This window comes from Barbatula barbatula (assembly GCF_947034865.1).
Source record: "Barbatula barbatula genome assembly, chromosome: 7".
Taxonomy (NCBI): Eukaryota; Metazoa; Chordata; class Actinopteri; order Cypriniformes; family Nemacheilidae; genus Barbatula; species Barbatula barbatula.
Window position 1 is genome coordinate 15,226,329 of NC_136770.1, and position 288,358 is coordinate 15,514,686.

Here is a 288,358-nt window from a genome sequence, read left to right on the forward strand (position 1 = left end):
ATACATGCAGCATTCATCCATCCCCTATAACTATACATTACACACACCAGAAACTGTTTAACCCACTGAAGTGCAAATTTAGAATAAATAAATAAAGTCTTCTCTATGAGGTGTGGTCTATCCAGTAAGTGATCCCATTAAATATCCACTAGAACCAGCCATCAAAGGATCTCAGCCATGTGAGCTGTCCTAATCACGAATTCCCCAAAGATAGTTATGAAAAGAATTGACCGCTCATGTTCGCCGCTACAGTGGGTTGTGCTTATGCAACCATACCAAACGAATGAACACGTCTTATATTACGTCACTATATCTACTGGACCTGACCTACATTATAGGATCTCCATGAAGCATGTGGGAGCAGTTCAGATAACATCGATATTATTCATTTATCAAGAGTTATATTAAATGCTGTTTACAGTGGAGGTGGGAAGCTGTTGACCTCAACTGGGGATGTCGTCGGACGGTGGAAGGAGTACTTCGAGGATCTCCTCAATCCCACCGTCACGTCCTCCATTGAGGAAGCAGAAGCTGAGGGCTCAGAGGTGGACTCGTCCATCACCCAAGCCGAAGTCACTGAGGTAGTCAAGAAACTCCTCAGTGGCAAGGCACCGGGGGTGGATGAGATTCGCCCTGAGTACCTCAAGTCTCTGGATGTTGTGGGGCTGTCTTGGCTGACACGCCTCTGCAGCATCGCGTGGCGGTCGGGGACAGTGCCTCTGGGATGGCAGACCGGGGTGGTGGTCCCTCTTTTTAAGAAGGGGGACCGGAGGGTGTGTTCCAACTACAGGGGGATCACACTTCTCAGCCTTCCCGGGAAAGTCTATGCCAGGGTACTGGAGAGGAGAATACGGCCGATAGTAGAACCTCGGATTCAGGAGGAACAGTGTGGTTTTCGTCCAGGCCGTGGAACGCTGGACCAGCTCTACACCCTCTACTGGGTGCTGTAGGGTTCATGGGAGTTTGCTCAACCAATCCACATGTGTTTTGTGGATTTGGAGAAGGCATTCGACTGTGTCCCTCGTGGCATCCTGTGGAGGGTGCTTCGGGAGTATGGGGTCTGTGGTCCTTTGCTAAGGGCTGTCAGGTCCCTGTACGCCGAAGCAGGAGCTTGGTTCGCATTGCCGGCAGTAAGTCGGACTTGTTCCCAGTGCATGTGGGACTCGGGCAGGGCTGCCCTTTGTCACCGGTTCTGTTCGTAATTTTTATGGACAGAATTTCTAGGCGCAGCCAGGGGCCGGAGGGTGTCAGGTTTGGGGACGACACGATCTCGTCTCTGCTATTTGCGGATGATGTTGTCGTGTTGGCCCCTTCAAACCAGGACCTTCAGCATGCACTGGGACGTTTTACAGCAGAGTGTGAAGCGGCTGGAATGAAAATCAGTACCTCCAAATCCGAGGCCATGGTCCTCAGTCGGAAAAGGGTGGCTTGCCCACTTCAGGTTGGTGGAGAGTTCCTTCCTCAAGTGGAGGAGTTTAAGTATCTCGGGGTCTTGTTCACGAGTGAGGGAAGGATGGAACGGGAGATTGACAGACGGATCGGTGCAGCTTCTGCAGTAATGCGGTCGATGTACCGGGTCCGTCGTGGTGAAGAAAGAGCTGAGCCGCAAGGCGAAGCTCTCAATTTACCGGTCAATCTACGTTCCTACTCTCACCTATGGTCATGAGCTTTGGGTCATGACCGAAAGGACAAGATCCCGGATACAGGTGGCTGAAATGAGCTTCCTCCGCAGGGTGGCTGGGCGATCCCTTAGAGATAGGGTGAGAAGCTCGGTCACCCGGGAGGAGCTCGGAGTAGAGCCGTCCGACCGGGAGGAGACCCCGGGGGAGACCTAGGACATGCTGGTGGGACTATGTCTCCCGGCTGGCCTGGGAACGCCTCGGTGTAAGAGCTGGAGGAAGTGTCTAGGGTGAGGGATGTCTGGGCATCTCTGCTTAGACTGCTGCCCCCGCGACCCGGCCCCGGATAAGCGGTAGAAAATGGATGGATGGATGGATATCAAATATACTGTGGGGTGATTTCACGCAAATATCAACCTTAAGATGAATAAAAAGGGTTTTATCAAAGGTTTTCAACCATACACATATGTCAGATCAGAACCATTGAGAGAGAGAGAGAGAGAGAGAGAGAGAGAGAGAGAGAGAGAGTTTCCCATGCAACGTGATTCATGGAGCCTTCAGGTAGTTCCAGGAAGATGTTTTTTCTTTAAAAAATGTATTTCTTTCATTTTTCTTTATCAAACGACTTATGTCTTGAAATGGGTTAAAAGTTCACCTCAATTGGTCTGTTTTACTGTAGCTCCATGCGTTGCCAGTAACTTCCGTGAACTATTGAGAGGCTCCATGAACCAAAAAAACTTTTCCATCAGTGTCCACGGAGTTGTCAATGTCAATGATTGGGTGGTTTAAGTATTCTCAAAGTGTTCTAAAACAAACATTTCCAGAGTCACATCCATAACCCTCCATATACATAACATATATAAATGGATGCATACAATTTTTAATAAAATAACTTTTTTATGGTTTATAAAGAGTCACACCATTATTTATTGGGTATTATTGCTTTTGTACATTGTAATTCACATGTTATAATTTAAAACTGGCATTATTTTCTTTCACATCCATAAAGCATGAATTCTCAAAAACTTGTGCATAGATTGATAATTTTGAACTTAACATGATTCATTATATTGCTAATAATTATTTCTCTGAGAATTTACATTTCAAGTTTTGACTGAAAATGTCCCATCCACAAACACTGGAATTGCCAAGTGGAGTTCCAATAAGACACAGTCTGAAATTGTTACTAAAAGTTGGTTACATTATCGATATCATTAGCATAATATTAAAGTGAAAATGCACTGTCCGCAGGGCCATGGTAAAAAACTAAACCAAACTAAAAAATTCGAACCAATCAAAATAAGAAATGCAAAAAAGTGTACACAAAACAGAAAACACTGCACAGGCTCATTAAGAACTGACTTTTCCCCCCAAAAGTGCCTAGTTTCACCGGACGCTTGACCGATTTGTGAGATAAAAAGCAGTAATAAAGCTAAACCTTGTAGGATATTAGTTCCACACTAATGGAAATACAGTACTACAACCCTCACTGCTCATTTCTCCAGCCTGGAGCCAAGCAGACATGAGCAGAGCACCTGACCCATTCCAGCATAATGTGCTCTGTGATTTCTGCTTATGAAAGAAAAAAAATGTTAAGACGGTTAAGAATGCTCCTGATGTCTGAGCCAAATTAAGCTATCATAAAAAGCCTCCCCTCCCCTCGCTTTCTTTCCTCTCTCCCATGCAGCCCTGAGGTCTTTTCGTCATCGTGGTATATCACGCTCTGACGCAAGCAGAGTAGAGAAGCCGGGTAACCTTTGACCCCTGCGCCTAATACTATGACCCGTTAACAACAAATGCTGTGAACCAAGAGTAATGTTTAGGGAACTACAGCGACCAGCTGGTCCTCGAGTAAAGATCACTTGACTCTTCTCTGGCTGCACGTGAGAGGGGGGTCAGTTTTCACCACATAAGCTAGTACACATCATAGGGGATTAGATTAAACTCTTTACATTCATGTTTGAAAGGAATGCGTCTTATAGGGTTCAGGAAATCCCACATGAGACTAATGTGAAAGTCAAAGTTGGATGAACTTTCAAAACTTTTTACAATATTACTTTAAAGCATGTTTGTTTAAGCATTGTATGGGGAATTCCAGTGTTGTGGATGTGACATTTTCGGACAAAGTTAAAAAGAGAACGTATTTATTACCAATATATTTAACCATCGGGTCATAATTACTAAACCCCTGAAGCCCAGACAAATTTGCCATGTTAAAAAAAGAGAGAAAATGTTGTATGGATGTGACAAAAAAGATCAACGTTTTTGAGAGACACATACTTGGTAAGATTTCTGTGAACTAAATGTGCTAGAAACAATAATACCCAAATCTATTTACAGAACATAAAATTGTTCTATTTTATGATTAATTTATGAATAATTTTTCATGAGTCCATTTATGAGGAATATGGACAGTTATGTATGCAACAATAAACTTACCAAACTTTGAAAACTATATAAATATTTTATATATGCATATTCATGAAGCTTCTGTAGTACCTGTATCCCAATTGGTAAACCTTGGAACTGACACCATGACCATTGGTGAGATTTTAAGGTAATGTGGATAAAATGTCCCCAAAATGCATCGCAAGTCACTTTGGATAAAATCGTCTGAATCTCCAAATGGAGAAATGTAGTTCATAATAAATAATAAAAACTGTAGCTCCTTCGCAAAATGTACAAAAACAATTTGGTCAAATTTATTAACAGAAAAGAACATTTATTTATAACCTGGGAATGAGACGTCTCAAACACATGGCACAATCAAATTATATACATTCTCTGAAGAGAACAGTGCAGACACGTATGAGAAGAACCGAAGATACAGTGACAGACAACCTAAAAACTGCCCTTGATCAGGCTCCAACTGACCAACACAAATGAGCAAATGACCCTCTCAGAGCTAAAAAAAAGGGTTTCATAAAGAAACACTGCTGTTTTCAAATGAAGAGGCGGAGATTATATTCATAATACTACTCAGTGGACACATCATAAATGTTCACGTGGAGATCTTCGCCTGTCAGGAGTCATCTACCACAGTGCTAGGCTAAGCGGTATATCCTCTGTAATAAAACGTGAACACGACGCTTAACACAAAGAAATGTGCAGTTTCATCTGTTTTCTTGTTCTCTTCCCAACAAAGATAAAAAACTCTTAACTTGCTCTTCAATTTAATAGTGCTTCAAAGCTAATTGCACATAATGATATACACTTAGTTCTCTTCACTTAGTAGTATTTGTATCTATTCACATATTAATAAGTGAGGTTAAAACGGACACCTTCACATCAGTGTTCTTTTAAATTCCTTGGTTTTTTTTTCTTGGCAGTTTATTTTGAAGATTTTTGTCAACTCAATGTAAGTGTATGTGTGTGTATACGTGTGTGTTCGGGAGACACGGGGAGTGTAACCAGAGTTCAGTGTCCTGTCAGGTAATCCTGCGTCGAGTCGGAGGCGAACGAGTCGGCATCTTCATTGTCAGAGTCTTCGCTGCTGTCATCTGCGGCCGGCTCGCCGGTCAGAGCGATGCGCGCGTAGTCGTCGGTGTCGATGGACTTGCAGAAGTGGATGGCATACTTTAGCTTCTCCTCCAAAACATGTTTACAGGAATAGCGAGGCAGCTTTAACAGGAAGAAGCACGTGTAGGACTCGGGAAGGAAGTGGTCGGGTGGGTTGTATTTATCTAGCACCTGGTGAAATGGAAAAGTGATGAAATATCATATAAGATAAATTACACTTGGTACTTCTGAGAATATGTTCCTTAAGCATGTTTGCTATGTTTAGGACAGCAACAAACATTAATATTTCTCTCAACCAAATATTTAAGAACGTTGGTAAGCAAAGAACATTGAAGCCCATTGACTTCCATTGTATGGACACAAAAGCACATTTAAGACATTTCTTAAATTAAATTTACAGACGAAAGAATCATATACAGGTTTTAAACCACATGACATGAATAATTGATTTCAGAATTTACATTTAGGGGGGTAAAAGGTCCTTCAAATGACATTTTCAAGTTACCTGCACCACAAAGTCTCGTCCACGGAAGTCTGCAATTGTCCTGGGCAGACGCGTACGTCCCCAGACGAACCTGAGGAAAAGCGAGCGCTCCGTGTTGGAGAAAGACTCCATTACCTCCCAGAACCACTGGATCAGAGGAGCCGTGGGCTCCACACCCTTATACGTGGCCACTGACTTGAGCAGATGCAGAGGGATGTCTGGGCTTCCACACACCTTTACAAACAAACATTCATCATCAAGTCACACGCATGAAGAAAAAGTAAATGGTTACCTCGTGTGGTTGTACTCACCATGGTCTCCAGCTCATAGCCAGTGAAGAGAGAGAGAAGAGGCACGGGTACCACGCGTGCCATCCCCTCCCTTACCGCAGATACCTGCTCATCAAACTCATGCAGCCTGGAGGAGAAATAATAACAGAACTGGGTCAAGTCAACTCTGTGTGTGTGTGACTAAATAAAACAATGAGATATGTTACAGTTCTCGAGGCACACCTATAGTTTATTGCTAGCCGCACATATTCGCTGCGGTTCTCTAGGCTGATGTGGGAATGTTTGGAGCTGAGCTGGACTTCCTGTCCGTAGGCACTGGGCACAGTGAAGGGCAGAGGCATGGCCTCGAACTCCTCCGCAGACATCTCATTATCTCTGATATACATCAGACCGGGGATGAAGTCTTTGTCCACCTAAAACACAAGAAAGTCAAGAGGGTAAGAGTCAAGTCTAGTTAGAAGTCCATTTCTTCTCAATCGAAACCACCATGTAACTTTAATCATTTTTATATTGCTTTATGCACTTTCTGAAGAATCATGGGAAAGAGTGAATGAATACAGGGAATGGAGTAGCTTCAAAAAGGCAGACAACCAATGTAATGATACTGAGATATGGAGCGGTTTCAGCCACAGCTGTTGTGTTCATTTGTTTGTTTAGTTCATGTTCATTTTGCATATAAAAAGGATGTTTTCTTTTAAACCTGCTCATGATACAGCATCATCTACTGCACATGGAAACCTGCTCAAATGACCACAGAAAAAGGACAAAGAATGTGCGTGCGCGTCTCACTGCTGTCTTGTGCTCAGCATTCGTTCATTTTAACCTTTCTGATACCTCCAGGCGAAAGGGGGCAAACAACAGCTGCTCTGTGAGCGAGAGGCGCTCTGCTTCGTGAAGCGGCATTAGTGCAGACATCTCACCAGCACATGATGCCAGCATGAACGCAGGAGGGAGCTCACATTCACTACACTTCACACGTGCCCACACACACACACAGCTCTGGAACACCATCACACTCTATACACAACAGCCACAGAGTTCATTAAACTATCTTCATATTTCTGGGCTTTACTTGCTAAATGATGGTGAAATGCACACGACTGTAATGTACATGTCGTGTAACGCATAGCTTTGGAGAAAGCAGCTTATTTCGGGTTTGTGACCTGTCGCTCATGTCAGCTGACCACGATCAGAATGAATTCAAAGAATGAGCGTGTGTACATTGTACTTTCTAGTCATTTATATAACAGACTTAGCAGGTTTCAGGTTCAAAATACAGTCACTTACCACTTCAGGTATAAATTGACACTATATTATAAACATAAATAAATGCACCGTAAACAAGAACAATTTCATTTACAGTGTGCGCGCACACGCACACGCACACAAATACTGACCTCACTGAGATCAGCAATAGTCAGATTCATGCCTGCCAACTGCTTCCACACAGGTTCAGCCAAGTACAGACTCAGAGGACTTCCTGTACGAATAGCAATGCCCAGAAGCACCCCTATACACACACAAAATAAGATATAATAAAACTAACAAATTCTGACAATCTCATCGATTTTGGAAACACAGGCATGTTTATATTCAGATACCTAGGAAGCGGAACATGGAGATGTGCAGAGGTGACTTGGCAGCTGGGTTGAGCAGGAAGCAGTCTCGGTTGGCTCCAGACTCATCCCGGCCATTTGGAGTGACGATGAGGAGTGGGGTGAGTCCGTTCTGTAGCTCTTCGCACATCTCTGCGATAGATTCACTGTATCCGCCTCCGCAGTCATCCACCGACTCACCTACAGTACACACCCAACAAGATCACATGATCCATTCACATTCTTTCCAAAAGTATATATTTTTTTAAAGTAGGAACTTACCCACAAACTTGACCTTCCACACCCGGTGCGGCAACAGGAGACTATCCGGGCTGAAAGAGCTCATCTTTGAACACATCTGCCCGAACACAGACTTAGTGCCATCAGGCCCTGCCAGACCACCTTTACTGCGAGAACGCTTGACCTGAGGGTTAAAGTTTTTATGCTTCTTTATATACGCTTCTGCCCTGAGCTATAAACTGTACTCGTACGTTTCCTGTAAAACATAATAGATCACTAAAGAGAACACAACCAGAGCTCGGGGGCTCCATTAGAGGACCGCTGACCCATGAAGAGACATTGTTTAGAGGTAAATCTCATGAAGAATCTCGTGCTGAGCAGAGAACAGATCCAAAAACCATAAAGAACACATTCTTTAAAAGGACATTACAACATTACGGAATAAGAGTTGACAGCTCTATAATAAACTGCAACAAGAAACACATCAGGGTTACGCTTCATTACAACTGGATTGCAATTCTAACTGTAAAAAAGACCCAGCACATTCGTAAGATAGTGAATCACAGGACCATGCTTCATCTAAAAAAAGAACCACGTTAAAGGTTTGATAAAATTTGGAGACCTATTTCTTCCATAAATGAAGACTAGAAAATAATACATTGACTAGGCACAGCCTAGCAACTAGACCTTAATTCCAATTTAATTTATGAGATTAACCTGTATCCTGTTCAGCTCCACCACCGGCCCATGCTGACGGTCTCTAACCATGGTCGCCTGCACCACTTTCCGGAATGCTGCCTCCTACAAAAAACAATTAGTTTTTTTAATATTTAATCAATAATTAAAAAAATCTTAAAGTCTGCGTAGATACAAAGGCATCACTGAGCACAGTATATAGGATTAACATGTAGAACCAAATGCATCCTCACTTTTCCTTGTGATATGAGGATTCCCCGAAGAGTGTCAAAACCAACAGAGACGCCGTGTCCGGTCTCACCCAGCCGCCCCTCCAAGTCAAACATTGGGATGCAGGGGCAGAAGAGCTCAGAAATGTGGTGCAAAAGCAAGAGACGGTTCCTCAAGGCTATGATGGGGATCTCCTGCAGGTGGTTATACTCCATAGGGACCTACACACAAAATACATGTTAAACATGTAAAAGTGGCAAATATTTTGATCTTGGAGATCTTTTTTTCTCTAACTGGTTGAGCTATAATTAGTTGTGCGGTACCTGAGCGGGCAGTTTTCCAGCATTGGTGGGTTTGCTGGTAGACCAGGCCAGGGTGTGTGCTGAACCACATGCCACCCGGTTGATCTTCTTGCCTTGCAAAGCTGCCACCAGCCTTGGCCTTTGTATAGCATTGGTAGTCCCATCTCCGAGCTGACCCTCGTCATTGTCACCCCACGTGTACACTTCACCTGGACATTTATAATTTAGATATATGTCACTGAAATACAACTAGTTCCAGACAAGCTGTAAAGTTGAAAAGTTTTTTACACTAAACAAGATAATGGCGAGTGTCCTCCTATTTAAAAAACATTTAAAAAGTCCAATAAAAGGCTCACCATCTTCTGTGCAGCACACACAATGAAGAGAGCCCGTTGCTATGGCGATGACCTTCTTGCCCTGCAAACCCTGGACCTGCCGGGGTCTGCGGACATGATCATCCGAGCCATGTCCTAGTCTGTGGTAGTCGCCTTTACCCCTTAAACACAAACAGACAAATCAATATCTCTAGTCTTTATTTAGTGAGGATACAGGTGGTTTATGCATCACTGCATTGTGGGATTGATTATTAGAAGTCAAAAACCATTTTTTTCAATAAAGTGTTCCAAGATTGACTGTGGGATAGCCTATATAATGCTTATATGTCACAATTTCATTATAGAAAAGGTGTATTTTAACTTTTTTGTTATTACTTGTATTATTCACTGATATTAGATTTTGATCAATTTTAGAACAAGGAAGAACTAATGTTTGTGTTAAATAAACACTGTGTCTTTTTAAAAGATCTGACTGACACATTAATCCATCACTATTGAGTACCATGTGTAGACTGCTCCAGATTTGGTGAGAGCCACTGAGAACTGAGAGCCGCATTCCACTTTCACAACCCCCAATCCTGTTAATGAGTCAATCTAAAAGAGACAGAAAGAAATTTAAGGTACGAGACATTTCATACAGGAAAATCCTTTGTTTTAGAGTATGTAAAGCAGTGGTCTTACCTTCATGGGTACTTTACATCCATCGCTTCCTCCTCGGCCCAGTTTGCCATAGTCTCCATCCCCCCATGACCACACCATATCATCATCAGACAGACAGAGAGTCTGAGCATCTCCACTGCCACACGCCACATCTATCACCCGATGACCCTGCAGAGCCTCCACCTGAACAAACACAAACACATTTTAACACTTCTGTGCTGGAGAAAAACAAGCTATTTTCATAAACATGACAAAAGAAATTACTCTTCTGGAAGGTCCTCTCTCGCTCGGATAATATCGCAAAGCCAAATTTATCACTGGCTCATTTGATTGGTTTTACAGACCTTTACTTGACCTGAAGACTATTTGATAGATAAATAGTATATCACAATAATATATTGTTTAATTATAATTAGTATTATATTTGATAAGAAAAGCAAACTAAATGCCTCACAAAAAGGTCAAAGACATTCCATTATTGTTACAAACATTCGATAGGGAGGTTTTTTTTTATGTGGTGTAAATGTCAAATCTGTCCAAGCGTATTGCTTTCATCGTACTACAGTGGACAGCTATAAAAAAGATCATTCAGGCATTTGCATAGGTTTTAAAAGGATAGGACACCCGCAATGAAATATTCTGTTATATTCTAAATAATATTGGTAACCAAATAAAGGTGGTACCCGATAACTTCTCGTGTATTGACACAAAACCAATGCAAGTCAATGGGTCCTGACATTGTTCGTTTACCCACATTCTTAGAATTTCTTCTTTTGTGTTCTGTGTAAGAAAGAAAGTCACATTTCACGCACCAGTTTTGGTTTCAGCTGGTCTTCACTGTCCCCGTGACCCAGGCGGCCGTAGCGGCCCTTGCCCCATGTGTAGAGCTCTCCGTTAGCTGTGATGCAGGCACTGTGGGCCCCGCCGGCAGCGATGTCCACCACCTCCACCCCTCTCAGAGACTCAATCACGCGTGGACGGTCACATGGGCTAGAGAAAAGAGCAGTACCAGTCACACACTGTACTGTACAATAAGTACAAGAAGAGAGTCTCGTGCACATATTTGAGAGGCTTAAAACCTCTAAAACATTCTGGCATGTTGAGTACTGTCCTACAAAGCTACAGCACTGGTGAAAAAACCTAGAAACAAATTGTGACACCCATCACTGTATTGTATATACATTTTATTGTATTGTGCATATTGTGTACACGTCTGCAACTTAATGAAATGCATGGCACAGAAATCTTTGTATTACTGTAGTGACTGTAATATCATCATGCTTTTGTGTTGACACTGTCTTCAGTGTGGAGAAGAACAACATTACAAGTTAAACTTGGCTTCTGCAAAGGTACTAAACATTAGAAGCCGTCACAGTGCGCAGCCTGACCTTCTATTGCCATGGCCAAGTTTTCCATCTTCAGCTTCACCCCATGAATACAGTTCTCCTTCAGAGGAAAGCGCCAAGCAGTGCTTCCCTCCAGAGTTCACCGCCACCTTCCGGATGAAAACATGCTGGATCGACTCTAGCAAAGTGGGGGTGGAGACAGACTCTGTGCCTCCGATTCCCAGACGCCCACCTGCGCCATATCCAGTAGCATACAGCTGAAAACAGCCAAAGTCAAGTCAAAGAGGTTAAACAGACAAAGCCACTGGTACTAGAAATGTGAATTAAATTTGTATACTACAGATTATTATAAAATAATCATTTAATATTTTAAGAAATCATAATACTAATTTCTGGGACTAATGGTGTTTTTGTAGTAGGAAAAACAAAATAGATTTGTTATTTCCGTTCAAAAATGACTCACTTTCCCATCGGCCGTGACAGCAAACAGGGTCTGCTCTCCACCAATGAGCTGCACGGGACGCAATGTGGCTAGGGCTTCTGTTGGGGTTGGAACTTTGACTTTTGCTCCTTCAATACCACCTAATTGACCCCGATGGTTGTGACCCCAACCATAGATGGTCCCACTGCCGCCTGCTGAGAGCGTCCAATCATCTGGCCTCCTATAGAACGACAAAGATTTACATTAAGGGTTATCCAAAGCGACATATTATATACAAAGCTATGTTTTTATCAGTGCATGCGTACCCTGGATATGAACCCACAACCTTTACGCTTACCTGTTCATCCACTGTACTAGCTGCTCATCCTGCTCTCTCTTAAACAGGTCGTGACTCTCGTGAAGCGTGTTCATGTTCTCGTGATCTGCCATAAGCTCCCTGATTTTCTTGGCGACCTGACGACGGTGTTGTTAGCTCGCATTCTTAAATCATACGAAACGTGTTCGGTTATTTAGAAATCTCACCTCGTCCAGGAAAGAGCGGGGCAAGGGGGTCCTCTTGTCGATGGCCACTGACACCCTGGATGCAGTGCAGTAGCGGCGAAACCACGCCCATTTATGCGTTTCAGCAGAACAAGGAAGAGTATCCAACTCGAGATCGCATGCAAGCGCCACCAGCACCTAAAATGGCCAAAAAACAATTATTTCTGAAAAACGGACAGCTTGAGCTGTGTGTCTTTTTGGCCTTGAGGCACACCTTGAAGAAAGGGCTGTGGAGCAGCTGTTTCCCTCCTCTAACAATGGGTTCCTCATACTCATACTGTCTCTGTAATGCTTCAGGAAGTCCTTTCACCAGAGCAGCAAGTGCACTTCCAGTAAAACTCTACAAAACATTTTGCACATGTTATATGTTAAGGCTATTCAATAATACATTTAAGAAAAGCAAAAATCGGTCAACATATGTGGATGTATATGTGAATGAACTGACCATTGAGCGAGGCTCTCCTTCACCTTCTCCTAAAAGCCTGTTGATATTGATGGACTGGCCATATTCAGTGGTCAGGAGTTTGCGCAACCTCTGCAGGGCCCACATGCGATGACCAGCCGCTAATAATGCAAACAAATACAAAAACATTACAAACATCAAGAATTTTGAAAACACAGGCTACTTCCTGTTCAATACTCCTACCCAAAGCGCTGAGCTGGGCACAAGCAGCAAGCGATGCTGCCAACCTCGGCACGATGCTTCGATTCGAAGCGAAGCTGAGACGGAAGTCTAGCAGACATGTAACTAGATCCATAGAGGGGCAGGAGAGAATGCAGCGGTCTGACAGGAGGTCTTTAGGACCTACGGAAGATAGAAGATCAAATATTTTGTAATCCTCTGACAACAAAACATTATTCAGTGAAGTATTGTAAATGCTGTACCAGCAGCAGGCATGATAGGGTAGACGGTGAATCGCCACCCCCAGCCATTGACAGAACCATCGCTGGTGAACTTCCACTTTAGCTCGTCTCCGGGAATCCTCAACTCACTGGACCAATCAGACCACTCACGACCTGAAAGGAAGTAGATGCTGTAACCTATACAGCATGCTCAAACAGAAATGTGTTTCTTTAAATTAAATACTGTTGTTCGGAGTGCTGTTCCAGCCAACCTATTAGGGATGTCAAACGATTCTTCGTGATTAATCGCATCCAAAATAAAAGTTCATGTATGCATAATATACGTGTTATGTAGTAGACACGGCTTTAAGTCCGATAAAAGTTCAAGCCTAGAAATTAAAAACTAGACCAAAGCCCAAAAAAACATTTTGAATTTAAGAAAAGGGTTCATAAAGTGTCACCTGATCGAACAGACACAATCCTATTGGCTCCATCCATGATGGTGAGGGGGTCATGCCTTCTTTCTGTAGAACACTGGCGATCAAACTCCACTCTCAATCCTTCAGCACCTGAAATAAACGCATGATCATAACTTTGCAAACAGTGTTTACAAACATGAAATGTTATGAATTCTTTTTCAAAGGGCACAAAATAAAGCATTTACCATGTTGATTTAAGAAAAAGATCTGCTAAATCTAATACAATTTTTTTTACACTCATTTATTCCCCCTCATGTCAAACAACTTGTATGAGTATTTCTTTGGAACACAAAAGAAGATATTTTGAGAAATGTCTCAGAAACCTCTGTTTTTATGTCAATACAATGGAAGCCGATGTTGTTTGTATCTTTCGTATTCAGCATTCATACAGGTTTACAAAGACATGAGGCCAAGTAAACACTATCCCATTTAACATATATGACAGGTAACCTGGTATTTTCACAGTTCCGCTCGTGGACGTGTCATCAGTATAAGGGTGGCTGCTCTCCACCACAACCGGCTGAGACGACAGACGTCCACTTTGAGAGTCCGTGGCGACATCTTCTAATTCAGTCACGCATAACTCCAGAAGCATATCTGCCACCTGCGTGCCAACAAACAGAGGGATTAAAAGAATATCTTCAAAGAAACCTTACCCTTTCTTACCAAATGCGATAAGGTTCATACCTGCGGGTAGGCTGTACCCATGCCTGAGAGCACAGCAGATAGAACCTCTTTGCCTTTATCACCCGAACGCAGTGACACGGCCAGTTTCAACTGGTCCACCATCACACGAGTGTCCTCTGGGATAAGCAGAGTGGTGAACTCATCCAGATATTGTGGCTCAGGACCCACCGCTTTACTTTGGCTTTCAGAATCCTGAAACAAAAAGAAATCGCTTTAGTTTTTGATATGATGCAAAGGTGATACTTTTTGAGCGGGCGTAAAATGTCCATTTACCTTTTATGATCAAGATCAAACATTTCATTTTCATGGCAGGCATTTAAACCTCATTCAGGCCATTTTACTGTTTTTATTTTACTGTTCCCCTAAGTAATAAATATGCAGAGCTGCACAATTACATGGTGATGCAATCGTAAATCTGGCTTGTGGCATTGAATCCCCTAAACTTGCAGAAATGTTTAAATCAAATTACCACAAAAACAACATTTACTTTTTGTTCATATAACCTAAATCTGTTCTAGTGTCAAAAATGTAATTGGCTGACCTCCTTGGTTTTGGTCATGGTTTCAGCGATGATGCTAGCAGCACCAGGGTCATCTGTCACCGGTATAAAGGGACGAGATGAGGCGGAGGCAGCAGAGGGAGTCACAGCCGATGAAGGTGTAGTGGCATCCTCAGATGTAGTCACCTAGGACCCCACAACAACATTTGAGCATTAATGAATTAAATGTTGAAATTAAAAACTGAAACGAGGGTTGTTCCTCACATCGCCTCTCTTGCTGTCCATCCAGGGGTGTGGACTGACCCGCTCCTCAGTATCTGAGGGTAGTGCTGGACCTTCAGCTTCACAGGGGCTGGAGGCTGAGGAATAGTCTGAAGGGGGCACAGGAGAGCTGGACGGACACTCCAGAGGAATCATGCACGCAGGCATCAGCGCTCCCACCACTGCATCCCTAAATACAAATTATAGCTTTTTTGTCGCAGCTCTTCAATTCTGTTAATGCTAAACACTGAAGGTTTAACAAGAATTAAAAGAACTAGTCTTACGTTGAGTACAAAGTTGAGTTGTCATACCTGGCATACATGATCTGCAGGGCAGAGAGCACATGGGACAAGGCCTGTTGTTTGGCCAAATTTCCATCTAGAGAGAGCAGGATCTTTGCCAGAGAAGGCCTGTTGGGCTTCACGCTATTGACTCCATTGATCTTATTACTCAGTAAAGATGGATCACTATCTGATGGCACACCTGCAGAATAAACACCACCTCAAACCTCACTTAACAACAGAATCAGGCAAACACGGCAACAGAAAGCAATGAAAATAAAGCAGCATTTACCAAGATAAGACGCTCCAAGGGAGTCACGGGCGGTCTGGAAAAGAACAGGCTCGTGGACAGAGGGCGTAGTGACATCCACGGTGGTCCAGGCCACGCTGTGAGATGAACCGCACGCCACGCGGGTGATCTTCTGCCCCTCAAGACCCTGCACCAGTGTGGGCTTCCTGTTGACCGTAGTGGTGCCGTTCCCCTGCTGCCCGTGGTCATTGTCACCCCAGGCGTAAACCTACACAAACATCACTTCCTCTTATTTGAGCACAGAGGCATTTTATTAATGTTCACTAGACATAATTTGCTTAGTGTGTCAAAAAAACGAAAATTTTAAAGTAGGAGGTGTATGTATTACTAAAAAGTTTAAAAAGTAGTGCTTTTACATTTAGCTGCTTGTTAGTGTGAACTAGTGTGAGTGTGAACGCAGCTTACCTGTCCGGTTTCTGTGACAGCCAGGCAGTGCAACGCCCCTACAGCCACGTGAACGATCTTCTTCCCACGCAACCCTTCAACCATTTGGGGTTTACGCACATGCACGTCAGTGCCGTGACCCAGCCGGAAGTAATCTCCCTTTCCCCTGCATAAAAAGCATTTGTTAGGATTCTACTCAAATTTCAAGAGCAATGACCTTTGCGTTGCTAAGAATATGCTCTACTAAATAACAGGAATACTTGGATGAGGTAATTCAATGGCAAAGAAAATGAACTGAAATCGTATTACCAAGTCCAGACGACTCCAGATTTGGTGAGGGCGAGAGAGAACTGTGCTCCGCATTCAATCTGACTCACTCCCTGCCCATTCAGACGTTCGATGTTCTGAGGAATGTTACAACCCTCGCTGCCCCCACGTCCTAGCTTCCCAAAATCTCCATCACCCCATGAGAAAACCAGTCCTTAAAACCCAAACATATATCCGCATCAACACACGTTGCATGTGATGTTACCACACAGAACATAATCCTGGACTAACATTCCCATCAACCAATTTTTATTCCAACACATTGAACTATGTTTTTACCTTCATCTGTAAGAGCCAACGTCTGTGCATCTCGACTTCCACAAGCCACCTGAACCACACGGTGACCCAAAAGCACCTTCACCTGCAAACCAGATGCACAGAAGTTTATTTATTTATCTAAAGTCGCAGAAAGCATAAAGATTATTTTCTCAAAATCACTGACACACTGCAGTTCAGAATAGAAAAGTATTACCTATCTATCGACCGTTAAAACAGTACATTCTATATAGTATGTGTGTGGGTAGTATGAATACATTTTGGACGTACAGCATCCACCGTGTTTTATTGTCATGTCCGTATGCTCTTTGACCTATGACGTATTAACATCAACATGTACCAACCTAGGCATTGGTACAAACAATTTATTCACAAGAAATTCATTAATCTGTACTTACATTTAAAAAAGTGGACATCTGCTTTGAAGTTTTTCTGCTTTATTTATTTCACTAACTTTTGAAATTTGACCGTTGATCAGCTCCCGTGGCATCATGGGATAGAGAAGTGTCTATCTGATACACACTCACAAATCTCGGCGGAAGCAGTAGACCATCCGGTTATTTCTAGCCTACTGTTTTGTACATTCTGAGGTTTCCGACATACTACTAGTTACTCATACCAAAGATATTAAATTAACAAGATGCGCCACTGCTGTTACAATGAATGGCGGGGAATGCAACGCTCAATATGACCGCTTTAGCAAAGGAAGTCCCGCCTTCCAGTAAAACGAGCCAATCATCAATCAGTAAAGACTGCTGATTCTCTGGGTCAGGGCTCTCGTGAGGCGCTTGCCAGCAAGTTTCTGATTTTGGATGCACTGTTAGTTTATGGACTGTAAGTCAAACAAATACCAGTTTTGGTCTCAGTTGGGTGGTGTTGTCTCCATGACCCAGACGTCCATATTCCCCCAGACCCCAGCTGTACAGTTCTCCACTGGATGTGATGGCAGCGCTGTGAGAGCTGCCGCAGGCGATATCTCGAATGCGTTTAGTCTTCAGTGCCTCTATTAGCCGTGGCTTATCGCAGTTCCTGGTGAAAAACAACGTAAACCATCAATAAATTGAAAGTGTTCTGTATGTGCTGTATCACCGTTGAGACAGAGATATAAAAACCTACATCCGGCTAAAGTGTCCAAGCTTTCCGTCATCTCCTTCACCCCAAGAAAACACTTTTCCATCTACAGTCAAAGCCATTGCATGCCTTCCACCTGCAGAAAAATAGCGAATGGTGTTAAACCACAGGTTCTAAGGGACATTACAGGATGTTTCCTTTAAAATGGAAAACAGAAGGGACAGACCTGAGTGTACGGCGACTTTCTTCACCACATAGTTGCTGAGGGCAGATATCTGACGTGGTATGGGGATTGTTCCACTGGACAGTCCTAAACCAAGCCTTCCGTTCGTGGCCTCTCCACAAGCATACACTTTACCTTCAGCAGTCACTGTATGGAACAAAAAAGGGAAATAGTGGTTGAAAATGATATTACCATTATGATTTTCTTTCTTCCAAAGTACACAAAAGAAGATATTTTGATGTTGGTAACTGAACAGCGTTGGCCCCATTTACTTCTATTGTACGAGCACAAAACCAATGCAAGTAAATGGGGGCCAGTGCTGTTCAGTTCCCAACGTTCTTCAAAATATCTTCTTTTGTGTACTGTGTAAGAAAGAAAGTCATAAAGCTTTTAAATGACAAGAGGTTGAGGAAATGGTGATATCATTTTCATTTTGGGGTGAACTATCACTTTAAAGCAGTAAAATAGCCAATACATGAGTACAAATAGGTGCACATCAATTGACAATTTGCTTGTAGAGCATGTACTTGGCAGATGCTTTAACTTGAAGCATCTGTAATTCACTGTACGCTATTGATTTTAACATTTTGTGTCATACCTAACAAAACTACACTGTTAAGGCAGTTTAAAGGGTCTCATGGTTATAAAACCTGTATTTTATAAAAACCTGATGTATTAGAAGTTCACAATCCTCTACACAAAGGCTCACAGGTGTCTTTAGAGACAATAACTCACCAGCAAAAAGACTTTTAGAGCCTCCAGCCACTTGCACTACATTCAGAGCAGACAGGGTCTCTGAGAACGACGGGACTTTTATCTGTGAGACAGTACAAGAGACAAGGTGAAATTACTTTCTCAAAACCTTGATGGCCCCCCAGTATTTTTTCTTCTATGAATATACGAATATACAATTTATTAAATGTTTGTTAAAAAAACCACTTAACTCAACATTCATTTCTTCCTCTTAAATCTGGCTAGGTCTCTTCAAAGAAATTTACAAAATGCTGAGAAAGCTTTTAGTTAAAGTTTTAGCCCAGATCAGCTTCAGAACAACAAGCAATAAATAAGAGTATTCGCTGCTTTGAATCAGTGGATTTTGTACTCTTTTAGAAGATGGGTTACAGCTATAGCACTGAAACTAAATCCTGATACCGTTACTAGGGATGCACCAATTCGAACAAACAACTGTTTCTTGAAGTGCCCTTGAAGTCCGTGAAGTCACCCGTAGGTTTCTGAGGAGCTGTTTTGAAGGTTAAAGTGGGCGGAGTCAGCCGCCGCCATCTTAGCAGCACATCACTCCCGGATAATCGTAAATGAGTAAAGAGGCGGGACGTGGTTGGAGCTGAGGCGCCTAATTGCTGAAACCACTTATAATTGGCACCTAATTTGCAGAATTAGAAGAAGAAATTCACCCTCCACAGTTGTCAAGAATTAGCTATAAAATTAGCTATAAAGACAAAAATATTTTTTGGGACCAGGGTGTAAACATGTTTAATTCTGCTTTAAAGTTGCCCATTTTTACACGGGGCTCAATGAGATTCTGCTGTATTTTGGAGCTAGTCTCTATCGACCAGTCAATGAATTGCAGTTTAAGTCACTTCCGTGTTGGCTTTAAGAGAGAGATCGGAAGGTTGCCGCTTGGCAAAGAATCATGGAGGCCCGAAGTGTCCATTAGTTGTATCCTTCGAAATCCTTTATTCTGAAAGAGCCCTTTGAAGTGGCCAGTTACGAGCACTTCGGTTTGGAACTACCCTTCAATATGGGGCCATGATTGTTTTGCTTCGTTGTGCGTTAAATCCCATTTGGAACGCACTGTCAAAGTTCTGTGTTCGGGTCGGTACACACAGCCCCGTCCATCCCTGCCAGCGGAAGAGTGTGATATGGTTTCTAGACGTTTCGCCGTTCGCTGGTTTCACCAACTCAATAAATAAATTCACGCTGCTCACGGAGAAGCTTATACAGGGACATTATTCACAACACAGCTAGCAGACAATTGCGCTTATCAACCACATGGGGAAGCCGTCAGCAAAGGTTCTAAAGTGTTGCTTAAACAAAATGTTTATATTTATTAACTTTCTGAACATTATGAAGTCATAAAATGCCTATTAATATTAAACATCAAATAGGTGATGTTTCTAAACATTTTATATAAACAGAGCACAAATTTATTGCATTTTCCCATCCTATTTTGATTCAGAGGTTTTATCGTCCCTGATCATTGATAGCGACAGCTTGAAATCTCTTTTACCGACCGATACCAATAATTGGTCATTATATCGGTGCATCTCTAGTTACAGCACTAGACAATGTCAATGTGCAGAAAAAGTAAGAGATTACAAATTTTGCTAATAAAACATTGCCTTGTAAAAAAAATTTGGAGTAAACTAATGACTTTCACATTACTGACCTTGGACCCCTTGAGTCCTCCAAGTTGGTCTTTATCATTGAGACCCCAGACAAAGACTTTGGTTCTAATGGTGGCAGCAGACTCCAGTCCAGAAAACCTTTTTCTAGAAAGACTGTTTTGAGAAATGCAGTTAAAAGATTTATTGCGATGCATCAGTATGTTTCCATCTTTACCAAACCTTTACTACGCACCTTCCGGTTGCAGTCTTCTCCTCCTCCTCCTCCTCATTGTCAGATGCCAGGAAAGGCACAGTGGCAAGATCTTCGTCCTCGGCACGTACTCGACCTATTATACTCAAGCCATGGATCTTACAGTCGATTCCCGAACTCCGGCACTGCTTAATGGCAATCTCTACATATCTGTGAAACTGAAAAATCTAACGAATATAATAAACAGAAACAGCCCAAAGAAACATCTCAAAGACATATCAAACATGTCATTTATATCAAACCAACCTCTGTACAGTCATTGAGCAAAGAGACAGCAGTGTCTGTTGGATTGATATTGATGGTCTTCAACTCAATCAGGTTATTGAACGAGCTTCCACCTGAAACAAAAGCAAAAACGATCAATTTACTCACATGAGTCTTATCGAAGGATGACAGAAAAATGCTTTAACACATTTCAGAAAGACATGTCAATCGTTTTTTTACCTGACACCACCACCAGTGAAGGCATGTAGCTACTGTCAGCAGGATCCACTACCATTTTAAGCCTGTGGACCAGCATATCTGGGAAGAGCTCCAACCTGATCCAGTGCTGTTGAGAAGATTCGACAGTTAGGAACTACCTAATATTTGGTTAACCCAAATAAGAAAATTCTCTCATGCCATTACATATGTACAGTGACTTCCTTACTTAAGTTAAACACAAACTATTTTATATTAAAATACGATGATGTTATCTTCTGAGCTTCGTCTTTTTAGCCCCGTATACCAAAAGTCCATACCCAAGAGATCCCTGCGTGTCAAGCATATGACTGCCTAACTAGTAATGATGGTTACATAAAATTTCACTAAATAAACTCAGTATTAAGTATTGATCTGGAAAAACATCTGGATTCAGACTGACCTTGCCCTGAGAGCCCGAAGACTGCCAGCACTGCTCTCCACAGTCTACGAGCCGAGACGCTTGGTTGATGGAGGACGACACGCTGAGATTCTTCACCACTCTGGACCACTCGTCAATCAGCATCCCACGCTGACTGCTGTGATGCCTCTTCAGCTGCTTACCCGAACGCCCACTGAACGTGGGTGACTGACCTACAGGTCAGACATCAAGAATTAGGTCATGAACGAATGGACACATACTATGAGAAATATAACGAATACTTTGATTTTAAATTGATGTTTAAAAAAGCTTGAGAAGGACCTGGTTCGTTTATTCGACCGAATGAATGTCTAGGGTTGTGTTTACGGGTCTTAAAGCAGCTCTCGCAAAAGTCAAAGTCATCACAGCTCCGACACTTAAACCTGGGTCCGTTTATAGGGAACATCTGACATCCGTCACACCTGAAGTCACAAGAATAATTGTTAGAATGTTGTTCCAATGTGGACCTCTCCTCATCTGCCTATTTCATTGCATGCCATCACACCTGACACCAGGATGCACGCTGGGCACAAGCTCCATCTCTGAAAGCAGTCCGGTCCAGTGTGATTGCTGAGGAAAGTCTACGATCACATCCTTCCCATTGGCACTGAAAGCTAGATACACATATTTGCATTTAACCTCGGCAGAGACAATCCTGTCATATAGTCTTGAGCTACATCGCAAAAATGAGTCATGTCATATAATCTCACCTTTAACCACACCTACACTCCTGTGAGTGACAGATCCCCACTTGTACTTTGGCGTTGTAACCGAAGGCTTCACTCGTACCTTATCGCCAATCTTTATGTGAGATGGAGAACTCTGAGGAGGAAATCCTGGAAGCCACAAAAGGGTGGAATTTGAAAAGCCAAAAAACATTTTATCACTGTTTTCGATACAATTGTATCGTATGCGCTTTCATAGTGGTGTAGAAAAAATGTTACCCAGGAGTTCAGTGTGGATGTACCGAACCCAGTAAGTTCCTCCCTTCTGCTGCCAATCACACTGCACGTTAAGATCATGCAGACCGTCTCTGTCCAGCTTGATCACTTTACCCGCATCTCCTTCATACACCTCCTCATATGTCCTGCAGCATCGCACCATCATGCCCACCTACAACACACACAGGTCTCAGATCAGCTCATCGATAACACATCCGGGAGTCTCAGACACCAATTCAAGTGACCACACAAACTGTCCCATAGAGTCTGAATGCTTAATCTCAAAGCACACAACAAAATGTCTTTGCCAGGTTTCACAAAAGGCTTAAATGAAAGTTTGAGCGGTCTTAACTAAAAATAAATTGCCCTGACATATTTTAAAAGATGTAATTGCCATTGTTTTGTCTCAAGATGCACATTAGTAATATTTTTATCAATGGCTTTTTAATAAAAGCAATTTAAATATGCTTATTTAACTTAGTCCTGGCTTAAGGAAAGCCTTATTTTGAAATTCTCAACTTTAAACAACACGGATTTACTTGAGCAGCAAAACTGCATAAGATATTAACACGTTTTGAGACTTTTTTTATCCAATTAATAGATGCTGTCTTCTCATGCTCAACATGGTCAACTTGAGTTGGACATATGACGTAGTATTTCACCAGTGAATGTGATCGGTTCTTCACCTGAATGTTCTCTCTCACGTATACAGCATAATCATCATTGCTCTGGAAATCGGACCTCTTTTTAAACGTCTGACTCTCAGTAACCACGACTCCAGGAGGCTGATGTGTAGGAGAAAGACCATCAGTTAGCATTTAATGAGTCCAAGACATTCTTCACCTCATATAAGCCGTGTACACGTATGCATTTATACGCACAACAGGGAAGGCGGGCTCAGGTTCCTCCAACTCCTCCAGCACTTCTTCATCGGAGTACTCATCTGACACAGTGTCAGCATCTGACAGATCTGTAATGTGAACATCTGGATGGTCCAACAACCAGCCCACCAATGCCTCCACACCTAAAACCCATGCAAACATTCATGCACATGTAAACTGGAATTACGTACACACATATTTGTCTCAAATATCCAGTGGTGTGATACCTGGCACTCCAGAGGGGCCCGTGGTTCCAGAAAGGGATTTGAGGGCAAACTCAATGTTTTTCCTTTGAAAGCCCATCTCCATCAGCTGCAGGACGATGGGAGCTGGAGGCACAGGTGAGGTCTTGTGTTTCTTCTGTTTGGGTGGGCGCATGTGCTGCACAGTGACCGGAGTGGTGGCTTCGCTTGAGCTGCTGTCCTCAAACAGAGGAGACGAGGGGTGTGTGGATTCAACCGCGAGGTACTGACACACAGCCAGGGCCGCTGCCTAAAACCCACACATACACCGTAATGAAGATATTTGAAATAAATCATAGAACTGGGTGTTAGCTGAATCTCAAATTCATAAGCAATCCCCAATGTGTATGTTTTATTTCATTTCAAAGAACAACAAGCATTATATGTATCTGATAGAAATTTAAAGCAGAGGAAGTAAAGGTACACATCTGACCTCCAGTTCCTGTCGGTGGAAGATGGCTTTGATTGGAGAGGGTTGAGTGGATGCAGATAACAGCTGCTGGAGGAGGATGAGGGGAGGCTGAGGACCCTCAGGTGACAAATCACCCACATCAGGTGATGAAGCGCACTGATCCTCTGAACACAAACACAAATAATATCAATATCATGTGAAACGAACTGTTGATTTGTATGAGCTGTTGGATAACACATTAAGTATAACAGTAAAGGTTATGTCGTTTTAACCTTGTGTACGAGTCTATCTTCTGTGTAACACAAAAATAAGATCATTTCAGAAAAGGCTTTTGTTTTGTTTTGTGTCCATGTTCTGCAGAAGAAAGTCATACATATTTAGAATGATTAAAGAATTTTTAGGTGAATTACCCCTTTAAAATCCAACATTTACAGGATCAAATAAAGCAGGGCTCCAAAAGCACCCCCGGTAAATTTCAACACATGAACAACAGGAGGCAGAAAAGTGACAAAACTGGAGGTTGTAGCAGACAGCGAGATGACACGTAGGTCTTCACAAGTCCACGTAGACCCAACATCAGACCCGATCGAGTTCGGGACTAGAACTTTGATGAGTGCCTCCGACACGGGTCGGGTCTGATATTAATGTCCTCGGATCTCGGGTAGTTTACAATAGATGTGTTTTTGCCTAATTGATCCGAACTGTCCTGTACATTGAGCGTGCACCACGCATACATGCATGAATTATACACGCATAAATAGCAGTGCGGTCAACACTAGCGCTTCCACAATTTATAAGGCTATCATCATTCTTTTCTTCAAATCCTTTGGTCACAACTTTGGGTCACTTCCGTCAAAACACATCTTCAGTACTTTTGTAATGTCAGTGAAGTTAACTGATGGACTGATTTTCATTTCATAACATCACATCATGAAGAACTGTTCAAAACCTTTTTTTGTTTTCTGCATTTAGATCTGTGTTTGATAATAGTCATGTGAACCACCTCAACAAAACAAAACCAAATAAACAAACCAACACACACAAAATAAACAGACAGATAGAACAGCCAGGAAAAAAACTAACAAAAACAGACAAACCAAATATCGCTCAGGCAGCAAAACGGAATCTGTCGGTAGAAAGTCAACATATACAATAGAGTCAATAGATTCTGGTCTTACCCGGAGGGTTAGGGTTGACGTCTGTAACGGCTGCCTGAGAGAGAATCTGCCGGAGTTTGTCCTGGTGGGACAGGAGAGCCCTCGCTGCTTTCAGGATGAACAGCCTGAGCTGTTGACAGCGTAATAAATACACATCCACCTGATCTGCTGCAATGACAAACACACACAATTTATCATTAAACATACGTAAATGTTTTTTTGCTTTGATTTCAAATGCAAAATTGTGTTTACTGAAGCAGAAAGGATGTTGACATGATCAACTGGGCAGAATACCAGGAAGCAGAAACATTCCACCAGATCACATCAGGAGACAGAGGTGGGTTATATGGATTTGTCAGTACCTGTAAGTCCTCTGCTGAGGGATTTCTTCATGCGTTGCTTCTCCAGCTTGCTTCCTGCTAAGTTGACCAGCTGTGCCCACACAGTCAGCATGGGCTCGGTGAAGGGCAGATTCTGAATGCTGAATGAAATCATGTGAACCTGAAAAGAAATCCAGACAGGAAACAAGAAGCTAAATATAAGCAACAAATATACATGCATATTTAATGTAAATTAGCAGTGTGTATACCGTATAATCAGTTCCATTTGACATATTTTACATCTATTATATTCGTAATATGTCCAACAACACCCATTACACATTATTCATGTAATAAGTCTTTCACAAAGTGTATTGCAGTTAAACATGTCAAGGTCATGGCATACTGCCACACATCTACCAAATAAACACTCTAAACATTCTACAAATTACAGTCTGTTGTCCATCTGCACCCTACGTGGTGGAGCATATGTACCGGTTTGAGCTGGCTGAGCAGGCACACTTTGCAGGTCCTCATCTCGTGAAACTGCACAGTGATTCGTCCTTTAGGCGTGATGCGAGTCACGGTGCCCTCCCCGTATTCCTCGTGAACAACAGGTCCACCCAGACGCAGCCGCCCATCGATCCCACCAATGACTGCCAAGACAGCCATCAAACTGCCAACTGCTGGAGCTTCGGCGTTGGGAAGGTAGTCTTCAAGCACAGCCTGAAATACAGGGTTAAAGTGCACTTGTAATACTTGTAACAAATAAAACTACTTGGAAAAACAAAAATATATATACATGACATTCAAATTCTAACTTACTGCTTCCGGGTGTCTGCCTGCCATGATGTCACCGATACCACTGAGCTGGGAGTTAATGTATTCGTTAATGAGGCCATTCCATTGGCTGAGGGAGTGAAGCGTACGCAGTACACCGACTATTTCCTCTGCTAATGTACTGCTGTGGGTGGCTGTCAGAGAGGCTTGAGGGCGGGACTTTCTTCTACGCATAGAACCGTCTGTAAAAAAATATATTCATAATAATAAATGTAAAAAAACTAACTACTAAAACAGAATGTAGTGAGGGAGGAGTTCTAGCAAGTAAGAGTAAATATACAGTACCCCTTAGGAGAGGCAGGTCTGAGGAACAAGTGCTGAGGAGACTGCCCAGGAAACCAAAGAGTTTTTCCACTAAGAACTTCATATCCTGAGTGCGATCTGTTTTGTCCCAGGATGGCAACACTGCTTGCAGCAGCCGGAGGGCAAGAATCTGCCAGGGAGCGAGATGACATGTTTTAAAATGTGACCTAAAGATTGTGCTGATTTAAACCCTCTGGTACTGTTTGGATTGAATTTACACATTAAGGTACCAAATCGTGCCATATTTAGAATCAAATACTATAATCTATTATGTAAATACTATAGTATATGTAGTATGCATTCAAGAAAAGATGTTGTCTATGTTGCTCCGTACAAGGTTATTTGTGTCATTGAAAATAAAGGGTTACTCGTGAATACATAAAAAAAATAATAGTATGCTACAATATGTTGAACACAGTTATGGTGCGTTAGACTAGTACCTGTCTCTGTAGTGTAACAGCAGTGAAGGAGTTATGTCCCTCCACGATTCGTATGAGTAGATTGATCCAGGCTATTGAACTGAGAGTGCTGCACATCTGAGGCATTAGTGCTATACTGCGAATAAATCCCAGAGTGCACCAGGTCCTGTGCTGTTCACGGGATACCAGCTTATAAGAGGAACAACCTCAAAGAAGAGAAGAAAGGATATATAGATCAGAATGTAGCAGCATTTCACTGTTTGTGTAGAAATTTTGAAAAAGAGGCATTTGTAGTCCTATGTCCATATACGAACACAACCCAATTCCCAAATAAAACAAATTCTGCTTGTTGCACTACAAATAATATAGACATAAACAATGGAAAAATTATAATAAAAAAGTAATAATGGTTTATAAGTGTGTATGTAACAATGTTGTATGGCAGACATGCAGCTTTTACTGTAAAGGGACAATCCACCTAAAAATGAAATTCTGTCATCATTTACTCAGATATCCTCAGGTTGTTCCAAACCTGTATACATTAGTTCTGAAGAACACATAGGAAAATATTTGGAAGAATGTTAGTAGCCAGACAGATCTCGTCCCCCATTGACTGTCATGGTAGGTCAAATAAATATTATGGGAGTCAATGGATGAGATCGGTTTACTGACATTCTTTCCAATATCTTCCTTTGTGTTTAGCAGAACAAATAAATGGTAACAGGTTTGGAGCAACCTGAGAATGAATAAGTGATGACAGAATTTCAATTTTAAGGTGAACTATCCCTTATGTATAGACCAATACAAATTCATTCAATTTCAAGAGATAGTTGAGCCAAAAATGAAAAATCTCTCATCACTTTTTCAACCTCACGTCCATCCAATTCCTGTATGACTTATTTTCTTCTGAATTTCTTCTAATGCAAAAGAAGGTATTCTGAAGAATGCTGCTAACCAAACAACACTAGACTCTATTGACTTTGGACCATTATACCAAAACCACTGAGGCATTTCACAAAATAACCCTAAGTTTCATAAAAAAAACCATTAACAAAATTGAATGACATGAGGGTGAATAAATAATGTCAGACTTTTTATTTTTGGATTAGCTATTCCTTTACCCCAGGCATTGAGGCAAAAATACTTACCAGTCTTGTCATTGGCTCCACTCTCCACCAGTATCCTGAGCAGACCACACAGAGTGCTAACAGCCTCTGTCTGCATCACTTCAGCATGAATCCCAGAGGACAGAGACAGCGTCTTTAACAGGTTTACTGTACTGGTCAACATGATGGCAGTAGGGTGAGCACTCTTCTCCATCACTTCCCCTTCTGAGAGACACCACAGACAGAACACATATAGAACAACATTCCGGAAGTTAAATAAATGTGACTTGAATTTTGCTTTCCTCTGTTGCTTTCCTGTAGCTCAGTGGCTAGAGCATGGCGCTACAAACAGCAAGATCATGGATTCGATCCCAGGGATTTTTTAACAATAAATTTAACACAAACTGACCCATATTTCAACATGGCAACATAGAGGGCAATAAAACACCTTAAGATGGGTAGTAAAGACTCTGTTTTATGTTATCATGGATTAAACTGTACCATATCAGTAGAACTCACCTGTGTCATCTTCAGTGTCCGAGTCTTCTGTGGCGGGTTGTGCGGCAAGTGGTGGCTCAGCCAGTTTAAGGTCATACTTGCCCTCTTTACCCATCCTATAAGAGTTAGTGCTGCTGGTATCCCACTGAACTCTAATCCAGCCATCTTCCCCCAATTCCCCAATCACACGCCCCAGGCCTGGTGGTGGGCCATCCTACAAACAGCATACAAACACCTTAATGCACCAACTTGCTATTGTCAGGAGTAAAGAATGCTGAACTGATGGAGCCGTGATTCATCACACATGAAGTATTCAGCTCACCTGGTCTCCCCACTTCCAGTCAGGTCCTCTCGTGACCCTGGTGCCGATCTTCATCATAGCAGCCAGCTCAGGACCAGATGCAGGGAGAGGGGTGGGGGCTGTCTCTTTCCTGGACTCTTCAAGAACTGTAGCAGATCCTCCATGAGCGGCAGAGCTCAGCTCATCCTCAGAGCTGTCAGAGCTGGGACCTGTAAGAAACCACCATTAAGTACATTTTTTATAATTATATTAAATGAATGTGTCATTGCTACAATTCAATACATTCAAAAATCATACAGGAACTCCGTAAAAAAAGCTTAAAATCAATCACATTTTGTATGTAACAAATTGCCCTTACAAATTAAATCGGGCGACATTTAATATTACTAATACAATACTGGGGACTTGAAAGATACCGAACTGTAGAATTGACCCTAATCACATAGTTAAGAATGCATTCTACATGACAACAGAGGACTATCTCCAAAAGAAAACAAATCTTGTGGTGGTGAATGTGGAGCTGACCAATGAGTCTGAGAACACTTTGGGTCAGTGCGAGGATGCCGGAGTTTAGAAGCAGGCTGAGGCTGTTGGATCCATGTTTGAGAGTGAGCATGTGAAGCATGGACAGCAGAAAGCGTCCCTGAGGAATGGTACCCAGACTGGGGCCCGCTGGGTTCTCATTAGTGATGGTTTGCAGCGGAACTGGCTGCACACCTGAAGATAGATCCAAAATAATAATCAGCAATACTGCACTTAAAGGTAAACATTATCCAAAAATACAAATTCTGTCATTATTTACACAACCTCTTGTCATTTCACACCTGTATGGCTTTCTGTCTACAGCAAAACACAAAAGAAGATATTTTGAAGAATGCTGGTCATTAAACAACGACAGTGGTCATTGAATTGGGTTTGTGTCCATACAATGGAAGTCAATGTGTACCGGCGTCATGTGGTTACCAACATTCTTTAAAATATCTTATTTTGTGTTCCGAGGAAGAAAGAAAGTCCTACAGGTTTGCAATGAAAAACACATAACGCATGAATACACATCTTATTCAAAGGTGTTTTGTTGTTGGATGCAGGACTGAACATAAGTCTTATTTTACTCCCGACATCCGAGTCTTTGAAGACGCTGTGGAATTGTTTTATTACTCAATGGAATGTGCATCTGGTGAAGTCCCTTTACACCGGGATGCTTCACAAAAGAATGATTAGTAAAATGCTGGATTCACGGGTCATGTTTTCAGTTTTTAAACATATGACATGTTTGCCTGTGTATTGTCACTTATAAAAACAATTTGCCGTTGTAAAGACATAACGCGTTTGTGCATTCACTCATAGAGAGCATGTTTTCAGTTTTATAGAGATGATGCGTTTATCAATGTGGCGGATTTAAAGCCCCACTGCAATGCCTTGGAACGCACAGCATTATTTGATATGTTAACGTAAGCTTAACTGAAAAATGCAGACAGTGCGAGACATATCTAGTGATCCCGCCCCCTTTTATAATAACCAATAGCGTTTAATTTACGGCACACAGTCAGCCTGGCAGAGCTGCATGTAACAGCGTAATAGCCACAGTGTTGTTAAGTTTTTTGAGAATCAGTGATTGCTTGTTATTTACATTGGTGAGTGGCGTTTGTTGTCTTCTTTACTTATCAAGGCTGCTATGTCCGATCTCTTCCATATAGCCTTAACTTTCAATATTCTGTGTACACTTGAAAAGGGTCAGATACGTTGCGTTTCTCTGCGGTTTACATGAATGATCACTTAAATGATCAGCTCTGTGCTATCATGTCTTTGAACCGGAAGACGCTCACGTGCAACCCCTCACATGACACTCATGCGAAATTGAGACTTAATGGTAAAGAGACTTAGTGGTAACTCTCTGGATAATCCCCCATCTCCAATCTAGAGCATTATGAGTCATTCATCATGAATGTGCGAACAAGTGACTGATTTTGTGGCGCCGCATCCGCAGCTCTCCTAGTGAAGGGGCGGGACTCTTCGGATGGTAAAGCGGATTTGATTGGACGAGAACTTTGATGAGAGGCTGAAGTCTAGCGTGATGTCATGGAATTTCTAGATTTATTCGAGCGCACGTGCCAGACTGTCAGTTTTGAACGGTTATATCTCCTAAATATTTTGTCAGCGCTTAATAGCATATGAGATTATTGATGTCCTTAAGGCTCACTCATTTTTAATAAAAGGGAAAAAACTGTCATTTTGATTTTATTGGATCTTTAAGGACATAACGTGTTTGTCCATTTACTCAGAAAACCCCAAGCTCGGTTTTTCAACAAATAACTAGTTTGTCTTGTGTAGCTACTCTCACTTATACAAAACAATGTGTTTGGTTTTATAAGAAAAATGGACATGTAGGGCACAGTTTAATAAAAGCTCTGTGGTGTATTTCAAGCTGAAACTTCACAGACACATTCTGTGGACTGGCTACATTTGGGGCCCTTTAAAGTTTCAAATCAATAATACAGTACTTATTTAATGTCATTGCTTTTTTAGACAAATAATATAAGCATGGTTAGGAATGATTGGCTTCAGACATACCCAGCTCTTTGAACTTCACACTGGCCTCCAGCAGAATGTTGCGGACGTTCTGGATGGACCACGCATAAAGCTTACCAAAAGTCACCTCCAGCAACATGCGGTTAAATGGAGGAATCAGATCTACGTCCCTCAGACAGTCAGACAAAGGCTCCCTATTCAGAAAACGCATCTTTAGAACACGTATATTTATTGTAAATCTGCATACGTATATTTTGTACCTACCCAATATTGGTCCCTTCAGGAATGACTCTCTGCCAGCCGCAGAGCATGGCGTACTGTACAGAAGGCAGGAGGAAGCATTTGGACACCAGCTTCAGCATCGTGTCTATCCCCTCCAGTCTGACCTCAGCTCGCTCCAGCTGGACACAAGAGTGAGATTGTCATCACAACGATGTGGTAGAAAGAGCTATAACAGTTGTGCAGCTAAATATAGTCCCTAAGTGATTTAAGTGTCATGTTTCTGGAGGAGGTTGAATAACTAGTTAAACTACCTGTTTGAGGAGGCACTTCCTCATCTTCTCCACATCCAGCGGCTCCTCTTTCAAAGCAAACTCCACAATGGTGCTCATGAGGCTGGACTGAGAGGAACCCTGAACGCTGTGCCGAAGCCAGCGGTACTTTTGAACACTGCCAATGGTGTTTAGCAAAGGCTGCCATTTATCCTGTCACACAAGTACACATTTAACCATACACCTCCTTAAAGAATATCAAAACAAAATCGTCTCAATGTAAACTACAATGCAACTTAAAATGAAATATTTTCTGAAGTTGATGCTTTATTGCATACATTTTGTGAAAAGAAAGTTCTGTTCAATACAAAAGGTATTTGACAACAAACAGAAAACAGCCAACCTTTTGGGACTTGACAGCGGTTTGCTTTTTGTCCACAGGGGCGGGGTTTATCGCAGCAGGTGGCTCCTCATTGGTCCCTTCCCTCTCAAGCTTGCACTCCTCCACATCAGCTGACTCAGACTTTTTGGGCACTGTGAGAAACAATCAACAAACCTTGTTATGACGTTTACATTGAGTCAAATTATATCAGCATTCATTTAAACGTCATTTAACTACATTTCTTTTTGCGTCGATCTCTGATGAGTTTCTGTGCGATCCTCTTCCAGCGAGGTTGTGAGCTGAGCAGCTTCAGTTTGGACATGATAGAGAGGTCGTTGCTGACCGCAGGTCTAAGTTCATTAAACAGAAAACGCAGCCTCTCGATCACAGGAGCGCACACCTCCTTATAAGAGCGCCCCTGCTCTTGGTGAGTCTAGAGGAAACATCAAACAGGAGAGGTCAAAAATCAGGCAATGAGGTCATCGTGAGGCATTTGATCGGTAATATTAATCTTCCTCACTTTAATCAAAGAACACTTCGCTTGGTACACCATTCGACACACGTCAATCACAGATTTGGGGAGGGACCTCTGTTTACCCTGGTCCACACCCAAGGCACATTGATCGACGAGCGAGAGGGCAACATGACCTGTGCAAGAAACATCACCAATTGATCACTCACGGATCACAGTATAAAAGGTACAAACAAAAGAAAAAATAGAAAAGTAGTTTCACAGTTTGTAGCAGAACCAGTTTGTTCAGACTACAAGATTTGAGAAACATGAAAAAGCTAAACTGTCTGTTGCAGTCAATGGTGGTTGCTATGGTTACCAAGGTCTTGATGCTTGAGAAGACAGCAGAGCAACAGGCGGCCCACTTCCTCCACCGGGTGTTCTAGAGGGAATGTGATGGGCGTAATGAGATGGTACTGTTTACAGCAGCGCTCGATTTGGCATAAGAAGTCCTGCAGAGAAACAAAAAAGCATCAAACATTAACCGTTGGAAAACATTTGTAAAACAGATTCTGAAATCCAATACTGTAAAATAGCATTACATACATACAACACAAACAATCGGATATTAATGCTATTTAAAAAAAATGTAAACCACATTTTATCATTCAGACAATCAACTTTAGATTTTTTTTATTTACTAAAATTCCAAATTATGTATTTAATGATTCTCAATTAAAATGAATGCATATTGTATTGCATGTTTGACCTTCACAGTGTGGTCCTGGGTGGTATTGTCAGCGATGGCCTGCAGAAAGGGCTGGGCGTGATCGCTAAGGGTGATTCTTCGGCAGTAGAGCTTGGATTTGTCTGGTGTGGTGGACCCTGGTGAGCTGCAGTGGTCCTCATCCTTCTCCTCATTATAATTATAATGGATTTGACTCGTCTGCAGACCACCGAAGAATATCGATGACTGGAGCCATTCTGAAAGGCAAAAGTATAAAGGAGATTAAAAAAGTCAGGATCATTTATTTAAAGAAATAGTTCACTCCTATTGTACGGAGACACAACCTATTTAAGTCAATGGGGACCAACGGTTTTCAGTTATTAACATTCTTTAAAATATATATTTTATGTTCTGCAGAAAAAAGAAGGCCATGCAGGTTTGAAATGAGAGAATTTTCATTTTGGGTGAACTATCCCTTTAAATCTGCCAAGGTCTAAAATGACACTTGCGATACTATAATATGAATAAACAGACTCACTGGCACATTCAATCTCTATGCGAGAGAGAGGGGTACTCATAGCCAGATAGGAGGCATGTAAACCTAGCAGCAGACCAAGGTTCCTCTCAGCATCTATCAGAGGGGAGGATAAGCTGCTAAGGTCAGGCGCCGTCACCGTCTCCTGATTGGGCTGGAGAATGACAAGAATGAAACAGCCAATCAGAACCAGACCGTGAGGGTTAAATGCTTTTCAGATAAAGTGGGCACAAAATAAAAGTTTCGTATAAATGCGGATATACCTCTATGTACTGGCCCACACAGAAAGCTTGCATAGACTCCCTGGTGTCTTCAAACTGAAGTGCTGCTTCCAATGCCACCACAGGATCTTCTCCTGCAAACTGGGCTGTGGAACACAAATCTACTATAGAACGTTATGTATTCTCCTAAAGATTTAAAAAAAACTTTTAAATAGCGATGCATATTACACATCTGCATACCAAGGATGCTGTTCCCAGTCAAAGTCTGAGCCTGGAAGTCTTTGATATCATAGACCTTCCCATCAATGACGGTCCAGAAGCCACCGTCCTTATTGTGGTTCTCCAAGTCAGCTTTTCGGATAAGTGACACCTCTTCGTTGTTCTTGGAACTCGATCCGTTGAAAAAGAAACCTGTATGGAAACTGGGCATTACACAAGGAATCAGACCTTTTAGGAAGGAAGTGCTGGGACAGAATGATCTCGTACCCATTAGTCCAGGCCAGGCGAGATCCTCATTGTCATCTCTTTCTGCACCAGGAGCAAGATGGTTGAATCGATCCAGGTGCTCTTGCAAAGCCGCAAGGAGAGGGATGGATCCGGTCTCCTGCATCAGGCCAGCATCACGAGTCAGCAGCAGAACAATGGATACGATCAACTCTGGAAGCAATACACCTGAAGAGAGAACAGAAGAGAAGTTACCGAAGAAAGAGTCGTTGCTTGTTTACTTTAAGGTTGATCTAATGTTTTAAAAAAATTTGTGAGGAAAAAAAATGACACAAAAACACTATTACCCAAATAAAACAGAATAAAGGTTTGAAAATACACTGTAGTGTCCCTTTAAATCAGAAACACCTATTATCACAGTGGAAAAGTGCAATAAAACAAAATCACATTCTCACCTGTTAGGTCTCCTTCAAGGACACGTGCCACTTCTGCGAAGTGCCGGTGGCTGTTATGGGCGATGCTGGTGGAGACAGGAAGAATGTCCCCGATGTGTGTGCACAGCAAAGCCATGTACTTTTTCAACAAAGACCCCACTCCTAGAATCTCAGAGTGACTCAGAGCTGTGACAATAAGAGTTACTGTTAACTAGATCAAGTCCTTATAAGCAAGCAACACTAAATCTTGAGGTCAAGAAATTGTGGTTACTTACTGTATCCTCCTACACCTACTGTGCCATTGACACCCACATACAGCTTGCAGACAAGCAGCCTCTGAAAGCGCAGCAAAAGGTCCAGAGAAGCCGAACGTTCCTTGCTGACTTGCTCCGTGTCTTGGCAGTTCAAAATGCGACGTGCCACTTCTTTGAGACGCGCTATGGTCTGTGAAGCAATGTTCCTATGAACAAAACACACCATAGAGTCTTGACTTTCTTTCTTTGGAGGGATGTACAGTGACGCCGTTTTTATATAGAGTTCTTTATTTGTGTTCTACTAAAGAGAGGAAGTCGTATGCATGGAGGATGGCATGAGGGTGAGTAAATAATTGGAGAATTTCATGTTGATGAAAATCAATGGGATGATAAATGCGCTGATGCAGTGGATGCGAGCCGCTCCAGTACCTGAGCAGCTGTTGCACCAGCTGAACCAATGGGAGGCTCTGTTTATTGGCAGACTCATAGATGCCAGTGTTGATCAAGTCTTTGTCCAGGGTGGTGCGGCAGCGATGAAGAGAAGAAGCGCTTGCCTCCTGCTCATCAATCTCCTTCTCTTTTTGGGCCTCCTTCTTTGCTTCGATGTCCTGGTGTAGGGAAGCATAAAAACAGTTGAAATGTTACATTCAAGAACATCCAAGGAATGAATGACACGGAGTGTGGAGGGTGATATTTTGCTTATGGAAGGAGTATTCTTGTATTATGTGGCAGTGGCGAATGGCTTTTCCCCTCGTGCCTTGTGAAATTTCTCCACTGGGCAGTTCTCTGTGGGGTTTTGTAGGTATGAGGGTGAATAAATGATGAAACGACTGATGAATAAAACATGCTTACCTGGATCTCGGCCGTGATGGCAGCGTTCAGAGCGGACTCCAGCCCTCCATCTGCCATCAGACTGCTAACAAGGAGATCGATCATGAAGCGACGACCAGGACTTACACTCATTTCATTGGCTGACGCTGAAAAACACAGAAATGCTTTTGACCATCAACTCCCCATGTGCTGGAAAGAACCATCACACTGACTTTAATGCAAAAAGGGAATGTCTTGCATTACTGCACATCTCAACCGATTCTATGGTGCCATGCCGAAAGAGATTTTTATAAACCAACCAAATGCAAATTCTAGCTCTAATGTATTTATACAGGAATATTTTGGGAATAAAATCTGTGCTTTTGTTTTTCCCCTTACACAACTTCACTGATGATTTTCATCTTACTTTGAAGTCTTTTGAGATGCTGTAATCCCTTTCAGACATGTTTTTCTCAAAGTTTACACACATTTAAAACATTTATTTTTAAAATTAGTATGCTATAGTATTTAATATAGTACACTATAGATAGTAAACACTAGATAAAGTAGTGTGTTTATACATTTCTACAACAAACTGAAGTATTCTACAATAACTTAAGTTGATCAATGTTTATAGGTATATAGTAGTTATACTATACTAAAGAATTAAGAATTACATATATTGCAAGTACAATGTAAATGTTTTTTTAAATAAATGTACTATCCAAAATACTATTGTATGCTACAGTATGTAGGTGTGTCATAATTAGTTCAGTTGCTCAATTTGTGGAATTTGTTCAGCTGCTCAATTTGATGACTTTTATTTAGATAGGTTGTTTAAAAAAACAGAAAAAGTTTCAGTGTGCATTTGACGATAACAAGAAGTGACCTCGAAGAGCAGCTCCAAGTATTTAACATCCTCATGATGACATACAGACACTAGAACTGTTATGAGCGTCACATTTAGTGCAGAAAACCCTTTTACTCACTCCGAGAAACACAAAACAAGCAGATCACATATTTAAACAGCAACCGAATAATTATTTGCACTAGTCCACTGATTCTAACTCTATGTTGCATATTTATCAGAATGCATGCTTTCCGAAAGTCAAACTCATGACCTTGCCATTGTTAGCACCACGATCTACCAGTTATAGGTGCTAGTAATGAACAGAAAACTCTTAGCAGCACTTATCCATTGATAACACAAATAAGTGTTATATACTAACCTGTGTTGGGCAGTAGTGAGGACAGGGCTCTTGCTCTTTCCTCTGCAGTAGGCAGTAGCGCTGACCAGCCACTCTGTAGCACGGCCTGAGCGGCCACCTGCACAGTGTTTAACACCCCAGCATTGCTAGCCAGCGTCACCACCGTCTGCTTGAGGTTATTAAGCAGCCCGCTGCCCAAGCCCAGACCCAGCTCCTCAGGGTCCACCTGGTTACTGATGGCTGCATGAAGCTGAAGAGGTAACAAATAAAGCTGGAGTTTCTTGAAAGTTCGGAATCAATATCTGGAGTGTCTATTAAAGAAAAACTAGCTTAAACGAAAGAACAGATAAATAAAGTTTAGACATCAACCTGTAGTCTGAGCAGATTGAGAGCAGCCACAACCATGCATTCTTTCTCTTGGGGCGGTGGCCAATCAGAGCTGCCATCCATTCCCTCGCTGACCTGTCGTAGAAGAAGGTCCAGCTGCTCGAAGGTCATAGTGCACACATCCACTACAAATGGTACACGTAGCCCGACGGACCACTCAGAGCATGACGACCATGAAAAGCTCTGAGAGAAAAGTATCAAAAATACTTAACATGTACAAGGCAGAAACGGACACATCACTTCCTGTCAACGCAGACACGTGATACACCGTACCTGACCAGGCCCACAGGCGATGCCCACTATGTGTTTGGAGTTGAGGCCTGGCAGAGCTTTTGGCTGCTTCTTATTGGAGAAGAGTGTGTCAAAGTGCTGTAGTTTGTCATTGCTGCCCCAGCTGTGTACCTCTCCGTCCTCTGTGAGGGCCAGACAGTGCGTGGAGCCCACCGCTACATCCACCACCCTCTTACCTATATCAAAAGAAAGAATATATTAAGAGTCATATATAGGTTTTGAACCACATGGGGTGAATCAATTTCTAAAATAAATTGGTTTTGGGTGAACTACCCTTTAAGACCCACTCATTTTCTCTATGAAAAAATTATGATTATTTGCAAATCATTAAAACTCTTTTTTTGAAATACATAATGAGAACAATGACTCCAGAAAAGTCATCTATTTAGTCCTCTCGAAACCTCTAAACCCAAAAACACAAAGCACCGAACCTTGCAGACTGTCTAGTAGTTTGGGATAACGGACGTGCTCATCTGTGCCGTGGCCGAGTCTTTGATTGTCTCCTTTGCCCCAGGTGTACACCTGCCCATCTTTAGTGAGCGATACAGAAAACTGGCTCCCGCAGCAAACCTTCACAATATCCAAATCTTGAAGCTTCTCCACCAGCTTTGGTGTTTTACAGCCATCGCTGCCACCACGACCGAGCTTCCCGTAGTCCCCATCGCCCCATGACCATACTTGACCTAAACATAAGCAGAGAAGGTCCTTATAGCATCTAAAGAATGTAGGACCACAGATTAAGCTTCTTAATCAGATTTCATACCGTTCTCAGTGACAGCGAGGGTCTGTGCATCTCCACTGCCACAGGCCACATACATCACTTTAAGACCCTTCAGAGCGGTCACCAGCATAGGGGTGGTCTGATCTTCACTGGAGCCTGTTGGGAAAATAGAAACATCTCTGTAGGTAAGACTGCTAAGTAATACACATCATTTTTTTATTCAAACTATGGAGATTACCGTGGCCCAGCCTGCCGTAGTTTCCACGGCCCCATGTGTACAGTTCTCCATCTGCTGTGATCGCCGCGCTGTATGTGCTGCCACATGCAATATGCACAACTTGCTTTCCTGCAGGCCTTCCAGAGAACATTGCGATCATGGTGGGCTCCTCCAAATACCTGCCAAACAAACAGAAGTCAACAAAACCTTAGGACATGTGTTATTATTTTGTACCTAAAAGAGGCAAGGACTATGTTCAATTGTATGTTTGTATATTATTTGCTTTTAATTTTCCCTCGGGTTCGATAAAAGCAACAACATTTTATTGGATGTATAAAAAAAGCCATTGCATTTTGAAATGGAAATGGGAAATGGAACTCTTACGCACAGCCCTTTCCACCTAAGAAATGTTGCCAAGTTACGAAATATTGTATGTGTTGCTGACGCGGAGAAGCTTATTCATGCATTTATGACCTCAAGACTTGACTACTGTAATACACTACTTAGTGTTTGTCCTGCATCATCAATTAACAAACTACAGTTAGTTCAGAACGCAGCTGCCAGAGTTCTAACCAGGTCCAGAAAATACGATCACATAACCCCAATTTTATCAACCCTTCACTGGCTACACATTAAGTATCGTATTGACTTTAAAATTCTTTTAATCACTTATAAAGCCTTAAAGGGTTTAGCCCCTACCTACCTAACAGAGCTTCTATCACACTACAACCCATCACGCTCTCTAAGATCTCAATACTCAGGACTTTTGATAACACCTAGAATAACTAAATCCACTAAAGGGGTCGAGCTTTCTCATACGTAGCAGCTAAACTCTGGAATAGCCTTCCTGATATTATTCGAGGATCAGACACACTCGCCCAATTTAAATCTAGATAAAAAACGCATCTTTTCAGCCAAGCATTCACTTAATGCAAAATATGCTAAATAAACCACCAGGAGATGCTGACATTAGATATTATTTACTAGAATAATTGGATTTATTATATAAAACACCATGTAGTGTGTTTTACCCTTTCTTGGGTTTTTCTTTTTTCCCCTGTAAAGCTGCTTTGGAACAATGCAAATTGTGAAAAGCGCTATATAAATAAAAATTGAATTGAATTGAACTGGGAGCAGACTGACAGTTGAAGGGGAGGAGTTAACAGATGCTCCGCCCAAGCAAACTAATTTGCACCATTCAAGATGGAGTGTCACTACAGGACGGAAGTGCATTTTCAGATTTTAATTTAAGGTTATGAAGGCTCATGAATTTTAAAAAGAGAAAGACCCACATTGGTAAGCTATTTACAAAAAACCGATGCAATATTTCAAGGAAAAATAGGAATTGTTATTTTTATTTCACTGGGACGTTAAGGTATGTACTGGAGAAATTTATTTTGGCATTAAAGCAAAGTACATGGTATCAGGAAGCACACGTTTAATTCAAATATACAAAAAGGCATAGCAAAGCAAAAGATTTGCAAAGAATTGCAAACATTGACTACAATTGGATATCTAAATAATATTGATCAATCTTCTTTAGAAATTATCTTTTGTAGCCATTCTCCTGAACTAAAGAATACATTTTACTCATGTGTGGTGTGTACATTTTTGTCAAGCCTTCTATTATTTTTCTCAAAGCTGAGAAGACCAACTATGCAAAACATGACTGCAACATTTTTAATACATCTAAATAAAATATCTGAATAAAGAGCAATGATCTCGGTTGACTGAATTTGGGAAAGAAAAAAAATAGAGAATGTATTTGATCACCTAACTAATTTACCGATGACCACATAACACAGTTGTTGAATGGATCAAACAAAAATTGTATGTCTGACACACTGACAAGCTAAAATATGTTTTGTCCCTCACCTTGTAAATCAGTGATATATAATGTTGTGTATATACAATCCAAAATACTATATAAAAAAATCTGCAGACTATTCTTTGCGGATGTGTACCAGAAGTTAAGTTTGGGCCACAAAAGCGTGAAAAAAAAAGTTTATTGTTGCTTTGAAACCGTCCATATCTAGCATAGGGAAACAATAACAATACTTGGACAGACATTCATTTCTATGTGAAATTCTTTATGTTTTCATCCAAATTAAAACAGTGGCAGAGATGTGGCTACACTAATACTTAATCCTTCAAAGAGGGTTTCTAAAAAAGATCATGTCTTTTTAATGCTATATGAGTCATACAGATTGAGCTGCATGTTTAATGGAATTGTTTTCTGAAGCTCTTACGTAGTATCTCCATGTCCCAGTCTGCCTCCATCTCCACAGCCCCAGGAGAACACCTCCCCATTGACTGAAAGAGCCAGATAGTGCTGCCCATCAGGATGTGCCGCCAGCTTCACAATCTTTCTGGCTGATAATGCATGGACTAGCATAGGGGCCTGATGGGAAAACATAATTTGGGTTTGGCACCACAGTAAATGATGTATACTGTACCAATCAATGCTCAAAAACAATGCAATGTGAGAAAATGTGGGAGTTTACAAAAAGCAGGACTCACTAGAGTGGTACTTTTGTAATTTTGAGTATAGACAGCCCCAGTGATGGTCAGAATGAGAGATTCTTTCTCGGAGCACACAATCTGAGTCACACCCAGGTTGGACAGTGCCTTGCACTGGATTGGTCCATTCACATTTGCGTAAGGCTTCCAGCCGAGCAGACCCCAACCGATCACCTCTTGCAATGTACCCTAGAAAAGAAAGAAAAAAAACTGAAAATGAGGGTTCCCTGGGGCTTCCTAGAGCAAAAGAGCAGCTTCATTCACCACAACAACAAAAGAAGTGGGTCACAAAGATAGCAGGCAGTAAGAATAAGATGAATAGTACAAAGTATATGCTAAAAAACAGTAGTAAATCTGTTACCATATCATGGGTTCAATGCCCAAATAAGCACATATACGGTACTAGTACACCCATACACTAACAAGGGTAAGCCGGTACCAAGCTACTTATTTCATGTCAAACTAATGTCAGGAACGTGCAGCACGCATTACCTTGTTAGAAGTGGGTGAGCTGCACTGTGGGGGGCTGCAGGGGGCTGCCAAGCGATCTAAGTGTGCCATTATGACTACTGCAGTCTGCCGTAGGTCAATGGCCAGGTCATTATCTTGAGGCAGTGTAAGGTATCGCAGAAAACTCTCATTTGGGCTCAGAGGTGCTGAAAGGATCTGCGAATAAAAATAAAATAATAAGAAACTAAGACAGACAAATAGCAAAAGACAGATAACAACACTGCAGTGCAATTTTGTTTACATTTATAGTCCAATGAAATGTAAATTCTGTTTTTAAGTAGGAATGTTAGCCTGCAGGATGTCTATCCTACTAATATGTTTTAAAATATTGACAAAAATTACATTTGGAAGATAAAAGCATTCATAAAGTACAGTCTTCCGCTTTAAACTAAATGAATTTTACCATGGTGTGTTTCAATACCCGATTCTGATTGGATGGAAGGTGTGCTTTATAACTGTTTAATGCTCATGTAGTTCCAGTCAGTTTGATCAATGTTTATAATTAAATGACATTTTCACCTGTGTGATCAAAAATGACACTATAAACATCAAAAACAGCTTTAACTTGGCAAATGACCACGATTTATGCAGGATAATCAACAGCTAGCCTTTGCATTAAAATCTTTGAATGGATTGGATTGCGTCGGGTGGTTCTTTGGCCTCCTTGTCGTGCATTGAAGGTGCCGTTCCCCATGATGGCAAATATCAAACTTTAGTTAGTGTGTAATGTTGCTGTTATAGAATAAATAATATCTGCAAAATGATAAAGCCTAAAAAACGATAAAGCAAAATGATAAAGCTCAAAGTTCAATGCCAAGCGAGCTATTGTCTTTAACAGAATTGTCTTTTGAAGGACTACAGAGAACGTTGGAATCGGACTAAAGTCCTTTACTCCACGGGAAAATGATGTCACTATTCCGAGTTTTTGAATAACCTAAACCCAAAGGAATACGCCAAAAAAGGGTCGAGGCCTTCCTTAGAGAAGGGGAAGAGCGGCTGGAGTAGTGTTTGGTTATCAGAGATTGTAAACATTTAACTGAGCTACGATCTAAACTACTTTCACTTTCATCACAGTCCTACAGCTGGTAACAAGAATTCAGCTACATACATTTGAATAACCGTATGTTTTTAACTGATGAAGTGAAGTTGACGCCATTGTTACTGTTTATTGCTAAAAGCCAAAGCTTATGAAAACATGTGTACTGTGAGGGGGACCGACCAATCACAACAGCCTGAGAAGCAGAAGCTCGCTGATATGGTATGGGAGGAGGAACTTTATAGAAACCAGAAAAAATCCAATCGTTTTGAAAGAAGAGGGACAGCAGTGAACAATAGATTTGAAATATGTGAAATATAAAGCGTTTATTGAAACTAGAAACATGAACATCCATTGTTTAACACCGAAAAAACATGATCAAAGCTTCGAAAACAGCCAAAGAGTGGCACCTTTTAAATAATTTAACTACCATCGTACTTTTTAGTAAGATAAATTATTTTCTTCAGAGCTTTGATCTCACCTCGATCTCCTCCTCAGGAGCGGGCTCCTCCTTAGTGCTGTGGATGTTGTGAAAACGCTGCAGGAGGGGCAGTAAGGGGGCGCTGGTGCCCTGGGTGGAACGTTCATTATCCATCTCTCTGGTTCCGCTGTCCCAGAGTCTCAGCAGCAGAAGAACAGCAGACAGCAGCTGACTACATGACAACAACATGGAGAACAGACTGTAGTGTTTTTATTTTGTGTCATTTTATAATTTATTTCGTGTTTTTTTAACAGATCCTAACAAATGTTGTTTGTGACAACACTGACTGCAGCATTCGTTGTTCATAATGACAGAATGAAATGCTGCAAAACCTAAATGTTTTACATTTCATTGATATGTTTATTAGTCATTAAAAGAGAGAGACATTGATTTGGGTCACTGGTCAAATGCAAGATGGGGGAGGGGTACCTGAGAGTCCCTCGCTGTACTGCCAGCTCCAGCAGAATGGCCAGAGCCAAGTGCTGATCCTGCAGGGGAATGTTACTGGGAGCTTTTCCACTGCCACTTCCATGGATATCACTGACAAACAAGAACACCGTCAAATGAGCTTAAACAGCACCGGACACTCACATTATACAGATCCTTTGTGGTTAGCAGAACAAATACATTTATACAGGTTTGGAACAATCTGAGGGTGTGTAAATGATGACAGAATTTTCCTTTTTGAGAGAACTATCAATCTTAAACTGGTTATGAAACACCTATGGTGAAATTCATTGAGGATATTAGGAGAAAAGTAAACAAAAAGTGGGGAGAAAAACGAAACATAAAAGGTCTTCTGTGTCTGAAAGTAAAAGCTTCTGAACACTTAAATTAAATAATCACTGTAGTTAAAGAAGTCCAGTAAACCTGAGGAATTTCGTAGCCCTCTCGACCACTTCCAGCCAGACGGGCGACACTGTGCCCTCATCAAACAGGGTGGCTTCTGGGAGAGCGCGTAGGGCATCCAGAGACTCCTGTAGTAACTCACTGCATAAGTCTGCATCATCACCTGAAACAGAACCAATACAACAGCTCAAAGCTTCCTTTAACTTGACTTACAGTGAGCATTGCAGTTGCTGCAATGGCTTTGATCCCCAGAGTAACACGCAAACTAATAAAATGAGTCACTTTGTATGACAGGTTGGATTAAAGTGTCAGAATGCCAAATTGTTTGAAAGTCATTGTTCCTGTAGGACGGATAGTTCACAAAATATGGACGGTCATGTAAATCATGTAGAACAATAGACGTTGAAGGTTGTGCCATCTTGGGAGGATGCCTGCTAGTGCTGCTAATGCAGTGTTTTGTTTTTCTTGTTTGATAAGGAATTATAACTACGGTTGGTTGGATCTACTGTGTAAAAAACTGCAATAGCATTACGAGAAGTCGTTCAGGAAAAGCCCATTGTTGTTTCATTTTCGATTTCTCCATGTATCAAACAAAACTTGATAACATGATGTCAGGTATCTCACTATGGGAACGCCTCTGGCGTGACTGATTGCGGAAGCACATTTGACACCACGTCTGGCAGAGATACATCACTTCACGTTATTAAACAGTCCGGGTTACATTAGTAATCTAAAGTTCTCTTTCAAACACTCGTTCGGTATTTCACTATGGAATATAGGCAACCCCCATTTTGCCGATAAGCTGACGAACCAGGTGTATAAAAAAACAGAGTGAATGAAGATCTCTGAATGCTGATGTAGTTAAGTAAGTGCCAGCCGACCTCTGGGGGTGTCTGCCCTTCATAAAGAACGCCCCAGTAATCCTCGCACATCCCAATCACTTACCCCAAGGACCAAGTGAGCGAGAGAGGGTTCGGTCACATTTAATTTATAGAAACGAACAAATACAGTTAGGTCCATATATATTTGGACACAGGCACAATTCTTTGTTAGGTTTTTACCTAAACCTATTCAAGCTATAGTGATATAATGGATATGGGCTGAAAGTGCACACTCTCAGGTTTAATTTGAGCGTATTTACATCCAAATTGGAAGAAGGGTTTAGGAATTACAGCTATTGAGAGTAGATACCCCCCTTTTTCAAGGGACCAAAAGTAATTGGACAATTGAATCAAAAGCTGTTTTATGGACAGCTGTGGGCTATTCCTTCATTATTTCTTCATCAATTAAGCAGGTAAAAGGTATAAAGTTGATTCTAAGTGTGGTATTAGGATTTTGAATCTATTGCTGTGATTCTTCATCATGTGTTCAAAGGAGCTCAACATGCAGGTCAAACAGGCCATCATTAGGCTTAAAAAACTAAACAAATCCATCAGAGAGATAGCCGGAACATTAGGAGTGGCCAAATTAACTGTTTGGTACATTCTGAGAAAAAAAAAGAATGCACTGGTGAGCTCAGCAACATAAAAAGGCTGGGACGTCCACGGAAGACAACAGTGGTTGATGATCGCAGGATTCTCTACTTGGTAAAGAAAAACCCATTCACAACTTCCAGCCAAGTGAAGGAGACCCTCCAGGAGGTAGGTGTGCCATTGTCAAAGTCTACAATCAAGAGAAGACTCCACGAGAGCAAATACAGAGGGTTTACCACAGGGTGCAAACCATTAATAAGCATCAAGAAAAGAAAGGCCAGATTAGACTTTGCCAAAAAACACCTAAAAAAGCCTGACCAGTTCTGGAAAAGCATTCTTTGGACGGATGAAACTAAGATCAACCTGTACCAAAATGATGGGAAGAAAAAAGTATGGAGAAGGCTTGGGACAGCTCATGATCCAAAGCATACTACTTCATCTGTAAAACATGGTGGAGGCAGTGTGATGGCATGGGCATGCATGGCTTCCAGTGGCACTGGATCACTGGTGTTTATTGATGATGTGACAGAAGACAGAAGCAGCCGGATGGATTCTGAAGTGTATAGGAATATACTGTCTGCCCAGATTAAGCCGAATGCAGCAAAGTTGATTGGACGGCGCTTCACGGCACAGATGGACAATGATCCAAAACACACTGCAAAAGCAACCCAGGAGTTTTTTAAAGACAAGAAGTGGAATATATCTTCAATGGCCGAGTCAATCACCTGATCTCAACCCGATCAAGCATGCATTTCACTTGCTAAAGACAAAACTAAAGGCAGAAAGACCCAGAAACAAACAACAATTGAAGACAGCTGCAGTTAAGGCCTGGCAAAGCATCACAAAGCAGGAAACCCAGTCTTTGGTGATGTCCAAGGGCTCTAGAATTCAGGCAGTCATTGCCTGCAAAGGATTCTCAACAAAATATTGAAAATGTACATTGTATTTACAATTATATTAATTTGTTCAATTACATTTGAGCCCCTGAAAATGGGGGGACGGTGTATAAAAATGGCTGCAGTTCCTAAAATGTTTATTTTATATTTTTGTTCAACCCCTTGAATTAAAGCTGAAAGTCTGCACTTCAAATTCATCTTGATTTTATCATTTTAATTTGATTCTGGTGGCATACAGAGCTAGAAGTATGAAACTTGTGCCTGTGTCCAAATATATATGGACCTAACTGTATATGCAGAGATGACCAGCTGGCTGCCGCACAAATTTCTTGTATCGAAATTCCTTCATCAAGTTCCCAAGACGTAGCCATGGCTCTGGTGGAATGGGCTCTTAGTCCGACCAGGGATCAATATTCACGTTATTGTAACATAACACGATAGTCTCCACCATCCAGTGGAAAAGACGCTGTTGGGAGATAGGTCTTCCTTTATAAGCCTTAGCCCGCGAGAAAAAAAACTGGTTGTTCTTGCGCCGTATTCAAGTTCGGAGTATGCAAAGCAGTAACTGAGCATAAACAATGCAACCGCTCCACTTCTAAGGATGAAAATGGTGGTGAATGAAACGCTTGCAGTTCCCCTGAATGATCCCATACCTTAGGTACAAAGACCAGGTTTGTTCTAAAAATCACTTTATATCCCCCAGATGCAAACATCATGTATGATGGGTGAACTGATAAAGCCTGTAGTTCTCCCATCCTTTTTGCCGTAGTGAAGGCCAATAAAAGCAGTGTCTTAAACGAAAGCAGCTTTAAAACCGATGCTATCAGTGAGGTCAAATGGGGCTTTTGAAACCCTGTTTAGGACCATGGAGAAGTCCCATGACAGGACCAGAGGCTTTGATACTGGGTGAGAGAATGCTGACCAACAGTCCAAACCAATATGTCATGCCAAAATAGCAGCTCGATAGACTTTGACCGTAGAAACCTAGTACCTAGTAGGTCTTGCAAGAAACATACCACATTCCCCACCGAGCACAAGTACGGGGTTATGTTTTATCCATGTTTTATTTTTCTATTCTCATACTCTGAGATCTACGGCAGTTCTGCTCAAATCCAGCCGTTCAATGGAATGTGCATATGGCTCAGGTTTCAGGGAGGTTCTGTTTCCTGGACAAGACAGACTGTTATCCACCCATTCCCTGTGGATACTGTTCTGTACCACTCTCAACATCCAAACAAAATATAACCAGATGAGTTTCACTGAAGTTAACCTTTGGCTTCATCTTTTCCTATCTTAGGAGATATAAAGAAACTGCCTGTCAGGAAAACAGTGGTTCTAATGCAAAAATAATGTTTTGTTTTCATTTCGTTTTGTTCCAATTGGCTGGAAATAGGAAATTTAGTTTCTTGCCTTAAGTATCCCTTTGATGCAAAAGCATTCTCTAAAAAAGCACTCCTTGAAGCTAGCCAATCAGATAAGAGGATACTGGATCAAGCTTTTATTCAGTTTTTTGTGCAAAACATTTAAATGGGGTCATGTCATTGGAGGTTGGGACTAGGAGCGCTTTACAACCATAGCGCCAAACCGTTCCATGCACGGTATGGTACCGTTACACTTACGTTTCAAGCCTGGTTCGATACGGCTAGACTGCAAACTGCTCTCGGCCCGGAATTTTCAGCACGGCCAAACTAATATAATGCATTCAGAGACGTTATAGCTCAGTCGCTTGTGTTATCAAGGCAGTGCGTGACGCATTTGTGTTTACATTCTAAAGATTTTCGCTATCAGCCCTGCGGTGGAAAATGAAACCATTTACGGTAGTACCGGCTGTCCCGGAGTGGAACGATCAGGCAACGAGAATGATTCTGCCGAATGGTGGTAAAGCGCTCTAAGATGAACATAGACCCATCTTGAATGAGCTCACCTGATCTCCAAGCTCGGCGAAGGAAAGCAAAAGCAAAGGAAAGTGCTGCTCTCGATCCCACCCGAGCCAAACCTTCCACTCCTTTACTGACCGGCCGAGCGCTGAAAACAAAAAGTCATTTTAATACCCAGCTTAAAAGTTAGCTTCTTGTTTAGCCAAATATTTTCAATCTAGTACCTTTTGTTATCGACAACAGACAAGGGAGGGCTGGGCGGGCTTTTCCAACGGACTTTGTATTTCTCCTCCATCATGCTGTGGGTGAGGGAGATGAGGTAACGCTCCAGAATCACCAGCCGCTGGCTCAGGCGCAGCGAGGAGAGCGTGCTCTTAGCTGTCTGTGAAGATAACTTCTGTTGATCGTCTATCAGTGCCATCAGACAGTCCTTTAGCTCTACAGCTTCTGTAAGGTTTGAAAATATATTTACACAGTTAAATAAATGAACACTAGGTCAGTTTAATAGTAATTTACAAAAAACAATTTTTTTAATGTTCGGATCCAGAATCATAAAATGTTTGTATTTAGAAAGCACATTAAATATAAAATATATACTGTAATATAGACCCATTAAATACAGTCATATACTGTATATTCGGAGCATTCCTTTCACTTATAACAGTTCTGCTTAAAACCACAAAACTCCTTTCAACTTTATGAGGGCTTTAGTCACAAAACTAAAGACAAGCAGTTTTCTTCAGTAACATGGCTCCCTTGTAATATTGTTTGTTGATATATAAACCCTTGGTATGCATTCAAACCAAAGCCTTTATTGTACCTGCTCCAGCTGACTGTTGTTGTTGATGTGCATGCCTTTGTAGGCACTGCCTCTGGTTAAAAGCCTCAATACGCAGAGGGTGAATTAAAATAGCCAATCTAAAATCCACTTAAGCTTTATGTAAGCCAAGCTGCCTAACCCTCACAGGGCCTGAAGCAGGCCAAACAACACAACAGTTTTGAGAGAGTTGGAATCCTAGACAAATATTAGTTGAGAAATAAGGTTTTAACGGGATAGTTTGCCCATAAATTAAATCATTTTCATCATTTACTCACTATCACGTCATTTAAGACCTGTCAGAACACAAAAACTATTTTGAAGAAGGCTCAAAACCAACACTGGCCCTATTGACATCCATTGTATAAACACAAACATAAAACATGGCTGTGTTCACACTTGACAAGAAATGTTTACAATGGCGTTTTTTTATTCAAATAAAAAAAATTCAAATGCTCCAACGGATGTTTCAGCTAGAGCTTTCTTGACATCACGTTCCTCGCATTTTGTTTTGGAATGACAGGTCTCTGTCATTGGCAAGCTTGTGACACTGTCACACAAGAGACATGTTTTACCGCTATATTTATTATAGTTATTTTATGCATTATAGAGTTTTAATTGGTTTACATGTTTTTTTTAAATCCATTTTATTCCGCTGAACCTTTTTAATGTGCATGTCTTTAAGAAGTGCTAGGTTGACCTGTGTGTCAAGCTTTGAAAAAGGTGCTTTACATAGGGTGTTTTTTTTTCTCAGAAAAGTTTAACTTTTTTCAACCTCAATAGACGCTCTGGGCTGCAGAAAAAGACACTGGCATTTAAAAAGGTGCTCAGGGCTAATAACATGGTTTACTCGTTAGGATTATAATGTAATACAGACGCTAGCTGTTTCAAAATAAGAAGTCAGGTGTGAACACGGCCTAAGGCATTTCTCAAAAAAACTTTTGTTTTTATTTATTGTTGTTGTTGTACAGATAACCAAAAAGACTTTTATTGTATTGGTCTAGCTGACCAATATACGGAGCAAACATACAGCACCTTGAATCCATCGGATCAATTACATCAACAGACCCATTTACGGACAGGACAGATTTACGACAATGTCAAGGTAAAGGGAGAGTTCACTCCAAAACTGAAAATTGTTTCATTATTTACTCATCTTCATGTTATTTTAAGTATATATGTATGACTTGCATTCTTCTACAGAACCCAAAATAAAATATTTAGACTTCCATTGTAAACATTTCTCAAAATATCTTCTTTTGTGTTCACAGAAGAAAGAGTCATACACCGGGTTTGAACAACATAAGTGCGCTAATGACAGAAATTTTGTATAAACTATCCCTTTGAAGATTGAACACTTTGTTTTAAACAGAGGGAAAATGCGCTACCCCATTGCCAAAGTTCATTTAATAGAGAGGTCTAAAAAATGTACATTCATATGCATACTACTTTAACTAAATAACAGGGTGGGATGCCATTTATAATATGGTCAGGAGTGACAGAACCCCACTTAATTAGCATGTGATGTTTATGGGGGGCCTACGAGCCTTTCCATCAGCATGTGCTTATCACCACCCTCCAGAAAGCTGCTCCACCTAGACATGCGTATAAACACACAGGACTAACAACCGCATACACAACTAATGAGGTAAAAATAACCTCAACAGACAGTCTGTTCGGTCACCCGAGCCCCAAACAGCTCACGCGCCTAGGGGGGCCGACCAAACACAAACTCACAAGCTTTGAGAGGGAGTACTGTAGGTCACTCGTGTGGTGACAGGGCTGAATAACTGGGCCACATTTAGATGTGGCAAATCCATCTGCTATCCTACATTACAGTGCTGTGCTGATGAGGAACACAGCCAATGGAAACTGCTTTGCACTTAGATGTGCTGAAGGAACAAGAACGACAGAGAGGTGTATGTGTGTGTCAAGCCACCACTCCTGTCATGTAAAGCCACCTTCTTGCATCTTATCATACACCTCTCAAAAGCTGAAAATCATTTCAATTATCCTTTCTGCATCGCTGGCAGCACCAAACCACTGTGTTCTTCTAACAAATCACACCATGTCTACACCGGATGCGACCGGTGCGCTGAGTGCACCTTCCATCCAGTGTGGAAAGAATTGAAAAGTATAATGAGTTCTTCAATTGTCTTTTGTCGCATTGTGTCGGTCGCGTCCAGTGTAGACACGGTGTCGGGTTCTATTATGTCAGTTTTGGTTGTGTGGTCTGAGTTTTGGTTTGATAAACACATTGCATAGACCATTAGGGAGTAGACATCACAGTTACATCATGCATTTACACACACAGTATGGTGGTAGAAAAACAATGGTATGTTGTGGAAAATAGCAGAGATCCCAACTCCTGCTGCAACAAAATGAAACTTTGGGAAATGGCCTGTCAACAGACATTACGTTTCACACCTAAGGTCTATTTCTTCTAGCACCAGGAGGGAATTCCCCTGCAGATTGTGATGCTGCAGTATGAGTGGGATGACAAGAATCAGCACTCTCTGTCTGAAACCTCATTCACAACTTCAAAGAAGAAATCTGTCGCCTTAAGTATCGCCACCCACCTGGCTGCCTCCCCCAATCCCACGTCTCGATGATGGAGTGATGGACAGCCGAAGGCGAGGCCGCCGCCTCCTCCTCCTCCTTCTTTTCCTTATCATTTGGATCCTCTTTCTTTTGGGCGCAATCGGTGCTGTCCTCTGCAAATAAGGAAGAGAAAGATATTCTGGCATTCATTACAGAGTTCTTTTGGGATGAAAACTGTTACATAAATATGACCTAACTAAGAGAGTACAGGATATATAGTTACTTTTTTTTAAAACATTAAAAGCCTGTTATAAATAGTAACATTGAATAAATGTAGCAACTTAAATGGTAGATTAAAAAATATACAGTATCTGCTCCACTTGTGAAAGTTCTATGTGTAAGCTTATCACATTAAAGCATTTACATTATATTAACGTTTACATAATGTTTACAGAGCTTTATAATAATTACTATTATTATGCACATATTACTACTTATTAATAAACAAAACTATGTTTTATTATTATTATTTTGCAAAAACTCTAGTTGCATAAATTCCTGGAAAGTCTATTGTGAGTGATAGAGATCTTAGTTTTACCTGGATTGGCAGACTCTTCTCTGTCAAAGACAATTTCCTCATCCTTCACCATCTCATTCCACATCTCACTCAGTCCTTCAGGAGAGAAGGCTCGCTGTAACAGACATCACAAGACTCGGATTGGATTTCACCAACAAATTAGTCCTCCATTCCTTTATTGGATTTTGATTTTGTCTGTCTAGCAAAAGTTTCCGAGGCCCTGTTTTTATTTCTACAGCAAAAGTCTCCCTGGCAGAAGTAATCGATTCAAGCAGAGAAAAACTCCTCCAGCCTTAGAGGTCTTTTGGTGACCATTAGCATCTGTAACATTTCTATTTCCACCCACAACAAAGATGTTATCACCTCACAAAGCTGCCCAGGGCTCCGTTAGGACTTATAATTATCAATAATAAGTGAAATTCGGAGCCAAGTTTCAAAAGGCCACGTGACAGATTAAAAAAGACACCAGACCTCACTCTGTGAAGAGCTGGGAGGCTTTCACAACCATTAAGCTGATCCTAATAACAGCTACAGGACTCCTTGAGCAATACGCAAAAAAAAAAACATAGACCCAAATGGAAAGACACAAACACAAACAGCATTTTGGGAAATCATTTCATCACTTCTGGGAATCAGGACTAATGCATCCAGTGTTTTGAAATTGAATCCGCTCAACAATTCTTCATTGCGTGTTTCTTGCTTCCAAATAAGTAGGCACCTTCGCAAACAAGATGTGTTTAGACCTTTAGTTTATTCTCATATCTAAATCTGCATTTTAATTTATATGACTAGTCACACAGAAAAAAAGTTAAACGTATTACGTTAACATATTTTATTACTTGGCTACCTTGGAGACCCGTGTACAATAAATACCAAAGTATATGAAAACAATTGTTCAGCACTACTTCAAAAAGAAATATACTAATATATAAATATAATTATAAAAAAGTAAAAAAAAAAAAAAAAGTGGTCTGTGTGTGTGTGTATATATATATACACACACACACAGACCACTTTTTTATTTTTGGGGAAGAGACACATACCATTCAGCATTACAGGTTTATGAAAAGCTTAAGTTTACAAACAATTGGCATTAAAAATCCTAACTTAGTTAACATTGCATTTAATAAAAATATTTTTCTGTTTCTCATAAGGAACAGAAACAAATGTCCATGATGCCGTGGTAATGAAGTGTTTGCCTAGTAACGTAAACAAGATTGTTTGGCGATGTAATCCCATACACAAAATTTAGAAAGGACAATTACACATCCAAAGACGGTGTTAAGGTTCAAAGCAAAAACACCTCAAGAACTTGATCCCTCATTCTTTTAAAGCATTACTTATTGTCGTATTTTCCACAAATGCAGTCTGTATGACAAGTGTCCTTGTAAACACAGGCAAGAGGATGTAAATAAGAATAAAGAGACTTCAGTTTGCTTTGAGAGCTCAAATAAAACGCTTTGGGAACAGTCTTTCAAAAAAAAAAACAATACAAGCTTTTGAACAGCTACATCCCCCAAGCAATGCTTTCAAGATGCTACAGACCAGAAAATATTCACAACAACAGCTCAGTGTAAGTATTTACAAATAAGTTCTTCATCTGCTGAGCCGTAGTAAATGTATTGCTGGTGTTGCTGAACAAATACAGATACATATGCTGATCAACAGTGCAGAAAACACCACCACTCTCTATTTCAGCATCAAACTAGAGAATATTTGCACAAAATTCATTAGAACCTTACCTGCAGGTCTATCTTCAGCCATTTGTCGTGGAAGCGCAGCTGGGCATCGAGGGAAAAAGATGGAGATGGCATCCTTCCCTCTGCTCTCCTGGCTGCAGTCCCTAAAGAGAGACACATTCACGGATCAAAGTTTACACGGCAAAGCTCTGGTCACGCTATCTATTTCTCATTAAAACAGTCATCCCCCAGTTGATTTACATTATTTACCTATGGATTTCTCCATAGGCACAGTGGTTTATGTAAACATGAGATAAGGCTGTTTCAGAGAACTGGGAAACAGACACAGCTATAGTCAGATGAATATGCATCATACTTTCAGTACAGACTCTTCCATTACAAGCCTCTAACGCATTGGTAAGACAATTAAATAGGCCTGGCAACCACATACTCATTATAACTTCAAGCCTAGTCAACCTTGAACTGTTTGTTTTCCACCTCCTTGCGCACTCATTGATAAACAGTCATTTGCAAAAAGCGTTAATACGAACGTTGTCAGTCCATTATGTGAAACATGCACATATGATCGAGTATGAAGACGACGCTCATCAACCTGCGCTTATGAAACGATGCAAACTGGGTGTTGGCGTCATCTTCTCGGCGTTTAATGACCTGTCATGAGACATGCATGTGTATGGAGAAAGATTTTGGTAAATCAACAGATGTGGGCTGTAAAGCTGCAGGTTGCTGCCTGTGATCGGTGTTGTTGATGGGACTCAGGCTGTCATCCGCTAGCTGCTAAAGGAGAGGACGTTTTCAAATACTGACAGCGATCTATCCTGACTTTCTTCAACACATCCCAACATTTGAATACCGTAACCCAGCTATCTTGTCCTGTTGTATATGACGTAACGCAACCAAAGTATATTTTACCTGATCGGTTGTCTTATTGAATTGCTCCTTCGGTCCTGCCACTAGAATTAATGCACTTTAATGTCGGCCATATCGAGGGCTGACTGACGGAATCCGTAGCCAAACAAATATGAAGATTGAGGTGACGTCCACTGGACGAAGGGCGGGACATCACACGGACCAATCACAAGCAGGCGTAGAGACACGTGCCTCAAGACGCTGACTACCTTTAGGAATATACCCAAAAATGTGCATTTTGTTGGTTTAAACTTTAAACGCTTCTCTAACAGATTTTGTACAATTAGTTTAATTTGTAAAATAGCTATTATTCGGTAGTGAAATAGCGATAGATGCAAAGCTGTAGGTGCTGTTTTTAATTTATTAGAAATACTTATGGAAACGTATAAATAAATGTAACATTGATGTATTCGTTATTTATAATTATGTGTAGACGTTGGTTTTACAAAAGACGCCGAACGGTATACTGAGACTTTTTATATTGATACGCCACCTGCTGTTAACACCTTTGAAGCTGTTCTTGTGCAGGTTCTGTCCAGGTGAAAGCACATATTTATGCAAATTGTATATAATTTTCATTTTGCGTTAAAAAGCCCATCAACTATTTTTAATTACAAATATGCTTGATAATTTGTCTTAAACAATATATGTCGGTTACGTTAGTTTGTAACACAAGAGAATGAACTTCCGGGATCTCCCGTACATCGCTTCTCACTTCAGGCTGTATGTTGGTCTGTGCTCCTAGACGAATGACAAAGTCCACAATATAACAAGCCATTCAAAATCAAAAGTGTGATCGTATTATTTTCATAAAGCCATCTTGATTTAATTTATGGACGAAGCTGCATTTCCAGTCTTTGGTGTTGTGATTGCAGTTCTATCCAGTTTTGTCAATGGATCTACATTTGTTCTCCAGAAAAAGGGGATACTACGAGCCCGCAAATCAGGTACTTTTTAATTGGGGATCCCAATATCCTTACCATATCCCAAATAAAATAATTATACAGAACGAGACGCATAATCTGTAATGTCCTTATATCATTGCAGGTCGGAATTACCTAACCGATTGTGTGTGGTGGTGTGGTACACTTGCAAGTGAGTTACAGTATTACTGTAATACTGCTAATTTAGTAATGTGTCCTTTGCTACTATTGTTAATCTGTCGATTTAAGTTTGACTTCTATTTGACAGTGATTGTGGGACAAATAGGAAATTTCTTGGCATACAATGCTGCTCCGGCTGTTGTGGTGACACCACTCGGGGCCCTGGGTGTCCTCTTTGGGTGAGCAAAGACTTTATTCTTTAATTATCCAGTAATCCAATAAATCTTAATCGTGATTCGTTTACACATTGTAATTTATTTATTTTACATTTATTTATATCACTCTCATCTAGTGTCACATGAAATGTCATGATTTATATGATTGGTTAACCAGGGCCGTTCTGGCTGCATGGGTGCTACAAGAACATCTGAATCTCATTGGGAAACTTGGTTGTGCTTTGTGCTGCTGTGGTTCGGTTGTACTCATCATCCATTCACCCAAGTCCGAGAACGTCACATCAAGAGCAGAACTAGAAGAGAGACTCATGGATCCAGGTATTAATGTGAGCCCTGTGGTTGAGGAGTAGACATGCTTACACCGTGTCTACACAGGACGCGACATGACAAAAGACATTAGAAACGCATGCGAACTAGAAAGAAAGATAAATTGTATAGAGTCATGTAATCATCTATTCAATTTTACTTTTGATCCAAAACTGTGTTTTTTCTTCTGATAAAATAGAATTTGCTACTGAAATTCTGTTTTTATATATTGCTGGGTAACGGTCTGTTTTGTCTTTGAAATTTGCTATCCATGTTTCTTTATTACACTAATTGCTAAATAATCTTATATTCTCAAATGTACCATGTTTCAGTGTTCCTGGTTTATACCTCATTGGTGGTCCTTCTACTGATAATTCTGATCGGCTGGCTGTCTCCAACTCACGGAAAATCTAACATTATGGTGTCCGTGGGCATCTGTTCTCTCCTTGGGAGTTTTACTGTGCCCAGTAGCAAAGGTCTGGGACTGGCTGCCCAGGAGGCCTTTACTGGGACACCTACAAGTGACAGCAGAGCATTTTACCTCTTCCTTGGTTTGCTGGGAATTCTTATAGTCAGTATACTGATCCAGTTTACCTTTATCAACAAAGCCTTGGAGAATTTTAATTCTAGCATGTTTGAGGCCATCTACTATGTGACCTTCACCTCCTGTGTCATCCTGGCCTCTGCTATTCTTTTTAAGGAATGGACAGCGCTTGGTATTGTGGATTGTTTGGGGATTATTTGTGGTTTTATCACAGTATCTGTAGGTGTTGCTTTATTACGTATCTCTCAAGAAGCTACGCTTGCTTGGAGCCAAACTAAAGCTAAACATGAGTAGCTTGTATTGAATATTATTTTTATTAACTGTCAAGATATTGAATATGAATATTAATGTGGCGATATGAGTACTTGAGAGCACGCTCTCCAGTGGTAAAACTAAAATGTCACGACTACGCCACCCCAGCATGGAATCAGCTGGGGAAATACCCCTACTAGGGCACACAAGTTCGTTCCTCCCTCCAAATCACAAGACCATGAGACGTGAATAGGTATAAAAAAATAGAATTCTTTATTTAATTATCATAAATACTTTAAAAACTACTTGAGTCAGCAAAACAATGATACTAGCTGGCCAAGCCACTGGCTGGTATGTGAGCAACAAAGCTCAATCAGTACACAAACATGCAGGATCTCGTAACGGAGCTGGGGTGCACCATTAGCTGGACAGGCTAAGCGGTGGGCCTCAAATTAGCCCACAATGAGGACACCGTGCCGCAACTTCGTAAGCACACACACACACACACACACTAGTGAGATACACTACAAGAAAACCTCTACCGCACACTGAAAGGAGAATTTCCGTCACCCGGCATATGATGGCTAGCCTGCCCGCCTTTGGGTCACCCCGCTCCTGAGAACAAGAAGAAAAGCTGTTAAAACAGGTAATGGTGGCCTCTCAGGAGACAGTATTTAACGGCAAGAAGCTATCGACGGCAAGTAGTACACCGTTGCTTACAAATAGTAGCAAGGCAAAACACATCAATTATATCAACATCTACACAAACAAAATATCAAAATAAGAACAAAACAAAAGAACCAACCGTACGGTAGCCGTAGGCAACCGCTGTACATAAACCCTTGCCGGCCACAGTTATAGGCCAGCCGGTTATCAAAAACGGCTGTAAACTATTGAGGACGAAAAAGAACAAAGTAAATTATAACCCAGACGGATAAACATAAACAAGTAAATAAACAAAAGTAAAACAAATAAATCAAAGCAAAACAAATAAATCAAAACAAATAAATCCAAGCAAAACAGCAGCGTCGAGGCAAACCAGCGTAGTAATCAACGCCCACTTTAACCCCCGATCAGCAGGACTTCCATTCAAACATCCGGCAAACCATTCATTCCTCCCATTCACGAGCAGAAGAGCAGCAGTCACTCCCAACACGCAATTTTACACGCGTGATCAGATCTCCCTTACAATACCGGAACTTCAGCAGCGATTTAGTGGGAAACCCTCAACGGGTACGCTCTGTAGCTCCCGACAGACACCAGCGGACACTCCCGCACCAGCAGTAGAGCGTCGGTCCCTTGCAGCACCACGTAATGTGTGCGATCGGTTTGCTCTTCTACCCTGGAACTAGGCAGCAAGGTAAAGGGAACAGCCTCAAGCAGTACGATTCGTACCTCCAGACAGATACCAGCTCGCACCCGAGTAAACGAGCACCGGCAACCAACACCCCGATGACGCAATGATGACGCAATATCCTACCACTCTGGGGATGCCCCTTATATAGTCCAAATATGGCCCGCCACCTAATCATGGGGCGGGGACAAGCTTAAAGGGGCACTTCACCACAATCTACCCCTGCTTTTTGAATCGCCGACCCGACGATAGGCAACCGCCCACCTCAATTCCAAGGCCTAAAAATGGCAGCTACAGAATTAGATACGGAGTTGGAGGGTACAATCCTCCCAGTACGAGGTAGGTGATGAAGATTTGAATGGTGACCAGCAGTTACTCTTCCTGTTCTTCGTATCAGAGGCTCTCTCTCGTCTGGCTGTCTACCCACTAAAGAATCCGAAACCAGTGGGGGGTTGGCTGATCCACTCCCTGACTCACCAAGGGAACTAACTGGCCCCGACAGAAGCACCTCTAATACGCCTTCTGGGGTCCGAGGTCCAGTTTGCCTGGGCCGGTCAGATCTCTCCGACTCCCCACCCCATGCAACGGGGCCTCTGGGCATCACGCCGACCAGGTCTACTTCTTCCTCTTCGTCATCCTGTCCTAACATTAAGGGCTCCCCCGGTTCCCCCAAAGATGCTTCCGCCAAAACGCCTCTCTGGAGTCGGCCTTTAAGCAGTGAACGATGTACGTTCCTTACCTTACTCAAGTCATCCCTTGGTGCGATGGAATAGACCCCACCACCTTCCTTTGGAGCCCGCACCACCTGATACTCGACTGGGCTCCACAGATCCTGAATTTTATGACGACCCCTGTGGCCCTGCTCTCGCAAGTAAACCAACTGCCCTTCCTCCAAGGGAACATGCCGGACCCGCTGATCATGTCTTGCCTTACGTCTCCCTGCTGCTATTTGTAAACGCTCTTGTGCACTCTCAAAAGCCACTTGTAACCTGGTTTGATGTTCCCGAATCCATTCGTGCACAGTGCCGGCAACTGGTTCCTGCACCCTACCCAACAGGAAATCCACGGGCAATCGTGGTTCCTGGCCAAACATTAAAAAATGGGGTGACTCACCAGTAGATTGATGCGGAGTAGTGTTATAATAAAAGAGAACTTGGGGCAGACATGCCACCCAATCTCTCTTTCTAGATATCGGCAGAGTGCGCAACAAATTATGCAGGGTCCGGTTAAAACGCTCACACTGGCCGTTTCCAGCTGGATGGTAAGGAGTGGTGCGAGATTTCTCCACTCCATACAATCCACAAAGCTGGTGGATCAGTAGAGACTCAAAATTGCGTCCTTGATCCGAATGCAAGCGACCGGGAATGCCAAACTTATAAAACCATTCATTAACCAAGACCTGCGCCACGGTTTCGGCTCGTTGGTCCCGCGTAGGAACCGCAAGAGTGTATTTACTGAAGACGTCAGTCATAATAAGCACGTTTTCTACTCCGGACCTAGATGGCTCTAGTAAGGTAAAGTCAATGGCCACGATTTCATTTGGCCTCGAGGCCAAAAGATGACCCATGAAACTCTGAGCTACTGGCTGCGTGTCTTTAGCCGCTTGGCACCTTTCACATTCCTGGCACCACCGGACAACATCTGCGGCCAAACCAAGCCAGTAACATCGCTGTCGAACCAACTCAGCAGTTCGGTCAATGCCTTGATGTCCATGACACTGATGTAACTGTGTCAGCACTTCTGACTTCAGCACAGCAGGCAATAGCAGCTGCAAGACCTCCTCCCCACCACTGGGACAATAGACTCTACGATAAAGTACCTGGTCTCGCTCCACGAAGCGGTCCCACTGATGGAGCAACTTCCGGGCCTCAATTGACATTTGCTGACGTTCCTCTATCCCCGGACGGGCCTTTCGCTTCCAAAAGGGCAAGATCTCAGAGATCAACGGATCTGCTAACTGCAGTCGACAAAGATCCTCCCCCAAATAACTAGGCAAGATCGTAATCGCTGATTGGTGTACCTCAAGCACCTGCTCGGCTCCCCGCACTTGCTGTAACACAGCCGGCACTTCAGTTCCCGGCGCCAGTCCACCCAGCACTCCACTCCCCGGGGGATTCTGTCGGGAAAGGGCATCAGCATTCTTATTACTTTTCCCTGACCTATAACGGATCTGGAAATTAAATGCAGACAGCTGGGCAGCCCAACGCTGCTCTGTGGCCCCCAGTTTTGCGGTGGACAGGTGACTCAGCGGATTGTTGTCTGTAAAGACCACACACTGACTGCCCAGCAAGTATTCCCTAAATTTCTCAGTCATGGCCCACTTGAGCGCCAAGAACTCCAGCTTCATGGAGCTGTAGTTAGACATATTGCGCTCCGTGGGCCTAAGACTGCGACTAGCGTATGCGATTGGACGAACCTTCCCGTCCTGTTCTTGCGAGATGACTGCCCCCAAACCACCATGACTCGCATCCACCTCCAGGATAAAAGGCAGAGAAAAATCAGCATACGCGAGCACAGGAGCAGTAGTGAGTTTTAACTTCAACTCCTCAAAACCCTTCTGACATTGTTCATTCCAAGCGGTCATAAACCCTGCTCCTGTTTGCTTCCTGAGCTTGGGCTTACCACCCGAAAATTCCGCTGCCAACTTGTGCAAAGGGCCTGCAATCTTAGCAAACCCCTCCACAAAGCGGCGGTAATAGCTAGCGAAGCCAAGGAATGAACGCAACTCTGTAGCATTAGATGGGCGCCTCCATTGTGCCACTGCCTGGGTTTTACTAGGGTCTGTAGACACCCCTTCGGAGGAAATTACGTGGCCCAAATACCTCACCTCTGACTGAAGGAACGCACACTTCTCCAACTTAACCTTAAGGCCTTCTCGCTTTAGTCGTCCCAAAACAACTTCTAGCCGTTCTAAGTGCTGCTCCACAGAGGAAGAAAATACAATAATATCATCCAAATACAAAAGTAATGAATGACACTGCTGGTCACCAAACAAACGCTCCATGAGTCGCTGAAATGTACTGGGGGCATTACAGAGCCCAAATGGCATCCTATTCCATTCGAATAAACCAAATGGGGTGCAAAAGGCAGTCTTATGCTTGTCCCGATCAGTGACGGGCACCTGGTTGTACCCGCTGGTTAAATCCAAAGTGGAGAACCAACGGGCACCCGTTAACGAATCCAGGGACTCCTCAATACGAGGCAAGGGAAAGGCATCCTTCCTCGTCTTTGAATTCAGGTGTCGATAATCTACACACATGCGTATACTGCCATCTTTCTTCCGGACAAGCACAAGTGGCGAAGCATATGGGCTACAGCTTTCTCGGATCACTTGCGTCTCTAATAGTTGGTTAATATGTACCCTAACTGCATCATAATCGGATGGGGGTATACGCCGATATCTCTGCCGAGTGGGGGCATCATCCAGGAGGGGAATATCATGAGAGATCAAATCTGTACACCCGACATCTCCCTCAAAAGTGGAAAACACAGACTGATACTTACAGAGAAGGGCCTTAACCTCCCTCTGTTCTCCTACCGGCAAATGAGATAGGTCTACTGCATCCAACTGTCCCTGCTCAGTCGAAACACCCATTTGACAAGAGACTGAACAAACAGCGCCCGGCCTCAACTCCGAAATTCCAGGGGGCAAACTCACCACAGACACGTTGGTTAAGGAACCTATCACCCGACGAGGGTACAATAAAGCATCGGTAGTTCCTACATTAACAATGGGAACATACACGGTCCCCTTAACCACTCGCACTAGAGAAGGGGAGATCAAAAGCCCAACCGGCAAGCCAAACTCTGGGGGCTCAAAAAGTGCAATGCCACTAGAATACAGTTCTGAACAAGTGGCCGCTACGAATTTAATCGTGCCACCTGGAATCCGATCTACTCGAGGCCCACGTACCTTCAACCTACCTATGCTCTCCAACGAGGGTTGAATGCTCGCCTGATGGCAGCGTTGCAATGCTTGGACGATTATCTTGGGCACACTCGACGCAGGTGGAGAGTTAAAAAGGGAGGTCCCATGCTGTCCAAAGAGCTCCTGGTAGCACCGGCCCAATACATTCATCCCCAACACACCAGGAGCTTGAGCACTGGTACCACCAGGAGGATCCCGGACTACCAACACTCCACATCCTGAAAACAACTTTCCACAGAGCGCAACGTCCAACTCCATATAGCCTATGTAGGGGATGGACAGCCCATTCGCCGCCCTAAGCTGCAGCCACTGACAAGTCTTAAGACGATCATGGCCCCATGGCTCAAAGTGCTCTCGAAAACAACTCTCAGTAAGGGTAGAAACCATTGAACCAGTGTCAATCAGACAAGACACGGATACACCTCCCATAACCACGACCAAATGTGGGCATGACGACATTAAAGATGACCCTGATCCGTTACTATCACCACCATTCAAGCCTACGTTTTCCCCACCCGAGCTGTGGCTCAACAACTCGGCGGGAACTAGTTTCCCGATGCCGCACCTGAATAAGGCTGCCTATCTCCCAATGTCCTGGTGTCTGTTCGGTCAGGCAAGGGCGAGCGAGGAGGAACACGGTCTCCATTGCAATCTCTTGCGAAATGGCCAGGTTTTTGACACCGCCTACATATAACAAAACCGGCACGAGCCGGCCGAACGTTACGAGGTGGGTTCTGCAATTTGGCGACGCTCTGGGCGAGCTGAGTCAGCTGCCCTTGTTGCAGTTTTAACATTTCCTTAAAGCTCACTCATCTCGGCGGGCGGGGAGCGGCGATCTACTTGCGGCTGCACGCCTCCTTGCACCCCATATTGAAACCCATGAGCTAATGGAACAGAGTGGCTCCGATTTCTTGCCCCTCCAGGCATACCCTCCCGTTCCCACCTAATAGCGTCACTACGAATATCGAGCAGTGTAGCAGCAGGCTGACGACGTACCAATTGCTTTAATTCCCGACGAAGAGCACTGTCAAGAACGTGCTCAACGAATTGGTCACGTAAAAGCATTTCGGCATTTGGTAACACGACTGGTGACTGCTGCTTTACCTTCTCTAGGAGACCCATGATAGCGAGGGAAAATTCTAACAAGGTCTCACCCTCTTGTTGCCTTCGGGAGAAAAACGACTCCTGTAAGGCAACATATGACTGTGTACACCCATAGAGTTCTCTTAGGGCGGAGATAATTTTACTGGGGTCTTCCCGTTCACTAACGGGCCGGTACTTAATTTCCTCCCGTGCCTCCCCCTCTAAATGATCAAATAAGAAAAAGGACTGGTCTGCCATGGATAAATGTCGAGCCCTCATGCAAGCCTGCACTTCTTCAACCCACTCAGTAATCCCTATACCCGACCTACCATTAAACTTTGAACACTTTCTGTCCCTAGGTATAAACACGAAACGCTCCGGCAATGTGCCTGTGTCTACGGGTTGCGATGTACCTACAGATGGGCCCGGTAGCCTCGGGGGTTCAGTACTAAGACCAGGCGAACTGGCCAGAGCTTGATCTTGGCGCAACTTTAGATTATCAGCTCTCAATTGAGCTACTAATTCTCTTAACTCCTGTAGTTCGTCTTCCATTGTTAATTTACAACGTAGAAGGAAAACTTACAAAAATGTTGAATAAAGAATATTACGCGTTAGATGGAACTCAGCTTACTACCAAAAGGCACACTCCCAGGCCAAATAAACACTGCTGTTTTGCTTCTACTGGAGAGAAAAAAACCTTATAATTAACACACAACAATCACCCACAACAAAAAAACCAATCATCCACGTCTCAGATCAGTATATGGAGAAGAGGACCCTGCCGACTACGCCAGATGTGGCGATATGAGTACTTGAGAGCACGCTCTCCAGTGGTAAAACTAAAATGTCACGACTACGCCACCCCAGCATGGAATCAGCTGGGGAAATACCCCTACTAGGGCACACAAGTTCGTTCCTCCCTCCAAATCACAAGACCATGAGACGTGAATAGGTATAAAAAAATAGAATTCTTTATTTAATTATCATAAATACTTTAAAAACTACTTGAGTCAGCAAAACAATGATACTAGCTGGCCAAGCCACTGGCTGGTATGTGAGCAACAAAGCTCAATCAGTACACAAACATGCAGGATCTCGTAACGGAGCTGGGGTGCACCATTAGCTGGACAGGCTAAGCGGTGGGCCTCAAATTAGCCCACAATGAGGACACCGTGCCGCAACTTCGTAAGCACACACACACACACACACACTAGTGAGATACACTACAAGAAAACCTCTACCGCACACTGAAAGGAGAATTTCCGTCACCCGGCATATGATGGCTAGCCTGCCCGCCTTTGGGTCACCCCGCTCCTGAGAACAAGAAGAAAAGCTGTTAAAACAGGTAATGGTGGCCTCTCAGGAGACAGTATTTAACGGCAAGAAGCTATCGACGGCAAGTAGTACACCGTTGCTTACAAATAGTAGCAAGGCAAAACACATCAATTATATCAACATCTACACAAACAAAATATCAAAATAAGAACAAAACAAAAGAACCAACCGTACGGTAGCCGTAGGCAACCGCTGTACATAAACCCTTGCCGGCCACAGTTATAGGCCAGCCGGTTATCAAAAACGGCTGTAAACTATTGAGGACGAAAAAGAACAAAGTAAATTATAACCCAGACGGATAAACATAAACAAGTAAATAAACAAAAGTAAAACAAATAAATCAAAGCAAAACAAATAAATCAAAACAAATAAATCCAAGCAAAACAGCAGCGTCGAGGCAAACCAGCGTAGTAATCAACGCCCACTTTAACCCCCGATCAGCAGGACTTCCATTCAAACATCCGGCAAACCATTCATTCCTCCCATTCACGAGCAGAAGAGCAGCAGTCACTCCCAACACGCAATTTTACACGCGTGATCAGATCTCCCTTACAATACCGGAACTTCAGCAGCGATTTAGTGGGAAACCCTCAACGGGTACGCTCTGTAGCTCCCGACAGACACCAGCGGACACTCCCGCACCAGCAGTAGAGCGTCGGTCCCTTGCAGCACCACGTAATGTGTGCGATCGGTTTGCTCTTCTACCCTGGAACTAGGCAGCAAGGTAAAGGGAACAGCCTCAAGCAGTACGATTCGTACCTCCAGACAGATACCAGCTCGCACCCGAGTAAACGAGCACCGGCAACCAACACCCCGATGACGCAATGATGACGCAATATCCTACCACTCTGGGGATGCCCCTTATATAGTCCAAATATGGCCCGCCACCTAATCATGGGGCGGGGACAAGCTTAAAGGGGCACTTCACCACATTAAGATTAAACCAAACCAAGTGTTCATGGGAATTAACACGTACAGGTCCCAATACGTTATTTTTATCAGCATAACAAGGACCAAGTAGGCCTACCTTAGCCTTAGAAAAGGTGCACAACATTTTATATACAAGATTACATTAATTATTTTTAAATTAAAAAAACCTTTATTGCTATATGTAAGTTTCAATTTAAGCTATTAATAAATAATCGTTTTATGACTATAAAAAAATGTAGTTGATGTGGATTCATTTATTGTTTTACACACAAATAATAATGTGGGTTCCATTTTTTATGGATTACAGTGGTCGATTGTTTAATGCAAATAAAACTATTAATTTATTCTAATTTCTCTAGGTTATTTTTCTCTTGGTGAAAATATCTTGGCCTTTAGTAATCACTATCTTAAATAAGATCGCTGATAAACTAACTAGCATAAACTACTATAAGTAACATAAATGATGTATTTTGCCTGGAATAACTCCAGTTGACAGTTTAGATCAGTCATCAATCATTTAATGTCATTCTACGCGTGCTGTGACGACGACCGGTTGGGGGTGTTGTTTGTCACCTTTGTACACATGAAGTTTGCTTCCTAGTTTCTGTGCTTCGCGCATCCTGATCTCGTCCCGGCACAGAACGGAAATCATTTAAAAAAAAGTACGAGTTTTGTTATTTAAAGTGTGAGTGTTTGTGTATTTTATTATATGTCAGTTACGCTGTTTGTTAATTGTTTGTATAGTCACTTTAGTGGTATATCGCACGGTTTCTCCGAATGCATATCGTGATCATTCCCTCGTTGATCGTAAAACGAATTGTTAACTAACATCTTTTTTTAATCTTCCGTTGTTTTAAATACGAGGCTACCAGACTACATGTCTGGTAAGTTAGCTTCGTCAATCCATCGGCGTTTCGGTTAAACTTTTGTTGGGAAACGTTTTTGTATATCTAGGTTTGTTTTAATTAACGGTGTTTATCAACTCCGTTTTATTTGTGTCAGCCAGGGAAAATACGCATGTCCGATACATATATAACAAAAACACGTTTTCATACTCGTTCATTTCGTGACAACCTTTAAACGCCTGATATGGACGCAGGACGTCAGATGACCAATCAAAGAACGTCTGCGACTCCGCGCATGCGCTCTCGCGCCCACTTCTCCCGTGTAGATGGATCTTCCCGTCAACATCGCGTCTGAATTTCATGGTCGCGAGACGATGCGAAAGTCAAATTTGTGACGTATCTGTTGACCCGACACGATGTCGAGTTGATCGCTTAAACGCAACTAGGTATGACTTCGCAACCTTCGCTGGCCGCGCGTGATCTTAAGATATGTGTTTTGCTTTCATTGATGGAGCTAACGTTATTGGGCTAGGCTATCCGGCTGGGTCTGGCTGTTTGAATAGGGAAGTTGTCATTATGTTGCATGTCAGGTGAATCCCACCCGACGTCTCGATTGACATTAATGCTGTACACACGGGTAACTTGTGGGTAACACGGGTGTCGTTCGGTGGTTGCGCCTGCTCTCACTTCTAACGCTTCCGGAAAGTTTGCTGGATCGGCTTGATGCGCATGTCTCCTACCCTTCATTGCGACTTCGGGCGAATAATCGATTGATGCGATTGAGCTTATAGCATTACATTCGTTACAGCACGAGCCTGCTGTCGCGTAGTAGGACGTCAAGACGGCGTGGTTTCCAAACTCATTTCCTGTTTTATGCTGCGTATGTCGTCATATTAGTCACGCTGCATTACACTGTAGAGATCATGCAGCTGTCATTCCTCATTCAGTGTTTGAGCTGTGTGTGTGTGTGTTGTCATGAATACAAGCTCAGATCGTATGAGCTGTCATGTCTGTAATGTCTCTTATAAGAACGGTATGGTAAAGTCTTTCTGAAACTAGTTGCGTACTTTGAATGAAATACTCATTTCGGTTGTTTTTCTTGTGCGACAGGTATCGCAGTTGGCCAGGACTGCTCCTCTGGAGTGAATCTTTTATGCGTTGATGTCAATGTGACAGGTGGAAACTCTACCGACGACACTATGGGACCAGACAGAGGACAGTACGATTTCTATATAGGCCTCGGCTTGGCCATAAGCTCCAGTATATTTATCGGGGGTAGTTTTATTCTAAAGAAGAAAGGACTTCTTCGACTGGCCAGAAAGGGCTCTATGCGAGCAGGTAGGCAACTTTTAATGCTCGTAACCTTTTATAAACCAGTGGTTTCGTTCAAGACACACACTGTACCCCCATTGCCAGGGACGTCTTACTGGTATGGACAGGGAAGCGTTTAGGGTGGTTTGTTTGGGCACACCTGGTTAGGTTTGTCATTGTTTAAACGTAAAGGTGCAGCACAGTAGAAATAACTGAGCGGCCACTCACATCTATTAATCATTCGCTTTCCATACACGCACTGACACACACTTCACATACTGATATATTCGAATCTATTAAACATGACAATTGTAGATAATACGATGACTTTATGATGAAAAGCATGATTATACGTTTCTTTTTTGACTTGACAAAATATGTTTGTCTATCTGAAAATATACACTATGTCCAAATGTTGAATGAGTCACTACTCATTTAATGATATATCGTTCATGTTTTGGAATAATAACACGCTGATGCGATAACTTAAATGTGACTATGGGCATTAGTCTCTCATGTTGTGACAAAATAATCACAACTAAAATTCTAAAAAACATTGCAAGTGTTTTTGCTATGTAATGACAGAGGCTAATACGTTTGCTCCGCTATATAGCTGCTGTCCTTCTAAAATCTTGTATCTCTATATTTCGTGATTTCTATTTTCTGTGTGTGTCATAAATCATCATTATGTGGTCAGTCACGCTTTTAGTTTGTCACTTGCAAATATCTAACCAATAAAAAGTATTCAAACGCATTCGTCCACTTTGACAACACATTATTTAATCATTTAAAAAGGACACCGTTTTTCCAGTTCCACGTTTTCGGAAGGACAGCGACGATATTTATATTCCAAAATGAATTTTATACATGCACCTTCAGATTTATAGGTGTGTAAGAGTTTCACTCAAGTAAGGCAACATTTTTGAACGTTTGTTTTAAAGGGGTCGCATGACACGGCAAAAAATATAATTTTCGTTTGTTTTCGATGTTATGCAATGTGATTACACGATTTAAGGTTAAAAACGCTGCATTTTCCACATACCGTTTGTATCTCCTCTTTGCTCCACCTCTCTGAAACGTGCAGATTTTTTTTAAAGCTCATCGCTCTTAAAAGGGAAGTGTGCTATGATTGGTCAGTTAACCAGTGCGTAGTGATTGGTCGAATACTGTAATCGTGTGACGGAAATGTAACGCTTCTTAACATATTTGGACAATCAGGTTCCAGAGCAATGTACTGACAGGTATGCGTGGGCGGTCTTAAGCCGCGGTCAGACTTTCCAGACTTGAGCATGCGAAGATCGTTCAGACGGAGCTATGAAAACAGGCGCGATTCCTCCATTTTTCACAGTTCTGTACCGAGAGGTCACGCTGTGATCTTCTATGGGTCTCACGCACTCACGTGACACGAATTCGCAGATCTGAGTTCACCAAACTTGAACTTTGCCACGCAGCGAAATATCGTCGGACGAGCTTGTGTTTCCGTTTTGTCGCATGCGTATGAATGGAAGTCAAAGCATGGAAAAGTCAAGTGTGACCGCGGCATGACTCAAATCCATACCACCAACTGACGTAGATTTGTGGGGGTGTGGTTACGCGAGGCGTTTCAGGCAGGTCTGGGTGAGCATTCGCTTTTGGATAGAAGGCATCATTCGTTCCGACACTTTAATTTTTGCAAATTGTCATGTCTAATGGGAAGCATGGGAAACTTATAACACACCAAAGACCCTGAAAAACTCGTATTCGCGCCATATGAGTCCTTTTAAAAGGTCATTTTTGTTAATCACTGATAAGAAACAGGTTTTTCAAATGTGATCTTAAGAATTATCTAACCATCTGTGCTCACATACACATAAAAATAAAGGTATTCGCATGTTTTTACAGCGATGCCATTTGTGCTTCCCCTAAAAAGTCATAGACGCTTGAAACTATCATTTCGGTTTCACCGTTTCTTAGTCTGAAGCCGAACCCTTTTTCCACTAGATGTTTGTCAAATGTTTTATTGAATTAAAATGTTTTTCTACAGAAATATTTTATGGATGTTAGATGTTGTGTATAGAACTGTGTACTGTATCACAAACAAGATATCTGACCTTTTGATTTCTTTGAAATACTTCATAATGTTGTCTGAAGAATGGAAACCCTCTTTTATTCATTTATTTGTTAGCAATACAAAGTTCAGAGTTTGGCAAACTTTGGTGTCATTTCCCGTTAACTTAGTTTTAGCCCCAACCTCAACCCTAACCTATGTGAATCATCTTATTAGCCAATGCCATTCATTACAAAACAAACAACACTTCACGTGTCTAACTGTGACATTTCTTGCTTTTCAGGCCAAGGTGGTCACGCATACTTAAAAGAATGGCTGTGGTGGGCAGGCCTGTTATCAAGTATGTGACCTACATGACACAACTGTTCACAAGCTGTTTTTGTGTGGATGAGCTCGTCTAGTGACAGCGTTGAAGTAACTATTTGAAATTTGTATGGTTTGACAGTGGGGGCCGGTGAAGGTGCCAATTTTGCTGCTTACGCCTTTGCTCCCGCCACCCTTGTGACTCCTCTCGGCGCTCTCAGTGTACTCGTGAGGTTTGTGAACCGTTTGTGCACTGCTTTTTGTCACTCGGAAAGGATGGTGAAAGATTTTAATGCTGCTTTGCTTCAGAAAGATAATACTGTCTTGCACTGGGAACTATTGCAGGCTCAGCTGTTTTACACCGTGTCCCATCCTGAATGAAAACAATTAGTCCTGTATGCATCAGTTAATGCTTCCACATAGTGTTATGTATGAATAAAATGGCACATTTGGGAATCATACTTGCCTAATGAGTATTGTTACTTGTTTCTAAATGGTGGCAGGATAAGAAGTTGTTTTGTGTTTTCTGCTCTTGCAGTGCGGTCTTGTCTTCATACTTTCTGTCGGAGAGGTTGAACCTGCATGGAAAGCTTGGTTGTCTTCTCAGTATCCTGGGTTCCACTACCATGGTGATACATGCACCCAAAGAGGAAGAGATCGACAGCTTAAAAGACATGGCCAAAAAACTGGTCGATCCAGGTAAGCTATGACATCACGTGGAGGTAACAAAGGGCCATTTTGAAATGTGACACTTGTTGTCAAACAGCAATCACTGCAAGTCTGCTTACATGCACTTTGAAAGTTGGATTTCAGTCGGATTAAAACAGTCATTTGACTTGAAAATGTCATGCAGGTGCTTTAGTCGGACTTAAATCTTATTTGGGTTTTTATTTGCCTTAAAGGCTAGCTCTTATTCCACGGATAAAGTGAATAATCTCACGTTAAGCATTTTCCGTAAGAGTCCGTTAGCCTATACTGTAAGGATGAGTTTAAGGCTTTATGTACCAAATCATCACCGATATCAAATATCAGCGTGATATCAGAAAAATGTAATGTTCTCAGTTTGCGCTGCCTTGAGCTGAGCTGTTTCCTTCTAATGGACTTCTATGGAGGAGAAAACGCTTAACCTGATTCATCTAATAACGGCTCGTTCTTTTGACAACAGCTAGTGTTCATTACAAGTCAAATTTGACAGAGATATGGCTTTCCCCAGTCGTTGTTTACATTTTATATTTATACATTAGGCAGACGCTTTTATCCAAAGCGACTTACATTGCATTGTATTATACATTTGTTTATGACTATGTGCAATCCCCTGGGATCGAACCCATGATGGAGAGCCATGCTCTAATCGCTGATCCACAGGACAGATTAGGAATGTTTTAAGTCGTTTTAGAAATAAACAACATCAGAAGTTCATCACTACGCTTGTACACATAACCCATTTCTTAGTTCTCATCCAACATATTTGGAAGATTGGTGACCTAGAAATGTTTGGTTACAAGCACTGACTACTGTAGTAGGAACAATTAAAATGGCAGTCAAAAGTGCCCAGAACCGTTTGCTTTCCTTCATTCTTCAAAGTATCTTATTTTGTGTTGAACAGAACAAAGAACTTTATGAAGCAACATTTCCTACAACTTTTGTGTTCCTTTGAATACAAAAGAAGATATTTTGGTGGTCTTCTCAGTATCTTCATAGTAGTCATTTTATTCCTGCTATCGTAGATAACAGTGCACCAGAACTATTTGGTTTTCAAAGATAAAAAAATATACATAGTGTCTTTCTTTTAGTTTGGCAGAAATGTATTCAGGTTTGGAACAACATGAGGGTTAAATGATGACAGAATTTTCATTTTTGGGTAAACAAAATATATTCAGACACTTTCAACATGTTTCACATCATCACAGTTTATTCGCTATAGTTTGGAAAATGGTAAAAGAATTTGACAAGAACTTAAGTTAAACTGTGCCAGAACAAATTCATTTGGATAGAAAGTCCAAATTGTCCCAAATGTTTTACAAATTTTACTGTTAAGTCCACTATATGAAGAAATATTGGGAATGTGACCATTTCCTCCCCCCACTAGTAAAAAATATCCAAAATTATATCTGGTGTCTGAATAATTTTTCGGTTGGCTGTAGATGTTCAATTAACCATACATTCAATGTTGTATGTTTTTGGAAACGGCCCAGTATTTTATTTGTACATATTACATATAATAAGTCTAAAAGGCTGTTCTAGAAATTATTAAAGTGAAACAGACCTTTAACTTGCAGATATATTTTTCTATTGATAAATTTGTGTTTTTTCATGCATCCATTTGTCAGTTTGATTCAAAAAGTAACACTTCTCCATCCATCTTCAGGCTTTGTGGTCTTCGCAACAGCGGTCATCATCGTAGCTCTCATTTTCATCTTCGTGGTGGGACCGCGCCATGGGCAGACCAACATCTTGGTTTACATCACTATCTGCTCTGTGATCGGAGCACTGTCCGTTTCGTGCGTCAAGGGACTGGGCATCACCATTAAGGAGGCCATTGCCGGGATGCCAGTGGCGCGAAACCCTTTGGCCTGGTTGCTGCTGCTGAGCCTGATAGCTTGTGTTAGTACACAGATCAACTACCTGAACAAAGCACTGGACATCTTTAACACATCTCTAGTGACGCCTGTCTACTACGTGTTCTTCACCACCTCTGTGCTCATGTGCTCTGCCATATTGTTCAAAGAATGGGAACACATGGCCACCGATGACATCATCGGCACGTTGAGCGGTTTCATCACAATTATCGTAGGCATCTTCCTACTGCACGCCTTTAAGGACGTTAGCATTAGCTTGGCCACCCTGCCTGTGTCCATTAGGAAAGAGGAGCGAACCTTAGCCATTTCAAATGGCATGGCAGCTCATAATCACTCCAGTTACGAACTGCTACAGAATGAAGACACTGAGGACATTGGAGATAGAGAGGTGTTATTTGACAGCGTCTCCAGAAGAAACGGTACTCTAACGTCCTCTTAGGGTTAAAAAGGAACCAGTGTGAAGCAGTTTTTTTTGAAGATTTAACAAACCTAAGACAATCAACTTTTGAGGCAAAAAAGATGGACCAATTGATTGTACTAAGAGTTATTGTTTTATTTGCCTTACCATGTAGTCTAATCTGAACCAAGAAAGTAAGGCTTCATCTCATCTCATTCCTCCTCATGTACCGTAGCACTGTAAATATAAACCTGTATGTTTTTAAAATACTTTTGTTATATATTATGTACAGATATCTGTATTTACATGCACCAAGTTTCTTTCTACAAAAAGTTAGTTGTGTTGACTTCGTAATAAAGATAGATAAGGTGTCAACAGTGCAGCCATTCTTATTTAAAGGAACAATTCACCTTTAGTGGGGGTGATCTGTTGTTTTGCTTTTGAGAAAAAATGAATCTTAAACCAAGATTTGATACCTTTATTTAATTAAAACTTGATTACATGACTCAATTACAAAAAGGCACTTGTTTATCAAGAGTAAGAACTTGGTTACGCTGAAAGTTTTTCAGGGTAATAAAAAAAAGAACCTAGCATGCAACTCCACCACAGATCAATTGATAATCCCACTTGGCCATCTCCCAACCCACATCCTTCCCCGAATATAAAACATGAAAATGAGTTAAACTCTGCTAACATTAACACAGAAATAATATTCATATGTCTATAATAAGGCACATATGTGAATGAGCTCAAATGCACAGTGAAACTGTGCCACATTTGTTGATATCGGGCTTACAATATATATTGCCTGAGATGTGCTAAACCAATTATGTTACAAATTTCCTCTGTGAACACTACAGGCTTGTGTAATAAAGGTGACCCTGCAAGAGAATGTGACAGTGAATCTGGTCCTAGAGATTAAATTTCCCTAAACATGTTTCCCACTATCATGACACCCTTCTGCTTTAAGCTGATGTACAGTCGTCTCAGTTGCTGGCCAGTGACTGATGGATTGGAGGCTGGAAGCAACGGACATGTTCTACTGGCATGTTCTCTCCGTCCCCAGACTTCAGGTATTTGTTCAAAATGGCAAAGATCTCATCATTCAGAATTTGAAACTTGCGAATCCGTTCACCCATTTTCTTAAGGGGCTATAAAAAGAAGATCGCAATAAAAATGTGATATTTTACAAACAATGGCTAACAAACTGGTTTAGATGACAGATTTTCAACTCACCACGCTCTTGATGATTTCATCTTTGCCGTCGTGTTTCTGCACCTTGAGGAGATGGTAACTGAAGTCCAGGATATCATAGCGTCTTTGTTGTCCGAGGAGCATGATAATCATGCAGCCGGCCCAATTCAGTCCGTCTCCAAAACATTGCCTGGAAGAGATAATCCAATGTTCTCAAACCTGCATGATTTGTTTATAGCCAAGCCAAAAAACAACAATACGATGACTCACTCGATAGTGAACTCGTGTGCTCCCACGGGGATGCAGTAGACAAACTGCATGGCGCTCCACAACCTATGAAACTCCACACATTCGTCTACATGCATTACGCCGTTGCTTGGCAACGGGCCGCGCCAGATAGGGTCATCCAGATAACCGCGGACTCGAGTCAGGATGACTTCAAACATGGAGAGTCCACAACACAGCCTCTCTTTGGTAAGCAGGTCTCCCTCGCGAGCGATGGCAATTTGCTGATGAAAAATTATTCGGTATAATGAATACAATTATTATACCTATATATAATATATATTACTTTATAATATATATGTAATATCACACATTATTCTAATAATATTCTACATCATAATACTATTCTTTTAGCATACACATAATAGGTTCACATTGTTTAAAATGTTTTTGTGCTTGTTAAATTATATTTTTATGACTATGCCTGATTCAATGCTCCTCATCTCAAAATGTGATTATGTGACTATAGTCTGGATTTCACACACCCACAAATAATATTTTTGACCCTTTCACCTTTTTATTTTATACTTCAAATGGCTACAAAAGTGTATCAGATTTATCAATGTGTAACTTTTTGTCCGTTAAGTTGCTGTAGCTTTAAGAGTACAATTGAAGTGGAAAAAATACTTTGTGCGCATTTAATTCGCTAATTGACAATTGCATTTAAAAAATCAATTTTTTCAATTACACCTGACAAAACTCGATAAACAACTAAAAGGCTCGGAAATTAGATCAAGGCAGATGCTAAGTGTGTAATTTGTGATGTTATGGCAATAAGCAAATGTGTGTCCTGGGGACGGTAATGCAATGAAAATCATCCAAAGCGGCTGTCAATGTGGTGATGCTTTACCCACCTGCGGTGTTCCCAGACGCTCAATCAGAGGCACCATATGGAGCGCTGTGTATTTGGCCTCCAGCCGCTTCATCTTTGCATCCAGACGCTCGCCTTCTGCATACGGTGTGGAGTGTAAAAGGATTATTGGTCAAATGTGAGGAACTATATATATATATAAAATAGGCTAAACCTGTACAGTTTAGTATACTCTGTAAATATATGCAAACATCAAATACCTTTAACATGAACTCTTGGCAAGATGTTTTGGAAGGGTGCTGCATGCAACAAGTCGCACACCTCCTCTTGAGACTGCATGAGAGAGGGAAAGCATTTCATTACAGAAACTGAAGCATGTGAGAATCTCAGATTTTAGTCTTGTGGACAAAGTGACCCAGACATATCATTCCACTGTGTCATAATCCGTATAGTCCTGACATGGAAATTCTCAGATTTTATTTGATTGGTAAGTGCATTTCCAGTAGATGGAGCCATGCAGTCACAGAAGGATTGCGGAAGCTCTTACAGATAAAGTTGAGGCTATTGACATTTAAATAAGAATGCAAAGATTTAAACCGACGGCGTCGACAGCACTGACCTTGCCATCAGGCAAAGCAGGTGCGTTGAAACCTCACACAACCCTTGAGTGTTTTATTCTCACAATTCATTATTCCATAAATGTGAGTAATGCTTAAAGGTTTGAAATGTTTCAGCTCATCCCATCCATAAAAAAAGTATTTAATGCTTAGTTATTCCTAATCGTGCTGAAGTGATGTGCTATTTATAATGCCAAGAAAACCCTTCACTTGAGATATCAGTGGATTTCTGAACTGAGCATTATTTTCATATTTACTTCATTATTGGTCGAAGATGAGCATTAATTGTTTTGACTCAAACCATCAGAATCAAATCAAACGCATGAGATGCTGTGAAAGACAGAAAGTTTGGCTTATCATTATAGGGCTAAGATTTGAGTCTGTTTCTGATCAAAAGCTATGACATCACTTCAAAAGACTGAATTGCATCACCAAAGTTGTACAGATTACTTATGCTACATAAATTTACTTTTTTAAACCTTTCGAATGTTTCGATCTCTACTGATGCGCAAAGCATAATAAAACTGTTAAAAATCTATTTTTTGTACACGCATCGTGCTGTGTACTTGTCTTATGTATAAACCGTCTTCCTGTCATGAGCCCTTTAAGTAATTCATACCAAGTCAAAACTGGTAGAGATTGCCACAGCACTTCAGGTGTGAGAGAGGCTTTGTGTCACTAATCACAGCACGAAGAGAATATAAGAGATCAAATCACAAATAAGATCATTTATATTGACTGCCGATAAATGCATTTCTTAATCTTTCAAAGGAGCTCTGCGTGTTCATTCTGAGTTGAAGTCCCCGTGAAATTTATATCTTTTAATTTTCTCATGAAATATTGCATCGTCTATAGTAAATAGTTTATCAATGTGTGTCATTATCTTTTTTAAATCTGCGTGCCCTCATAATATTTAGTTAAAATCTGAAAATGCACTTCCTTCCTGTAATGACTATCCATCTTAAATGACTCATGTTAGACGGCTTGGACGGAGCGTCCATTAACTGCTCCCATTCAACTGTCAGTCTGGTGCCAGTTCCATTTCAAAATGCAACGGCTGTTTTAAACATCCAATCAAATCGCAGCGAAAGACGAAAGCCATGCCCACTATTTTTCTCATTAGAAAGCACTCAGAGATCCCCGGGGATTTTAAGGATTAGGGTATGGACAGTTAGTTTTGGTGTTTTCGTGTAATGTTTCCATACCAAGCTCTGTTCACTCAGTAAACAGAAGAGCATAGCGTTTCCGACCTCCCTCAGGTTCTGGAAGCAGACGGTTTTCAGCTCAGCGTACTCCACAATGTCCTTCAGCTGATGGTGGAAGAACTCCAGAATACCTGAATTCAGGAGAAAGTGCGATGGTTTCAGTATCGTGATCGCTTGATTTTGGTTGTTTTGAGTTTTTTTATGTTTCAATATTCTAAACCTAGTTTGTCTCCATGTACAGTGATATAAACTTCATGGACATAGCTTCCCAAACTTGTTCATCCTTGTTCCCACCTAGACACGTACTGTATAATCTTTCTCAAGAGTCACCAAAATTAAAGGGGAAAAATATTTGTTCTCTTTCAGTAAAAAGTAGGTGTTGTGCTTCTTATCATTGTACAACTAAAATGTCAATACCAATACACTTTATAGTGAGGCATCCAAACCAATACTACTTATTCATTGGACTACCTCTGCATTATTTGAATACAGCTTTCATTTCATTTTCTCCAGGCTGTCTGAAGCCCACATGTTCAGACACAGTCATGACTTCACTGACCCGAGTGTGGTCACCCAGCCAAAAATAACAAAAGGAGAAAGATAGGCAATTACTAAGCTCTTCTCAACGGGGGTCTGGTTAGTTCTTATGAAACACCCACCCAGTACGTATGCTGTGTAAGCTCTGCGGGACTTAAATAAGATTAATAATCCAGTGGTTATCTTCTACTTCGTGATAGAGGAAGCTGATATTTACACAGGATCAAGGGTGCGCTGGGGTCAGACGGCTTATTAAGAGTTACCCAAGAAGTGTGATTTTCACCTGGTGAGCCGTACTCGTGGCGAGGCAGACGGCAGATCTTGGGCATGACTTCCATCAGGGTCCTCACGTACTGAAGGATGGTGCCTTGAAGCTGCGCCGGAGAGAACAGAGAGTAAATCATTCATCGAAATGTCTGCTAATGTGTGAAAATATATTTAGATTTTCTTACATTAGGCATGGCAATATTTTTAAAGATGAAAAAATATTAAGTTTATGTAAAAAAGTTCAATTGTTATTTTGACACAGTTCATAGTTTTATAGTTGTTATAGTTCAAATGATGTAGTTGAATACAATAGAGATGCCCTTATGTACAATTTCTCCACAAATACCAATAGCCAAATATTCTGAGTGAAATCTGCAGATACTGATGGTAGGGTGCTTATTAAATACAGTAACTATATATATATTTATAAAGGTTCAATTTATTAACTTTCTAAATGGTATTAATTCATATAATGACTATTATTATTGAACATCATTCGTAACATTTTCTAAATAAAGATCATAAGTTAATTGCATTTTCCTGTCCTCTTCTAATTGACAGGATATATCCGCCCTGATCATCTGCTGTATTTATCGGCCGATAACCGATAGTGTGAAAGAAATGAATTGGCCGATATATGTCAGTGCATCTTTGAAAAATAGCTTTTATTGACCGATAAAGTGGTGCATCTCTCAAAAATTGCTTTTATTGGTCGATGACGTTTATTGGCCGATATATCGGTGCATTATGAAAAATGGGCTTTTATTTCTTTTTCTTACTTCAATCATATTAATCCACAAGAAACAAGAGGACAATTTCATTTCTTAAGATTAAAAACAAAACTGAGGATCACTGAAATTGTGACTAAACACAATAATTGTTACAAGATGTATTTCTGCCCACAGTATGAGTTCTTGATAGGTACACGACGGTTTATATTTATTATGTAGGGACTTGCAAAAAGCCACAGATCTTTATAAACATGTTCATTTCAATGCTTGTGCACGTACCAGACTCTTGACGACCTTTAAGAGCTCTTCCATCACCACTGCAATGCCCTGATATCCCAGCAGTCTGCAGATGGCCTTGATATGTGGAGGTCCAAGAAAGTTTCGGTAGAGGCTGTATATGCTACTGTATGCCAGATTCAGGGCCTGCATTCAATATTGAAAGAAAAAGTGAGTTAGGTCATGATCATATTTAGTCGCTTGACCACACACAGCAATGAGTGCCTTGTACACACACAGCAATGAGTGCCTGTACATCTTCAACCTTTATTTTTTTACCCATTTTGGTGTTTTGACCAAATTTTGGTCAAATCTACTAAACAGAACCAAAAGCACCAGACCTGAATTTAAAGTTTTATCAAATTAGCCCAGCTAAGGCAGACGTGTAATCTTTGAAAATGACGGGAACATTTTGTTCTGTAACTACGGAGAGTATTCACTTTTTCCACATTTTTTTTTATTTTTCATTTATTAACAATAAAAACGTGGAGCAATTCACAGTTCCATTATATTTTATTAGGGTAATACTAAAAGTAAAATAAATTTTTCTTTAATTAGTTTGCAGCCGATCATTTATAGATTCATCATAAATTCATAAGCACACAGGCTGTAGGTGGTGTTGCAGTGACTCAGGGGAGACAGGTCACCAGTCCGAGTAAATCAGAACAAACCGTGGGATAAAAACTGCCGCATGCTCACTCAATCACGGACAGAAAGGATGAGTAAGAGGTGGGCGAGTGAGACAGTTCGTGTTCTCTCTTAGCTGTAATGCTGCTTAAAATTCCCTCTACGCAAAGTGCTGTTGTGACGTCTGCCCCCGACAAATCTCTCTCTCTCTCTCTCTCTCTCTCGAGATCGACAAGCTTTTTCAGTGCAGTGTTGTGGATATGAGCTCTAGTAGAAGTCCTGAAACATGCCAGTAAGAAGAAGCCACAGGTCAAAGTCCCAAAAGGCTTCAAGTAGGTTTCTGTCTGCAAAGCAACAGCGCGACGAAGATATGAAGTGACTCTTCTGATCTCTCAAGGTAAGATCTTTCATTCTCACTGACAAGCACACCTGTTTCTCCCATGATTTTCTTACCAATACATGCAAGGATAACCTGTATGGAATCAGGAAGTTCAAATATTGCAAAGAAAAATTATTTTCAACAGTGTGGATTGGAAAACATTGAAAGAGGGACGTGTGTGTGTGTGGGCGGAAGAGATGATCTATAGAGATGCTGTTTTCCTATTGCATGAGAGACTAGTGCTACTGATAAGATGAACAAGATCTGAGCTTAAACTCACATTTACTCAGTATGATTACTAAACCGAATAATATAAGGTCGAAAAAATCATAAAAAATAAAACTGTACCAGTAGTGTATAGAATAAAAATGTTCACCCATGTTCGTCCTCTAAAAATGTTCGTCTCTGAAAACCTGTTTTAGTGAGCACTTCTGAATCCTGTTAATGTGCTTTACTTCTTTGATAACTATATTTGTTCAATTATTTCTTTCAGTTTTTTCTATTCTTGCTTGTTCTCGTCTTATCAAATCTGGATAAAATGTAGTTCTGTCTGGTCATTTTCTTCAACTTAAGTTTTTAAATGTAATATGCAATTCAAAATAAAATCACCTAAAATAATGACTGTTCTCAAAACAACTGATATATAAAAATGTCACGTGGACATGAAAAACAGCATTTGCTGAAGAAGTCTTAATCACGTGGCATTAATCATGCTTAAGCCATCAGATTCTTAAAGCACTATCCATGAAATAAACAGTTAGGAGAACATTTATAATGTCATTTCAAACCTCCATGACTATCTTTCTTCTGCAGGACACAAAAAAAGATTTTTTGAATAGTTTTGTATTCAAACAATGCAAGCCAATGGGTACCGCCATTGTTTGGCGACCAACATTTTCTAAAATATCTTCTTTTGTGTTCTGGCAAAAATTGCTGCCTCTGCACAAGCTCGACAGTGCTTGCACAACAAGGCAAAATAAAAAAGTTAGATTTAAAATTATCATTAATAATCTAATAGCGACTGAAGTTTTGTAGAGTCGCCACGTCCTTCGCCCAGCATTTGTCAGGTCTGGGAATTGATTGCGCCCTGCCCGCTCCGGTAACCTTGGACTGCATCCTGCCCGCTCTATTAACCTTGGAACAATGAGACAAGACTGGCTGAGAGTAGAGTACTGTTCTGCACTCTTTGATGCAACAAATGCATCAGTTGTTATTGGAAGTGTCCCTGGTTCCGGTTGATCTAACTAGTGCAGCCTAGATCTTTGAAATATATATATTATGATAGTGTAGTGTATGCAAGATTAAAAAGATGCGTCTTTAGTCTAGATTTAAACTGACAGAGTGTGTCTGCCTCCCGGACAGTGCAGGGAAGACTGTTCCAAAGTTTAGGCACTAGATAGGAAAAGGATCTGCCGCCTGCACTTGATTTTAAAACTCTAGGTATTACCAACTGACCTGACACCTGAGAGCGTAGTGCACGTGATGGACTATAATACGTTAGAAGTTCTCTCTCTAGTAGTGAGGAGCTAAACCATGCAGGGCTTTATAGGTAATAAGCAAGATTTTAAAGTTTATGCGATGCTTTATAGGTAACCAGTGCAAGGTTGACAGAACCGGGCTAATATGCTCATACTTTTTTGTACGCATAAGAACTCGAGTTGCCGCATTTTGGACCAGTTGGAGTTTTTGTAATAGGCCTGCAGGGCAACCACCTAATAGTGCATTACAGTAATCTAGTCTTGATGTCATAAAGGCATGTATAAGCTTCTCTGCATCTGATGGTGACAGCATATGACGTAGTTTAGATATATTTTTAAGATGGAAAAACGCAACTTTACAGGTGTTGGCGACCTGGTTCTCAAATGACAGAGTACTATCGAATATAAAGCCAATATTCTTAGCTGAAGATGAGGGTTTTATGGAAGATCCATCAATAGTTAAGCAGTAATTTTGGTTGTTACGTAGGGCGGTTTTCGGTCCGATAACTAACACTTCAGTTTTGTCCGAGTTCAGTAATAAAGAATTGCTACTCATCCACTTTTTTATATCGACTATGCATTCCACTATTCGATGGAATTGCTGTGTTTCATGAGGCTTCGAGGAAATATAGAATTGCGTATCCTCAGCATAACAGTGAAAGCTTACTCCGTGTCGCTTTATTATATCTCCTAGAGGTAGCATGCATAATGCGAAGAGCATAGGCCCCAAGACTGAGCCCTGTGGTACACCGTACTGGACTTGCGTGATACCTCATTGTTTATTGCTACATATTGAAAACGGTCGCATAAATAAGATTTCAAAGCTATTTCCTTAATACCGACATCATTTTCGAGTCTATGTAGGAGCATGCTGTGGTCAATGGTGTCGAATGCAGCACTAAGATCTAGCAGCACCAATAAGGAGATACAACCTCGGTCGGACGCAATAAGCAGATCATTTGTAACTCTGATCAGAGCAGTCTCTGTACTGTGATGTGCTCTAAATCCAGTCTGGAAATCTTCATTAATCTCATTCCTTTGGAGGAAAGAGCATATTTGTGTTGAGACTACTTTTTCCAGAACTTTAGATAAGAAAGGTAGATTCGAAATAGGTCTGTAGTTAACTAGTTCTCCAGGGTCCAGATGGGTTTTTTTGACAAGGGGCCTTATAACAGCCACCTTATATGCTTTAGGCACATGTCCTAATGTCAGAGATGAGTTAATAATGCTAAGTAGAGGATCTATAATTTCTGGGAGCATCTCTTTCAGTAGATTTGTAGGTATAGGGTCTAACATGCATGAAGTTGATTTAGACAATCTAATGATTTTAGAGAGTTCATCGTGATGTATAGTAGAAAATAAACGTAATTTCTCCTTAGAGGCGCTGTAGTTAGTCGTTTGTTCAGCGGGATTCACTTCTGGTTGCATAATTATAATTTTTTCTCTAATATCTTGGATTTTATTTGTGAAATAGTTCATAAAATCGTCACTGCTATGCTGGAATACAGAATCAGAAGGCTATGACGATTTATTTTTGGTTAATTTAGCCACTGTATCAAATTAAAACCTAGGGTTATGTTGGTTTTCTTCTATTAGTGATGAAAGGTAGGCAGATCTAGACGTTTTTAGGGCTTTCCTGTATTTTTTAATACTATCCTTCCAGGCAGTACGAAATACCTCTAATTTAGTTTTCTTAAAGTTGCGCTCCATTTTTCGTGCCGCTTTCTTTAGAGCCTGAGTGTGTTCATTATTCCACGGTGTCGGTCTGTCATTTTTAATCTTCTTTAAGCGCAGTATGGATGTAACGTCAATAGAAAATCTCTCCAACTCATTCAAATAAGCCTGCTTTAGATACCTTAATATCTAGCCTTTGAAAACTAAACAAAAGCAATCAGAGCAGGTAAAAGAAATCTGTTCCATACACTCCTTTGTCCTCAATAACCTACTTATTTTTTCTTCTCGATAAAGCTGATTTGTCAAACACCATGACGGAGGGAGCCAGTCGTACTTTATAATGTAAAAGAAAACCGAAAATTATAGAAATATATTACAACAAAATCTCAACAAACTTTTGCAAGACAAATTAGATTGAAAAGCAAGTCACTGCAGACTAATGCAAAAGGCAAGACATGTTCAATTTTTCTAAGAATGATTCAATTTTGTTATATTTCAGCCTCGAGCCAACAACAAAACCCCAATATAATTCAGTTCAAAACCAATTTTACCTCTAAAGACAATTTGAAGACTATTCTTCTTTAATGCCCAAAGCAAGCCCATTATTCATGTATGGTTGTTTGCTACATTCAAGGTTGGCACTAAACTTATTCATTTTCTCTATTCTTCCAGATCTTTCTGTACTGCTGCATGTCATCTGCCATCGGCCTTTATCCTCAAACAGTGTGTGCATGAGGGGCCGAGTCCTCTAAACAACCCTAACATGACTATCACCATTCAGAACATCACGGCCACCTCTGCCGTTGTCAACTGGCCCTCTTCTCCAGGCTGTGTAGACACGTTCTACAGCGTCATGTATCATCCCAACTGGAACAGCCTTCTGATGGGTTACACGCGCAAGAGCTTCCTACGCGAGGACAGGATTCCCGTCAGCCAGACGTCTACCAGCCTGGGCAACCTGAGTCCGCAGACCACTTACATCCTCTGTGTCACCTGCCAGTCGGCCAATCCCACAAAAGAGCAATGCCAGGTCTTTAGTACCCTGGACGAGGGCACCGAGCTCGGGCAAGGCGGCAGGGAGTTGGCGATGGGAGTTTGGCTGGCCAGCAGCATCCTCCTCCTGATCATTGCCGTGGCTCTGCTTTGGGGATGTCTCCACACCATATGTCCCACAAAGAGAGACTCTGAAAGAATCAACCAGCCGGGTTCAAACCCTTCTCAGCTTGCGCTGACCCCTTTGGGTGGAATCGGGGGAAGCGATGGACGCAAAAGTCTGTACGCGGCAAGCTGTAGCGAGGAGGACTCTCAAAACGCGATGGTGATTGAGAATCCTTATCGAGTAGAGCAGGGTAACGGACCGCGCTGTGAACTCGGAACACATTATACTACACGGAGCTTTGGTCCGGAGTCAAAATAAATAGGGCCTCAAACGGTCATTAATGTACTGACCCCGAGAGTTCAAACTATTATAATCCAAGTAATAAGGGCAATCACGGAGGCGGAACCCGTTTTGGGAAAATTAGATTTTGACAGTCTAAATTAAATAATTGTGGCGTGGATGATGAGGGCTCCTTTTTGCACCTAAAGAATTTAATTGCATCTTTAAAATGATTGCCCACCATGATCATGATGTCCATCATGTTGAGATCAAATGAATGGCCACATCTTGGATTTCAATTTAAAGACGACTGCGGCTGTCATGACAATAAAATTAGGCTGATGATAAATTGTCTAATAAATAAATGCGATTATGGTGATGAATTAATTAATTTGTTGTTACTTTTAACTCAACTTGTAGTGTCCCTTTTATTTATTTAACACAAAATCGACGAAAAAAAATGACACAAAAAGTGTTAAATAGCCTAAGACAAACAATGTGTTCATAACACAATAAATGTTTATGCGCTTCATTCATTACATAATTGCAAACTGTGATTGTTTAAATTCATTGTAAATTGTTACTTGCAGTATTTTAAACAAGTAACTGTAACATAAAAGGCTGTTTCAAGCATAAGTCCTGAGCACCGTTCAAAATATGAACAAACAAACGTGAACAAAGGTTTTTTCAAAATAATGTTAAAAGTATAATTTGCGTAGAGATGTCTGGAGTTACTTTACTCAAACTGATCAACGCAAAAATACTGTTATTAAGACATATTTATATTTAATTTGTCAAATAAACCTGTCAAAATTATTCGCTGTGTATTACCGTGTATTATTAGTTTTGAGAGGTTGATATCTTGGAATAACGAACCTGCAAATGTCGAGACCGGCCAATCGGAATGCATTCCAATGAGCCGTGTAATAATATTGCGATAAGATGATTATGTGTCAGTCCTAAAGACGACAAAACATCCAGCAAATCCAAAGCATGAAATTAAGTGGTGCATCTAAAACTTTATATTTCATGTACATACTGTGCGTTACAACAAATTGTTTCTTGAAAGGAATAGTTCCCCTGAAAATTGTCATCATTTACAATCTTTCTCTTGTCATTTCAAACCTGTATGACTTTCTTTCTTCTGCAGAACGTTAAAAGATACTAAAATCGCATTCACCTTGCCTAGCTCTTGCAAATAAAAGTCACCTGTGCTCAGAAAGTTTGATCTTTTAAAGGCATGTTGTGAATGCATGTTAACCAAGGACTGGACTGTGAATTCTCTCGTACGCACCTTTGAACCGTACAGATACTGTGGCTGGGCGTTGGGCGGCTTGTCCCTCTGGAACTCCTGTGAAAACTGCAGTATAGTGCGAACAAACCTAAAATGATGGAGAAAGGTGTTTAAAAAAAAAGTCATCGGCTTTGGTGTCTACCGTCATTTCCATTCTATCAAACAGGGTAACAATTCACAGAGAAAACTGCTTCTACGGTAAACCTGGCAAAAGTTACAAATATCGACTCTGACATGACCAGCTGTTGACAGTTCGTTGTTACGTGCTGGCTTAAGTGCCTTGGGCAGGTATTGATGGGCATCAGTAGCTCTCTAGAGAATCACCATTGAAACAACACCATTGAGTCACTCATGCACACCTCTTCACAGCAATAAGCAATGACCTGTTTTGCATGCTGTGACAATGCCAATAATGTGGGTGTGAGCTTCTAGAAACAAGAGAAAATGATTGTGGCCTCCAGGGGTCCTCCTACCTGAGCTGTAATATTCTATTGTACTGCATCTGTCTGTCATCAACAGGTCTAACTGTCCTGAATAGCATGAGACTCTTCTGTCATTCTGCTTTACCTGCATTCTCAATGAAATGTCAGAAAACTCTTTCTACAGAATCGTTTGTGCATGCAAAAAAAAACATTGTTTTGTGAAGTCATTTAAAAGCGTGTCTTTAAAGAATCACAATTGTAGGAAATAATGTTTTACTGTATGTTGAAAAATATTCAGAAATGTTTTACTCTGCTAGTGACATCATACCTGTTTAAACTTCAAACATAAATATTGAACACAGCCGTAAATGTTTTCAGCCCAAGTTCAATCTTGTTTTTTCATTCCTAGTCAGTTCAATCCTTGAAATATTTCCCGCCTCACTATGGTACTTCACTGCACTCGCTTTCTATATCTCAAGTTCTCAAGTGTGATGTTTCCAAAATGTACAGAATCTTGCACTCATGAATATAATTGTGTTCCTGTTTTTTCCTTGTAAATGAACTCAAAAGAACAAAACAAGTGGTAGATCCAGTGGCTGAGGGGAATAAACACTCTTTAATGAAACGCAGAATATGTTTTCACTTCAAAGAAATGATTGAATCGCCTCCACGTGTGCTTCAAATAGTCTTTGTTTCATCCGTTTTAATTAAATAAGTTTGAAAAAGTGTAAAAGCTGTCTGTAAAATCAGACATTTTCTGGCTGAAATAAACTGTATATTAAACACAATGTAATTATTCAAATAAAATATAGACATAGATTTGTAACTAATGAATAAATTCAGTAATTCACAGATTTCAATAAAAAGATTTCTATCTTGATGTTTGGCTTTTTGATAGGTGATTGGATTCAGGTATGGACGTGTCATCACTTTACCACTTCGTAATGTAGTCGTATAAATAATAAGCTTTATTTGTTTCACCTATTCTTCCCAGGGGAGGCTGCCCCAACATGTTATTGTGTGAAAGTGATGTCAATACATACCTTCTATATATAAATATATATCTTCATCTACCAAAATCTTCATACTTGTGTGTGTGTGTGTGTGTGTGTGTATATATATATATAGAAATGTGTAAATGTGTGCACTGCAGTACCTGTTTGTGGAGCCATTATAACAGTAGTTAGGCAAGAAGTCATAGTTAAGTTCCCAGAACACATGCAGAGTGATCCTGCCATAGGGTGCAGAAACGTTGTGGTTTGCCTCCCGGAACATGGTATCGATGCTGTCCAGTGTCAAAAACTTACTGAGAAGTTTATGAGTCAATCGGTTTATATCCAGCAAACCCTCCAACTCCTGACAGGCAAAAGAGAAATGATTAAAAAGAACATTTTCCCCAAAAAAGAAAAAACACATTCTCACAATAGATTGCATGAAAACTGATATCGAGCTGTAAAGCAATTTCACAGAATTTTGAAATGTAGGTGTCACAGTGAGACGTCTACTCAATGAAGATGTCAACATAAATACAAAAGCACACAGGCACAGCCAGACAGGACTGAATTATTTCTGCTGTTCTATATTTCTATTCTTATATGAGAAATGGCTCGTCCTTTATTTCCCAAAATGTAAGTCGTATGTAACAGCAACTTCCATAAAACAAGATTTTGACTATTACCGCACCATTATGGAAGTGAGATCCTCGCTCTCAAAGCGGTTGATGGCCAGCTCTAGGGATCTGTTAAGCATGCAGGACACCCGCTGCGTGATCAGGCGGTTCAAGTCGATCGAACGGCCCAGGAGCTGCAAGGCAGAAGAAAATATGAGAGGACTGGAGTCCAGAATGTTTATGAACAGAATGAAGACTAAATTACCTGAACGTGTCTCTGTTTGAGCAACGTCTCGTAGCGGTTGGAAGTAGGCCAAGAGATGTTGGCTCCCTGATTCTTACATTCAGCTCGAAGTCTCTTATCTAGAAGAAGACTACAGAGAAATGGCGTTACGAATTATTCACCACAAACAGATACAGCTGTGGAAAACAATTAAAAGACCATATCAAATTTTCATTTAATCAGCATTTCTAGATATATGGTTGTCATTCCAGTTTAGTGTTTGTTGAATTTCAACAACATCAAAAGGGACAAAGTCATCCAATAGCAATGTGAAGGACTGACAGCATGACAAGACACATGAAAACTGTAATACAAATCGAGGTTATCACATAAAAAATTATTTGAACTTTTCCTAAATACATGACGAATATTACTGTTGTATTCCTTAAAAGTGAATATGAACTTGTTTTCTTTGCAGTATTTGAGATCTGAAAAACTGTTATTTTGACCTGATTTTCCGGCTCAAACTTCTTCAAATTAATGCAAATAAAAACTATCTTTCTGTTCGAGATTTGGATAAAACAAAAATAACTATTTACCTACCCACATATCTCTAAATAGTAAATTCACGTTTGTCAAAGCTGTGAATAGTCCCATAGAAATACATAATTCAAAATCTCTTCACAGACTTCCAATGACACCAACCAAGGACAAAAGAGAAAAAGTGTCTCCTACCTTCCGGCAAGAATCTTGTAATAGGCGAAAATCTGATCTGCAAGTTTGTAGACGAACTGGTCAAAGCAGAGATTCACCTGGAACAGACATAAAGGTCAGAGAGCCATCAAGTAAAAGACAAACAAACAAAGAGGAAGAGAGTAACAGGTATTTTCCTCAAAGGATTAGGATCTTACCTCAGCCTCAATCTCATCATACAGGAACTGTTTTTTAAACTTTGTGAGCGCGTAGTGTGCACTGTCATTGTACAGGTCCAATGAATACAACACGTATCTGTGCAGACAAGACAGATTTGTTTAAGTCTCAACGACTCCTGACAAAAAAGTATCATCATATTTACAGTTGCTGCTATAGGGTTAAAAAATGTGGTCCCAGGCTGTTCTTTCAAGATACTTAAAATAACTACTGTAGCAAAGCAAATATAATGCTATTAGTGATTCTGTGGCCACATGCAGTATGGTCTGTCCTTACTCCATCATAGAAGCCTCTTTAGTCTCCAAGATGTGGTCAGTGAGGATCCAGGGCATTGACATCTCAATAGGGAACTGGATGCGGCGGCCCATTGTGAGCTCAAGAAAGAACTCACGGAACCAAAGCTGAGAAAGATCACAGCACTGCTGCAGCGTCTCTGAAACACACCAAAACATCCATGACCTCTGACCTCATCCAAGACATTATTACAAGAGTCTTCTCTCATCCTTCAAATTAAAATCTGGATGTGGTCTTACCACTGAAGTTGAGCAAGTGAGTGTAGAAGAAGGACTCGCGGTGAAACTTCTCGATGTCAAGGATGGTGGGCCCCTCAAGACTGCTGCGCAGAGTTTTCTTAAATCCGCTCTTGTCCGCGACCAGAGACTCCAGCATCGTCCTGACCATATACAGCTATGTGGAAGAACAAAGAGACGAAGCAGATGAAAGGACAGAAACTTCTTTAGCTGTCTGAAGATTTCTATCTTTATTCTTCCCACATAACAGAGCGTTCTTTCATCCAGCCCTCCACACACAGACCCACATCCCCATTCTGCTCATAATCTCGCCACAGGTGGGTGGTTTCACTGGGGATATGGACACTAATCCATTTTGCATTCTGTTCTGAGTGCTTTACCATGTTGATGGAGGGCACCAAGTGGTACGGCCTTCAAGATGATGTTCCAGGCATCAAAGGAATCGTCTCGAACTCTGCTTTTAAAGAATTGAGCTTCATTCTAAAATTGTATATGTATGTGTGTCAGCGTGGCACTGTTTTCAAATACAGGAGTCTACATTCACTGAAGTCACAACCCTTTTGTAATTTGTAAGAAATTTGTAGAAATCCCAAATTTTGTAATGCCCCTTTAACATGAATTTTTTGAAAATGTCTTTCTTCAGCAGAACACAAAAGATGATATTTTCAAATAATGTCCGTAACCCAACACCGGTGGTACCCGTTCACTTGTATTGTATGGATATAAAGCCATTTCAAGTTGTTTGTAAAGTAATTTTCTACATTTTAAACACTTAGTCTATCGATAGCCCTACTTTTTTATTTATTTTGTTTTCTAATAATTTAGTACATGGGTAGCTGACAAATAAACCGTACCATGTGTCCTATGGTGGTACACCAAAAACTGTTAATGCAACACTATAGGACTTTTGCTCACGATTGCCCCATGTGGTTGATATGTACAATTGTCTGTTACCAGTGTTTTAAAGAACGTCGTGTATATTTGTATGAAATTCTCTCATAAATGCTAGAAGCTAAGAACTGAGATGCTTCTGAGGCTTCAATGATAACAGCCTGTTAAGTGAAGCATGCATCCCTGCTGACAAAACAACAGAAACCATAACTGACATTCGAATAGATTGAATGAATATAAAGGGAATTGTATTGATTTTAATGAAAAGGGTCTCTTAGGGTCTCAACCAGTAATGTCTTGGCTTTTAGAACATCTTTCAAAACATACCAAACACTACATAAAATAATTTTGTAATGGTTATAGCTGGTTTATAATGATATTTGAAATCGTAACGATAAGAATTTGCATAGTTTTTTAGCAGAGATGCTTTCTTAAGTAGTATCCAAGTGATGTTTTGTGTAAGGTAAACACAGATTTGAACCTTCCAATCTGCAATGCTTTAAGTAGAGTCGTGTCAAAGTGTTTGTGACTGCCTTAAGGATTTGTTCTATAGCTGCAAGAGAAAATATCAAAGGTGGGTCCCATACCTGAGTGCTAGAGGGTCCTACGGCACGCCGGGGAACTTTGATATCGAATCCACCTTTAGGGTCCTTCTCTCCCCGTAGCGCAGGATCATTGTGTGGCTCTCTGCCCGTCTCCCAATCACAGATGGTCTTACGGATGGCCTGTAGCACACTGCAATAACATAATTGTCAGACTACACTGACTCTCACCAAAGCAATATGACATGACATTGAATTTCATTCATCTATTTAGCCCATTACTTAGCTCCCCTTACTATAATATGCTAACCCTATCCTCCTATATGGCTGTAGTGAGGTAGGCGGGACAAGAGACCGGGATTCGAGGCCGGTGAGTGATTACGAGTGTCAGCTGTACGCGCACTGGTCTCGTATCACGGAGGAGATTGGGAGCATGAGAGGACGAGCGACCGGACCGTCAGTGAGAGAGGACCAGGCCTGGACTTTATGTTATGGTTTGTGTGTGCTGCAGGCTGTCTATTTACGTTTGATTTAAAAGTCTATTTTATGTTTGCCGGTTCCCGCATCCTTCCTTCCCTTTTATTTAACATGTTTCAACGGCCTTGTACATTTACGTCAATTCAGACTGTTGATAAATATTACTTGCATCGCTAGCTTCGCCACGGTTCAATTGGTTTCGCTCTCGTTGAGGAACAACTTTTAATCCTGCTTGTACTGTCCCAGGTTGAAAAAGCACCACGGCTTGAAGTGATTAGCGCAAACAAGCAGGTTTTTACTTATGGTAAGGGGATTTCGACTTAAAATAAAAGAAATCCACTACTGGGACTTTAAAAAAGGATTTGTGTTCGCCAAGAACATAACATTCAGCATGTTTTTTCGCAAACTTATCCAAGACAAGTTCACCTTTACGCTTCCGAAAACAACAATGACGGCAATACCGTGGGGGGGAAATGTGTAGATTATTGGGCGGTGTCATTGTAATAAGAACCCCTTCCTACGTCCGAAGGGGAGTGAAATCGGATCAGCTCAATTTCTCATACACTTGCAGAGAAAGGCTTCAAATTTTCTAAGTTGGTAGATGCACCAAGGACACGATTATAGCACTTAAACACAGAACAAGTCAGATTTTTAAAGGAACAGTTAACCAAAAGAGTAACATTCCCAATTTGTTCTTTCCCAAATTGATTAATTTTGGGGAATACTGTTCCTTTCAGATGGCTCGGTGCTGGGTTGTACCTCTGGACGACGTTCTTCTTCTTCTTGATGGCCTGGCGAAGTGGCTCTCTCAGCGTCACCTGAGCGAAGTCCTGCAAGGCTGCGTAAATGGTGTGACGGATGGCGTGGTTGAAAACGCTCTCCATTCGGCCCATCAGTACCTGCAGGCCCTTTATCATGGCAAGGACCTGAACACAACCAGACTCAAGCTTCTTACTGTCATCGTAGAGACACAACAAGGTTCTGTAACACTTTACAATCCGGTTGTATTTATTAACCATTATCTATAAACAATACTACTACAGCATTTACTCATCTTAGTTTGTGCTATTTCCAGGATTTACTATTAAAATTTTTTGAACAATTAAACTTGACTTTGCCTTCAAATAATATATATTTAAATTTCAGATCTGGTGTAAAGTAATTCATAGCAATGCAATATATTTATAAGGTAGTCGTATAGGGTAGTTTCTGTCATGATGAGAATTTAGGCTTTGATCTCTTTTGCTTTCAAAACACATACAAAGCTAATGGTGGCATTAAAGCAGCTGTATGCTACACAGCTTTGAACTTGGAGGTCTACTGACCTCCACCAAAGCGAATTTCTCCTCGCAAGTGTAGTTGTATCTGGTGGCACGTTCGTACTCTTCGGCATTGTCTGGGCATTCTTTGTTCGAGTATTTGTCTGTGGGGTGCACCAGTTTCCAGGAATACTGTAAAAGGAAAATATTTTGCTCATCTATATACTTACATTCAAGTCAACAATCAAACAGCCACAAATTTTAAAACCCATGGTCTATAACTTTCAATACTTTGTCTAGAGAAAATCTAATAAAAGTTAAAACCAAGGCTGGTCTTTTTGAGCGAACATCCACTGTTATGAATAAAGTCAGTCTCTCTTTGGTAAAGAGGATTCAGAAGTCTTCATCGAGTGTGACTCACTGGCTTTTTTGCATGATGATGTGTGCAGAGTTAACAGCTCTCCTTAGCAACAGAACAGACATTTTCTGGGAAAAATCACGTTTCTGTTTAAAACTTAATTGAGAATCTCAGATACTGGGCCTTTAATGAAAAAGCTACTGGCATGCCGGGTGTTTCTGACAGTGGTCTTTTATTCTGAAGAGCTTGGTGTCTCTATTGATTATCCGCTCGAGGACAAGAGATGAAGAAAATAAACAATGAGAAGTATGCAAACAAGCACCTCAAGCCAGAAATCTATATGAAGGCTATGAAAAGTATTTCTCCACTCCGAGAAAAAAACTTGTGCGAGGCTGTAATTGCTTTTTCTTCATTTTTAGCCTTTAAATCAAAAGGTTCTAGCATGCTAGACAGTCTATCAGGTACTACAAAATCAAAACACCTTTTACAAAAAATCTTCGACCACCTTTGCTTTCTGAGCTTGAAAAAATGTGACTCAGTGCATATACTTAGATAAATATATGCCCCTCTGAGACAAATCTCAGGAGCGGTATGGGGCAATTCTGGACAAGGGGACATTCTCTTTTGGATTGATAGAGTGGGGTTTTATGAGAAAAATATATTGGAGACTAACAGAAAACCACTGGCAGAGAGAGCAGGACTGAGACTGGAATATTTCACAGATCAAACATGTCTAACCACGGCTCCGACTGAATTTGGAAAATAATTTATGACCCACAAACTTCCAACTACATAGCACACAGTCAATTTAGAAGCCAAGCACCAGATCTGTGAAGTTTCTTGCTGGTGGCCACATAAATCTGGGTGTGACAGACACACTCACCACTTCCATGATCTGTGCACTCCACTGAGAGAGCAGCTGCAAGCCCTGGAGAGCCAAATCAAACAACTTCCTGTACTCAGAGTCTGTCTTCTGGGCCTCCTGCCGACCTGAACCCGTCACCACCTAAAGAAAAAACAAGATAATATCAAATACGTAAATGTCTTCAAGCAAGGTTATGACACAGGAATGTTTAAATATTTATTTTGTTTTCCTCAAAAATGGTTTCCAATTCGAAAGTAAACTTCTTATCTTCTAGAAAACGATTTACTTATTTTGTAATTAGCGGAGTGATAAATATATTATTCATTATCTTTATAATATGAAACTATTTTCTCAAACTGGATTAATGAGGTTATCTACATAAAATACACTGAGCTGCACATACCAAAACGTTGAAGTTCCTGGCAAGGGCATGGTCAAAGTGGGTGGGGATTTCAAAAGCTCTGCTTTAGATCACTACAGTATCTGATCTCATACTACATGTGTACAGTAGAAGCATTTAAAATGAATAAACCGAGACAAAATGTCCTAATTATGTGCCTCTGCTGCACAAAAACAATTTCAAAACCTGGGACATCTGACAACCAGAGCTGGGAAATGAGAACAGAATCCATCCCACTTCTCCCATCACAGACAGCCTGTCTGAAGAAAGACGCCTCCGGATGACGATACCTTCTCATTAGCTGTGTGTGGGGGCGCAATTTCCACTGGGGACAGGGGGGACATGTCCCCTCACTTTTCAAAATCCTGTTCGTGTCCCCCTCACTTTCAAAATAGTTTGCAATGATTTTTTACCGCACACAGTCATCGCCATTTACGTGATCGTTGTTTTGGTAGGCTATGTAAAGCTGTTTCCTTATAATGGACTTCTATGGGGAAGATTTATATATTTTTTTCGTTAAATAAGGACTCATTCTATTAACAGCAGTGTTTATGACAGGGCTTGACAGAAACGTGAGCTTCCCTGGTCGTTGTTAAGGTACGTTAAACCTCGTCTCCTTCCGATCACAGATTCAGGTTTACAAGCCGTGTTTTCCTCAGTTTCTCGGTCAATACTCACATTTCCCCCCCATCATCTTTTGCTACACAATAAAAACACCTTTTGGTTTCATGGTTTAATCAATTTTAACAAATCAAAAACAACGCAAAACATAGGTATTTTGAATTTGTGATAGGATTCAAATCAAAAACGTGTGACCCCCAACAACTCAAACCAAAGTTTCTATTTCAATTTATTTCCAGAATGGCCTCTCACATCTCCATATTCATCTATGTGTGTGTTCTGATTGGCCGCGAGTTCTGAGCTGCTGGGATTGAGCTGTGAAACCAATCAGCCGTGGAAAAGGGAATCTTCTATGAAGCGAGAGCCGTTCGCCCTCCCACAGTTAATGAATATTCCTGCACGTATTGATGTTCTAACATGAGCTTGGCAATAGCAGCGGAGGCACGGTAGCGTCTACTTCTCATTAAGCTGTATAAATCCAACTATTAGAGCATTTCTAAAAGACATTTCGTTTTATAGAATCTAATTCGAAGGCTCATTAATTTGTTATGTTCACAAAAGAGTATACCGATATCAACTGTTAGAACTGATGAATGATGGTAACCAACATTTAATTCCCTAAATTATTAAAATGTAGATTCATATTCAAGGGATAGTTCGTTCAAAAATGTACTGTAAATTCTGTCATCCTTTACTCACCCTCAGGTTGTTCCAAACCTGTATACATTTATTTGTTCGCTATATATAAGATATATAAGATATTTGGAAGATTATCAGTAACCAAACAGATCTCATCCCCCATTGACTCCCATTGTATTTATATTCCCTACTATGGCAGTAAATGCGGGACGAGATCTGTTTGGCTACTGAAATTCTTCCAAATATCTTCCTTTGTGTTCAGCAGTACAAAGACAGTTATACAGGTTTGGAACAATCTGAGGGTGAGTAAATGGTGAAAGAACTTTCATTTTTGGGTGAACTATCCCTTCACATAATATATAACCATATGGAATCTTGAATCTTGAAAGAAAATACTGGGTCATGACACCCTTCTCCACAGCCGCATTATAATCCCTTTTCAGTTTCGGTTTTGACAGTCTCCGGATGATGAAACACTTGACCAAAATCTCCAACTAATCAGAGAACAAATCACACCAACGTTTATGTAGTTGTGCGAGTAATTTGGAAGATTTGTACCAGTCATTTCACCCCCTGCCAACATCTATGCAGTATGAGTCATTGCACGCTGAACAGAGAATCTGCACTTGTTCCAAAAGACCTGGGCATCAGTCCACGTAACAATATACAATATACCTCGTTGTTGCTATACCGGGCCAGCTCAGAAATGAAGCGCATGTGATCATCGCGGATTTGAATCATCTGTTCGCAGATATTATACTGCGGACTGCTCCCTGCAGATGTGCACGACCACCTGGAAAATACAGAAGGAGGGGATTGAAACAAGAACAGAAGCGTATAAGCAAGTTCAAACTAATCTGCAGACACATTATAAAATTCCCATTTAAGGTCACATCCAAGTATAAGCGCCATGTCTTCTAGTAGGGGAACTCACCTGGACTTGTTTTCCTCATAGTGAGCGCTGGTTTTGATGTAGCGGGATAGTTCAATCTGCATGTCACCGAACAGAGGCACCACCTGCAGTTGCTGTAGGGACACCGCAGAATTCAGATTCTGATATGAATCAGATTGGCCACATTTACACCTGGTATTGACATCTGTTTCGTGTGACCGGCCGAGACACATGACTGTTTGCATGTCTTTAACACGCATCAAGAGTGTCACTTGTGTTTGATAAGGAGGGGCAGCTAACCTCTTGTAAGGTTGTGGTATCGCACGTGGTTGCTGCCGAAAACGCTGTCAAATGTTATCTCTCTGCAAGATGAGTCAAATACTTATGATCTCTTATCTGGGCTGAGCGACTTTATTAGCTTAGCTTCAGATGTGTTAGATTTATATGTTCTGTATTAGCATATGCATATGTTTCAAAGCACTGCAAAGCAGTTGACAAACAGGTCAGCAGCCTTTTGTCACACTGGATGCATCACGACAAAAGATCAGTATGAATGCGATGTGATCACAAGCATCTCTCACCACCTTCAAATGTTGTTAAAATTATGTTTTGGATCCCCGAGTCACTGTATTTGCAATACTGAAGCTATTTTGTCTTCTTCAGGTGTTAGATATAAAAGCGATTCCGGTTTGACTTTTATTTCTCTCCATACACTGAAAAGCACCCACACGCATACAAACCTTAAAAAACTTGTCAATCTTTGTAAGGTTGATTCTTTTCTTAGCCTCCAGTTTGTAGATGTTGCTGTTGGTTCCATCGATCAGATAGAGTCCAAAGCCCATCACCTATAAGACATCAAACATATAAATATATGATGAAATAAAGCAAACAATAAAAAAAAAAACATGATGAAAAAGCGTGACAATATTTAAGATGTACGATACGATAAGTGAATACTGAGTAAACATCAGTTTTACTGGATGTTATCTGGTAGCTGGTGAAGTCATGAAGTCATGCTTACTTTGAGTAGCATGTGCTTCTCGCTGGGGGTGAGGTACATCTTGTTTTCATAGTATTCCACACAGAGGTTAACAATGTCGGCCAATAGCTCATCATATCCATTGATCACCTCGAGCTGCTGCTGTAAGGACTGAGACACAGACACACCTGATCATGTTAATAAACTTACACATACTGTGTATGCCTGACATGGTGGCACACCTCACAAAAGATATTAGAGCAATTTGATAGCAACACTAAGGTCATGGGTTTGATATCCATCATACACATACATTTATTAAATGTATAGGTGCTAAAATACATACACTGAAGTCACTTCACAGATGCATTGATGTACCTGAGTGATCTTGTTGTGGTTAGCTAGGAACATTGATAAGTTCTGGGATTCCTGAATAGAGGACGGTTCTGACATTTTCCTCAGGAACTGAGCAGCTCTGACAAACAAGAGATGAAAACAGTTATACAATACATGAGAAAGAAAATTCTAATGAGGCAGAAATGTACGTGGGAATGAGAAATAAGGCCTGTTCAGCCAGCATGTGTCACTACTACCAACAATCATGATAGTTATAGACCCACAAAGACAGAAAATGAGTACAAAAGAAAGCTGACACGGCAGCAAGAGAGCAATGACAAAATGGTTGGCATTAGGTGACAAAAAGGATGTCAGATATGACATTTCCTCCAGTGTGTTTAGAAGGTGGGCGCAATGAAAATAATAAATCGACATAGTCACACTAACACACCCGCACACACTTTGTACAAGAAAACATAACACATCTCTAGCATTTCTATTCTCTAAATCAGTGGTTCTCAACTGTTTCATTGTAAGGCCCCCTTTGTGAAGAGTGCATCGCTTTGTGCCCCCCCCCAAATAAAGACTTGCAATCTTAAACTAATCATTTTAATTCAACCAAAAAACATTCAGTTATACAATGCTGGAAAATCTATTATTTTGGTTGGTTGTCTTATTTTTCTGATGTTTGATTGCACAAAATCTATGAAAAATTTCATTAAATGATACCAAATCTATGGCCCCCTGGATCCACCTTGGGGCCCCTAAGTTTAAGAAACACTGCTCTAAATGCATTAATGTCAATTCAACATACATATTCATTCATACATAACAATGTACATCCCATAATAACATCGTAATTACATGACAACTTCATGTATGATGTACAAGCTAATATGAACAGTCCCCTAATACATAGCAGTAAGAGGACAATGTTTGCATTATTTATCATGGTTGCCTTCCATCACTGATTTGTTGTCCTCACTATAAGGAAAACTTTCCCATCAGGCATAGAATCTTTAGATCTTGAAACTATGCGTATCTATCTGAATATTTGGTATTCAACTTGAACTACTCTAAAGTAGATCTAAATATATCCTAATGTAACGCCTCTGACCTCAACTTATATTTTGGAACATCAGGTTCCAAAGCAATGTACTGACAGGTACGCACACCTTTGGCCGAACTTAGTCAAACCATACAAGGAACTGACGTAGAATTGTGGGGGTGTGGTTACACAAGGAGTTTCAGCCAGGTCTGGGTGAGCATTCGCTTTTAGATAGAATGTATATTTGGTTCTGACACTTAAAAGCAATTTTATGTGTTCTACTAAAACATGCACGGGAAACACACAGCGTTTGCTGCCATAGAGGGAATATAAATACAACGGCAGTCAATGGGGGCTGAGATCTGTTTGGTTACTGACATTCATTCAAATATCTTTCTTTGTGTTTAACTCAACAAAGAAATGTATACATGTTTGGAACTACCTGAGGGTATAATACATCAAAGACACAGAAAAACATGTATTCTCGCTATATGAGCCCTTTAACAGACACCACAAAACTAAGAATGCAAAGTCAATATAGATCAGGATTGACCAACAAAATCCAGATGTAGCTTTACTGCCATCCAGAGGCCATATGCAGAAATAAACAAGGTTGGAGGCAGAAACAGTATGTGGTTACCTCTTGTATGCGGAATGGTCATTTTTCACGCTGCACTTCATGTTCTTAAGTTCGTCCAGCACCGCAAACATGTTGATGAACTTCCCCAGCGTGAGAAGGTAGGCCTCAGACACAAAGTCCTTCCTACGCTCAGCGTGACAGAGCCGACGCACTTCCCCACAGAAACGATCTATCGCAGTCCGCTGAAAGAGGAACGTGAGAAAGGACATCAGCACTCGTGCATTGGTATTCAACTCCAGGACATCAGATCCAAACCTACCTGAAAATACATGAATTTCATCAGTTTGGTGACTTCTGGCTCCAGCACCTCCACGGTCTTCTCATAGATCTCCACTCTGTTGGGCTGTTCATTACATTTCACCTAAAACAAAGGCAGATGGAGAGGGGTCATTACATCAGACTGTGACATGTTTTATCACAATAGAGCAATCCTATCAGCCAGTTTTTTTAAGCCTGTGGGCAAGAAACCTTGTGCCATGAGGAGCCTGTATGTGAGGGAACTCCGTTACCTGGGGAATGGCTCTTGAACAGCTCCTCCATGTGTAGAGCATCACAGCATACTCCTGACCTTCCTCTAACATCTCATTCTGCAACACAGCAAGATCTCATCATGAGATAACTAAATCCATACAGACATATTTCATTTACAATAGTGTATATATACTAAACATATTAACCCACATCGTTGGTCTTACAATGGTATGTATGTGTGTTTGTGTCACTGCAGTACTCCCACCCACACTGATTCCCCTTTGATGCCAAACACTTCTTGACAGCTCCAACCTCTCAATAACAGTTCACAGCACTACACATTCAATACAAAAGCTATTCAGAGCCGCACAGTTGATCCAGCCAGCTTCCATAAATCAGCACTGTGGATGAGAACAACGAAGGCCTCTAATGGGCCGAACTAAAACCATTCAAACCACTGAAAGAATCTTTTAGCAGGGCTTCCAGGGAGCTGGCAGGGTGGACTGGTGGAATAGTCTGGGTCAGATTTACACCGCTCTGATAAGCGGTATAGACTCCACTCAGTCATTTAAATTATTAGTTCACCCAAAAATGAAAATTCTGTCATCATTTACTCAACCTTTCTGACTAACTTTTTTCTGCAGAAATCCAAAGATGATATTTTGAAAAACGTTGGTAACAGCACTGGCCCCCATTCACTTCTATTGTATGAGCACAAAACCAATGCAAGGGAATGTGAGCCAGTTAACAACAATCTTCAGATAATGACAGAATATATATTTTTGGCTGAACTTTCACTTTAATGCAGGAACACATGTGAAGGTGGAGTAACCTAAACTAATAGACTCAAGATGGTCTTACCATGTTGGAGTGGACCGTGGCCTGCTCGATGTATCGGGCGATGCCTGTCACAAATGCATTGCGGTCCTCAAAGTTGGTGTTGAAGTTGGGCTGAGGGTAACAAAAACAGATGGTTAAAAGCAGTGTAGGAAATAAATCTTGTTATTGAACTTATTTACAACAGTTAGAGAATAATGTTTTATAATGTTTTGTTGGTTGAAGAGCTGATCTGAGGTCAGGCGTTACCTGGTAAATGATGGAGGAGGGCAGAGGTTCAATACAGGGCTGCTGATCTGGAAGAGGCAGCTCCTCCAGCAGGTCCACGTTGGACAGAGCATCTTCTAGAGTCACTGCAGACGTCATGACTCTAAAGAAAACAAAATACATGACATGAATGTGAGTAACAAACACACTCTGGCCAAGCATGCTAATAATTGCTTTTGCTATATACAAGATAACCTCAAGTTGTTTTTTAATGCAAATTGGTATGCTGCTTTATTTCTTTAATAAATGTTGTATCCCGCCATGCGCTTGGTTTGCCCTTTTACTTCGAAAGTGTTGACTGAATCGGAAACAATAGGATTTTAACTGTTATTTCTATCATATAATACAGCTCAGTTGGCAGTTTACAATATTAAAGATACAGTTTCCTTTCATCATCGTCATAACCAGAGCTCTGTACACAACACGAGCAAATAAAGGAACTCTTTGTTGAAACCATGGCAACAGAGTAAATACAAGCGAGAGGTTTTATATTTGACAGGAAAAAATATCATAAAACAAACCTGACTTCCCTTCATTACTGGTGCATTTGCAGGGCAACTTTTCACACCTCACAGATCTGTCAACACGAAAGTTTCCTACTACAGCGTTAGAAATCTACATTACACAAAGATCCTTCTCTTCCTCTTGCAGACCAAAACCATAAGCCTGTTTTAAAAATGATGACACACACACAGAAGCGGCCGACAAGACACTGAAAGGACAAGAGATTGAAAGAGGAAAGAAAATGCAAGCTTGACAAAGTACAGCTGGCCTAATGTAATCTTTTATTATAAATAAATAAGTATATTCTTGAGTCACATGAATACTGCAATAATTCGAAACATTCTGTGGGCATCCGAGGCACGTTTCTAGTTGGGATGCATGATCAATTATCGTCATCTTTTTATGTTATCGGTACCGATATATTTCCTCTGGTTAAACTTATATAGCTGCACGCTGCTCACAGTAAAACAACAGTACAGTAATATCTGCTTGAGCAAAGTTCTCCTCCAGAGTGAATATGCTTCAATTGAATGGTGACTGAAGTCATGCTGAGCAAAACAGATTAAAATTACATTAAATGTATGATGTTAATTTTTATTGACATGTATTGTGTTGGGAGATTGAGGTAATTTAGCCTAGTATAGGAAACCAAACACTTCCGGTTAGTATAAAACCGTTTAGTATTCCATTTTGGATTATACTATTCTTCTTAAATTCAAACACTAGATGGTTGAGTTCATAGTGCATATGTCATTTGGGACTAGGGTGGGAATAAAAAATCAATTCCAATTTGGAATTGGAATTAAAAGGGTAGGAATCGGATAGCAGAGATGGAATTGTGCATATTTTCAGAAAAGTGCACGCATTGTGTGGTCTACTGAAATCTTAATAAAAGCACGCTTAATGACTAAACAGGTTGATATCGAAATGTTTTACGAATCGAAACTGGGAATCGATAAGAATCGAAATTGATAAGCAGGATTGGAATCAGAATAGATCAAATTAAAATGATTTCCAACACTATTTGGGACACAACTTAGGTATCACAACAAAAGTAGTATCGAGAAGTGTCTAATAGCTCCGCCTCCCTTCCGCTAAGCATGTAAAACTGCGACCGTTGAGTGAAGAGTTCCACATATCATATTTTTGGTTAAATGATTGCATCATCAGGGGAACTTAAAGGACCAGTCAGTGAAATCTAGCGGCAATGTTGCGAATTGCAACCAACCGCTCACTCCACCCCTCCCTTTCGAAACACTACAACGGCTGACGGAACATTGCGAATAATGCAATGGTACCCACGGTGTATGTATATAGAAATTAGGGCTGCAGCTATCGTTTACTTTAGTAATCGAGAATTCTACAGTTTTTTTCCATCGATTAATCGGGTATTCGTATAATAAGTACTTTTTCTGTATTAAAGAGTAATACTAAATATACAAGAGGCAATAAAACCAGTCACTTAAAATGAACAGCTTATTAGTTTCTTTTATAGAAATAATATTTTTTATTGCTGAAATTGCATTGATATCTGCGAAAACTTAATCCATTTAGTACATTCCATTGCCATAGTACATTCAAAATACAATATAATACAAATGTATAAATAAAAAGCATTAATAAAAATACAAAGGATCATTTCAAAGGTAAACATCTAACTTCAGCTATAAAATGAAAAATGATTTCGTTTTTCGTTTATCTAAATTAGTTTTTATTTTTTTATTTTTTACTATTATATAGTAATATATTTGTTCACATAAAATACTAAATAACCATAAATTTTATTTTGGCCGGTTGTCGGAAGACGTTTATTTTTTATGATAAATTTCTTCGCACAAACAATAACATATTCATGAAATGAACACTCAGAGCAACTCTGGAGATTAAGTTCATGTGTTCGTATCCTCATACAGCGCAGACGAACACAAATTCATGAGCATCATGCGTGTAGCAGGTTAAACTGTGCAGTTCATTCACTCAGACACCTGGAACAGCCAGATGGCATGTGAAAAGAACAGTATTCGCCGACCACAAGTCTGCATCTAGCTTGATGGACTCAATGCAGCCGGAAAACAAGTTTCATTCGCAAAAAAGACTGAAACTCAGAAAAATAGCAGTTCACCATTTCAATAAGCTATCACTTAGAGAAATACATGTGAGCGTGTGAACAGACTAAATGCGTGTGTCTCACGGTGAATGCATGAGACTTGAAAGTCCTGTTACATGTACAAAGTTTAGCGTGCTGTGGTCAGTGGGGAAACGCAGTGCTCTGTGTGAACCATAGTTAAATGGATCAAACAAAGCTTTGAGGCAAGAAAAAAATTCTCAATCTAAGGTAATAAAAACATAACGATTCATATAAAAGGTGAAAACAAGTTCTGAAATGTTCCGCATTTAATCAATAAAGGAAATAAAAGGAAAACATTTCGAATTGTTCAGAAACGGCACTACATATATCATTAATATCATCAAGTTATGATGTTTATACTTCTTCAACATGTGGCAATAAAATGGTCAAATTAGGGACGCATGAACATGTGGCAATAAAATGGTCAAATTAGGGACGCATGTAGCCAAGTTACCAAAGACCACATGCCAAAAACAACAAATGGGTACAGTAGATGCATTTGAGATATAACTAATTTGATCATGCCAGTTCTATGTGAGTGAGTGAGTGAGAGTGAGTGAGTGAGTGTGAGAGAGAGAGAGAGAGAGAGAGAGAGAGAGAGAAAAAAGCAGAAGACTATGAAGCGGCGGACTGCAGGAAATGGTTAGAACGAGCAGGAGAGAGTCTGCGATTAAAGAACTGCAGTGCAAACTACCAAAAGAATAAACTGCCCCTAAGGAAACACAGACACACATCCACAATGCTAGACAGCTGCTTCTGCTGAGACCGTTTTACCGAGCAGCTGTGATCTTACACCAAGACTGAATTAAAAGTGACACAATGAGAGGTGGCCGAATACTGGTTAGTTCCCGTTTTAAAATGTGCAGTATGAGCTATCATTTCATTGGTCGTATTCGTTTCCTGAGACAGTATTTAAAGTAACATCAGACCTGGGACCCGTTTCAGAAAGCAGGGTAAGTGCAAACTCAGAGTAAATTAACCCCAGAAAACGGGATACTCTGGGTTTTCAGTTTCAGAACGCGAGGTATATCAAACCCGTGACCGCGGGGTAAGTCAAGCCCGTTTCAGAAATCAAGGTATATTATACTTAGAGTGAGTAACCATAGTAACCTACTCTGTGAACCTAACCTGGTCGGGAGCAGGTTTTATTCCACTAACCCGAGGTTTGTTACAATCTCCGCCCCTTTTAGAAGCACGAGCGGTGTTGAAATTGCCTTCGCCGTTTGTTTTTTCAATCGTTTTCCTTAATCGCGCACAAGTTTATAACACAGACATTAAATGTCCGTTTATTCAGTAGGCCTACCCGTAGACGAGGAAGCTGCATTCATTCAGAGAGAGTTACATTTACGTCGGGAGAGAATATATGGTTAGAAGCCCCGTTTGGATGTTTTATCATATCCGGAGGATTCTTTATTTGAGCGGCACAGTTTTTCTTTACAGTCCATTAAATATATTCATAATCTGCTTCATCCTTACATCACAAACCTCACTCGTCGTGGCTGCGCTCTTACATCTGAGCAGATTCTCTGTATGGCTTTACGTTTCTTTGCTAACGGAAGCTTTCTTTATAACACCGGGGATGCAGAACACGTTAGCAAGGCAACTGTACGCACAGCAGTAAGAAAAGTGTGCATCGTGGTCTTGCTGCCAATTCTGGAAGTAAGCGAATAATTTAAATAGCCTTTAGGATTTCCCAATGTGATTGGGTGCACATTTAAAAGGTCCCACTCGCGCGGTCTTCGATCCGACGTTGGCCCGAATGAGAGATGGGCGCTCTAACGATGAGCCGTAGAGCGTCTCTGTTAGTCTGGGAGTGCCGCTTACACACTGCACAGCTCTTCACTCCGTTACACAAAGCTGGATCAGGGGCAAGAATGGCCAGTTATCTGTCTTCTATAGCCACAGTGCTCGGTTCTCATATCCGTATAACTTTCAAAGCCAGTTTTTTAAATATATCAAGCATTTCCCAGTCAGACATCCTAAAAGCAAGAGCATTTAAACTCACCGGACTGAATGATGTTTTTATATTTTATTTGGATTGCACCTACATGACAAAAATCGAAGGTATATATGTGTTTATATATATACATATATATATATATATATGTATATCTTACATGTAAATGTGTATATATAGGCTTACACACACATATATATATATAGTGCCTCCTATTCTATTGGCGAGAAATAAACGGAACGCTTTTTGTCACGTGGCGTTGCCATGGTGAATCATGTTATCTTCGCTCAATTGATGATGGCTTTTTAAAGCCGCGGTGAACACGAGTAACCTCGAGTGAACTTACTCAGAGTGGATTGAACTCATTGAAACCAGCTGTTCTGAAACAGAAAACTCAGAGTAGCGATTATCTGAGTAAATCAACTCAGAGTTCATATTTTAACTCAGTGTTGCTTGAACCTCCTTATTGAAACGGGTCCCTGTACTTGTCAACTCCGTTACAATAGGAACCAGACAAAAATAAACAAGTAGCTGAATATGAATCCCTGCTCAATATGGTTGATCTCAGACTCTGCAGGAAGCAGAACACGCTCTGTATTGCGGTTGTGTCAAATACTCTTTCTGATGATGTAATCTAACACCTTTCATTGTCGGAAGTTCCTTGACTCTGACATCACTTGCAATCATTTAATTTCTCGTGCACTTTTAAATACAAATCACAAAACCATTGGATAACGTTTAATACTTTTTAACTAAAGGGAAGTCATATTGAGACCGCTGACCATGGTTCCTTTTTGATACGTGTGCAAGCAGCATGTCCTTGATCTACAGCAATTCAAATAACTTGAAATGAAAAATGCTGACGATAAAGCAGAAGTCTGTCTAAATCAAACACCCAGCAGTAAAACAGAACATTTGTCACGTGACCACTAGAAAACCATAGCAGTTCAAGAAACCTTCACAAGCCTGGTCATGCCCTTGAAAAGCCACATCTAAATATTTCTCTTTGGGGCAGATACTGGGGCACGCTTTTTTGAATGAGGGAGTGGCTGGATTTAAACCTCCATATTTACCTCTGTGATGTCAAGTTATGCCTGACTATTAACCCATTCATGACTATTACCCTGTTTTAACCAATCCGAAATCTGAATTCTTAAAGGGATAGTTCACCCAAAAACGGAAATTCTCTCATGAATTACTCACCCTCTAGTTGCTCCAAATCTGTATCGATTTCTTTGTTTAGTTGAACACAGAGAAAGATATTTAGACCATTGAATACCATAGTAGGAAATATTACAGTGGTAGTCAAAAGTGCAACAGAGACTGTTTGCAGTCCTACATTCTTCCAAGTATCTTCTTTTGTGTTCAACAGGGGAAAAAATGGTTTTATTCATTTTTAATAATATGGTAGTCAATGGGGTCCAAGAACTGTTAGGTTATAAGGCTTTTACCAAATATCGTTCTTTGTGTTCATCAGAACAAAGACATTTATACAGATTTGGAACAACTCGAAGTTGAATAAATGATGACCGAATTTGTATTTTTGGTTCCATCCCTTTAACAGTAGATAAAAGTAATAAAAAGTTCTCCACACATCTAAAACAATATGTCATATCTCGAGACTTGATCCTCATGCATTGCTTCATTAACACAGTGGATGTTTTGGTGAATTTAACATAACCTTCACATGATGTCAGCCCCTTTTTACAAATTATTTTGTTTGTTATACTGTATCTTAAATGTAAATTAACCTGTTCTGTTTCAATATTCCCAAGTGTGTTTGAAGTTTAAAATACAGGTTTGCGGCTCTTCGTTTTTTAATTCACCATTGTAATGCGATATTTACTGACCTTTCTTTTAAATATCAATAGGATCTGTATTAAATCTATATTCATTGACTCGTATCGAATAGACTCTAGCACTTTTGAATCTGAACATCAGAATCGATACCCAGCCCTACTGTAAAACAAACAATAATGCTTTAAATAACATACAGTTTCTTGCACAGAGCGACCACTTTGCTTTATAAGACCGCCGATATGTCATCTGGAGACGCAGGATTCATTTTGTGTTGCCTGTTTTAATGACATGGCACTTGACCTGAGGTCTTACAGCTAAAAAACTTTATTGTTTTACTAAAGAAACAATGTCACCTAGATCTTGGACGACCTGAGGGCGAGTAAATTAACAGCATATTTAAAACCATTTGAAACAAAAGCATCAAAGTCCCGGCCAAACATTTCATACAGTGTCACGTTCTGCACAACCCCCCATCTGCCTCAGTCTGGCCGCCTGCCCTTAGAGCTTTTACACTGATATTAAACCACCACGACTCCCTTTTAAAGGGAATGCAGGATTCCCTCTTGTTCTTGTGACTATGATCAGACAAGGCAACACATAATACAACCTTAAACAAAATGAATATTCATGCATTATTTCTACACCCTCGTGTCATTTAAAACATAACACACGTTGGACTGTCTTTTATATTTTGAGAAAAGTCTTGTTGAATGCGTGTTGTTCGGTTACCAATGTCCTTCGAATAGAAATATCTTCTTTTTTCTGATAAAATAGACTGAAGTCATGCAGGTTTGGAATGACATGAGGGTGAATAAATGATTGGGTAAACTATTCTATCAACACCTGTGGCACAGACCATATGGCCGTCTTTCTCTCTAAACTGTTCATGTATGCACAAACATTTTCAGCATGCAGCCAGTTGCACCTCTCTCTCATGGCAGCCGTGGTGGCACACAATTCACAACACGAACAGAGTACTGGTTTACCACACAAGCAGAACATCTTGACACATTCCTCTCTTAAACAACAACAAATCGCACTCACACGTGCAAGGAAACACGGTGTCAAAACTGGCTTTGCGTGCGCCACGTGATGATGCACATCCCAATTTGTTACATTAAAGCAGTGGTCATCATCATTGCGTCAAATGTATTCGGGTTACAAAAATAAAGCTGTGATGGTTGTCTTAATTTTTGGCCATTTTCAGCAAGACTGATACCTCAAAGGTGGCATTACAGATAAAGACAAATCTTAGTTCCAGACTAAACAGATCTTCAACGGAGAACCACCTCTGACAAAGCGGCTAATCCATGTTTAGTCTTAATCTCTATTGAGGAAACAAACCAACTGTGTTCGTACCAGAAAAGTTCACAGTGCTCTGCTTAGCTGAAGCTGTTTTTCAGATTAGTGGTTTGTCAACCAGCGCGGAATCCTTAAATAAAAATGTGTTTATAATTGATAAATCTCATTCCAAACCTGCATGTTTTTTTCCTGCAGGAAAGATATTACGAAGAACGTTGGCGACCAATTCTCCCATTGGCCACCACTGTATGGACACAACCATTTGTATTTGAACATTCCTCAAAATATATATTTTTGTGTCCCAAAGTCATATCAAAGTTTTGAGATGCTAGATAGATAGATAGATAGATAGATAGATAGATAGATAGATAGATAGATAGATAGATAGATAGATAGATAGATAGATAGATAGATAGATAGATAGATAGATAGATAGATATGAACGTTAAGTAGATCAGATCAAGATCTCGGCACAAATGCACGATACCTCTTAAACACGCACCACTGTATCAACAACGCCCAAACAGAACCATTACCAACGAGCGTCTAGTCTAGCAAAGCCTCGTTAAACCCATGCAGATTAAACCAGCGAGCGACGCGACGCACTAACGTCACGACTCTCGCGTAATTATAATAAACGCAAGACGCGGCTTTAGTTTATAATAGGAGCTTTCTAGTTCGTCGCGTCGAGCGCTTCAACTTTCTGTCGCGTTTGCTCACGCGCGCGCACGGGCCCACCTCACCCACGACCTGAAACTTCAAACAACTCAATGGAATTTACACACACCGCGTCTTTACACCGCTTCTAATACATGCCAACAAACACAACCATACGGTCAAAACTACCAGCAAGCGGGTGCTTTTAAAGTAACACCAAATAAGCTGGTTGTAACAGAGTCAGACAACACCCAGAATGAAAGTAAAGTCAACGCTCCGCTCTTACCCACCCTTACGTTTTCCAGGACAAACTATCCGCTCAAACTATTCAAAACTGCATTTTCGGGGCGATTTCGACGTCTGCGGAGTTCGACGGTCCCCGTAAAGTCGTTTTCTGCGGGTAAATCCTCGGAAGTTTGGAGCGCTTCGGAAAGTTTGCGGAGGAATCCTGTCCGCGGTGAATGTTGTCGCAGGCGCAGAGCTCGAGTCGGAGTTCCTGTTGCGCTCTACAGGAAAATTCAACAGGAAACTCCAGCAACGCTCTGCCGCATACAGGCCAACAGGGGGCGTTCAGGATCAGAACCAGTCAGGAACGTCTTCGCGTGCGTGCGTGCGTGCGTGCGTGCGTACGTAGACTGATATTTTGAGAAACGCGTCAGTGATTTTGTGCCATACAGTGTCCGGGGCCAGTGTTGTTTAGTTACCGGAGTTCTTCACCATATTGCTTTCGTGTGGTTTGAATTCAATTTGGGTAGAAAAGGGCCAAGATGGTTCCAGGGGGGCCGCAGATTTTGTGGAATTTTATGAAATATAGAAATTGATCATGCATTTTGTGCAATCAAACATCAGAAAAATAAGACCACCAAACCAAAATAATGGATGGTTCTGCATTGTATATTATATAATAATGATTTGGGTCATCATTACACTGGACAAAATTACTAATTTCTCTGAATATTTCCACGCAAAAAAAAACATAAATATTATGTCTTAATATTAAGGGGGGTTTGGCTCAAAGTTCAGCAGTGTGTGTTTGCGTTATTATGTATTATATTATACATGCAAAATTTAATACCTTTTATCTAATGCAAGAGTCGTCAAGAATGATCATTTTTATTCAAATAAATAAACAAGCCAGCATTTTATCTCAAAGTCAGGAAAATGACAGTTTAATGTACACAACTTTCCATTCAGCACAATGAAAAACAGCTTTAGGCAAACACAACACATACAAATATAGGCCTAAACTGCACACATATGTCTGCAGGTTAGGTTAAAATAAGTACACTATTTACATTTGAGTTTCGGTCAATTATGATCAATTTCATTACAGGTATTTGGAATATCTTTACCTTAAATGTCTTGTTGCATGTCTACATTTGCGTTTCCTACCTGACAAGAAGATCACAAAGCAACATTTGTGCTGTATGCAGGCCAGTTTAACACGACTTTCACGTGGTTTATAGAAGCAAAGTGCTACTTTTGTAGAAACGAAAAGCTATTGTGATTTTGTCTCCTGTGAAGTCAGACATGCTGGTGAAGATAAACAGGAACAGCACAGCAGCCATCATACAGAAGTACAATAAATAATCTGCCTTGTGTTCAGGATTACATAACCGTTAGCACTGTTCAAACCCGGCCATCAGTGACAGTGCTAAAGATTCCACTGTAAGAGAACACAGCAAAATGTACCATCACAAAGTTTTCATAAGCAAAATTAAACCTGTTTTGGTATCATTAAGAGTAGATTTCAATTGTTTTTCATAGCTTGTTGATTTTTCCCTTTAAAATGTACGTGCACTAATACTTATAAATAAATGTATGCTTGTGTTGAAATTAGAAAATGTAAATAAATGTTTATGAAACTTACAGTGAGGAAATGAGCCTCTGCACACAGCCTTGTTTAAAATAGTCACAAGAAACATGTGACAGTTTTTAAAATCCGACTCCATTTTGTCAATCGACTCAATTCTAAGGACAGAAAAAAACATTTGTAATTGTACATCCAAAAAAACTTGAGCTTAAGAAAAGCTAAATGCTTCAGAAGGGAAGTAAAACCAGATGAAGTGAAGTGAAAACTTCTATAAAAAACCGTAAGTGATGTTACAGGACTTACTTCCAGGCCCCAAAACCAGCCTGCCATCTGTCTGAGAAGATTAAAACTAAATTCAGCACTTTCATGATGGCCTCCTTGACAAAACTGACCTGAAGGACACAAAAACAAGTTTCATACGTGAATTTATGGCGGCCTCAGTGTGTGTGTGTGTGTGTGTGTGTGTGTGTGTGTGTGTGTGTGTGTGTGTGTGTGTGTGTGTGTGTGTGTGTGTGTGTGTGTGTGTGTGTGTGTGTGTGTGTGTGTGTGTGTGTGTGTGTGTGTGTGTGTGTGTGTGTGTGTGTGTGTGTGTGTGTGTGTGTGTGTGTGTGTGTGTGTGTGTGTGTGTGTGTGTGTGTGTGTGTGTGTGTGTGTGTGTGTGTGTGTGTGTGTGTGTGTGTGTGTGTGTGTGTGTGTGTGTGTGTGTGTGTGTGTGTGTGTGTGTGTGTGTGTGTGTGTGTGTGTGTGTGTGTGTGTGTGTGTGTGTGTGTGTGTGTGTGTGTGTGTGTGTGTGTGTGTGTGTGTGTGTGTGTGTGTGTGTGTGTGTGTGTGTGTGTGTGTGTGTGTGTGTGTGTGTGTGTGTGTGTGTGTGTGTGTGTGTGTGTGTGTGTGTGTGTGTGTGTGTGTGTGTGTGTGTGTGTGTGTGTGTGTGTGTGTGTGTGTGTGTGTGTGTGTGTGTGTGTGTGTGTGTGTGTGTGTGTGTGTGTGTGTGTGTGTGTGTGTGTGTGTGTGTGTGTGTGTGTGTGTGTGTGATGCTTCAGGCAATGTAACACACGATTTGAACTTTTCTCACACAGAAATTCATAAAGAAATTCAGATGTCCGCTTGAGTATGCGCTTCGTTTTTCTTGAAAACAAGAAGTGTTCTCTATGCAGGAAAATGTTTATGCAATTTTGACACAGATCCAGAATTGCTTACTTTCTCTCTGAGCAGGCATCGGTCATGAATGGTTGACAAGTATCTGTAGTGGATTTTGATAAGCTGGTCCAGGTCCTTTGCCTCTTGTACTTGGTGTTGAAATTCTAAACCTGTACTGTGTAGGATCTGCAGATGAAAGATGAGAGTAAATGTCAAAAGGAAAAAAGATGGTTAAAAGGAAACAAATACAGAAATGTATAAACAAATGGACCTAATTTCAATTTAAAAGTCTAAACTCCAATCTCCATACTGTAAAACCTACCCTTGTCATAATGTAGTTGTGCAGGCTGTTGACAAAGTGCATGAGTTTAACTTTCAGGAGAAACATCCTGTGAATCTGCTGGTTTACGGGTTCTTTGGTTGTACTATCTTCAGACTGGCTTCCATCTTGCCTTTTAGCAGCTGCAGTCAAATCTGTGGGAAGATATTATTTTAAGATCCCATATGAGCATGTAAACCGAAAAGCATCTGGATACATCAGTACTCTGGGTCATATTGGAACTATAGAGAAAATCTATGGCGTCTGAAGAGTTGCAATTCATCAAGGAATAAGGTGTGACACCTTTAAAAACAGCTTAAGTATACTGATATTATTACTTTTTCTTGATGTGTCTTTTATTGGCAATAATCCATTCAAACTTCCCTCTCAATTTTATTGCAAAGAAAGAAATACTCTGATATAACTCACCACTGAATCGCAATGTGTCTAGACAATATTTAGCCCATTTGATTTGAAGCAAGAGTAGGAAGACCTGATTGTAGATTTTCTGACACTCTGAGCTAATAACAATATCTACAGGCCATGGAACCTGATAAGAGAAATTCAAAAGCAATTATTATAAACTGCAATATTTAGCCCAAATGGAAAAGTGGCATTTGTCTAATAATTACATGGGCTGCACCTTATAACTCAATGTGAGACCATCAAGGTTATTGACAGGCTGTTTTTTTCTTCCAGGGTCAAGCGTTTCAAGAAATATTGACAACCTGTACAATTGTAAGAAAGACGTATGAATCAGGGGAAAACAAACACCCTGTACAGTATAGGGGGGAAGACACTGATTGTAGACAGGTTTGAGGTAAACCACATGATAAAAATGAACAAAAAAGCACTACCGGCTGCTGTCCTCTGGGTGGCGCTGCCCGACAGCCTCTTGCAGCTGCACATTAAGGAAGGCCAGCTGCTGCCAGCTCTCTTTTTCCAGAACTTTGTCAAAGATAGCGGTGTAGAAATCGTACATGGTGTCTCCAGCCTCCAACAAGAAGTAGTTTCTCATAGCTTGCAAGTACTCCAGCAGCCTGAGGGAAAAAACATTCCTAAATGCTCCACAAAACAAATACATTGCTATCTTCACGTTTTAGGGCTTTTTTCTGTGGTCTATCACCTGTAGTCTTTTTTCAGAGTTCTCATGAGGTTCCCACAGCACTCAATGTATCTCCTTTCAATATGTGGGTACAGACAAGAGCGCAACGTGAGCTCAAATGTCTGACACGTCACAGACTCCGAGGAGCGGTCCAAAATCACACTGCCACCGGAGAATTTCTCATGGAAGTCATTTTGCTCTAAATACAGCCTGCAAGAGAGAACACGCATTATCTCGATAGAAAAACAAGCTAATGTAATCACAATCCACATTAGACAGTGCAAATATTGGCTTAGGATTTTAGGTTCTCTCCCAGGTGTTAGTTACCTTGCGAAATTGATGGCCAGCAGGGGGTCGTGAATGTCATCCAGCTCCAAATGACGTGCTACAATGGACTGCATTTTGATCAGGCTCTTCGTAGTGGCCTGTTGCTCGGTAACTGTATTCGCGTGAGACTCTTCTCCATGGCGAAGGCGTGTCTGCACAGACTCTAGAAACAGCGTGTACAGACTCTTCCTTTCAGCATCTGCAAAGGAACACATGTCTGAGGAATACAAAGACTATTACATTTTCTATTTGCGTTAACAAACATTATTAAACATGCACCAAATAATAAAAACTGTAAACTATGCAATATCTACAAACTAGGATAAATGTACGTTACAATACGTAATAAATAGAATTACATTCTATGTACAGCGTTTGCTGTTACACAGGAAGGTGCCACTGAGCTGACATTAAAAATGATAGTAAAGCCGATTTACACAAGAGAGTGCAAAATTGTGGCAACTCGTGCAGATAATAGTGCAATTTTAATGCAGGAAATGAATTATTTCCGTTTATTTGACATCCCTTCAAACAACAAACTATTTGAAAACATTTCAAATGCTCCGGGCCATGGATATCTTTGGCAAACCATCTGACAGGAGCTCTGCCTCGGTCCATGCTATTAAATAATACATGCCTATTATATCTGATCATTTCAATATGCCTCAATATGTAGCACCAACTGCACATTTAGATTTGCTGTGTGCGCTGAATTTGATAACATTTTAGTATTCTTTCACATAGTTTCAATATTATTGATTCATTCTTAATTATTTGAATATGATTCTATGTTCTCTGTATGCACTAGAACTAATAACTATTGGAGAACGCATAATAGAACTACACAAAAATGTGTCATTTAAAAACAAAGTTAGGGCAGTCAAACGCTAATTAATCGCATTCAGAATAAAAGTTTGTGTTGACATAATTTGTGTAGTATGCATATTCATTTTGTATTAAAAAACACCTACACAAACGTTCATATATTTATAAAATTAACAAACATTACATATTTAAATTATTGGTGAATAAAAATAACTCTGCGTGATCCGGGTGAACAAACATTTAGGAACACATACAAATGATTTTTATATTTTTTCTGTATATTATAAAATCATTACAGATGAGCGTTAAAAAGATCTTAAGATCTAAGGTCTTCTGTAGTGGTAACTTAACCACTGTTAAAACCTGTTAAAATACGAAGTTATTGTGGATCAAATCTTTTTTTTGAACATTCGTGCACTTCCTTAGAGAATATTTCCTAAATATGTATGCAGGCCTACAGCCCTGGTTGTAAGTTGGGCATTGCTAACAAAATGAAGGCAGGTTTGAATAACAGTTTACGGTCTCTTGTGGAGGGGAGGGCTTAAAATGCCTGGTCATTGGACAGTCAGTATAGCCCAAACCCTTTTTCGTTGCTTACGTCATGTGGTGAAGAGTTGTTGTAGAGGGGGAAGGGAGCTTCATTTTTTTGATAAAAGATTGTAAGTGCAAAGGAATTTTCTAAAATAATGGTGCTCACAAATAAATCATTTATAATAGTCACTGCAACACTGTGTAAAACACTTAGAATTTTCCCTTTTTTTATTCATTTTGGCAGACGCTTTTGAATTCAGATGAATTTTGAATTCATGGTGACTTTAAAGAGAAAACATTAAACATTTAACCAAAAATATAAAATTTACACACTTTAAAAACAAAACTAAAATAAATAACAAACAATAACCAAATAAAATAAACAAAGGACACAAGTCGAAACTCTCCTGGATTGCTCATAAACTACCTGAGGTGCATCATCTTATATAAACTGACCTCTGGAGGATCCATCCGACTGCTCTGCCTGTTTGCAGTCCAGGTTCTTCAACAGCTGCATGGATTTGCCTGCCATGATGATCTGCTTGAGTACCGGCTTGAGGAAGGACACCATAGTGTGCTGTTTGTTGCTTGAGGTCTGCTCTCCTCCAGAGCTTCCGCTGGCTGCGTCGCTGAGCCTCTCTTCGCTCTCCACAGTCTCGGAAACGCTGTACAGCGTATAAGTGGCATACCAGAAGTCTCTGTGGTTTACTGGGACATCCTTGTTCCTGATAAAACATAATCAAACATGACTCGCAAATGCGTATGTTGAGTTAAATAAAAAGACAGAATTTTTAATAATAGTGTATATGCACGAGTGTGTTTCTTCTACCTTTGAATTACAAACTCCTTGGCAGGGTCAAATAAGTGACCGTGAACAATCCACTCGTCTACGATCTCAAGATACGGCCGGACCGTTTCTACCCACAGAGAGAAAAGGAGTGCCACCTGATAGAAATACAATGGACATCATTTTGGATCGGACGCAGCAAAAAGGTTGAAGTAGTGCAATAACACACAAAGTCAAACATCTACTACCAAATGGCTATCAAAGACAGACTTACAGACTGTTCGGATGCTTCGCCCACACTGTCATACTCTATGATGGCCTTGTAGAGGGTGTTGAGTAAGTGTGAGGCTCGTAACACATTGGGCGTTCCAGACGGGACCTCAGCCACTCCTGTGCAGAACACCCTGTGGAGCATCGTAATCTGGGCCAGATGAGGACTTAAGCGTTCCAGCACAGCAGACAGAGTCACCGTCTCATCTAAATGACATTAGGGTTTTCCATTAAATCCCTTTTTTTTAAGTCATTAACATCATTATCACAAAAATAAAAATGATTGTATTACAAGACACCCTCCCTACTTTGAAATGTTGAAAAATATTAATAAAAAAGAATGATTCTCAAAAAAGGTTATTATTTGGGGTAATAAAACCCCTCTCCAAAATAATATTTATTGTAATGTATACTACACCAACCTTTGCCGATAATGTCTTTCTCTATAGCAGTAAGCTCTTCTTTAAAAGTACTGAAGTATTTATACAATGCCCACACAAAGGCTTGATACGTCCTGAAAGGAGGTTCCGAGCTCTTCTTGGAGGACGAGAATGATGACAGAGGGTTGAGACCTGGAGGGCAGGGCTCGGCACTGTGACCGGTCACTTCATCAATGAACCTCTGCAGTCGAGAAACTGCTTGTCCATAAGCCGCTATGTGCTCCAGGACTGAGTGAAGACTGTTCTGTTCATAGAATTATAACAAATCAGTTAAAAGTAACACTGTAATGCAATATTATCTTATTAATAATCCATGTATGTAATTATAGCTTTTAACATAGATGTAAATATCCCATAAAGTGATAGTTCACCCGAAAATGAAAATTCTGTCATCATTTACTCACCCTCTTGTCATGTCAAACCTTCTTATTTCTGCAGAACACAAAAGAAGATATTTTGAAAAAGTCAATGGCTGCCACCGCTTATCAACATTCTTCTAAATATCTTCTTTTGTGTTCTGCAGAAGAAAGGATTTGAAATGACAAGTGGGTGAGTAAATGATCATTTTTATTTTTGGGTGAACTATCCCTTTTAGCAAGAATGCTTATTCGACTCATAGTCTTTTTATCTTTCAATTGTTCGATTTTTAATAAATTAAACAAATACTTTGTATACAGTAATTACAAATATAATAGAACATTATATTATACCTAGTTCTGAATCAGAACACAGTACATTTAAAACAGACCCCATATTTTTGGGTCTGATGTGGAAAGACTGAATGTGCCACACAGCAAAATCTAAAATAAAACAAGGAAAGAATGTTAAAGAATCAGCTTCCACTTACATTTGTTAGATGTGTGACCACCACATCATTCCTCACGGTCACCTTGCCGTCATTGTGCTGGAAAATGAAAAGTTTCCTCACACCAGAAAGAAGCCTGAGGATAAGCACAGAAGAATGCATGATCTTTCCTGTATCCTGATAAAAGCTATCAGTCTGTGACACATTTTCTTTTGAGATAATGTCACTGATACGTTATCGACCATTACAAACATCTTTATTCCACAGCTGTTTCAACATGTTTACCGACCCTTATCCCATAACGTCAGTTCCGCAATCATAACATCCATCCTTCTTTTTGTAAAAGTCTCTGTCACGAAATGTAAACATGGCAGCAGATCTAACCCTACCATAGAGTTTCCCGAATCACTTGAGTTTCTGTAACAAAAGACTTCTCCTCTGGAAGGTAAAGCGGTCCGGTGTTATAAAGGTGTTGATCCCTGGAGAGATAAAATGGATAACTCTTACACAACCTGAATAGGATTCCTATCAAATGAAATCATTCCAATAATGATATAAACATTTTGTACGTGTCTAACTGTGAATTTCTTACCACACATTGTAAAGGTTGGAATGCAGATGAAGGCTGTGTGGAAAGCGAGGAGAGTTGGGAACCCAGTATGAGGTGACGATATGTTGCTCCAGCCAGGCCCTGGAATCAGGCTCACCCACTACAAGAACAAGGTTTGGTAAGAAGTATTGCTGTAAACTTAAACTAAAGGCAACCACAAATATTTGTGACAATACTATCCCTTACCAGTCCATGTAACTTGGACGTGCTTGTTGTTCTGCTCGTGATCCTCCTGTGGAGTTCTGTCCACCTGTATCCCAGAATCCTCTCTGCTCAAAGGCTGCTGACTATCATCCTCTTCACTTTCATCCTCAGACCATTCCTGTTACGATAAATAAGAAATGATTTCTGCCACCCTTTTGTATAGATGAATTCATATATATATATATATATATATATATATATATATATATATACTGTATATAACTAAATGTCTCATTCAAGTGCCCCAGGCACGTAGACATGTCCGCCATCTTGGAGCGGTCCACGGACGTCACTCACAGTTTGCTAGAATGCCCCAATACTGCGCAACCACTGCTGTGAAACCACAGGAATTAAATTTCCGAAAAATGGGATAAACTTTCGTTGTTGTCATGTGTTAGTGTAGCAGATATAATGTTTGAGCTTACACAACAATAAATATGTTTTCATAATCATACACAGTAAGTGTTAACGGACCTGCTCGCACCATTCCAAAATGGAAGATGACCTACGTATAGCGGCCCATAGACACAGATGCTAATGCAGCATCTAGATATTTATATCTCTGGATGAATTGTTAAGAGCAGTAGTTCTCAAACTACACACACACTGGAAAAGTTAAGTGTGACATAGATTTAAACATCCCTGATACGCACATGACCATTTTAAACAATAATGTTGCACACAGACATATACAGGTCATTCAACATCCAAGTAATTTTGAACACTGGGTCGGAACTTCCGCTTACGTCATGCGTGACCTTTCCAACGTGATTACATAGTTGTGGACGCGCTAAATGGAGGCACTCCGAGGCAGAGCAAGCCATATAGTTATGTTTAAACAATATTTTTAGTTTTCTTGGAAATGATTCGTTTCGCTAGACAACACCCTTATTCATCGGCTGGTGTCGTGTAGAGCCTTTTGAAGCTGTGATGAAACTGAAATTTGGACCTTAACCAACAGCCCATCGTTTAAGTAAAGAACCCTGGAAACCTCTCACCAAGTCTAAAAATGTTTCCACAGAAGAAATAAACACACGGCCGTCTGGTATGACATGTGGGTGAGTGAATTATAAGGAAGTAAAAATGTATTGTGAACTACTCCTGCAACCTTAATCTGTTATCATAAATCTATGTAGGTGATTCTTAAGAAATCTTGGTTTTAAGATGTCAATCAGGATTTTCTCAAGAACACTATAATAGTGTAAATGAGTTCACTTACTGGTGTGTCTGGAAAGGGTCCAGTATCAACATCTTCCCCATCCATTAAGTATTTTGCCCAATCAAATGTGTCTTCTTTCACTGTAGAAAACAATATTCTTAATGATTTATACCAATCGGGTGAATATATTAGTCATTTAGCATGTACAGTGTGGACACAAAACCACTCTCACCTATTTCCTTCAGTCTGGGCCTTTCACAGTAGTTGGTGTTGCATGGAGAGTCAGACAGATGGAGTAATAAATCCAGCAAACTGTAGTGGACATCAGTCTGTAAACATGAGATAGAGATAATCAGCACATTTACTAATGTGAGTTAGGCTATGTTTAATGTCAATATTATCTACCCTGGTTCCCTCGGTGTTGGGAAGAGGAGAAGTGAGGAATTCCTCAGTCAGACGCTTCCAGCTGTCTGCTTTGCTCAAGTCAGAGTGGACCATGAGTTTCTCATGAATCCTGAGAGAAAGAGAAATCACAATAAATAAGGTTTCATAAACTATAGCAAAAAAAATGAAGATGGTAAACACATGCATAGTACCCATTAATGGAGCGCTGTACATTGTGCCTGTTGCAGTCAAGTAAACGATGAAATCTGTTTAATGGGAAAAAACAGGATGAGAATTCTTTTCTTTATTATTTATCCCTTTGTTTATTGCACTTATCTGTTCAATGAAATGTATTACACTGTTCATTATGTGCTATTGTAAGCCCGTATAAATAAACGGAAGAACAGTCCTTACTTAAAATTGGACAGGGTGAACTTCAGTGCCATTTGATAGTTCTGATCTTCCTCATCCTGAATACCAGTCAAATTTGAGATGAGTCTTCTGGTCTCCAAGTCCAGATCCTTCTCAAACCTGCTCCAGTGAGCCATTTTCCCAACCTTAGACACGAATAGAATAATTCGCTTTCTTTCATTTTGTGTCACAAGTTCAATTTCTAGATGCGTGTATTTTATATATGTAGTTTGTCCTGTAAAAGCACAGACCTGGTTCCGTTGTGTTGCTTTGACAGGCGAGCCGTTGACAACAGCCGCGGATGCAGGATAGCAAAATATATAAGGCGACAGTACGCTGTATGTCTCACGAAAATACGCGAAGACTGCATTAAGGGTGACTTCAACATATATGTATCGCGGTTTCTGTTTATACACGTTACGTTGTTTTATTCTCCGTTGCCGCCTCCATGACTTCAGACGCTTCTTCTGTGGTTCCGTAAAAACGTTTAGGAAGTAGTAGGGAGATTTCTGGCCACCTATCGACCAGACGCAAAATATCAACTGATCTCATGCTTCTTCTTCTTCTTCTTCTTCTTCTTCTTGAGTTTTACTGGCAGTAGGTAAATAATCTAATAGGCGCATTACCGCCACCTTCCGAACTGGAGTGTGGATCCATGGCAATTGCCTCAGTCTTTCTACATATATATATAAATATATTTACACTCTTTCCATCAATCCTGTTTCTTTTAAGAATTTGCTGAATTGCTCATTTACTTCCTTCAACTCCCTACTTAGAAAATTCTTTATTGTGAATTATAATTCCAATTGTACAACTGCTTATTTTAATTCCCCCTTTCTTTTTCATGTCTATTAATACGCTTTACAGATTCTTGTTGACTAAACTTTTGACATGTTCCATTTGGGTGTTTATTTATTAAATAAAGTGTCTTATTGAGTCCTGTGTCCTATTCTCTGACGCGAAAGCACTACTCCTTCCCTTCTATTTTTCCTGTGCAATTTACAATACCAATATACCTCTTAATATTATATAAATGTCTTCCTGTACTGTTTGTATCCCAATAATTCTGCCATATTTTTGAGAATAGTGTGTTTGCCTCAACTTTACATAATACAACTTTCATTTCTATTATTTGTGACTTCATGGATTAATTGGCAAATTTTGTATTACTTCATTATCCTTCACCCTTACATTGCATGAACTCAAATGTATGTAATATCTTTATAATTTGCTATAATTAATTTCATACATCTATTCTACGTGTTTCCCTGTTTAAATCTGACATACTGTCTGATGCAACTAAAACATTATTTTCTTTCTTTTCTTCAATCCACTTTAATCCCATCATTATTGCAACCAGTTATATACAGAAAGATGATCTGTTGTCCTTTTTTTCATTTTAATGTAATATTTAGGAAAATATACCGCAGCTCCTATAATACCATTCTCTTGATTTTTCGAACCATCTGTAAAAATCTTTAATTCCGTTGTATATTTCCTTTGCACAACTATTTCAGGCAACTTTCTCTTTTAATTCTTTGTAATTCAATTGATGGCATACTAAATAACCAGTGGGGAATTTCTGAATATGATACTATGAGACAATATTGTATTTAATCTAAACCATTTTCCCTTGCTTTTACATTACTTATCCATCCAAAACTTCTTCATTTTGCTTTATTATGTTCCTTTATTATGTTCCCCAAACTCCTGAACTACATTTTTTGCAGGGTGCATAATAATATGTCCCTGTTAACTCTTAGTTAACTTAGTTCTTCTTATAAACAAAGACATCTCTCCCACCCTTAATTGTTCTAGTTCTTGATACAGTTTTAAGGGAATTTGTTCATGCCGTTAAGAATAACAGATTATCTGCAATTTAGCACTCGATAGTTTAAAGCACCATAATTCTACAGTTTTAATTGCTATCTGCATCTTCCTTTTCATATATTCAATATTTCTTCCCCTAATTCAGAGAGTCTCATCATCTGCATACAATGATTTTCCTATTCCATGTTCCACTTTTTCAAAATACCATAAATCATTCATTAAATAACAATGGACTACACACACTACCCTGATGTGGTCCATTTTCTATGCTGTGTCTACTTGAATACTCCTTAAAAACGATAAAATAGCAGCCTCATGAAAAGTAACTTGATAAGAAGTCCTTCTTTCCATATCGTATGCTTTCTCAATATAAAAAATATAGCTACAGTATAACGATTTCTTTATTTGATTGTGCTATTCAGATTTCTGATTCTAGAAATAATATTGAATCCATAGTATTTCTTCCTTTACGGAAAGCACTTTGATATGATTTTAATAATTGCTTCTTTTCAAGAACATACACATAAGTCTTTCTGTAACCAACTTTTCCATTGTTTTTCCCAACTGAGAAGGCAATGCTATTGGCCTTTAACTAGATGAATCTGATGATTATTTCCCTGTTGGTAAAGTAATTAATTGCTTGATGGAATTTGACCTTTTTCCCAGATTAAATTAAATCACCTAAATATCGCTGCAAGCTATCAATCTCCCACATGATGAAGCATTGTATAGCATATATTATCTTTTCCCCGAGCTGATTCCCATCAACCTAATTTTGCTCCATTCAATTCGGACATGTTAAAAAAACATCCAGATCATCCCCTCCTATCGCTCCTTTTTCTGTAATCCGATCAATTGATCTCCCTAAATCCTTGAATATAAATTGTTTTGCATTTGTTTTCCATTTTTGTAATCATTTTCGATTTGCCCAAATTGTCTAGATTTGAATTGTCCCACAGAATGAGCATTTAGAGTAAATCGGACACTCTTTTCCATTAACCTCGTTGAAAAAAAGGCTCCGCCTAACCCTAAATCACCCCATCACATGTTTTTGACCTATTTCACCGTTTTAACTATACCCTTCCAGCCTAATTTTTAACGTTTGGCCTATTTTAGGTCTAAAATGTTGATTCAGGGAATAAATTATGAAAATGTTCAGATCTTTTACTACTTTTTATTACAGTGTATCTATGTACATTTAGCAATTCAAAAAATTAAGTAAATACCACATACAAAAGTACCTGGATGAATGCAATTTTTTAAAATCTGTGTTTAACAAACTAAAATATCTAGTTATTGTGTATAAATGATAATTTTGTAAATATATTGTAATTATTATAAGCTTTTTCCAAAGAAGTTGGTAATGTAAAGGTCAGCATCCACACATCTGGTTGAAGATTTTCTGTTCAAGAGTGATGATGTTGTTGTTATATACATTAAATGAATACTTGTAGTTGAGATCGATGTTGTTTTTGTTTATCGCTGTCAGAATATGTGCTTTAATTTTGATAGGTCGCTTGTTTACTTCTTTCCAACCCTCGTACTTTTCCTACCCGCCTAAGTCCCGCCTCGATTTTCCTTTTTGCCATGGTTGGGTCGGCTGCACGAATGACTTCTCGTCTGCCCAATCACATGCTGATTACACAAAACCGCCACGAGCCAATCGCGGCGCGAGAGGTGGGATTTGTCATAAAACGGGTGTGAGAAAAAGATTCCACCCGCTAAACTTTATCGCCGTAGTGCTGCGCGGTGAAGAGTGAAGAGGCTTTGGAGTCGAGCTGCTCTCCGGGATTCGCGTCCCAGACTCCACTGAGGCCATGAAGAGAAGGCTTCAGAAAAAATACATCATCTTAATATTAGGATATTCCGTCGGGCTGCTTTTGATTCCGTACGTGCTAGATTACCGAAGCAAGTCGCCTCATGTAAAAGCTGGACTTCAGCAACAGAAGTGTCCCGATCTGAAGAGCACCATCGCCCTGTGGAGCAGTCCCAGAGACGGAGCGGGCAACTCATCGGACACGGGGGACTATGGAAACAGGAGTCAGTCTAGAACACACATATACTTGCATGCAACCTGGAGGACGGGCTCTTCGTTTTTAGGGGAACTGTTCAATCAACACCCCGATGTGTTTTATTTATACGAGCCCATGTGGAATATGTGGCAGGCTCTTTATCCAGGAGACGCGGGTAGTTTACAAGGAGCAGTCAGGGATATGATGAACTCCCTCTTTAGGTGCGATTTCTCCGTGTTAAGACTATACGCGGGATCTACCAACATAAGCACTTCTTTTATATTCGGCTGGAAGACAAACAAGGTCATTTGTTCCGAGCCGTTGTGCAAAGCGTACAAAAAGCACGAAATCGGGTTGATTCAAGGAGACGTGTGCGGCAAATGCCAGCCCCGGGACCTGAAAGAGTTGGAGAGGGAGTGTAAAAAGTACCCGGTGATGGTTATTAAAGACGTGCGGGTTTTAGATCTGGGGGTGTTGGTTCCCCTAATGCGCGACCCCGATATAAACCTCCAGATCGTGCAGTTATTTCGCGACCCGAGGGCTGTGCATAATTCCCGGCTGAAGTCGAAACTGGCTCTCGTGAAAGAAAGCATACAGGTGCTGAGGAGCAAGAAACAGACGGATAAATACAAGCGACTTCTGGTCCCTAGCAACAGAGTCAACCGTGCCGAGAGCTACGTCTCCAGCGCGATGGAGCTGATCTGCGACAACTGGCTCAGCGACATGCTGCTGGTCGCGAACGCGCCGACGTGGGTGAGGAGAAACTACATGCAGGTCAAATACGAAGATTTGGTCCTCAGTCCGGTGGAAGAGTTGCGCAAGATCTACCGTTTCTCCAATCTGACCCTCTCGCCGGACATGGAGAGGTTTGTGATGAACATGACCCGCGGTCAGGGCTATTCCTCGGACAAACCCTTCCTCATATCCTCCAGAGACGCCAAAGAGGCGATATATGCCTGGCGAGAGCGGCTGAACGTGGAGCAGGTGAACCAGGTCGAAGCTTACTGCAGTGAGGTTATGAGACAGCTGAGATATCGGAAGAGGACCACGGACATCAAAACATGAGCGCGTGGTGTGTAAATGTTTTTTTTTCTTCTGTTTGCATGAAAGTCCACAAGCGCAACAGGACGCAAAGTGCGCAGGCTTTGATCGTGATGCTCACTGGGTTTTTTGAGACCAAATGATGTAACGTCAGGCCGTGGCATTAATATCCACACGTCATTAACAGTGGTACATACTGTACCATGTCGTAATGTGGCTACGGTTTGGTTCTAGCAGACTATATTGATCATTCGCACTGGATCAGTGTTTGTCCATGAGTAGTCGATTGATTTTGTCAGTCTGCTGTAATGCAGTATGGGTACTTGAAAAAGCCTTTCGCATAAACCGAGTGACTGTAGGCCGAGAATTCACACTGATCTGAACTCCGGAATCATATACAGGTTTAGTTTTATAAAGCTCAGATTTGCCTTTTTTTAACATGTTGGGGTCCTTTGCGCTTTAACCCTCTGGTACTCTTTATTTGGGGACCTGACTTATAGTCTTCCCTGTTAAAAGCGACAAAACACTGCAAATCTAACTTTTATTATTGTTTTTTCCCATTAAATATTACTGCGTTGCTTCAACTCATTGCAAATGTAAACCAGCCCAGCATCATTTAGAGCGCACTGAGATTTTTGATGTTTTTGAGATTTGTATTCATTGAAATCAAAGTAATTTTTTATTCAATCCCATTTGTTTAGAGAATTGTTTGTTTTTATGTAATATGAATGCAGTATTGTTATCTTTTTTATCCAATCATTTTATGACTATTGTTATTATCTAACATGTTTCATACTCGCATTCCTTTTCTTAGAGGGGTCTTTTGTGGGACCATTTAGCCTTTTCGAATCACATCCATTATTGATGTGTGTTGTCTGTGTTCACTTAGCCAGTGCCACAAATGTCGCCAAGTTTTGTACCACCGAGTTTTGTACACATCAAAATGCAACCGAAAGTGACATCAAAGTACCAGGGGGTTAAACAGGTGGCTATAGTGATGTTACAATGTACTGACAGTCGGTATGGAAACATACTTCGAGTTTGGTTAAAAGAAATAGGACAGGGTACAGTATCACACAAATTTGATCTAGAATTTGCATTCTCAATAGGTCACTGGGTAGCTGATAAGTTGCACAAGGAAATGACATTTAGCATGAAAAACGAAGACGCATTTAGTTGTTCTACTTTGGATCTGATGTCCACCGGTGCCATTGAATGAGGTTACTCTAATTCTCTCTTCATGTGAAATTCCATGCTGGTCTAACTTTGTAACTTGCCAAACAGCCGAGCGGATATTTCACGGTTTTATTTTAAATCCAGCCTTTAATAATCCAAACAAAGCTGTGGACTCAGCACTTAATATAATTCATTTCCACTTTCCAGCGAAATGATCTACTCAGCACTGTTATGTTAGATATAATTTATTCGTTTGTATGAAGCATCGCTTTGAAAATGTCACGTATGAATTATGCTAATTTCACAGTGATGTGCCGTGTAAAAGACTAACGGACAATGACACAAACTTGTTAGAGCTATCAGAGGCATGTGATGGGGGGCTGGTATGACCTAACACAGATCTAGCACACGTGGGTAAAACGGGCTGGAATAGGGAGAGCTTTGTGTCGGATAGACCCCGGAGGGACCAGTCCTCAATGACCTGAGCCTGTCACCAGCTCAGTCTGTGAGAGCTAGAGGATTTTCCTTGACTTAACTTAGACATCCTGGCACCAGATTCACACTGCTGACCAGTATAGTCCTCTGTCTGTCCCTCTGTGCCACACAAGACAATCTCTGTGATATAGTCCTGATCACATGCTCTGTATATATTTATAGATAGATATTTTCTTCAAATTATGTTTGTTGTGCAATATGTTAAGTAAAAAATAAATAATATAGGCAACTTTTGGATGAGTAACTATAAACGACAGAGGAAAGGATGAAGGCCACTTTAATGGTTGTAAAATATCACGTAACTATTCGTTGTTTGTGTGAATAGGTCACCTTCAAAATGAAAATTCTGTCATCATTTACACCCCTCTTGTCATTTCTAACCTGTGTGACTTTGTCTTCTGCGGGACACAAAAGAAGGTATTTAGAAAAATGTTGGTAACAGAACAGCACAGCCCCCATTCACTTTAATTGTATGGACACAAAACCAATGCAAGTGAATGGGGGGCTGTTAACAACATTCTTCAAAATATCTTCTTTTGTGTACTGTGAAAAAAAGTAAGTCATACAGTTTTGAAATTATAAGAGGGTTAGTATATGATGATAAATATTTTGTTGCAGCAAGTGGCACAAAAATGATCAGAGGTGGATCATTCTTCCTTACTTGAGTGAAAGTCCACTACGATTAAACGTTGTAAAGAAAGATTCTTACTTACAGAAGTATGTGCAAAATGTCACGTCCGGGACCTAAAAATGCTCAGAGAATGAATATATGGAACCATCTGATTATGTTTTACTAAACCCTTGTTGATAGAGTCTAAAGGTAAATAAATGTCAGTCCATGAACAAATGTTCAAAAAGGGAAATAAACATGCAAAAAGGATGTGACAAAAAAAGGATGCAGTTTTTGGGAGACGACAAACTTTTCGGTGAAATAAAATGCACAATCCTGCAGCAATAATACCCCATGAATGTATTATGGATGCAGAACATAGTTGTAGAACATAAAATAGTTACTTTATTTAAATTTTTTTATGTGTCCATTTATGAGGAATATGTAGCGTTATGGATGTGACAACCCTGAAAACGACACTTACCTGACTGAAAAATCATGCACCAAATATAAAACAACCATGGTAAGGTTCGTGGTAAGGTTGGCATTTTCACGGAATTGCCCTGTTTTTAAAAGCACTCTATTAAAAGTACATTTCCTTTATGTCAGTGGTGCATTGTTTTATTGTCATATACCTCATGCCTCTGAAAAAACCTTCTGAATATGTTGAGTAGCTCACAGTATCAGTGATATTAAAGGAGAAGTTCACTTCAAAACGTTCCATAGTCATTTTTATTCCTAGTATGGAAGTGAGCTACTCCTTTAAGAGCTTTATATGTTTAGAACATATACGTTTAGTTTGGAAATAATTTTGTATGATCATAAAGCCTAATTCTTATTAGCCCCCTAGGCCTATATGTGTTTATGAGCAGTGTTTTGTTTTTGTTTATTCCCTTTACCAGTTCGAGCAGCAATTTACCAGTAAGTAGTAAGATTCTTTTATATAGTAAAGTGTGGAAGCCATGTGTTTGTGTGATTGATTACCTTAGTTTTTACTTATAGACATAAACTATAGCTTCTTTAATGAAACTATTATATTTTTAGTGACTGTGAATTTACTGAAAATAGTTTGGAGTATGATTACAATATAGAGAACATTTTTAAATTTGTGTTTTTACTGCAAATACTACCCCTGCTGAAAAGAAACTACGAATTTGTGAGATTAGATTTTTTCAATTTGTATTGTGTTTTGGGTTTATTCCAATAGGATTTACCATCCCACCAAATAGAATTCATCACACACAAGTAGACAACAAGTATCCATACAACACAATTCCCATTAAATCAATGACATTTTCTGTTATTTGGTCAGGGTTCAACTGTTTTAACTATATTTCCTTCATTCATTTTCAAAATGCTTTAAATCATATCGCAGCATATCAGAAGTTAACACGCACTGTACTTCCTTAACTCTGGATATGTGATCTCATTTCGAATTAAAACTTTGCTTATTCCATTGTCTCCTTTCATGTAGCTCAAGGTGTATGTGATGTTTATTTCCTGTTTAGCCGCTATACCGGTCATTTTCATGACAATGTTTTCGATCGTAGCGCTCGTTCTAAGCAATTCGACACACATAGTGGAACCCACAGATGACAACACTCTAACATTTGCCTTTTTTGTCTGTTATTGTTCTATTGGTCTTTTTAGAGCGCTTTCAGCTGAATAGTAGTGTGACGTTTACATTAGTTTAGCGGGGAAGGGTTGCCTGTTTTGCTTAAAAAATGTTGTGAAGTTAAAGTACAAGTACTCAGGTAAATTAACTTTGCTACTGTCCCTGTCAGTACACGATCCGTTCCACCTGCACGATCCGTTCACGCATGCGCACAACGACGTTGTAGAAACCGCTCATGCGCAAATGATGATTTTGTTTTGCGACGATTTACGACACTGCACGATCTGTTCCACGCTTGCGCAGCTTTGTTTTACTTTATTTATATTTTTTACTGTTAAATAAAATACAATACTCAATTTACTTCGCTTCGTTCCACCTGGTCTCATTTCACTATGCGTTCTGTCAAGTCAGTTTGAAATACTGTAATGTTTCCCCTGACTTTATAATTTACATGAAGAAAGAACTACAGTCTAGTTAGACATGCGTGTTATGTTCCTTATTGGCTTCTGCAAACGACATTGTAGGGATTATTTTACTAATTTAGATTAAATGGATAGATATATTAGCCTATATATAGGCCCATACTAATAAATTACTACATAAAGTCAACTAGTATTATCAGATTTTAATTTAAAAAACGACACAAACTGTCTTTGACAATACTACTGACCTTAGATCGAAACACGGTAAGGTTAATAGACTTGATACAATGGATCGCAAAATGGAGTTTGGATGAAACTGAAGATTTGCAGTCGATAAAAATACTTTATTCCACATGAAACCAAAATCATCTATGTTCATGTAACAACTCTGTTATTTTGGATTGGCAACCACATAAACACATCGTAATCATGGTAACGTAAGCGACATTTCAAAACGTAAACAAAGAATATGCCGCCAGTTGTGCCGCCTGCCGTCAAACGTTTCATCGCCTGCGTCACGGTACAAATAGTGTAGGAAAACCATGACGTTTTCTAATACGTAATTACGCGCATGCGTGAACGGATCGTGCAGGTGGAACGGATCGTGTACTGACAGTCCCCTTCAGAAAGTGATACACTGCACCTTTAAGACTAAACGGTTATTTGTATCTTGTACACAATCTGTTTTGACTACACTTCCAAAGTTCCTTTGTCAGAACACGACGCCACAATAAAAACAAACCTCTGACATTTAAGATTTCTTTTTGATCGGTTAATTGTCGTTTTGTTTCTCTCTTTTGACCGCAGGAGCCCAATGAGCAGGAAGCAGAAGAGAAAATAAGTCATGGAGCTACAGTAAAAGATACAAGAGGAGGTACGAGGGAGGCACTGATGGAACCGAGGAACCACAAGATCTCGCAGTGCTGCACAGTGGAAGACAGTAGGGTTTGATGATAGAGACTTACAAACCTTCCAACCTCATACGATATATTGACAAGAATCTAATGTGTCAGACACTTAAAAATATCAGAGGGAAGACGAGAATACATGGATCAACAGAATGGATCATCTACAAAAGCCTCAGTCCTGGCAGTGTCCTGACAGCCAGATTTCATCAGCAATAATCCCCAGCAGCCCATAATCAGCCACAGGAAGACAGACGCCTGGCTCTTTGTGTGTGAGCGCATGTGTTTTTGCACACACGTTAGGCCTGCGCTTTAAATCATCCTGATAAAGCGGAATTCAATGAACTGAATATCCTGAGAGAGGCGTCTCGAAGGAATTGCAGGTACCCGTAGCTTCTCTTCAACAACCCGCAAAACACCTCGGGTGGTGTGAAATGTGCCAGTTCCCCCTGGAGGTCACCAGTTGGTTTTTTTTGTATTCTCTGAATGGCCGTGTCGATCTGCATGTAAACGTGAAGGCTATACAGAGGTTTGGATTGCAATTTGAATACCTAAAGAGAGAAAACCTGTTAAAGCAATCAAACAAAATAGGTGGGGTGAGATCTAAGGGAAAGGCTTCTAGTGATCAAAGTATAACATGGACAGTATTCTCATTTGTTGTAAAACGTGATTTCGTCATCTAGTGTTCACTGTTCAGTCTGCTGCACCTTTAAAACGCACATTATTACTCGAAGCCATGTGAACTTGTGTCTTGAGGAATTAACAAATGAACTCGATGAACAATTTTGTTATTTATAAATAAACCCTGTAAATAAAGTTTTGTAGGGAACACCGCACTCGTCTTGTTTCTTGGTTATTTAATGACATATAAAAGAAAACAAACACCTTATTTTGATATTGCCCACTTTGATACCCCAAACCCCAATGCATGCCACAGTTTCAATGCATTTTTGACAGGCTGAGTGCATCTTTACATACAATTATTATTATTATAAACAATAATGACGACTCTTGGGGATAAATAGAGCAGCTCCGTAGTTAAAATACATCACAGACAGTAAAAATGCCAGTTTATGATTCATTGTTTGTTTATTTATATGGCAGATACAGACACATGCACGACAGCAAGGAAAATATGAACGCTACAAGGCGAGTCCATCAAAGGTCAAGATAAAAGCTATAAGTCAGGTTGGAAATGGCATTTCACATCAGCGTGGCTTCATCCCGGATTACATCACCATTCGGTCGTTTGCTACAGCTGCTGTTCCCCCAATCACAACACGAGGGTAGCAAAATCTGATGGGTAGCATAAATCATCAAAACTCGTCCGCGAAAGTCCATCAGCGGAAATAGTGCAAATCTCCTTAACGCACGCTTCAATCCCCACTTGGAAACAAAATGGCATTGAAACCCGTCGAAGTCTTGGACGGCCATGATAAAAGCAAACAGCAGTCAGGCCAGGTGCAAGCATTATTGAGTCGGCTGTAATATCATCCCGATTATTTAGGCTAACAGAGAGAGTGAATGGTTAGTTTGTTGTGTTAACAGATATATATCAAATGTCTACAATCAGAGCTATTAACAGATAAAAAATCCTATCCGTGTGGACTTTAGACATGAATTATCAATGCGATTCTTCTGTAGACGCATACGAATGCAATTGGCAGGGAGCCGCTGAGAAACCGCATTCAATTTTCCTTTGCATACATAAAGTAATCCATCTTCACAAACGCTCAATATATTATATAAAGGCGCTGTGGGAAAGCCACACTTCCATTTGCAGCACATATTTGTTCTGGTTGTAAGTGGATAAGAAGCTGATATAATAAGTAACGCTTCCAAATGTGATGCATGCATGTGAGGACCGCAGCTCAGCTGCAGCTAAAGTGCATGGGTCATACACTTGGGTAAAAATTGCACAGCTACGGCGATCTGCATATTCGTATTTACAATGTTTGGCCACGAGCCAGGACTTGACATCAAGAAGCAGCTGCATGAAAACTTGATCTGGTTCATTGAAGGGCGACAGGGCAGGATTTGACAAGTGTACTACTTGGAAGTATGTGTCGTGAGATGAAGCAAATACTTTTGCTACTTCTAGAGCTCGTCACATAGCCTTGAGTATTTACAGAGTTATTCACCCAAGAAATTATTGAAATTATGAATTAATTCAATGCAAAAGATTGAATAAGATTGGAAATAATACTGAGTGGTCGGTTTGGTGCATATACATCAAATCAGTTTGTTCTTTAATACCGTCTTTGTGTGTTCAAGCTTCTTCCATCTGTTCTAGTTTGTTGGCAAAAGAAAACAAAGAATAATTGCGCTGACTTGTTAGAATGTAGCAAGAAGCATTGTGTGACAGTATGAATATGAAGGTTATGGGAACAAACAGCTACTGTTCAGCATCAATCCATCATCATGTACGACAGAGCTTACATCATTCAACAGCCGGAGCCGTCATCATTCTCAGGAGTTTTACATTTCTCTCCTGTAACTCACATTAACACAGGGATATCCTGAATCAAGTCTCAAGATTCAGCATCAATAACACTTCCACTCGGTTTAATCATCTCCATTTTTATTCCTTCACATTGTCGTCCCCCGTCATGAATCATTGTAGGCATCGAGGGGGGTTCCAATGAAGAATGTGCTACAAAAGTGAAGGTATGGAGCATATGTGGAAAGGTGTGATACGTGAGTGGGGGCGGGGTCAAGCGTTGTCCTCGATGGGGAAGACGAGACGCGTGCCGCGGCTCAGGAACTCGTGTTCGCGCGAGTCCAGTTCTCGCTCGAGAGCGTCCTCCAACTGGCTGTCGCTGCGTTTGCCATTGACGCCCCAGCCCCCCGCCGATCCCTCGGGGCCGGATGAAGACGAGGCTCCATTGGCGGTGATAGCGCTGTCGCCGTACGTCAGCGACAGATCTCCTTCGTTCAGGATGAGGTCCGAGTCGGTGTCTTGCAGCTGCTCGTGGCTCTGCGGGGCACAGTGACAAGTCGAACATGAAGGAGGGAGGGCAGGAATGATTGGAGTACACAGACACACTCTCACATACACCATAATGGTCAGCACAGAGGTTTATGAGGGACACTGTGGGGTCAAAAAAAGACAGCAAAAGGTGAAGCCATGCTTTGATGTTCTTCGATGACAGTTAAATCACATATTCATAAACACGTACGCACACTTACCCGTGTATGACCAAGCTAAATAAAAATCAGTATGTGAGTGGAGTGGAGCCCCCCTAGTATAGACGGATCATTGGGTTTAAGTGGTACTTCGTAGTCACTGAATGATGTTGAACTGAAGGGAGCACAATTACACCAGCAGGGATTAAACAGTGTGCCAACAGATCAAACAAATGCTGTTACATAACAGTTAAAGGTATAGTTCACCCACAAATTCTGTCTGTGAACTATCCTTTTCATTGGTATAGAAATGCTGTTCAATCCTGTAGTTTGAGTGGTTTTGTGTCCATACAATGGACATTTTACAAAAGGAAAAATGTCTTATTTTGTGTTGTAGAAAAGAAAGACAGTCAAATGGCATGCGTAAATGATTAAAAAGGCTTTTTTTGTGGTGAACTATCCTTTTAATTTGTAAAGAGCTGCTGTTCAATCCGGTGATGGTTCATCCAAAAAAATGTAAATTCTGTAAGCATTTACTCATCCTCAACTACAAACCTGTAAAAGTTTCTTTTTTTATAGAAAAAAGATATTCAATAGTGCCCCAGAACTGTTTTCTAGCAAACATTCATCCAATTATCTTTTTTGTTTAGCGGAACTATAAAAGTCATACAGGTTCAGAGCAACTTGAGGCCGAATACATGATGACAGAATTCTCATTATTGGCTGAAATCCCTAAAATCGCTCCGAGGCTGCTCAGGTAGCAGCGGGAATAGAATTCATTCGGATTACATCACCATTCGGTTGTTTGCTACAGCTGCTGTTCCCCCGAATCACAAGACGTGGAACAGCGCGATAGTCCAAGTATTTCAGAGCATTGTGTAATAAGTGAGGAATAATGTACAGCCGGTTGTTATCGCAGAAATAAGCCATGGTTAAACCATATGTAAATATAATGTATTTTTACTAAATCTCTTTTAATAACATTGCTGCTTCCGGTTTACCGTGTGAAATTAGTTTTGAGAGGTTGATATCTTGGAACAACGAACCTGCAAATGTCACGGCTGGCCAATCAGAATCAAGCATTCCAACTAGCCGTGAAATTATAGCCATTATTATGCTTATAAATGACTATAGACAATAAAACAAAAAGAAGAAAAAATACATTAGTGCAAAACAAACCCTCAGGAAGATTCCTTCAAATTGGGCTCCAGGTCACCCTGTAAGCAAGCATATTTATTTAGCAATCATGACTGGGTAACTGTTCCCTCACTTGACCTCCATTAGGAAAGCATTATCAAAGGAACTAGTTAAGATGTGGCCCTTCGGTTATACAGAAACAAAACCTTGAGATCATCACCAACAGCCTTTCAGATATTTTAAGAGAAGAACCTTCGTACTACAGTATCAAAGATGTTATCAGATTGTAGGAAACCCTTGATACACATCATACTTACCCCTAAAACTATAAAATAAGAAAACCACAAGCAACTACTTAAAAAAACAAGAAACTATTTTAGAGTCTGAGGAAGTGAAAGCTGTAGACGAGACAGCAGAGCGTAAATGCGGGTAACATGTGAGAAAAGAGAACAGGCTTTATAAAAAGATCATTCAAGTGAAAGACAGTGAACTGAGATATACATAAAAGGATTTAAGAGGGCAGGCAGTGAACAACCGAGAAAAGATGAATAGAGAGATATGGAGTGCCATAAAATGAAAGTGAGGCCCTTAAAGAGACTGACCCAGTTCGAGGAGCATGTACACGTACATGTCACAGGACTCGCATCCTAAGCCAAAAACCATGGACAATAACAATTGCCCCCTGTTGGTGTTATCATGGTTATCTACCCATGCTGGTATTAAACATAACAATGTTAAGTGGGAGTTAGGTGGGAGAAGACCCGTAGAACACTTAAGCTCGCTGTGACCCGACAACAGAATGCAGGACTGTAAGACGTTTGTGAGCTCAGCCAAGCGGCCCCCAGCGAAAGTATGCGCTTTGTGATGAATGGGGGAATTTGCGGGAGTGAATAGGGCAGTGACCGCTGTGAATAGCAATGTTCTTTATGCTTGAGATATTGGAACGAAATGCCTCTCAGGCTAGCTATCTTCTTAGTGCGGCCCATCACAAAAGAGCCTTTCATGGATGGCACTGAGTCCGGTGTCCAGTCGAAAAGCCCCATTGCTTTTGTGGTTTTTCTCTCTCCCTTCCCTTTTCAAACATTAGCAAGCATGCTATGGAAACCAAAACATGCTGTTGTGGAACTCAGAAAGAGCTACATCCTTAGAGACTGAGAACAATGTGCAGTTTGAGGTAATGATTGACGGATATACCTATCAGATATGTACGACATCTGCCGATAAATAAACCAACTGGTCGATCAATAGACGTGTTAATGACAGCTTGGGTAAGTTCCAAAAAGGACAGACTGAGATCCATGTTTTCAACTGACAATGCACATTTGTATTGCTAATAAGGTCCGTTCACATTACAACACTAACTATAAAGATAACTAAGGATGTAAATGTTTAGGGTGTGAAATAGGGTGTCCTTTGAGTACTCTTGCATTTCTTGTGTTCATTTGTATTATGTATACTGTTATCAACTTTTGCAGGATGGAGATGGTTGAGTGATGTCATTTTTAAATGATGCTGGCAGTTACCCATTATTTTGGGGGGTCTCTCTTTTCGGTTTTTTTATTTTGAATAAAAAGATATGCTTTTTTATCATAATCCAACACGGTAATGTGCCATATGTATTAATAGTAGGGATGCACAGATACTATATGTCTCCAGCAATACCGATAGCAGTTTATTCAGTGAGTGATATCTGCAGATACAGATTCGGAAGGTTACATTAATATTTCTTAACTTTCTCAATGTTATTAATTCATTTAATGACTATCAATATTTAGACTATTCACTAAATACTGACTTTTGCCCAGATAAGTTATTTATGTTTTTACATTTTGTGTACATAATTCCTTTACTTTCTGTTTGAATCAATTTAATAAAGACACCAAAAGATAAATATAGATGGCCATACAAACAACATGCTAAAGAAAGCTAGTGTGGCATTTGCACAGTACTGCAAATAAATAAATAGACCTATTTGGGCATGTGAGCTTTTACCTCATAGGCCTGAGGGCTGGTCAGACAGCGAGCCACCGGACCACAGCAGGCTGGAAGAGTGGAGGTCAGAGGAGGGCCGCTGTGAGTCAGGATGGGTTTCAGGTAACTGTGCCTGAGTTAAGGAGAAAAGATCTGCAGAAGTGCCAATGCCAGGCAGGAAAAGAACCAGGGAAACATTCATAGAATTCATTAAATAGTAAAAATAAACACATATTTTAAATAGATTATGGAGTGAAAATAGGCAAGTTTAAAACTATGAATGTGACTTCCGTCCAAAGCAAGCATTTGAAACGACCTGGTGCTACGCAAAAGGAACAAACCAATGCAAACAAATTAAAAATAGCACAGCTCGAATTCAGCACGGCACCAAATGTGTCAGCGAGGACTCATCTCAGAACAGATATGACTGAGCCTCATGATGGAAAACAGATTACCATCACATAACACACATCTCTAACCAGGTCAGTTCATTTTTAATTCTTATTTTTGACAGATACACAAACGGAGAAGGAGCGAGAAAGTGATGGTGGCTTAAAACCAAGAACACCATGTGATGGATTTGGAAGCGTATAATATGTTTGAGTGGGATCAGAGAGCAGGATGTCCCCTGCCGAGTTCGAGAGGTTGCCAGGTATGCGGTCAGAATAAATATCTCCGTAGGATGTCCGACAGCATGGTTCACCACCCAAAGAGAAAGAACTTTCGGGCAGGTTGCCAACCTGAATCTCTTGCAGCATTTCAAGTTAACACGCTTTCAAGGGGCTATGAAAAGGATCTAAATACCTGTTTGGACGAGGTGTAACAAATACAGGCCTTTATAAAACACGTACTGAAGTACGCTTTAAGGTCCTGCGAGTCAACGTGTACATGTGGTACTTTCACTTTCACCTGCGTTTTATTTCCAACGACTAAAATAAACCTCGTTTCTTTTCCATTTTCGACCACCCACGACCGTCACACTGAAAAGGTACAGCTTCTACAGAAAAGCACTCAGCACAAAAATAATTGCATGGGGAGTGACTTGCTGAGAGCTCTAGACTCACACGGACTCTACGTTCTGGAATTGAAAGCTTAGTCTAAATGGACTGAAGTCATTTCATTTGACGTTCTGTACAAAGAACGTCCATAATGACTTTTGCAATCGCGTGTACCGAAGTGCAAAGCTCGGGTTTGAACTTTTCGGAGCTTGAGTTGTGTAAGGAGGGCGAGGGCCTGTCGGATCTGGGCTTTTGAGGCCCAGTTAGGGTCTCGGAGGATCTCCATCATTGATCAAAACAACCGCCCTAAGAAAGCTCAGAATTAATCATCACTTCCGTTCTCTCCCTTTACATTTATATTCACGCTTTACAGAGTCTTCCAGGCCTCGACAATATGCTTTTTTCCAAGGCGTTGGAGCATATGTCACGTTCTTCGTGAGTTATTTCAGCGGCTAGCATAGAGAAGAGTGGGGAGAAAGTGAGGAAATGCTCAACCGTGCTTGAGTTCTTAATGACAAAGCAACAAAAGTATTTGTGTGTCGTTTTGAATGGCTGAAAGGATACTTGTGGTCAAAAGTGTACCAAAGTCTAAAGAGCCAGGCACTCTCCTGCTTCGTCTTGCTCTGCCCTTCTGACTGGCTTCCGTCCTGAGGAGAGAAAGAGAAAACGTGGAAGAATAATAGAAATCATAAATCTAAGTCCCTGGATATAAGTTTGGGGTTTCATGTTGCTTACACACATACTGCAGATGATTTAAATGGGTTATATGACGCAATTTCATGTTTTCCTTTACCTTTGGTGTGTTAAAAGTAGTTTGTGCATTTATTAGACACGTAAAATAGCAGAAATCTAAAGAATAGGAATATGTAAATGTCAGACAGAACCTTGTAATTCCAAGGTGACAATTTGTCCGCTTGTGATTTTCATTTGAAAATGTTGTTTGCATCTCATGTTTTATCACTGATGTAAATGTTATAACTAAATAGATCTGATATAACCCTTTTTGTTGCAGTGAAGCTGCAATCTATAACTTTGTCTCTTTATCGCCATCTCTGTTAGAAAACATACAATTGCATGTCATTGTACGTGCTCCGTGGGTTGAGGTCAAATGATGTCAAACAAACTTTTCCCGCAAAATCATACCCAACAGTTGAAATTATAAATCATCATTATCAGTTTACCATATATTGTGATATGAAATATTTTAGATAAATCATTATTATTAGTCACCCTTTATGTTTGTCGCTAGGTTTTGCAAATATCTCACCAATAAAAAGTAGCAAAAAGTGCTCGTAAACTTTGACAACACTGTATTTAATCATCTAAAAATGTGAGTTTATTCCATTTGCTGAACAGCGAACCGTGAATTTGGATAATTAACACACAACATGAATCAACAAACTCACATTCACTACAAAGCCAGTGAAAGCTCAAGTCTTGCTCTGTTCTTCAGACACTCTGTGCTTTCACTCCAACTGATCTAATGAGTTCATTGTGTAACATTGCACTTAAAGAGATTACAGATTAATGCTATCGCATACAACTCACAGTAATGCTACACTACAACCCACCCTAATCTCACCCGGTCCCCCACCATCAATGTGTGTGATAAAAACACCTGAAACAAAACACTTTGCAGCTTGCATTGATTCTGTAACTGCACATGCGCTTAACCAGGGGGTAAAGAGACGTGTCTTTAGTTTCTAGTTCTTCACAGCTTTGTCCATTCTAATTTTAGTAACTATTTGTGATATAAAAGCACATTGTCTCTGTACATAAATGCTTGCATGTATATGTACTCTTTAAACAGACCTATGGGTTCCAAAACCAGAATGGTTAGCCACTGCTGACAGACTACTAAAAACAAATTACTTGCTTCTTGTGTTCATTGTTTTCAAAATGCTTTGCCTTTTAAGGATTTTCCATTGTCTTATAAATGATAGTTATAAACACCTAAAAAGGCCTGCAGCCATTTTAATAGATGTAAAACTGTGGAAACATTTACGTGTGGTTTTGGCAGCTTAATAATAAACGACATTTGTCTATAGCTGTGTGAATACAGTTTGTGTAAGTAATGTGTAGCCAAACTCTTAAAGGGATAGTTCACCCAAAATTAAAAATACTTTTATTGTTTTCCCGCCCTCGTGTAACCTGTATGACATTCTTTATTCCGGAGAAAGAAGATATTTTGAACAACGTTGGTAACAAAACAATGGACCTTTACCGACTTCTTTTGTGGAATGTAAAAAACACATTTAAATCGAACATTCTATGCAGGTTCTGAACAACATGACGGTTAATAAATGAACACATTTTTACAGAACTATCCCTTTAACTGCCTATCAGACATTATTGAAGTTCAATCCAAACTTACTCCTTGCAGGACCTGGAAACTGTCTCCACATTGCTGAAGATCCTGATCTGGGTCCACGCCGACTCTAAAAGAAACAGAAAATTCATGTTAGGGTCTCTAATATACACAAGTGCTTGTGTGTTTTTATGCCTATACAAGACCCATCACAATGCAGTCACATTGTACACAGCACAAGTAACCCTTTACTCTATTCAGCTGCTGTCTGAAGGACTTCATAAAGAAAAACTATGCCGCGTACATGGCCCACGTAGATCGCATATCAATATCACTTTACCATATAGTAACCATAGTTTACATTTTCTATAAAATGTTCTATTTTCAAAACCTGTTCTTTCTATGAACAGCTGCTTTGCAACAATGCCAATATTTCCCATTATAGTTTTCACAAAAAGTTTATATTGTGGGAAATGCTGAAAAAAACACCCTACTTAAAGGGATAGTTCACCCAAAAATGAAACTTCTGCATGAGTAACTCGACCTCAAGCTGTTCCAAACCTGTAAACATTTCTTTGTTCTGTTGAACACAACTATTGATATTTATGGGACACCATTGACTACAATAGTAGGAGAAATTCAAATGGTTGTCAAAGGTGCCCCGGAACGGTTTGCTTTCCTCAATTCTTCCAAATATCCTATTGTGTGTTCAACAGGACGGAAAAGCTCAATAAACTTTCTTTGGTAGTCATTGATGTGCCAGAAATCTCAGCTGCTAACATTCTTCCAAATATCTTTCTTTGTGTTCAACCAAACAAAGAAATATATACAGGTTTGGAACAACTTGAGGGTGAATAATTCATTTTTGTGTGAACTATGCCTTTAATTCATCATTGTTGAGAACACACGCACACACAGACATCTGCTTTGTGTTGTTATGCTGAAATATGAGGACAACCCATGAGACCTCAGAGAGGCCGAGACCCTGTCGAGATAATTGATACATTAGGTGAACTTTCACTCTGGCCTTTGAGTACATTTACTGATCCTCGACGCAATAGCTTGTCTTTCTCTCCCCATGTCAATTAAAGCGGTGGTTATATGGTGACGTCGAATTTAGGCTGCCTTCTGAACCCAGTGAACAAACAGAGACTTCATTGTGAGGTTAGTCTTGGCTTGAGGATTAACAGGCGCATTTGGGACATCCAATGCCGCCCACCTGGACAAGGGCCAATTTAAACAGAATGAGCCGACTTATTATATGTTCCTCTCTCACAAGTAGTTAAACCGTTATTGAACGTCTTATCTTTTCAGAGCGAGCGAGGAATATCAGTTTCTCAAGAGGTGGGTGACATTAATTAAAATTGTGAAGACAGGATTGAAAAAAGGATAACATACTCCTGCCAGATCCAGTGACGCATATCTGCGACATACTGGGTGTTTAACAAGCTGCTGTTATTTCTACCACGTCTGAAGGGCTCTCTGAAAAACAAAAGACGAGTTTTATTCCCCGGTGGTTTATAGTTTGTCCCCCTCCCTCACGAGTTGTCTTAACAGAAATATAGCTTGGGTCATCATCTCATGTCCATGGGATACGTTTTATATATTTCGTCATCGAGGTAAAGCATTAGTGATTATTTTTTTATAAAAAATATTTTCTCTAATCTCACCACTACATGTGGAATAAGTCTTAATACATCTTGTTCTAAACAAGGGTTTATATCCCAAACATTTACATTCTACTCTTTATTGAAGCATTAAAAATAACCTCAAATATAAATTAATTTCATCATGGTCTTTAAAAATAACATGTTTGTATTGTTTTACAGTATACTCTATTGTATTTGTGTCCAGAAACAACGGTCACAAGTCAGGGGTTTTCGAACTGGGAATGTTCTAAGGGGTGCCCTGAAAATCTTTGAGGAACAAAAGACAGCAAAAGTTACTAGGGGAAAAGGAAATTATAATTGAGGAAGCAGGGAGCTTGAAGCCAAACACTTGAAAAGATCTAACAATGGAAAAATGACAAACAAAGAGAATTAAGAGGGAAAGAACAATGAATGTATAGCGGTACGTAGACGAGGAGAAATGATCTGCAGTTACTAGGCATGCAGGGTCACACAAAGGTCGGAATATGACAAAGGCAGGCGATGATCCACTTCAGATGTCTATTACGGTTTCTCTTACTGGTTGGTCGTATTTGTCTGCACATACAGAATATTCACATTGCTTCAAAGTGACTCACACCTGTTTTAAATAGATCCCTGCAGAATTGAACTGACACGTGGAGATTATCCGCAACATTTGCGCAGAGGAAGTAGTTGCTTGCGAATAGCTGCTACAGTCAGGCGCAGACTAACGCACAGGCTTGCCTAGGCTACAGCCTAGGGACCCCACCTGTTTTGGGGCCTCTGATTGGCCAGATCTTTTTTATTTTAAATTTACTTAAGCGAGAACAAAAAAATAGACCATCGATTGGCCAATAAGAAATAATAACATGACATTTGGGTCACATCTGTCCAACGAACTACTGGTGAAATCATACAACTCCTTTTCATTTATGTACGTCACTACTATTGCTAGACATTATAACAGCAAAATGCCTTGAAGTACAGTAGTGGAGCACAAAAACAGCCAAGCCAAAACAAAGGTTAAAAGAACACGTGACCAAGATGGCAGCAGGAGGACTGGCAGCTCGCATTGGCAAAAAACGGTGCTGTGGTTGAAACAACTGCAGCGGGATCCTTAGCTGTTGCAGCGGTTAGCTCATCATGTCATGAGACCGGTTGGTTTTTAATGATGTCTTTGTTTTATACACAGTTAAGACACATTGGTTTGTGTCCCAGTAAAAATCCACCAACGCTTTTTTAGGGGCTGTTCATATTTTGCGGATACTTGTATAAAACTGGAGCTTGCACACTCTCCTGAGGTTTGCTGTTGCTAAACATCCAGGAATGTAGCGGAAACACTGAGTATTTGCTGTCTCAGTGTATGTCTATGCGATTGCGATTGTTTCCGACGCCCCTGGTAGCATTGGTTTGGTGTCTCAGCCGAACCCTGATGCATTTGCATTCATCTTACGTCATCACGAACATGCATGACACAATATATTGACCCGTGTTCGGTTTACTATCATGTGTTTTTTATTCACTTGATGCTGTTATGCGCAGAGTAAAAGTATGTTCGCTTACGGAGCTTTCTGCTGCTTGCAAACAGCCTATTTATTAGGACTTTTCAAAAATCTGGAAACATCGTGTTTGCAAGAGGAATCAGTGCGAAGTGCAAAAAGTCTCACTCTTGCTCAAATCCAAGGAAACATTACCAACGCTATCATCTCTTATTTTTGTTTTATTTTAGTAAATGCATTGTAATCTGCTAAAGTGCATGCGCAGGGCTCGATACCCTGTTGCGCACACAAGTTTGCATGACAGTTTTACATTAGTGATTTTTTATGCAAACCATGCCCCATTCCAAAACTAAACTGCATGCGAGAAAGGCACCTGCAAGCCACCTCAGGGAGGGGGGGCAGCACCAAAAAAGCAGCCTAGGGCCCCTGACCGCCTTAATACGCCCCTGGCTACAGTATAGTAGGATAAGGAGTAGTAGAAGACTACCATCATGAGTCAGTCGAACACAAGATTGAGTAATGGTCCTACTTTGAGACTGAAGCAGAAGATTAAGAGAGTTTGGACTGCAAGTGCTTCTGGGGCCAGTTGTATAAACATAGCCATTATTTTAAGACTGTTTCTTAGAACTGGTCTCGCCATCTGAAGTCAGTGAAGAAAGATGTGTGTTGCATTAAATAAAATAAGCTCAAGGCTATCTTAAGAAGGTCTAAATTGCATTGCTTTGTGGAAATAGTTTTCCTTTGCTGGAAAAATGTGCATATTAGAGGACTACAATGCTGCTGCTAAAATGATTTTAAGGTAGGGCTGTTAAACGGTTGTTCACGATGAATCGTATCAAGAATAAAAGTTTGTTTTTACATAATATATGCCTGTACTGTGCATATTAATTTGTATTTATAAAACCATACACATCCATGTATACATAAGGACATATTTACCAATAATTGAATGTACCAATAACACACACATACATGTTTATAGTTATAAATGTAATTTAAAATAAATGCATATTACAACTGCATAAAAACTGCAATTACTGAGAAAGTCCCCCGTGTACCAGAAGTCGCTTTTTCCACATTGTGACATACAGTGCCTTGCAAAAGTATTCGGCCCCCTTGAACTTTTCGACCTTTTGCCACATTTCAGGCTTCAAACTTAAAAATATTAAACTGTATTCTTTTGTGAAGAATCAACAACAAGTGGGACACAATCTTGAAGTGGAATTAAATTTATTGTATATTTCAAACCTTTTTAACAAATAAAAAAGTGAAAAATTGGGCGTACAAAATTATTCAGCCCCCTTAAGTTAATACTTTGTAGCGCCATCTTTTTCTGCGATTACAGCTGTAAGTCGCTTGGGGTATGTCTCTATCATTTTTGCCCATTCCTCCTTGCAAAACAGCTCGAGCTCAGTGAGGTTGGATGGAGAGCGTTTGTGAACAGCAGTTTTCAGTTCTTTCCACAGATTCTCGATTGGATTCAGGTCTGGACTTTGACTTGGCCATTCTAACACCTGGATATGTTTATTTGTGAACCATTCCATTGTAAATTTTGCTTTATGTTTTGGATCATTGTCTTGTTGGAAGACAAATCTCGGTCCCAGTCTCAGGTCTTTTGCACACGCCATCAGGTTTTCTTCCAGAATGGTCCTATATTTTGCTCCATCCATCTTCCCATCAATTTTAACCATCTTCCCTGTCCCTGCTGAAGTAAAGCAGGCCCAAAACATGATGCTGCCACCACCATGTTTGACAGTGGGGATGGTGTGTTCAGGGTGATGAGCTGTGTTGCTTTTACGCCAAACATAACGTTTTGCATTGTTGCCAAAAAGTTTGATTTTGGTTTCATCTGACCAGAGCACCTTCTTCCACATGTTTGGTGTGTCTCCCAGGTGGCTTGTGGCAAACTTTAAAAGACACTGTTTATGGATATCTTTAAGAAATGGCTTTCTTCTTGCCACTCTTCCATAAAGGCCAGATTTGTGCAGTATACGACTGATTGTTGTCCTGTGGACAGTGTCTCCCACCTCAGCTGTAGATCTCTGCAGTTCATCTAGAGTGATCATGGGCCTCTTGGCTGGATCTCTGATCAGTCTTCTCCTTGTATGAGCTGAAAGTTTAGAGGGACGGCCGGGTCTTCGTAGATTTGCAGTGGTCTGATACTCCTTCCATTTCAATATTATCGCTTGCACAGTGCTCCTTGGGATGTTTAAAGCTTGTGAAATCTTTTTGTATCCAAATCCGGCTTTAAACTTCTCCACAACAGTATCTCGGACCTGCCTGGTGTGTTCCTTGTTCTTCATGATGCTCTCTGCGCTTTAAACGGACCTCTGAGACTATCACAGAGCAGGTGCATTTATACGGAGACTTGATTACACACAGGGGGATTGTATTGTCATCATTAGTCATTTATATCAACATTGGATCATTCAGAGATCCTCACTGAACTTCTGGAGAGAGTTTGCTGCACTGAAAGTAAAGGGGCGGAATAATTTTGCACGCCTAATTTTTCTGTTTTTTATTTGTTAAATAGTTTGAAATATCTAATGAATTTTGTTCCACTTCATAATTGTGTCCCGCTTGTTGTTGATTCTTCACAAAAAATTACAGTTTTATATCTTTATGTTTGAAGCCTGAAATGTGGCAAAAGGTCTAAAAGTTCAAGGGGGCCGAATACTTTCGCAAGGCACTGTATAAGGCTACTGCTAGTGAAAATAGCATCTGTGGTCACCAGTTTACCCTTAGCCATAATAAACCCATACCAAATCCAAAAGTGGTGGCCCACCGCAGCAGAAAATAAGTACGATTATTCAGGGTTAAACAAAGAAGAGCAGAGTAGGAACCGCAGTGCAATAAATTTGGGATGGAACCACAAGATATTTACCGGAAGAATGAAACAAGCAAATACATGGTCATACTTTCATGTGAACCATTCTTCCCAATGTGTTTTCTTTACGTGAAAAAAAAAGGTCACCACCAACTGTGCGCGAATCCAAAACATATCACCTGATGTATTGCCAAAGTCTATGCAGTCTCTCCTTCTCTGCAGCAGTGGACTCTCCCACCCTGAGCACAAGAGAGCAGAGCTCTTGGGATCAGACCTTCACACATAAAAACTGAAGGATCGCTTACATTTTTACCAGAAATGAAATCTCTCTCAAAATCTTAGATCTTTCTGAAAAACGATTTCTCTACAGAGAACTTCAGTGGCAATAAATGAGTCATTACTAGTATACAACTTTAAAACTTGAAGATTTGCTCTTGCAATTGGGTCAAATACTTTTGATTTGAAGTCTTTTTGCAAAAAAGACATTGTTTTCCGTATATAAACCCAGCACTGTGTTCGCGTCGTGATCTGGTCCTTCACATTCCTGCTCTGAATTGGCTCTCTGTATGTTGAGCTCAATGTTTACAAAGCTAGTAGAGCCTCTCAGACATGTTCTGAAAAAAAGAGAAGTGGCTTACTTGGAGAAAGCGAATCTAAACCAATGCTTTGAAAAAGAGTTTGAGTTTATTCTCTTTACTTGTTTCTGGCATCTCATTTTAATTCTGAATAGACATTTCATTAAAATAAAGCTACCCGAAAACAAACAACAAATGTGCAATTTTGTTAGAAATATTATCACTTGTTCACTTATTTGAACTTAGATCAGAGTTATGATCATGTTTTAAATGAGCAAAAACACATGAATTATGTATATAAGTTGTTTGCACATAACGTCACTGCATTGCGCAAAGTGCCGATAGAGGGAAGCATCATGTTGCGTAATTTTTTGACAGATGGATGGATCAAGCCATAAAAAAGGAAATTTTTATTGTGTGGTTAAGTTTGATGTTCATGAAGTGGGAAAATGTGAGTATTGACTGAGAAACCGAGAGAAGTGACTTGTAAACCTGAATCTGCGGTTGGGATGGGCCAAGCGTTTCTCCCCGATTGAAATCCATTATAAATGAAACAGCTAAACGTAACGAAAAAACAAACGACCATGTAAAACCACATTTCTATTCAAGCTTAATTGTAATAAACACTAGCTACTGTTAAAATAACAAGCACTTAATCCAGGGATAACAATAGTGTTAAGTTAAGCTTGCTCTTCATAGAAGTTCATTATAAAGAAACCGCTTCACGTGGCTCAAGGCAGCGACAAACTGAGAACATAAAGATGATAACAGAAAAGATTTGTTAAAAGACAATTTGGGCCCTCTCCCACCAAATAAAACTTGCCTGGCGCCGCAAAATATGTGTACCTTTAAAAAAAACACAGGTTGTTATGCATGTAAGGTAGTAGTTACCCAGTTGCACCACTAGTTGGCAATATAGTTTATTTAGATGTTAGCAATTTATACATTTTTGTCCCTAGCAAGAAGTGGGAGTGTTGCAATAGGACAGTAGCATTGCGGTGTTGCACGTGCTGCCTTAGTTAGACTTAAGCTATTTTCTGTCAACTTTTGTTTTTGCAGCGTTTGATGAATAGCCACATGAGACCGTCAATCTCCGTATATGTGTCTCCCTTCAGTGTTCAGCGCTGTCAAAGCAGAAATAAAACCGCAGCTCTCTGTATGTTTTTTCTGTCATATCCGGTCACGCTCATATGTATATTGCATGCACTTATTTAATCTATCCGAATGAATTATCTGAAGAAGCAAATATATATAGCCAAGGTGTACGGCTGTGTAAATGTGTATGCTTTTTCAGATATTTCTTGAAATCAGGACAGAAGTGGTCAAAAGTGGACAAAATAGACAGATTACAGCAGCAGGTGTAAACGGGGATGTGCCTCTTTCGCCCACTTGTGATCCGATCGACCAAAACACATCTTAATATCATGCATAAACAGGGCCTTATAAAGACTACAGGGAGCTGCAGCAGGGGGGGGCCGAAGAGACACATGCACCCCCTACCCCCGATCTAGAGTGGAAAACGCAATTGGTGCTCTTAATGTGTCCATTTAAAATTCACTTGGCAAAATGGGCAATAAAAACGACGTAATTTCCTCTTTATTTGGAGTGACGATTTGTATGGCGTCCCCTTCTCGAAGGGTGATATATCCCATTTAGAACGCACCGTCAATCACTTCGCAGTGGACAAAACCAAGTCCCGCTCTACATGTTTTCTCCTTTTAGAAGCGATATTACTTGGATATACATCACAATACTAAAACTACCAGCGAATACTTCATTAGACCTCTACTTACAACATATCTTCAAGTTTTGATCTGTACAAGAGTGTGCAATTGTATTAAATACTTGACTTGAAGATTTGATGCCAGCACTTTAAAATTGCTGCCGTGGTTGGGTCAAATATGGACATTTGCTGATGAAACATGGATTGAAACCACCCAGCATAGGATTATTAGAACCCAATGGGTTGGTAACCATTTGGTAAAATAAAGTTATGTTCCACTGTGAATGTAGTTTATAAATCGGATACTAATGACACGTCTGTTCCCCAGCACTCAGATATTACACTGACCAGGAGACTAAATAGAGACAGATTTCAGTTTTAAAAGGGAGTTACACAAAATATTTTTTTAACCTCAGGTGACAGCAACATAATGCTTGTTACTTGCAGCTAACACAAGCCTCTTTTTCATTTCCCAAAGCTGAGAGGAAAGCAAAGATTGTCCTTAATGTGTGCGTGTGTGTGCGCGTGTATAGAGTGTTGGAGAATAGCTTTCAATACGAAAAAATGTAACATGTGCCAGCCCCGGGGTCATCTGTAGTGCTTTTGCAGAAATGGAAACCCTTTCCAGTGCTGGAGAGAATTACATCCATCAAATTTTGTAGAACAAGGCTAAAGGTGCAATCCCAAAACGCTCATAAAACACAGCTGCCTGAAATATTCTGTTCGTACACTAGTGCACTAAATGAACTAGGAAATACTTTGCAAGATCATCGTAACCAAAAATAAATAAATCAAAACCTCTTTGACCTCAAACTTGACTAAAAGTGATTTGATTCTCAGCACAGCTGAGTGCCTTGACTGGGACAAACTGTTAAAATGTTACACTGCACATTTTACCTGTAAACAAACTAATACCTCACTACCTAAACCATTCAAATGAACCATGATACTACTTCAAAGCAACTGTCCGCTGTGAGCTATTGTTACAGGGGGAGAGAAACAAGAATGATTAATAGCTGCTATATTGTCCTATTGCATGAGCTCTCAGTTATCTGCTTTGCATGCATGTGTGCTTGCAATATTGTCTTTTATTGTTGTCTTATGGCATGTGAGCTCACTCATAAAACAATTACAAAATAAAAAACAACAAATGTGTCACTATCCCACTTTCCTCTTTTAATTGACTTTTAAGTCAATATTTTCATGTAATCTTGTAAAGAACTTTTACGTGTTTAAAAAGAACAAACCTAAAAAGCATTTGTATGGTGTTGGAAGCCAAACTAACATTTAAACATAAATGTATAAAAGTGACGCAAGCAATGTTATGCATTTTGACACCTTCTGCGTCGCCATTACAAGCGACAGGGTAAACAGCTGCAGGCTGATGACGTAAATGACCGGCGGTTCGGACCAAAAAATAATAGTATGAACGCAGTCCAGTAGGTAGAGAGGGGGGGCAATCCAACTAGTGTCCGGACAAGGCAGTCGAACTAAATGTGACACAGACCTTAGTAACTTAGAAGTGACAACACAGTAATGTTAATCATTTAAAAAGTATAGTGTTTTTGCCTAAAAAATTTGGATATGCATGTTTTAATAATATAGTATAAAGGATATGATCTACATTGTCTCTGTCTTTTTTAGAGTGTTTATCTGCCTTTACAACACAAGAATGCACCTTTAAAATGGCAGCAACAAAGTTCTTCGAGACTGAAGTAATGTCATATTTGGTCTGAGGGATGCTCGTAAAGGAGCCCTGTAAATGCTAATGCTGTTAATTCAATGCTTCGGTAGTCGAATTGGGCTCCTCGTGTCGATCTCACAGTTGCAATGGGGATCATGCCATTTGGTTATATGGGCAGTGGCGTAGCAGACGGGCATGCACTACATCATAAATAATTGTTTTGGTGGCGCAGAGAAATGGGACATTTTTGGGGTTGGGTAACGAAACCCCCGCCGCATAGGAGCGCAATGTCTGGCTATGACCCAACGCAGGATCGCGTATCTCTGCATCTCCTGTAAATAAAGTAACTAATGGGAGTCTAGGGGTATTCCCATTTGTAAAAAAATATTTATTATTATCTAGTAGTTTTAAAAATAGTTTTGAGGTGAGATCTGGTCTATTGTATGGCAGAGCAATCGTTACGTGATGTTTAAGGATAATGTCCATTAATTTTACTATTTGTGGCTTGTGTTTTGAATATATGTTACCCTTAATTTCAGACATTTTGTCTAAACAAATTTTTTTGCATTGCTTTTTTATTTATTATAAAGGTATATCCTGTTCTAAGAAAATTCTGCAAATGAATGTGTGTAAATTAAAGTGTTTTTTTGGTGCATCAATGTTGCGCTGCACTTTGCATTGTACCCTTTTAACCACCTAGTGTTGTCCCCACATACACGCACACGCACTTATTTCAGCTTTGACAGATACGAGACAGCCCTGAACACTGTATGCGTTTGATAGAAATGGAATGGTGAAAACATTCTGTTTGGTACGTTTTTTGTCTTTATGCCGGCTATAGACCTAAAGGTTTGTTTTAGTTTAAATCCAGTACGGCTGGCGTGCTTCTCAATGTTTACGCTTGATGTCCGTATGCGGAAAGTATGCGGTCTCTTGTGGCTATTCATCAAACGCAGCAAAACTAAAAGCCAAAACAAAAGTTCAGAGAAAATATCGGAAGTCCAACTTAAGCAGCGCGTGCAACACTTCAACGCTTCTCTCCTATTGCAACACTCCCACTTTGTGCGAGGGACAGTTTATAAATTGTTAATACAACACAATATACAATAAAACCGCACTATACCCTAAGGGTGCAACTGGGTAACTACTACCCTACATGCATAACAATCTGTGTTATAGTACTTTAAAAGGTTACATATACTTTGTGGCTCCAGATAAATTATATTTGGTGGGAAAGGACCCAAAATGGCTCTTTTGGTTGCCGACCCCTACTCTAGCTAAAGGTAAAAGTGAATGAATTGTTTACCTGCCTGCATCTGCAGGCGTGTGCTAATATAACAGCCCGTTGACTGCATAGCCCATCGTCGCATCCACACAACAAAACAAACACATTTTGTTTAGTTTTCAAACCCACCCGTTCCATACACAAACAGTGCCAGATGTGCACGAATGAATGTCTGAAATGTTTAAACAAACCTTTAAAACATTTAAATACCAGCAAAAATACAGATCTCTTATAATAGATGCTAATAAAGACTTTAGACAAAAATCCAATTTGCATGGATTTAAGTGACACACAATGGGTTTGAGAATTTGCATGGATTTAAGTGACACAAAATGAGTAATTTAGCCAAATCATTTTCCCGGTGAGAAGTTTTTGTATGTAGTGTAAACGTCTTTTAATGGCTGATACAGATAATAAGAAAGCACTCTGGTCGATTGGCCGATAAGCGGCTGATATAACATAAATGGATTAAATGAGACAAAGAAAATTGGTGAAACTAAATCAATTATTGCATTTTGTGGCTACATTTACATTTATGCACTTGGCAGAAGCTTTTATCCAAAGAGACTTACATTGCATTATACTATACATTTTTTTCGAAGTATGAGCAATCCCCTGGGATCGAACCCACAACCTTGGCATTGCTAGTGCCATTCTCTTACCACTGAGCTACTAGATTGCTTAATGAAAAATATGAATTGAAATTTAGACTTATTCAAATTTACCATACAACCACACAACGCCATGCTAACAAAATGGTGACAACATTGCGTTATGACAACAAAAACATCAGTATCTGCAGATACATTTTTACAATATAATCAGGGCTGGCTTATCCAATGGGCATTCTGGGCAGAGGCCCATGGGCCCAGCACACTTGGGGCCCAAGCAAGGGGAAGACTATTTCACATAACAGTGTTTCCACTATATTCATTCTGCCATACCCTGATGCCACACACTGTCGTATAGATGCAAACACAAAACAGTGTTTCTAACTTTTAGGAGCCCTCTAGCGGCTTTTGTTCAGAAGAAGCGCATAATGACAAATCTAGCAACCTAAGCTTTCATTCAGTGGGAAAATGTGGCCAGTGCTGCCCCGCAACCACGAGATCTCGCTTTCCCGTACCTGGCATCTCTTCTCTCGGCATCACTCTGTACAGTGAGCGGCAGGAAGCAGCAGCACATTCAATTCAGCGTACGACTGGTGACTCCTGAATGAAATGAGTACAAAACAGCGATTCCAACAACCGGTCACTGTTATAGCCTCTTTGGATATAAACAAACACTGTTCGTCTGTAAATATGCACATGGTTACCTAGACCGAGGCTGTGTGAAAGAACATAGCCCAAATCTCTTTTAATGGTGATTTGTTAGATGATGTCGCGTTATAAGTCAGAACTGACAATAGAAACTGAAAATATGTCAATGAGAACGGCTTCATTGTTGTAAATATAGTCTATCTGTTAGAATACCCTCATGGTTTCTTAAATCTCAAAAGGTTAGAGTTGTTTTACATGTTTTTGGTGGCGTTTCACCAATATTTTTTTGTGCCGTGGGTAATGTATTGCAGACATTTCAGAGATTTTTACAATATATAAAGAATAGATCCCGCAGCCAAGGCTGGACCAAAGAAACTTTTACAAATACGGAGACCAAAAATGCACTCAAGTGCGACACATTTTTGGCCCCAGTATTATTAAACATTTCTTTGGTCGAGCCTTTTTGTAAGTGTGAGGTTCCTTTTTTCTATTTTTTCATAGTTTGCTTTGGATTTACCCACCTTAAGTCACTTGATACGTTGATGTTTGGACTAATGTTTGGCGCAATGACATTTTCTGTTTGTCAATAGTGATTTTGGGAATGAAAGATGACTTGAAAAGAAGTTCATCTCATCTAAGAATTGCTTCTCCCTTGTAAGTCAGATCTTTTTAATTAATTGATTGATCGGGCTCTGCATGTGCCACAAAATAAAATTATATTAATCTGGAATGGCACGATGATGACCAATTTTCATATTTCATATCATATAAATCTGAATTATATTTAGAAACAGAGCACATACAGAGAACAAGTCGCATTGACTTCTAGGGTGCTTCTTGACCCTTTTATAGTTTGGCAGCCTCTGTTCACCATTTATTTTTGTTATATCAACATGTGTAACTACAACCGCAACAAAACGGGGTATTTGTGATCATTTTTTAGCAAATTAACCCTTTAAAAGATTCTTCAAGCTAGACCTAGACGCCAAACTTCCTCATACTTTTTGCATGTTGTTGTTGGAAATGCAAAGCTCTTTTAGTGCATTTTATCATGAACCGTGATGTACTAAAAGAAGGTGCAGTGTTTGAGTCTGAATACAAGTGTTATTTAGCAGTGGGTGTCTCAAGACAATGACAATTATAAGTGTTGTCCATTATTACTCCTGAGCGCTCTTAATGCTAATCAGCCTACATAAGACCAGAACATTAGCTCTGCATAATGCAAACCCATTAAGTTTATGTTTGAAAACAATTTAAAGCTGTATTGACCCAATCTGATAGCATTAAACACAAAACCGACTCATTTACAGAAATGCTGTTGACGTTGCGGAGGATATTTTTTTGTCTTAGTTAACTGTACCATGGTCAGCGAACGGCATCTGTAACTCTCAGCAGTTTTGCAGATAATAACCTGAGCTTCTCAATCTCTGCAACAGCTGCCATCAATAATCCTCTTTATTCTAATAAACTCGCAGGTTTTATTAATGGGCCGGTCAGGCCTGCCAGCTCCTGCTGAGAGACGTTCTGACAAAAACCAGCGCACGGCCAGATAAACAAGTCCAGCTCTTCTACCATCTGCATTGTGTCTATGAGGGCAGAAATCTGGAAGCAAATCTCTAGGAGTGAACCAGATGCGATCGCAGTATGAAATCCTCTACGAACTGATGTTTGTAACACGCTGCATGCCGCACCCCACATTTATGAGAGGTCTTACAAGGCTGATCATGTGTGACCTTATTTGTTTAAGTCTGCTTGATCAGGCCTGTGGATAAACCATTATCACGCTTAGCTTTTCCGCCACCTGCTGGATTGTATTTTCACAAAATTTTGGCTGTATGGATCTGTAAATACCCTTAACATAAGAGTAGAGTATTCTCATTAGTAAACCTAGCTTTGAATAAAAGTGTCGGTTACATTGACTTTACGTTAATACGTCCAATAAGTTTCTGGGAGATAAAGGCGACATCAAAACACAGAAGTCTGACCTAATATGCAGCCAGGAAAGCATCGGCGTGGTGCCTCCACCGAACACCCACACTGTGAAGAAGACGATGAGCAGGGTCGTGGTGAACATCATCTGCCGGGCATATGTGGCGGTGTCACGGATCGCCAGTGCGAACGCCATCGCCCCTCTGAGCCCTATAGAACAAACACATGCACGCGTTCTGTAATCACAACAGTGTTTACATGCAAACAGAGAAAAAGCATTACATTCCCTTTGTTGCCTGAAGAAGAGCACTGCACTCTGTTGGCCTTAAATCAGAGCGGAACTGACACTAGAGGACATTACAAATCTGATTCACTTAAGCTTCGATACATTGTCTCCGTTACTATACCGTTTTTTGTCATGCAAGAAAGTGAAAGTAATCTTACCTGCAAACATCATCATGTGTTGAAAGTTTCCACGGATTTTGTGCCTTCGGCCCAGGTTTATCAGGAAGGACAGAGGATAGATGTTTAACGCCCGGCCTATAAAGATGGCTAGCTGGAAGTCACATTTTGGTCAAGGGAGAATTTTCAATTTTGATGGCTTTGATGGAAACAGTTTGTCAGTCAAGGTGTGTAACTACCAATAAAGACTGCCGCTGTGTGTCGCTAGTCTCTTGCTACGAGGTGGCTAGAAGACGATCAATTATACTTTGGTTGCTCTAGTAACAGTAAAAAAAACCTGCAGTAACTGACAGGAGACGGATGACGTGAGCGGCATTACTACTATTGGTAGTCGCTCCCAAAAGTTGCTCATCATTTCCATAAAGTTTAGCCATTCTTAACTTTTCTGGCCATTTTCTGTCGCCAACAGTCAATGTCGTTCGTGTCACAAGATATCGCTAAGCTACCATTGAAATGAATGAGATCAAGTCACTCTGTCGCGGTCGGTGTGAACGGTGCGTCACAGATTGTTCTGCTTCATGCAGAACAATAGGTACATGAGATTAGAAATATAAATCAAAGAGTGAAAAACATGTTTGGTGATGCAGTCACAACTGTATATATCTGAAGCAGGTGATAAGGCATTTTCGCAAGTTAGCTTCAGCCCTTAAACAGCTTGGGTTTGCGTTTTTGCGCGAGTACATTATCAGTAACACGCTGTTAAACTGAGATTTACACTGCATTGCAGCTTCAAGACTGTTGATCTGCGCTCAATACGGTCTCAGACGTGCATGTTGGTGGTAGACAGGAGAAAGCCTGCACTTCTCTGATACAAAGAGATCTAATTACATTTCAAAAGCCTCATCTAATATACATTAGCACACGCTCGTGTCAGAGACAACATCTGAAATATTCATTACAAATGAACGGTGAGGATACAAACGCCCCGACTATGAAAATAGGACTGAAGACGTGATTCTGAAAGGTGAAGAGTGCCAGGCCCATGTACGAGAAGATGAAGTTCTCCGCCAGGAAGTGCAGGACCTCAAACAACTGCAAAGGCAAAGAAACATGTGATCTGCAGTTGTAAAAAAACATCACATTTTCAAAGAAACATCTAAAGTTCATCCTCTCTGGCCTTAACAACACAAGAGCTTAGGAAATATACGAGTGATGTAGACAGAGGTCGATATTTTCAATCCGTGTGAATCAATATCTTCTCGCTTTGATAACGGGGTCTGACCCCCTGGAGAGAGAGAGCTGGTGCCACAGAGGTGTCATAATTACTGCACCCACCTTACTGCTCTCCCTCGCATTACACACTGATCTGACAACACCACGGGGGTGCTGGGCTTTCTTTTAACACCATCCCTCCATCAAAGCGTCTTTTGAAGTAGACGTGTATAGTCTCTCTCTAAAAAAAACAACAACAACCCTTCTTCTCGTCGTTTCATATTTTAACAAACGTTTTACCCTAATAAGAGCATTGGGTGATGGCACACCAAAGATTTGAAATGGCAATCAATAGTAGTATTTTTATTGAACTATTGATATAGGCTATATGAGGATTTGTCATAAATTAAGTGCAACCCATGTCTGTCAACAACTCTAAACCCAAAACACATTCAAGGGATAGTTCACCCCAAAATGACAATTTTGTCATGAATTACTCACTCCAGTTGTTCAAAGCCTGTAAAAATGTATTTGTTTGGTTGAACGCAGAGAGAGAAATATCTGGATGAATGCTTTTAACCACACAGTTGTCGGACCCCATTGACTGCCAAAGTAGGAAAAATTTAATTTGTACAAAAGTGGCACAGAACTGTTTGATGCCCTACATTCCTCAAAATATCTTCTTTTGTGTTAAAAGCGGTACTTCACCACTGAATAATATTTTCCCCATGTTTTACTCACCTTCAAGGCATCCTAACTGAATATGGTTCTTCTTGAAGAAAATGCAGTCGGAGTTATAATACCACGTATCATTTTACCTCCAAACGGTAGAATCGGAGTGAATGGGTGTTGACTTTTTGAAGCTCCAAAAAGTGCATCCATCGATCAAAGAACTGCTCGACAGTCAACACAGCTCCGTGGTCTTAAGGAATACATAGATTCGCTTCAGAAGACTTTTGTTAGGAGAAATATCAATATTGACAGTGCTATTAATGTTTATGTCTAGCTTCAGTCTTCTCTCGAATGCGCTTGAACCACAGGCTTGTTTTTCCGGCAAATGACGGTGACGAAAGCTCCTGCCAGAGTAGACGCTATCCTGTTGGAAGAAAACAAAAATGCAGTGCTTATCACCAGAACTTACAACACGTCTGTGTCATCTGCCGGAAAACAACCCTCTGGTTCACGCGCATTTGAAGATAGACATCAACATTAATAGCGCTGTCAGTATGGATATTTCTGTTATACAAACGCATCGATTCACTTCAGAAGACTTTTGTTAAGACCACGGAGCCATGTTGAGCAGTTCTTTGATCGATGGATGCCCTTTTTGGAGCTCTAAAAGTCCACACCCATTCTACCGCTTGGAAGTAAAATGATACGTGGTATTATAACTCCGACTGTATTATTCTTCAAGAAGAAACCCATATTCAGTCAGGATGCCTTGAGGGTGAGTAAAACATGGGGAATTTTGATTTGGTGGCAAAATATTCCATTAACAGACCAAAAAACATATTTCAAGAAATTGTCCTACTATGGTAGTCAATAGGGTCCAACAACTATTTGCATATAAGCATTCTTCCAAATATCTTTCTCTGTTCTTATAAACACAGAGAACACAAAGACATATATACAGATTTAGAACAACTCGAAGGTGAGTAAATGATGACTTAATTTAAATTTTTGGGTGAACTATGCCTTTAAGCTCCAGTTTTTTGTTGGTACACTGTAAGAAAACTTGGTGTGCGAACTGTAAAATTAAGTACAAACTATTTATGATACAAATGAACCATGGTATTTGCACACTTTTCAAAAGGACCATTTACATATACAAAATCGTTTCATTGTTCCACCACATACAGTTTGCATGTACACTCCCTCCAATATACAGCTACAGTACAAAATGCTTTGAATACAAGGGATGTCACAATATCAGATTTTCATAACATGTGGCCAAAAGAATTTGCGATATTACCACAAAATCTTATGGTAATTCTATTTTATTATTGATCTAATTTAGTTTTTTGTTGTTTTCTTTTCTTTTGGTCCATGGACCACTCAAAATGTGAGTATATGAAGGCTAAAAAGAATGTGTAACCATTGTGGCTCCTTAGACAAGTTTAAATGGGTTTCAATTGACTACATTATAGTTTAAACATAATATTGACAATAATGGCTTTTAATATCAAAACCAGTACATTGTGTCAGCTCTTACTTACACAGTATCAGCAACTGTAAAAAAATATGCACACACACATATATTTCCTGTAACAGCTTGTACCTGTTTGGTGCGTTTGGTGGATTCTTCAGAGAGATTGTTGTAAGTATAGTGTGCCTGTGTGATTCCACAAAACATCACGGCCACAACACCTGAGATAATGAAGAGAATCAGCATCAATGCATTGTGTGCAGAAAGGGAGGTTCAATACGGGACTGCGCTCCTAAATAACAAGCGATTAAGCCATCAATCCATGCAAACACATTCACAAGCATTCAGGATCTTTAGACTGATGCCCATGTGGTTTAATGATTCCATGATTCCCTTGCCGATTTAGATTCACTTTTAAAAGAGTCATACTATAAAAAGTAAAATGTTAATTGTATCGTGTGTACTAGCAGTAACTTTACAGACTGATAACTTTCTCCCTAGTCTGGAAATCTCATTTTTGGATACAGAGCTGCTAAAAAAGGATCCAAAATGTGAGATTTTTAATGTCCTCTGGGAAAATGAAATAAATGAAGATATTGATGTTTTCACTACCCTAAAAAATAAAACTCACCTGTAAATCCACAAGCCTCAGCCAGGAGAAAAGTACTCCAGGACATGAGGAAGAACAGAGCAGTCTCCAGCAGAGGAAAACAGTGCAGCTTGGTGAATTTTGTCACGTGGATAGAGTTAAAGAACTTAAACCACACAAAAATCTAGACAAATCTAAACATACCGGCATACATAAATATTAAATTCAACCGACACTTTTGAAAGAAATCCAAAAGCTGTTCAGGAGATAATGTTAACACAGTTTTTTTACTCATTTGCTAAATTAACAATCACAAAACATTAAAAGGAATTGATCCATATTTGGATGGGATATGAGGGCAGTGACTACTCCAGTAACAGCTCCCATAGCAAAAGATCCACTGAAGATGCCCAGAAAGATCCCAACTGATTTGAAGAAGGCCGAGGCATCAAACGTGTGTGTGTTGGCTCCTGTAGGCTGATACGCCACAATCGACCTGCGATCAAACACAAAACAAACACTAACAGTGTCGTTCTAGGATCAAGGAATCAAATGTAAAAGCAATGAAATACCCTGTAAAAAGTTAGTTTTTACACATATAATGTAAAAATTGTTTATGTATCCTTTTTAAATGCAGTCAAAAAACATAAAATTACAAAAAACGAAAATGTATGACAAAAACATGTCATTTAAAGTTTATTTCAGGCACCCCAGTTTATTAAATGACATATTTTTTACTTTTTATGAATTTAAATATCTATAACAATTATTATATTAAATATATAAAAAACTGAAAAACTTTAGACTGCATAAAAGGGGTTTGAGATAACATTCTGATCATATTATATAAAGAAGAAAGCACATTGAATAAATGTTAGTCTAAACACTGTACATCCTACCAAACTGTACGTAAATACTTCTGCTGTGACATTTTGACTACATATCAGTACAGAAAAGCTTATGGTTATTTTGTCCAAAAGGGGGAGTCAAAGTTCCATTAGACGGTCTGAATCACAATGTGCTGCAGAGGCCCTAGCTTCTACTTTCCAAAAGCACGGTGAGAAATTTCCTCAACACACACACACAGTTGGGAAACCCCACATACTGCTGTGGATAAAACAGTGATTTCACTTTCATTTTTCCAGCAACAGAAGTGGAACGAGAAAGTAATACTTACGAAGAGAGGACGATTGAGACCGCGTCATTCATGACACTTTCCCCGAACAGCAGAGCATAGAGATCACCGTCGGCATTAAGCTCATTAAAGATTGCAAGCACAGTGACTAAAATCATACACGCAAAACAAAGAATCTGTTAACATCCAAAGTGCTACCAGGGTTTTTTGACTTTGCAGTCAGTATGATATTGGTTATGTGTACCTGGATCTGTGGCAGATATGATGGCACCGAAGAAGAGGCAGTCGGTGTAGTAAAACTTGTCAGTAAGTTGACCCAAAATCTGCATCAGTTTCACCACACCATACATGAGGTTTCTAAAATAGAAAACAGAACGTTTCAGAGACGGTCACAAAACCTAGACTTTGTTTTCACACCTAAAACTGCTTTTTTATTTGTGTGCAGTGCACTCAACTTGAAAAACTATTTCGCATGAACATTTAACTGAAGATGACTACACAGACTTGTGTGTAATGTGTGTGTAAACACTGCATTAATCCGAGATCAATCATTTTATGGCCGGATCTGTAAAAACTTGACTTATTAGATGAAAGTAACATTACCAGAAACTATTTCAACCTACTGCTTCAATAAGTACTTCTTTGTTTGATGGGAGGAGGTGTCATGTTAACCCACAGTTGACCACATTATGAACAACTACCTGGGCGTGGTCTAATAAATGAACCAGTCTGCATCAGTGGTTATTGTTTCCGTGTCAGGTTATCTTTTTAGGATGGTTACGAAGTCATCAAATACAATTTGACAGTTTAGTGTGTTTTGGGGAAAATGTATTAAGACATTTTGTGTTTAATTACATAGTTTTAAAGGCTTTGATGTTATTCTACAATGTGAAAATGAGTGTACCCATACTTTGTACATGTAGTTTACACCGAGAGCATTTTAACAATGAGAAAATATTTTCCGTCATTCATCATCATGCTTAACTGGCAGAAAATGAGAAGAATTCGACGTTCGCGTAAAAACATGTCTAAACCTGCCATCATATTATGCAACTAGACAAGTAACTTTGAAGGTTTGACAAACCATACGTTTAAATGAATATGTATATAAAATAATTCAATATATACAGATGGTTTCTCTGAATTTACCATTTATGCGATGCATTTAGGTAAATGATAATTTTTGTTTTAATACCGGAACTTTAAAACTTAAGTTTTCGATTAATTTGCGGAAAATTAAAACAAGAGAAACGGGTCTTAAATAACAGAAAAGAAATTTGGAATGGTCTCTTAATATTTTCCGCGGCTGTATATAAAGCCGCATGAATGGTATACATTTATTGCGTTTTTTATTTAAAACCGTTATAGAGGTTAAACTGTAGTTTAAGATAAAGTTTTTACACAGCTGTCACAAGTTAGCTCAACTACCCCACTGTGGGAATGTAGAAACTATGGGGACTTACCCAATGACAAAACAGGAAATGGCAGTGCCCAGGAAAGCATAAGTTATGATGGATCCCAGGTTTCTAAAGAAATGTCTCTGGGGGAACAGGGAAGAGCATGTTTCTATCCAACATAATCTCTCTTGTCAGATTTATAAAGCTTTAATGTATTTACATGCATACATTCTAAAAACTGCCGGGTTGTTTCTTAACTCACAGAACACCCAGCTGCTGGATTGTTTCCTCATGGTTGGGTAAAGAAAACCCAGCAATGGGTGATGTCAACCCAGCATTGTGTTCTGTCCAACATTTACCCAGAATGGGTAAAAAACAACCCAGCAGGTTTTAGAGTGTATGCATATAACAGCATTATACTGTAGTATAGAAAACCAAAAATACAAAAAACAATGTAATGAAAGCAATAATACAGAAGCAGGACTATTAACGAAACCAGATCAGAACACTGGCACAATTTGAGGCACAGATATGTAAATTTTGGCCAATAACGATAACCGATAATTCTTAAACATTGGAATCCGATAACCCATATATGGCCAATGTAGAGTATCTAAATATGAATAGAAAATTCCCTAAGACTGAAACAAAATGCTAAATTTCTGGTTAGGACAACGGAGCTAAACCCCCTACTATTAAAGAGAAGTGCCATGGGAACTTTAATGACCACAAGGAGTCAGGACCTCGGTATTGTGTTTTATATGAAGGACGGCCTAAATTGTTTTGTCAGCCGTTACCAAAATGGCAGATAATTTATCGTGCATCCCTAGCACAATGTATAATTATATTTAGCACAGAAATCTTAGAATGTTAGGAAGCTAGACTCTTTTCTTGACACTAAGCCTGGCAAATCTATCTAAAAATATCTATCTGGAGTGCGTTATAGGTCAAAGCACATAGATTTTTCTGTGTGATTATCAGTCACAGGACGCTGAGTCACTGTGTTGCTCGAAAGCTCAATGACTACTGGATCATTTGATGTTAAGACCCCTCCTTCAAAGTTTCTTATGGTGCGGCAATTGAATGTAAACTCCGATCCTGCGGTTTGCTTGCTCTGGGTTTTCTGTGACCATAAAGTAGGAACTGAAACTGTGACGCATGTTCCTCACATCAATGAAATAACTATCAACAATCTAGAACTCAATTACAGTACATAAAAGGCACTAAAGGGATAGTTCATCCAAAAAAGAACATTCTGTCATCATTTACTCAACCTCTTGAACTTAAATCTGTATGACTTTCTTTCTTCTGGAGGAACACAAAAGAAGATATTTTGAAAAAAGTTGTTACCGAACAGCAGCGGCACCCATTCACTTCTATTGTATGGACACAAAAACCAATGCAATTGAGTGTGGGCCAGTTAACAATATTCTTCAAAATATCTAGTAGATGATGACCAAATAAACATTTTCACGAAACTATCACATTAAGATTAATGTTTTGACCGAGCAAATATGGAACTATTCAAGTGTCAAAGCATTTATTTATAGCCGTTCTTTACAGAATAAAGGGTCACTTATAAACCAGCTCTTCTGCCGAAGACATCGGAGATCGGCTCATTTCGGTAGCATGAAATTGCATTCTGAGCTCAGGTGCACATTGGTGAACTTCCTCCGAGCTATGAAGGTGGAGTGGGCTACAGCGTAAGTGAACTCCGCTGAGGTTCGAAAAAGCAATCCAATCCATAGTCCGTACTAACTTGAATGGATGTTGACGTAAAATAACCAACACCTTGGTCACACTTTTCAGAATATGCAACAATTTATTTAATATCAATTTATTACAATTAATTGGACTATAATAATAATAATAAATAATAATATAATTCTAGAAATGATCAATCATTTGACCAATTTCACATTCTTGCCATCGCTGTGGCGGATCTGCGGCAGGCCAACACAAATGCCGTTCTTAGTGTGAAAGAGAAGGGTTAGGGTACATCCAAAGAAACAAATACTTCAGTCACTAGTTCTGCAACAACAGTCTAAAACATGACATTTTACCTTCTAACCCTGTAACATCACAAATTTACTCCAAATCTATTTCACAAATAAATAAAACCACAGCCTGATCCCTTTGGTCGCTCTTCCTGACCCAAGAAACATGGTCCTACATTTACATTTTGTCATTTAGCAGACGCTTTTATCCAAAGCGACTTACAAAGAGTTCAGGGAGCAATAAGCGATTTGTCATAAAAGAGCAATAGTACATTAGGTGCTAATACAAAGTTACTAGTTTCAACAAAAGTTATTTTTTTTCATTTGTCTGTCAAGTATTCACAGAAGAGATGGGTTTTAAGTAGTTATTTGAAGGTTCCGCCATTCTTTTTAAGTCTAGGCTAATGAGTTACAAAGAAGAGAAACAATGTAGGCTGCGTGTGATCCGTTTAATACAGAAACACAGCTGGCATAAACCCGTTCCTCTCACTTCCTCAGCACTATGTGAAGCTTCATAAAGGGCCAGTTCACCTTCAATATAATTTTTTATTTATTTATATGAAGATGTGTTTTGGTCGATCGGATCACAAGTGGGTGAAAGGCACATCCCCGTTTACACCTGCTGCTGTAATCTGTCCATTTTGTCCACTTCTGTCCTGATTTCTTCAAGAAATATCTAAAAAAGCATACACATTTACCCAGCCATACACCCTGGCTAAATATATTAGCTTTTTCAGATAATTCATTCGAATAGATGAAATAAATTCATGCAATGTACATATGAGTGCGACCAGAGATGACTGAAAAAACATACAGAGAGCAGCAGTTTTATTTCGCACTAGTAATTATTTCGTTTCCAGCGGCATCAAGATCTGCGAGATGTGGGAAGACATGGAAGGAATCACAAAAGCGGACTTATACTATTTAAATATGTTCTACTCTGCATGTCTTTGAGTGAATAAACTGCACGCTTTAACATGTTACAAGTGACCTGTCTGTATCTTACTATACGAGTCCATGAACTTCATCCACAGAATTTATTTTACGAGCATTTCAGCGTTTAAGTGAAGCTAGTGTCAAACACACAAAACTCAAGCGTCTTTGCGACGACCCACCAAAATAAAAGAAACCTAATTTGAAGCAGATGATGAAATAATTAACTTGTAGTAAATGTATAAACTGTAGTAAACACTAAAGTATACTGTTTGGTAACCAAAAAACCTCCCCATTGACATCTACTGTATGGACACAAAAATAAAGGGGACCAACAGTTGCCGACCTTGAAAAATATCTTCTGTGTTCTGCAAAAGAAAGACAGACATGCAGGTTTGAAATGACAAGAGGGCCTTTGCAAAGTGAAAGAATGTTCAATTCGAAGGTGAACTATTCCTATTAAACCAGAACCCACATGATATTCACCTGACACGCTGCTGAAGCAACAATACACAAAAGGGGGAAATACGCAAGCAGATACTGTATGTGGCTAATTCATAGGTCTTCATACCAGAACGGTTTGTGCGCCAATGAGCTTTGTGATAGTTCCATAAATAGGCTCCAGAAACACTGTAAGCCATTGATTAAGAGGTCATGAAGAGCAATAATGCTAAACACTAAAACCGATCTGGTCACACAAAGGTCAAGGTCTGACTGCGTGTTCAAATAAGCCCAGAATAATTTAAACAATGACGCACTTCAGAAGGTGCCAATCACACTCAAATCACAGAGACGTGGTCTGAATCACACATCTGCCCCGGGGTTAAACTTCCACTCGAGCACAGTGAGAGAACAGATATCAGGTCTCACAATATGAAAATGAACAGAGATAAAGAAGAGCTTTCAGAGATGAATACCCTACTGAACAGGTGAAGCGAAAGCTGTCACTCGTACCTTCTTCAGGCTGTATCCCCCGTGAAATATGATGGGAGGTAGAAGAATGTTGAAGAACACCTCTGGGTCAAATGTCAACTGCAAGCAAATAGTAGATGAATTAAACATTTTATTAGAGTATTTTAACTGTAGGTTTCATATTATTTATTACATTGAGTAGTTAGAGGAAATTTACACAAAATTCATTCATTAAAGTTATGTCATTCATTTGATACACCTCAAAAAGAACACGTAGCATGTTTAACCTGTACTGCCAATGTATCACACGTCAGTGTTTGTATAGTTGTGTGTGTGTGTGTGTACCTTGCGCAGCATATCATTCTGCTCCACATTATGGATCTCTCTGGAGTTGATCTCCCCCTTGAGAGCGTACTCGAAAAACTTTCCGCTAACGTTGAGGAGCAGTGTGCTGACAGGGCCCTGCTTCAGAGAGCAGCTTGGAGGAGTTTTGTTATGGTAGCTGGTGGAGGGGATGCCATACCGCAAAATAACCCCCACCAACAGACCTGCCCACAGACGGAGAAAAGATGATAAAGCACTAACATACATATATAGTACACAAACCAAAAACTTTGATCACACAAATGTTAAACGGACAGTTCATCCAGAAATTTCTGTCATCATTTACTCACCCTCAGGTTGTTCATAACTTGTTTACATTACTTTTCTCTGCTAAACACAAACGAAGATATCTGGAAGAATAAGTATTAACCAAACAGACCTCATCCCCTTTTAGTGCCAGGGAAAATAAATACTATGGGAGTGAATAAAGGATGAGATCTGTTTGGTTACTACTTATTCTTCCAGATATCTTCGTTTGTGTTACGTTTTAACATCACATACAGTGCATACAGCCATTGTCTCAAGCGGGAGTGATCAGATGGGTATAATAGGAAATGTACTGGTTTTAATTGAAACTCTACTGGTGTGTTTTCTATTGGTGGGTATTGGGATGTTAAAAAAAATACTGCTTGCTCTGGACCACCTTGGGTATTTTTTATTATCATTTGTATCGAAATACATTGCAATAAATTGTATTGGGACTTATCTAGCGTGATATGTATCGTATCGCGATACCTTTGCCAGCCCTACTGACACTGCAAAATATTACATTCTTACTAGGCATTTTTGTATTGTTTTTTAGTAAAAATATCTTAACATTCTAAAATCATGATACATTTTCTGGACACGAAAAGTGACCAAAGATATTTAGTCTTGTTTTATAAAAGCAAAACAATGGGGAGAGAAAAATAAACTGGCTAAAATGAATATTATCGTTTGTTTTAGATGTAATGCAATGTGATCACACGATTTAAGGTTCAAAAACGCTGTATTTTACACATAGCGCCAATGTTTGGACCTCCTCTTTGCTCCGCCTCTCTGAAACGCACGGATTTCTTCCAAAGCTCATCGCTCTATATAACAATATAAAATCTCACTGTACAATATTTTATTAAATATTTTAAACAACAAATGATGACTTTGACCCGTGCCATAAAGCATCCTCTCTTCTTTATCCTCCAAGCAACGTTTATGATTATAGTATGAGATGACTCAAGTGACCTAAAATCCCTTTTATAAAATAATATTGTTACATCCCTATTTAAGGTATTTTTACTAGAAGACAAGACAAAATTCTTCTTAAGTGTCTTACTCTGCAAAAAAAGGACATTCTTAAGAGGGTTGTCTTTTCACATTTAAGTGTGAAAGTATTGTAACAAAGTAAAATATCTGTAAGTAGTTTTCCCTAAAGACTGTAAACACTTTGTGGAGTTTAACCTGTTAAAGTCTGGCTTAACCAATGACGTTGATGCTTTAGAGAGGGAGTTCCCTTTTCCCGAAGTACTGAAAGATATAAAAGAAGTGATACAAGGTGTTATTCTGAAAAAAAATCCTATAGCTCAACGGGTAGAGCGTTGCTTTATCAATGTTAATGAACTGAAAGTGAAATAATATATGGGGAATTTCATGCAGAAGTCAACCTTTCCTTCAACAAATAACATTTTTACAATATTGATAGCACAGATGTCAACATTTAGTGATTTAAACACCCAATGTGAGATCTCAAAGTTTTAACAGTACATATTCCTCATTAAGAGACACATGAAAATGTAAATATATCAAGTACTTTATGTTCAATATAGGGCCATCAAAGAGCCACGTTTTTATTGGTTATTATTGTTTCTGGTTTGTACATTTAAATTCCTAGAAATGCTACAAAGTAGCTTATGCTGTCTCTCAAAAACGTATTTTCTTTATCGCATCCATAACACAGGTTTATTTCACTATTTATCAAAAAAGGAAACTATTGCATAGCAAAAACGGATATTTTGAAGATGTTTAGACTCTACCAACAAATATAAACACATTGTTCAGTACATTATACATTCGCCAAGCTTTTGTTAATGTCACCTCCATAACAAAATATCAAATGCAAAATATCACTTCCATTACAGCCCATTTGCTACTTGTGCATTTACCCTGTAAATTTCTGTGATGCCAAAGAGTAAACGTGCTGTGTGAAATCAGTTGGAGGGTATTTCCATACCAGTACCAGGGGAAGACAAGAGCACACAGTGTATGGGCTAAAGATAAAAAAAACACAAAAAAGGTTGTGAAAACCACCTTTCGCACAACCTAATTTTAAAAGTACCTAACACATACAGTATCACAACAACAGAAGCTCACTTTATAAAAGTTAAATTTGGGAGGAAAACTGAAAATATGTTAAATGAGCTGAGAGTACACATAAAACGTTTAAAAAATAATAATATTGACTGTTATCAAACAAGTTTTCCAAATACTCCAATCTACAATTCATAAATTTAGAAACGGGCAAAGACAATGAGTGACCTCAGACATCTCTCGTCCAATCAGAATCAGACTAATGCAGCTTAGTGTTGGTCTTCCAACGTACAGTTGAGTACAAGCAGTACACCACAGCTTGACAAAATTACCGGGAGCGTCTGATGCTCTCCAGAGATGGAAATGGAAAGGCAGAAAGCCCCTAACAGCCATTTGCAACATACTTTCCAATAGTACACAATGTGTGTAGAATCATGCCAACCGTAGTAACACAGGCCTCTGTCCAATACGTCAGCAGATGTCTCATTTGCGAGAGCGTGTCAAGCGCCATTTAAAATGGAAAAAAAATACAACCCTGAGCCAAGCAGGTAGGTTTAATGCAGCGACACATGACTTGGATTGGAACCTGCTTTATGTTGCTGTGCATTATGCATCTCCAAGAGACACATCGATGATAGACAAATGATTAACTAATGATGAGTAGAATGAGGCATACTATGAAAGCTAATTACACACGGGAAGGCCTAACACTTGATGGATAGGGCAGCACAAGAGTAAAAGAGCCAGGTTAGTCTATTCAGGAAGTAATACAGCAAAACTGGCCTTGACCATGTAAAAATTTGCTTTGGTCAGAAGCATCCAAGTTCATTAATGACAAAAGCAAAACGTTGTGATGGAACCTTGAAAATTATCATAAAAACATATGGCTTTTAAAATTATTTTGCACCATACTGCCTTTTTTACATCTGTACATTTGACTATAAACTGTATACTGTGTAGACGTATTCTGCACATCTTAACCTGACAAGTAAGACTGTACAGTTACACTGCATTCCCAGGCTTTTATAGCAGATGTCAACTTGTTGAATGTGGTCCTTTTGAAGGTTGGCATAATAAAAAAATGAGACAGGATTATTATAATAATTGTCTAATTTAGGGCTGTGAACCATGATAGACAACGATACCCGTCAAAATGGTCTTATCATCATTTAAAGGTTTGACTTAAATCAGGAACCAGACACAACGCAACGTGAATATCAGACACCCGAGAACCAATGAGATTTATCCTTGAGATATATGAAGCCAGTGTATAATACTGGGTTCATTCTTAATAATATTTGCAACAGTTGTCCCATGAACATCAAGCTGCTTGGAGATGGTCTTGTAACCTTTACCTTTACCATGCTTGTCTATTATTTTCTTTCTTTCTTAGCTCCTCAGACTTAAATATCACTATTATCCAATTATGTATTCTCTTTTCTAAGGGGTACCAACAAATGTGTCCGGACCCTTTTAGAATAAGCAATAATTCATCACTTTCCACAGCTTCTTTGCTTTATTCTATGACATACTAAAGACATGCAAGTATACATGATACAATCTTTTAATTATATCACTCTTCAGGAGGAATGAAGCACTATTTCAATGAGCTGTAAGGTAACCAACTCATTTGAGCACGTCTCTATGTTATACAAGGAATCACAAAGTACAGTTTTGTGCGGATATATATGCGTTTGAGGCTTTAGAAAGGGGCCAATTGCCAAGCTTGGAACAGGACATCTTTAAAATGACTCAACTTATGTCCGACTGAAGAAAGAAAGGTATTTACTTAATTTTCTTTAATATTGAAAAGATCAGAATATTCAAATTTTGTCCAGATTCTAATAACAGACTTTGCAGAAAAGCTCATAGCCTTGCATGCTTTACTGCAAATGAAACAGTCAAAACACTGTCTGTTAAAGTAGCCTTTGGCAAAAGGAATGTTTAACTAAATCAGACAGGCCAATAAAACAAATAGCTTCATAAATCTTAACAACCCGCAAAAATAACAACCATAACTCAGTAAATTGACTTAAAACCAGTCTAAGCAATACTTATGTATTTTAAATTAAAGTATCCATCCGATGATGAGAGATCTCGTTTTTACTGAAGGCAAAATAAACTTCAAAGTAAACGTAGACTGTGCCGTGCATTATTCAGGGCTTACACATTTTATTTACATGACGTTTCAGTTGTTTGTGATATCCTTATAAAATATTTGCGCAGCATGATAACAACACTATATTCACAGTACTAAATGTCTGATGCTTTATTATTTCCCCGGACTGGAATGTTTCATTTTTCAATTCCCTAATATATCAAAAACGCAATTCCAATTACCATGACTGTAGTGGCAGCACAGTGATAAAACGACAAATAAAGTAAGAAAGTGGATTTGTGACCAATGCAAATATGTCAGACAGAAAACTTCACACTCAACATTCCAGTAAACTGTCAAGCACGTGTACAATATCTTAGTTTCATCATATGACATGTCTATAACCTTATAGAACATGTCATCATGAGGAATTCAATGATAACTTCCTACACATACAAGACATTATGCAACGCCAATACATTGCATGTGTTGCATGTAAATCCAGTGTGTGTCTGATTTTGTAACATTCAAGAAAACTATTCTACATCCATCAAAACAATCACTCCGCAATACTATTGTCATATAGTGATATACGGTCGGTCAGGTTTCCATTAGCAATGGTTCAAGCTAGCAAGCGGCTACAGAGGTTCATTCATATAAGGCTTAGCTAAGCGTTTACACGATGGCTGTGTCTCAAGTCCTAGCATGCATGCTCTCTGCATAGACAGCAACGTTAAATGCACCAAAAAGATGTGCTCGTCATGTCTACAAACGAGTCAGCTTGGACGGGTCTCAAAATCCTGCCTAGGTAACGTTAGGCAGCTAAGTAGGTTTAAAGCCACATCCGACCTCTTAACGCGTTTCGTTGCCTTTGAAAACACGCATGTCTCACCGTATATCATCGCCAGTCCGGTTTCGTGCAGGAAACGCACTCTTCTGTGTTTGAAGAGCCATATCGTGAGGATGGTGAGTGTCAAAAGCAAAATGAATGTGAGTAAATTCACGCTGTCCTGCCTGTGACTTTCCTCTGCCTCTTTCTCCGTGGCAAGTTCCTCCATGCCGCCGTCATCTGCTCTTATCCGACAGCATTGGCTTACAATGAAGATTAAAATAGGAAAAAGTGAGCCGTGTCCGAGTATATATGCTGTCGACGGCTTTGGTGCTGCGGCCGCCTCCATGGTGCAGGATGCTGGGTTTCCACACTGGCTGCGTCAGGTAGCCAGAGAGAAAATGAGGCGGATGCATCACACAGCAACCAGCAGCTCAGGCTTTTAAAGATACACGCACACACTGATAGGCTACTCAGCAGAAACGCCTGCTGAGGAAAATGCCGGGGATGAGGACACAACACATACGTACAGTACATCTAATGTTCATAAGCAATGTTATAGTGTCTTAAAAATTATTGTAAATCACACTGACGTCAGTGTCAATCGTTCACAGTGTACATTAAAACAGTTGTATTTTTGGGTGGCTTTCTGATGACTTTTTAAAGACAAATGCTTTAAACGTGTCTCAATCACTCATGAGCTTGTTTTGAAGCTGTTTGAAGCCCTATTACTGCTTCCAATGTCTAGATGTCAAACTGATGGAAGCAAACAGAAATGTATGAATTCCCATATTTTTGTTGGGAAGCAATAGGTCACTCAAACGTTATTCACCCTCATGTCATCCCATGATGTAAATGACTTGAAACAGACACATTTGCACATATTGAAATGCCGTAACGTTATCTTCTTATATGGAAGAAAACATGTCAAAGGTCAAAAAAGCACATTTACCATTAAATGAATACAATGACTCCAGTAGATAAGCGAAACCATTGGATTGTGAGAAAAAAAATGTTAAGCTTATTTAGCCGTCAATATGTAGCAGTTCATCTCAGATGGCAGAGTATTTTCAAATTTCTTGAATCTATTTTCAAATTTCAGTGAACTACAGTACTATTAAGTTAGTTTTTACATGAATGATTTGATCCCTCGCTGTTTTTATCAATACATTCATGATGTCTACTGTTAAGTAGTTTAATCTTCAAAATAATGGTTTTGTGTCATGTTGATTCACAGAAAATAACAATGGTGCACATTCAGCAGATCCCAGAACAACAATTTCCTTTTCCTCCGTTTTGTGTAATGTTCAACTCAGCATTTTCTCTTAAACCAAACAAGGCCACTTAACAACCTCTGCGCTTTAAAAAGGCAATTTAACCAATTTTCTGATGTCCTAGCAAATATATGTTACATATCCTAACTATATACTATATTGCATAATCTGTCATTTAAATATTTAGCTTTGTTTATTTTATTTTATAATCCTCAAACAAAAGCTTATATATTTAGCATTATTTGTCTCAAAGTTATCAGCAGTGGTTATTTATGTAATTAAGTTATTGTCAAGTATCTGTGATATGACTGCCAACTGAAAGTGAAAGGGGAACAAACCACAGGATATAGAGCAAATGACCCCTAGCTGCTGTGTTACTTTCCGCTTATTATAATAAAAGCTAAGCAGGCAGTTAAACCTCACAGTGAAAACATAACAAATAGATGGCAGCTGTTCTTTGCAGGTGTGTACTAAAGTGACAGATTTGATGAATGGGTTGTCAGGGAGGTAGATCCATGAGTGCATATTAAAAAAAGTGTATATTGATGTGGTATAAATAATTAAAGGAATAGTTCACTTAAAATAATAATTCTGTCATACATTACTAATCTTCCTGTCATTTTAAATCACATGCCAAATATAAATAATATACTCATCACATATCACATGGGATTTAGAGCTTTGGTGAGGGGCAGTATAACATAATATATAATATATTATAATGTACTATATATATATATATATATATATAAAACATATAATCTTTAAAGGGATAGTTCATCCAAAAATGATGATGTCATAATTTACTCACCCTCAGGTTGTTTCAAACCTGCATACATTTCTTTGTTCCAATGAACACAGAGAAAGAGATTTGGAAGAATGTTGGCAAGTTTCAGTTCTGGGACATCATCCACTACCATAGGAAAATAAATATTGTATTTTATTGTTCTGTTGAACACATAATGAGATATTTTGAAGAATTTAGGAAAGAAATAGTTCCGTGGCACCTTTGACTACCATTTAATTATTCCTACTATGGAAGTCAATGATGTTGCCCCTTAATGAAAATGACTAACAAAGCGACTTAAATTGCATTACGCTATACATTTGTTTTCTAAGTATGCGCAATCCCCTGGGATCAAACCCATTATATTGACATTGCTAGCACCATGCTCTTACCACTGAGCTACAGGAAAGCTAAACAGATTTATTATCGATTAAAATTCCTTCCATTATGAAACAAAAATATATAATTTACTATAATACATAACATAATAATTTAAGTGCATCTATTTCCTATTAAATTAATATATTAAATTATTTAATATATTATTGATAGTTCATTTAGAGGAAATATATTTTCTAGAAGACTATAGTCAGTCTTTTCACCCTGAAATTGAACTGTAACATCAAAGTGATTCACTTTAAACGATGCTACCTGCATCCCAACAGGATTCAGATCTTTCAGAAGTCGGATTATAGTACAGAAAGTGAATTACTGTATGATTTTATGGTGTGGTTTTTCAGGACTGTCAACAACCTGCAATCATTTTCTTTTGTTCTACATAAGAAAGACAAGATTTTGCAAAGAGTATAGGATGACATCTGTCATTTGGGCTGAATTGTCCCTTTAAATCAATAATCAGTATAATGGTTTGTGTTGTTATATTATATTTCGCACCCATGCTGTACTTGCATAAGAATAGACAGGTCAGGGTAAAATAACCCCCCCCCCCCACCCCCCAATGACTCCACAGATGCGGGTCAGCTTTGATTCGCTGTTACCTGGTAACGCTGGTCCGCCTAACCGATTGGCTGGCTCGCGGTTCAAGGAAACGGGAAGCACGCGGGTTGCGTGTACTTGAGTAATTTCTGGGGAGGGTTACAGAGATCTGCTGCTGTTGCGGATCGAGAGTATTTCACAAACGCGAGGCATTTACGACAGGAAGAGCGCGCTGGCATATCGCTAAACACTGCGCGTACATTTCGAGACTCTCCCTATTGTTTTCATAAATGGGGTGCTTCTTTTCCAAAAAATCGAGGAGAAAATCTCCTACGAAGGAGGAGAGCGCTACGGGCAGTGACCTACCCGAAACTAACAACACTGCGCTCGGCAGCAACGGCAACCAAGAGGCTCCAAAGCAATACAGCTGGGACAAACGAGAAAAGGTACATGAGCTGAATTTTCAGACCCAGAACATTATATGCACAAATAGCACTTCTTTACGGGTTAGACTTGACCCGACGTAAACGTAACGAACTGTAATGACTTAAGTGTTCGCTGAAATCACTATGTTAAAGCTCCGCATTAGCCGAGGTGCTTGTAATGTAGTTACGACATGCGTAGCGAGGGGTTCGGCCCTTCTTGATCAGTGTTTATTACTAAGTTAACAGCCACTGTTGGTTTCGGTAGCCAACGATCTCTCACATGCTATGGTAAATTATAGACAGAGCTTATTATCGGCTTAAAGTCAGTGCACGTAACTTGTTTGCTTGGTGCTTGTCCAGATAACGCTGTAATAGTGATTAGCAAAGAAATGTGTCGACATCAATGTATGACTGCATAAATCAGAGGAAGGGAATGAGGGAGTATCTCTCTGTCGCTGAGACCGCAATACCATCGAAAGCTTTGATATGTCCGGAAGTGTGAATGTACGGTGCCTGGTCAAGGCTTTGAGGTGCAAATTGAAAGCCAGGATGCGTCAAACTGTTTTTATTAGTTTCGATAATCTTGACCTGACAGTGTTGTCCTTGATAGTATCTGATCTGACGGATTAAGAGCTTGTTTTGTCTTGCTACAGTATTTTGCCAACACCGGGGTGATGTGATGGAAGGCCGATCATTCCCAAATGTCTTATTTGTTCCAGCCTAGAGAGACTGCATGAGGATGATGCTGTAATGTGTGTACATATTCAAACATATTTTGAAGAGATAATATAATTAAACCTGTGAATAAGCATCTGGCACAATGCTTACTGGCCCTAGTCAAAGTCGTCTGGGTCGCTAGATGTGACCCCAGGTGCTTTTTTAATGAAAGCCTAGCCTAAAGAACTTTGAATTATCCTTTGAGTGTCCATTGCTTACATGTGATTTAGCATGTTTCTTATAGGTCAATTTTCCGAATTTTATTTTTGACATCATCCGAAAGTTGAATAAACAAGCTTTCTGTTGATGTATGGGATGTTAGGATAGGACAATATCTGTTCTGGAATCTGAGGGTGCAAAATAATCTTAATATTGAGAAAATAGACTTTGAAGTGTTAAATCAGAGGCACTGTACCGGGCCAACCACTCACAAAATTAAAGTTTTTATATATTTAAAGCAGGAGATTCACCAAATATCTTCATGGAACATGATCCTTACTTAATATCTTAATGATTTTTGGCATAAAAAAAGAGTAATTTTGAACCATACAATGTACTTTTGGCTTTTCCTAAAAATGTTCCTGTGCTGCTAACAATTGGTTTTGTAATCCAGGGTCACAAATGTCACAAAAGTTTTAATAGTTAGTGTTAAGGTTTACAAAACACTCTACACACACCTTGCACCTTAAAATAAAACAAAGGAAATGTTATGTGTAAAACCTCTAAGAGAGAGAACATCCTGTTTCCAAATTGTGAAATCAGAGACCAAAAATAGCGTATAGCTGTCCTGTATGGCTACTTTGATACAATGCAAATTGTAAAAGCGCTATAAAAATAAACTTGACTTTGAGTCATTGTGTCATCATTTCTAAAGTTCATCATTTATTAACTTTTCTTTAATGTTGTCGCGTTTGTTAATGCAGGTTGATCCCAAAGACTTCATGCTGACAGGCCTCAAGAATCAAACCGTGGGTCGATTACCAGGCAAACTCAACGGCCAGCAGTTTGTCATTCAGGACTGTGAGAACTGTAACATCTATGTTTTTGACCATTCGGCGACCATAACCATCGATGACTGTGTGAACTGCCGCATAGTGTTAGGCCCTGTCAAAGGCAGCATATTCTTCAGAGACTGCAAAGAAATCAAGTGTGTGGTGGCCTGCCAGCAGTTCCGCACCAGAGACTGCAAGAAAATGGACATCTTTCTGTGCTGCGCAACACAGCCCATCATCGAGTCGTCTACGGGGATGAAGTTTGGCTGTTTCCAGTACTACTACCCCGAGCTGGCTTTCCACTTTAAAGACGCAGGCCTCAGTATTTTCAACAATAACTGGAGCAATATTCACGATTTTACACCGGTCTCTGGAGAGACCAACTGGAGTCTCCTGCCCGAGGATGCTTCGGTCTTGGAGCATTTGCCTCTACCGGATTCTGAATCTGAATTCAAGTCTGTGAGAGTTTCGTCTGAAGCAAGCCGTAGCATTGTTCCCTTGACCAAAGGAAGCCGGCGTAAGGAGAGCGAAGAGTCCTGCCTGTTTGTGTTGTTTGCTGGAGACTACACGACTGCAAATGCCCGCAAGCTTATTGATGAGGTTAGAGCTGGTTTCATAAAGTTTGCATGTAGGATTTTGTGGTTGCCACAATGGGTGTTTATCCAAAGACTACAAGTGGTTGTTCAATTATTATGAATTGGGAAAAATGCTGAATATGCTCCGCCTTCCATTAAAATAGGCCAATCCAGTACCTCAGAGATGATGTATTTTTGTAGGCTAACCCGGAAGCAAGTGCCGCGATGCTTCCCTCGACCAAAAGCCAATGCATTTTTCCCATAGAAATAACAGAATTGAAACAGAATTTTCATTTTGGGGTGAACAGCACTGAATTTATTCATGTTACTAGCTTGAAATTTGTGTAGCAGTAAGACTATAAGTCATTGAGTTTCTGCCATCACAGTTCTAAAGAAAGACTTGCCACAGTAGAGGCCAATTAAATTTCTTGTGGAATAATGTTGTTTATAGCAATTTGTTGTTTAGCATTTGCCATGCTAATTGGGAAATGAAATTGGCTTTCTTTATTTACTCTGCCTACGTAAATAGAAAAAGGGAAATGTTTTATTCCTACTTCAGTTTTTTACTAATGGACATGAGGCCAAAAAACTGATTGATTTAGGTAATTAATAAAGTATGTGTAAAAACAGGCTGCATGTGGCTTTTTAGTAATAGATCTTTAGTTCAGTGGTTCTCAAATTTCCTTTGTGTAGGGGGCATCCCTTTTTCGCCCTCCCCAAATAAAGACTTAAAATCTTAAACAATGAATTTTAATTAAACCAAAAACAGAATCAGTTCTACAACGCTGAAATAAATATTTTTTCTGACTTTTGATTACATACATTTATGTAAAATGTATATATTTCTTAAAATGATACAAAACCTGTAGCCCCCCTGGATCCATATTGGGTCCCCCCAAGAGAGTTTGAGAACCGCTGGTTTAGTTTATTACTTCAATAAGTTATCTAAATAAAAAAAGGTTTTGGGAACCCCTGGTCCTTTGGCTGTAAACAAAAACGGAAGGCTAAAGATTTGCTTTACGTTGAAAATTCGAAGTAAAATTGTTTTAGGCGTAGTCGACACATGCTTTTTGGGTTATCATGAATTGCACTGTGACAGGAATCAGCAATTATATATAATGGGTAATGTGTTATTGCTGTGATTGGTCTAACGTGTGCAGAACGTAGGGGGGATTACACAGAGGGATGCAAATCTAACCCGGTACTCAAATTAGAACGGCGCACAACTCATTCGCGTGATTCAGTGTCGACTCCTTTTTTCCCAAGCCAAAAACTTTGTTCCCTTACGGCTTTACAACTTTGCAGACGGCTTACATTCACACACAGCAACATACACACTGCATGAAATGTAATTTAATGTACATTGTAATAGTTGCTCTTTAACAAGATATTCTCTGTATCCACCATCTAACAGGCGACTACCAAAGGCTTTGTCCTCATTCAGACCAAAGAGGTTTCCATGCGCCCTGAAGATATGAACCGAGTGTTCCAGAATAGCGCTGAAGGCCTCACTGAGTGGATCACCAATGGTGCCATAATGCAGTATAACTTATAAGGTCACACACAAAATCCCATTTGTAGGTATTAATCTACATGTTCTGATCCGTATTCCTGCAGGTCCTGTGGTAGCCCTTGAGCTAAATGGAGATGGTGTTGTGGAGGCGTGCCGAGCCTTCGCTGACGAAATGTTCAATGGGACTAAGGTAAACTGAAAAGGAAGCTGTTTATTTCTCAAGCATGTTTATTGAGGATGTGCTCTGATCAGCTGACGTGTTTTCTGCCGCTTTCCTGCAGGTGTTTGTTTCTGAGAGCAAAAGTACGTCCTCGTGTGACGTAGACAACTTTTTCAACTTTGCTGACATGCAGATGGGACTTTGAAACTCAGGGTCATCTCACCTTGATGTGGGTTTATATTTGTATATTTTGTAATTTCCGTGTTGTGAATTGGAATTACTTTTAGTAAGGTATTACACTGATGGCAAGCCAGTGGTCTCTAAATAGTTTGAGGGGTTACAACCACGCTTTACTTTTCCATACAATTAGTATTTTCAGTATGGACGATTTTTTTCTATTGCCATAATGTTATAATGGCATGTAATCAATCAGATCCTTTAGATGAGATCAGGAATCAGCTTCAACAGAACTGGAATGTTAGAGTCTAGTCAAACATTGCTGTGGACACTTTTGTCATTCATGCTGAAAACCGTACAATTGATTATAAGGATATTTATTGAATTGTTTTATGAATGTATGGGAAATTGTGTTTTATTTTTATTTGTTTGCATCCATGTCTCCATTACATATCTGTAAAACTGATTAGTGTATAGCTGAATGATGTCAACTTAGTTATTGTGATGTTTGTCAAATGCCAGAAAACATTAATTGTCCTAAATGTGATTTTACATCTACGGTGTATTAATCTGTTAGATTAGGTTGCACATAGTCATGTATTTAATTTAGTTATAGTAGCATGACTTTGACCGATCTTTTTTCTGTTCGATATTGAATGTTTTTTTTCAGTATTTCTTTCATTATAAACACACAAATGACAAAGAATTTTCATAGTAACTGATACATTTACATATCCAATTTAAATGAATGTACTAGAAAAGGAGATTTAGTTGTACACCTCTCTATTTTTGTAGAAATGTTTTTCGCTGTGACCAAATTTGTATTTTTAAGATAACCACAGTGTACTTCTTAATTGTGAGAGACGATTTTTTTAGAATTTAATATAAGCTGTGATTTGTCAATACATTCATTTGTTCAAAACTGTAGTTTCATGCTTCATTTTTCACCAATTGAAATTGCATACTGCAACTGTTCATACAAAATTTCAGATTTTCCCCCTGCTTTTTTGTTGGACGCTATATTTTGAGTTATATGGGTCCTGGATATTAACGTATTGGCCCTCCAAAGTAGCAATTGGGGACATTTAACTTTCCCTGGCTAGTGGCTAGAAATATGCTAAATAGTCTAGCAGAGCCATGAACTGGGCGGAGTTAAGGACCCAGCGGTCGGCCAGCACAATAGTGCGCTTGTGTCGTGGAGAGAGGGTGATTGCTGCTTATGGGATATTGACAGTGGGACAGAAAAGAAAAAATAAGAAAAATACCTTCGCTCTGTTTATTTCACCGCTGCCGGTTTGAAGACAGCCCTGCGAAGCCCGTTGCGTTGTGTGATCGTCCGGCAACAGTGGATTTTTGGATGCGAGGTAAGGGTGCAGCGCGAACAATACTGCTCGTGTATCCACATAGGGCTCAGTGTGCCAGTTATCCAGGCAGTGGGCCTGCTTGCTTTCTACAGATCCTTTATGACTGGGATTTCAGCGTCCGGAAAACCGACGCGTTATTAGCGATACGAATACATTGCGTTTGGGTTACTTCGGGAGTGGAAGTGATTGTAACGTCAGTCACTGTAAAGTATTCGTCATGTAGGGCGGCTCGAGTTTGGCGCCAAGGCCGTCTGAAACCCTCAAGCGTTCAGCAATGGAGGACACCACCACCACCACCGAATGCTCACCCATAGCGTTAGCTGTTGTTCGCCGAACATTACTTTGTGGACTCTGATATTTACTTGGTTCTGCGAACTTTTATGGTTTGGGTAAATTGCATGGGCATGAATGTACGTTTGTGCACTTTAACTTTGTTAAGCAAATCCTCATAACAGTGTACAAAGGAGGATTGCTAAATATATTCATCTTCGTTGCATCATGTTTTCGGTTTACAGAGGGGAAGGTGATAGTTTAAGTGTCGTTTAGTTGTTTTAGGTCTCGTGGTAGTTACATTCACAAACTTATTTGTCCCTGATAAGATTTCTGCTTCTGAAATGCGTTAGGTATCCACGTTGAGCATTGTTGAATGCGCATTAAAGCGAAATAACACGTCACATTTGAATAATATATAATGTGATGTACTGTCGATTGTTAAAAACTCGCAAAATCGTGTAATTCAGATGCGAGTTGCACCCACAGTGCACTGCGACAGAGAGTTTGGAGCGGAAGTACAGTCGATGGAATGCGGGAATGCCCTCGCCGAGCTTCCGTCCTCCCCCTGTGGTTCCCGCGAAATCCCTTACCGTAGACTTAATCCGCAGCGTGGTTCTTATCGAGAGTCATTTTTATTTAACGCAATCTGAAAATGTTTACGAAGATGCATCAAGCGAAGCCGATTATTAAACAAGATAGAAAACACACGTGTGATGTTTGCTGGAACCCTAAGCCACTGTGAGAGGGGTGAAATGGCTCTCAACAGCCGCTGATCTGTTAGGGGGTGTGGGGTGGTCGTTCTGGGCAGAGCCTTGTGCTTTATCGTGGCACCGTGGGGTGAGGGTTGGTTTCCATGGTTGTCATTTTGTTTTGCTTTTGGACCACAAAGCAAAAGGCTAGCCTGTGATCAACAGAGCAGGTTGTCCCCTTTCCACAGCTTTCTAACTATTTAAGACAGCCTGTGCCTGGTCAAATCTCTGTTACATCATTTCATTTGCCATTCTCACTTCTAAAATGAAGGCTAGCACTCATTTTTTAATAATGCTCCGTTTTAAAGCGTCCAGATTGTGTGCGTGGAGTAGTTTTGTGTGTCAGAAGCAGATGCTCGCATGTCTGTTGCTGTCACAAATGTGCAAAAGTCCTTCAGGCAGTGGGTGAAGATGCGTGTTTTTTGTTTAAGTAGTCTGATTTACAGAAACCAGTGGGCATATTTCTGCACTTAATTGAAACGGGCTCAAGTTGATTTATTTGATCATATGGAGAACTTGTTTTTATATTACAGATCTATCATTTTGCTATTAAGGGGATAGTTCACTCCTAAACGAAATTTTTGTTTTCCTTTTCATCATTCCAAAATTACATGACTCCGTTCTTCTAAACTCTTAAACTATAAAAAACACATTGGTACGGAAACACAGTTTGGCATCCGTCGATTTCTATTGGATGGACACATAACTACTTCTCAAACATTTCTCAAAATATCTTTACTAATAATCTATAATATCACAAAACATGAAATATTAGAAACGTTAAAGTGAATTCACTTGGTTATAATTTTATTAATAAATTAACACCTAATATTAACATCTCATGTGGCCGTGACACATTGACAAATGTTTATCTTATATTCAATGGCATTAATGCCTGGTTGTAATGCTTTAAATGCCTCTTCTGTCACCACTTTCAGGCAGATTTCAAGTGGTGTCTAATTTTGACACCACTTGCGTATTGATGGAGCACAAAAGCACACTTTCGCCTTTATATATCTGTATTAACTAAAGATGGGGATGCTTGCTACTGCATGTCTATTTATTTTACTGAGACTATGCTGAGTGCTCCTCATATTATTTTATTATTGTGAATGTAGGTCATTATGTGTAGGAGCACACTTTTAACTTCTAAGATCTTTTAAGTTCGTGCTTTTCATTACACTCGCTGCTTCAGCTGCAGTCTCTGGACTCTAGGGGGTCTGGCTTGACGCCTCCACTACATCCTGTATACCAACCCTTACATAATACTGTATCTTTTCTGTCAGAATCGGGCGGGTTCTCCCGTGGGCTGGAATTATAGCTATGTAATGCAAGCTTCATCACTTATTTTCTTTTATGGGGTTGATATGCAGACAGATCTTTGGATCTTGCTGGAAAACCTTTAGGTTCCCGTTTTTGAGTGGGTGTAGTAAGTTGCCATGTCTTCCAGGGGCGCTGTGCTTTTAATTCACTGTGGTACACACTGCCAAGTAGGCAAATTCCATCTCTTCTTGTGCCGTTTCCTCTCTGTAGTATTTTTAGTGTCAGTACTGGAACACTGATGCTTATATTGATAGAAATGACATGTCCAACTCCGTGGAAACAATGGCCGCATGCAAAATGATTTGTATTTCTTTGCTTGTTGTTCATATTCATAACTGCTAGCTGTCCAAGTTTGCCTTTCATCAACAAACTTTAAGGTTTTATTCCTAGAATACTTTATGCACAATAGAACTAGTTCTGCCTCTCATTTTCTTCAAACTAATGGAGGTATCTTTATTTTTGCTAAGTAAATTTCCCTTATCTGAAATGTCATTACTTTCAGGAGCCTTGCTATTAAACTGTGCTTTAAAAGTGTGTCCGTGCATATTTTAATATATGTGGGACGGGTTGGCTTCAATTGCTCCAAGTGAGACGGGTTAATATTTATTTAAGGAGGCCACTCTCAGTCAGGTATTAAGGCAAAATAAATCGCTGCCTTTTCAGTGCGGACTGTTTCATTGACCCTTCGCTGACTGACCATCTCACTTTATTTAAAGCTTGTTCCTCATGTGTGTTTCTTTGTTTTCCAGGCATGAGCAGGCGGCAGAAGAAGCACGGTGGAGGAATACAGTAGCATGCGCTTTAAATTTATGGTGAGTAAAAACTGCCGAACGACAGGAACCATTTAAACAGCCTCAAACAGTATCTACACCGGAAGACAATAGAACGTATTAGAACCCATTATAATAAAAAAATGTGACTAAACAAAATTGTAAGTATTCCAGTGCCAGCATCTGGTTGACTCTGTAACAGAATGTGGTGGTATTGCACCTATTTAACATTTCCCCTTAAAGGAAAAGTTCACCTCAAAATTGTGTTATTTTTTACTCGCCCACTTCGGAACACAAATAAATATATTTTAGGTGACATCTGAGAGATTTCCAGGCCTCCTCATAGACATCATGGTTATAGTTGTTGTCAAGGTCCAGAAAAGTACTTAAGACGTTGTTGAATTGGTCCATCCGCTCATGGTGCGCGTTCACAAGAGCACTTTGGCGCATTCGGTTTGTACGGTTAAGCTAAAAAGTGCAAGCCTTCCTCAATATCGAAATCATCAGACATTTTGAGAAGATGAGTGCAGTGCTCCCGTGAACGTGCACCATAGACTGTCATGACAGAGGAGGATATATCGATTAAACTTTTTGTTTAATCGATATATGGTTAGTTTTTCGCACACGAAGTAGTATCGTTGAGCCACTATGAGCAGAAGGACCAATTCAACAATGTCTTTAGTACTTTTCTGGTCCTTGACAACAACTATAACCATGATGTTTATGAGGAGGCCTTGAAATCTCTCGGATGTCACAAAATATCTTCACTTGTGCTCCGAAGATGCCGGGAGGTCTTAAAACATGTTTAACGTCATGTGGGCGAGTAAAAAGAAATCACACAATTTTGATTTTGAGATGAACTTTTCCTTTTAGTGTGACAATTGTTACAAACTGTGTCTATACCGGATGTGACAAAAGACAATAGAACGCATTAGAACCCATTATAATTTAGAATTTTGTCTACACCGGATGCGGGGTGTAGACACGGTATCTCTCTGCCTCCCTAAACACTTACCTTTAGTTTTTTTTTTTTTTTTTTTTTTTCGGCCAGAAGGAGAAAACTCAAAATAAACCAAATTGAAAAGGGTTATTTTTCCAAGTCCATAGACAGAAGTACCTCTCAGGGGTACTTCCAGTAAATGATTTGGATCAAAGGGGTTTGGCTGACAAAAATGGTGTAAAGATGTAGATTAAACCTTTATTGTTTGTAACTGTATCTTCTAGTGGGCAAGTTAAAGGATGCTTTTATCTGTCATTGCAGGATACGTCAGGATGAAACGACTCAGGGCTTCAAGCAGCAGTGACAGTTCAGACAATGAGAGTAAGTACAACCGAGCCATACTGAATTTCTTCATGAATTGAGTTGTCATGCAACCATACATGAGGCATTAATCGAAGGGTTCGGAATGCTGTTTGACTTCTTTCTCCCGTTGTGTTGTAAAGGTCCCTCAACGTCCTTCTCATCTAACAAATATGGGAGCAAACCGGGCACCCCCGCCTCTGCTCAGAAGAAACCGGCAGAGGTATGAACAGCAAAATGTATTTGTATCACCTTCGATCATATCGTCGGCAGCTAAAGTACATCTGATCACATCACTTCATCCTGATGTGTGGACCTTCTCTCTGCACAGGTGTTCAGAAAAGACCTGATCAGTGCCATGAAGCTGCCAGACTCTCATCATGTGTCTCCAGAGGATTATTACCTGCTGGCTGACACCTGGAAGCAGGAATGGGAGAAAGGTGTGCAGGTGCTCGCCAGTCCGGATACCATCCCTCAATCATGTGTGAGGTATGATCTTCCACTACAGAGCACTTTTTATTTACCCACAATGCCATTATGTGAATGCTTGATTTGTTTTTATGCGGTCGTAAAAATGCAGGTGGTTTGGATAAAAGTTCCTAATGAAAAAGTACCATGGTTTTTAGATAGGCGAGACCACTTATATTTGATCTTACTCTGTTTTTTAGAGTAATAACAGAGAAGCCAAAGGAAATCCTCTTCACCAAACCGAGGAAGTATATTCAGTGCTGGAGTCAGGACTCTACAGAGACGGGCTACGTCAACATCAAGGAGCTGGCAGAGGCTATGTGCAAATATGATCTTGACGATATGGATCTGTACTGGCTCCAGCAGCTCAATGCAGAGCTTGGGCAGATGGGTAAGCCAGTAAAAAAGACCATGTTTGGTTGGATCAGGCCGATCTTATAAAAACCCAACATAATCTTTATAGTGTGATTTTGTTTCCTTTAGGTGATGGGCCAGTGGATGAGTTGACAGTGGAGCGGGTGATGGAGGCCCTGGAGAGGCAGTGCCATGATAACATGAACCACGCCATTGAGACCGAGGAGGGCTTGGGTATAGAGTACGACGAGGATGTTATATGTGATGTGTGTCGCTCACCTGATAGCGAGGAAGGCAATGACATGGTCTTCTGTGACAAATGCAACATTTGTGTACACCAGGTGAGACAGTAAAGACTGTTTTTTTCAGGCAAAGTAACAAAGAACAAAGTCACCGTTTGCGTACGTGCAGTGTTGTTTTAAAATTGACTCATTGAGGTTGATGTCACGCGTGATTAAATTAAGGAAATCACAAACGCTTTTGTTTGCAGACTGGCAAAATCACCAGACTTTGTAGTGAAACTATAACTTTCACTACTTGCTGTGCAAACAGAATAGTTTAAGAAAACAACTTATCCAAATATACTTAATACTTAGATTTCAACTGTTTAACACTGCTAACGATTTCTTAAGATTAATAGTAAACGTTAAATAAAACCATCTGCTAAATGAATAAATTGTTATTATATAATAATTATTGTTATATAAAGTAGGCTTAATATTGCCATCGGTTAATAAAATTGTGATATGGTTTCATCCCAAAAAAAGGAAATTCTGAACAGGTGGATGCCTTTTCTAAGTGTATCCTGTATGCTTTTGAAACCACATTTTTGTAATGACGCTCTGAGCGCAGAAATAAAACAAATTTGTAACATCTAAATTCATCTTTTCTTTAATTCTGTTTCAGGCTTGCTATGGCATTGTAAAAGTGCCAGTTGGAAACTGGTTGTGCAGGACATGTGTTCTTGGCATCAATCCTCAGTGCCTTCTGTGTCCCAAAAGAGGGGGTGCCATGAAGGCCACCAGGGCGGGCACCAAATGGGCTCATGTGAGCTGTGCACTCTGGATACCGGAAGTAAGTTGTGTCACAAGCTAAATGGAATCACAGCAACATTATATTTTGTTTGAATATGTTGGTATATTTATCCCACAAAGTTGATTTCAGAACAAGCTGCTTTTGCAGCTTAAAGGTGGGGTGTCCGATTTCTCTTAGCCGTTGCTGATGTTCAAATCACCAAAACAGACACACCCCATGTTTTGCTTTCGTCAGCGCTCGGCTCGACTAATGTCCGTTCTGTGCATTGTTCACCTTACTGCTTATTGGCTACAAGGTTGTTTTGGTACTCAGGCTGACTTTGTCTATATAATTCGGAATTCAGACACCCCATCTTTAATCATCCTGGTGTTTCACTTTAATTTTGACTTTAACATGCTGAATATGAAAATCACATACTTTTTTACCATTGATACTACTCAAAAAAACATTTTCACACATTTATACATTTCGGTATTATTACTCATAAATCACAAGGTACTGGCATAACACTTAGCTCAAAACAACATGAGATACTAAAAATGAGTAGTCCAGAGTTTCAGAGGTGTACATTTGATTGTTTTTGTCTTTTATGACTAATACTGTCGTGACGAACCAGGTTCCAGACGTAGTCACCCATCATCACTTTGTCCCATCTTCCCTGTGCTACAGACATTTCTAGAATTTTCTGAAAGTGACAATTTGAAAATAATTTTTTATTTGTAAAAAAAGGTTTTTGTCATGTACATGAAGTAAAAAAACATTGATGCTACATGAAAATAAATATTTCCACAATAATTAAAAGAACTATAAAAAGGTCAGCCGAAATTTATTTGTTAAACTGTGTAATTTATGTTGTGTAAAGTAAAATTTGCCTTTTTATGATCCCTTTAATGTTTTTTGTATGTATTTATTTACATTAACAAAGTAAATACATTAAAATATTTATGTATATGTGTGTGTTTAGGTGAGCATCGCATGTCCGGAAAGGATGGAACCCATCACCAAAGTGTCACACATTCCACCCAGTCGCTGGTCGCTCATATGTAGTGTCTGTAAAACCAAGACAGGAGCCTGCATTCAGGTAACACCTGAGCAAAGAAAACAGTTGTTCTGTATTCTAGAATGTATGTTATTAATGTTTTTAACACTCTCTCTTACCGTCCAGTGCTCGGTTAAAAACTGCACCATCCCTTTCCACGTCACTTGTGCTTTCGAGCACAGTCTGGAGATGAAGACCATCCTGGACGAAGGTGACGAAGTCAAGTTTAAATCCTACTGCCTGAAGCACAGCAAACCCAAAGCCGGAGAACCGGGCTTGAGTCCGGCCCGACACAAACCCCCAACCGAGACTGAGAAACTGGGCCTGAGGGCTCAGAAGCTTCAAGAGCTGGAGGAGGAGTTTTACACGCTTGTGCATCCTGAAGAAGTGGCCCTGGACCTGGGGCTCCCCCTTCACCTGCTGGACTTCATCTTTCAGTACTGGAAGCTGAAGAGGAAAAGCAACTTCAACAAGGCTTTGCTGCCACCTAAAGACGATAATGAAAATCTTTTGCTGCAGCCGCAGGAGGATAGCATCCACACACGCATGCGCATGTTCATGCATCTGCGCCAGGACCTGGAGCGGGTGGGTACTCCTGATGTTGGCATGATTAGGATTTTGCGTGTTGTGTTTGAAAAATACTTTAAAAATTGTATTGAAAAATATTGTATTCAAAGTTGCTTGAAAAATGTAATTAATCACAATACAAGATGTACATAATTTTGTCAGTGGATAAATAAGCTTTTTTGCTGCTAGGAGTAGATATGGCAGTTACCAGCAAATGCTTGCAGGGCAATGCCAACCAGCTAAACCTTTATATTCTTAGTTTCTACACTAGTTAATGGCTAAAATCATAAAAAACACACAACTCGGGATGCCTGCTTATTTGCTAAGTTCAGTCACCGCTTCTGTGTCTCCGACGCTCAATTTGATTCAGTTTAGTTAACCAACTTTTTGGCTGAAACTTTGTATTCCTAATGAATGAAAGGAATTGTTCACCTTCAAAATTAAATAATTTTCATAATTGAATCACCCTGTTATCATTTTAGCCATGTGATTTTCTTTGTGAGGATTTTTCCATGTGAGTTGAAAAATGTTTGTTACCTAAAAACAATTGGTCCCCATTGAATTTCTGTTGTATGGACACAAAACCAATGCAAGTCAATGGGGATCAACTGTTTTCTGTTACCAACATTTTTCTAAATATATTCTGTTCTGCAGAAGAAAGAAAGTCGGCGAAATGAATAAATTGTACATTTATTTGCAACACAATGGAGACCAAACAGGTCTAATACTGGTCTAACTAATGCCTTCACAGCGTATGTTTTCTGATTGGTTAGGAAGCATTTCAAATGCATTATTCGCTTACTTTGTATGTTGCCTTCATAAAAGTTGGGCAACAAAAATAGTCAAAACTCAATATTGTCCTTTTAAGCTGTTTTGTACATTCCACTGGTGCGGGAAGTATAGTGCATGCTAACTGATCTGATCTTTATGCCTGTGTGGTTTATCAGGTGAGAAACTTGTGCTACATGGTGAGTCGAAGAGAAAAACTGAAGTTGTCTCAAAGTAAAGCTCAGGAGCAGATCTTCAATCTTCACGTCAAGCTCATCAACCAAGAGTTATCTGCAGGTAACAGACGCTTTCCTCATATTTGTTTGGAACGCGAAAATGAAATGCGGTACTGCTTAGTAATTTCTTCCGTTTTCATTGACAGGGCTTCCAGTATCTGGTTCTTTAGAGAACCTCTTAATCCACCCTCCTCCCAGGATAACCTTAAAACTCAAAATGCCCAAAGTGTCGCTTGGCAATGGCAAAACCAGCATCAAATCTGGTAACGGACCTTTGTGCCCAGATAATAGTGGTAATGTGTATGACCTCAGTGAGGGAAGCATCAGTCAGGGAAAACCTCAGCTCCATCAAGGTCGGGCCCGGGCGGAGGAGCGCGTTAACAGCCTCATCCCTAATTCCATCTACATTCGAAGAGACGGCGGCACTCCCCCCTTGGCCGTGAAGCAGACGGGCAAACCCCTGGCGCTGCAGGCGGCCCTCCACGGTCAGTCATCCAATGGGAATGGTAAATCCGAACAGGAGAAATCCCGTCAACCGAAATCCAATGGCATTATAGAGAAGCCTGTACGTCAAAGAGACAATTGCCAGGCGTCCACCGACCAGGAAACACGTACTGAGATTCCAGAGAAAGTTCAAGCAGGTGGGTTCCACAAAACCTCCCTGGAGCACTTCAGTAGATCCTTAAAAGAGGCCACTGTCAGTTTAGTACGGACTGAGGACCTCCGAGCTTTCGAAAAGAACGCACGCCAGTCCTCTGGCTTCACCAAACCCGTTGCTGGTGAGCGGCCACTAGGGGGCAGCAGAACGTACCAGGAAACCGATGGTTACTGCCCAGACGCAGAGCTCAGTGACTCTGAGCCCGAGGCTAAGAGAAGGTCCCGGCAGGGAGTTCGAGTGCAAAACCAGAGGAGTCCTGCTGGGGATTACGTCAAATCATCCGGAAGAACAAAACTGTCGTTTGGCTCGAGGACATCAGTGCAAAGGTGACAATCTTCAAAAGCAAAAGCTCAAACCCACTGCCACGAATTACCGTAAGTAGTCCAGTAATCAAAACTATCAGACTCGCCCTCTGGAAAATAGTTCTCCTCTGTTGAGGATCAGGCGGTAATCGCTGGAAAGAGGCGTTACAGAACCAGACCTCAGCCTTCCTGTGTGAGCAGTGTAGATACTTCTCACTAAAAAGAAGTGCCAAACAATTCTCTCTGATCGATTGGCACAGACTCATCAGTTTTCACGATGGGTCTGTCTTTTCATAATGGGTATTACTTCTTCCAGACCATAGTGTATCGCTAAAGAACACCATATAAACTTGGTCTTGTACTGTAGGTTTAATGGGTGTTGAAGCAATGTTTCTGTACATAATGACTTAAAAAAAATTATGAACCTCAGTTTTTAGACTGTATATAGTAGTTTGTGTTAAGATGTGGAATCTATTTTCCATGCGCTGAAACCTACTTTCTTACCGATATGGTTCTGCAAATAAATAAAGACTTGAGAACTCTGGGACAAATGTTTGTTCTGAGTATCTGAGTTTGGCTGTCAATTCATTTGGTTTTTCACCACTGTTTTATCTGTCTTTCCGCTGTGTTCTCTCCTTTTTTGCTCTTTTGCATTGACTGTTTTTAATGTCAGGATTAGTCATCTTTGCTGATTTTTTGCAGATAGTGTTACAGTTAAATTTTCACTCATCCCACAGCGTTTACTGTCTTACAATAATGCACATCAATGAAAAAAAGACACCACAATACCATACACATACACGTCCAACTGCAACTTCCACTTCCTAAATGTTAAGGTCTACTTAAATTAAATCATTCTCAGGATGTGATACTCAAAGTCTTCTATTTGATGGCAAAAGTTGGTATTTAAAATATGGTGAGGATCAGACATATTTGCACATCATATTGTCATCTGTTGCCATTTGTTAATATTTTAAACATAACATCATTTTTTTAGCTTTGATAATAAATAACATGTCAGGACACAAATGACTGCTTTTGTTTCAACACCCTGTCAGGGTTTCATTTATGAATGACCATTTGTAAGTAATCCGGTGCTGTATGATGCGCATTTGCACGCATACAGAACAAATCATGTCATATTGAATAAACCCATAACCAACATTATTTGATCACACGCATCAACGCTTTTATTACAACAGCCCTTGAATGGTCCATTGGTCTTACCAGAGTTTTAAAGAGAAAGTGACAGTCTAGTTTCTGTACTTGGAATTCTATTATTTTAACTATGCATGTGCGTTTTACTTAACTGTCTTTTGGCAGCACAAAAAAATGGTCTGTTAATTTGACATGTAATGAAGTGAAGTTTTACAACCATGTCATGCATTCCAGTGTTAAGCTCAGGAGAAATGGACCTTATTTGGGCATTAAAGACTACTCAAGTGTGAACATGACCTGCCAATGTAGCCAAATAAAGTGGTATAATTTTCAGTAAGACCAGCTCTGTACTTTTTAAAACATATTCTCTATATTGTTTTTCCAGTTAGATTTGAATTGATATTGTTAGCTTATTTCATGTCCATCACTTGTGTATCCGTATCCTAAAGGAAGTGCCACTTTCATCTGCGTGTGCACTCACATTAAACATAGATTCATCAATCTGTCGTTTTTGTTATGTGTTCTAATAGCTTCACAGGAAATGACTCCAGCAGTGTTACACAGCGAAGAGCACCATCCAGCAGGAAATACTGTAATGCATGGGCGAATACTCCCTTTCACATTGTATTCCTATAACATTGACAGCACGCGATGAGAAATGTTATGAAGCAATAACAGACTCGCATTTCTATAATTCTGTTGAAAAATAACCAAACAATCCAGACTTTCACAGTTTGGACATTTTCTAAAAGAATCATATTTTGCGTTCGACGGAAGAAAGTAATACCGATTTGGAATAACTTTTAGGTGAGCAAGTGATGCAGCAACTGTAAGATTCAATTTTTTGTTCCACTGAAGAAGCATTTGTCAGAACATTCGTACTCATTTGTAATAATGAAAGTGATATATTTGTATTTACAGACCAGAATAAAAATAATATTTTGAGCTAATTTAGCCAAGATAGGTAATGATTTTATTTAATATTACTCTGATAGTGTTTGACTTACGAATTATACAGTCATTCACATATGCCATGAGGGTGAGGGTTTTTGGGTGAACTATTAATTTAAAGCATGTCCTGATTCTTTGTGTACATGGCTCGACCTTTTGCACTTCCAATTATGAGGTCACAAATCGTGTTTGTAAAAAGGTTCAAATGTGCTAATATGTACTGCCATTTTTCATTACCATCACACTTTTCCAAGTGCCCTCTGGCTATTCTACATCAAAGTGTTCTCTACATTCTCTCCGCTCCAAAAAACACTATTTCTGCACTCTGTGGGGTTTTCCTGGGGCGGTACCGGTCCGGTCTCCTCCTGCACACTTAGATAGCCAGATAATGAGTTTATGGCTTACATTTAAACGCGTTTAGAAATAGAGAACGCATTTACTGTTGGTCGCAGGGCAACAAATGAAAACCCTGACTCTTACTGTAGTGGATTCTCAGAACGCAGTATTGCTGTGAACAGTCATTTCTATTTCACTTGAACAATGCTGTACTGTTATTTATGTTATTGGGCTTTAACAGTTTATCCAGACTTCACTGATTTTGTTTGGGTGAGCAGCTGCTGTGTTAGCTCTCACAGATGTGCTTCAGTGCTGCCTAAGGTTTATTGATCATTGGTGAAATGGCTGAGTTTGAAATCAGCACAGCACACCTTCTGTTGAGTGTGATATACAGTATACAGTAAATCATAGATTCTAAAAAAAACTCCACATCTGCAGTATTAGATCAGTCAGGAAGAAACTGCAGTATAATGGTTATTATTGCTAAATATACACTTACAAAATATTTGACAGCAGAAAGCCATGAATCAAGCATTCCAGGGAGCTGTGTAATAAAATTGTAAATTGTTCTAAGTGGTGCATGGCATGCTTAATTTACTCCCATTCAGGCCAAACAATTTAAAGCTAAACAAGCTAAAACTGCTCCTTGTTGTTTAATAAAATCCAAGTCCTCAGGTACCCATCAAAAAAGGCAGATGCAGGCGACACAAAAGTTATCCCGCTCCTTACAATACATTGAGGTCTTATGAAGACCTCATATAAAACATTACCACCAGTAACATCATAATAAATGAGGATGCCGATGTGATGATGTCACAAGGAGCGCCGGTGCCAATGTGATGATGTCAAAAAAGATCTATGATGTCATACCGAGTAATGATTTCATAATGAAGGATAATGTGTGAGGCTTAATGATTGATGATGTCACAATGGCTGGAAGTGATGATAATGTCAATTATGTCATCATGGATTGTGATGTAATAATTAATGATGTCACAATGGTGAGAAGTGTTTATTTACATTTACATTTAGTTAGCAGATTCTGTATGAATGTACAAATGAATGTCATAAATGATCTCATAATGAGTGATGTCAGTGAAACGTATCAATGATGGCAAGCCCATTGGGACACTGTCATGCCATAAAATCCTCGTGCATGTTTAGCGCAAGTTGCATGTTAATGTGATGAAAACACATGCACAAAAGTACTCTGTAATTCAAGGCATTGAAGGACTTCCACCAGACCAGAAGATTGAATCCCATTTGCTTCTATTCTGTAAATGAACATTACACTATTCTTATTGCTTCTAAACAATCAGCATAATGTGAAAAAGTCCGATTGTGCTGTAGTATATTTCACAAAGTCTTCAGAAAGGGGGTTGTGACATAATACAGCACATAGAAATGCTGGTTTTAAGAACGCCAGTGGGGAAAGTGAACTGGAGCCATTGTGCCATCTGGATGAGATTGGCGTTGTCAAGTTGGGAATAATTAAACTCCACTTTGGAGCTGGAATGAATAGGAATAGCAGTAATACATTACGTCTTTGTTTCGACAGTTTTTGTTGGAATGACAAACAGACCATTGTAATGTAACACATTAGTCTTCATGATATGATGCCTTGTTGAGTGTATAATGTAGCACTGCTCAACGCAGGAAGGAGAAAAGTCCCGCGTCATCGCGAAACACTGTATCTCCCCTGAGGTCGGCAGTTTCCCATTCATCCTCTACACACCCTGCCTCGCCAACCCAAACAATGTATTAAAGAACGAAACTTGCGAAACAAGACGGTGGCGCATTGTGTATTAAAGAAAACTGACAGGGTCATTTATCACACATACTATTGTTTCCTTAAATAGTACACCAGCATTTCTGCCTACACATGAAACGCCTCTTTCGCCTTACGCAAATTTATGAATCCTACTATGGGTATTACTGATGGTTCAAAAATTAATATTCATACGACAAGTTTTGCCATTGGTAACTTCGCCAAACGTCTAACGCCCACTTACGAACGTCTGATGTTTAAACAAATCATTTCGTTCTACCGAGCGAGCGTCTGGTTGCGTAATTAATATTCATGAGTCAAGCCTTCGCCGTAGTACGCCTGAAGCTGTCAGACTGGCCGGGTGGAGAATGCAGTGGACAAGCGCATGCTTTTTATCATCTTTATTTTACCCTTAACGTTATATCTCTCCGAGCAAGACACGGTCGAAACGTCAAGCAATGAATACGTGTGTTAAACGATCGATAGGGAAGGGACTCTCTGAAACGAGCTGAATTTCAAGGAGAAGAGAGTTCTTCCAGACTATTTCGGTTGTCTTCACCTCGGGATCTTGTTTTGGATACCGAGCCCGGTTAAACCTTACACCGCGAACTATCATTGTCACTTTTACGCGATGTTTTTGGAATCGACGAACTGGACGGATATCTCGTTTCCTTACATCTGAGTCTGATGGAGCCGGTATAAGTCGTAACGTCACTCACCCGACAGCTTTCTCGTTTAAAACATTTTCAAAGATTTTGGTCGGGACTAGGATCTTAAATTACAAATCTGGTAAATCCTACGGCAATGAATCCTACGTGAATTGTTCCCTCCCCAGGGTTCCTCGTTCGAATTTAAATGACGTCCTTCATTTGAATACGCACTATTCTGCCATCTCTGTTTTTACTGAATTTGAATGTTGCGAGAATTACTTGAAATGTAGTTCATTCAAATTAGTCTCGAAAAATGAATTGAATTCACCCACCTTTTAATTTCTCACAGTAATCCAAGATGACATCGGAGGTCAGCCAAGTGTCGTTGAGGGAGCTTCCCATGGACAACTGGATGGCCCATCTGCCTAGTGCAATGTGGGATACCCCTCTCTGTTTCATGGCTATTCCAGGTACCTAATCTAGCCCTTTAATTGATACATTCACAAAATGAAAGCATTCGCTTTGTATGCATATTACAGTACTAAACATTTATGAACTTTCCGCATTGTTGTCTTGAAGAGCTATATTGTCTGAAAAAGGCTTACCTTGAAGCTTTGATAATGCTCGTGACATTCAAGCACTAAGCTTGGATGTGTTAAGACTAGGTAGTGAAATATTATTTGTGGTCGCGTTGTCATTTTGGTAATAGACTATGAATTTTTAGGAAGCCATAATGCAATAACTTACTGTCTGGACAAAAATGACCGGTCCCCTGTGGACCTCACCCAGCCGGATATGCTGCAAAAGCTGGACAAGTATATGAAGCCCCTCATACGACCGTTTGTGTACAAGTGGGCAATAGCGCAGGTATAGTAGTCACCCCTAACACAGTTTTCAAGTGTATTTGCAGTTTTTTTATATATCTTTATCAACATTTGTAGAGCACAAGTCTCTCAGTATACAAACCGAAACAGTGCTCGAATTGAATCAACTCTTATGGGGGGTCCCCACCATAAGACTTTTTTTGGTGGGGGTTAGTCTCGCCATATACAATTTATACAAAACACACAATATATTTAATCATAATATGCATAACTATATATTATTTATTAAAAACCGGCTTAGATAAAAGAACAGGCTTCTTTTACTGTATTTTGGATCGAAATCAATGAATGCTGGTGAACAGAAATTACTTTTGAACAGTAGTGTACGTCTAACAGAATAATTCACGCATTATTTACTAATGTAGTATTTACTATTTTCCCTAAAAACTACCGGATAGACACTTTGTCATAATAATGTTTGTTCCAAAAGATTAGTTTATTAGATATTAAAAATATAAATTGTGACAAGACCAGTCAGTCTGTGTGTTAGTGTTGTATGGATTTTTCAACCCTTTCAGTCCGAAAGTCTGCTTTACTCAGGAACTAACTATGGCTATCAATATGTCATTGTCCTGTTTTACGAAAGCAATGTTCCACTCGCTCCAAAGAAATAGACAGACACAAAGGGATGGTTATTTCACTTTAAATGGTTTCACTCACTGTTTCTTGTTCAGAACTAGCTCGACTGGCACTGCATTGTTAATGAATGTGCTTTACATTATTTACCATAGGAGTGTAATGTTAGGGAGCAGTTGGATTCTGGCGTGAGATACTGTGACATGAGGATAGCACGTCGACCCAATGACAGCTCTGATGATCTCTACTTTTACCATGGTGTTTATACCACTATTACTGTGGAGGTAAGACAACTTACACATAAATACTGACTAATATGCATGTCAAAGATTAATATGAAAAGACTGTCATTTTTTAGCCAATTTGATATTTTATCATTGAATTTATCATGTAAATGTAATAGGAGTAATGTAATCTGAATAAAAATGTATTCAAATCAAATTATTTCTTTTTTTCTTGTGCTTTACAGACAGTATTAAAGGAGATCAGTGAGTGGCTAGATGTTCATCCAAAGGAAGTTGTCATCCTCTCATTAAGTCACTTCCAGGGCCTCTCTCAAGAACTTCACTCACAGCTTGTCTCAACTATAAAGAGCGTTTTTGATTCCAAACTGTGCCCCAAAACGGTACGCGTCCATTGTCATTGTTAAATTTTCAGAAACAAAATTTAAAGAAATCACAAAGAAATTAATTTATCTATCAGGAATGTGTGACGCTACGGAATTTATGGAGCCGGGGTTTTCAAGTTATCATTTCTTATGAGCACAATGTCGCCAACTGCCACCATGATCTCTGGTCCCACATTCCTTATTGGTGGGCCAACAAGTCCAAAGCTGAAGCCCTGATTGAGGAATTTGAACGTAGAAAACAAAATGGACGACCAGGTAACCATTCTTTCTTATTCAGGTGTTTTATTGTTAAAGGAAAGGTTCACCTGAAAATCGAAATTGTGCTCACCCACATGATGTTCAACGTGTTTTAAGACCTCCCGGCTTCTTTGGAACACAAATGAAGATATTTTAGGGACGTCCGAGAGATTTCAAGGCCTCCTCATAGACATCATGATTATAGTTGTTTTCAAGGTCCAGAAAAGTACTAAATAACTTGTTAAATTGTTTTTTTAAGCAGGAGGATATATTTTTATATATTACATAAACTAAAATTCAATTGAGCCACTATGAGCGTATGGACCAATTTAGCAATGTCTTTTGTACTTTTCTGGACTTTGACAACAACTATAACCATGATGTGGGAGGAGGCCTTGAAATCTCTCGGTTGTCCCTAAAATATATTTATTTGTGTTCCGAAGACACTGGGAGGTCTTACAACATGTTGAACATCATGTGGATGAGTGAAAAATAAGACAATTTTGAAAAAGTTCTCACATACATTGTTTTCCACAGGAGGGTTCTTTGTGACCGGCATCAATCTTACTGAAGATCTGAAGTACATATGCTCCCATCCTACAGAATCGCTGAAGGATATGGTGATGTCTACATATCCCACATTACTTGGCTGGGTCAGACAGCAGAAGCCTGGCTCTAGAACCGGCTCTCTCAACATCATTGCTGGGGACTTTGTGACCGAGAGTAAATTCGTACCAACTGTTATAGCACTAAATGAACATCTGTTTGAAGGGACTACTTGATTGGTCTTCACAATGTATTTAATGTTTGATGTAGGATTTTTTTTATTCCTGTGATGGACTTTTTTTACTAGTCAAGTATGACAAATATGACTTTGAACTTGTTGTGATGATGAATAATAGGTGTTTAAGCACAAGTAACGGTGGATAATTTTAAGTTACGGGTAGAATAATGCATTGATTTTATGACTTGAAATTGCTATCTTACTAAGCTTACTTATGCAGTGCCCACTATATACCTCTGATCTTGCAATATTGTAAGCACATTTTAAGCGCCTGGTTCCTGCAGGATCTTATTATAAGGATCCAGGGTGTCACAGCATTAAAACACTCACCAGTCAGAAGCACAATGTTACACAGAGGGATACAATAAGTCATTTTTACATTTTTTCAAAAGCAGTGCCGATGACTTCTCAGTACACAGATGAGACTATCAAACACTCAGGATTGTGCATTCTTTATTATATGGTCTTTTCAGTTCACTCCTTCATGGAATGGTAACATGGTTGATGTATGTACTATATGTGCATGGTATGAGCACTCATGAAGCATGAAGAGACTGCAAAATATGCATATTTCTCTGTCATAGAAGCATGCCATTTAAATCAGACAAAATCTCCCTTATAAAATATAAAAACACCATGCTATCCCAACTATCAGAATGTTTGAATGGTGTATGTAGTATGCAATGCCACATTTAATAACTGAAAGTTTCAAATAAAGAGAATGAACACTTTTTCTGTGAAATTGTTGGGTTCAAATCGATCTATTCCATCGTATGTATTCATAAAGGTATTCATAGTTTCATCATCAAACAGTCCGAGAACTGTTTTTGGTTTACAAACATTCATCCAAATATCTTTCTCTGTGTTCACCCAAACAAAGAAATGTATTTAATTTAGGTAGAGAGTGAGTAATTCATGACAGATTTTTGGGTGAACTATCCCTTTAAATAGAATCATTATCACCAAACACTTTATTACAGAAAAAACTAAAACTGAGGGACAAAAAAAGCTGAAGAGGAAAAACGAGGCAAAAGATGTGGAACACCACATTTCCGTAATTATAGGGCTGATTTTATAAAGATGAACAGAACTATACTTTCACATTTAAAATTGGAATAATCCAATTTCAAATGAATTAAAAAACATGTTTTACTTGAACTAAAAACGTGTACTTCAGCACAGCACGACAGAAAAAAAGCGTGAAAGAACGTAACAGGGAAGCAGGAAATAAACTGGTCGAGCACGCTATGCATTCTCTCATCTCCGGCATTCGTTTAATCTTTCCTAACACCCCCAGAAAACTTTCGCAAAGCACGAAGTTGAGCAACTAAAGTTGGGGGGTCATTTCTTATTTAAGAACCTGGGCTTTGGACTCCTTTATCTGCGTTATCAGCTGTTTAGCTCAAACGCGGAATGTTTCAGCGGAGGGTCCGCATTCGTTTTGGATTTAAACGCACACATAGACGCATTTCTTAAAAGAATCTTTATAAAGTCAAACAGACTTGTGATAAATGGAGCGCATTAGAGAGACAGCAACCAGTGTGGAGAACTGGATGTCGTCTTTGCCAGAGAAACTGTGGAATGTCCCTTTAACAAATCTCTCGATCCCAGGTGAGACCCGCCTTTTCTCACAGAAGACTTACGTTTGTTTCGTATGACCTGAATAATATAGAATATATATATGTTAGTTCTAATGAATTTACAATTTTAAATAATCTTTTATCATTTATTTTGCAATTTGATAATTGCCGGATTATAGCCTCAGTGGAATGCATTGCTGCAATGTTTAGTCAACAACATTGTTGCAACCAAATCAATAAGCCTCACTTGTTTACAGGTAGCCATGACGCAATGAGCTACTGTCTGGATATCGCTTCTCCATTGCTCAGATCAGAGTCAGAGACCTTCAGGTTACTGGATAGAGCTTTCTGCTGTTTTACTCGCCCAGCTATTTACAAATGGGCCACTACACAGGCAAGCAACAACAATTCCGTATCGGTTGTATTGAGTGACTAGAGTTTAGTCCACATGAAAATGAGAATTCTGCACGAACTCGTACTCAAGTTGTTCCAAACCTGAATAAATGTATTTGTTCTTTTGAACACAAAGAAAGATATTTGGATGAATGTTAGCGACTGAGATTTCTGGGCCACCATTGACTACCATCGTATAAATAATTTTTTTTGAAGAATTAAGGAGAACAGACAGTTCTGGGGCACCATTGACTCCCAAAATCTCCTAAATACAGGTTTGGAACTACATAAGGGTGAATTTTTTAAATACCTAATGTCTTCCTCACAGTTCTTACGGTCTTCTGTCTTTGTAACAGGCAATGTAACATATATTTACACCATCCTATCAAGCTTATTATGTTGCGAACAACATTTTCAGGTGCAGAACATTGTGGAGCAACTTAACGCAGGCATTCGATACTTTGATCTCCGAATTGCCCACAAACAGTATGATTCTTCAAATGAGCTTTACTTTACTCATGTGATTTACACACATGCAACTGTCGTTGTAAGTACAAACAAATGGCGCCTTGGTTTAGCTACGTTGTGTATTTTCTCTTCTGTCTTTAACATTTCCTGTTGTCTTATAGGAAACTCTACAAACAGTTGCTTCGTGGCTTGAATCTCACCCTAAAGAAATAGTCATCCTGGCTTGTCGTCATTTTGAAGGAATGGATCACAAACGTCATGAGGATTTTATCTATTCCCTGAAGAAAATCTTTGGCTGTAAGCTGTGCCCTTGCAATGTAAGAGACAATTTGGATTTGTAATTCGTTCGGGCACTACATGCCTGTGTATGTATTTTTTAAAAGACAAAATGCTGATTCATTTAGTTATAACTTAATATCTCACCTAACTTCAGCAAACAGTGTAAAATTGCACCATTCTTGAAATGTTTCCACAACTGATTCGTCTTCGTTTTAAATGCCTGTGCAAAACATATATAGGAAGCAGTTTTAACCTTGCACAGCCTATGGACATCAGGCTATCAAGTTGTACTGTCATACGACGACCAATCTGCGGTGCGCCATAAGGAGCTGTGGCCTCCTATCCCGTACCATTGGGCCAACAAGCCTAATGCTGAAGAACTGATCCAGTATGTGGAATGGCAGAAGGAACTTGGTCGACCGGGTGAGAAAAAAAATAAGGAATTATTTCTAAATAAACTTTGACTGTTTATATAATAATGTTGTACATTTACTTAGAATTTCCCACATATAAGTACATCTTTTTGTTGTGCAGAAGGGTTCTTCATAACAGGCCTTAATCTGACAACGGATAGATGTTTTATTGCCTCGCACCCTCGGGTGTCTCTTTTAACTCTCACCATGGAAAACTGGGACTGCTTGAGGAGATGGCTGGAGGATCAGAAACCAGGAGCTGATTCAAGAAGTATGAACATCGTAGCGGGCGACTTCGTTGGACCCGTACCATTCTGCTCGCTTGTTATTGATCTCAACAATACTCTGCTTTAGTCAAGGAGTTGGCAAGGCAAAATGTTTTAGGTGTCGGTTATGGAATATCATGCATCTCGAAATAAGTTACAAACTCTAAATAAACAAATGCAAAAAGCTTTCTACAGGCTTAGCAGTGTCTAATGCAGTTTATGATGCCGAAATGCTGATATTGCATAATATGTTATGTAAACATATGCATTTTATTTTAAACGGTACAGTTTCATTGTTTTACTCAAACTTTATGATGTTAAAAACTACTATTGTATATGTTCGATTGCAAGATTGTTTACATTACACAAATCCAGTTTATTTGTATAAAGGTTTGAGTGCATGTTTAGCAAATAAATATTTACACATCATTGTGTGACAACTAGTGCATCATGTCAATGATTCCAGATGATGTAGTTCTGGCTGTGAAAAGGGGCCGTCTCTTGCTAGGTGACCTGAAACAGCTTCCTATAGCGGCCATATGCAGCTTGGCTAATAATGACCATGACGTTGGCCGTACAATTGTCTCCCACATCATCCACTGCCTGAACTGTCGCTTCCTTATACAGCCAACTGTGAAAGGCAAAGGGCACAACACTGACACATTTGTGGATTAAAATGGATGTGTATTCATATACATTTATTTACCCAACACTTACGCTAATTGGGGGCTGTTGAGCTGCACATTAAGGGTCATCGTTTTTTTGCCAGTAGACCTCACAACAGCGTCTTCAATCTTTTCGTTTAATACATCCAATCCGTGCTGTTTAAGAGCTGATATAGAAATAACTCCAGGATCACTGGTCTGGTATCTGTAGACCAACATACAAAAAAAACACTAGAAAACCTGCCACCAGGATACAAGTTGCTATGGTATTACTATAGTATTAAGTTATAGTTGTTTTCCAGTTACAAAAATGTTGCAACGATGGTTAATACGTGGTCCAAAGTTAGTAAATGCATGAGCTAACATGAAATAACAACAACCAATAGTTTTTTAGCAGTTTTTCCGTTTAGGGCTACTGTAGAAACAAGAAACATTACACCTTTGAAGACATAGTTTTGTCTATTATATTGCATTTCTGTCAAAAGATCCTCCATAATATCACAGATTGCACCTATAATAGCAGTTAATGCAAATACAATTGTAGATGTTAGTTCATCTACGGTGTATGAATTATAATTTACCGTTACAATTTAGGATTTTAGAAATGTATTAGTAAATGCTGAAACAATCATGAACTAATATTAATCAATGCTGTATAAGTATTGTTCATTTTTAGTTTGTGTTAGCTAATGCGTGATATGTTAACAAATATAACCTTATTGTAAAGTGTTACTTAATTTTTTTTATGAAATTCTGGTTCCTATATGGCACAGCCTCCCTTCATTTATATAGACGCAATATTTTCATCATCAAATCGCCTATAATTAGCCTAATCATGCAAATAAATATCACCTCTCCAAACAATCCACAATTTTAGATATTATTCATGCATATGTTATGTAAGTCTAATAAAGCTTAACACTTTACTTTTCATTTTTTTAGGTTTGTTCAAATCCCTATGCTGAAGAATGAGCAACAGTAATAATTTGCAAGTACAATATGGGAAAATCTCAAATGAATATGTATTTCTAAATGATGCTGGTGCAAAAAAGCAGAAGAAAGCAATGTCTCACCCTTCAATGAGGTCAATCTTGTTGTGCACCTCTATTATAGTGTTGAATAATCTTTCTGGAATATGAAGATTCTTCAGTACATTCAGTACATTCACCTTTTGATTAACAGTTTCGGGATGACTAATGTCTCTCACATGAATTATAAGGTCCTGCCCAAGAAAAAGCATAAACATTTTCTAAAACACTGTTAAAGGACTAGTTCCCGTTCTAAATGAAAATTCATTTCTTCATTTACTCAACACCCACTTGTCATTGCAAAGCTGTATGACTTTCTTTCTTCTGTAGTACACAAAAGAAGATATTTTGAAAAATGTCGGTAACAGAAAACCACTGTTCCCCATTGACTTCTATTGTATCAACACAAAACCAGTCAATGGGGACCAACGGTTTTCTCTTACCAACATTTTCGAAATATCTTTTATTTTGTGTTTTCAGAATTTTCATTTTGAAGGCGAACTATTCCTTTAATAATAAACTAACTAATTTTATACAGCATTTTCATGCATTCCAGATACATACAGAATGTGCCACATCTTCCAGGGTGGCAGAAAACGAGTCAATAAGCTGGTGAGGGAGCTGGGATAAAAATCCAATTGTATCCACATACAGTACAGTCATGTGACTGGGCAGCAGTCCTGCATGTACTGTTACATCCAAAGTGGCAAAGAGCTGGTCCTTAGGCTGGAGACCAGCGTCCCCGGTCAGTGCTTTAATCAGAGTCGTTTTACCTTCGGACATAAATTGTTAATACGGTTTACGCAAATTTTCATCATAGACTAAGGGGAAAAATTGTTGTCCAAACCTCACCACAGTTAGTGTAGCCCATGACGGAGACTGTAGGAAAATCTTTGTGCTTTCGATGGGAGCGGAGCAGGTGCCTCTTCCTCCGAAGTCGTTCCAGGGCCGAGCGGATCTTCAGCTCCCTCTCCTTCAACAACCGCTGCTGCACTTCATACAGGGTTTCCCCTACAGAAGCCACATTAAAGTGACAGTTCACTCAAAAATTACAATTCTGTCAACATTTGCTCACCCTCATGTAATTTCATAGCTGTATGGATTATATATATTATATATTGTTATATTTGTTCTGAAGAAAGACACAAAGAAAGATATTTTGAAGATGTTAGTTCATCTACGGTGTATGAACTATTATTAAAAGTAACAACTTTGGATTTGAAAAATGTATTAATAAATGCTGAAACAAACATGAACTAATATTAATAAATGCTGTTTAACTCCATTTCAAAACACTTTTAAGGAAATATCTTTATTTCTATTATTAACTTTGTGTGTGTTTATTTGTACAGCTGCATTGATACAATTCAAATGATTAAAAACACTATAAATAAGTATGTGACTAGACTCTTCTTGTCCTTACCTGAGCCCATGATGTACCTTGAGCCGCCACCTTGCTGATCTAAATTTTCAACTTCATTTCTCAGCCGTGACCTTAAGAGTTCAAATACGTAGCATGTAAATTATTTAACAAAATAAAAACGTTACTTTTTTGTAACAAGCTATACATAAAAAATTTAACTTTACCTGAGCAAGGGAATCTCTGCCAAAGAGATCTGCAGTTTGGCTTCTTTAGTTCTTGCATTGCAGCGGAAAATATGCAGAACAAGAGAGTATCTGTCCAGAACTTTTACTCCCCAGGCTTCCTGTAGCTCTTTCTGGAACACACATACATTTACATTTATGCTTTTGGCAGACTTACATTGCATTCAAGGTACACGTTTTATTAACTGTGTTCCCTAGGAGTCAAACCTACAAACGAAAAACCTTAATTCAACATTTTGGCAGTTACAGTACAAGACACTCACTTCGGATGACGGAGAAAGACGCTCAACGTTCACAAAGACAGCTGTGACCCCAGCCGTCGCTCTGATCTTCTCTTTGCAACGTGTCAGAGCAGAGAAAAATGTCAATTCGTGTCATAAATACACTCTTATGTTTAATGCCAGTAAACCATATACCTGTGAGAGTCTGAAAGTTTCCCTTGCCAAATATTTTCGTCTTCTCTGGTGTCTTGGTGGAGAGGATAATCTTGTCAATAACAGTCCAGTTCCGCAAAGTGTTCACCAGACCTACAGCCTCATCCATTTGAAGTGCCGCTGTTAAATAAAACATGTCTGTTTTGTGCAATATCTAACATTTCATGATCTGGTTTAAAACCAGGATTTTAGTAAGAAGTATCCAATGAATTATGTTTTATATATATATATATAATCGGTGTGAATTGCAAAGATTTACCTGTGGTAAGATATTGCTTTTTGCTGCCCCATTTCACATTAGGATGAACAATGAAGATTCTGTTGTGGTCTTTTTCACCAATACCTGTGGCGATCTGTTGTTGAAACAGATCGTCTATTTCTGCCTCATCAATTTCATCTTCCTCCTCCTGTAAACTGTCCTGATCTGTACTTAGTTTTTTACTCTTGAATATGCAAGCTGTCATAGAGAAAGCCCTTGCTTGAAGACATGGGACTGATGATATTGCGTTTAAAGATTCAGTATTTAATCGTTGTTTAGTGAATGGTGACCTGCTACCCGCTTCAACAAATTGTGAGTTAGGTTTCGCAAAGTTCATGTACCATCTTCCGAGAACATGCTTTGTGGGAAATCGTCCCCAAGCAGTTTTACATAGAAATACGTGCTTGGTCAAGCAGTGTATCTTGTTCAAATCCATCCGCTCGGGTTACAGTAAAATGAATGTCAAAATCATTTTATATTAAACTATCCTAATGAAACAAAAACGAACTGACATAAACGAGCGTGATGCATGTTGTTTTGGTGCTTCTTCCTCTCTTGTGTTTAAGCAGGTCCGATAGATCTGACTCGCCACCTATAGGCTTGAAGCGGTAATAATAATAATATAAGTAATGTATGAAACGTAACTAGTATTTTAATGTGAAAGCATTATGTGAATCTAACGATTAAAAAGGGAAGGATTCCATATTCCGATTTTCCATCCACAAATGCCTAAAAAGATTTACGGTTGACAGAGGACTTTTATGCTGAAATGGCTTTAGTGGGCGGATGTTTCATTCGTGTTTTATTAGGCTTTTTTACTCTGCTGTCTTGATACTGTTACTCTATATTCCGTTGAACACTAATGTCTGGTATATTTAAAGCAATGTCAAGTAAGTATACTTTCATGTGCCTTTATCAGTTGAATCGTTAGCTACTTCACAGATATTGTTATTTTGCAATTAAACATAGTACGTTCACACTCTTAATTGCACTTTGTCGTCATCAGTTCTCCATGTCATACATTTCTGGCTTAACATATATGTTTGCGATGCACCTTAAAACAAATATTGAACATGTTTGGACATTTGCATGTTTTACTGCACCTACAGAATGTCCTGCACAAAAGTCTTTCAAAACAACAAAATTGGCAAGGGTTTAATGCAATGTATCACAGCCTTTTATTTAAAATATGTTTTAAATCTTGAATTGAATAGAAGTTCCTCTAACGAGAATCATTGATCCTGCTGTTGGTAATGAACAATCTCTTGTTGACCCTCTAGAGTTTCGTCTGGCTGTGGTGCAGTTACATGTGTCAAAGATTAAAGCTGACAACTTAGGAAGAGCACAAAAACTTGTGAAAGAGGCTGCAGGCCAAGGTGCAAAAGTTGTAGTTTTACCTGTAAGTATTATATTCTCAAATTCTATACAAATTGGGTGAGTTGTTATTAAATATACGTGTTTAGATGGTACACTCTGTCCCATAATGCTAAAGTAATCTATGTCAATCCAAAACAGAATATTTCAAGTTTGTACTTCATGCTTGTTTGTAGGAGTGCTTTAACTCCCCCTATGGAACCGGCTTCTTTGCTGAGTATGCTGAGAAGATCCCAGGAGAATCCACACAGGTGTTGTCAGAGGTGGCTAAGGAGTGTGGGATATATTTAGTGGGTGGTGAGACCTTCAGTCCCGAGCATCAGATTTGTTGAAGCATCACTGCCGAGTCATTATTTCCTAATATCTATGCGTGTTGTAGGATCCATACCCGAAGAGGATGGAGGGAAGCTCTATAACACCTGCTCTGTTTTTGGTCCCGATGGAAAGCTGCTTGTCAAACACAGAAAGGTCAGAAAGGACACATAAATCAAACAAATAAACTAATGGTCAGCGGTTTATTTAGCTACATTTCGGTTATCAATGTCAAGGTATTTCCAGGCATCATACATCTAGAGATAAATCAGTTGGTTTATGAGAACTTATGCTAAGGGTATAGTTGTGGAATTCATAATGTTCATTGTACATCTCTGCAGATTCATCTCTTTGATATTGACGTACCTGGAAAAATCCGTTTTCAGGAGTCTGAAACACTGAGTCCTGGAAACAGCTTGTCTATATTTGAAACCCGTGGGTTTTTATTTTATAATAAATTTTGATCTAACATCTATTTTTTTGATGTTTCATAATTTGACGTGTCTGGTGTTGTTTGCAGCGTTTTGTAAAGTAGGTGTGGGCATTTGCTATGACATTCGCTTTGCGGAGCTCGCACAGATCTATGCCAGAAAAGGTGATAGATCTTAAAATATCACATCTAATTAAAGGTATTGTCGAATAAAATGTATTTAAATATACTTTGTATATTCCGTCATTTTATTCTCTGTAGGTTGCCAACTTTTGGTATATCCTGGTGCTTTTAATATGACCACAGGGCCGGCTCACTGGGAGCTGCTGCAGAGAGGGAGGTCAGTATCCAAAACATTCCTTTGATGCTATGTTCCTCGTGTCCCTCATTAGGAAATGTTGTGTTCTCTTGACAGAGCTGTAGACAATCAAGTCTATATTGCCACAGCTTCCCCAGCCAGAGATGAGACTGCTAGCTATGTGGCCTGGGGTCACAGCTCTGTGGTTAACCCTTGGTAAGGACTCTCTCATCTTTGTCTCATTAGTTACATAGTTACCATGGTAACCGTGTCTTTTTTCACACAGGGGTGAGGTCATTTCGAAAGCTTGGTCAGAGGAGGCTATTGTGTATGCTGACATAGGTGAGTCATTTTTTTATTATTTGATGATATTGTAAGTTAATTCATAAATCATAATTCAATAGATTATAAATAGATCTCTGTTCTTCCTTTTTCCTTGCAGACCTGCAGTATTTGTCTGATGTACGTCAGCAAATTCCGATCACCACGCAGAGAAGAAATGATATATATAGTGTGAGTGCTGTACAGGAGGGTTGAAGTGTGGTTTGTCATTTCAGAACTTCGGTTTATGTGAAGTCTTTGTTAAAGGCGGGACACTGTCAGCGCTTTGGTGTTAGATACAAGCTGACACCATCGGTCAGGGTCAATAAAAGAGATTTTAGGCAAAAGTGCCTCACGATTTGAGCTCTGCTTTTGATTCTGTAATCTTCAATGGAAATTTGCAGTATTAAAATAGTTTTCATTAATGAATGATGTCTGTTTAGTCATGTTTTGAATGTATGTTAAATAAACAATGTTGTTTAATTGGTGTTTTAGCACGGTGTATTCTTTGTGCTGTAGTGTTCTTTGTTGACATCCCTGAATCAGTATATCAACATTCAAGCACTCCAAGTTGGCCTATTAGCACAAAAAACATTTGGCTAATAGTGCCCCCCTGTGCTTACGTAAAACCTCTGCATGCAATCTGCAAAAATATGTACAGAAGGAAAAAGAAATACACAATTTGATTATTAGACAATACTTTGACATCAGCTTAATTTAGTAAATTAGTATTTAAAATGATTAAAACAATTCCAGAATTGACCTTAAAAGGAACCACAGGTATAGAGAGATGTATGGCTTAATACGTTGTACTATCCTTACACTACTAGCATTTATGGTTAGAAACATTTACATTTTACAGTTACATCAAGCAGTTGTGCCACATGCTGAGTGAGAGTCTAACATTTCTAATGTTGAATAAGGCATATCGGCACGATCACGTTGTCTTTGGCAATGTGATCATTGAAGGACAGCTGTTCATCAAATAGGACTCTGAGGTTCCTGGCTGTTTTGGAAGGAGTGATTGTGGTATTGCCAAGTTGGATGGTGAGATCGACCGGAAACAAGAGAAGTTCTGTCTTGGCTGGGTTCAACTGGAGGTGATGATCTTTCATCCGAGCTGAGATGTCTTCTAGACAGGCTGTTATGCGAGCTGCTACAGTGGTATCTTCTGGGTGAAAAAAGATGTAGATCTGGCTGTTGTCAGCATAACAGTGATATGAGAAATCGTGTGCCTGTATGATGGGTCCTAAGGATGTTGTGTAAATGGAAAAAAGCAGCGGTCCAAGCACCGATCCCGGAGGGACCCCAGTGATCATGTGGTGAGCAGTGGACAGCGAGCCCCTCCTTGACACCCTTAAGGATCTGCTATAGAGGTAGGATTTGAACCAACGGAGAGGAGAGCCTGAGATTCCTTGACATGACAGGGTTGCTAGCAGTATCTGGTAATTGACAGCTGTTTCTTAGTCTGCTGGATCTTGTCCGGAGGCACCGGAAGCGCCTACCGGAAGGCAGGAGAGTAAACAGTCTATGAGCGGGGTGAGAGGAGTCCTTGAGAATGATGCGAGCTCGACGCAGACAGCGTTTCTTCTGGATGTCCTCAATGGAAGAGATTTTATTCCCTGTGATGCGCTGGGCTGTTTTCCCGCTTTCTCACTGCAATGCCTTGCACTCAGCAACAGAACAGTTCCCGTACCAGACTGTGAGACAGTTGGTCAGGATACTCTCTATCGTGCAGCGATAGAAGTTCACCAGGATAGTTTCCTCAGAAAGAAGAGGCGCTGGGGAGCCTTCTTGCCCAGGAGTGAGGTGTTGGTGGTCCAGGACAGGTCCCCCAAAATATGGGTCCCCAGGAACTTAAAACTGGAAACACGTTCAACAGCCATCCCATTAATGTGGATGGGGTCGTGTGTGCCTTCTTTCGCCTTCCTGAAGTCAACGATGATCTCCTTTGTCTTGGAGGTGTTAAGGAGCAGGATGTTGTCTGAGCACCATGTGGCCAGGTGCCGGACCTCCTCCCTGTATGCAGTCTCATATTTGTTTCTGATGAGACCAATCACTGTTGTATCGTCTGACAACTTGATGAAGGAGTTAGATCCGTTCAAAGGCCTGCAGTCGAGTGTGAAAAGGGAGTAGAGAAAGGGGCTCAGTACGCAGCCCTGTAGTACACCAGTGTTGAGGGTGATGGTGGTGGAGCAGATGTGGCCTAACCCTAACAAGCTGAGGCCTGTTCGTCAAGAAATCCATAATCCAGATGAAGGTAGAGTTGTTAATGCCTAGGTTTCCCAGTTTGATGATTAGCTTGGAAGGGATGACGGTATTGAATGCAGAGCTGAAGTCTACAAACAGCATGCATGCATAAGTGTCCTCATTGTCCAGATGTGTGAGCACGGAGTGCAGCGCCATGGACACTGCATCATCTGTGCTCCTATTGCTACGGTAGGCAAATTGGTATGGGTCCAGTCTGGTGTTTTGAAGCCAGCCTGCTCATCATCCAGTAGTTTGTTCTGGGATAGGTAGGAAGACACCTGGTTGAAAACTGCCCTTTCAAGAGTTTTTGCAATAAATGGGAGGAGAGAGACAGGTCTGTAACTGTCGGTAGTAGAGGGGTCCAATGCTGGTTTCATAAGTAGGGGCGTGACCTGGGCCTGTTTGAATGTGGATGGAAAAGTGCCGGTGGGCCGGTAAGTGTTGATGATGTGTGTGAGTGAGGGGATTGGGTCAAGGGGACAGGTGGTGGGGTGGCTGGAGAGAAGTCTGGTGACATCAGTGTCAGTCAGTGGGGCGAAAGAGGAGAGTTTGATGTTTGAAGTGAGAGTAGTGTGTACCAAGGTCTGAGGGGCTGGGAATTGTTTGCTGATGGATGATGTCAGAAGTCAGAAGCATAAGGTTTGTCCAGGTGGATGTTGAAGTCCCCAAAGACTACAAGAGGGCCGTCATCCTCCGGGAATGATGAGAGCAGCACATCTAACTCTTCAATGAAGTTGTGAAGAGGACCTGGGGGTTGTAAACTACAACAATGCTGTTCTTAGTGGGAGAAGTGATATTAACAGCGTGGTATTCAAATGAATAGTTGTTGTATAGGCAAGAGTGTGGAATATTTCCAATTATTGTTGATAAGCAAACCTCCTCCTCTTACAGTTTGTGATAAGCAAACCTCCTCCTCTTACAGTTTGGCGGGGAGAGTGAGAGGAGTTTGAGGAGCAGCAGGTGTTGCAGAGTCCTTAGGACAAAACCATGTCTAAGTAAGACCTAGAATGTGAATGTCAGACTGGCTGGCAAAGGCATGGATGAAGTCAGTCTTGACGCATCAAATAGGCCTATTTTCATTTCCTTAAAAAAACCTAAATGCAATGCTCATTTTATACCAAGGAGGTCGCCATTTTCTTTTTCGATGAAGTCATCTGTTTGCACGCACAGGCTGCCAAACACACTTTTTCTGGAGGTGCCTTTTAAGAACAAAAACAACAATGCTAAAATAATAAAAAGGAAAAGACAGAGCTTTAAAGCTGTTATGCGACTGACTGACTGACTGACTGACTGACTGACTGACTGACTGACTGACTGACTGACTGACTGACTGACTGACTGACTGACTGACTGACTGAATGACTGACTGACTGTCTGTCTGTCTGTCTGTCTTCAACGCCGGAGACACTAATAGCGTACACCCCACAACCGAGGTCCCGAACACCCAAACAGCCTGTCAGAGAACCTTTTTATCTGCTTAAAAATGGATCACCTGTGCACTTCAATTTCACCCACTCACATTACCTACGGGACACATTCATACATCCCTCACATCACAATATTTTTCCAAAGTTTATGAAAACTGTGACAGTTATACTGTTTTTCATTTCACATTTATGCCATGTTTGATTTTTTAAAGTCAAACATTAGATTGTTTTGATTATGTAAGCATTTTATTTCTGTGTGGCACGACTGAATGAGGTCAAACTTCAAGATCAAACGGGTTGTAAATCATTATGTTTATCACAAGATGTTTGTAACATGAGATTGATTTTATAATCCTTTGAAGTAAAGCCATAACATCCAACACTAGACAGTTGACACAGTTTTTTCAAAAAATTGAAGAAAATAAAAGCAGACAAATTATATTAGAAGCATATTCTCATGCTGTAATATTTCATTTTTAACTGTGGGGAAATGCGTTTTTTAGAAAGGTTTCTTTATTTTATGAAAACAGGAAATAAAGGTTAAAAGTTATTTTCCCTGATACTTGAAATAAAATGTTGAATAAGTGATTTTGAGGTATTTTATTCATATATTGTGTGCGATTTCTATAAAACTATACTGTTTATATTTTACATTATTTTTAAATGTTCATTTATATTTTCTGTAATTAGGCCTATAGGGTGCCGCACGAAAATTTCAATAGAAGTTAAAAGATAGCAATAAAGGCTTCAAAATGAGAAAACATCAGGACCCAGTATTATAACCATTGTCATATATTGCTGATGTCTAAACCTCACATGAATTTCATGATTTAAATTTTTTGCCAAAATGTAGTAAAAGTATTAAAAAGTGCTCGTCAACTTTGACACACAATATGCAATCATTGAAAAAGTTCAAACCGCAAATCTGGAAATAAAAGGTTTCAGAAGAACAGCGACGATATCAGACATAGAGTTCATTTATCTACATTATATCTACTGTGTATCAAATGTATTTAATACGACTGCCTCTTACGTTGCCCAAGGTCAGAGCTCAGAGGCTGGGTGCTTTCTGGCTCATCGGGTTAAAGTTTTAGGGGTTGAACTGTGTCCTCTTTTCATTCAGGAGTGAGGTAAACACAAAAGAGAGAGCTGTTGTATGCTGACATACATGAATTTTGTGACAGATGCATTTGCAGTTGTCTAAGCTTCTATCACTCACTGCTAACTCCTTAATACCAAAGCCAGGTTGTTTAACAACTCGTGTAACTTGAAATCATTACAAAATTCGAGATAACGTAAATTGGTTCACAAGGTTCACAACACGGAAAATGTTCACAGATACAATTTGTATTAAAATTGTTACTGATTTGTTACCAATTTTAGATTAAAACTTAGTGCTTAAACATGTGCTTCTAGTACTGCTGATTATAAAATATTATTGTAACAACACTTGAGAGATGACCTTCAAATTCATTGATAATGAAAATAACATCTTTTTTTTGTACAACTAATGACTAACATTGTAACCTTTTTTGTTCCACCCTGTCTAACCATGCTGGCTGACACAAAACAGAAGAGCTATTCACAAAATAAACTTTTATGTAAAGAGCACAAGTTTAACACAACCGTAGTTGATCAAAGTGCTTTACAATAAATAGAATACATTCATTACTTGATTATTTGTGAGAATATAATATTCCACTCTCGAATCAGAGTAAGACATTAATAAGCAGTATTAATAAGCAGTGCACAATTATCTGGCCAAAAAATAACATCATTCATTTAAAAAAACAAAAATGAAATCGCAGACCCTGTTATACATCCGTCTCAGGAAGGGAAGCCCACTGGTTCATATCCATCACGTTTAACTCAGTCTCCTCGCTGTATGAACAATCTGCAACACAAATAAAGATATTCACACAATTCAAACATCTAACCAGAGATGACACAGGGAAACTTCAAAAACTTCAGAATGTCTGTACCCCCACATCTGAAATGTTTTCTTCTTTTTATATCTCGGTCCAGTTTCCTTTGGTAACAAAGGGACGCAGCCACCAATAGGAAAACAGCCACGCTCAGAACAGTGCTAAAAATCCACAGATATTTTGAAAGGCGTCTCTCCTCTACATTTGACTTTACACCATCTGACCACAAACAACATAAAAAGATGACTGTACAAATGATTGTATGCATTTGTATGGATTCTGTCAAGTCTATACACCTTTTAATCTTTAATGCACTCAAAATTTTAGAAACAAACTTTGCTTTTGTGTTTTGGAATCAAGTTTGTTCATTTTATCCATGACAACATATTATCTGGTGAATGCAAAACAGCCAGTTTACTAAATGAAAAAGGGCACTCACAGATTGTTGTAGTCAACGTTTCATTTAACACATAGTTTTCTATGACACAAGCTACAACAGTGTCTGGTGGGATGTAGATGGATAAGACACTTGTGATGTTGTAGAGTTGAGACTGTGGAAGAGAATTCACATAAGTGATAATTGCTGTTTCTGGAGGGCGCTGTGTGTGGTCTATAATCCAGTAAATATTTGGAGCTGGCAATCCTCCTTTAGTGTTGCAAACCAATTGGGTTTTCTCTCCATTCACTATATTCTCTCTCAGTACGGTAGTATGGCTAAAATGACCTACAAACAAATCAAAACATTAATGTTACATGCTTTTTTGAAAAGTATTGTCGCTATACTAAATGCAAACATCATTATACAAAGCCAATGGTCCTTAACTGGCTCCATATTCATTTTCTTGCCTGCCACAGAGAGGAAGACTGTGCAAACGATAATGCTGTTTTCTTGACCTTGAAGCTTTAGATGAAAACTATATTTTTGTGCAATTGATAAACGTATGTCACGCAACACCATGGTGAAGTCTCCAGAATTTCGCGCCGAAGATGAAACAGTGGTACCGCGGGACACATTTTGTGTGTCCTCCTGCTGCTTCTTCCAGTTTGTGGTGTGTATAACTTCCACGTCTCTTTTCCATTCAGATGAGAGGAGCAGAGAGGTCAAATCTTTGCCCCCATTATAAATACAGGGAAGATTGACATTTTCTCCTATTACTCCAACTATGCACTCATCTCCTAGATGTTAAGAGATCAAATGTAATTCTTGACTGAATTGAATGAAGTCAAGTTCAACTCGACACACTCTTACCTTGCGACATGACGAGACTTGTGAGAAGCAAAGCACTGAAGTAGGTCTGTTCCATCACATTAGTCTGATTTATAAAATTCAAAGGTGAGGTTAGTACAGTAAAAGTGTATAAGACTACTCACAGTTTATTGTAAACTCATACCTCAGAGCCATGCCCAAAGTAAAATGAAAAACAGTCTACACGCAACTTGTCTGAACAGTCCCCTTTGTTTTAGTGCCCGTGAAGAAACCGTAGTGCTAATTTTCATAAATGTATATTCTATAGCATGTCAGGAATCTTATATGCCGATAAATTGCCTCATAAAAAATGAGAAGTTCAAACCTACAAACGTATTACCATGCGTAGCGTGCAGGTTTCAAATCATCCAGTTTGTTTCCATAAGTATATTATTAGAACAAGTTTGACAGCTTGCCATCTCTTCCCAAACCTGTTACAGTAAATGTTCACACACACCTCATATTTCACGTAGACTTTATTTAAAGGCATCCCAGCCCATCTCTACATTGTTTAATGCATTTAGTGTGCTGAACATAATTGTATGCTTTCTAACTTTTGCTGTTATAAACAACCGCAACATTAAACATATCATTTCATTTTATGTCGGTCACACATAAAAACTTCCAGACATGAATTTCTTCTGGAAATGGAAAATAGTGTCACCTAATGGATATGTGCACTGAAGAGTGCTGTCAGGACATCATGCCCAAACATGCCTATTTATTGTATAGGAAATAAAAAAAACAAATAATGTAATTTTGACTTCCCAAGTCGCTGAAAAAAATATGATATAAATAAATAAAATATATAATACAATACATCAATTATTAAATAACTAATTTTGATATACATTGCAATGCGCAATGGACTGCAGTAGGCCTTCACTGAAGCTGATAGATAGATTGATAGATAGATTTTATTAGATAAAGAGATAGACAGACATGTCACGAACGTGTTGCATCATCAGATTGTTGCGCGACGTCTATTGGTCACGTGTCTCAGTACGCCCACTGTGTAATCGCCAATCCAGTCATTGCTTTACATTACACATACAGTGATTGGCGTAGAAATGAGGCTTGGTGTTATAACGTTACCGTCCTGTTTAATGTAATAAACCCGTTGTGTAAGTAGGAGTTTCGTTCACTCTACTGTACCTGTAATCTCAAGTAGCTTCTATCACATAGTTATCCGTATCACTAGCGCGCATGGCGTCACACGTGCAGAACGACACCCCGGCCGGCTTCCTACACGGGTTCAAATCATTCGCCACAGACGCCATCCACGTTGGGTCAGAACCGGAGCAATGGAACTCTATGGCCGTGGTGCCCCCCATTTCATTGTCTACCACGTTTAAACAACAGGGTCCGGGAAAACATGCGGTAGGTTTTTCGCAATCATTTGGAAATGGAAATATGAAATATTAGTAAATGCTTTATTCGGTGCGTGTTGTGCGTTCTGACAAGCAGGGCTGATGTAATAACTTTGGCGGGACTTTTAATATGAAAAATAGGAAGTGAAATTAAAGGTCCATAATTAAAACTCGCGTGTGAAACTCTGCATTGACGGCTGAATAAATGAACTGACCCACTCGCCAGTTCGGTTTATTCGCGATCGCAACGGTTTATAACAAATTATGAATGATAAGTGATGCGAGCTATTTATATTAAAGGCGTGCTGTAAATCCCGAACTTAATTTAACGTTACTTCACTCGCTTCTAAATTAAATGTTTCTTTGTATGTTCCTCGGTATTTCTCGAGGAAATTTAAATACAGTTTCAATACATAACACATTATGCAATGTGCAGTTCTATGTCTAAAAAGGTATTTCTTGCAGTGCTTTTGACCTGGCACTGGCAGGTGTTACGAAATAATGGACCGTGAATTGGTCATGGTGACTAGGCACATTGTGAAACTTTGTTTGAAAACAGCAGTTCGTTTAAACATTGCATTGTGTTAATATATTAAACTTTTACCAAATCTCTTTCGCTTCATTATTGCTGTAAGGTGCATCGCACCTCACACACGTGATTAACACATTCTACACATGAGTCGTGAGAACCACCAGGTGGTAAAATAAAGACACCGTGTATTGTATCTCCTCATAAGCCAATAATCTGTTCCTTTACATAAACAACAAACAATTACGTCATTTTTTCTATAACCATCAATTACCTTAAGAACTTGAATCATTTGAACTTTAGCATGCGAGTTATATCCAAGGCTGTGTTTTTCTATTGTTTTAGGGTTTTGAATACAGCAGGAGTGGAAACCCCACACGCAATTGTCTTGAAAGAGCAGTTGCCGCTTTGGATGGTGCAAAATACTGTGAGTCAACAACCAATACAATGTCATTTATATTATTTTGACATTCTAAAACGTCCTAAAAGTCGGTCTCTGTGTCTTAATAGGTCTCGCTGTTGCCTCTGGCCTAGCAGCCACTTTGACCATCACGCATTTGTTAAAGGCCGGAGATGGAATTGTGTGCATGAACGATGTCTATGGAGGTGAGTGACTCCTTTTTTAATATATACAATTTTGAAAATGAAATTCATCCAGCTGAGTGTCGTCTATATTATGTTTTTCCAACCAGGTACTAACCGATATTTCAGAAAAATTGCAGCTGAAGTGGGCCTTGATGTGTCCTTTGCAGACTGTTCGAAGCTAGAGCTGCTAAAGGCGGCTCTAAAACCAAATACAAAGGTACATCTTTGAAAAATGTAATCAGAATTATTATTACGTTGAAGTATCCTGTGTGTGTACGCACTGTGTATTGTAAGCTAACATGGTATAACATTTTTTGATCTTTTTCTGCAGATGGTGTGGATTGAAACTCCCACAAACCCTACAATGAAGATTGTGGACATTCAGGCCACTGCAGACTTGGTCCATGAGCACAACAAAGACACATTTGTTGTTGTGGACAACACCTTCATGTCAGCCTATTTTCAGGTATACAGTACATGATTTTGTTTATTTTCCTCCTGTCTTAAATGTGAGATTTGCATTGAGTAGAGAAACTAAAGATATTTCAAGTATACATTTTTTGTGTTTGTGTATGTTTTCATAAACCACATAAGCCCTGTGCTGTTCTTTTAGATTTCTATTAACAGAAGCTATGCTAAAGTATTGAAGTCTTAATTGTTTTCTCTCTCTCGTGAAACAGCGCCCTCTTGCCCTTGGAGCTGATATCTGCATGTATTCTGCAACAAAATACATGAATGGTAAAATGCAAATGACAAGCAGGACCAACTTTTTATTTAAACTGATTCAGTGGCCTGAAGTTGAGATTTTGCTTCTAATTTCAGGACACAGCGATGTTGTCATGGGGTTGATTTCTCTCAACAACGATAACCTTTATGAACGACTACAATTTTTGCAGAATGGTAAGGCATTACTGAATCGGACTTAAATCCTGCTGCATATTTCTTCTTCGAAATTCATTACACATATACTAATTGCAATATTGTGCCTTTACTTTACAACCATCTGGAAGGTCTTGTGGGTGCATGTAGACATTTGCCAGGAGCTTATCTGCAGCATATCTGTTTATGAACCTTTTCTTTATCAGTGCTTAATGAGGTGCTTTCGTATAATGAACTTTGTTTTTTGGCACTTGTTTGCAAAGAGAGACAGTTGACGGAAATAATGACAGAAATCACATTTTGTGAAGAACTCATGTTTGTTGTTATTCACAATATGCAATGCATATACTTGAGTACCTTTCTGTCTTTGTCTCTGTATATTAGCACTTGGAGCTGTGCCTTCCCCATTTGACTGCTATATGTGTAATCGAGGTCTGAAGACATTACACCTCAGGATGAAACAGCACTTTAAGAACGCATTGGCTGTGGCACAGTTTCTGGAGGCTGACCCAAGGGTGGACAAAGTCATCTTCCCAGGTGTTTATGGCATGACTTTTATCCTAACCTTACAAAATTGAAGAAAATCTTATTGTACCACACTTAAATAAATGCAACTTTTAATATTTTTTTCGAGTTGACCTTGTATCTCATTGTAGAACTGTGCACCTAGGTTTTTAATAAGTTCTTTACCCCAATTGTCTTTTTTTAATGTGGTACCCCTTTAAAACACCGGAGTAGAGAGATAATCTTTTAATCTCTGCAGGCCTTCCTTCTCACCCTCAGCACGAGCTGACAAAGAGACAGTGCACAGGCTGTCCCGGGATGATCACCTTCTACATCAAAGGGAAACTGGAGCATGCCAGCACATTTTTAAGCAATCTGAAGGTCATTTAAAGCCATTGTTTTGCAAGGCAGATCAGCTACATATTGTTTAAAAAACTTTGTTGGTAATCTGCTTTCTTTACTTTACTTGACTCTTTTTGTGTTCTGCATTGTAGCTGTTTGCTCTTGCTGAAAGTCTTGGTGGTTATGAGAGTCTAGCAGAGCATCCGTAAGTACTGAACATGAAATACACAGACTTTCGGAGTGATAACAGTTTTAGATTGTGTAAACATGCATGATACTGGGTTCTTGTTATAATACAATATTTCAAACTAAATTAAAACATTTTGTTTCTTCAACTCGCAACATTCAAGGTTTAATTTGATCTTCTGTATTAATAAATATGGAGTGGGTGTGTTGCTGAAAGATTTTAAACTTTTAACATAAAATTGAAGGTCAGTAAGGTATTAGTAATGCTTAACCCTTAGAGAGAAATTGAAAACACAATTAATGCACAAAAAAAGAAAACATGTTGACTCGGGTCACGTGCTGACACCTCAACCTATTGAGTTCAATATTGTTAAAATACTACATTGCTCAACAGTACATATCATGCCTTTTTTTGTGTTGTTTCATTCCACCCTGATACTCATTCTACAAAAAACACAATTATATAGTTACCAGTTCATATGCAAAGATAGTTTATTGGCCACAAGGTGGCATTGGTGTTTTAACATTGCAGTCACAGAAAATAGCAGAAACAACACCAATGTTCTGCACGGTTTGTGTCACTGTAGAACATTTTTAAATGGGAAACAAAAGAACGTATCTTTAGGCTATGGAAGGTGGCATTTAATGGAAATATAAAGCTAATGTGTTTAACCAGATGTCTTATGAAGCAGTGACAGTTTAGAAGTCATTCATTAGAATACCATTCAAATGCTTAACTTTGAAATAACTTTAAATGTTAATCTGTTAATACAGTCCTAAACAGGAAGTTTAAATTAGTCGAGTTGTTTAATTATATAGTTTAGAATAATGTTGCATCAGGTTCCCATGGTGCCCTTTTTCTTTTCTAGTGGGATTATGACTCACGCTTCAGTGTGTGAGAATGAGAGGAAGAAGCTGGGTATCTCAGATACGCTCATTCGTCTGTCTGTGGGCCTTGAGGATGAGGAAGATATTATTGCAGATGTAGACCAAGCCCTCAATGCTGCTGTGAGTATTTCAAACAAACTCACTTTTTTGAGCACGTACAGTCTTCAATGTCTCCAAAAACTTTGGATTAAAGGAATAAAATGATCCAGATATTCACATTTTGCCAAGTATTTCTGTTTGATGGCACACAAAGCTATCAAAGTAGCAGAAGACTTGGAAAGTAGCGAATGAGTCATGTGGATATCTTTATTATTCTTTTATGATGCTTTTATGTTCTTTTTGAAGCTTCCGTCCCCAGTCATTTCACACAGGTTCGAGCGAGTGAAAAACAATTGCTTTAAATTGATAGTTTTCCCCAAAATGACATTTCTGTCATTATGGATTTACCCTTATGACATCCCGAACCTGAATGACTTTTTTTGCAGAACACAAAATATATTTGAAAGCCTTTGGTAACCAAACACCATTGGGAATCCATTGACTTTCATTATGTGAACATTTCTCAAAATATTTTCTTTTGTATATGACTTTTGTCTGTGAAACACAAGTATTTAATAACATGAAGGCAAATAAAAATACTTTTTTGGCTGAACTATCCCTTTAACTATCCCTCTCCCATAATAGAATATGCCTTTACTAAATCTATATAAATGTGCATACATGTCAATATGGTTTTGCACAGTGCTTACCACTGATTCTCAATAGATTACTTTCAAGGTTTTTTTCTGTACATATGACCAGTGCATTATCAGTTTATGGCACCATTGTCTCCATAGTAATGATATTATTAAAAATTGTATGCAGTTCTGTTTATACCATCTCGGTTTTTGTTCAAAGGTGCTTTCAGATGGTGCTTTTGTTCATGTAAATAGATTTTATTACCGGAAATGATGAGCCATTTCTTTAAGCATGTGTTAACACAGAATATTTCAGCCCATAAAATACAGTCATCTGTCTCTAAAAGTGCTCAGGTCATCTCCTCTCTCTTTAAAGTGCACAGCAACATACGTTCCCTGGAAATAAAGACAAATCGACTCCGGTCAGAGTCTGACAAGCAATCCCATATTTGTGTGGTGAGGTTTATAGGTGCGGGTGGCTACTGCAGCGCCTCTGCCTGTCTCGCACTGTTTAATGCAGTCTTTGTCCTGATATCACATGGGCCGAAAGTTATTAGAGAGCAAAGGTGTTGCAGGTCAGTCTGATAAGAGTTATACACTGATATACCGTGTGCACCCTTTTATTATCTGATTATCGTGTCTCAGAGGTGTGACACTTCCACTATCAATTCAATCCGAGTGCCGCGGTTTATAGTTGCGTGTCTGATCCCGAAGATGCAGAGAGAATGGAGTTGAAATCGAGACTTGAATTCAATTTGTATCTTGTACCCTAGTGAGGTCATTATAAAAGAGCCTTTGTGATTTGTGGTGTGTTTTAATTTAAGATGACATAAGCTCTGAGGGCGAAATTCCATTAGGTCCTGGCACGAAGCTTTCTTTTGAAAGATATAGATCTTTAGTTCCCTTCGTTCCTCTGGTAATTCTCTGCACTTTGGTGAGGTTAAGTGATGTCAGGTTTTTTTTAAGTTATTGAATATGCTAATGGTCAAAGCCTTTACGGAACTGCTCAACAATGTGAACCTCAAATTGACACCTCCCAACAGGGTGCTTCTTCAACCGGCGCTACTTGGGTGGTGTTCACATTAGCCCCTGTTCCGGCGTTTTAAAACTAAAAGGATCCTAGTTTATACCGCCGTTTCAACATAGAAAAAAATCTGCATTTATATTACCCTACCGAAAACTCATGTCGCATGACCATTCAAACACGCTGGGCATGCGCACGTATATGAAAACTTTTGTATGGGCATACATAAATTGGTTGTTGATGACAGTTGGTTACTAGTCACAGACCAATCAGTACAAAATGAACATGATGGCGAGGAAAACCAAGCATGTCTTTGTGTGGATAACATTAGATGTGGTAATTCATGTTATTAGGCTTGTTTGATTTTATTCAGCGCCACGCAGAACGACTGACGGATGACATTGCGGTACTGGGTGAGCTATTTAAAAGTATATGGCTCTCGATTCTCTGTCACGTTGCTGTAATGTCACTGTGTCAATCTGTGTACGCAGCGCAGCTTGAAGTTAAACAAGCCTTTTGTTTACACGGTTCTTTCGAGGCTGGTCATTGTGGTCTTCAGGTAGCATAATGGCTCATGTGACGGAGGCAAACGCAATGTTACAGACGACCCAATCAGTAGGCGAATGTGGGCAACCACGCCTGCGTATTGTATAGAATCAGTCTTCGTCCGTTTACACAGAAACACAACCCTGGAGTTTTCAAACTTAAACCGGGTCTGCAGCATTTGCAAAAGTCTCTGTTTTCGGCGATCGAAAACTCTGGCGTATCCGTGGCAAGAGTTATGTATTTCTAAAGGAACACGCACTAGTGTAAACATATACAATTCTTAATAAAGTAGTCCTGCATTACAACAACAGTAGTCCTGTTGTTTTTGTGAAAAACAGTATCATCTTTTTTTATCTGTTATGTACATTTCAATTTGAAACGGTTAGGGTTCAGTCTGCTTCAGAAAGGAAAAAATAGATGTTGAAATTAAAGCTTTTTGTAAGTTATTGTATGGCTTTGAAGGAAATGGAATATACTGTAGTTTCATGGACTACATTGATGCCAAAGTAAGGGTGTGCAATTATATTTATTGTTAGATACGTCGAATATAGTTTATTAAAATGTTGAATGTGTGTTTAGGGGTTTTCAGTAAGTTGCAGCTCAGCTATATATTTGATGATATATCTTAAAGGGACAGTTCACCCCAAAATGATAATTCGATCACCATTTACTCACCCTTAAGTTGTTCCAAAACTGTATCAATTTCTTTGTTCTTTTGAAGAATATTTGAACTAAACTGCTCCGTGGCACCCTTGACTACAATCTTAGGTTTTTTATTATTATAGAAATCAATAGGGCCCAAGAATTGGTTTGGATAGAAACATGTTTCTAAATATCTCTTTTTTTTGTTCAGTGAAACAACAATTTTATTATCTATTTTGGAACAACTAGGGGCCGAGTAAATTACAGAATTTTCGTTTTTGTGTGCACGTTCTTTTAAAGGGGTCCTATTTTGCCTATTTTTCAAAGCCTTTATTATGTTTAAGATGTGCTTAACAGTGGATGTTCATGTTTCTATTTTCAAAAGATGCTTTATATATGACATATTTCACCTGTGTTTTACACTGTCATCTCGATTCTCAAAAATCAGGCTGTTGAGTTCCTGGTTTTATAAATATACCAAAATGTGATTGACAACCAAGAAAAGGGTTGCACCGTATTTTCTAACTTTAATGCTATCTGTTTCTCAACAGCATCCCAAAAAATGAGGTGAACCAAGATCCAATCAGGATAGTCCTGGAACAAAAGTACCGGATACCAGATCAGGACATTTTTTTTGGCACATTTTTTAATTCACTTAAAGTGTTTGACAGTTACACTTGAAAAACATTGATTGCAATTATCAGGGAACAAATTTGTTCAACAAATCCAGCTATTTCACGGATCAGGAATTTGCCATTTTTACTCTTTCAACACACAGTACTTATTCAGATTACTTGCTATGAATACTGAACTTGCTGCTTTTGCATTTCTATCTATTGTAACTATTGCTTAGTGAGACAGCGGGATGCCAAATAGTTCATGCTCTATTACAGTTTTAATAAGGGAAAATGTCAATACTGCAAAAAGGGAAAACTAATATCACCCAATTCTTTTTATCTTTTAACTCTTTATATATAGACCGTTTGAGCGAGTGGAATCTGCAAGTGCTTGATTTAGCATCAATTTAAATGTGCAATTGACACCCATTTCTGCTTTTAGAACCAGACACAAATGCGCAATAGTCTATTCTTTGCATCAAAGATGCACATCCGCAATATTTCTAATCAACTTTCATTGCTCAGTTTAGATCATAGATCATGTCTTGATGTTTCAGCTTTATAAATTATGGAAGGGTCTTGTTTGAACCTTTGTTTGTGCTTCCAGACCCATTAAAGGCAATTTGAAGTCTGTGTTTTTTCTATTTCTTCCTGAGCATCTTTGATGGTGGTACATGATAAGTAGCCTCTTTGAAGTCTTCCGACACCACACATGTAATTGGATGATGACTAGTTAAAGGCGTATCTGATGTAATGAGCCCATCATAACATGAGACATCATCATCAATGCTACAATACAAGATTGAATGACATCATGTATTGAAAAGTAATTACTTATTTAAAGGACACCGATGTGGCAAATCTCTCTTCTAGGGGTTTTGATAAGGCTATTTTTTCCTTTAATTTCCCACGCAATGTAAGATTATAGGATACAGCAAATCATGAGAAAAGCGTTCAATAAAACCATTGATGAGGATAGTGAATATATTTAAAGACACATCAGACATATTTATATCAGAACAGAGAGTTATTGTTGGATCCAGTGGTACCCGGTCTGTAAAATGAATTTAACCTATATCGGAACGCTCCTGTATTAGTATTGAAGGCTAATCTATTGTCAGCCTTTTAGTTCATCAGTACATTTAATGCCTCTTTACCACCATCCTCTGACAAGCATTTTAAATGTGAATAGTACCTCAATTACTTTGTTTACTTGAAGGAAACTCCATTTAGCCGGCTGGATTGCATTTATGCTCACTAGCAGATAATTCATTGTTCAGGAGAGTAATAGTTTAAAGATATAATAAACTCACATTTGTTCAATACATATTTTATGTATTGTGATTGGTTTTTAAAACGTTCCTTAGTTTCGGAGCAGTATGTGCTTTTTTGGAGGCTAATGATCCCATTGGACCCCAATTTGGACTCAGAAAAAACATGTAATTCTGATTTCAGGAATACTTCATAATAGCTTTATTTAAAACATGAACATTGTAACAAAGTTAATATTAAATGCAGTAGTCTATCATTTATTTTCATGATAATTTCTTTCGCCGTGGACTCACTATTGCACTGTTCAGGGAGCCACAGGTGTCCATAGAATAACAGTATGAATACGAAACATGAGCATTTATTTTGGGACCTAATGTTCCCTTTTCTATATCAAAAGAAATGTTTCATGTGTAGTCTGGTCATGTTCAGTTTCATGCTGTGCTTTTTGTTGATCACATATCTGACTTGATTTATGGCAAATAAAAATGAATGATGAAATATGGAGTTATGAGGACAGCAGCGATGTCATGAAGTAGCAGAAATTTGCATATAAGAGCATTGGATTTCCAAAGTTTCTTTTACTACACTTAAAATGGGTAATAGTGATCTCTTCTCGTTCAGTTTTGGGCACGCAAACAAAAAAGGGACTGCAATTTTTCGGCAATATCATACTTGATACTAGATGTACAATTTTATGGCTATAACTATTGGATGACTATTGGATTTCACAGAGCTTCCTTTGGAAGGTAAACTGGGCCGGCACATATTATATATGCATCTGAGGCACTGTAGGGTCATTCAAAGAGATCTAGTGGGAAATTACTTCATTCCACTTTGAATCCTCCATCTGCTTTGAAGAAGAAAGCACTTTGTTTTCAAGATTAGACATCCTCAGATAGTTTATGGACAAGTACATAATCTGCAATGCTTTATGGAACTCGACAGTTGCTTCTGCTTATAAGAAATGTATAGTGTATAACCTTTTAGCTTACATAAATTTGACTCCTATGCATTTACACTGTGTTGGTAATTTAAGGAAAATGAGTTGAACATAATGGAAGACGTGTAGATTAGTTTTTGCTACTTTGAACATGTGCACATTTTCCACAGTCACATCATCAATTTATTTACCAAATTACTTAATTCTTTCCAGGCCTGGTCATCTGTTGCATGCTCTCTTCATCATTATGGCATGTCGACTAACACATTGTGTAATAAACTAGATATGAATTGGCCAAACCTTTTGCGTAAAAAACAAATTCCGTTTTTTTCCCACTTTTTGCACCTTTTTAATCATTCAGTCAAAAATGTATTTAATCGAGGAATAATATTTCGAGGAACACAGAGCAAACACCATTCTGTATAGACACAAAACCACAAGGCATTTCTCAAAATATTTTCTTTTGAGTTCCACAGACGACATTTATACAGATTTGAAATAACATAAAGGTAAATTAATGACGACAGTTTTTTATATTTGTGTGAACTATCCCTTTAAGGTTTGGACAAACCTAAAGGCAATACAAAATGTATCTTGTGCATTGTTTTTGTGAAAGGATCAATAAGGTCAACTCATTCTTTGGTAACAGCAATGCCAAACCTCTTTATTTTCTTAAAACCTTGTTCTTTCCAATTATGCAGAATTATATTTAACTATTTTGAGCTTTACCTCTCGTCAATTTTGTACAATTTTCTGTGGCGCTGCATAATAGACTGTTGTCATATTTCCATCTGTCAGAAAGGAAACATGATCAGGCTAATTGTAGTGCTGGATGCAAACCCCATCAGAAAGAATTATAGCTCTCGAGCTGTTCTCTTTTGGAACAGGAGATTATTTCTCCATCACTTGTTTGCGTATTGAAAATGATGTATAAACTATGTTCAATGAGCTGCCGTGATTGACATCTTATACAACCATTCAGAGAAACAGTTAAGAGTCCTAGTGGATTCAAGTAATGAATGATATAGAACCAGTAACCTTCAGCTGCTCTTAAGTACTGCCTTTACCATTCAATCCATCTGTCATGTGTCACATGCACACTATTAAAAAGAATAATTGTAATGTGCACTCCAGATCTTGTTCCCACGGCTCCAAATGAACATATTGTGATGGTCGAGAGAAATCATTCAGGTGCATCAAACAGCGCAGGAGCATCTGTTGCCTCAGAGATGGAAGGTCCATTCAGACAGATTCTGACAGGAACAGGGTTCAGCATCAGTGTTTTCCTATGACGCACTCTGAAAATGAAGATTGCCTGTCATTCAGTGGAACTAAATTAGTTCATGTTTTTGTATCAGGGAGAGAATTTTCAAGTTTATCACTGCATTGAGAGTGGGACAGCTTACCTATTGACTGAAAGCTGAATTTTATCTCAATGTAACAGCACTGAAACCTTTGCTGCATGAAAGAAAATGTACTGTACATTGAATATCATTTTGTATCCTTTCGGAAAAACATTTCACTCTGAAACACAAAACAAGCCATTTTTTCACCGAATCGTCAAAAACACATATATATGAAGCGATCGATAGAACATGAGGAAGTGTCCATAAATATAAAACCATTACTGTGTTAATTGAATAAAATCTTTTTTGTTCTTGGGTTATTTTTAACACTTGGGTCACAAAAGGGAGAAACCCAATTAAATTAACCAATGTTGGGTTGGTTCAACCCACAATACTGCGTTGATTTAAATATAAGCCTTTTCTGGATTAACGGCTGGGTTTTTCACCCGAACGTGCGTTGAAAATAACTGAACATTTAGAATGTATATTCTTATAATAAAACGAGGGAGGATATCTCAGCATCACATAAAAGGTTTCCTCATTTGCATGAACAATGCATGATTATACTGTAATAAACTAGTATATATTGATCACCCTTTCCAGTTCCATGAAAATCTAATTTCTTCTGGGTCTCTAGCCCCAGGTCTACTGTGCAACCATGTACAAAGTGAAACCATGAACAAAAGATTGATAGATGAATCAGTCAAAGAACATGACGCACTTTTATTACTCTGAATTAAATAGGGCTTCTTTGGCACACGCAGCTCGTTTGAAAAAATATTTTCTCTTGCACTGATGTATTATGTGGGTAGAAATATTTTCTTTTGTGTTAGAGCACAATTGAGGTTTATTGTATACCATCGTATCGTAGAGTGATGCAGTGATGATTTTAGTTTCATAATGAACTGGTAAAATGTTTATGAAATGATAAAACATCTAAATGATTTAAAATCTGCTTAAAGGAGTAGTTCACTTCAACACAAACCCCTATTGACTTAGTCTAAGTCAATACTAAGTCAATGGGGGCTTATTTTGAAGTCAACTACTCCTTTAAGACAACATATTCCAACAAAATGCACAGAATGCGGTCACACAATGGTCATCGTTTAATTTAAAATGACCTTTGACCTCAAATTGAAGTCTCTTGATAAAGGATATTGTCCAGTATTCTTACTGAGATAATAGAAGCCCTGATCCAGTAATTCAATTATCCAAAGAACTAATGCAGGGTTCATTGTAACATGGGTCTTTTACATAGTTAAAGGGTCGAGGGGTTTGTGCTGATGTGTTTTCATGGAGATATTGGTCATAGAGTGTTTGTATTAAAGAAAATTTATTCATTATATGTTTTTTTCAGTTGGGTAAGTCACTAAACCTTACGTTATCTTATTCACTGTATTGTTGCCTAAAGCACAGTTTTGTGAAGTTAATGATGAAAACAATGTAAGTTCCATTAATAAAAATCATAACTGAAATTACGGTATCAAGGGAAGACATCAACTATTATATAGTTTTTATAATTATGCAGTATTTTCTCCATCTGTCTAGATCTGCTTCACTCTTAAAAAGGTGCTTCAAAAGGTTCTTTGATGCCATAGAAGAACCTTTTGGTTCCATAAAGAACCTTAAACATCTTAAGAACCTTTCAGTTTCACAAAAGTTTCTTTGTGATGAAGAAGGGTTCTTCAGATTATTTAAAGAACCTATGGCATCGCCCTGAAGAACCTTTCAAGAACCTTATTTTTAAGAGTGTATGGGGTTGCTCTTTACAGCAGCACATATTGTTTCATGTCCTACGGAGCAAGTTTTTATATTTGGTCTGTAGCAGTATCAACAACCATTTATCCTGTTTATTTTGGTCTAGTAGAGCGAGTCTGCGAACTCGCTTGTGGCCAAAGCAGCAGCAGCGTAGCAAATCTTGCCTGCCGAAATCAAACCGAAATAAATGTACATATCTCTCATTAATAAAATCCTGTGATCACTTACTCTGAGAGTCGTTAGATGAGTAATGTGTGGATATCTAAAGACATATGTCAAACAATATCCACCTCTAGGTTATATATTAAATCATTACTTGTGTTCAAACTGTTAAAATTAACCGCACCCATGGGGTGAGTTGTAACGTTTGCACTTCTGTCACTTTTGGTTATGGTTCTAGAAACAAGCCATAAATGTTCGTGAAGCAGAAACATGTATGTTTCTTGGGTAAAAAATAAGATTGAATATTAATAAAAAAATATATAAAATATTTTTTAAGCGATTGAGCTAAAACCAAAAAGCGTTTCGCCCCGCTCTCCACTTGATCGCTGGTTTTTTGAAGGGTTCCAGGCAGCTATGCTCCCCTCGCCCCCTTACAACTCCCACATGGGATCTGCCCACGGTCCTGAGGACTGTGAAGAGTTCTTCCTTCGTGCCTCTGCAATCTGTGGACCTCCGTTCCTTAAAGCTTAAAACCGCTCTGGTTCTAGCTCTAGCATCGGTAAAGCGTGTGTGCAACCTAAAGGTGATCTCTGTGAGCCTCTCCTGTCTTGAATTTGGGCCTACAACTCCTAGGCAGTCCTCAAACCAAGGCATGGCTATGTACCTAAGGTGCTCTCTACTCCGTTCAGAGCAGGACCCGGAGCTGAACCTGCTCTGTCCAGTCAGAGCTTTAAAGATTTACATTGAGCGTTCCGCCCCCTTCAGGCGGTCGGAAACAGCTTTTTGTTTGCTTCGGTGACTGCAACAGAGGGTCCCCGGTCTCGAAGCATAGACTGGGTAAAACTATGTAAATGGATAGTTGAGGCTATCGCACTGGCATTTTCTTCCGTGGGCCTTCAATGTCCCACAGGAATTAGAGCCCATTCCACTAGAGATTTCGCCTCTTCCTGGGCTTATCTAGCGGTCTCTCCATAGAGGATATCTTTGCAGCAGCCTGCTGGGCTTCGCCGTCCACATTTACCAGATTCTACAGTCTGGACGTTCCGGCCTTGCAGGCCCGGGTCCTTTCTGCTTCAGATGAGGTTTCTCCAAACCGCACCTAGCACCCTGTGGGGACTATCAACCGGATTAGGCCACCTATTAGCTAGGTCTTTCCGCCTTCAGCAGGGATTCCCTGTTCCTGAGCCAAGGCTCCGGGACTAACTGGTGATTCTCATTCCACTTGTTGCACGGCGGGATTATACTGGTTCCCCATAGCGTCCTGCTACACAGTACGAGTGAAGTATCGATAGGGAACGTACTCGGTTACCAAAGAAAGATTGGTTCCCTGAGATACGGGAATGAGTACTTCGTTCCTGGCCGTGCTTACAAGCTGCATATGCTTATATAGCCATAAGCCCCCCCCCCTTTTGGCGGGCGACATCGCCATTGGTCCGTGCAGCTTAGCTGCCATTGGTTTAAAGTTTTACTTTTCACACACACCAATGGCCGTGCTGTTTTCCCTGCGCTATTCAAAAAGCTTCAGTCATCGAAGAGAATATACGTTTTCCTCATAGTGTCCTGCTGTGCAGTACTCGTTCCCGTATCTCATGGAAGAAGTGACGGAGTACGTGTAGATCCTGGAAAAGCCATAAGCAGCACTTTGAGTGCGCAACCATTCATCAAACAGCAGCATCACACCACAAAATGTGTCATCCAATGGCAGCTCTTGCCAACAGACTTTGACTCAGCAACATGCTCCAGGTTTGCCTGACTAAACGCTTGTCTTTCTGAATTATAAGACCTTTACTCATTTAGACAGAATTACCACCGGCTAGGCAGAAAAGTACTTGGAAAAGTACTTGGGTTGCACAATGTGAATGACAATGAGTCCTGTGGAAGATCAGAAGTCTAATTTCTTTAAAAATGTTGCATTCCATTTGACTTTGTAGATACAACCTTTTTGCTTTCTAAAAAAAGTCCAAAACATGATGAAAAAAACATCACATAATGTAAATAGGTTGTCACAGAATGAGATATCTTGATTGACATGAGTTTAATCCAATCAGCAGTAGCTATCCCATTCCAACAAAATATCCCATTCCAACAAAAAATACTGATCTTGTATTTGTGTCGTTTTTGCTTGTTTAATTCATGTGCATTATTATTTGGGTGGTCTCAGCTATGCTAAAGACATGTCCATTTCATGTCTGTGTTGCACAGCACATTTGAGGCCGGAGCAGGGAGGGGCGTGTTTCTTTTGCGTTGAAATTATTTGTGTATAAATAGGTCCCAGTCTATTCTAGTTACCATGGACACAAACCACAATAAACAGTCATAAAATCATTAATTATAGAACAACAGAACCACAGTCTATGGAACGTGCAGCATTATATGATGTGTGGACGTAATCTCAACTGAAAAATACAGAGCTTGAGACATATCGAGTGGCCCCGCCCTCTTTTAAATCAATAGTGTAGTTTGTTTTTTACGTTGGTGAGTGACACTGGCGTTGGTCTTTTCCTTTATTCATCAAGGCTGCAATGTCCAATATATCCTTAACATACAACATTTTGTGTAGACTTGAAACGGGTCAAATAGAATTTGTTTTCTCAGCCGATTTGCGATGATGATCGACGCATATGATCAGTGCTATCCTGTCTCTGAACCAGAGGACACGTTCAATTAAGAATTTAACGGCAACGTTTACACTGTCTGGATCATCTACCATCTAGTGCATTATGCGACATTCACCAACATGTAGGACATAAAAATTCTGCGAACAAGTGGCTGATTTGAGGCGTTGCTTCAGCAGCTCTCATAGTGAAGGGGCGGGCCTCTTCTGATTCTAAAGCGGATTTGATTGGACGAGAACTTTGACTAGTGGCTAAAGTGTAGCGAGATGTCATGGAATTTGTAGTTTTTTTGAGCGCACCTGTCAGTTTTGAAAGCTTATATCTTCTAAATGGGAATTTTGTTAGCGTGTAGGAGCTGATCAGTTTATTGGCGTCCTTAAGGCTAACTTATGTTTAATAAAAGGAAAAAAACGTTCATGTTGATTTCACTGGGGCTTTTAATACTGTAAATAAAACATATTTTTATGGTCAATCGATTGAATATGGTCAGCCACTACAGATGCTTAGTATCCAGATTGTTCAGGAGGTGTGTTCATTTGCATGGATCGATAAGGAAGAGGGTTGATGGGGAATGACTCCAAGATCTGCATTAAACAGATTTACCGATTCACCCTTCAAAGCGAATTGAAACAATCCTAAAGCCCTATAAATTACTCCCTTGCCACATCAAAATCCTTTTTATACAGCTTTACTTGATGTCTTTCCATTTTGACACTTTTATACGCAATCTGATATTTATAGTTATTAGCTGCTAGCTTCAGATTGGAGACCACTTTAAATTATGCGAAGGCTTAAATCTAATAAATTCTGAGAACACTTTTAGCGTAATATTCTCACCAGAGCAACCAGTTATTTTGGGCTTTTATATAAATATAAGATTTAATGTATTAAATGCACTCTATGACCACAGCAGTGTTTTTGTCTTATATTTCAGCCCTGCAGAGGTCAGGGAATCTGCAGTAGCTGAAAATGTGCAAAGTTTACAAAACAGCATAATACAGGCCTCCCATCTGTGTGAGTACATGGGAGAATGTAAAGATATACAGTACCTCTAACACAAGTGTTATCATAATGCATAAAAAATGCTTCCATGCACACTAAAGTGCTGCGTTAGCGCTTTTCCTTGCTTCTTATTCACCTTTTTTAGAAGCACTTACCTACACACACAGTAAAAACAATCACATCAGGCATCTATAGCCTTAAGAGGATCTGTTCAATACAAGGCAAAACAAAAATAGATTTATAAATTACAGTTTGGGGTTATTGTTAAGAGCGATGATGTTTCGAAATAACTCCTGACAGTGTCCAATAATAAGACGAATAGGTCTGCTGCATTGTTTTTTGCGTCGTGAGAATGAAGCTGACCAGCAGTTATTTCAGTGATCAAGATCTTCCTGCTCACCGACGTGAAATCAATTTCTGTGATACTCTGTTTTTTCTCATGAGACCAGAGAAGACAAGTAATAGTGCCAGCGAAAGCATGAGAGATGGTTTTTAAACAACAAAGCAATCGGATCTTTCTTCAGAATCATCTTTGTTTTGAATGGGATGAAATCGTGTCTTGGCTGTCCATTGTGAATTTCAAAGCTTCTGAACCATATGTCACTTCAAAGATTTTCTTGCAGCAGTGCATGCTGGGACAGGAACTCATTTACCATAGCAACAACCTCAAGCTTTGAAGAGCACAGTGCTATGAAGTCCCATTTGCATAAATTCATACAATTGTATTATTATCAATAGGATTTGCTTTTGTGGAAGTGACCTTGGGCTTAGGGGCAGGGTTAGGGGTGGGGCTTCAGTGTTACTTTTTCTCTCTAGGTTATTTTAGTTTACTGAAATTAAAACTTTGAAAACATTCCTGTTCATTGAAATCAAATTCAATATTGACCTAAAAATTATTGGAAAACTTGACTCAAGGAAAATGTTTAATTTTGCCTCAAAAATAAACCGGAGTAAGTTTAAAGCAATAAAATTATAATAATAAACTAAATAACTTATCTTTTATAGCCACATTAAAAATAAACCAATGAATTATAAAATGACAAAGGCATATACAAAAATTGCTTAAATTTAACTAAAATTAATTAAGCTAATTTAAAATATTAATAAAACAAATAAAAAACTATAATAACTTCGATTCACAATGTATGAACTCATACGAATTAGCCACCGCATATAATAATTAAGAATTGCTGTGAGATCAGGATAAAAGTTCAAATGAAATAAACTGACATTTTATAGTCACAATTCCAATATTCAGTCTTTCAGAATATTTTTTATTTAAACAATGTATATTTGTTGATATTTGTACAAGACATCCAGGATCTTTGCAAAAATAGGCAGAAAAAGGTCATTTTTTTATTCATCTGACCAAAGACCAGTCCCGTTTATAGCTCCAGTAGTGTCATTTACTTTGTAAACACACTTTTGGCGAATTCATTTTCAAAGAACCTTTTAACATCAAACACTCAAGAATCTAAGATGGTTTTAACTTACACAGGAATAAAAAAGTACCCTATGTGTAAAATTAAATCTACTGAACCATCTGTCATGGCCTAATTTTTGGCTGAAGATTGGATGTCTTGCTCAGATAGATGGCATCATGGATTCGAGCAAATACTGTATCAACATATATAAAAAACCAAAACCTGTCTGTCCTTTCTGTCATTAAAGTGGCCAAGGTTGAATCTCTCAATAGGACATTGACCTGAAAGTAAACATCAAAACCAAAAGATTGATAGAGTAAAGGGGTACTATTTTCAAAGTCAAATGTTTTATATGCTAAACAATTGGTGTTTTACATGTTTACATTTTCAAATAAAATCCTTTACATATTACATACCTGTATTTTTACCTGCAAGGCGTTCATAGTTGTCTTTAAAAGTAATTTCTGTTAAAGAAAATATCTCCCTTTTCTATGAACTTTGAGCATTGCGACGTGGTAGATGTTTATGCTCGAACAGCTATCTACTCACAAACTAAATTTCCGGAAGTGAAATTCCATCAGACCTCCCCTCATCAGAAAACCACATTCAAAGGCCAAAGGACATTTTAAAAACGTTCCTCTTAAACTGAACACATAAATTTTAATAGCGAGAACATTTACACTGTATTTATTCCAAGGTGAGAAATAAAAAACTGGATTCAATACACGAAAAAGGACATGAGGTTCGCAGAAATTTTATGAACTGTATTATCAGTCAGTTGAGGAATTATTGCTGACTGTTGAGGCTGTATGGTAATGCGGTGTGCATGCCGGTGAGAGATTCTATAAAATACTCTATTTTAATTCTGCATTTCTTAAGTGCCATTTTAGTGCAACAAATCGTTTGTACATAAAAGTGTCTTACAGCACATTATAATGTGTTTGGTTTTCATTAGGAAATCTACCCCTGGTCTCAAATCACATATGGATGCATTAGACGCATACGATTTTATGTCAGATGTGATTGTGCGTCTAATGGTGTTGTTTTTTGAGAGCTGCGGCTGAAGGGCTTTTCAGCGCAGAGCTTAAATTTTGACAATGCTAATGTAAGACTTCAGAAGAGTTGCAATACTGGATAATTTTTTTTAAATACTTTTCTTTGTCATTCCAAGGCTTTTAAGCCCCAGTTGCCATTGCCTTTATTACTCTGAACGAATGTTTTACACTTTACTAGAGAAAAGACATGGGGGGTGAACAATTAATGACATCACCAATCCTGGATAAACAATTTTTCACCTGTCATCCTTTACTCACCCTATAGTCATTTCAAACTTGTATGATGTTCTTTCTTCACGGAACACAAGATATTTTGAAGAATGCTGGGAACCAAACAAAATTGGACCCCATTGATCTCGAACGTACAAAGCCAATGCAAGTGAATGGGTACCACTGTTGCTCGGTTACCAAAATTCTTTAAAATATAATCTTTTGTGTTCTGAAGAAATAATAAAGTCATACAGGTTTGAAATGACAAAGAGGGTGAGTTTTCAGTTTTCGGGTGAACTTTAACCTTTATATCATCAGTGGAAGTTTGCCTCATATAATGATGTTTGAATAATGCAGCGGATATTCTCTTCCTTGTAATTCTTCTTTAATTGCTATATCCTTCTAGGCAGCACAGTAAAGTTTAATGCACTAAGAGCTAATGGCTTCTCCCTGTGACCTTTGTCACACCTTAACGCTGACATTGAAACTGGCAGTCAGCCTTTGGGATGATGGTGTACAGCAGTGATCCAGAAAATCCAGTTAAAACTCCAGAGACTCAAGCTTCATTGGACTATGAGACAGCTGCCCAGTATAATAACCAAACTGGTCACTTTTACATTGTACTGTATGTATTATGCATCTAAATGGGATGAACGGTTCTAAATGAGATCTTAAGGAACTCTGGTATTAATAGCTTTCCTGTAGCTCAGTGGTTAGAACATGGCGCTAACAAAGGCAGGGTTGTGGGTTTGATCCCAGGGTTTGCACATACTTAGAAACAAATGTGTTGTATAATGCAATGTAAGTCGGTTTGGATAAAAGCATCTGCAAAATGAGTAAATATATATCGTAATATCTATCATGATAAATGCGACAAACTCTTAGTTTTGTACCGCATGACTCACCCTTCCTATGATAAAATAAAATACAATTTCTACAGTGAAACAGACTTTCGCTTGAAATAATGCAGATATATAGGATTGACAAGCACAGCAGCAATATGACTCTTAATAAAACCAGCTGTATCTTAGAAAGACATCAGGGCTTTGACATGCCTGTTGATCTAAATGAAAAGAGCTATACAATCATCAAACCGAATATATCTTAACACCAAACAGAATGTATCCTTCAGAGTCTAAACATTGCCCTTTGAATGAACCACTTTTTAAGATATAAACAAGCAACAGCAGATGTTACTTTAAGAGGCAGAATATTAGTTTTAAAATGTGGCAGAAACGCTTTGTGGACCAAATACGGTCAATGTGAAGGCACTAAATAATAGCACATTCTTTCCTTCAGTTTTTTCCTAATTGTTTCACAGCCTTTCCCAAAAGTTCTAATATATACACAAATAAGAAATCAGTTATTTTTCTATAAACAATGTAATCGACTGTTTGAGAAAAAGAATAAACAGAGAATAAAGATATTAATCCAGCTGTCATGATGTTCTTTCTCAATTTATATGAAGGAGTGGGCTTCATGTGTGAACATCATCTCATGCTGAGGGATGAGCTTTGTTCTCCACATCACATAATACACCGGCTGGGTCTTCGAATCAAGCTTGTGCTTTCCAACATCATAATGAATGATTTATGAAGTCAGTAGACCTGATCTAAACAGCTCCTTGATCATACTGCACTGCTGATTCATTCTCGTTGTGGTTAGGTTTTATTCAATTAAAGCCAGCATTCAATTTTTTCACTTGAGAAAAATGATTGAATTAGAAGTTGAATTCATATAAAATACATTGCTTCTTGCATATATACCAGTTATATTGGCTATGGAAAAACACTTTCCTATCATGCACTTCAGAATCCTGTGGGGCGTGGCCAACTCCAAATCCAATTCTGATAAATTAATTAAAAAGGTGATGATGAGAAGAGCATAGCTGGTGTAGACAAGCTGAACAACAGTCCTTCTGTAACAAGGGTCACCAAAAGCCCAAACATCTGGTGTATTCCAGCCTCAAAGCGCTACCACAACATTTAGATCAATTATTGATGGCTTTTTTTCACAGTGAAGGCAGTGGGTGTTATGCCTGAAGGTTTTCTCGACAACTCATTTATTTACGCAGGCCTTCTAGTAACATCAGCTGCACCTGTTTCTACAGATGTGGAAAACTGCTAAAGGAAACGAAACCACTTTTGAATTTAATAATATAATGGCATTAATAAAATCTGTATGAACAATTAAACAATATGTGGTTTGAAAAGATGGAATCAAATGTTTATTTTTACATTTAGTTAGCTTATGATGCACAGTCACTGCAGTCTATACCGACTTGATGCTTAATCATGCAGTTGATGCTTGGCTGTTAGCCACAAATAGCTGAATCATTTTTCAGCATGAGTTTGATAACCTGCCAGGATGTTTTTAATCTCTTATCATGCCATGAATGCAAACTTCAGGTTCCTTTCTTCAGACCCTGACAGACTAAAGACATCTTTAAATAAGTCTTGTCTTATAAAACTCTGAATTGAAGACATTCAGTTGCAAAGATGAAGTTGAACATTTAGGTTTCGGCACATAATTCACTTCCAGTGCAGAAGCATACAGAAAAGCATGCTTTACAATAGACGAGTTTGTATTCCAAAGATACATCTAGCTTTTGTTATTTTCTGTATTAATCGTGCATCACACCATTTCCAAGAATGTTACCGATGGCCACAAATAAATTATTTATTTTGATGATTAACTTTTGATAGCTTAAGACATATTGGCTTATATCAGAGCAAAATATCTGAAACATATCAGAGCAAACACTGATTACTTTTATTACTTAAATAAAAATTCTTAAAGCAAAACGGAACATGTAAGTACAGCTAATGCAAGTGTCGAGGATTTTAAAAGGCAGTATGTGCAAGCAATCTGAATGTTGGTACATATACGGTATACAGTACATCATTCAGGAGGCACTTACCTTCGACCCTATACAGATCTGCACAGTACATAGCTAATTAGATCTATCTTTTCATTCAAATTGAAATTCACGAGCTCTAAAGTGACTTTGACGGAACAGATCTGACGCGGCCTAATTAAACCGTCGCCTGCTTCATTTTTCTGCCTCTGAAGGACATCATGATTCATCACAGTGGTCACCATGCATGCATGATGGTGTGAGCATGTTTGTTCCTTTATATTGGTTTTAAAAATCAATACAAAACCCAAATGCCAGAGAAATAGATTCGCTGTTGTTAATCCAAACATAATATTCCATCATGTAGACTCGAATTAGATGCACTGGACGTGCTTCTAGAATAAACAGGATTTACAATATAAAGAAAAACAAACGTTTCACAGCTGTAAATTTTACACTGTGTTTTTTTTAACATGGAATTCTACAGCGAAATTCTACAGCCGCAGAAAATATTCCACTCCAAAAATTATTTCAGTTTTTCTAAGTTTACTATTTCGGTAGACACACTGTATGTGTTTAAATTTAAAAAAAGGTTTAATTCTGTGAAATAATCAAAATAAATTCTTGCAAATTCCAAGTGAAAAAATTTTTTATTTGCTGAATTGTTTGCAGATCTTCAATACTGCAAAGAAAACAAGTTCATATTCAAGTTCAAACAACACAATATGTTTTCAGTTTTATCAGTTCGAATGAATATAGGATGGAATAAACCTTATTTTTCTCTTCTTTTACGTTGCTTTTGGGTGATTCCAGAGCTTTGATTCTGTTGAAATTCAGAAATGGAACGCTGGAATGGAATTGCCACAATACATGCAGAAATGCTAATGAACATAGGCAAAACTGGAATGGTGTCCTACCTTTTTCCACAGCTGTGTATTGTGGTGCTCCTTTTTTATACTTGCGTTCGTTTTTCATTCAGACACAATGACTTAAATCAGTGTTTCACATTGACAAACAGTCCACATGTTAAATGAACTATTTATCATTTATTTAAGGTTTCTGCACACAGTTTCTTTTGTGCCTTCAATATATACATGATTCCTCCATGCAAGAAGGTCTAATGTCGGAAGTTAACGACTAATAGAAATTGAGGTCTTTTTAATTTCTTTTCCAAATTTCCACAAAGCACCAAACAGAGCAGAGAATATGTTTTATTGGCGGAGTAACCATAGCAACGGTGGGGCATCTAGTTTTTTCAGGGGAACACATGGATTGAATAAATGAAACAAATATAGTTAATGAGTGAAACTGAATGAATATTGAATTCAAGATTTATATTTTTTTGCAGCTATAACTAAAGCTGATTTCAAGTGTAATTTGTTCTCAAAAGCTAACCAAGCATGCTGTTCATTACATTCGGTATGTTTATTTTTCTTTATTGAATTTACTTTTTCGTTTAACGACATAGGAGAAATTATTTGTTATAAATATATCTCTCCAGGGACATCCAGCGTATCTGTTAAATAAATAATTTGGCCTCAGCGACAGCAAGGGAGACTTTAACAAACTCTATCTGCCTCGATGGATTAGGAGGGTGTACCTTGCAGGGTCCAAACGTGGAGCCTTGTTAGAGGCTTATAAAATGCGTGAAGTTCGTGCTCTTAACACAAAACTTCATTGTTTTTGCTTCAACATCAATACCTTTAAATGTTTAGTGTTACTTGGCACAGACAAGCATTGGCACAATAAAGCAGGTTTGTTGATGAGTGTTTGCGCAATGCAATTAAAATGAGATTCCACTTTGCTTATTTCCAAGGTGCCTTCTGGCCCAGCTGGTAAAAACTAAAGTGTTCATTACAAGATTTTAAAAGTCAAATGAAAATTCTCAGTCTTCACAGGGCACGTTGACAGTGTGCAGGGACATTTGCCAGGTGTTGATACTCTGGCCTTGCATGACTTGCATATGCACTGGAGTCGTCAAGGAAACACTTTCTCATCACCAAGCAAACAAGAGACCCTTTAATGCATAAACAGATGTAGTTTAGATGACCGAAGGTGATATGTGTCTTTTTAAACAAAATGCTTACTTGACGTGCCTGCTCACAATAATGTTGTTTACTTGCTACTAAATGCTCCATGATGTTTGGAAGGGTGCTTTTTATTAACTCTGCAATCCCATCAGCCATCAACATTCAGGACAACAGACAAGCAATAGTGTTTTTCTAAGATAGCAATTTGATGCTAATGCATTTGAGGAATCTTCTCAGGAGGCTGTGCAAAACAGCCAGGGAATCATAGGTTTAAGAATGTTAAGGTGAGTAAACAATCTAGCCATATAAAGGGATAGTAAACCTAAAGATATATTTCCTTTCATCGTTCATTCACCCTCATGTCATTCCAAACCTGTATTGCGTATTTTGTCGTTTGTAGTACACAAAAGAATATATTTTGAAGAATGTTGGTAACCATTTTCCCCATTGACTTCCATTGTATGGACACTGTGACGAGCAGGGCGGGACGAGAGCCGTGAGGGCACGGCGCGAGGCCGGTGACTCGAGTGAAAATGAGCGTCAGCTGCACGTGCATCGGTCTCGCATCTCTCACGGAGGAGCTCCGGAAGCATAAAAGGAGGAGCGACAGCTGTGAAGGGTGAGAGAGGACCAAGCCTGGATTTTATGTTGTATTTATTATGTTTGTGTGGCCGGCAGTCGACCGTGAGGGAGCTGTGGCATTTAACTTTAGTTTTGTTGTCAGTATTTGTATTAAAGTTTGGTGGAACGTTCGCTGGTTCCCGTCTCCTTCCTTCCTTACATTGCACCGTGTTACAGACACAAAAACATAATTGTAGAATATCTTATCCTATTGTGTTCCACATAAGAAAGAAAGCCACACCGGTTTTGAACAATAAGAGGATGAATAAATAATGATATTATTTTTATTTGGGGTGAACTAACCCTTTAAGCCATCAACACATAAGTCACACGGTTGCAAAATCACATGACCCGACACGGCATCCAACTTAAACATCTTTGGTTTGCTTAGGATACAACAGGGATCATAGAAGGTCAACTGGATGTACTTGTCATTGTTAAAGTCATATTGTGCCTACTCAGGGTTTCTGAGGGCGTAAGGTTAATGTATCTGGTTGATGTTTGTTTACAGTCCTGTTTGATAGCTTTTGGCCAATATACAACCAGGGAGCAATAACAAGATTAGAGAAAAATCTGCTGTCGATAACCCAAGAGCAACACACCAACCGAGACCACCATATCTCACAAAGGTCACATGACCGGTAAGTGACTCCAACAAAATGAGTTTTACAGTCCATTACTCTGTGAATTACCCAGCAGGTTGGAGAATCTGCTTGCCGTAAGTGTACGTGTACATATTTTTTATTGTTTGTTTGTACATGTTTGAGCTTAAATTCACTTTTACTATGAGCAGAAAACGTCATGAGCTCAAAAGCCGGGAGGGGTAATTTGAGATGATAAAGAGGTTTTCTACCATCGTTTATATTTTGCACAGGAGGACATTTTAAAGGACAGTAGGAAGGAAGAGCCAAATTTCCCCTATAAAAATGTATGAAGTTTTTCCAATGTAGTGCGTGAGGCATTTGGGATGAAAAATCAAAAGCTTATGAATAAAGCACAGACATATTTTAGAAACTATTTTAAAGGCTGCCTATACCCATTTAATTTCCATTACTTCTATCTGGAAAGGTGCACATCTCCCAGAGGAAGAACTTTCTTCACTGAGGACATTTTAATCTGGCACTGAAACATCTGTTGTGTACTATTGAGCGATTAAGTAAAGGTGAAAATTAGCATTTGTGTAAGATAATTAACTTTTGGTAAAGTTGTTATGAAAACCATGAGACTGGAGCTTAAAATGAAAATTGGGAGACGATGTTTGTCCTAAAACATGTGGATGCTGTTATGCTATACTAATATTTCAAATATTTTTCTTTTAGCGGTAGAGAGTTTAACTAACCCTAAAATGTTTTTGTAATCTAAAAGTCAATTTTAATTGTTAAATTTACTGCTCAAATATGACCAATTTACCAAGTTATGTTTTGAATAGTAAAACGTAAAATAGTTTGCACACCATTTTAATGTAATCCAGGTTTCAATGTAAGCAGCTACAAGTATCGTTCATGTAATGACATTTCCTATATGACATTTCATTTCCAGAACAACATAACACAAATTACTCTTCTGGTCCGACATGTTCACTCTGAACGTGGTCTGTTTCAGTTGACAAGTTTCTGTGCCTCTTCTACTTTTAACATAATTACGAGACGTTTACATCTACCAAAAAAGCAGTTGAGCAAAAAGACAAAGGCGCTATTTACTGAATTCTTGGGGCGTAAACATTACACAGTGGAAACAACATTAGACCAATAACAACCGGATAACATTATTACTGTGTTCTTCTACTGAACAAGGTTAAATACCAATATCACGAATTTCAAGTTCGGAGGGACATCATGCTAGTTTGTGAGTTTCCTGGCTCCGTTTCCTTGAAAGCTACTAATGGAAGCTATAATGGAAATTAAAAAAAATGTACTAGTGAACGAGTTGTTCCAAACCTGTATACATTTATTTGTTCTGTTGGACAAAAAGAAAGATATTTGGAAAAGCTGTTTATTTTCAGTTCTGGGACATTATTGCACATTTTCTTTGTTCTGTTGAACACAAAATTTGATATTTAGAAAAATATTTGGAAACCAAACAGTTCTACGGTTACCTTTGACATTTAATTTTTTCCTACTATGGTATTCCCCTTTATGTTCATCTAAACCAAGTAAATGATACAGATGTAAGCAATCTGAGGGTGAGTAAATAATGACAAAAATTTCCTTTAAAACTTTTGTAGAGCACAAGGTACATACTATGTGCTCATTCTCTCATCAACTAGATAACCAAAAGGATTTCCTGGACTTTAGTCTAATTTGGTTTTCAAGTTTTCAGTTTGAAGTGATAAAGTGAATAACATTGATTCTTACCAGGACACTAAAGTGCCTCATTTAAAATCTCCCACAGCTCCTCATTAAAAGGAATGAATGCTTTTACATTCTCAGTCACATTTGTATGAATCTATTATGAAATTGATTCTAGAATTCGAAGATTCTAAGAACTATACCGTAAAAACAGAATGATCAGATTTACAAACTTATTTTGACAAAAGATTATATACAAGACCATAGGAATTTGGTTGAAGACCTGAAAGTCAAACTTGTTTACAAACCCTGTCCTGTCAAATAGATTCAAGATGACACTTCCTGAAAAACAAAACAATATTCTTGTCGTGTCATTGACAAGCTGTCATTTTAAAAAAGCAATTTCACATTCTGAGAAATATTCTGACGATAATATGAGATGTCTCTACATGAAAACATAAATATGGATTGTGACAACAAATCTATAAAAACAAGCTTATTTTAGAAGACCCAATAGTTCATTTGTAAATTTGGTATTTTACTTTATCAATCAACCCTGAGTTTATGAAAAATGATCAGTTCTTTGAATTTCATAAACAACAGAAATTCACGAGGGAATAAAAAACAGAGACACTCTGTTTATCAGTATGATTTTGACTAGCATCCATTAAATGCGAAGAAAATAGAGACATATGTCGCCAAGATTATGACAGAACAGGAATGGAATGCCAATAGAGGGACAGTCTCAAAACCACTTCTCTGCCCCGGACTGCAACCTTGAATACTTCCCTTGGAATTCAAATCGAGTTAAATTTGTTTTCGAGTGTCCAGAGTTTTCTTGTTTTAGACATCTTTCGGTTTCAGTGGTCGTGATTTAAAGCTGTTCAAGTGCACACAAACACTTTTCCAAATAATAAAAAATTGAATAAAAATCGTTTTGTGAGATATGTTTTTATCGTCTCAACAAGTGTGAGTCATCTGAGGACCGATAGACTGCATGTATGTTTAATCATACATCTAATCTATGACATCATATCATATCATGTCTATCTATCTACACTTCATAAAAAACATTCTATATATAAACAGAAAAAGTTTCCTCTTTAAAAGTGATGCCAGACAAACTAAGCAACCCTATTAGGTTATAAGAGCAGTAAAGAAACAAAGGGCTACAGTCTATTTGCTGAGCTATCCCAGTCCTGAATCACACCTTCAGTGTACTTCTGACACATCCGATGAAGCTGCACTTCTGGGCATCTCAGTAGTGTACATCTAATTGCTCTCGGGCCCCTTAGCAACCTTATATTAATTTCGAACCCCATGAACTATTGATTCCACTCCTCATTAGTGTTACTTTCTAATTATGTAAGACTAACTGGCAATTGAAAGGCTTTTAGTCCCCTTAGACAACTCTCCAGCGCAACATAGTTTTTTTGCAAATGACCTCTCAGTATGCCTTGGAAAGCATAGCAACACTCAGTGGTGCACCATAGAGATCTGGGAGAAATTGTACACATGTGCACACAGAGTTTAGACCCCCTCACCGCTGTGGAGGCATTATGATAAACAGAGCGCTGTCCATAAAGTCTGATTAATAAAGTCAGCTGTGATGTCAAATTGAATAGCAAGATCTACACATTATGCCTGTTAAAGGTGTAATATGCAATTTACGAGAAACTATTGTGCATTTTGAAATGGATAGTCAAACAAACACACCCATACTCAAAAGATACACATTCCTGCCTTCCTTGCTCCACCCTTGCTCCTTATTGGCCATTACCCACGCCGAATTGGGATTGGTTGTAATGCTCAACGCAGTAGCAGATCAAAAAATGTCATGCTGTTTTCGACATTCCTTCATTTTCACTTAATCTTATTTAGATTGACACGCGTAGTTATTTCTTATTATGAAGGGGCTGTTTTGCCCATTTAGATTGAATTTGGATGGCATTTTTGTGCACCCTGTTGTCATTTTTTCCAAAGCCTCTAGTAATTTTCGAATCTGATGAAAACATAATGTGCTGTATGTTGAGAACCGATCTCTCTTATCTGTTAATCCTTCAATCATCTGTTAAAAGAGCCTAACATTAACTAACACAATGCAAAGTTATTCAGGAATCTTAAACGCAAGGATACATATTGAATCTTACTTAAAATACAATGTTTCCCTCTTGTGTATCTCTAAATCAGAATATTCTCTTGTGCAACTGCACTGGGCTGCCGCCAAACGTCACAATAAAGCTTTATTCAATAAGAGGTGAAATCTGATTTCAATCTACATCAGTAGCAAATCCAAATTTGGGGTGACATCCAGGGGTGGATAATTGGATGTGAGGGGTGCCACACTGGACCCCACCTCCTGCTCCGCGGCTGAGTGTCTTATATCAAACAAAAACAATACAGTCATCCTCAGTCACCAATGAATATCTTGCATGTGAAAAAAGAGCAGTGTCAACATTCTTCAACAGTCTCTCCTCTTATTTTCCACGGACGAAATAAGCCATATGGTTTAGGCTTGGCCAAAGGGAGTAATTTACTATCGCTTTAAAAAGCAACTTCTTTATAATACATCTATTCTATTATACACTATAAAACAAAGTGGTGTTTTGACACAGAACCCACTAGAGTGCAGTTAAATTTGAATGATGCAAGAACCATTCAAAGCATTTCCGCACTGAGCCTTGAGGTACAACAGTCTAACAGCTTACTATTTCATCATTCATGAGAAAACTCCAAAACACCTCCTTCAGGATGTAATCAGACGCTTTATGCTTGAATGCTCAAAGTAATAAAAACTTGAAATATTTATGTTTTCAAAACTGTGATTTAAATCATGAAATGGTGTGGACATGCAGAGCCATATGAGGTGACAAGGGGAGAATAATGATATTCAAAGCCATGGCTGAGTAGCCGTTCAATGGTAATGTGATTAGGCTGTGGTTAGATCTGTCAAAGGGACATTATAAAGATTGAGAAAATGGCTCTTATAAATCATTGTGTTTGTACATTCAACACAATTACCATACAGACGCTTTTGCATTGAGATGACACTGGTGTAAACAGGCTGAAAATTATAAAAAAATTGTAAGTGAAGTAAGTGAAATCACACAGTTTATTTCTAGACCAAGTTTGAGTCTCGCCTTTAATGTGTTCTCTCTCTCCCTCTCTCCAATAAATTATCATGTTCTTTCATCACTATTTCAAGCTAAAGTGTGTTATTTCGGCTGCACCAGCAAAAACAGAGCAGAAATATAACACTTTTAGGTTTTCAAAACAGAGGTTTTCTCTTCTAGCTTAGTAATTGCATATTAAACTGGAGTAAAAAAAGTGTTTTTACATTGAGAGTTTTTTAACATTTCCAAAAGGGAAAAAATCTGTATGTTTAAAGGTTGCCAAGGTAACCACAATTCATTTTCCATGTTTGGGTGTATATTATATAAGGTGATGCTTTGGAGATGCTCTGGAAATTGGTCCACTTATTGTTAAAATCTTGATTGCTTAGATTGAAGAGCAAGATGGCCTTCGTGTTGTTTCTATACTTCTATAAGTGTAGGATCTCTAAAAGTTGAATTACTGACTCATGTGTTGTGTCTGAAACCACTCCCTCGTTCACTCCTTCACTATTCCCTATATACCGAATTTGAGTCAACAATATGGGGAAGAAGTGAATGAAAATGAGTGAGTGATTTCGTATTTGCCTGCGTCTGACAGTACTGTCAAATTTATTGTATTATTTTAAAATAAAGAGAACAAAACAACCGTCACATTTATTTGCAGGCATGCTTATTTATCGCATGTGATAAAATGATTTTATGTAGCCTAATTAAAATAAAACAATAAGAACAAATTTATATGTGTGTATAATACTACATTTGTGGCACTAACGGTCAGTGTCCTCCAGCTGATTCTAATCAAGCGGTCCTCTCGTCTTGTATCATGGAATATATGAGGATGCACTCAAAATCAGAGTGCATTGTGGGTGAAAAAGAGTGAACAAATGTAGGGAATGAAGGTGTTCATTCCGGTTTCGGATACCACTACAAAATGGCTGACACACGATATAGTGAACTATATAGGAGATAGGGAGGGATTTCAGACACTCCAACTAAATAAGTAGTTTTAATTGATCAAAGACTAATCTAACTGCTATTGCATGCACTGACATTTTAGAAAGCTTGCTTCCAAATTTATTTGAAGAGGACCATTTTCTGCTCCAGCATGAGATTTCCCGCTGTATAAAGTATTGTCCGAAAGGAAATGATTAATTGAATCTGCTGTGAAAGAACCTGATTGGCCCGCACAACCTCTCCGCACACATTTGACATTAATTGTTAGGAAGAGTGTGATCCACACTTAATCACTTTTATCAGTGCCTGACCTCAGAGATGCTCCTTTATCCAAATTTGACCAAATCCATGCATCCCTGCTTTCAAGTGGTAAACCTTCCGATATAAGTGGATGCTGTTTAAAATGACCGGCTCTTCATTAAGACAGTGGTCTGTGCAGATGTACACATGTGTTTACCCGTTCAGCCGAGTTCCAGAGTTGTTTTTTAGGCTTGAGGAGAGAAGTAGCTTTTCTAGTCTTGTAATCAGTGATGTTGCCATGACAATCGATCCAGTGCAGCAAGTGTAGCTGACGACTGCTGTCTTGGGCTACCAAGGAAGGAAAATATTGACTTTCCGCAAATTCAATTTGACCGTCCTTTAGCTATAACTAACTACACATGGATGTCCCAACATCAAAATCATTTAATCCTTCAAGTATTTGTTGCCGCGGTATTTGTCAGGGCCCAGTAAGGTACATTTTTAAAGCCAAAGCTGGGACACTAAACCATGAAGTGTCACCAGCTTCTGAGATTCAGAGATGTTGTTCTGACCTTTAAAAGCTGAACTGGAGATCATGATAACTGTACCGACAGAAACTGAGGGTAAACAAAGGCTAAATCACAGATTATTTAACTGGAAAGTTGTTTTCTTTGTTTTAAATTACATTACTACATTTTTTATATAAAATAAATGACTTTGTGAACTTCCAAAAATCCTTTTTGAATTTTTGTATCACCATGACAACAGCATGCTAGAGAAGCACCTTCGCAACAAAAAATTACTTTTCAAAGAATAATAATATGCTGGGTAGAAGAAAAGCAGCATACTACATGATAGAATGTGATTCTCTAGTGACATTGAAAATCTGAGTGGAGCTTCACAACTTCTGAGAGCCTTGCTAAGCAATTTATCACATAAATATTGTAGGAAAGAGAGACTTTACTGTAAGCCAATTATTATATCATATTGAAGATGCATTAGCCGAATTAATATGGGTGCATTTCGATATGCTATGAATGTAAAAAAGTACATAAACAAATTTTATAACAACTTTCATTACCTTCTTATGCATGCAAAGAAATCTTACAACCTCATTGCTATTGATTTCTGGCACAGATTTCTTGGCAAAAGTACAGAAGAGCTCCAGACTGCCAGATAACCATGTGCATTAGACAGCTGTGTCGGTTTGAAATAATCGTTAGGTCTTGAAAAACCCACTAATGGATTGCTATTTTTGTTCTTCTTTTAGATAGAACATAATGTCCCTTTGATACCTGTAACAATCTCTCCTTACGGTTTTTAAAAGAAAATGAATACATGCTATTTATTTCCGGCATACTACGGGCAAAGGTTTAGGATCACTAAAACTTACTCTTCTTTATTTATGTTTTTAGAACATTTTTGAATAATAGAAAATCCATTGGAACCATGGAATAACACAATTGTAACTGTGGAAATTTTAAATAAATGAAGTATTTTAGTATGTCCAATAGTAATCCTTTGCTTAGAAATTGCAAAATCGCACACTTGGGTTTTTATCATCTGGCTTCTTGAGGTCTCTGCCTTCCATGCTGTTTAAAAGGTTTTCCAGGTTTTTACACATATGCTGGACTCTTGGCTTTGTTTTATTCATTATTTTAATAAAAAGCAAAAATATTTTTTCTAATGAATAGATTTTTAAACAAACACCCGGGCAATTCCAACGTTTATGGACGTGACATAAAAATGGTCAGAGAATGAATTTGTTATGAATATATTGAACCATCTGTTTATATTTGACTAAACTATATTGTCAGTCTATGAAAAAACTTTCTATTTAAAAAAAGGGAAATATGTAGCGTTATTGATGTGACAATCCTGAAAACGGCACTTACCTGACTATGAAAAATCATGCACTAAAAATAAAACAAATGCTTTACAAATTTGAAGAAAGATCTCACATGGGAATTTGGACCACCAAATGTTAATATACTGTATGTGCTGTTGGTAAAAGCTTTATTTTTTTCATGTTTAGGCTGACATTTTCACGGAATAAGCCACCTTGAGATTAAAAGATTTTTCAGATCAAGACAAACGTTCTTGAAAAGTCTTCCTAAACGTTTGACCGGTATTTCGAGGTGAATTTACCTATGACCAGAGGATATGTTGTTAAAATGGCTTTTACCAATTACAAACATCATTTCAAGCTCATTAACACTTTGATAAAACTGCTATTTACTGTTATTAGTGGAAAAACCAGCCAACGTAAACAACAAGGAGAGGGGAAAAGGGCATAAACAAGAAACTGTTGAAACAAGGAACTGTTGTTTAACAACAACACAAAAATCTTAGCACATGCAATACTTTGTTACATAAACAGTGGTCATCACATGATCTTATCTGAAAGTGAATCTCTAACAGTCCCTGCGGCCACAAAACAAAACGTTTTATGACCTTTAATTCTCAAACCAATGGACTTCAAATCTCTATTAGCTAAATGTGAATTAAACATAACATTCCTGTAATCATTTATAACTGAGTAAACTATTTTACAGTATGTACAGTTCAACAAAGTTACATCAATGAGTCATTGCACCCAGTTAAATGTGAGCTCTTTATTGTATTTTCTTGGTTGGAAATGTGTACATTTATCAACAGAGACAATGTATTTCAATGAGAGCCAAATGAGAATCCGGATTTTCTTGAACCAAGCAGTCAAACATCAGTAAGAAAGCTCAGTAAAAATGATTTTAACAAATTGTTATATTCCAACACGCATTTTTTTTCCGTAACATGAAGAATTTAGCAATCACCAAAACGAAGCTTGCGGACCACCCAAATTATGCTAATTGTGCAAAATATAGGGGTTTACAGTAACAAAAGCACTTCAATGTACCACAACCCCCTTCCCGATCAAATTATGATAATGGCATGAAACACAATCAATCCCGATAGACAGAAATCACAGACTGCACAGAACTGAATAATGATATACTTTAGAAGCAACATTACAAGGCAAGCATATCTGGACCAGAGCAGTTAAAAGACGAGTGAAACAGTCGCAAGCATATGCAACATTTCTTATCAAAAACACACAAGCGGAGCCACGACCATCTGTTGATACAAGCTCAATGACAACTTTGGCTGTGAACCAGTTCCAGAAACTGACACAGGGTCTTGTCTTACAACATAAATAAATGTAAAACCCATAATACATTCATGAACCCCTGTTTTTTATAATGCGTACCTGCCACGCTTTTGATTTGGCATCTGGCATTACGACATTCACTGATGGGGTTTTTTGACCCAAAATATGATTTGCTGGTGGCTTCGCATGCAAACGTTATCCAGCAGCTCTCATTGCATGCACATATACAATAAATTATTATTTACAGATAAATCAATGGTTCATATTTAAAGCACTCACATCTCACGCTGTGTTCTAGACTGTAGTTGCACTTATGATTGATGAATGTGCTTTTAACAGAGTTCATTTTCCGAATCCATTTTGAATTTCTCCGTCTCTGTCTTGGACTCCAGCACACCATTCATCTGAATTTTAAACCTTACTTTATGAAAGAAACTCAGATTAGATGCCCTTGGCAACATAAATACACCGATAATACAGCTGTAGAATTGATAAGAATCTAGGAAACCACAGTCATATTTATAAATAGAAAGCACTGAATGGTCACAAGGCAGACCTTGTTTCTTCGTGCACGAGCACGCCATTACGTCTAATTTAGCAATGAAATATTATGCAATCCTTTTTTCCATTGCTGTGTTCACAGTGTAAGCAAGTTAAGCTCGACTAAAGGCCGTAGCTCACATTAATTTCATTATTTCTTCATTTTCTCGCATGTATAATTCATTAGAGCCTTCTCATTTTTTCCTCTGGACCTGCACAAATGTCAAATTAGAAGTAACGATTCCAGTAAAATCCATTTACAAAAAGTATTCTGCTTTCTCCAGACAACTCCTGCGGTGTAATTCTAATCCCCATTCTGATGTTCTGTCTGGTTTTCTGGATTTGCTTACTGCCCTTTTAGGTAGAAAATGGGCAATTTCTTAGCCCCTTCAGGAATTTTCATGTTCCGCATGTATTTACAACTCACACCGACTTCTCAAATTAACCCATTTTATAGAGCTCTGACCTCTAAGAAGAAAACCAAAGCTTTATTTCTATTTTGATCTACCTCCCTCATTTTCTTTAAATCTGCGGAGTGTGTCATTGGTGCAAACATTTTCAGTATCCCGTGGATGTCAGCGGGTTTCAAAGAACGGAGCACGGAAGGGCATCTACTCTAATAATCTATGAAGTCAGAGCTTTTAAAACTGGAATGAGGTGGTAGACGTGACTAATACAATGAGTAAATGAAGTATAATTTTAAAGTTAGACACTTAAATCAGGATTGCTAGCACCATGCTGTTCACATTATTCTTTGGACGTACGTTTAAAGAAACAGTTTTCAATGAAACACAATAGAACCATGAACAATGTTTTTTTACCTCAGCAGAAATACATCACTTTACTGTTCACCAATGAAAATAACCTGCTGCTCAGCAGAACATATGATATAGGGCATTCTGTAACCTCCACCGGTTACAAAATAAGGGTTTTATTTGTTATTATCAGTAAATGCATCAACTAACATGAACTAGGAATGAGCAATATAACTTTTCATCATTTATTAATCTTTTTTAATGTCAATGCAATTGTTCATGTTAGTTCATGGTGCACTAACTGATGTTAACAGTTGCAATTCTTTATTAAAAAAATGTATTAGCACATGCTTAAATTAATACGAACTAAGATTAAAAATGCTTTAGATGTATTGTTCATTATTTGTTCATATTAGCTTATGCATTAACTACTTTTAACAAACACAACCTTATAAAAAACCAAACGCACAGTGTAAAGAGATAATATCCACATACTGTATGGTTTTCAATTGCGTAAAAAAGAAAGGGTGCATGAATACAGTTATGCAGCTGTATCTGTATCGTTTGTTATAATACTGTATGCCCAGTTATAATTGATAACCTTTTTCTTTGGGTTATACTTTTGTCGACAAACAATTTAAAACCTTGGTCAGAAAAGTTTTTAACTATTGTATCTTTAATAGGACATTATTTTCCAATTAGATTTTTTTAAATAAAAGTGAGTCGCCTCCCGACAGCTAGGGTACAAAAAGCAATGGCTAACGGCTAATCGCCATCTGAACAAAGTGAAATTGTCTTACGTTTGAGTTTTAAAGACCACGTTTATGATAAAGACAGCTCATATAATATTGAAATATCAAGAATATTGCAGATAAACCGATGCGGTACCCTGAGGCACTTGCTGTGCACATCCTATCCGATTTGGCACTTTGAAAGGGGCTGTTCAAAGGCCAGACAGCCTTTCAACAAACTGTTAACGTCACTCTCGAAACCAACCAAAAAAAAACATGTGAGAGGCATTGAGAGGTGCACACAATATAAACAAATTTTTGTTTTCCATGTTTGAGCTCTTAAGTGAGCCATGTGCTCTTCAGTAAAAATGTAAATGAATGTAGAGAGCAGGAACTCAGAGAAGTGAATTAAAGACCATTCAGTGCTTTTCTGCACGTGCGAAATGAACAGCTCTGACACTTTATATAATAAACCATAAATGAAAGACATATTTTTCATGTTTGCCCTGTAATTGGCATATGAATGTTTTGCTATACAATGCCACAGGTTTTAAACAATGTTCAACAAACTCCATGGGAGCTGGCATACTGTACATCAATTTCTGATTTTGCTTTTCTTTAGTCAATAATAATTTACTAATATTGCTGTTCTAAATGCCTTATTTGTCAGGACCTGCCATTTAGTTCTATTTCAAATGATGGTAATTGAGTAACCATGTACAAAATCCCTTTAAATATATTGTCTGTGACAGGTCAGCTACAAAAGAGTGAAGTGTTTGCATGCGACTTCACTCTGCATTCATCATCACAACAAGCCACATTTTCTTCTTTTTTGTACCTTTTCCACTGTATTCCTTTTTTAGAAAATGAAGATGAAAACTCACTGTTCCTCATTCCCCCCATTCAGGTTACAGTTCTCCATGTTTAGCGACTGTTTCTGAACATGATCACTCTGAATGGCCTTCTTATTCAAGACATCCAGAGACTGGGTTTCCTTTTGGCCCTCTAATGAGCACCTGGTTACTGCACTGGCCACCTGGCAGAACTTCCTCAAAAGAATCTCTCTCAGAAGCAGGTAAACCCATGGATCCAGGATCTGATTGAGTGAAGCCAGGCGTATGGCTGTGAGAAAGAAGTTGCAGTCCATCTGTAAGTCCTGGCTGGGTAAGAGAGATACAGCAGCAGACTTGCAGTGATGGGAGGAGGTGTGAGTTGAGATCATCTTCAACATAAGGATCTAAAGAATGCGAAACACAATGTTTATGGGCATATTATATGAATTATTTATGAGTTATTAAGTTTACTTTGAGCAATTCATGCACATGTCAACCTTAAGATGAAGAAAATCTAGTTTTGCCAAAGGTTTTCACCATACTGATGTCAATGATTGGTGGTATAAATTCTCACGTGAAGTCTCAAAGTTTTTAAACATTTTTTTTGTTTGTTTTTAAAGCGTAGTGTTCCATAGTCAAGTTACTGTCACATTCATAACTGAAATTTTTAAGTACAATTGTTTAAAATATGTTGGCCAATGTTATTACTTTACTTTATCAATAATGCTATTATTAACTGAAGTAATATCTTCCAAATGTTCCACATTTGACCAAATAACAAACAAATTAATTTATCAGATATTAGATTTACGTTTATGCTTTTATGATCCGAAGTGACTGAATTCAGTGTGTATTTGATCCATTTGTGTGTTCCCTTAAGCTTTACTCTACAATTAAGAGCGAAATGTGAAAAGGTTTGCAGATTCGCTGTGGGACTAGCTATTATTATTATTATTATTATACTGTAACTGAAAAAAACAACTGTTTGAGCAATGTCAGATCCCACCAGCAAACACCTGATTTACAAATGAGAATTCTACCGTTTCAAAGTAGGAGAGGTCTTATGACATGCTTCTTATTGTTTTTATTAAAATAACATTTAAATGTTTTATAACAATAATACTGCTATAATGATGACCTTCGAAAGGCCACCGTAAAAAGTGCACCAGCACTGTTTGCTTTCCTACATTCTTCAAAATATATAGTTTACGAAAGCCATTTTCCCTATGGTAGTCATTGGGGTCCAAGAACTGTTTGGTTATAAGCATCCTTCCAAATATATTTTTCTGTGTTCATCAGAACAACTCAGGTGAGTAAATCATGACAGAATGTTTATTTTTTGGTAAACTATCCCTTTCAATTTCTAAAAACATGTTTTCTGGCACTACATCAGACTGAATTGCACTGACACTGTGCATGCTTCCATGTGATAACTGTAGTAAGTGTATCTGGAAAAAGCTGATAAGATACATACCAGTAGTGGTGACCAACACGTTAAAAGAACACACATAATGCCCATCAACTGAATAACAGTCTCTGTTGTTAACTTCTCCCATTGCTTGGATGCTTGGGTTGAGCTTGTCTTCGCTTTGCAACGCGCAACCAATGCGCGGATGGTCACAACATTACAAGACAAAGTGACGAGCAACGAAAATATGCCAAGCGCTGCGAAAGTCGTGGCAAAAAACGTATTTCCCGTTACGTCCTTGTCACCTGTACTTATGAAACACCAAGTGCCTGGCCACTGCAAAGTATATTTTCCAACGCCTGCAACAGGCAGCAAGGCAAAGAGCAAAACCAAACACCAAATAATGACCAGAACTTGTTTGGTCAAGTTGGTTTTCATGTAATGCGAGTACCAGTGAGGGGCAGTGATGGCCAAGGCCCTCTCGATGGCCATGGCACTTGCTAAAAAGAGAGGACACAAACCAAAAGTGGTCATGCACACCCCAAAGAAGGCGCACAGAGTTCCCGACGAGTCCACCCGTTCCCATATCAGATCTGCTCTGTACACCGAAATGACTATTGGAGTTGTGAGCACCTGTCCGAAAAGGTCAGTCAACGCCAACGACCCGATGCAAAGTAGAAAAGACTTCTTTCTTTTGTTTTCCTTTCTTCTGTACGCATTATAAACTAGCAGCATCGCGAGGGAGTTCCCGACCATTCCGGTCACCATCATAGTGATGGGAAAAAACACGGATACAAATCCACAGCTGGCACTCTTGCCGGTGCTGTCCTGTAAAGATTTGGAGACGTTGGACTCCAACATAACGGTTCCTGTAGAATGATTTTGGGGCGGAATATCTGAAGGCCGACATTTAGATGTCATCCTCTTCAGGGAGCTCGTTCATGGCCCCAGTAGCCCTTTGAAACAGGTGAAGTCTTCACTTCTGGCTCACTTTCTGTGCTCTGCTGCTCGAGCGCGCGTTATAAACCCAGAGGCGGGACCCTTATGGAAATGTTGGACATGCTTAGAAAGACAATTGAGAAGAGAGCGCACAACCACGACGCATTCAATTGCTGAAACACGAGGACTTTATTGCGGGTGATTTATTGCGTTTCTGCGGTTTGGTATACCGTCAACACTACCGGCACATGTACCCGCGTATCTAATAAAATATCCAAGAACCACACTAAAGCATTCGTTTCAGTATAATTTAAGAAAGGCGAAGCCTAATAAACACAAGTATCACCGAAAGTTGTAATCATTTAATCCGATTTTGAACGCAACAGGTGCCACCTAGCGAACGAGGAAAGACTCTTCATTTGTCTGTCGCCGTGCTGCGGATGCATTTGTGCACAATTAAATTATAGCGGCCCTGCAGAAAGCAATATATCTGAAGGGTTATTTCAGATGACTATTCCGTGAACATTCCTGACATTTTCGCCCCTTTTATCTATGACCAAACACAAGAGGACAAAAGAAACAGCACACTGTTGTTCTCCAACGGTTTTGCTTGTTAAAAGTGGTAAATAGTCAAAGAAACAAAATATCTCGATGTATACATTAAATAGAAAAAACAAACATTCAGATTAACAAGTGTTTATTTATGTTGATTACATGTATGTAATTTTCAATGACAGTGAGACATTTTATGCAATATCAATTTGTTGTCTGGAGAGGATGTGGGGTCAATTATTTTAAACTACACATTCCAACCTTGGTTTACAGACCATGGTAAATGTTAGCCATACTTTGTATCCATTTCAAAGTATTCTACTATTGATAAATCAAATTTTGAACAAAAGTAAAAACAAAAAAAGACAACAAAAAGACACTTTTGAAGGTAAACCAAAAAACGTTCATATCATTTCATCTTTCTGGTCATAAGAGAATCCCAACAAGTATTAAAACAAACACACACAAAAACAAATACTTACCTTTAACACACAATTTGATGAGGTTTTGATATACCTCAGAGCTCTTTACAGCATTAAGATGCTGGATTTTCTGATGTTATGTCATTTAAGACAACATTTATTGCGGGTTGTCCCACACCACAAAACAATCTTGTATCATTAAATCAACATTGTTGTTTAGTTACTTAACTGAATGTTTAACAGATGAATAACTACTTCTGTATTATATAATCTGCATCATTTCCTTCAAAAATGATGATGTCCAGAAGATGTGTGTCATTTATACAGTCACAGACTTAAAGTTTTTCTATAAACCGGCTGACACTACAGTTGTGTTATTCTGAGTTCTATTGTTCAGGGATTTGGCAATACGTTTAAGAAGGCAGTAACGTTTGTGCACAGATTGTTTAGATGGAAATTCTAAATAGGAACAGTTGGGTAGCGGTAATAGCACAAATCATGAGTTGGAAAAACAACATGCAGTTTTAGAAAGATTTGGTTTTTTGTTAATCATTTCTGCTTTGAGCTTGAGCCAGAGTGGGATGATCCAGTTGAGCCTCTGCACCTACAAAGAGATAGAAAGAGGGGAAAAACCATGACCAATTAAATTATTTGGTTCAAGAACGCACGCAAACAAATTTGAAAACAGTACAGAAACATTGCGAAGCACATTTTTGAACAAAATCTTTTTAAAACTTTGAGAGACCACTGTATAATGCGAAAGGATGCCTGGTATCCAGGACACCTTTTTTACACCACAGAAACCCAAACCTTTCAGACGAGTGTGATCGAGAACGTCTTTTTTTGCGGCCACCAGAGGACGACCTGGAGCGACTCCTCTTTTGGCCTCTTTCAGGCGATGACGAAGGGGAGCGAGACCTCTTCTTTGGAGAAACAGAGCCTTTTTCAGATCTGGAGCTGGATCTTTTAATGGGGAACAAGTAAGCATTCCCATAAAGTCAACAAATCTCTACGCAGATTGGTACAATAATACTATAAGGACTGAACTGTGAGGGGAAAAATTCACCCGCCCCTAAAATAACACTAGAGCACCCTTAAATAACACTTAAAAACGGCAGGTCTGACCGGACTGAACTTTTCAAATTAATAAAGCTAAAACTGTCAGCGGCTCAGTAAAGCTTGACTGTAATTGCCTGTTAGATGTCACATGTTACCAGATAAATTGGATCTTTGTGATGTTGAATAATAAAGTTCCATTTAGTCTTATAAAAGCACAAGACAACTATTAACGCCTACGTCAAAGACAGACAAAACTACATCTCAAGGTTAAACTGCTTTCTATGGCAACTTCATCTCTTGTGCTAGTCATAAGTGTCTGATGGTGATCAAACTTTGTTCAGACTCAGGAGGACAAAGAGAACACTACAACCACTGGCAGCTCAAACACACACACTCTCTCTCCTGGAGAGTGCATGTGACCTCATTCACCTGGAGTTGGACCTGGAACGTGATCGAGACCTGGAACTTGATGAGCTTCTGGACTGCGATCTGCAAAAAACCGACATCAACAAAAAACAAAACACCACTAATGTCCCTTTTTTCTTTGAAAGTTGAGAGCCTTTGATGAAAACACGATATAGCAGTCAATCACACAACTATCAAGTAGTATCAAGTATTCACCATAAGAGAGATATACAAGACTAAAGGTAACATAGTCAAGAGTAGTGAGAATTTTTGGCATCAATGGTTTTAAGACTGCTATTATTAGCATACTAAATCAATGTTGCTATTTTATTCCTACTCCATAATGAATACAAAACCATACATCTTATAGAGCTGCTATTAACCAGGGCCAGGTGAAAACTACATAATTCTGCATTATGCATTTAAACAATCAAATATGTTAATCGTGTCAAAGTACAACACTGATAATTGAATCTGAAAGCAAAAATATATATTTTGAGTATCAGGCATGCTGATTCTATGTGAGCCTTTATGAGGAAATTGCACAGATTTGACATTTGAACACTTTTAACTTTAAGGAAAGAAGGTCATGTCAGATTTAAACAACTGAAAAAAAGGAATACTTGAAGGAAGCAAAGAGAAATTAAAACATTAAAACATATTCATGTGATGAGACTTGAATAAAGATTTGAGCTGATACTGACATTTTGCCTGGAGTTACCCTTGACCTGTACCCTTTTACCTGGACCTAGACCGGGAGCTTGAACTAGACGAGCGAGATGACGAACGCGATGAGCCCGACCGACTTTCTTTCTTTTCTTCACCAGCATCTAAATCATACTTGGACAAATCTTCTTCTTCATCGTCCTCATCATCCTAACAGTCAAAAAAAAGATTTGTCTTAATAGCGATAGTTCTCTCCAAAATGAAAATTTCATAAAAATGACATGACTTACATCAAGTTTGTATTTCGAAAGATCCCCATCTTCCTCGTCATCATCATCTTCGTCTTCATCATCATTATTAATGACTTTGGCAGGTTTGACAGGTTCCTCTTTCTTATCGCTGTCCTTTTTGCCACGAAACTTTTTCTTAATGCGCCCAAACTGTAACAATAATTTAAGCGTCAATTTGATTTCAAGTTATGCTAACCATTTCTGAAACGGAAGATTGTAGGGATGGGCGATATTATATAGCTTGTGATATACCAGTAGAAATTCTCCCCACGATAGGACTTGCAGCGCTATGGACAGAGCTCCCACATGTTCTAACATATCGCGCACCACACTGCTGCCTGTTTACTTCCAGTACAAAATGCGAGTTTGTATTATTTATTTTAAATACGTTTATAAGAGCATGACAGTGTAGATTATTTAATTCGATTTCTTTTATCCACATTTTTCTGTTCTCTTTCTGCAGGGCGAGTCATAGACAGATACAGTATATGTTTCTGTGGGAAGAGAAGGTTCACACAGTTCAGGAGAGAGTGATTGACAGCGTGGTCCGATCGTTTCCACGCAACAATAAGGTATATACAATTTAGGTATTTTTTGTGAGTTTAAGTTCATTTAATTCTTTCTTTACTACAACCTTTTGAAGTCGAATGTCACAAGTATATTTACAAAAATACTGTAGGTATATTTTAAGAGCCTGTTTGATTTGGGGTACGTTTTATTTTTTTAATAATGTTTGTGTTTCTGAGGCTCTAGACTACATGCAGCTACATCAGCTGTGGATGGTGTTATAGATATATCGTCATTTGTATCGTTTCGCAACAAATATCAGAAATCATCGTGATAGTGTTTTAGGGCAATATCGCCCATCCCTAGAAGATTGTATCTGTTCTTTTCGTTAACATGCAGACGAACCTCATCATACTCGCCATCAGATTCCTCTCGCTCTTTGTATTCCAAGTCTTCCCTCTCATTGAATCCTCCGCCATAGCCTGTTAAAGACATACATACATCCAACATTAACTCAACTAGAATTTTTATAAACCACATCAAGTATGGCTTGATCGAACAAATACATTTATACATGTTTGGAACAACTAGAGGGCGAGTATTTCATGACAGAATTTTCATTTTTCTCATTAACAAGCAACACACGAATGAAGCATACTGCTACTTGGATCAATTATGCACGGTTTAAAATAGTATGCAGTATGTATATTCCGTTTTGAACATTGGCAAGATCATACCCGTTCTTTCTTCCAGTTTGGCATATTTAGGAGTGTTACACATGTTGCACTCCGATCTTCTGGCCCAGTTTACATTGCCACACCTAGAATAACACAGCCAAGCAACAGTGTTACATTTGAATAACTTTGCATTCTAGGACAGCGAGTCTCAAACTCCTACAGGAAAAAAAATAGTTCGTAAAGCAATAGTTCACATTAAACAAGACAGAAACATTTTCCGAGAAAAACTGCTCGTCCCAAAGATTCTTTAAACTTTAGAGAGTAACTAATGTCTATTAATTTGCTCTATTTAACAGTTCAAAGTACCACTGAGATAAACTTTGTCATGATTTTAACTTTTGTTTTTTGACACTTTACATTTCTCGCAACTGAATCAGAATGTTAACATTAAAGATATGAATGCTAAAAATGTTCCTGTTATGTTCCTAATTCATAGGCAACTCTGGCTAAAGACATCCACTAAATTTCTGTCATTTTAGTGCTGCGTTACATGTCTGGGAGCAGCAGAATAAAATATTATAATAAATATAATTAATACTCAAATGTAACAAGTCTAAATCATTTCACAACAATACTCACGTTTTGCACTGCCAGTCATTTGCACTAAAGAGACCTCTGCTCTTCTCAGCCAGGGTCTTTCCAATCTCGGTTCCCCCTGCTTTCATCATCTTTGCTTCAACTGATTTTTCTGTTAAAAGCATATATATATATATATACACATGAGAGCACATCATGTGGGTATACCACAACACATTTAAACACGATCTTGATAACTATAAACATGAATTGTGAACCACTTACCCCTGCCGCATCTGTTACAACTCGTCCTTCTAGCAAAGTTGACATTTGCACATCTAAGATTAAAAACAGGTTAAATATTAGCATTACATCAAGGTACACCTTGCAAAAAACTCCTCACACTTTAACATTAGACATAAGTCAACTTTAATTAATAAAGAAAACTATGCACAAAACAAATGCATAACGTCTATGAATGACGACGAAGAAATGGACATTTCGTTAGCAAACCGGGCACCACAGCATCCGAAAAGCTAATCACTCAACAAACGAATTATGAGAGCGTAAAACATAACTTTTTCATTATTTTCCAAAGGTTAATTCGGTGTGGGACAATTCGTCAAAGATATGGATTTTTTTATTTGAAATCCAAAGAACAATGTTTGAAGGCCCATGCTAGGGACGTGTGCTAAAGCTAACAGAAGGCTAGGCTAACATTAGCGTGCAAGTTTCTCCCAAATGCCTCAGGCACTTAAGTCGTAGATAAATACTTATATTTAAATAATTTGTTTCCCTAATAAATCATTATTCAACGTCTCTTACTTCTTATCGGGACAAACCCAGTCACCGTCGCTAACGCGAAAACTCTTTCCTGACATCTTCGTCCTCTCGACTGCACGCCACGATCCACCAAAGATGATAACAAGAACACTTTGCGAATATGAATATGTGCTTACAGCACCAAAACTACCGATTTTAAACCTGAAACCGGAGCAAAAACGGCACCATTAAGTATTTAAAAGCGTATGTGGGTCAGACAGTAAAACATCGGCTACGGTGAACGAAAGCGACACGTGGGTTGTGTTCCAAGCCCAGTGAGCTCCCTACGTAGACAGCCATTTGAACATCACGAGTGCGTTCCATACGCAAACGCGTGCTGTCTAAGTAGGGTGCTCACTAGATTTGAAACGCATAAACAAACTTTTGCTTTTCGACCGGGTCTTGAGATAAAGACCAGCCGACGACTCAAATCACATCAGATTTATTTCTAAAATCGTTGTCTAGCCTAAATCATGTTATATAAACACTCAACTTTTATTTAATTTTATAACCCTGGCACAAATTATATTTCATTACGAGCAGTTTACCTTTAGGGAACTTAATACAATAGTAAAATAATACAGCATTATATTAAACAGACAGCTTCTTTAATAAGTGATACCGTTCTTTTGTGTGTTTCGTGCTCTTGATTGTTTGTGCGTCCACTAGATGGCAGATTGTCTTCAATTTAGAACAGCCATGAGAAGTTAAAGTTGGCAACAACCAGCTACGACTATACTACAAACAGCATGATCGTCCTCATTAACATTTACACATGCGTCACAGGAAAGAGTGAAACTTGCGACCCTCAGGTCATTGCCATATGTTTAAATATACAGAATCATTCTTACACATCTCTGATTCTTTCACATGCCACCCTTATGAATCGGCTCCTGCCTCGTGCCAGCATTCTGTAGACCTTGGGTTCGTTTCGGCATGAAGGCACACACGTTGCTGGGCCAGATGGAGTTGAGACATCCCTCCCACTGTGAGTTCTCAGTCCTGCAGGGACTTAGATAGGACCCATGCTTGCTGGTGCTCACCAAGCTAAGCCTGTCCTCCATTCTCTGCCAAACTCTCACTATTTCAGAGGTCCCTCTCACAGCTGGTGCATTGCTTATGAGTCAGAGTGCCCACATTGTTTTTCCAAGTGGAGGCGTTTAAAAATATCTTAAGCCTACGATTTTCGATCCTCCTTTACAATGGATCATTCATTAGCGTGGGGAAGAATTACACATTAATTACGAGATTATAAACGAATTAATGCGAAATTGATGCATGTGACAGATACTTAATGGTAGACTGTGTAATAATTTAGATAGCCTTTACCTTTTATAGCTTGCACTCTTATATTACTTTAAATTGAACAAAATAGCACTAGCCAAGAAAAGATATGCAAATATATTGAGATTAGCCTACTATTCTCCTGTGTTTCTCTGTCTGTGTGTGTGTGTGTGTGAAGTACACGATTCACCACAAGCTCATTGAAAACAAGAGCTCGGATTATGAATAATACATTTCTTTATCAGTGGAATCATAAGAAAGAGCAAGCTATTCTTAGAAGTGACTCGTCCTCACACTTTTAGAAGACACGAAATAGCTCAGTGATACTTAAGACGTTGAGCATCTTCATTCCTATCCTCTCCTCGCACATTCAAACAATCAATGATAATGTGTTGTCAACACAACTAATGGCCATAATCGATCATGAGTCTTTGGGCTGGCAAATGCCACCAAATGTCCAGTCCAGCGCTTGGTCAACTCTGTGATGTTCCACTCAGGTGCATTTTCGACAGTGAAGGGCAACCAGCAGCAAAACACTGTTTGGGCTTTCCAGATCTGACAGATGGCGGAGACTTTCTGATAAGGGGCTCGTCCCCGTGTGACACCCTCCCCTAACATCATGATAATAAGTTAATAAGACAATAACGCAAGCTTGTATTCTCCACGCACCGGTACATGTGGTTGCACTGTGAAATGATTTAGTTCCTAGTGCAGTTCTAGGGAGTTCTGCTTGTCGCTGGTCTTGTCGAATCAAAGGCAAGACACATCGCCGTCGAGGCCTGGGTTTGCACAACAGAGGTCTTTTGGCTTGCATGAGTGGACGGAGAGGTACTGTCAGTTTACTGGGCTGTTATGTAAGGGGTGAAAAGTAGCTCAGAAAAGCTGGCTGCCAGCTGTGCTGGTATTTGGATGAAAGCTTCTTCCTTGTCACCTCATTGTAATCTCTCTAATGCATATTCATTGTCAATGCATGGGAGCACTTCTCTTTCAGAAGGTCATCCGCAGTGGGGCTCCACTGCAATGTTTTTTTGTGCAGCGAACAATTCGGATGGAAGACAGAGAAGCTGAGCAAATATTCTCATACACATGAACATTATTATCTCTATATTTCTTTCCTGAAATAAGACATCACGCACATGTGACATGTACGGCATGATCGATTGCAGAGCTTTATTACACATCATAAGGCATCCTCCTTTTGCATAATGCATGTGAGGTGAGAGAAAGCGTGTCATGTGTCATAACATTACATTAGACTAAGTCTGGGAGGGCCGTTTACTATTTCAAAATAACAAATAATATAACATTCTGGAAGGATGTCACGTGTGGCTTGAATAAAAGTATTTCATATTTTGTAAAAGGGATATTTGCCATTATTTATTAATCCTCCTGTAATTCAAAACCTTTATACGTGTCTTTCTTCTGTGGAACACAAAAGAAGATATTTTGAGAAATCTCTTGCCATGGAAGTCAATGGGGGCCAGTGTTCTTCTTTTGTGTTCTGCATGAGAAAGAAAATCATACAGCCTTGGAATGACATGAGGGCGAATAAATGATCAGAGTATTTTAATTTTTAGATGAACCATCTCTCCATTCTACCCAATAAAGCATCAATTATGACGTATTTCCATTCAATGGAATAATTATAATTATATTTGAGGGTTATTAAGGGATTATTTATGTAATTTAACATCCCTTAATACTGTTTTGCAAGAAAAAAAATCCTATATCAAAATGTCTGACATGGTTTAAAGTATAACGGAGCTAAAACATTGTCAGTGTGTAGATTTTTCTCTTGACAACACCATGACGTAAAACCGTTCCTCATTTGACATCTAGAAAAAATATCATGTGAAGAGAATGCCCCCACCTTTAAAAAGCTATTGTTCTACAATCAGATCTAGTGTTGCACAGATAAAGTGTTTACAGATTGAAAGGCAATCTTCTTTGACAACATATGTACTGGTGAGACAGACCAAACTGCAATATCCAAACCCCTCACTCTAAAACAAGGCCATGGAATCAACTCCAGTCATAATTCAAAGGTTTCTGTCAGAGCTGTCACACAAGTTCTTGTGTAATTGGAATGATTCACTTTCAGGAACCACTTCAAAAAGAAGTGGAAATCGATGTGGCGGAATATGAAGCATCCTTACTTAGACAACTTGGGGAATACACTGTGACTCATGCAGCCTCTTTTTTTTTTCTTTCTTTCTTTCTTTCTTTCTTTCTTTCTTTCTTTCTTTCTTTCTTTCTTTCTTTCTTTCTTTCTTTCTTTCTTTCTTTCTTTCTTTCTTTCTTTCTTTCTACTATTTCATGAGAGGTTTGACAGGCTGTGCTATAATGTATTGGCAATAATGACATTTGGGCATGACTAAATCCACAGTATAGTAAAATCTTGAGAAATGTGCTGCTTTTATAATATGATGAACCACATAATGAAAATCTTATGGTGTTTGGGTCTTTGGGACCCAATTTTAATGTTTACTAAAACATAGTATAATAGTTAATTTTATATTAATCTCACTGGAGGTGTCAGATTTTCACTTCACAGTTATATGGTCAAAATAATTCATGGTAATAATATCTATTTTAATGTTTTTTTTTAATAAATAAATAATACTATCAGTTAGACTAACACTTTTTCTTTTGTGGACAACCAATCACACTTAAAGGGATAGTTCACCCAAAAATGAAAATTCTGTCTTCATTTACTCACCCTCAGGTTGTTCCAATCTTGTATAAATGTCTTTGTTCTGATGAACACAAAGGAAGAAATTTGAAAGAATGTCAGTAAACAAACAGACCTCATTCCCCATTTACTGCTATAGTAGGGAAAAATAACACTATGGGAGTCAATGGGGGATGAGATATGAGATATGTCTACAGAGAGAGAGAGAGAGAGAGAGAGTGAGTTTGTAACCATTGTGGCTCTTTAGCCAAAATTTTAAATGGGCACTGAATTATTCACAATATTATCACATGTGTAGACTTAACACGGTATAAACATGGCTTTACATATCACACGGACAACATCAGACAATACCATGATTTTTCACCCATTTCAAACGAATAAAACCACAGCCTATATACTGTCTATATATAACGTATTTTTATAAACACGTATTTTTACATACATTTTAATGGCTGTATTGATTTAAAACTGAATAACACCCGCTAACATTGTCTGAGTAACAAAAACACAAAGAGCTCTTAGTAACTCAAATATCTCAAAGCCTCAAATGCCATCCTTCCATCAGAAGATATAGATACTGCCATGTTAACAATAACAAAATGTTGATACACAATCAGAATAATTATTGGCTATGTGTGCTGTGCATCGATACAAATACCAGCTCAGGTACAAGGTCATATGCTTCATGAGACCAGTCAGCATCTAGAACTACCTTCCATAATGATGAATATTACTCAGAGACTAATAACATTTAACAACAGTAGTAAGATGAAATGAATGTACTGTTAAGCATGGCCAGATCTTCGTGGAATCTGGCAAGAACATAAATCTTGCTTAACAGCACAGGTCAATTAAAAGAAACAATAGCATGTGTCGCTCCCGAACCATGCACTTATAAATCCATAGTCCATTATACATCAAAGGTACAGAGAGCACATTGCTTATTGAACAGTCTGTTCAGTATATGCAGCATCATCAACTATTCAAACCATACGTCAAAAAACATTGGTTTATAGTAATCAAATATGAAATGGGATTGTTTTCTTATTCAAGTTTGTGTATTGTACGTCTTTATAAAGGATTTTTGCAGATTGGTCATCATCTGGATCTGACAGAGCTGATTCAGTCTGTGATAGGTGAGAATTTGTCCCATTACACTGACAACACTTGATAAATGCCTTGTAAACAACAAGTCACAGCTGTTAATGTATCATAATAATCCTAGATTAGGAAGAGCTGGCCAGGCCAATCAATGCAATTAAGCCCTGACAGAGCCAGCTCATCCACATGGTGCTCGTGATCAAATGCAAATAATCACAATTCCACATTATTTGAGCATCATCCAAATTTACAACAACAGAGCAACACAAAACGGCATTGTATCAAGACGCTTTACGTCAAATCTAACTCTAAATCTAACGCCATCAGAATTTCCAACATATCTGCCCTTTAAAACCAAATTACGGGTGACATTTTAGGGTGTCTGACCATCAGGTCACCCAGGTAGCTTTTAGCTTCATTGCCACTTTGCATAGTCATGCCCCATTGAAAACCTTCCAGAGCGTCTCCTTCAATTCCCATCCAAATCTTATTTTTAGCTCTCAGGACATTTAACTGATGTTTTCTGGAGGAATATTTCAACTCCCCTGCAGTCTGGCCCCGCCATTCTCAGAGTGATGGTCAATTGAGATGATCAATTTGCATAATGAGGCGTTAAATTGGAGCCAGTTTAGCCACCTTCCCCCATATCCAGCAGTTTTCTTCCCTGTGGAAGGGGCACAGACAGTACTCTATTTATGATCAGACAGTCTGCATCAGACAGCCTTTTCCTGGTACACCATTACTACTAAAGACCAAATGACCGCTTTAACGTATTAACATAATGAATGAAACTGGTAGTAAATTGATTCTTGTGTGTAGAACAAACTCCTTACTCCTGATTTGAATTCTAAGACGCCCATGTGGCTATAAGTGCTATATCATTAAACAACCTCGATGCAAATCAGTACCGCACTTGAATAGTGTCGGGTAATTGCTTTGAGGAAGATCGCCGTGTTTAGAAACTTTTGATAAATCTCTTCATTCGTCCCATTAATATTCTCTGAGAGCGACACCCTGTTCCTTGGTGCTGATAACATCATCAATTTTGTACACTGTTAAAAAGTGAAACGTTATGTCGGCCTCACTAAGATGGAAAAAGCCCTAGTGGTGTAGTTGAGCATGTTGACCTGTTAAGATGCCGGGGCAGAGGATTTAGAAGAGCGCATCAATGACAATGTGATTGATGCTGGAAGATTTTGAGGGACAGCTGGCTCACGATAGAGCCATCAGTGTTCTGTTCCTTGTCATCTATTACAGCTGTTGTGTAGAGATCTTCTGTCCTCGACACATTCACTGTAGCACTTGGAAGTCAAGGATGACAAGGCCCCCTGGTTAGCACCGACAATGCCGTCACTGTATGACTGCATTGAGATGGCATACTGTACAGATCAGAAGACGCTCCTGTTTTTTTCATGTCTTTTAAAATTTGCTTTAGTCACACCATGTGAAAATGATCTTCTTAAACAGTATTTATGTCAAATATTTTGACATTAACCCGTTTCATCATGAATAGTCAAGTATAGCTTTCTATGTGTTTTTATTGCTGTTAGGGAATGAAAAGCAAGATGCAATCTTTTGACATATTTTCCATTGAGTGGACATTCTAGGTTCCCTGTAAAATCCACAGAAAAATAACAACTGGCCTTTTGGTATCCGTCCACTATAATGACCTATATGCATTCAAGAGGTAATGTAATTTTTTCTGGTAAACACAGAGATAGAATTGGGAAGAATGCTAACAGTTCTTGGCCACTGTTGAGTACTATAGTAGGAATTGCTTTATACATTTCTTAATAATAAGATATATTGAAGAATGTAGGACAGCACTTTTGACAGCCATTGTAATATTTCCTACTATGGTAGTCAATGGTAGCCAGGAACTGTTTGGTTACAAGCATTCCCCCAAATTTGTATCTTTCTCTATGTAGATCAGCAAAAAAAGAAATGTATAAAGATTTGGAACAACTCGAAGGTGAGTAAACGATGACAGCATTTTTTATTTTGGGGTCTCTTAAAAGGCAATGTAAGAAACTCTTTCAAGAGACATTTTTTGCTACGCTAGTTGGACATCTCTTTGCATCTAAATAGAAATCGCTAAGTATAAAGTGATCATAATGTATTTATGTTTATTCCACCTTCTGTGAAATGTGTAGGACTATAAAATGTGTTCATGTGTTTTGGAGTAGGCGTGGCTTTGGAATCCACTCAATAGAGAAGGTGGGATCTTGCGCTTAATGCAAGCCTGCTATGTTGTTAGCCTTGTTAAAATCATCCACACTTTCGTTAATATGGTAACATAAAAAAGAACAAATATGATCAAATGAGAAATTGAACATTGTATTGTATCTACTGTACTAAGTGCATGGTGTGAATGAAGTTTTGCCATTGAACAGACCGTTGCTAAATCAGGCATTACAATATTCAGCAACTTACAAATGTGAGTTTTTTTTCACCACAAGAAAATGCATAATTCAGTACAAATGAATAATCAGCTAACACAGTAATGGTAATTTTGTGACATCCTGTGAATAATATATGACAGAGTCTTTAGATAATGCATAACCGTTCAACACTTGATTTCCCAGCATGCACCCAACATTGCCCTACGACCCACATTCTTGCTTGTCAGTGCGTGCATTCACAGACGTGTTTGTTAACCAGTTTCTGATCTGACTTACAGTGTTTTACATGGATGCTTGAAACCTAAGTTACTTTGATCAAAGTGAACAGATGAGTAAGGGGAAAGCATCTCCAAATGGCAGGTGATTATGTAAAGGTCATTTTCTACAGTGTACATGGTTACTTAGAGGTGGGGATCAGGGTGGTGTCCTGTCTAGAATCCTGTGTTTATTTTTCTAGTACATCTCTTGAAACCCATGTTTAACATTAAGGCTGTTAAGGATGTAGGTATAATGCTATACTGCAGCTGTATCAGCAGCAGAAAAGAAAAATGGATTATTGTAATGTGGCTGGACGCTAAAATGAAAGAAGGAAAGTCAGAATGTGATCATGACTGAAACATAATCCATTTATAAGCATCAGGAAGAGTTTGATATTTCAGAAACATCCATCACACATCAACCAAATCACGTTTTCTTGGCTATTCTTCCAAAACGTTGTGGTCTATATACCCATACTTAGACATACACGCATCTTGTAGCTATCCAGCATGCTAGGCATCCAGATGTATTGTGATTTAAAGAGATAGATCATAAAAAAATCTTTAATTTATTCACCCGCATGGCGTTCAAAACCCATATATGACTCTTTATGTGTAACACAAAAGTAGATATTTTGGGAAATGTTTCAGTGGTTTCGTGTCCATGTAATGGAGGTCAATGGTGGCCAATGTTGTTCAGTTACAACATTCTTCAAAATATCTTCTTTTGTGTTCTGCATACAAAAAAGAAAGCTATGCAGGTTTAAAAGTGCCATGAGGGTGAGTAAATTAGTAAAGATTAAATTTTTTTGGAAATGTTTAGAGCGAAAAGAACATGCATTTTGTATCATTAAAAAACCCACTGTGAACCGTGATAAAACTTACACTTCGGCATCTTGGTCTTTGAGGTTTTCTTCTGCGTGGCAAAACAAGATTTATTTCTCTTTCTCAACCAAAGAGTGTCTCCAGACCTTCAGTGACACAGTCTGCGAGTGACACGTAATGAGGACACAAGGTCGTTTTTGATGACGAAGCCTTCAACCCACATACCATTAGTGAGTGTTCGAGGTGATGATGAAAACATCGAAACCCGCAGAGACGCCAACAACATCCTGACTTAATATACCTCAAAGGGACAGGTTTGTCTTTGACTGTATTGAAAGCATAGAACGTTAAATAAAGGCTAAAGTCAAATTACACTGCACAGGCTGTATGTTGAAATAGCCCTATCCATTTTTTTCAAAGTTAATTGATGTAGGCTCCTATTCAAACAGACGGTTGCACTAGGGGGCACTATTGATGCACCCAGTGTTTCTGATCATCTCCCTCTCTACAAGGGGGAACCACCCCTTTTCATCTCCAACTAAGCTGTAATATCTTACTTGATAATGTGAGAGTGTTAATTTGAGAATGACACACACGCCCCATTATCTACAGGTTTGATGATTATATCAAGGTGCTTTACGCACTATTTATATTCTGTACTGTCATGCCAGACATTCTGATGAAACATTTCTTTTAAAACAATATAATTGCTTCTCATTTTAAACAAAACACAGAGAGTCTTTTCACACTGAAAAATGCAACAGCGAATGCAGGTAATCTTTTAACGTAGTTGCTTCCTGTTCAGTGACTTTGCAATCAAATTGGCAAATGATGCTCGTCCTCTTAGTCAATATCTAACGGCGTTGCTATCTCTCTGTGCAACCGAATGAGTTCACTCATCACAGATTGTGCACCAACCTCTGTATAATAGGCCACTGACCCACTTCTCACCCTGCTCTAATGGTAAGCCATTTCTCTTTTGTTGTCATGCTCACTTCATAAGAGAAAAAAGACCTTATGAATGCTCTTTGCCCCAAGTGCCTTATTTCACAGAGGAGTGGTTGACATACCATCACCATGGCAAAGAACTCCAAGCAACAACAAAGCTACAGATGTCACGGAGACTTTGTGAGATGCTATAGAAAAATGTCATTGGTGAGCATCTGTTTCTGTGATAACAAGGACAAAAATAATAAAACAAAATGGAAGAGGTTCTCACGCCAATTCTGAAAGCTCCCTGTCTTGATGAGGATGTCACGCTGAAGTTTTCAAACGATTGTGTCAGCTACAACAGCCTCGCCGCCAACATCGCTCAGAAGCAGTGAGAACTCGTCCGATTTGACAGGAGCTTTTCATTGATGTCATCACCTCATATTAGTTATAAGTAAATCAATAATTAAAAATATATGGATTTGATTCCAGGATTTCCACGGCGACGTAATGATGCCAAGCTGTGCATATTGAAGATGGATGTCTTTTTTTCTAATACCGCTAAAAGGAGGGGATAAATAAAGTGGCGTGACATTAAAGTCAGGTCTAAGTATTTGTGAGCTCATTTTTCCTTAAGCACTTTAAAATAGGATAGTGTCCAGGCTGCGTTCCAAGTCAGTATTCCTTCAAGAATATTAATTCAAGTTGTTTGTGCTCCGGTTCAATCCACAGATTTGACCATTAAACCTCAAGCAATCCATGCGGAAATAATCTGAGATTAACTTTCTTTCTGATGCTCCACATTTTTCAAAACGGATTTCCCCAAATCTTTTGTCTGGACAGCATCATACTCACTCAAGAAGTGATTTTTCCTGCTTACTCAATGTAGTTGATAAAATGAGCTAATGTAACACAATTCACACATACATATTGTTGCCTTTATTTGTACAAAAGTAAAGACAAGTAGAGGAAGTAGAGGTGAGAAAGATGAAACTGGAGCTTCAAACCTAGGGTCCTGTAATCCTGCTCTTGCTTGAAATGGATTTATGTAATCCATTTCCACCGGGGTTATATTAATAATTTCTGTTGACATTAACATAGCATCGCTTAACTGGGCAGAGGATTTTCAGTTCCCAGTATGCGTTGCATGTGACTGGATGGGAGAAAATATTAAATTAACGTTTTTATGAATTAGAGAATTAGAGAATGGGGAGACCTATGTTTAATGGGTTGTTTGCTATAGTAGAGTTTCTGTTACTATTGGGTCGAGGAGTACAGCTTGTGCTTGGTAAGAGAATGTAAAAACTATCCTGAATGTTCCTGTAAATTGTAACGCGATCAGTCTCTTAAAGGGGCACACCGCACAATAATGTGATGCATGTAAATACACAGTTTCGTTCGTTACAAAGTCTATAAACTAGTGCTCAGATACATTGAAAAACATTGCATTTTGAAGCATTCAAACCTTACAGTCTTTCACTGTCACCAACACAAATCCATGATTTTTGTGACATCATTCTGCACTTCAGCTTCTCATCAAATTCCAGGTTGTGAGGTTGAAAAGACCCCCAGAAAACTTCAAGGAACTTCATTGAGCAATTCTTGTGCGAACGTCAGCACAAGGAATAGTCTCTGCTGACACCATACATTAGATAACATTTACAGTATGTATATTGCATGCTAATCTGTACTGTTGCTGGGGTAAGTCTGATATGTAAAACCTTAATGGCTATTAACTCCACAAGGTATCTGAGTTTGCAGCTTTTAATTTAATTTTTAATGTGAAAACCTGATTCTAATTGGGCAACAAACTCTTCGGGTAGGTTGAATGAAGGCTTGCATGTTTGTTTTTCGCTTTTTCATTTTTTACATAGCCTTAATTACACCCCCCCATGCTTTTACAAGACTCATGAAGCTCAAGCGGGTTTTAAGCAATCTTGGTCAATCAATGTTCCTGATGTCTTTCTGAGCTCAGACAGAAACATGTATTACAGATGTACAGAAAGCCCCAAAGGCTTTGCCTGTACTTTCAGCTGTGGAGTCCTTAAGGCACTCTGCTTGACTATCCGAAGCTCGCCTCTCCAAGTGCCAATTGAGTGTTGATATCAAACCTAGATGAAGTGCTAGAAGATTGGCAACGGCCTCGGGGGAAGTAGATGCAGAGATCACTAAAACCAAACATTAGTAAGAGGATTTAAGGGTGAGACTGTGAGACCGTGGGCGGGAGGCAACTTGGATGGCAGAGAATTTCGCAATAACGTGATGCAAAGGGGTCCTGAGACACATATAAACTAATATATACACAGGCTGGAAAACAGACGGACAGGAAATAACTGTTGTGTTAAAACAAGCATTTGTTTTTCAATTTCCATCCAATCGATTTCAAGTAATTGTCTAATGAACGGTTGAGACACATCCATATTTCCAGCCAAAATGTATTCGAGGTTTATCACAGTGATGTATTACAGTATGTGTCATGTTACACTGAGATTTAATAATGTCAAACAGTTTTGAGGGACACTTACTAGAGCACATTGGTTTAAAGGCCCATCTTATGGGAAATGGGATTTTCTGGAAACAAAGCCCATAAAGATACAAATTAATGGAAAAACAGAATAAACAAAATGGTTAAAGTTGCTTTGATTAAATATCTTGTATAAAGCCAGCTTGAGCCAGTAAATAAACAAGCTACAAAAAAAGAGCATGATATTTCACCATATTCAAATACTTTTGATATACAAATACATTATATACACTATATACACAATGTGACATCAAAAAGAAATAAACACATTTTATAAAGTCTCTGAAAACGGTAACGACAGCTTGTTGAAACAGAAACATCTGCCCAGGGTAGACAGTGACTACACTTGCAGATCTATATTAAAGCACAGCCACAGGACTGTTGAAATTCAAACTCTTCACGCTCTCTCACACTTCTGACAGAAAAATCTGAAATCGTATTGTCTTTCTCAGGCAGCAAAGGGAATCGCACGGAAGACTTTTAACTACTTGCTTTTACCGTACGGATCTATGAAACCTGTGTCTATCAATGATCTGGGTCCCCCAAGACCTTACAGACCGATGAAATAGCACGGAGGCGGTAGAAGATTTCGGTATCAGGAGACCTGCAGTGTCCAGGATAAATAAGCAGTAGATTGTTTGTTTACCTTGTGAATGACAAGTGAGAGTAGAGAGGCCGGGGGGAACAGATGGACAAGGTCTTCGGGGGGCTTCAGAAACACTTCAGGCGCAAAGCCGTTTCACCTCACTGAGGGGTTTGGCAAAGTCAAAGACACCCTCTTGTCTGCTGATTCTCCTGATGTCTGAAAATGAGCTCGGACAGTTCCCTCACCACGCTCAGATCTGTCAGCCTGATTGGTGCCTCCATAAGACCTCACACTTGTGTCAACAGCAGCTTTCGACAATCACGGCTGGCAAATTAGGCTGTTCTCTAACAAAAATGACTGGTAGACGCCATCCCATTTTCGACAAGGAGGGCAGGGCCCTTTTTTTTAGCAGCAGACCGCGACCAAGTCTCGTGGAGCTCCCTAGAAACACACACCTGCCCCTGCACTAAAAATATCCATGAACAATATCTAAGTCCATCTGTCACTTATGAGACTCTGCTGACATTTTTAATCAGAGGAACAATACAACGGCGCAACCGAATTATTGAGCCACGGGTAAACAGGCAACTTTGGCTATGGAGGTTGGCCGTAATTGAATTCAATATGATCTTTTATGTCAGGAAAGGAAACAAAGAGAGCTTGCTGATATGAGGAGGCAGCCATAAAAGGCTGGCTTCAGTGCTTTTCTGTGCAGCCTGTGAAAATCCTTTGAGGTTCAGCTTTGCTTTGAGATTATTAAGTCGGAAATACATCAAAGAATCAAGCAATGAATTGCCCATTATTGCCAAATTATTACTGTTTGGAGATGCAGCCAGGATTGTGCGCTGCTATTTTTCTCTCCCCGCCGTTTTAATACTTTCCTAGATTTCTGCCATGGGGATATTGTCCGGTGCAAAATATGCAGCAAATGTGCAATTTGATAGTAGAAGAACCATACAATTGAAAGGATCACACCCTGTACTTCAAACGTTCAATTCCTTTAACATCCCAGGCTAATCGAATAAACCGACCGAGCTTTCGTTTTCATCCCAAAATGCATTGTATTAAAGATATCAACAGTTTCACTGGAATTCGTATTTATTTTATAAGATAGCTATATGAATTTGTACTGTCTCATTTTTTAATTATAGTAAGCTTTGTTTTGCACTCCAGTGACGTTAGGTTTGGAGTGGGGTTGGGGGAGGGGCTTCAGTATTGCTTTTTTCTAATAACGGTACGTTTCCGTCAATTCAAATCGTATGTGTTCACACGAATCAGCCTCCTTGTAAAATGGTTATGAGTTCCAGTGAAAATTCTGTCATAATTTACTCATCCTCTTGTGAATACAAACGTTGGTAATAAAACAATGGCGGTAACCATAAAGTGCAATGGTTTTGGGTCGATTCGATAGAAGTTAATCGCCGTTGTTCGGTTACTTCTGTCTTCTACCAAAGAAAGTAAGTCATACAGGTTTCAAATAAGTAAATGATGACAGAATTTTCATTTCTGGGTTAACTATCCTATTAAAGAATGTACATTTCCCATTAGCTCATTAAGCTAAGGCAAAATTACACAGGATACAAATGATAAAGAACTGCATTAGCCTGTCACTGATGTTTGAAGAATTGCCTTGCTCTGGTCTCCAAAAGAAAGCCTAATGAGTAAATATGGACTCATTTTGTGCCACAACTAGTATTTGAGCAATGGCCGAATTGGCCCCGGTGTATAGAAAGGCAGAGGTAATGATCCTAATGTCTCTACTATAAATTAAATTTAAATAGCCATTTCAACCACTAATGGTTTCATAATTCCAGCGTACAATTGTTCTCCATTAGGTAATTTACAATCCTGTCTCTCTAAAAGTGCACCTGGAGGAACGCAAAACAAGAAGTGAAGGTCTTCAGGGTTTAGGTACCGATATGTACATCAGATACTTTTCTTCTGTTGAAGCATCATATAATCTTGAGCAGCCGGTTGCATTCATTTTGCCTGCTTCTTTCAGAGATTTGCCAAAGCTTTAAGCCGTGTCTGACAGGTCTATTTCTCTGCCCTTCATCGCCAGTATGTGCGTGTCCTGGGAGCTCTAGTTGGCTGCTGACCCTCCGGGGGATTATGTCTCTACACTAACCTGTGAGAGAGAGGGTTGAGGGGGTAATTAAAACTAAATAATAAAAGTTGGTCTTCAATCCAGTGGTGAAATTTCAGATCAATGAAGCCAGAAGAAGGGTAGCTGTTTCCTGGCCTATAGGCGTACACTGCCTCACATAGTGTGATTCAAACACAAGAATAATGACTGAATCTCTATAAATCCATTTTCTACTTAATACCATTGATTTATTGAGTTAAAAATCAAGATTATTTTGTCACTGTCAAAGAAAAAAAAATATTTGAATGACAATAAAATTATAATGTTTATCCAGGCCAAACCTAGATAGCAAAACAATACTTCAGTTCAATATCTACTTCAATATCAACAGTTACTCTAACGCTCGGAGAAAAAAAAAATGTCTCTAGAATATTCAAAACAAACCGCCCGAAGATAGTTTAAGGTGATTCAATTTGCTTCTTTGCTACAATAACCGTTCACAGTACTTTCACAATACGTCTGAAGACTGAAATGCGGAAAATGCTAATTCTCCTCTAAAAATAAACGCGATGAAGTTGCTCTTGAAGTTCTTGCAAGCTACATGAGTCATGCTTGCATGACAGTGTAAGTTTATGAAGAAAACAAAACTGTAAAAACAGATGAACAGCAAATAATTCAAAGACAACATAGTGCCTGGTATCACAGAAAACAAGATGAAATAGAATAATGTCATATAATCCATGCAGCGTTAAACAAAGCCTTTTGGATACACATTAAAACATATTTCAACGAGAGTCACTGCTGGTTGTGTATTCGCAACTGCAACACATTACAAATGCTTGTTTTGGCCCTTGGTGATATGCTGATTTCACACAAAGAAGCCACAAAAGGGATGTTTCGCAACAATAAACCAGTCCTTTATCTCAAATAAAATGTTCAAGTGCTCTCAAGAAAATGTTAAAATGGTTCATTTAAAGTCACTTGAATTGAATAATATTTAATTGTTTGGCATGAAGATGGCAAGGCTACACTGTAAAACAAACAAACATAAAAATAAGACATAATGTACGATGTTAATTTCAGCACATTTTCTGTATTTACTTTTTCAAAATCTCTTGTATTTTAGATTTGCACTGCATCGTGTTGTGTGTTAGAGTTACCGGAAATGTCTGTAAATTGAATGTATAATATCCTGAAAGAAAATTATAGTCCGTGTTTTCTTGTTTATTTTCATTCCTGACATCTAACGTCCCCGCCAAAGGAAGTAGTCACTTTTAGCAACTTGTTAGCAACCGCCGTTTTCAAGACACAATAAAGCTTAAAAAAATCACGAGCGGGTTGTTTTCGAGTATGTGTTATGTTATTGATTATAATGTGAAAACATTTAGAGGTTTTGTTTACCACAGATCTTCTTTCAGGTAATTTACCAAAAACCCATAAAAAAAGCACCGGAAGCGCTAAAATGCTAACTCGTTTCCAGGATTTGCTTACAACAATACTTAATTTCTATGGTACAATAGATTAGTTTACCTCAAAGCCTAAAATGTGAAGTGCACAATAATGTCCATATTGGTTAGAGACTGTACGTTTTGAATACTTACATCTAATACTTTTTCATATATTCATATAAAAAAAAAAAACGAGAAGTAGCTACACGTGAAAATGATTTTTGCTGCTTTAAAGTTTAAATTACTTGCAAAACCAATGTGATTGTACTTAAATAGGCTACTTAAGAAAACATAAGACGGCGAAACATTTTATAGTGTTTTCATTTTCTGGTGGTATTTGTTTTTTGTGTTGTGGGGGTGGGTATGGGGCGTGGTCAATCTTTGCCGGAGTGAGTACCTTGAGATGAAATCCTGCAGGCCCCCTGTGAAACATTCTCGATATTCCATCATTATAATTCCCAAAAATGACAACATTTCAGTGTTGCAATCAATGGACATTGAAGTGTCATTCACACCTTCAGATTGACCTGGTATTTCTTACCTTATGGGTTCAGCATAGGTGTGAACACAAAAGCCATCAATGAAGGGTCAGCTGCCTTAGAGACTTTGGCGTTACACCGCATGGCATGATGCGCTTTTCTTGGAGCACTGCGTAGTTCTGAAAACTCATTTGCTAGTGGCTCATTCTTCTCCACGTCTACATAGTTGTCTTATTGTAACTGGGACAGAAGACCTTTCATGCAATTCCTGATAGCGATTGACTGAATACATTTTTATGTAAGCAAATCACAGGCTACACCAATTGCATAATACATTTTGGCACATATTTTTTGAGAAGCAGTTTTATTATAAATATTCTCTAAAGTAGCTCTTCGTAACAATATTTATCATATTCATTATGTCTGGCAGTACAAATTATTACTCATTTTGTATCATTTCAGTTCCCTTTAGTCACACAAACTATTTTTTGCCCTTTTACAAAATATTATTTCAAACTGAATAATCTCTTCCATGAAGTAAAACAATTGCCAATAACAATGGATTTGCAAGAGAAAATCAAGGAGAGAAGTCTTTTTTCAATCAATTGCTAACCATCTTTGACCAAATGAACAATTACACATAGTGGAACGTGAAGATAAGCTAGTTTCGAGCTGTATTTTATGAGCATGCAAGTGATATGTCAGTGAAATGAGATGGTAACTGCACTCACCCTTTGCCACAGACACTGCAGATCTATGAGAGCGAGCCTTGTTGCTAGGATACAGAGCACGGCTCCTTAAAGGGAGTGCTGAAGAATGGAGAGAAATGGGAAGAGATAGATAGAGGTTTTTTTCCATCTAATGGCTTTTCAGTGAATTTCGAGATAGAGCTGATCAATGGAAATAATTACACATAACCGTACTGACTTATTTTTTGTTCAACATAAATCTCTCACACAAACACACATGACAGGACAGGTAGCCACAGCAATAAGCATTACACAATACTGTCTTTTATGTGCTGTAAACACATTCGATAAATATTAGACAATATAACAAAAAATAACCTCGTTGGCAAATAGATTTGACAGGTTTTTCATAGATTGCATTGTGTTTTCAGTTGGCATTAAAGTCATGCAGATGGATGCAAATACATGCAATGTCAATTGCAATGTATTGTTAAATTTGAATTTACGTCAGTCTTATTTTTTTAGCTCAAAGAAGACACAAGCTTTGTTTAGGCATCTGTTTTGTGTGTCTTCTTGCCCGTCAACAACAGCTCTGACCCCATAACCCCTTGTCTTAATTAAATGTAGGATTAAAATGGATTGTCTTCCTTCAGTGGTCCATGGTGCATTTTAGTAGAATCCAAGGTCCTTGAGTGGATAGTTAAAATAGAAAGGCAGTTTATGTGATGAATTAACAAAGTCCGCTCCTAAAATTATTCCAAATAGTTTAAACAGTTCTAGGGCATCATATGCGAGCTGTTAGCTCCTTATTAATAAGAATAAATGGTAAATATAAAAATGATGGTAAAACACGCACTGGCAAATCAATCTTTGATATCCCTGTGGACGATTTGAACGTTCTTCTGGAGTGCAGGTGCTCCTGACACTGTTGTATCATTTATTCTCCACCTTACTGCCATGACATTTAGTTTCTCCCCAAGTAACAGCAATAGGGGCCAATCAGAGATGAGAAGAGCAGCTGTGCTCGGACTGGTTTGTTTTAAATGTTTGTGTGACTGGAGCGGAGCATCATTAGGGATTGGAGCTCGCACACACAAGAACGCTGTTCGAGAATGCAAATACCCGACCGGACTGCTTCCTCTCGTGCACCCTGATCGCGGTGTCTTCGTCAGCCAGACAATCAATAGATATGAGGTACTGTTAGGAATGATGGCCCCTATTGAGACCTGGCAAAGAGCAGCTTGTTAGTAAATTCAGTCGCAAATAAAAGTGAATTTGTGCCTTATCAGTTTCATGTGAAGATGTTTATACTGAAATAAAAACAAAACACATAAACTAGGCAAGAACACATTTCAATCAAGCAAAATCATTTTTATATAAAAATGTAAAAGCTGCAACAGTTGCCTCTCTATCGCCATCTCTGTTGGAAACATAAAATTGCAAGTCATTTAAACAGGTATGAAATGACATGAGGGGGAGCAAATGATGACAGAATTATCATTTTTGGGTGAACAATCACTTTAAAGGGTGGATGGATTAAACAAAAAGTATTCAGACAGCAATCTGACAATACATTTATAATCTAAACCATACATTTTTGTCTACATAATTTATATTCATAAATACCTGCATATAGCATTGGCACATTAATAAAGTTTTGTTAACAGCAAATGTAAATGTTCACAACAGAAACACTGGACTACAAATGACAAGTTCACACAGTTATCACAATGTATCACAAAGCCCGTGCTTGTGATTAATTTATACAAAATGAAATTTAAACAATGGAGAAAATATTAATATTTTTTAACCCGTATTACCTTTGTGAACAGAAATTTAGAAAAAAGATGATGTACAGTGAATGCTGGGCATGGACAATTCAGCAGCACAAATCTATAGATTTATGATTAATGCAGTTTCGCAATGAATGTTTAATGAAATATTATTGTTGCTAGATTATGAAGATTAACACTGTTCTCGAACAATACAATAGCGAACATAAATGCTTCTAAACAAAAACATGTTAGACCAACTATCATTGCTTGGTTGGTTGGTTGTCTTAACAGTGAAAGTGGTATACTTAGCAAAAACATAAATGTATTCTGGTAATCTGTTACAATGAAATAGTAACTGTACTCCGTTACGAGTATTTTAAAATGTAACGTAATTCAATTACAAGTACTTATTATTACGTAATCCAGATGACACATATTCAGTTACTACCCAGCTCTGTACCTTATGTACTCCATGACCGATTCATTTGATATTTAAGCAAACAATTTGCAGACTGCAGCTTTAATTCATTTTTGGGAGTATTACTCTGACTTTTTGAGTGCAAAAGTTTATTAACTTTTCCTTAGTTAGTTTTGTACATTGTGTATTGGGCTTAAGGTGTTTTGCAAACTCATCATTGACATCAGTAAAAAAGAATTTGCAACGTTTCCATGCCAAACTACTGACTGAGTGCATTTCCGAATTCACTTAAATTGTTTAGTCTTAATAAAGATGTGTCAGACTGTAATATTGCTAAATTCTCGTGGCAAACATGTTATTTTTGGAAATATATAGCGTGTCCTATACATTTAACCAAGGCAAATAAAGGGGATTTCAATGTGGCATTCAGGTTTCTCTTAGCTGCTATTGTCATTAGTGTTAAAATGATCTAGATGGTAAAACTACAGCACCTCAGCACAAAAAGTTGCATTTTAAATGTCATGGATTTTGCTGCACATACTTCTGTAAGTGTCTGATTAGCACTTCTAAAGAGGAAGACAAAATTGGCAGCTTTCAAAAAGGAAAATTTTGATTTAAGCATCTTTAAAAGTCAAGCACAATACGGTTACATGACTTCACAAGGTAACATAATAAAAAGATTTAGTTGTAGTAAGCACTTCAATTCAGAAAATGACTTGATTGTAGATTGTGTGGAATATTGACATTGTGCTGGAGACTGAGATTTTCTCAAAGGATGCACACACAAAAAGATTTTACAAATGGTACGAACTTGGCGGATCTTTACCTGAATATTGTTATTTTCGGGAGCCGGAAATGTTATAAATTTGCAAAACCAGGATCTACTTTCATTTGGGTAGGGGCCGGAATAGCTAGATGATTTTTTAAATTTATTAAATTATTCTATGATCTTAGCATTGTCATTAAAAACTATTTATTCATTTAGCAAAATTACACATGAGAAATTTATAATAATTCAAAAAAGAATTTAAATGTTGATTAAAACGCATCACATTTTTCATAAAATAATAAAAACGTTACTTTTTATTGAGAAAACAAAATTAAGAATCATTGAAGATCTTTTTATTTCTATAGGCCTACACTGATCTGTGGTTTTGTTTACTTTTTATGTTCCAAAAACATCTTATTTACAGAAAATGGCTTTTAAAATTTCCAATGAATAAATAAAAGACACTCCTACAGGGTAAATATTAAAATAATAGTTCATTCAAAATGAAAATTCTGTCATCATTTCCCCACCCTCATGAGATTGTATACCCATATGATTATTTTCCTTTCACGAGTTCGCCTCGCATAGAATAACTACAGATAGGGGACGGATATAATGCGTATTTGCCGTGCTGTCCCGGGGAGAGGGCGCCAAGCTTGGTGGTTCCTCCGAACTCGAAGCGCTGCCCCGTGTGAGCCCGGACTGAGGTCGTTCCCCCTGTTATACTGCGGTAAAAATAGACTGATAATGAAAAGTTGGGGTGGAGGATGGATGCTGTGAAGATGTAGAGAAAATGAGTGTGAGGAGTCTTGTCTATTTTGTGATCCTGGTCACTTCCTGGTTGATCCGAGCACTCTGAATGTTGTTTTCTGTCGAACACATGTGCTCGTTTTTTTTTACAGCTCACCGTGTTCTCGGTGTCTACGTCATTTGCATCAGAGACTCGTGTCTCCCCGCCAGGCTTTCCCGTCACCGGTTCTCATCACCTCGTCACACTGTCCACCTGCAGATTATTCCCAGCCATTACTTTACCCATTACTCCTCCTCCCTTCCACCTGTGTCTCGTTAGGTTTCCCTATTTTAGCTCCTCTTGTCCAGTGCCAGACCGTTGTTTGACAAGTAGTTTTTGACTCCTTGCACTGTCTTAGCCCAGTGGATAGTACCTGCGCTCTAGAGCCTTAGCCTCGTGCTGCTTGAAGCCCTCAGTCTTCCATAGCCTTTTCTGAGTTTTGCTTTTCCTCCTACCCGTCTCAGTTAGTTGTGCCTTCGCTTGTGTAATTTCCCTGCCCTCTCCCGCCGTTGGCATCCCGGACTTGCTCACTCAACACCACTGGACCCCTATATCCAGACTCTGGTTACCCCGGATGGGGTTGGACTATTGACTCTCACATCTCCTCGCTCCAGGATTTGTATTCTCCCACGGGGGTCTGCTGTGGGGGTTGAGTCTCTCCCCACTGATCTCCGCACTACTGTTGGTGCCACATTTGGCTGTCTTGTTTATCCCTCCTTGTTAATAAACATCTCTTTTTTTCCACCCACATTTGAGTCTGTCGCCTGATGTGTCTTGACAGTCTATTTGTAGGGGTTTTCTCCCGAGCTAAAATATGATTAGCTATCCGGGTTATTTATCTGATTGTGAGATTGCTCATGGAAAGCCAGCCTGGTTAATTATCTGAATGGTGAGATTGGTCATAGCAAGCCAGCCTGTTTAGTTATCTGCACATGCTCCTCCTGAACTTTGTTAATAAAGCATCATTAAAAGAGATGTACTGTATGAGGTACAATTACTAAGATTGTCATGTTTTTTAAATCATGTAAGTGCCATAAATATTTTTCTGAGTCTTCTGAAGCCATGTGTTGTCACTCAAGTCATGATTGAAAAATTTTATTTATATGTGCTATAAACACTATTGCATAACTGTGTGTTTTGAATGTTCCTTGTTAATGTTTGGGCAGCTATTGTTGCTGACCTATAACCAGAAATGGCCTTTAACACGCTTACTCATGTCTGGATGTGAACTGCTGTCCTCTTATTGACAACTGCTGACTGAGTGCTATTGAAGTCATCACTGGGTTTTTCGCACAGGGCAGAGGGTGTTTTATAAAAATCAATCAAAGGGTAGGCCACTGTTTAATAGTGCTGTTCCAAACATTAAAACATGTAGGCAAATGTTCTCAATTAAATTTAGCGGTTCGTACAGGGATTTCTAGGCTGCAATTTTTTTTCATGTATTATGTTACTATTCAGTCAACAAATCAAATGAAGAGTTTGTTTCCAAAATTAGATAATTTTAGATGTAGATACATATTTTTTTGTGCATTCCAGTTAATATCAATCAAACTTGGTTTGTTTTGATCTAAGCCATAATAACTACAAAAATACAGCTAACTAACCAATGCTAAAATGGGAATTTGTACGTAATTTTGTGTTTATTGTCCGTTTCAGAGTAAGAAGACGTGAAAGAGAACTCTGTTTAGTAGTTTGCGCTCTGACTCTCTGGGCGCGCATGTTTAAATATGTGTTCTGCATTAGCCTCACACTGCATACAACACATGCAACACAATTCCTTATCGTTGCTGTTTTGTACCTTAGCCGGGGAAATGTTTGCATTCATCAGGGTATTGATTCCTTCCACTTCATCATCAAAAGCATTAAATATGCCTCTTACACCCCTGTTGTAAACAGCACATGCTGGGTTAGGTATGTTTTGAAGCTGGTTTAAGCTGGTCACATGCTGGTTTCCGCTGGTCATGTGCTGGACCTTAGCCGGTCATGTGCTGGTTTAAACTGGTCATGTGCTTGTTCCTCACCAGCTTAAACCAGCTCAGGACCAGCTTAAACCAGCTAACGATAAGCAAATGGCCATCTTTAACCATCACTTGGCCATATTAAACCAGCACAAACCAGAAAACCAGCATAAACATTCCTAACCCAACATATGCTGTTTTTTCAAACAGGGACCCACGCATATTACGTCTGCTGGGGTGAGGGCACTGATAGATAAGCCCATGACTGAAGGAGGGGAGACGAAATGGAGTGGTTTCTTCTATCAATTGCCGTTTGGTATAGATTTGAAAAAAATGTCCATGTTATTTCGGTACCTTTCCATTCTGGTGTTCCTGGTTCATGTGTGTGCTTCAGTAGTCTTATAGGCCAACCCCAAATGCTCTCATTGGTGGAGACGTATGCTGACGCCATTCCCCTGCCAGTACCAACATTCCACCCCTTCTGTGACCCTTGGTTTGTCTGTACGAGCCAGTGAGCAACTGACTTTCAAAATAAAATAATAATTGTGTTAACGCACGATAAAATAATTGTCGGCGTTAATTAATTACTGGGTTAACGCGCTTACTTTCCCAGGCCTAATAGAAATTCTTTAATATCAGTTTTTCTGGGTGTAAGACTAGGAATATATTAAACAAACTTTTTAGATTACACAGGCAACAGCAAAGAAACTAATGATGTGTCTATAAACTAAAACTCACATTTTCAGTATTTTTGTTGAACGTAAAAATAGAAAAAACAAGAACGCAAAAGGAAATAGTTTGTTTAAATACTTTCTGGTGGAAAATAGAAAAATCTGGTTCGACATGTTTAACAAATGCTCAAGGATTAGAAAAAAACATATTGGCCCTTATCTCCATGGGACAGGTGCTCAGGTTTGCTGTGAATAAATGCTACCCACGGCAGTTTTCTGTGAAATTTGCACTTCTTCGGCATAGCAGTGAAAATATGAAATAAAAGAAATTGATTTTAACCATCTACAGGTACCCAAAAGGCAATCAGATTGTTTTTTAAGAGACGTTTATGTACGATTGCCTGAGATGATATAATATGTAACTGAAACAAGATGACTGATATCTTCATGAATAGCCCGGAGAACGTGTCTGGAATGTCCTTCACCCAATAACTGACTCGATGTTACGTGTGAGGTTGCTGGAAGAACAGAGTATTACTAGCTAAATAACCTTGTTGCATCACACATTACAAATTACATGTCTGTTTCACACTGTATACCATCCATCTTGACAAAACCGATGCTTGTACAAAACTCATTTGGACATTTTCTTCTGGTGAGATATGAGAAGATGACAAAGATGTTTTAAAAAGAATAGCGAGAGCATATTTCTTTCTGCTCGTTTTAATTTTCTTCCACTGTCTTTTAAGTTTAATATGGGACCATAAAATGACAGGGGCCATTGTGACGGGTTCTGTGCGTTTCCACCCCGAGAGGTCATGATTCACAGTGATTTAATTGGAATAATGTATGAAATGACTCATGCTTGCATCCGGGAACGTTAACTCCCAGCCTCGCCAGTCTCGACAGAGATCAATGCACATAACCTCAATTCAAGAAAACATTCTTTAATGGATACCCCGGGGAACCGCGCCAAGCTTCTACCCTGCGCTTATTTTTTATTTTTTTAATTTGTGCGACTGTAGCGCACACTTTCTAATTACCCACAAGAGTACGGCAGGCCCTCTGTCACAACGCACATTTAAAATCCCATCACACTAAACAGAACAGTTTAATCTACATTCAACTTGTGACATGTGTAGGTTTTTAATCTCTTTTATGCTTTGATGGTTATGAGGAAAGCGTTCAGACAAGAGCTGTAAAATACCTTGCGTTGCGGAAAAGAAGCTCACAGTCTAACAGCACAACATCTTGGGTTTATTGGGAGCCTATTGCTCGGAATTAATGAGGTGTTGCGACGATGGCATAAAATAATAGAGTTTTAGTACAATAAGTGACATTGTTTTAATCTCTCCGAGTCCAAAAGAAGATGAGGCAGAAAATTGCTAAAACAAGTGTGACCTCACTTTCAGTCATTTTAAAAGGAAATTAAATTCACGCTTTTAACTCGTTCAGACCTGACAGGAGACCCTTTTTTAATTTTACACAGTTTTTCTCATCTCAGCTGAATTCCACATGCATTACAGCTGATTCTCGTGGAGTGCTTTTAGAAATTCTGGTAAATGGAAGGAAGGAGAGGTCAGAACAGCATTTCAACATTCTACTTCTGAGCTTATGGGTGGGGAAGTAATATTGTGGCAAAGCTTTCATCACAATTATTAGAGATGAGATACGTTGAGAAAGCTTTTTATGGACAAAACACAAAGCCTCTGTCTTTTCACGTTTTTGTAAGCCCTCAAAGAATAATTTATAGTATATACCAGTCAAAACCAATGTTCATCTGAACAAATGATTTCATATGACTTTATCAGACTGTCTAGATATTTAGAAATGAACAGCGTCATTTTTTATTACACGCACACTCCAAAAAGCTCAGGGATGAGTTCATTAAACAGATGTTGCACAAACACCAGAGCTTTACAATAAAGAATGTCTATCCAGCTCAACAAGCCACTAAATTTAGTAATTGTTTTACAGCAAAACAACCCCTTTCTGTTTAAAGGAAGTGTGATATTAATTGCTTCGTATTCACATAATGACAGCATTATTTTCCTGGCCCAATTGACATTACGTTATTACCACCCACATTTGTGTACGTTCTCTTACCATTATGGCAGCGGTAATTTATCAAACGACAGAGGGTGTCACAACCAAGCATGTCCAGATGCATCATGAAGCCTAGCAAACTTTCAGCATTTTAATTCAGAATAATTCACCCAAGAAAGAAAATCCTACAGGTTTGGCACAAACTCAAGGTGAAAATGTCCACAGTATTGTTATTTTTGAGTGAACTGTCCCTTTAAGCATTCAAAACAATTGCCAGCATGTCATAAATTGTGTTTTTTCTCTCCTTTTGTTTTTCTTACAGTAGCTGCAGCCCCTGGGCTTTTACAGCATTACTGTATCTTCACAGCACACATCAAATATTCATTCTGCAATACATTTTTTTTCTCTGTCTACTTTTTATGACCACATTAAGTTTCCTTTTACATTGATATTCTAATGAG

General features: G+C 39.2%; 17 protein-coding genes across 32 annotated transcripts; 9 read left to right on the forward strand and 8 right to left on the reverse strand.

Annotated features, from left to right (window-relative positions):
• Positions 1-4,280: 4,280 nt before the first annotated feature.
• herc2 (HECT and RLD domain containing E3 ubiquitin protein ligase 2) lies at positions 4,281-55,223 on the reverse strand. 3 transcript variants are annotated; one of them, XM_079460445.1, is made up of 93 exons: positions 55,126-55,223; positions 54,256-54,356; positions 52,535-52,628; positions 51,975-52,109; positions 48,803-49,025; positions 48,626-48,726; positions 44,355-44,496; positions 43,914-44,024; positions 43,485-43,656; positions 41,950-42,123; positions 41,458-41,646; positions 41,187-41,338; positions 38,959-39,116; positions 38,763-38,876; positions 38,431-38,682; positions 37,982-38,175; positions 37,691-37,891; positions 37,343-37,571; positions 36,156-36,280; positions 35,733-35,911; positions 35,325-35,509; positions 35,071-35,235; positions 34,658-34,843; positions 34,412-34,582; positions 34,214-34,317; positions 33,954-34,104; positions 33,458-33,672; positions 33,068-33,200; positions 32,758-32,885; positions 32,475-32,670; positions 32,259-32,389; positions 31,898-32,068; positions 31,629-31,765; positions 31,407-31,558; positions 29,361-29,552; positions 28,857-29,044; positions 28,556-28,748; positions 28,079-28,261; positions 26,952-27,136; positions 26,494-26,641; positions 26,194-26,390; positions 25,864-26,094; positions 25,411-25,549; positions 25,070-25,216; positions 23,913-24,055; positions 23,465-23,729; positions 23,238-23,380; positions 23,043-23,141; positions 22,360-22,528; positions 22,126-22,251; positions 21,921-22,029; positions 21,698-21,837; positions 21,398-21,588; positions 20,980-21,085; positions 20,782-20,873; positions 20,518-20,693; positions 20,327-20,438; positions 18,655-18,736; positions 17,923-18,066; positions 17,742-17,832; positions 17,477-17,654; positions 16,629-16,710; positions 16,332-16,503; positions 16,044-16,188; positions 15,621-15,846; positions 15,359-15,530; positions 15,051-15,237; positions 14,829-14,972; positions 14,288-14,479; positions 14,051-14,204; positions 13,583-13,690; positions 13,164-13,295; positions 12,925-13,083; positions 12,724-12,842; positions 12,493-12,618; positions 12,261-12,416; positions 12,076-12,191; positions 11,760-11,958; positions 11,339-11,553; positions 10,763-10,940; positions 9,972-10,133; positions 9,793-9,884; positions 9,312-9,451; positions 8,977-9,164; positions 8,677-8,874; positions 8,465-8,548; positions 7,790-7,931; positions 7,514-7,708; positions 7,310-7,422; positions 6,135-6,325; positions 5,934-6,039; positions 5,644-5,856; positions 4,281-5,309 (listed from the first exon to the last, which is right to left on the reverse strand). In XM_079460445.1, exons 2-93 carry the CDS (start codon positions 54,325-54,327, stop codon positions 5,037-5,039), a joined length of 14,490 nt encoding a protein of 4,829 aa, XP_079316571.1. In that variant the 5' UTR covers positions 54,328-54,356; positions 55,126-55,223; the 3' UTR covers positions 4,281-5,036. The 3 variants fall into 3 exon arrangements, with proteins under 3 accessions (XP_079316571.1, XP_079316570.1, XP_079316569.1); XM_079460444.1 differs by having other exon boundaries at positions 34,214-34,332; XM_079460443.1 differs by having other exon boundaries at positions 20,518-20,702; positions 34,214-34,332.
• Positions 55,224-55,797: 574 nt separating this feature from the next.
• Positions 55,798-74,089, forward strand: nipa2 (NIPA magnesium transporter 2). 5 transcript variants are annotated; one of them, XM_079460678.1, is made up of 9 exons: positions 55,798-56,069; positions 56,170-56,217; positions 56,314-56,404; positions 56,559-56,719; positions 68,089-68,316; positions 70,620-70,676; positions 70,782-70,872; positions 71,178-71,338; positions 73,008-74,089. In XM_079460678.1, the coding sequence occupies exons 1-9, from the start codon at positions 55,955-55,957 to the stop codon at positions 73,655-73,657; spliced, it is 1,602 nt and encodes a 533-aa protein (XP_079316804.1). In that variant the 5' UTR covers positions 55,798-55,954; the 3' UTR covers positions 73,658-74,089. The 5 variants fall into 5 exon arrangements, with proteins under 5 accessions (XP_079316804.1, XP_079316801.1, XP_079316803.1 ...); XM_079460675.1 differs by lacking the exons at positions 55,798-56,069; positions 56,170-56,217; positions 56,314-56,404; positions 56,559-56,719 and adding an exon at positions 66,678-66,795; XM_079460677.1 differs by lacking the exons at positions 55,798-56,069; positions 56,170-56,217; positions 56,314-56,404; positions 56,559-56,719 and adding an exon at positions 66,711-66,818.
• On the reverse strand, positions 74,079-110,604 carry cyfip1 (cytoplasmic FMR1 interacting protein 1). Of its 4 annotated transcripts, none has more exons than XM_079460669.1 (31): positions 110,243-110,604; positions 101,587-101,707; positions 101,362-101,451; positions 100,539-100,616; positions 100,289-100,390; positions 100,030-100,211; positions 98,384-98,480; positions 98,048-98,176; positions 97,767-97,871; positions 97,069-97,160; positions 96,810-96,927; positions 94,493-94,615; positions 93,318-93,443; positions 92,752-92,918; positions 91,561-91,708; positions 90,086-90,239; positions 89,829-89,985; positions 89,534-89,630; positions 89,358-89,434; positions 88,665-88,773; positions 88,474-88,593; positions 87,947-88,146; positions 86,369-86,456; positions 79,542-79,685; positions 78,548-78,638; positions 77,728-77,858; positions 76,166-76,238; positions 75,949-76,043; positions 75,080-75,318; positions 74,852-74,999; positions 74,079-74,766 (listed from the first exon to the last, which is right to left on the reverse strand). In XM_079460669.1, the coding sequence occupies exons 2-31, from the start codon at positions 101,701-101,703 to the stop codon at positions 74,602-74,604; spliced, it is 3,762 nt and encodes a 1,253-aa protein (XP_079316795.1). In that variant the 5' UTR covers positions 101,704-101,707; positions 110,243-110,604; the 3' UTR covers positions 74,079-74,601. The 4 variants fall into 4 exon arrangements, with proteins under 4 accessions (XP_079316795.1, XP_079316797.1, XP_079316796.1 ...); XM_079460671.1 differs by having other exon boundaries at positions 110,239-110,505; XM_079460670.1 differs by having other exon boundaries at positions 110,249-110,501.
• Positions 80,236-87,412, forward strand: fndc9 (fibronectin type III domain containing 9). Its single transcript, XM_079460679.1, has 2 exons — positions 80,236-80,562; positions 84,369-87,412. Exon 2 carries the CDS (start codon positions 84,460-84,462, stop codon positions 85,111-85,113), a length of 654 nt encoding a protein of 217 aa, XP_079316805.1. The 5' UTR covers positions 80,236-80,562; positions 84,369-84,459; the 3' UTR covers positions 85,114-87,412.
• A 443-nt stretch (positions 110,605-111,047) lies between the features above and the next one.
• Positions 111,048-121,648, reverse strand: tubgcp5 (tubulin gamma complex component 5). 2 transcript variants are annotated; one of them, XM_079461091.1, is made up of 24 exons: positions 121,331-121,648; positions 121,083-121,225; positions 120,881-120,934; positions 120,690-120,798; positions 120,517-120,613; positions 120,345-120,424; positions 119,108-119,243; positions 118,904-119,021; positions 118,701-118,790; positions 118,354-118,447; positions 117,489-117,750; positions 117,071-117,273; positions 116,839-116,954; positions 116,466-116,734; positions 114,654-114,852; positions 114,348-114,536; positions 114,079-114,261; positions 113,865-113,949; positions 113,651-113,771; positions 113,225-113,376; positions 112,963-113,088; positions 112,069-112,157; positions 111,823-111,923; positions 111,048-111,618 (listed from the first exon to the last, which is right to left on the reverse strand). In XM_079461091.1, exons 2-24 carry the CDS (start codon positions 121,214-121,216, stop codon positions 111,572-111,574), a joined length of 3,054 nt encoding a protein of 1,017 aa, XP_079317217.1. In that variant the 5' UTR covers positions 121,217-121,225; positions 121,331-121,648; the 3' UTR covers positions 111,048-111,571. The 2 variants fall into 2 exon arrangements, with proteins under 2 accessions (XP_079317217.1, XP_079317216.1); XM_079461090.1 differs by having other exon boundaries at positions 111,049-111,618; positions 114,654-114,870.
• A 2,950-nt stretch (positions 121,649-124,598) lies between these two features.
• Positions 124,599-132,025, forward strand: chst7 (carbohydrate (N-acetylglucosamine 6-O) sulfotransferase 7). The gene is made up of 2 exons (XM_079460775.1): positions 124,599-125,993; positions 131,088-132,025. The coding sequence occupies exon 1, from the start codon at positions 124,727-124,729 to the stop codon at positions 125,984-125,986; it is 1,260 nt and encodes a 419-aa protein (XP_079316901.1). The 5' UTR covers positions 124,599-124,726; the 3' UTR covers positions 125,987-125,993; positions 131,088-132,025.
• Positions 132,026-132,036: 11 nt separating this feature from the next.
• slc9a7 (solute carrier family 9 member 7) lies at positions 132,037-171,868 on the reverse strand. 2 transcript variants are annotated; one of them, XM_079460776.1, is made up of 17 exons: positions 171,515-171,868; positions 166,203-166,405; positions 165,900-165,977; positions 162,082-162,158; positions 160,863-160,975; positions 160,661-160,766; positions 159,838-159,979; positions 159,526-159,631; positions 159,027-159,115; positions 156,515-156,628; positions 155,579-155,690; positions 155,191-155,344; positions 146,859-146,918; positions 140,792-140,855; positions 138,982-139,064; positions 137,441-137,546; positions 132,251-134,162 (listed from the first exon to the last, which is right to left on the reverse strand). In XM_079460776.1, the coding sequence occupies exons 1-17, from the start codon at positions 171,798-171,800 to the stop codon at positions 133,899-133,901; spliced, it is 2,157 nt and encodes a 718-aa protein (XP_079316902.1). In that variant the 5' UTR covers positions 171,801-171,868; the 3' UTR covers positions 132,251-133,898. The 2 variants fall into 2 exon arrangements, with proteins under 2 accessions (XP_079316903.1, XP_079316902.1); XM_079460777.1 differs by lacking the exon at positions 146,859-146,918 and having other exon boundaries at positions 132,037-134,162.
• A 2,714-nt stretch (positions 171,869-174,582) lies between these two features.
• Positions 174,583-180,247, forward strand: rp2 (RP2 activator of ARL3 GTPase). 2 transcript variants are annotated; one of them, XM_079460783.1, is made up of 6 exons: positions 174,607-174,894; positions 175,527-175,625; positions 176,514-177,182; positions 178,572-178,686; positions 178,775-178,860; positions 178,952-180,247. In XM_079460783.1, exons 3-6 carry the CDS (start codon positions 176,532-176,534, stop codon positions 179,033-179,035), a joined length of 936 nt encoding a protein of 311 aa, XP_079316909.1. In that variant the 5' UTR covers positions 174,607-174,894; positions 175,527-175,625; positions 176,514-176,531; the 3' UTR covers positions 179,036-180,247. The 2 variants fall into 2 exon arrangements, with proteins under 2 accessions (XP_079316908.1, XP_079316909.1); XM_079460782.1 differs by lacking the exon at positions 175,527-175,625 and having other exon boundaries at positions 174,583-174,894.
• jade3 (jade family PHD finger 3) lies at positions 180,140-191,870 on the forward strand. 2 transcript variants are annotated; one of them, XM_079460778.1, is made up of 12 exons: positions 180,140-180,371; positions 183,466-183,528; positions 184,748-184,807; positions 184,930-185,009; positions 185,118-185,275; positions 185,455-185,645; positions 185,738-185,949; positions 186,515-186,682; positions 187,608-187,724; positions 187,809-188,267; positions 189,197-189,314; positions 189,400-191,870. In XM_079460778.1, exons 3-12 carry the CDS (start codon positions 184,759-184,761, stop codon positions 190,239-190,241), a joined length of 2,394 nt encoding a protein of 797 aa, XP_079316904.1. In that variant the 5' UTR covers positions 180,140-180,371; positions 183,466-183,528; positions 184,748-184,758; the 3' UTR covers positions 190,242-191,870. The 2 variants fall into 2 exon arrangements, with proteins under 2 accessions (XP_079316904.1, XP_079316905.1); XM_079460779.1 differs by lacking the exon at positions 180,140-180,371 and adding an exon at positions 180,403-180,781.
• A 2,883-nt stretch (positions 191,871-194,753) lies between these two features.
• On the forward strand, positions 194,754-198,924 carry plcxd1.1 (phosphatidylinositol-specific phospholipase C, X domain containing 1, tandem duplicate 1). 2 transcript variants are annotated; one of them, XM_079461360.1, is made up of 7 exons: positions 194,754-195,215; positions 195,426-195,546; positions 195,801-195,943; positions 196,692-196,820; positions 197,006-197,161; positions 197,239-197,419; positions 197,939-198,923. In XM_079461360.1, the coding sequence occupies exons 2-7, from the start codon at positions 195,435-195,437 to the stop codon at positions 198,181-198,183; spliced, it is 966 nt and encodes a 321-aa protein (XP_079317486.1). In that variant the 5' UTR covers positions 194,754-195,215; positions 195,426-195,434; the 3' UTR covers positions 198,184-198,923. The 2 variants fall into 2 exon arrangements, with proteins under 2 accessions (XP_079317486.1, XP_079317487.1); XM_079461361.1 differs by having other exon boundaries at positions 194,757-195,546; positions 197,939-198,924.
• A 460-nt stretch (positions 198,925-199,384) lies between these two features.
• plcxd1.2 (phospholipase C, X domain containing 1, tandem duplicate 2) lies at positions 199,385-202,030 on the forward strand. Its single transcript, XM_079460353.1, has 6 exons — positions 199,385-199,796; positions 200,023-200,159; positions 200,577-200,705; positions 200,788-200,943; positions 201,145-201,328; positions 201,440-202,030. Exons 1-6 carry the CDS (start codon positions 199,697-199,699, stop codon positions 201,670-201,672), a joined length of 939 nt encoding a protein of 312 aa, XP_079316479.1. The 5' UTR covers positions 199,385-199,696; the 3' UTR covers positions 201,673-202,030.
• On the reverse strand, positions 201,674-206,310 carry gtpbp6 (GTP binding protein 6 (putative)). Its single transcript, XM_079460352.1, has 10 exons — positions 205,576-206,310; positions 205,299-205,436; positions 205,146-205,216; positions 204,865-204,995; positions 204,701-204,771; positions 204,130-204,288; positions 203,842-204,050; positions 203,323-203,471; positions 202,302-202,454; positions 201,674-202,215 (listed from the first exon to the last, which is right to left on the reverse strand). The coding sequence occupies exons 1-10, from the start codon at positions 206,009-206,011 to the stop codon at positions 202,089-202,091; spliced, it is 1,644 nt and encodes a 547-aa protein (XP_079316478.1). The 5' UTR covers positions 206,012-206,310; the 3' UTR covers positions 201,674-202,088.
• nit2 (nitrilase family, member 2) lies at positions 206,230-208,798 on the forward strand. Its single transcript, XM_079460354.1, has 10 exons — positions 206,230-206,465; positions 206,856-206,974; positions 207,126-207,246; positions 207,329-207,417; positions 207,603-207,696; positions 207,782-207,856; positions 207,953-208,031; positions 208,107-208,205; positions 208,276-208,331; positions 208,432-208,798. Exons 1-10 carry the CDS (start codon positions 206,438-206,440, stop codon positions 208,524-208,526), a joined length of 855 nt encoding a protein of 284 aa, XP_079316480.1. The 5' UTR covers positions 206,230-206,437; the 3' UTR covers positions 208,527-208,798.
• Positions 208,799-212,286: 3,488 nt separating this feature from the next.
• On the reverse strand, positions 212,287-215,553 carry LOC306896737 (ICOS ligand-like). The gene is made up of 5 exons (XM_079461001.1): positions 215,162-215,553; positions 214,759-215,088; positions 214,352-214,636; positions 213,970-214,131; positions 212,287-213,881 (listed from the first exon to the last, which is right to left on the reverse strand). The coding sequence occupies exons 1-5, from the start codon at positions 215,214-215,216 to the stop codon at positions 213,802-213,804; spliced, it is 912 nt and encodes a 303-aa protein (XP_079317127.1). The 5' UTR covers positions 215,217-215,553; the 3' UTR covers positions 212,287-213,801.
• A 641-nt stretch (positions 215,554-216,194) lies between these two features.
• cth (cystathionase (cystathionine gamma-lyase)) lies at positions 216,195-224,580 on the forward strand. Its single transcript, XM_079461099.1, has 12 exons — positions 216,195-216,538; positions 217,403-217,484; positions 217,568-217,663; positions 217,750-217,859; positions 217,974-218,108; positions 218,323-218,380; positions 218,465-218,542; positions 218,906-219,058; positions 219,285-219,406; positions 219,520-219,572; positions 220,423-220,561; positions 223,882-224,580. The coding sequence occupies exons 1-12, from the start codon at positions 216,365-216,367 to the stop codon at positions 223,894-223,896; spliced, it is 1,215 nt and encodes a 404-aa protein (XP_079317225.1). The 5' UTR covers positions 216,195-216,364; the 3' UTR covers positions 223,897-224,580.
• Positions 224,581-250,435: 25,855 nt separating this feature from the next.
• ptger3 (prostaglandin E receptor 3 (subtype EP3)) lies at positions 250,436-256,267 on the reverse strand. Its single transcript, XM_079461175.1, has 2 exons — positions 255,316-256,267; positions 250,436-254,245 (listed from the first exon to the last, which is right to left on the reverse strand). Exons 1-2 carry the CDS (start codon positions 256,168-256,170, stop codon positions 253,889-253,891), a joined length of 1,212 nt encoding a protein of 403 aa, XP_079317301.1. The 5' UTR covers positions 256,171-256,267; the 3' UTR covers positions 250,436-253,888.
• A 603-nt stretch (positions 256,268-256,870) lies between these two features.
• Positions 256,871-262,481, reverse strand: zranb2 (zinc finger, RAN-binding domain containing 2). Of its 2 annotated transcripts, XM_079460746.1 has the most exons (10): positions 262,168-262,481; positions 261,628-261,680; positions 261,406-261,514; positions 260,827-260,909; positions 260,495-260,571; positions 259,583-259,732; positions 259,369-259,502; positions 258,651-258,710; positions 257,973-258,125; positions 256,871-257,766 (listed from the first exon to the last, which is right to left on the reverse strand). In XM_079460746.1, the coding sequence occupies exons 1-10, from the start codon at positions 262,221-262,223 to the stop codon at positions 257,712-257,714; spliced, it is 930 nt and encodes a 309-aa protein (XP_079316872.1). In that variant the 5' UTR covers positions 262,224-262,481; the 3' UTR covers positions 256,871-257,711. The 2 variants fall into 2 exon arrangements, with proteins under 2 accessions (XP_079316872.1, XP_079316871.1); XM_079460745.1 differs by having other exon boundaries at positions 257,739-258,125; positions 262,168-262,429.
• Positions 262,482-288,358: the final 25,877 nt, after the last annotated feature.

Excerpts from the sequence above, each read along its gene's own strand:
- herc2 (XM_079460443.1), bottom strand. The coding sequence starts at position 54,327 with ATGCCATCTCCATCTTTTTCCCTCGATGCCCAGCTGCGCTTCCACGAC. Across the intron at positions 26,642-26,951 it reads CTGTTACACTACAGAGACAG|ATTCTTGCCCTCCGGCTGCT; the intron begins GTACTAGTCTAA and ends GCTCCCTGGCAG. Across the intron at positions 7,932-8,464 it reads TGGAGCTGAACAGGATACAG|GTCAAGCGTTCTCGCAGTAA; the intron begins GTTAATCTCATA and ends TTTAACCCTCAG.
- nipa2 (XM_079460678.1), top strand. The coding sequence starts at position 55,955 with ATGGACGAAGCTGCATTTCCAGTCTTTGGTGTTGTGATTGCAGTTCTA. Across the intron at positions 56,720-68,088 it reads AGAGAGACTCATGGATCCAG|GTATCGCAGTTGGCCAGGAC; the intron begins GTATTAATGTGA and ends CTTGTGCGACAG. Across the intron at positions 71,339-73,007 it reads CAAAAAACTGGTCGATCCAG|GCTTTGTGGTCTTCGCAACA; the intron begins GTAAGCTATGAC and ends ATCCATCTTCAG.
- fndc9 (XM_079460679.1), top strand. The coding sequence starts at position 84,460 with ATGACTATCACCATTCAGAACATCACGGCCACCTCTGCCGTTGTCAAC.
- cyfip1 (XM_079460669.1), bottom strand. The coding sequence starts at position 101,703 with ATGACGTCTGCAGTGACTCTAGAAGATGCTCTGTCCAACGTGGACCTG. Across the intron at positions 91,709-92,751 it reads AAGAAGAACGTCGTCCAGAG|TGTGCTACAGGCCATCCGTA; the intron begins GTACAACCCAGC and ends ATGTTATTGCAG. Across the intron at positions 90,240-91,560 it reads TAGGACCCTCTAGCACTCAG|CTGTATATGGTCAGGACGAT; the intron begins GTATGGGACCCA and ends TCTTCCACATAG.
- tubgcp5 (XM_079461090.1), bottom strand. The coding sequence starts at position 121,216 with ATGGCTCACTGGAGCAGGTTTGAGAAGGATCTGGACTTGGAGACCAGA. Across the intron at positions 114,262-114,347 it reads ACTCTGAAAAAAGACTACAG|GCTGCTGGAGTACTTGCAAG; the intron begins GTGATAGACCAC and ends TTTTTCCCTCAG. Across the intron at positions 112,158-112,962 it reads GATGCCTGCTCAGAGAGAAA|GTCAGTTTTGTCAAGGAGGC; the intron begins GTAAGCAATTCT and ends TGTGTCCTTCAG.
- chst7 (XM_079460775.1), top strand. The coding sequence starts at position 124,727 with ATGAAGAGAAGGCTTCAGAAAAAATACATCATCTTAATATTAGGATAT.
- slc9a7 (XM_079460776.1), bottom strand. The coding sequence starts at position 171,800 with ATGGAGGCGGCCGCAGCACCAAAGCCGTCGACAGCATATATACTCGGA. Across the intron at positions 159,980-160,660 it reads GTCTCAATCGTCCTCTCTTC|GTCGATTGTGGCGTATCAGC; the intron begins GTAAGTATTACT and ends GTTTGATCGCAG. Across the intron at positions 137,547-138,981 it reads TGGTACACTTTTGACCACAA|TTACCTGAAACCCATCCTGA; the intron begins GTATCCTTTCAG and ends ACTCAGGCACAG.
- rp2 (XM_079460782.1), top strand. The coding sequence starts at position 174,739 with ATGGGGTGCTTCTTTTCCAAAAAATCGAGGAGAAAATCTCCTACGAAG. Across the intron at positions 174,895-176,513 it reads GCTGGGACAAACGAGAAAAG|GTTGATCCCAAAGACTTCAT; the intron begins GTACATGAGCTG and ends TTGTTAATGCAG. Across the intron at positions 178,687-178,774 it reads CACTGAGTGGATCACCAATG|GTCCTGTGGTAGCCCTTGAG; the intron begins GTGCCATAATGC and ends GTATTCCTGCAG.
- jade3 (XM_079460778.1), top strand. The coding sequence starts at position 184,759 with ATGAAACGACTCAGGGCTTCAAGCAGCAGTGACAGTTCAGACAATGAG. Across the intron at positions 185,276-185,454 it reads ATCCCTCAATCATGTGTGAG|AGTAATAACAGAGAAGCCAA; the intron begins GTATGATCTTCC and ends TCTGTTTTTTAG. Across the intron at positions 188,268-189,196 it reads TGCGCCAGGACCTGGAGCGG|GTGAGAAACTTGTGCTACAT; the intron begins GTGGGTACTCCT and ends GTGGTTTATCAG.
- plcxd1.1 (XM_079461360.1), top strand. The coding sequence starts at position 195,435 with ATGACATCGGAGGTCAGCCAAGTGTCGTTGAGGGAGCTTCCCATGGAC. Across the intron at positions 195,944-196,691 it reads ACAAGTGGGCAATAGCGCAG|GAGTGTAATGTTAGGGAGCA; the intron begins GTATAGTAGTCA and ends TATTTACCATAG. Across the intron at positions 197,162-197,238 it reads CCAAACTGTGCCCCAAAACG|GAATGTGTGACGCTACGGAA; the intron begins GTACGCGTCCAT and ends TTTATCTATCAG.
- plcxd1.2 (XM_079460353.1), top strand. The coding sequence starts at position 199,697 with ATGGAGCGCATTAGAGAGACAGCAACCAGTGTGGAGAACTGGATGTCG. Across the intron at positions 200,160-200,576 it reads ACAAATGGGCCACTACACAG|GTGCAGAACATTGTGGAGCA; the intron begins GCAAGCAACAAC and ends CAACATTTTCAG. Across the intron at positions 200,706-200,787 it reads ACACACATGCAACTGTCGTT|GAAACTCTACAAACAGTTGC; the intron begins GTAAGTACAAAC and ends GTTGTCTTATAG.
- gtpbp6 (XM_079460352.1), bottom strand. The coding sequence starts at position 206,011 with ATGGATTTGAACAAGATACACTGCTTGACCAAGCACGTATTTCTATGT. Across the intron at positions 205,217-205,298 it reads AAACTTTCAGACTCTCACAG|AGAAGATCAGAGCGACGGCT; the intron begins GTATATGGTTTA and ends CACGTTGCAAAG. Across the intron at positions 203,472-203,841 it reads TGGAAGATGTGGCACATTCT|GACCTTATAATTCATGTGAG; the intron begins GTATGTATCTGG and ends TTTCTTGGGCAG.
- nit2 (XM_079460354.1), top strand. The coding sequence starts at position 206,438 with ATGTCTGGTATATTTAAAGCAATGTCAA. Across the intron at positions 206,466-206,855 it reads TATATTTAAAGCAATGTCAA|AGTTTCGTCTGGCTGTGGTG; the intron begins GTAAGTATACTT and ends TTGACCCTCTAG. Across the intron at positions 207,857-207,952 it reads ACAGATCTATGCCAGAAAAG|GTTGCCAACTTTTGGTATAT; the intron begins GTGATAGATCTT and ends TATTCTCTGTAG.
- LOC306896737 (XM_079461001.1), bottom strand. The coding sequence starts at position 215,216 with ATGGAACAGACCTACTTCAGTGCTTTGCTTCTCACAAGTCTCGTCATG. Across the intron at positions 215,089-215,161 it reads AAGTCTCGTCATGTCGCAAG|GAGATGAGTGCATAGTTGGA; the intron begins GTAAGAGTGTGT and ends CTTAACATCTAG. Across the intron at positions 214,637-214,758 it reads AGTCTTCCTCTCTGTGGCAG|GTCATTTTAGCCATACTACC; the intron begins GCAAGAAAATGA and ends ATTTGTTTGTAG.
- cth (XM_079461099.1), top strand. The coding sequence starts at position 216,365 with ATGGCGTCACACGTGCAGAACGACACCCCGGCCGGCTTCCTACACGGG. Across the intron at positions 219,407-219,519 it reads CATTTTTAAGCAATCTGAAG|CTGTTTGCTCTTGCTGAAAG; the intron begins GTCATTTAAAGC and ends TCTGCATTGTAG. Across the intron at positions 219,573-220,422 it reads GAGAGTCTAGCAGAGCATCC|TGGGATTATGACTCACGCTT; the intron begins GTAAGTACTGAA and ends TTTCTTTTCTAG.
- ptger3 (XM_079461175.1), bottom strand. The coding sequence starts at position 256,170 with ATGACATCTAAATGTCGGCCTTCAGATATTCCGCCCCAAAATCATTCT. Across the intron at positions 254,246-255,315 it reads CGTGTTGGTCACCACTACTG|ATCCTTATGTTGAAGATGAT; the intron begins GTATGTATCTTA and ends CGCATTCTTTAG.
- zranb2 (XM_079460745.1), bottom strand. The coding sequence starts at position 262,223 with ATGTCAGGAAAGAGTTTTCGCGTTAGCGACGGTGACTGGGTTTGTCCC. Across the intron at positions 261,515-261,627 it reads TTGTAACAGATGCGGCAGGG|AAAAATCAGTTGAAGCAAAG; the intron begins GTAAGTGGTTCA and ends TGCTTTTAACAG. Across the intron at positions 260,572-260,826 it reads CAAACTGGAAGAAAGAACGG|GCTATGGCGGAGGATTCAAT; the intron begins GTATGATCTTGC and ends TGTCTTTAACAG.